The sequence below is a fragment of the Eubalaena glacialis genome, chromosome 16 (genome assembly GCF_028564815.1).
Source record: "Eubalaena glacialis isolate mEubGla1 chromosome 16, mEubGla1.1.hap2.+ XY, whole genome shotgun sequence".
Taxonomy (NCBI): Eukaryota; Metazoa; Chordata; class Mammalia; order Artiodactyla; family Balaenidae; genus Eubalaena; species Eubalaena glacialis.
Window position 1 is genome coordinate 89,511,081 of NC_083731.1, and position 287,744 is coordinate 89,798,824.

General features: G+C 46.3%; 4 protein-coding genes and 1 non-coding gene across 17 annotated transcripts; 2 read left to right on the forward strand and 3 right to left on the reverse strand.

Moving 5' to 3' along the window:
- The first annotated feature begins 6,679 nt into the window (after positions 1-6,679).
- Positions 6,680-41,891, forward strand: EEF1AKMT1 (EEF1A lysine methyltransferase 1). Of its 4 annotated transcripts, none has more exons than XM_061171087.1 (5): positions 6,680-6,766; positions 20,263-20,413; positions 22,266-22,345; positions 27,028-27,308; positions 41,345-41,891. In XM_061171087.1, exons 2-5 carry the CDS (start codon positions 20,270-20,272, stop codon positions 41,752-41,754), a joined length of 915 nt encoding a protein of 304 aa, XP_061027070.1. In that variant the 5' UTR covers positions 6,680-6,766; positions 20,263-20,269; the 3' UTR covers positions 41,755-41,891. The 4 variants fall into 4 exon arrangements, with proteins under 4 accessions (XP_061027070.1, XP_061027069.1, XP_061027072.1 ...); XM_061171086.1 differs by having other exon boundaries at positions 22,263-22,345; positions 41,345-41,889; XM_061171089.1 differs by lacking the exon at positions 41,345-41,891 and adding an exon at positions 31,348-31,809 and having other exon boundaries at positions 22,263-22,345.
- IL17D (interleukin 17D) lies at positions 29,362-54,622 on the reverse strand. 2 transcript variants are annotated; one of them, XM_061171084.1, is made up of 4 exons: positions 54,252-54,622; positions 53,514-53,809; positions 53,350-53,443; positions 29,362-30,828 (listed from the first exon to the last, which is right to left on the reverse strand). In XM_061171084.1, the coding sequence occupies exons 1-4, from the start codon at positions 54,600-54,602 to the stop codon at positions 30,457-30,459; spliced, it is 1,113 nt and encodes a 370-aa protein (XP_061027067.1). In that variant the 5' UTR covers positions 54,603-54,622; the 3' UTR covers positions 29,362-30,456. The 2 variants fall into 2 exon arrangements, with proteins under 2 accessions (XP_061027067.1, XP_061027068.1); XM_061171085.1 differs by lacking the exon at positions 53,350-53,443 and having other exon boundaries at positions 30,459-30,828.
- A 3,486-nt stretch (positions 54,623-58,108) lies between these two features.
- On the reverse strand, positions 58,109-129,980 carry IFT88 (intraflagellar transport 88). 7 transcript variants are annotated; one of them, XM_061171082.1, is made up of 26 exons: positions 129,845-129,980; positions 125,012-125,107; positions 121,556-121,618; positions 116,130-116,186; positions 114,947-115,000; positions 114,276-114,339; positions 113,537-113,606; positions 110,729-110,819; positions 109,443-109,547; positions 107,441-107,543; positions 106,254-106,368; positions 104,156-104,387; positions 103,119-103,189; positions 95,528-95,614; positions 90,202-90,301; positions 85,813-85,899; positions 83,742-83,928; positions 81,136-81,244; positions 79,279-79,429; positions 78,668-78,783; positions 76,893-76,945; positions 75,153-75,218; positions 71,640-71,746; positions 62,924-62,990; positions 58,446-58,552; positions 58,109-58,250 (listed from the first exon to the last, which is right to left on the reverse strand). In XM_061171082.1, exons 2-26 carry the CDS (start codon positions 125,099-125,101, stop codon positions 58,125-58,127), a joined length of 2,478 nt encoding a protein of 825 aa, XP_061027065.1. In that variant the 5' UTR covers positions 125,102-125,107; positions 129,845-129,980; the 3' UTR covers positions 58,109-58,124. The 7 variants fall into 7 exon arrangements, with proteins under 7 accessions (XP_061027065.1, XP_061027060.1, XP_061027061.1 ...); XM_061171077.1 differs by lacking the exon at positions 116,130-116,186 and having other exon boundaries at positions 129,845-129,926; XM_061171079.1 differs by lacking the exon at positions 62,924-62,990 and having other exon boundaries at positions 58,160-58,250; positions 129,845-129,926.
- A 385-nt stretch (positions 129,981-130,365) lies between these two features.
- CRYL1 (crystallin lambda 1) lies at positions 130,366-223,042 on the forward strand. 3 transcript variants are annotated; one of them, XM_061170709.1, is made up of 8 exons: positions 130,366-130,455; positions 150,148-150,255; positions 167,357-167,483; positions 198,362-198,523; positions 202,527-202,721; positions 216,878-216,983; positions 221,921-222,027; positions 222,382-223,042. In XM_061170709.1, exons 2-8 carry the CDS (start codon positions 150,173-150,175, stop codon positions 222,493-222,495), a joined length of 894 nt encoding a protein of 297 aa, XP_061026692.1. In that variant the 5' UTR covers positions 130,366-130,455; positions 150,148-150,172; the 3' UTR covers positions 222,496-223,042. The 3 variants fall into 3 exon arrangements, with proteins under 3 accessions (XP_061026692.1, XP_061026691.1, XP_061026690.1); XM_061170708.1 differs by lacking the exon at positions 130,366-130,455 and adding an exon at positions 142,007-142,087; XM_061170707.1 differs by lacking the exon at positions 130,366-130,455 and adding an exon at positions 142,304-142,473.
- On the reverse strand, positions 152,281-152,406 carry LOC133076714 (small nucleolar RNA SNORD22). The gene has a single exon (XR_009697601.1). It is a non-coding gene; the product is annotated as a small nucleolar RNA SNORD22 (small nucleolar RNA).
- Positions 223,043-287,744: the final 64,702 nt, after the last annotated feature.

Consider the following 287,744-nt stretch of genomic DNA (forward strand, 5'->3'; position numbering starts at 1 on the left):
TCAGATTGGACCAAATAATACATGAGATATCATCAGAATGTTGGTTAGTGGCAAACTGGAAGGGAGCGCCACCACCAGTTTCAGGTAGTGGGGAAGGCCGCTTGACTGCATCAGCCAGGCTCTTTTCAGTTGTTCGCATATATGTTTTCCTGATGGGATATTCGTTTAGTTTGGGGCTTTTGTTTTATTTTGTCGAGTTTTGTCTTCAGCTATGTTTGTTGGCTTTTCAGTTTTGGGGGGTTTTGTTTTAATGCTCTTGGCCCAGTGGGTGTCAAGAATACTGGCTTAATTCTAGTAAATTGATTTTTACTGCTAAAACTGTTGTCAAAGGAGTTTTAAAAGCAAAAACATTATTTGTGCCCCTTTTTATATATGTTAAAGGGACACTGTTGAGTATTTGATTTTTTATAATGCTGTGTTTTATAAACTCTCTCTTATTCATACACAGTATCCTATCACCTCCGTTTTCAGTTCAGTCTTTGCTTGATTTTATTTTCCTTGGCCCTTTTATTTCTGAAGGCACAGTCTCTGCAGACTTTGTACCTTCAGTTTGTATTTGTGTGGCAGCACCTGTAACTAATTCTTGTAGCTCTGTTTGAAGGATTGGTTTGCGTTTGTGGTCCTGGATGGGTGGCTGCCTGGGGGGTAGGCCACCTGAGACAGTATCTGACAGTGTCCTTGCTGTCTCTTCATCTGTTGGGAGACAGTGGCATGTTACCATCACTGCAGTGAGTTTTCAACAGTGTGACCTTTTATGTAAAAAAACTGCAATTTTTTTCGAACTAGTTTTAAGAATTTAGTCTTATTTCGTTGTAAACCGTGTTTCTAATTATATGACATTACTCTGTTCAGAGGAGATGGTTACTACTATTTTTTCACAGTTTGCGTTTCAAAACCAAACATCTCTGTGATGCTTACCCCAGTCAGCATTATTTAACTTCCCTGTCTTTGGTTGAACTTTCTCTTTTACCAAAAATGTCAAGTCTTCGTATTTCTCCTATCACCATATTTCCCATTTCTGTTAATACTTGTATGAACCCCTCAAGTATTGAAGGGAACAAGTTGTCAATTTCAAGGATTTCAAGTTTGAGCATCTTAATTTACAGTGTCAGGTGGACCCTTAAAATACTATTTTTGTCTGTTACAATTTTACTTTTTTCTGTTTGCCACCTCTGTCATTAGAGGTGTTGTCATTAGACCTTAGTAAGTTAGCTGTCTCTGACAGATGATTATCGTTATTAGGTCCTGAATAAAATATTAACTGTTTAGAAACCTCAGTACTTCTTAGGGGTTTTTCAAAACCAGAGAATAAGGCACTGATTTGGATATGAGTTCTTAACATTACAATTTTCTGTAAATTCCTCTATAAAACAACATAGCTGATTTGAGGATGTAATAATGTTTTAAATTATTTTAAAATGTAGGTGGATATTCTCTGACTTGGTAACTGTATTCTGAAAACACTGCATCTAAGAATTCTTGAAAAATTGATTTTCTAAAATTTTAAAATGTCCAACTTAGGTATATTGCTGAGCTCAAATTAATTTGCAGTGAGTGCCATGGTTCACGTTGAACTTTAAACATTTTAATTTAGATGTAAGAAATGTGAGGTATTATTCCTGATTGATTATAATGGGAACCCATGACATATTTAGCCAAAGACTGTATTTGGTTCAGGTAAAGGTAAAAGCTTAATAATGGGCATCCATTCTGTTCTAAAGAGGATGGATGAGGTGATGTGTTTCTGGCCCCTAGCTCTGTACACGTAAGTCTTTGTAAAGGCGGAAACGTGGTGACGGGGAGGCCCGTGTGTCAGCCCCCCGAGGCTCACACTGCAAACCATCTTTGTCCCCCTCGCCCTCTGTGGTTTGCTCTTCGCCTGGTCCCAGACTTCCCAGCAGTGGAGAGATTTTGTTTTTGGGTTTTCTTTTAAGTCTGTTTTCTTAGGCCTCTCAGCTCTTAGGAGCTGTCAGAATGTACTAATAGCTAATTTTCCTAGCCTGACATTCAACACTGCATCTGCACTATGTACCTAACGGGGGTGTGACCTCAAGTGTGTCCTGAGCCCAGGCTACCTGGTGTGGTGTCTTTTACCACATACAATTATTGACAGATTGCAAAGGTTGGTATTGTGATTTGGTTCTCTGTACAAAGGAAAAGGCTCCATGCAGTGAGTTTCTGGTTTAATGGTCACAGAATGTTAGCACTGCTACCATTCAGCACGTGTAAAATTTTTTAAATTTATAAATATTAAAATTTTAAACTTATACTGACTTTTCAGTTTTTTTAAGAGACCCAGGGATGAGTATACTGTTTAAATATTTACCTCTATTAACATTATTAATAAAGGTATAAAGTTGCATTTAATTTTTCAAAAGATGCTACAATACAATTTTAGGAAATAAGGCCATGTACTGAGCCAGTTACAAGCTGAATATAAAATTGATAAAATTTTATTTGTATTTTTTAATCCATAAATGGGAGTTAAAATATGTCTTTTCACTAAATATTTTTATGACATTTTTGTTTTGACCATGTGTGATTTGTTCATGGGTGTCTAGCTAGACTATTGTATGAAACTTATTGAATGGTGCTAGTTCATTTACCAGCCTAGGATGACTGACACTGGGGACATTACACAATCAGAATAATTTTAAATTAAAAATATGAGGACATATCTGCACAGGTAAAATAGGGATTTGCATTACCTTCTGGGAGAACACCCAACCCTAACAGAATCTCCAGAATTCAGAAAGAAAATCGAAGTTTCGTTTATATTCTGTAATATTGAGCATACTTATTTTTATCTCAGCTCACAATCTTAGAAACAATTTCAGAGTTATTAGTTAAATCATTGGATTCGGGGCATATTTGTAGTAAATGTAGTTTGGGTCATTCTTTTTGGCCTTTCAGGGAAAGTGGAAAAGTACCATTCTGTGTGTCAGACAGACTTTCCTTTTTACCTAATTCTAAATCTTGTAAACATATGCAGTGAAAAGTTAATTTTTTTAAGGAAGAAAATGCGTTTTGAAAATATATTTATTTTAAACTTTATATTGCTTGGAATGTTCATTGATTTGTAATGGTATTTCTTAGGTTATATTGAGATCTGATTCCACTCCAAGGGTGGATAAAGAACCATTAGGCTGTTTAGGAACTAAGTAGAGCTCATTCATTTTCAAGGGGGGGAGCCTTAGGCCCAGGCTGATCACCTTTCGTTGGAGGGAGGATGTGGATGATTTGAGAGGCCCCAGATATAAAAATCTGGTATTGTTTCTTAAAAGACATCTTTTAAATATTGGTGCTCTCTAAAAATACAGTCTGTTTGTATTGAGTGGTTTATGAATGATGACTTTGGTGCATTAATTAGATTGTGAAACATTTTTGTTTGTTTCTTAAACATAGGATCGTGCACTCTTTGTAATCTCGAATGGCAGTTCTTTTAAAGCTAAATGGAAGCAAAGGGCATATTTGGTGATATTAAGGAGAAAATCTTTTGCTTGGAGTCTCCATACAATACTAATGGTAGCATACTTTGTCAGTTCTAGCACATAAATCAACATCCTGCTGAACTCTTGCAGTGTAAATTATTTTATCTAGCAAGAGAATGAACTGTGGTTAAGTCATTGATGCTTCCCAGAACTGATAAATGAAAGAAAAAAAAAAACTGAAGCAAAGAGAGTTTATTTTTATTTATTTATTTTTTATTTAAAAAAAATTTTTGGCTGTGCTACGCAGCATGTGGGATCTTAGTTCCCCGACCAGGGATCGAACCTGCACCCCCTTCATTGGAAGCACAGAATCTTAACCACTGGACCTCCAGGGAAGTCCTGCAGAGAGAGTTTAAACAGGGATGTGCTAAGTATTTTTATTCCCATAGTAGTTAGCAGTTTTGTTTTTAAGTTTTGATAGTGTTCACTACTGATTACTTTGCCAGGTCAGTTTTCAAGTATTCCTTTTAGTAAGCTCCAAATCTTAGGCTGCAATTTTGCAGCTCATAACTGCACTGCCCTGGATGGTCCTTTCTGAGGACTGACTTGGTAAAGCTGTTTGAACTGGCAGAGTACAGGGTAGAGGCAGGGAGACCTAGATTCAATTCACAGCTAAGCTACTTAGGGTTTACATGGATTTCCACAGTCTGTCATCTGTATCATAGGACCAGAAGTGTTGTTAATTCCCAAAGAACAAATTTAAAGCACAGTGATGGATAAAATATAATAGTAGATGGTCAATAAATTCCATTCTGTTTAAAGATCATTGATAAGAACACATTTTGCTCCATTAGATAAATGTGTCCTAACACAAAGTCTGACACCTGATGGTCATTCACTCTGGTGGTATTATGATAGAGTTAACTGTATTATTTACTGCATCTTCTTTTCTAAATGAGAGAATTGATCTATTTAAGTCAGTGGTTTCAGTTTCTGGGGAATATGCTCGTATTATTCCCACAACAACAAAAAGTCCTAATAGCGATTCCCAAAATAAGTTTCATGCACCACTAATTCTTTATAACTTAGCTGTTACCAGGTAATTGGAGAAATAAAACTAGTTTCTTTACTGTGTGAAGTTAAATGCTTTACCACACGAGTGCACGTTGGGAGGCTCTAGAGGAAGATCTTAATCCGACTTTCCTCTACTTACGTAGTGGCCTCTTCACAAAGCACCTTATGGGACTAGATTTCTAGGGACTATCCTTTGCAACATACTTAGGTTAATTTGAGTAATTTGGTAATAAATCACTAAAAAAAGGAAGAAAAACCTGAATCTGTGTTCTTGTAAGTATAGGTTATACTAGTTATTTTTAAAAAGGAAAACCGAGTCTCGCTCCATCTCTATCTTAAGAGGTCTTTCCAGAGTAATCTCCATTTCTTTTATGCCCCGTTTCTGAAGAGTAGCAAGACGAGCAAAAATCACTTCTGAATTCACAAAAGGAGTAATTCCTGAATTAAGGTTGATTTGAAACGTGCCTGTCAAGTCCAGTTTACTTGACAAGTAATTTCCCATTTATTTACTTACTTAACTTACCGCGCGGCTTGTGGGATCTGTTCCCCAACCAGGGACTGAACCCCGGCCCTCAGCAGTGAAAGCGTGGAGTCCTAACCACTGGACCGCCAGGGAATTCCTGTAATTTCCCCTTTATTTCAATGATGATAAAATTGCCTCTTAATATTTTAAATTTTTTATGATTTGCAAAAACCGTTAAATTACATTGCAAAAGTTTCATCTGGAAAATTCTGATCTTCATGTATTACTGTGACACGCTGAGCAGTCAGCACTATTGTTGGAGGTGTAACTATTTGAACTTGCTGACAATTATGGTCACTTTAATTATAAAAACAACATAGTAATACACATTACATGCAGATAACTATTGTGTCACATGATATGAAAGCAACTGAAACTTTAAAAGCTTAAAATAGATATGTTTCAAACCAAAAGTAGTTTGCTTTAACATGAGCCTTTCTGTTAAGCCAAGGCAGTTTCCTATGTATGGAACACTACCTCTGTAAAAAACATACTGCCATAAAAGTTGGTTATTGTTTCTCGGTTCATGTTGCTTTCTTTTAGCTTGTTGTGTATGTTTTCTTTCCTGATCCTTTGCTAATAAGTTACAACTGGTTTTGAAATACCTGGCTTAGTGGAGTCGTCATCAAAGCAATCAAAGAAAAAAAAAAGCATGGATTGCTATAAGCCTGGAAACAGTATTTAAAATGGAAACTATAGTACTGCCAAAGTTGTAAACCTGTTTTTTCATTTATATCCTTACCTTATACCAGAAAGGATGTAAAGCTATTCAGCAGAATTTAACTTACCAAGATCATAGAATTGGTAAGGAAAATGAAGGAAAGGAAGGTAGGAACATAATACAGATAGATAGCCTTGGAGAACGGAAAGTGAATACATCCCTTATAATTGGTAACTGCCAGGGTGGAAGGGAGCCTTCCTTTCCGTGTGCAGGTGCTGTGTTGGGGGCCTTAGAGCACGCCTGCGAGCGCACTCCTCCCTGGAGGCTCTGAAGGACTGAGCCAGTGGGCTGACCAAACACCATCCTACGTTTGGGTCATTTCCATAGAAATTGTCGTGGCTTCATAAGGAGACTATTTGCCGGATTAGCCGCTGGTCTTATTTCAGCGCGGAGACAGCGCGTGCGTCTTCGGTTCAGGCGGATCTCGCCCTCTTCACAGCAAACCCCAGCGTGACAGGTGCAGGTGCTGGTCTCACGTTAACCACGTCAGGTTTGGCAAGGGAGAGCACACCGCGGAGGAAGTCGAGCGCAGGGTTTTAAAGGTTTTTTCTAATGCTATCTTTACTATAAAGCTTCAGGTTAATGTCCGAATTTCTCGATTAGACGGAGCAGACAGAGCCTTAATGTCTGTGAAACGTACAAGCTTATCGAGTGCAAAAGAGCAGGTCCCTTGGTATGCGTTTGACCTGAAGGGAATCTAGTTAAAACCTCAAGTACCTTTCATTGCCTCCATCTGAAGCACCTGCTGAATCCGGCGCCTCCCAGCACGAGGCGGCCCAGCGCCTGACGCGGGGCCCAACCACCTGCCGGGAGCGCCCGAGTGGGCGGTGTACGCGTGCGCGGAGCCAGCCACCCCGCCCACGCCCCGTTCTGCTGGTTACTGCGCATGCGCGGGCGCGGCCCCCCACCCACGCTTCCGGCCTGGCGGGACGGTGTGCGCACGCGCAGACGCAGTCGGCTGTCCGGGCCAGCGAGGTGAGGCGGCGGCGCACGCGCGGAGGCGAGTGGGGCGCGTTGGTGAGTAACCCGAGCAGCCTCCGGGCTCCTATGTTCGGGTTTCTGCTCCTTCGGGTTTCCCGGCGCAGCCTGGGGGCAGCGGCTGTAGTCAGCGGGGTCGGGGCGGGAGGGAGGTGAGGAGGGTCAGCCCCGGCTGGCGGGGGCGGGGCGGAGGGGCTGCCGCCTCCCGTCCTCTCAGGGCGGCCGCAGGGTCTGAGGCGTCTCGGCCGGGCAGAGGGGGTGGGGCGGGCCTGGGGGCTCGTGCGCGTCGAGCCGCGCTTCAGGCAGGTGGATTTCACCCCCGTGTCTTAGTTGTAAAATAACAGGGTAGAGTTTTCGAAGGCGGGAGGGCAGGCGCCGTCCGGGGCGGGTGACCACGCGGACCGCCCGGGCTGTTCCGCCGGGTCACTCGGGAGGCCCCCGCGCCCCGCCCCCCCTCCTGCGCGGCCCTGGGGTGGCCTTGGCCAGGCGACACTGTGCGTGGTGTGGACAGGGAGGAGCGGCCGGCCGTAAACCTGACACGTGGAAGTAGGCTTGTGTGCGTTTGAAACGTGCTTGGCCTAAGGTTGCCTCTTGCGGGAGGGTCGCGTTGGTTCCGTGGAGCTGTTCACGGCAACGCAGGGTAGCCCGCTCCTCTCTGCTGACGCAGCTCCTTGACGTGCAGCCTTCGCGCGTGCTGTCCACCTGCACGCCCCCTTCCGCATCCTTGCCTGTCCCTCAAGGCCCAGGTACGAGCCACCAGCTGCTCCTCTCCGCCCTGCACCCGCGCGCGCTGCTCGTTCTGCTCTCACGGCGCTAAGCGGTGCCCCTCGGATAGAGGGCTCGCCACGTTGCCACACTCAGCTGCCTCCTGTGCGTCTTTCTGCCGAGAGCAGGGTCTCAGCCCTAGCGCTGGTGACTCTGGGGCCGGGGAGTTCTTTGCTGTGGAGGGTGATTCTCTAAATCGTACGGTATTTACCAGCATCCCTGGCCCCCCTACCCATTAGATGCCAGCGCACCCTCCGCAGAGAACCACTGAGCTGCAGTGGCAGCCACGTGAGGCTTAGCATCAGTTTAATAGCAGTGTAGCACCGCACTTCCCAACTCTTTTCTCCTTTTTTTCTTTTCTGGCTGCGCCAGGCTGCTTTCAGCATCTTATTTCCCCAACCAGATCTTGAACCGGCCCCCGGGCAGTGAAAGCACGGAGTCCTCATAACCAGCGGACTGCGAGGGAATGCCCTTCCCAACTCTTTTGCACTTGAAAATCTCACAGCAGTTTCACAGGCCCACTTAGAAAAATTTTTAAAGATGCTAAAGATATGATAAAGTAGTGACTTAAGTTTAAAAAAATTTACTGTATTACAACTAAAGTTCAGTTAATTTAGAATTTAGTAATGTTTATTATATAAACATTTTAATTTTTCCCACTTGTGATGCTCTCATGAACTCACTCGAATAATGTATGAAACAGTGTATGATTGCTAGCATTTGCAATTCATGTCCCTCCATTGAGCGTCTCTTATCGTAATGCAAAATATATTTTATTCCTATTGTTTGTTTTCTCCCTGCCTCACTAGAATGTAAGCGCCAAGAGGACAGGGACTTGGATTCCCATCACCAAGAATAGTGCTAGTGCAAGGTAGTGCCTTGGTAAATGATTATCAGCTTTAAAAATAAACTTTTATTTTAGGGCCAAATTCATACTAAAATACAGATTGAAATTTAATTGCTTTTTACAGCCACAAAAGTAGGCAGTTTTCTTAAATTGCTCTTTGGAATTCTTTCATTTGAACGAAGTCAACTTTTTTTTTTTTATGGTTTTCATGTGTTATTTCTAAATAATTAGCTAACAGATTTCAAGTTGCAAATTGAAAACCTTTCTCCATCCACAAATGCAGCTATGGAAAGTGTTTAGTACTAATAAATAAAAATTCAGATATTCCTGTCTGTACGAAGGATACACACGTATATGTGTATATATGAATGTATATGGACACACACACACACATAAATTTTTCTTTGTCCTTCAACTCTTCTAGACAATATTGTGGGGCAGCTTGGATCAGGAATTGGTTGTACGCTTCAAATTTCTCAGGAGACATTGGATTTTAATATTTGCCTGATTCTGACTCTTGAAATACAGGACTAAAATGAAGCCTCTTAGTACTTTGCAGATAAGTTTGCTGTGTTCTCAGACTTTCTCAGCTCAGCATTGCACGCACTAATAATTCTCCCTTCTTCTTTTCTTCTTCTGGGACTCCCGCAATGCATATGTTGGGCCACTTGAAGGTGTACCCCATCTCTGCTGATATCTCCATTTTGTTCATACATTGTTTTCTTAATGTCCTCCACATCTTTTAGTTCTTTTAGCATCTTTAAGACAGTTGTTTTGCCATCTGATCTTTTTCAGGGATGGTTTCTGTTGGTTTACTTTTTTCCTTTGAATGGGCCATACATTCCTGTTTCTTTGTATGCCTTGTGATTTTTTTGTGGAAAACGCTGGAAATCAGATTCTCCCCCTTCCCCAGGATTTGCTTTTTTTGTCGTTCTGTTGTTGTTGCTATTACTGTAGGCTGTTTTTGTGCCAAGGATCAGCCTGAGGAAACTTAAGGTCTTTCTAAGCCTACACCTTTTCCTGGGCATGCACAGTGACCTTCTAAATTCCTCCATATATTCAGTTGCTATTTATAATGGTCTAGTCCTTAAATGTGTGGCGCCCAAAAGGGGGAAAAGAGAAAAATGGAAGCAGGGGAGGTGCTGGCACTTTAAATCCCCTCAAAGTTGCCTCTGCTGGAGGGGGGAAGTGCTAACAACAGTATGAGCCTTGCAGTGATGGCTGCCTGACTCTGTCTTTGCCTCCATGATTTGAAGTAGCTGTCAACGATCAGAATAAGATCCCCATTATTTGAAGGGCAGGGTCCTTATTGCCCACCTTGCTCCCACAGGCTGCATACAGGCTGCTCCTGGAGCTGTTGAAATTGTGTGTTCTCAGACTTTATTATGTTTGTCTACTTGGCATCCATTAATTACAGGGCCAAAGTAACGACCCTGTAATTCCTTACATCTTCTCTGCACGTTAGCTCTCATGGGCACGTGAAAGTCATATCACAGATCTCCCAGACCACACATTACAGAATGTGTATTTTCCCTTCCTGCCCACTGTCTTAACAATAAAGACACTGTCCCAGTTCTCTCTCTCTCTGCTTCCTTGTTCCTGCATATGACAGGTTTCATGTGGTCCTTCACGATGTGCTGTGCCTCTCATTTCCTGGGGAACTGTGAATAACAAACTCTTCTTTCAGTGGCATTGACCTCCATATCCTCACTTAGCTGTATAAATTAATCCCTGAGCACAAAACAGGTATTTGTGCACACCTTCCTGAGGCAGGAATGAAGAGTGAGGGATGGGTAGCCACTGCCGAGTTAAGTGCCCAAATTGAATGAAATTAACCAAATTTTAAGTCTTCCCCTGGGAGTTGCAAGCCTTTGAATAGACTCTAGGGATCCAAGATAGTTACATCCGATAGATTTTGCCAGTACAGTTATCTAGGTATGGAGACAGTCTTCCCAGAACCTTCTAATAACCTTTGTACACTCTCTCACCAGTCATTCCCATTGATACCACCTTGATGGTGTCAGCCTTCACAACAGTCTCACCTCTCTGACCACTTTATTTTGAGGCTGTAAAATGATCTGCTATATCTGCATTTTGTCTAAAAGTGATAATAGTGATAACTATTTTATCAAATCTCAAGAAAACATGCTGACAATTATTAAACTTACACTCATTTTAAAGTCATTTGTTAAAGTAATTTAAAAAAATGTGTATCTTAAGTCTGTGAATGTGATACATGTGACAAGTCAGTCAGTCAGTCCTGCTCCAGGCAGACAGCATTCACCATGCTCCATGCAGACAGCATTCATCGTGCTCCATGCAGAGTTTCCTGTCACACTTCATAGTATTCCCTTTAATTACTGATTTCCTGTGCTCCAGTTTCACTCATTCCCTCTTCTGCCAATTCACTTTTTGTAAAGTAGACAGTCATATGAAGGTACTAAACTAAAGGTCTTATTTAGTGGTTACAACAGATACCATATTATTAGTGGTATACTTACAACTTCAGAGAGTACTGAAGGTAATATTTGTGTTCCTGTTGTGTGCCAAGGACTATTAGGCACTTTATAGTAATTCATCTAACTCAGAATAACCCTATTAAGTAGATGTTAATATTTGTCCATTTTATAGATGGGAAAATTGAGGCATAGAGGGGTTAAATACTTGCTCCAAGCTATGCAGTTAGTAAGTGGCAAAGCCATGATTTAAGCCTAGGTAATTTGGCTCCAGAGGCCATGCTCTTAATCCTGTATCATGTTTTTCTGAATGTCTAAGTAATAGCAGAAATGCTTTTTCACAATCAGTATAAAAAATGTTATCAAGTATCTGCTTCAAGTAAGAGTTGTTTATATGATCTAGTCCAATAAAGTATTAGAACATCTACATGTTGAGATGGGTGTGTGCACAAATTACAGATAGTTTACAATGAAAAATTTCAAACATTTAAAACTACAGCCTGTAGTAAGAAGTTTTGTATCATGATACATGACCCTGTACACACATGTGTATTTTTTGCTAAAACATTTCACAAAGCAATACTTACTTCTACTATAAGCCATATACTTTGATACAATTTTTTCTATCTTAAAAAAAATGCTGATGTTGTCCTACTATATTGACTTCATAACTTAAGGGGGATCATTGTATGGTGTGAAAAATATGGATAGAAGAATAGATGAGTTGTTCCATAAGATTTATTCTAAGTTCTTTCACAAAGCTTAGCACCCTGGGGTGGCATCACACTGTTTGGAAGCCATTTCAGGCACTTTTTACTTACATTATCAAGTCCATGGGTCTCTACAGATATGTAATAAACATTTAAAAAATGATGTGTATCCTCACTCCGAGAGGTAACCACTATCTCTAATCTTCAGTTTTTCATTAACTTGCTTTTATCTTCATGTTTCTGAACTTCATTTAAATAGAATTATTTATAGTATATGTATTCTTCTGTAACTTAGTGACTTACGTATTCTTGAGATTCATTCTTGTTAGCATATATATGGCTGTAGTTAATTATTTTTTACTGTTGTGAACTTCCACTTGGAGTAACAAGGGCTAAATTTCCCCTCCCATCTGATATAACTAAAAAACAACAACAAAAAAAACCAGATAAAATATGTGGGAAAAAAATGTATTTGAAAATATTGGACACAGGACTACAAAGGGCAGTGGTCCCTGAAAGAAGGGAACAAACAAAATGAGCCTGATGATTGCCCCATCTACTGCCTGAGAGAGTGTTCAGACTGCTGTGCAGGGAAGGGAAACCCAGACTGAATCCAGAGACCTCTCTGAATTGAGGAAATAGTTCATAGATCCTGGGGAAGCCAAATGGGGCCAGAGTGCAAGGCAGAGTACCGTACCAGAGAAAGAACCCTAGAGAACTGCAGAGGGACCTCCTTGAGAAACTACCTGAGGCTAGAGAAAACAAATACCTGAAAGGATTTGAAGGAACAGAACTCACTCAAGACTGGGAATAGTGACTGTTTCCACCAGCTGTACTGAAAAACCTCATAATTCATGGGGCGTTGGATAAAGTACTTAGAAATACTGATATTTTGCTACAGTGGTGAGCAGTAATTAGTGCTAGACTAACTGCTGTTCTCTCTACTAAGTCTTAAAAGCAAGACCCAAAAAGATAAAATTGTTTCCAAGTAACTTTACTGTGTCCCAGTACAAATCTCAAGAATACTTATATTTATAAATACAAATTTGTTTATAAATATACTTACAGTAGTATAAAAATATCTACCATCCAACAAGTTACAGTTCATAATATCTAGCATTCAATAAAAAAAAATTAACCAACCATGCAAAGAAGCAAGAAAATATAACCCATAATGAGGAGAAAATCAATTGGTTGAAACTGACCCAGAACAGACACAGCTGTTATAACTAGTTGACAAGGACAATGAACAGTTGTAATTGTGTTCTGCACATTCAGAAAGCTAGAGGAAAGACTGAACATGTTAAGTAGAAATATGAAAGAAAGATTGGGTTGGCCAAGTGCCTTTGGGTTTTAAGTAAAAGATACATTTTTCATTTTCACCAAGAACTTTATTGAACAACGTATTCACTGTTTTGTTCCATGACCTTCTGCCATTTTTCAGGCAACTTCATAATTCCAACTTCCCAAAACATCTTATCTTTTTAAGCAAAGAACTGTTCCAGGTGGCTTTTACAGTCTTCCAGGAAACTGAAATTTTTTCCATTAAGAGAATTTTGTAAAGACCAAAACATGGAAATCCAAAGGTGCAATGTCTGGTGAATACGGAGGATGAATTAGAACTTCTCAGCCGGAATTTCCCTGGTAATCCAGTGGTTAAGACTCTGTGCTCCCAATGCAGGGGGCCCGGGTTCGATCCCAGGTCAGGGAACGAGATCCCACATGCATGCTGCAACTAAGGGTCCGCATGCTGCAACTAAGACCTGGTGCAGCCAAATAAATAAATATATATTTTTAAATTAATTTATTTTTGGCTGCATTGGGTCTTCATTGCTGTGCGCAGGCTTTTTCTAGTTGCAGCGAGCAGGGCTTGTCTTCATTGTGGTGCGTGGGCTTCTCATTACAGTGGCTCCTCTTGTTGTAGAGCACAGGCTCTAGGCACGCGGGCTTCAGTAGTTGTGGCACGCGGACTCTAGAGCGAAGGCTCAGTAGTTGTGGCGCACAGGCTTAGTTGCTCCCCGGCATGTGGGATCTTCCTGGACCGGGGCTTGAACCCATGTCCCCTGCATTGGCAGGCAGATTCTTAACCACTGCACCACCAGGGAAGTCCCATAAATAAATGTTAAAAAAAATAATAATAAATAAAGAACTTCCCAGCCAAGCTCTAACGGTTTTTGCCTGATCATCAAAGAAACATGCTGTCTTGCATTATCCTGATGGAAGATTATGCATTTTGTTGGCTAATTCCGGACACTTTTTGGTGAATGCTGCTTTCATTTGGTCTAATTGGGAGCAGAACTTGTTGGAATCAATCGTTTGGTTTTTTCGGAAGGATCTCATGATAGAGGGCTCCCTTCCAATCCCACCATATACACAACATCACCTTCTTTGGATGAAGACTGGCCTTTGGTGTGGTTGGTGGTGGTTCATTTTGCTTGCCCCACGGTCTCTTCCAATAGTACAGTATCCACTTTTCATTGCTCATCAGAAATTTGTTTTAAAAATGGAACGTTTTTATTACATTTAAGTAGAGAATCGCATGTGGAAATACGGTCAAGAAGTTTTTTCCACTTATGTGGAACCCAAACATCAAAGCAGTTAACATAACCAAGCTGTTGCAGATGATTTTCAGCACTTGATGTGGATATTTTGAGTATGTCGGCTATCTCCTGCATGGTATAACGTTGATTGTTCTCAATTAATGTCTCGATTTGATTGCTGTCAACTTCAGCTGGTCTACCCAACCTTGAGCATCGTCCAGTGAGAAATCTCCAGCACAAAACTTTGAAAACCACTTTTGACACGTTCGACCCATCACAGCACCTTCTCCATACACTGCACAAATCTCTTTTTGCTTTTCAGTTGTGTTTTTACCTATAATAAAGCATAATATGCCAAAAATGTTGTTTTTGTTCTTCTGTCTTCAATATTAAAATGGCTACACAAAAATTCACCAATTTTGATAAGTTTTTTTTTATTGGAGTATAATTGCTTTACAACGTTGTTAGTTTCTGCTCTACAACGAAGTGAATCAGCTATATGTATACATAGATCCCCTCCCTCTTGGACCTCCCTCCCACCCTCCCCCATCCTGCCCACCTAGGTCATCATGGAGCACCAAGCTGAGCTCCCTGTGCTATATCGCAGGTTCCCACTAGCTATTTTACACATGGTAGTGTATTTATGTCAAACCTAATCTCCCAATTCATCCCACCCTGCCCTTCCCCATCCCACCCCCACCCCCACCCATCCATTCTCTATGTCTGTGTCTCTGTTCCTGCCCTGGAAATAGGTTCACCTGTACCATTTTTCTAGATTCCACATATATCCGTTAATGTGCGATATTTGTTTTTCTCTTTCTGACTTACTTCACTCTGTATGACAGACTCTAAGTCCTTCCACCTCACTACAAACAGTTCAATTTCGTTTCTTTTTATGGCTGAGTAATATTCCATTGTATATATGTACCACATCTTCTTTATCCATTCATCTGTCGATGGACATTTAGGTTGTTTCCATGTCCTGGCTATTGTAAATAGTGCTGCAATGAACATTGGGGTGCATGTGTCTTTTTGAATTATGGTTTTCTCAGGGTATATGCCCAGTAGTGGGATTGCTGGGTCATATGGTAGTTCTGTTTTTAGTTTGTAAGAAACCTCCATACTGTTCTCCAGAGTGGCTGTATCAATTTACATTCCCAGCAACAGTGCAAGAGGGTTCCCTTTTCTCCACACCCTCTCCAGCATTTATTCTTTGTAGATCTTTTTTATGATGGCCATTCTGACCAGTGTGAGGTGATATCCCATTGTAGTTGTGATTTGCATTTCTCTAGTGATGTTGAGCATCTTTTCATGTGCCTCTTGGCCGTCTGTATGTCATCTTTGGAGAAATGTCTATTTAGGTCTTCTGCCCATGTTTTTGATTGGGTTGTTTGTTTTTTTGATATTGAGCTGCATGAGCTGTTTGTATATTTTGGAGATTAATCCTTTGTCAGTTGCTTCATTTGCAAATATTTTCTCCCATTTTGAGGGTTGTCTTTCTGTGTGCACTTGAGAAGAAAGTGTATTCTGCCGCTTTCTGGTGGAATGTCCTATAAAAATTAAATCTGTCTGGTCTATTGTGTCATTTAAAGCTTGTGTTTCCTTATTTATTTTTTGTCTGGATGATCTGTCCATTGGTGTAAGTGGGGTGTTGAAGTCCCCCACTATTACTGTGTTACTGTTGATTTCCCCTTTTATGGATGTTAGCATTTGCCTTATGTATTGAGGTGCTCCTATGCTGTGTGTATAAATACTTAAAATTGTTACATCTTCTTCTTGGATTGAACCCTTGATCATAATGTAGCGTCCTCCCTTATCTCTTGTCACAGTCTTTATTAGAAAGTCTATTTTATCTGATACGAGTATTGCTACTCCAGCTTTCTTTTGATTTCCATTTGCATGGAATTATCTTTTTTCTATCCCCTCACTTTCAGTCTGTATGTGTCCCTAGGTCTGAAGTGGGTCTGTTTTAGACAGCATATGTATGGGTCTTCTTTTTGCATCCATTCAGCCAATCTGTGTCTTTTGGATGGAGCATTTAATCCATTTACATTCAAGGTAATTATCGATATGTATATTCCTATTACCATTTTCTTGTTTCGGGTGTGTTTTTGTGGGTCTTTTTCTTCTCTTGTGTTTCCTGCCTAGAGAAGTTCCTTTAGCATTTGTTGTAAAGGTGGTTTGGTGGTGCTAAATTCTCTTATTAGCTTTTGCTTGTCTGTAAAACTTTTGAATGAGATCCTTGTTGGGAAGAGTAATCTTGGTTATAGGTTTTTCCCTTTCATCACTTCAAATATGTCCTGCCACTCCTTTCTGGCCTGCAGAGTTTCTGCTGGAAAAATCAGCTGATAACCTTATAGAGATTCCCTTGTATGTTATTTGTTGCTTTTCCCTTGCTGCTTTTAGTAGTTTTTCTTTGAATTTAATTTTTGTTAGTTTGATTAATATGTGTCTTGGTGTGTTTCTCCTAGGGTTTATCCTGTATGGGACTCTGTGCTTCCTGGACTTGGGTGGCTATTTCCTTTCCCATGTTAAGGAAGTTTTCGACTATAATCTCTTCAAATATTTTCTCAGATCCTTTCTCTTTTTCTTCTTCTTCTGGGACCCCTATCATTTGAATGTTAGTGTGTTTAATGTTGTCCCAGAGGTCTCTGAGACTGTCCTCAGTTCTTTTCATTCTTTTTTCTTTATTCTGTTCCTCAGCAGTTATTTCCACCATTCTATCTTCCAGCTCACTTATTCGTTCTTCTGCTTCAGTTATTCTGCTGTTGATTCCTTCTAGTGTATTTTTCATTTCAGTTGTGTTGTTCATCACTGTTTGTTCTTTAGTTCTTCTAGATCTTTGTTAAACATTTCTTGTATTTTCTTAATCTGTACCTCATTTTATTTCTGACGTTTTGGATCATCTTTATTATCACTCTGAATTCTTTTTTAGGTAGGTTGCCTATTTCATCTTCATTTATTTGGTCTTGTAGGTTTTTACCTTGCTCCTTCACCTGTAACATATTTTGTTGTCGTCTCATTTTTTTTTTTTTTTTTGATGGGTGGGGCTGTGTTCCTGTCTTACTGGCTCTTTGGCCTGAGGTGTCCAGCAGTGGAGTTTGCAGGCAGTTGGGTAGAGCCAGGTCTTGGTGCCAAGATGAGGACCTCTGGGAGACCTCACTCTGCTTAATATTCCCTGGAGCCTGAGTTCTCTGTTAGTCCAGCGGTTTGGACTCAGTGCTCCCACCACAGGAGCTCAGGCCCGAACCCCGGCCTGGGAACCAAGATCTCGCAAACAAAAAAAGCTGAACAATAACAAAGAATAAATAAAATTAGAAAAATAAAAAATATATTAGAAAAAATAAAAACATAAATGAAACAACAACAACAAGGTAAAACAGGGACTTCCCTGGTGGTCCAGTGGGTAAGACTCTGTGTTCCCGGGTTTGATCTCTGGTCGGGGAACTAGATCCCACGTGCATGCTGCAACTAGGAGTCCACATTGCTACAACTAAAGATCCTGTATGCTGCAACGAAGACCCCGTGTGCTGCAACTAAGACCCAGCACAGCCCAAACAAACAAACAAATAAATACAAGGTAAAACCACCACAACAGCAAAAATTAAAAAAAAGGCCTTGGCTGTGGGGGGTGGGGCTTAGGCTCAGGACCCTCGCAGCCAGAAAAGGCCCTGAGTGGGCGGGGCAGGCGCAGGGCTTAGGCTCAGCATGGCTGGAGGGGGCCTCGGAGTGCAGAGGATTAGGCCTGGGACTTCAGCAGGCTCCCCAGGGCCCGAGTGGGCGGGGTAAGTGTTGGCCGCATTCCCTTCCGATCCCCCAGGGTCTCTCCCTGTCCCCGCTGATCCCCTCACTGTGGGTGGGCCCCTCCCCTCCCCTCGCCGCCCCTCAGGGGCACCGGTCCCGTCTGGCCTCCACTTTTCCTCCCCCCCCCACCCTCCCTTCCATGCCCCCAGGACCCACGTGGCCGGAGGGGCCTTCAGAGGGCAGAGGGTCAGGCCCAGGACCTCAGCAGGCTCCCCGGGGGCCCGAGTGGGCGGGGGAGATGCTCGCTGTGTTCCCTTCTGATCCTCTGACCCCCCAAGGGTCTCTCCCTCTCTCCATCCCCTCACTGTGAGTGGGCCCCTCCCCCAGCCACCCCTCAGCGATGCTGGTCCTGTCCTGCCTCCACTTCTCCTCCCCTCTCCCTCCCCCCCACGTCCCACCCAGTCACTTGGGAGTTCCTCCCGTCCCCTTAGGTGTCCGAGGTCCCCCACCAGCGCCTGGTAGGTGCCCTAACTGTGAGGAGATGCAAACTCCGCATCAGTTAAGTTTTTTTAAAGTGCATGCTGATATGACAGCTGTCACAAGACAATCTAACAAAACTGTTTCAAATGAAGGTAAAGACATCTAAGTGCTACTAGAGCCATCTTACAGAAAAACCCAAATGAACTTTTTGGCCAACCCAACAAAAGAGACCCAAGTCAAACTTCTAGCCATAAAAACTACAATATCTGAAATAAAAAATACACTGGATGTGATTAACGTAAGATTAGAAACTGAAGAATAAAAAATTACCAAACTTGAAGACCAGAAATGGAAACTAACACAAATGAAATACAATGAAAAAAGTTTTGGTTTTGGTTTTTTTTAAGTGCAGAGAGCATCAGAGAGCTTTGGGACAATTTCAAGTTACCTAATATTCATGTATTTGGATCTCGGAAAAAAGAGAAGGACAGCAGAAAAATATTTGAGAAATGGTGGCCAAAAACTTTTCAAATTTCAGGAAAACTGTAAACCCACAGATCCAAGAAGCTCAGTAAACTCAAAGCATAAGAAACATGAAAACTACACTGAGACACATCATAACCAAATGCTCAAAACCAGTGATAGAAAAATCGTAAAAGCTACCAGGGAAGGAAGACACAAACAAAAAGTAAGAAAACTAAGGGTGACAGCAGATTTTATGTTGGAAATAATGCAGCTAATAGTGGACGAATCTCTTTAGGGTACTGAAGAAAAACTCAACCTAGAATTCCATCGCCCAAAAAAATAAAATCTTTCAAAAAGTAAGGCAATATAAAGACAGTTGTAGACATAAAAGCTGAAAGGATGCATCAGCAGTAGAACTGCACTACAAGAAATGTTAAAAGAAGCCATTCAAGCAGAAGGAAAATGACAACAGATGGAAATATTAATCTGTACAACAAAATGAAGTGCACTGTAAGTGGTTACAAAGTAGGTAAATATATAAGGTTTTTAAATTTAACAGTGTGGTGTGGCGTTTATAACAAATGTAAAAATAAGATGCTGGTCAAACAGTAACACAAAGGATTGGAGGAGAGAAATGGAAGTTACATACAATTATAAAATTTTTATGTAATACAAGAAGTGATACGTTATTTGAATGTATGCTGTGATAAATATATACTGTAGACCTTAAAGCAACCACTTAAATAAAGCTATAGGTAGCAAGCCAACAAAGGAGAAAAGAGTGATATAAAATGTTTGCATTGCTATATAGTATCCCACTGTAGGAATATATAGCAGTACATTGTATAATGTCCAGTGGGTGGACATTTCAGTAATTTTAGTTTTTGCTAGTACACATTTCTACTTTGAACATATTTTACATGTCTATTTATGTGAATTACAGGAGTTTCATATAGTTATATGATCTATATGTATATGTAGATACAGAATTACTGAGTTGAAGCAGGGGTAAGGTCAAAATGTTTTCATCAATTTACATTTCAACAGCAGAATAGGCAATTTCCATTACTCCACATCCCCCAAAACATTTGGTATTATCAGTCTTCTAAATTTTAGTCAATCTGGTAGGTATATAGTGGTGTCTCATTATTATCATAATTTGCATTCTCTCATCCCTTTTATTTTTCATCTCTCTTCCTATACCCCTCCTTTATGACCCTTCACTTATCCTGTCAGTGACACCCAGGAGCCTTAGGTCACCTACAAACAGTGACATTCACACACAAAAAGATCTTATTAAGAGAATCTACTGTGAATTAGCTGCATGTGGCCATTGGGGTACCAGAAGAAAGCAAAACATCTTTATAGTATTTATGGTAAAGATTTCACTCTGCAAGGAATCATACAGGTGTGTTTCCTTTATACAATGCACTTTCAGTTTGGATCCCTGCTGTGAGATAAAATTTTTTTTAATTGTTGTTTGATGGAAAAGAAAAAACAAACATCACTTACACTCATTTCCCTGCAGGTGTGAAATGAGCAACTCTGAAGATGAGGACCTCCCCCAGCTCTCTTCCCATGCCCTTGCAGCTCTGCAGGAATTTTATGCTGAGCAGAAACAGTACACCGGCCTCGGTGGTGATGACAAGTATAACATTGGAATAATAGAAGAGAACTGGGTAAGTTAATGCATTCCACATCCATCAGCAAGTGTTGGTGTGGAGCCTCTTCTGTACCTAGTCCAGTGTTTGTCTGTATCTGACCTGATACCCAAGTTCATCTCACTTGTCACTGCGAAGCTGATAACCTGTTCGGGAGCTAAGACAGAAAGCAGTCCACGAACATTTTAAGACAGTATAAATGCAGATTTTCCTAATTCTGACTCTCAGGCTGCCTGGTGATCAGAGGAGGGGACATTTCAGATAGAAGAACAGCATATCATTATATCCAACACAAACTGTGCTTCCTTCTTGTATACAGATGCATTCTGTTGGTTGTTATGGAGCCCAGCAATCCTTGAGAAAAGGGAAAAATTGATCATTGCAGTAATGGGGTAACTGGACTTAAACATGTAGTAAAAAATAGATGAAAATAGATGAGTTTTTAAGAAGATATTAATAGTTTCTGGGGCACAGTATGTATTTTAATTGTATTTTTATGGTCCAAATAAAAATAGGAATTAAAAAAAGTGAGTTCAGGAAAACTAACCTAACCTGGAATGTAGAAATTTACATTTTTGAAGGAGATAGTTGAGAAATAGATGAGGCTTGAAATTTCTGTCTGTGACTACCCCTTGATAATAGATCTGCCTCTCTTCATCACTTTGCAGCTGGAAGGAGGTGTGTGTGTGTGTGTGTTTAAGCAGTCTTTTACATTTTGTGTCAAGTTTAGATCTCTTAAGTTATATAAAATTTTCCTGTTTACCATCTGTTTGAAACTGGGACAAAAATGTTTCTTTATATTTATTCTAAATGTTCCACTTACTCAGATGCCTCTTTCTCACTGCTTCCCTTCTTTATGTGCTTTTGTCTTTAGCTTGATGCTTTGAATAGTCAATATTAGAAACTTGAAGTACATTATTATTCTTGAGGTGGTTTTTTTCTCTTTTCCTTCTGCTTATTTAACTACTATGTACTTTTTTCTGATTCTAAAAGTAATCTATGGTTGTTGTAGAAAATCTATAAAAACATGAACAAAAAAACACAAGTCATAACTCCACTACCTGAATTAACTATTTGTATATTTTTGACACTTTCTTTTGGTTTGTTTTGTTTATAAAATTAAGGAGATCTCCCAGGAAGTTGGGGGAGGGGGGAAAGACAATGATACAAATTATAGAAAGAAAACATAAAACTAGAGGATAAATCCAGGAAGCTCAATATTCAACTAACTGGAGTTCCAGAAAAATAGAACTGAAAACAAAGAGGGGAGGAAACCTTCAAAGAATGATACTAGAAAATTTCCCAGAACCAAAGACCCTCACTAAGACACATGATTATTATGACTGAAAATTCTGGATATAGGTGACAAAGAAGATTATAGAACCTTCCAGAGAAAAGCATGTCACCTATAGAGTCTCAGGTCTACAAATCACATTGCACTTCTCAGTAGCTTTATTAGAAACTAGAAAAAAGTGGAGCAATTCCTTCAAGATTTAGAGTGAAAATTTGTTCAGCCTAGAATTCTACACCCAGCTGAGTTATCAGTCAAATGTGGGGATAAAATTAAAATGTTTTAGACATGGTAAGTCTCACAACATTTACCTCCTACGCACCACTTCTCAGAAGCTGCAGGATGTTGGGAGAATTAGGGATAGGTTCAAAGAACCCAAGCAAATGAAACAATCATGTATTAACTCTAGGAAAAACAAGAGGTACCATACCAGAAAGAAATGCAATCAGAGTATATTACTTGGCCCAGCAGTGAACACTGATAATTGATATAGTATATATTGATATAGTAGATATAAATTAAAAGGATAAACTTTACGCCAGTTGTAAAATGATTTCACTCATTCCTCTGTCATAGCAGCTGAGCCAGTTTTGGTACACTCCAGAGACCGCCCTGCGCCTTGCAGAGGAAGCCGTGGCAGCTGCTGGGGAAGGTGGCAGGTGAGATCAGTTTCATTTCTCTTTTGCCTTTTAATCTAAAGTAATTTATTTATTTATTAATTATTTTTGGCTGTGTTGGGTCTTCGTTTCTGTGCGAGGGCTCTCTCCAGTTGCGGCGAGCGGGGGCCACTCTTCATCGCGGTGCGCGGGCCTCTCACTATCGCGGCCTCTCTTGTTGCGGAGCACAGGCTCCAGACGCGCAGGCTCAGCAGTTGTGGCTCATGGGCCTAGTTGCTCCGCGGCATGTGGGATCCTCCCAGACCAGGGCTCGAACCCGTGTCCCCTGCATTGGTAGGCAGACTCCCAACCACTGCGCCACCAGGGAAGCCCTAAAGTAATATTTTAAATGTCCTTCCTAGACGAGACGTGGTTGGTAAGAAGGCTGAACTGTAATCTGCAAAACCTGTAGTTCATGATTCACAGAACATGAGGAAGTAAGAACTGCTTCACTATTGAGTCTGGGGACACACACAGAAATCTATTCAGTGTTAGATATCCTATCTCTGTTCCTTATTTTAACATTTTCTACCGTTACTTTTATACCCCTAGAGTTTGCTTTAAAAGAAAAAAATCTTGACCTTTTTGAAGTTTTAAGAATAGATTTTCTTTTTTGTTAATTGGTTTTTACTTCTGTCAAAACTTTGCACACATATAAAGTCAAATGGTCCTAAAAGACTTGTTCAAAAAATAATCCATTGTTAATTTTCCCCTTGTCCACCCCCTCCCCTTTTCAGCTGTCTTTCATTGATTCTCTTGGTATTTACAACCATTTCTAAATAACATGTTTATATTGGCACTTCTTGACTTGTCACTCGTAGACACGACTTGACTTCTCACCTTAAGAGGAGGAGGATTTGGCTCCCTTCACAGTCCACAGCTGCCACGCACCTGTCTGCTTTCTGGCCACTCTCCCAGTAGTTATATCCTTTCTTCTTCTTTTTCTTTTCTTTTTTTTTTAGTGGCTGGACTCTTTGGTAATATTTTGTTGAGGATTTTTGCTTCTATGTTCATGAGTGATATTGGTTTGAAGTTTTCTTTTGTTTCATTCTCTTGGTTTGGGTTTCATATTGGTTAATGGTAGCTTCATAAAATGAGCTGGGAAGTGTTGCCTGTATTTCTATTTCCTGGAAGTGATTGTGTAGAATTGGTGTTAGTTATGTCCTAATTTTGGTTAGAACAGGGTTTATGTTGTTAGGACAACATAGATGTTCTTTACAGCTGAGTCCTTTCCTTTTCTGTACGATGTTTCATCTTCCCTGAAGAAAATAATTCTCTTTATTTTTTTTTAGTATTTCTATATCCATATTACTAATTAACTCTCAAATTCTCCCCAGTGGTGTAAATCTCTTATCAACAAATTCAAACATATTTTTCAGCTCCTTGAAAAAAATGACTTCCAGGGCTTTGCAACCTGTTCCATCTGGACTGGTTGATTTCTGGTTTTGCTGCAGCTCTGGTCTTGGTATTTCCTTCACCATCATGCTGAGGTGTCCTTTTACCTCTCTCTTGTTCCAGACTTCCTGTGTCCAGTACCCCAGTTCTTAGTTTACAGCTTTATCCTGGTTGGGTATATCATTCAGTAGTTTCCATGGGAGGGAAATTTTTGAAACCTTTCATGTCTGAAAATATTTTTATTCTACCCATTCTCTTCATGTGTTAGTTTTGTTGGGTGTTGAATTCCAGGTTTTGAGGGCACTGCTTCATTGACTCCACGTTTCGGTAGTGCTATTGGAAAATACAATGCCATTCTGATTTCTTGTGGGAAACCTGTTTTTTCCCATCCCTGCCCACTGCTAGCTTAGGATTTTCTCTTGATCCCCGGTATTTGATGTGTCTTGGTGTGGAGCTTCCATCTGTTGTACTGGGTGAAAGCCCTTCCATTCTCATAACTCAGGTCCTTCAGTTTGGGAAAATAGTCCTAAATTATTTGATTTCCTTCCCACTTTTTTTTCCGATTCCTCTTTCTGGAATGCCTACTATTTGAATGTTGGACCTATCTACTTTTTTTTCTTTTTTCCATCTTTTGACCTTCTGGGAAAATTCCTCAACTTTATCATCTTTGAAGCTTTCTACTGAGTTTACCATTTCTGCTGTCATGTACTTAGTCATCTACAACTGTAGTTCTTTTTTGGGTCTCTGAATATTTATTATTGTATCTTGTTCATCCTTCTGAGGATATTATAGGATTTTTTTAAAAAGAGTTTTCTCCCTACACAGTCTCTAACGAACTGCACACATGCGTCTTCTGTTTTATCTTGGCCTCTGGTATTAGATGCTTTCCTTGAATGTCTGCTGGCCCCCTGCTGTCTGTCCATATTTAAGGGTGAGGCGCTCTAGGGCTGGAGGTTCTGATACCTGGGCGGGACCTCTCTACTTGGGTGTCTGCCGATGGCTGTTTCCCCGTCAACGCCCAGGGTCAGCATATCCAGGCCTTTCCTTGTGGGCTGGTCAGAGCCCCAGGAAGTCTTCCTGCCTGGAAGTCACGCATCTCGTTGACCTCATCCCAGAAGGCTTATTTCTGAAAGAGGGTTGGGGGTCCCAACATCCAGTGGGTTTAACGTGATCCTTGCCATTTCCACATGGTACCTCACCACTAGCTGTGCCTGTCACCCGCCCTTCAAGCCCCCCCAATCCAGAGAACATCCCTCCAGTTTCCTACCACAGTTGTGGAGGCTTGGGATAGGGAAGAGAATCCTGGGGGTGCATTTCCTCTTGAATAGACCTTTCAAAAACAGTTCTCCTGTTTGTTGCCCCACCTTCACCCCCGCTTCTTGAGTTACCTGGTGGTGCACTTCCTGAGCCGCGGGTACTGTGCTGTCATCCAGGTTCCTTCTTAGCTTTCGTGGCTGCCAGTTTGGGACTTGGCTGTCTTGGGTCTGCTGAATCAGAAACCACCCACCACTTTGCCTGTCAGCTTCCTAAGTATTCTTTTGTCTCCCCCCACGTTGTCTTACTGTTGGAGGTTTATTTCATGTTTTATTCAGCAGGCTTTCATGAAGGAGCAAATCTAAATGAATGTGTTCCCTCTGCCATCTTTAACTGGAAGTCCTAAGGTTTTCTTTTTCTGTCCTTTTTCTTTTATATATGTAGTTTATTACGTTTTTCTTAATGACATGTTTTTACATGTATTTTCTTATTTTTACATATGAGGGCTTTGGAAGCAACTTATTTTTTCTGAAAGGCATCTTCAGTATTTTTAGGAGTTATGTCATAATTTTAAAGATGAGTAATAAGGGTAGCATTTATTGAGTACTTACTGTGTGTCCTGTCTCCTGGTAAGTGCTTTCTGAGGGTCATCTTGTTTAACCCTCATACCTCTGGAGGTAGTTCCTGTTACACTCTCCATCCTAAAGACAGACACTGAGGCCCACGCGGTCACATCACTCGCACAAGGGCCCCAGCTGTGAGCAGCAGGCCGTCCGCTTCCCCTGCCGCTGTCGCCACACCCGGCTCTCGTGCCTTCCTCCACCTAGGACCACTGTCCTTCCGCCGGAAGTACCTCCTCTGGGGTTTTTAGGGAAGGAGGTGCCGCTGTGGTTCAAGTCCTCTGCACCCCCGGCCCAGAGCTCTGGCAGCAGCCGGGCTGGGGTCTGGTCCCCACAGAAGGCGGTCGGGATGCCCCCAGACTTCCTTACGTGCTTCACATGCATTTGGGCCGAGAAGCCTTTGAGCCCAGCGTGGGCACCTAACCAGACGTGTAACACTTCTCCGAAGAAATGCATCTCACAGTTTTAAAGCTGAGTTTAATTTTCTAAATAAGTAGTTTTCTGAATGATTTTATGTGTGTGTGTGTGTGTGTATGTATATATATATATATCGACACATGTAATAAAAATCTAAAAGTGACAAAGGGGATGGAGACAAAAAGTCTCTTTCCCATTGTCTGCAGACAAGCTGTGTATCTCCAAGAGGTCACGGGCGCACCTGGAAGCATAAACCCCACTCCGTGAGAGCGCAGTTTACACTCTCCTCAACTTGACTGTCTTGGAGAGTAATGACAACACAGTATTCCACTGTGATAGACGTACCACAGTCAACTGAGTAATTCAACATTTAAGTTACTTATAGCATTTTTGGCAGTTGGCTTTAAAAGTTAACTACTGGAACACTACCCATTCATAAACTGGAGATGCTTGTAATGAGACAGATTCTTTAATTTACTTATACAAAAAAGCAGCAGAAATTCGAAGTAGTCTGTCTGCACTGAGACCCAGTTTTAATGTATCTTTTTAGAAAACTAAAGTTGTTTAGGCAGTTATTTGGAGTTTTTTCTTCAAGATTATGAATATTACAAAGTAACTTCAAAATATTTAGTTTGAGGCTAAAAAGTATTTGAAATAAATGTTAAGAGACCACCATGAAAATACTAAGGTAAATTCAGGCCATGGGCTTCATAACCCTTGTCCTAATAATGTTTTACTTTTTTTTTTTTTTTACCATGAAAAGCACATTTATCCTTTCATACTTTAAAATTATGAGTTGTAGATTTGTAAACAGTAGATTCCTTAAAAGTGAGGCAGTAGAAAGTTTTCTCTCAAAATGTACTGCTGTTATTACTTCAGTTTGCATTATTGTTTCCTTTAAGAAAATCTGAACACAAGGGCTGGTTTTTTAGTGAAGTAGTCATTTGATGCCATGCGCTGTCATAAAGCTCAGTCATGAGCTGGCTCCTTTTGTTCCAGAATAGCATGTGTGAGTGCCCCCAGCGTTTACCAGAAGCTGAGAGAGCTGCACAGAGAAGACTTTTCTATCTGTATCTTCGAATATGACCACAGGTTTGCCATATACGGAGAGGAGTTTATCTTCTATGATTACAATAACCCAGTGGATTTACCTGAGAAAATTGCTGCACACAGTTTTGACATTGTAATAGCAGATCCCCCCTATCTCTCTGAGGAATGTCTTAGAAAAACGTCGGAAACCATCAAGTACCTGACCCGGGGCAAGATTCTGCTGTGCACAGGTACGTGCCGGATTGGCAACACGCATCCCATGACTTTAAACAAGGCTCTTCCCCTCTCCGTGCTCCAGTCGCCTTATCTGTACAGTGGGGCTGAGATGCTGCCTGCCTCTCAGGGCTGGGAGAATTAAGTGGCATGATGCCTGGGACGCGGGGACCAGCCCTGGGTGAGTGCACCAGGAGTGTTACTTGTACTCATCAACGTCAGTAATAGTAACAGTATCTGACTCAGCCTGTACAGTTGATAAAAGAAATTTGGAATTTCGGGGGTTAAAGTGGATGCCAAAGGTCACAGAGCTAGACATTAGATTAGGTTTACCAAAGCTGAGAAGGAGACTTTCACACTGGTGATGTGGATATATTTTCTTAAGGTGGATATACTGGCATTTGACTGAGAATGAAAACGTTAACTGCTGGTCTCCCTACTTCCGGGCAGCCTGGCATCCAGGCCTGCTGTGTGGGCCCTGCTTCCCCCAGTGCAGTGGGTGCCGAGGACAGGGCTGGAGGGAGGAATGGGATTTGTCAGCCAAAGGCTGGTGTGAATGTATTGGTACAAGTTTGCACGATGCGCTACTATTGAAAAAGGGGTTGTTGACTCAAAGTTGGAAAATGGTGGTTTTTAGTAATTATTTTTGCTTTCCTTATGTTACTCTGTGGAATATAATTATTTTCTTAATTTCTAAGTGTCTCAGCCTTGCAGATGTAGGAAAATTATTTATTAAATGAAAAAGAAAAGGAAAAAAGTAGGTAATTTGCATAAATGTTGGAGGAAGTAAAAAGGAATAGAGAGCACTGACCTTCCCCCTTATCGCTGAGTGGTACCGTCAACTCACCGCTTCCCGCATCTGGTCGCGAATACCTCCCTGGCTGGCCTGGCGGGTGTGGAGCTGAGCGCGTGGCTGGTGCCTCAGTCTCCGGGCTCATCTGGTGGTTCTCTCCAGGTGCCGTCATGGAGGAAGAGGCAGCAAAACTTCTTGGCGTGAAGATGTGCAAGTTTATTCCAAAACACACTCGAACCTTGGGAAATGAATTTCGCTGTTACGTGAATTATGATTCTGGGCTGGACCGTGAACTGTGAACGCAGCTGGTAATACAGTGTAGTAAAGGACCCATGTGACATTTCCCTCTTTTTATTTTCTTAGTAGACTGAAAAGCTACGACCTCCCCTCCCCCCTCACAAACTGGGGCTCTCCCCGGCCTAACTTTCAAGATGAAGAAGACAACATCTTGTTGTGATTTCCTTAGTGAGGGCATCCCTAGAGCTTGGGATGCTTTTGCCAACTTGAATCAGTGGAATTACATTTGGAAGAAGTCATAGAAGCATCTAGTCTACTCTCCTCACTTAACGCAGGTAAAGAGCAGAAGTACAGGCAGCTTAGTGATTGGCCAGGACCTCGGCCTCTGCCTGGGGCGCATCCCGTGTGCGGGTGCCTGCGGACACCCAAGCGTGCTTTGACAGCCATGCGGTTTGGAGTTGTAGCTGAGGACGAGGGTTGTGTCCAGTTCACAATTGCCTCCCAGGAGCTCAGTACCCAGAAGAGGGCACATGCTCAGTAAATATTTGTTAAATGGATGAGTGTTCCATTCAGAGAAAAAATGCAAATACAAGTTGCCTTTCTAGATCTTGGAAGGGAAAGCTGATTCTTCCATTGGGAATGCGTTACCTGTTAACAGCTAACATTAAACTGATGATTAATACAGTTTATGGAATAGCAGTATTATCCCCATGCAAACCGTTTACTCTCCTTCAGTCCACTCCTCTGATGTTTGCACTATTTATGTTTGAGGAGTGGCTAGAAAATGTTACACAACAGTGGCAGTGCTTGAAATAATTACCCAAGGTTTGAAAGGCAATTTTTGTTTTTAATTCATGGATTTCTTTTTTGACGTTGATCTGAACCTTCTGTTTTCTGCACAAGAATGTATGCTAGATATACCACCACTAGGCTTACCTTTTTTTTTTCCCCCAGAGGTTGAGCACAGAAGTAAAATTCCCCAAATGGTATAGAACTACCCACAGCTATCAATTTCAATTTTGAATTCTTTATTTGGAAAGTATGAATTTTGCTCAGCAATGTTTTTCATGCACAACCTCTGTCAATATTTGGTACAAACTGAAAATTCTCTCGGTTGACCTTCCGTCCAGATCAAACCAAGGCTGATTGATTGATTGTAAGTAGGGGCAAGAGCATATAAACAATGATGCAGAGAGGCTGACTCTGCAGATGATCTTCCTAAACATCAACCATAAAATTAAGATAAAGTGAAGACCTTAATTAACAGTTTCCTCTGAAAATTAGTGGAGCCCATCAAAGCAGAGTCCAGAGAGAAATGCACAGCCAGCATGCCCTTCACCTACAATTGTTTTAAGGATTTTAAAGCAAGTTAAGAACTTCTTACTTTTACAAATAATTGTGTTCAGGGACAGACTTAAGCCTAAAGAAAAGAGTAAATAAAGGTTTAGCTCATGCAGTTGTAGAAGAGGACTCCACTCCTGATTTCTGGGAATTATAAGTCTGCAAGTGAAAAAAATTTCTAATTGTATAAACCTGTGGCGATTTATATCCTCATGAATAAAGCAAGTGTGAGATTCTGGGGTGAGCTGAGCCTCCCAGAGGGAGGGCAGGTCCCATGCAGCCATGTCCAGTGGCGACAGTCAGCAACAGGTGGGATTCAGGGACCCAGGCCACAAGGCGGGCTAGAGGGTGAGGGTTCCACCTGCGCTTCTAAAAACTCCTGCCGAGGAAGTGAAAACAATGTTTATAAGATGTTTACGTGTCAAGTAAAAGTTGTTTTTAATATACTTGCTGAAAATGGCTAACATAAAAATAGTTTCTGCCCCTACTGAAAACAGCTGAATAAACAAGAAGGTATATATTCTACTTTTTTAAAAAAGGGTGGTAAGTGTCTGTCGGCCCTCTATCTTGTGAGGCTCTGTCCCCTCCCAGCGGTCCTTGCAGTGCTGTCACCCGTGGTTGCAAGGGGTCGGTGGCTGGGAGCCTTAAGGAGCCTCAGCGAACTCTGGCGAAGCGGGTCACCTGTAGTGGCCTCAGCCTTGGGCCGCCCGCACAGGGTTGCCACGGGGTTCGTTCCCATCACCTCTCACGGCCCTGTGCTCCTGCCCAAGAGGAAGCCCGGGGGATGCAGGAGGTCAGGCTCGCAGGCAGTGCAGTGCAGTCCAGCGCTGGGTGCTCCGTCCGCGTTTCCTCGGGGCCTCGGGGTCCCCATGGGGACGGGTGCTCAGGGCCGGGCCGGCTTGGCCAGGCTGGAGTTGGCGCCGTCTGCATCCTTGTCCGGCCCGGGCATGCAGGTGCAGCCCACGGGGATGGTGATGTACTCCTCGGTGTAGACGGCGCGGCCGCCCGCGCAGGCCGGGGTCCGGCGCAGGACCACCGCAGGCACGAGCACCGGGGCGCTGCGCAGCCGCACGTCCTCCTCCCCGCGCGGCCCGGTCAGGCAGCCCCGGCACAGGCAGTAGGCCTCGGGCAGGTACCTGGGGAAGCGGCCGGGGTCGTAGGAGATCCTGCGGGGAGAGGACGGGCCTTGAGGGCTTGGCTCCTGGGCCGGTGGGCACTGGGTCACTGACTAAGCGAGGGGCTGAAGCCGAGCAGCCACTGGCCTTCGCTGTATTTAAAGTGAAGACAGTTTACGGCCGTCCCTCAGGCCACATTCCCTGAAAACGCTTTCAGACTCTGCACCAGTGCACGTAGGACAGGTGTACACCGCACAGCCTGCGTGCGCAATGAGATGCCCCCAGCCACCCTGCTCTGGGCCCTCACCACCCCACGGGCCCAGGCCGGGCAGACCCTGGCCTCCCCGCTGCTGACAGAGCCTCAAGCAGAGGCGGCTGCCAGACACCTGTCCAGGAGACCCTGGAGCGGGCCCTGCATCCCACTGTCTATCAGGGTCCACGTGCCCTCCCGCGTGTGGGAAAGGGGCTGGGTCACACCAGGGGGTGGGGGGCGGGCAGGAAGGACCGGCCGCCCAGGACAGGTGGGAAGTGAAGGATGCCTTAAACTGGACCACTTCCGTGTTCCTCCAGGTCTCCCTACTTTCTGGTCAGATGCCAAGATCCAAGTGTCAGCACCCAGGACGACCCTGTGGCTGCTGGCTGGACCCTGCCCCCGCCTCCCCGAAACCAGGAGGTCACTGATGGAACCCAGGACTCCGCCCTAACGTCCCCTTGCATGGGGACACTTGCCCCACCTTGCCAAGACCCCAAACTCATTTCCATTCATCTGCCCTCTTACTTCTGGAGCTTGGTCCTTGTGACCCTGAAGTCTCAGAGTCACAGCCGTGACCTGACCTCTCAAGGGACACACACATCCATACGCCCAGGAAGGCCCCCCGAGCGCTGGCCCAAGGGGAGCCTAGGATGGAAACGAACCAAGCAAGATGTGCCCAAGGGTGCCCACCCCTGGGACCTGGGGCTCCGCAGGGAGGGTGTGGCCAGGCTTCCAGAAGCTTCTTGCCCCTCACGCGCAACCTCTGTGGACTAGTGTCCCTCGGCCCTCACCGTGCAGGACTGCAGGGCACCAGCCAAGCTAAGAAGTTTCCAGATGAGAAGGACCTTCCGACAACCAGTTACAAAAGCGCAGAGGCGGGAAGGCACGCGATGGGTGAACTGGGCAAACTGGGCCGGGAGGCAGAGCCTGACCGGCTGTCAAGCGTGGGGGGCCTGGAGGCCGTGTCACCCAGGCCAACTGCCCGTGGCCTGTGGACAGCCTCAGAAATGGTATCTTCACGCCACAACAAATCCACTTGACACCAACTACGTGCCACTTACACAGCAGGAAAGAACTAAGACGGGGTGAGGCCTGCAACCCAAGGGAGGGAGGGAGCCAGTGGGGAGGGGAGGGGAGGGGCGGGCCTCAGGATGCCGTCAAGACGGAGGGTGGTGCTTAAACTCAGGGACCACGCTGCCCTGCCCCTGAGCATCCCAGAGCCCAGAGGGACATTGCTGAGTCCTTGGCCACCATGTGGATGTGGGGATGAGGTCAGAGGAGAAGTCGGGGTGACCAAGAGGATAGCAACAGGGGAGCAGGGAGGCCTGGCTCCGACTCCCTTCTCACTGCTGTGCAAGGAAGGGCCCTGGAAATCTGTGTGCCAGCAGGAGGAGGGCAGCGGGGCCGGCCTGCGAAGGCACCTGCCTGCCCCCGGGACACGGAGACCCACAGCAACCCCATCCGGCCCGCTGTCCCTCCAGCATTCCCACAAAGAGTTGAAGATATCTTTTATAAGCGTCTCATCACTGTTCCCTCAGTGCTGCCTTCGTAAGAACTTTACTTTTCCAGCTTTTCCACCCCCGTAATGCCTCATTCCCATCCCCTACCGGGGCACAGGCCCCCCGAGATCCCCTCTCGGGCAGGGGCGGTCACGTCAGGAAAAACCCCAGCTCCTCGGCTTCGCCTCCAAAGGCCTCCACGACCTGCTCCTCACCCACGTACCTTCGTCCACAGGCCCGACGCCCGCCCCCAGGGCGGGACGCCTGGCAGGGGCCGCGGCTAAGCTTTTGCTCAAGATGAACTCTCCCCCAAACCAATCTCAACTCAGCGAAGACTTGCCATATTTTAAGGTCCAATGCAAGTCATTATCTTAAAGAGTTTTCAGATTTCCCTAGTCAGATTTAACCTCCTCTTTCCCCATATTCTCATAACACCTTGGGCCTCTCAGACAGAACTGCACATTTTCCACGTCTTCCCCTGGGAGGGAAGGGTAAGGACTGTATCTGGACTCACTCTCATGCTCTGACAAGCCCAGCACAGTGCCTGCATACAGTAAGAGTTCAGTAGATGGTGAGAGGGTGGTGGTGAGTCTGCACTCTCCAGCTTCCTGTCCTCCAGACCCTGAGGTCAAGATGAGACCCTCACTTACGTTAGAAGGAAAAGGAATTTATAGTATCTGCAACCACATTCAACATTTATTCAACAAACACCTAAGTGCCAGTGGTGTTTCAGGCAGTAGGAATACAGATGAAATACTATAATAATCTATCATCCAAGGACTCACCCTCTCAGGAGATAAATATACAAAGAAAGAGTTAAACCCGGCCATCACAGCAGAGGAGGCTTCCTGGTAAAGTGGAACCTGGGTGGATTCATCCACATGAAGAGGGAGAAAGGGCATTTAGAGCAGAGGCCAAAGCCTAGATTTGAGGGACCACGTCAGTTAGGAGCTGCAGCACGGGAGAAGAACTAAGAGCTGGGGCTGGAGACATCTGTGGAGGCCTCCAGTTCATAACAGGAATTTTGGATCTGACCCTGAAGGCAACAGGAAGGATGTTAAAGAGAGAAGTGACCCAATCAGATGGAATTTTAGATCCCTCAGACTACAGAGTGGAAGCCGGTCTGGAGCCCAAGAGAGATCTTGGCTGGAGATGGAGATTTTTAAATTATTAGCATATGAATAGTAGTTAAGTAAGACCATTCACGTAAGTGTATAGAGAGATACCAAATAAAAGAAACTCAACAGAGGTTTCATTCCAAGAGGGGAAAAAAGAGGTAGGGGAACCTAAATATTAAAAGAGCCTTGAGAAGTCATCAACAAAATGAAAAGGCAACCCACTGAATGGCAGAAAATATTTGCAAAGCATATCTGATAAGGGGTTAATATCCAAAATACAAAGAACTCATATAACTCAATACCAAAAGAACAATCTGATTAAAAAATGGGCTCAAGACCTGAATAGACATTTTCCCAAAGACGGCACATAGATGTCCAATAGGCACATGAAAAGATGCTCAAACATCGCTAATTATTAGAGAAATGCAAATCAAAACCACCTCACATCTGTCAGAATGGCTATTATCAAAAAGACAAGAGGACTTCCCTGGTGGCACAGTGGTTAAGAATCCACCTGCCAATACAGGGGACATGGGTTCGAGCCCCGGCCTGGGAAGATCCCACATGCCGCGGAGCAACAATGCCCATGGGCCACAACTACTGAGCCTGCACTCTAGAGCCCACAAGCCACAACTACTGAAGCCCGTATGCCTGGAGCCCGTGCTCTGCAACGAGAGAGGCCTGTGCACCGCAATGAAGAGTAGCCCCTGCTCGCCGCAACTAGAGAAAGTCCGCGCGCAGCAACGAAGACACAACACGCCCCCCCCCCCCGCCCAAAAAAAAGACAAGAAATAAGTGTTGGCAAAGATGAGAAAAAGGAAACCCTTGTGTACTGTTGGTGGGAATGTAAGTTGGTGCAGACACTGGAAAATAATATGGAGCATCCTCAAAAAATTAAGAATAGAACTACTAAATAATATAGCAGTTCCACTGCCGGGTATTTATCCAAGGAAACAAAAACACTAACTTGAAAAGATGTATGATCACTGCATTATTATCACAGCATTATTAGAACAGCCAAGACATGGAAACAACCTAAGTGACCACCAATGGATGAATGGATAAAGAAGATGTGGTATGTATACAATGGAATATTACTCAACCATAATAAAGAATGAAATCTTGCCATTTGCAACAACATGGATAGAACTTGAAGGCATTATGCTAAGTGAAATAAGTCAGACAGAGAAAGACACATACTGTATGATCTTACATGTGAAGTCAAAACAAAAAACAACCCAATCATAGATACAGAGAATAGACTGGTGTTTTCCAGGGGCAGGGAGTAGAGGGTCGGTGAAATGGTGAAGGGGGTCCATAGGTACAAGCTTCCAGTTATAAAATAATTACATCATGAGGATATAAAGTACAGCATGATGACTATAGTTAACAATACTATATGACCCAGCAATCCCACTACTGAGCATATACCCTGAGAAAACCATAATTCAAAAAGAGACATGCACCCCAATGTTCATTGCAGCACTATTTACAATAGCCAGGACATGGAAGCAACCTAAGTGTCCATCGACAGATGAACAGATAAAGAAGATGTGGCACATATATACAATGGAATATTACTCAGCCATAAAAAGAAACGAAATTGAGTTATTTGTAGTGAGGTGGATGGACCTAGAGTCTCTCATACAGAGTGAAATAAGTCAGAAAGAGAAAAACAAATACCATATGCTAACGCATATATACGGAATCTTAAAAAAAAAAAAAAAAAGGTTCTGAAGAACCTAGGGGCTGGACAGGAATAAAGACGCAGAGGTAGAGAATGGACTTGAGGACACGGAGAGGGGGAGGGGTAAGCTGGGATGAAGTGAGACAGTGGCATGGACATATATACACTACCAGATGTAAAATAGATAGCTAGTGGGAAGCAGCCGCATAGCACAGGGAGATCAGCTTGGTGCTTTGTGTCCACCTAGAGGGGTGGGATAGGGAGGCTCAAGAGGGAGGGAATATGGGGACATGTGTATGCATATGGCTGATTCACTTTGTTGTACAACAGAAACTAACAGCATTGTGAAGCAATTATACTCCAATAAAGACGTATTAAAAAAAACAATAGGGCTTCCCTGGTGGCACAGTGGTTGAGAATCTGCCTGCCAATGCAGGGGACACGGGTTCGAGCCCTGGTCTGGGAAGATCCCACATGCCGCGGAGCAACTGGGCCCGTGAGCCGCAATTACTGAGCCTGCGCGTCTGGAGCCTGTGCTCTGCAACAAGAGAGGCCGCGATAGTGAGAGGCCCGCGCACCGCGATGAAGAGTGGCCCCCGCTTGCCACAACTAGAGAAAGCCCTCGCACAGAAACGAAGACCCAACACAGCCATAAATAAATAAATAAATAAACAAACAAAAACAATACTGTATAGCGTATATGAGAGTTGCTAAGAGAGTACATCTTAAAATTTCTCATCATGCACAAAAGATGTGTAACTGTGTGGTGACTGACGTTAACTAGATTTATTGTGATCATTTTGCCATATATGCAGATATTGAATCATTATATTGCACACCTGTAACTAATACCACATGTCAACTGTATCTCAATTTAAAAAATGGAGCGCCTTGAGCAGAGTGATGTAAGTACTGGGGCATCGCTGACCTGGTTTACACCAGCCGACCAGGTGCAGCTAGGAGTTGAGCCCCATTCCCAAGTGTTTTCATTTGGATGAGAAACTATACGTATATGGTTGCTTAAAAAACATATCAAACCCTTAGGGACATTCGACAAAACAATGGACCAGCACTGTTCAAAAGTGTCACAGCCACGAGAGACAAAGGACTGAGGGACTGTCACAGACTGAAGAGCCCTGAGCTGCAGAGGCTGGACCCTGGGGCAGGGAAGAGGCACGAGTAGGAACCCTCTGAAGGTTACAGTTCAGAATATGGCACCGTATCCACGCAGCGCCTCATCTTGGTAATTTTGCTGAGCTGTGATGCTGACATTTGGGCAGTCTGGGTAAAGGGTACAGGGACTTCCTTGTACTAATTTCACAAATTTTCCTGTTACTTTTAAATTATTTCAAAGCAAAGAATTAAGTAATAAAAGAGAAAAAACTTTAAGTTTTAAAAATACGAGACAGTCAAGAAAATCTAAACTGGACTATTTGAAGATATGAAGGAAGTATTCAATTTTAGGTGTGTTCAATGGTATTGTGGCTTTGTTTAACAAAGAATCTTTATCTTTTAGAGAAACTACCAAACTCATGAGTGTGTACACACACACACACACACACACAGAGTGACCGTGTGCCTCTCAACCTGTCTCGGCAGGTCAGCAGTGAGCCTCGATTTTCAAGCTCCTGCCGCACAGCCAGGGGTCGGACACACCCACGCATGGGACCCAGGGGAGGCCCAGGGGTGAGGTGAGGCCAGAGGGCTGGGCTCGCAGGCGGTGGGGGAGGGAGTCAGGGGGAGTGGCGCGTGTGTGTGTGTGTGTGTCTACACGCGTGTGTGCGGTGGGGCAGGGACTTGCGAAGAAATCTGCGACGTGACAGGACCCCTGAGCCCAGAGCAGAGAGTCTGGAGTTACAGGTCCCGGAAGCCACAAGGGGCTATGAGACGCAGACAGGCTCAGGCTGACAACGGGAAGCTCATGCCGACAGCAGTGTAGACGGCTGTGTAGACGCAGCCATGGGACAGAACCGGGTGTGGGAGGGAGGCCCCAACCTGAGGGCATAAAGATCCCTTTCAAACAACCGGGGTTTCTCCTTCTACACAGGTGACAGTCCCCGTGTCACGTGCTAGTTTTGCAGGTGGACCTGATGGCCGCCTGGATGTGGAGATGGGTCAGAAGCCTCATCCGACTAAAAATATCCCCCCGACTCCCGCCAGTTGGCCCGAGGGACTGAAGTTTCCACTGTCACAGGGACACCTCTGGCCAAGGCACTGTGACAACGGGACCCCTGCCCACCCCACCTGGGATGGGCACATGGATGGCTCAGCATCGGGGGTTCATGGCCGGCGTTTCTCTCAGGATGGAAATGTGCTACCATGGGACGGGGTGCAACGCATCCATCCCACCCGACACCCAGCACTGCAGGTGGGGGGCCGGCGGAGACCACGATGGGGGGTGGGCACGGGGCTCGGGAGGAAAGTCCAGAAGCCTCGGGACACGGGGCAGACGCAGGCCCGTCACCCCAACCCCCTGCCTTGAGATTCTGGGAAGATCCTCAGCTAGGAGTGCTTTCGGGGTAAAGAAAGCTGCCAGCAGGGATCCTTTGTCACCCCACAAGGACACGCGGTCGAACGGCCCCCAGTGCCCACCCCCTCGGCCTTCCCGCTTCTGCTGCCACCGTGTGCACCCAGCCAGAGGGAACATGCGGGAGCGAGGCCAGGTCCCCTCTGCAGGGACCCCACGTGTGAAGCTTGGCCGCAGGGAGCGACAGCTGGCCCAGCTTAATCCAGGAACAAAGGACGTGAGGAGACGGGATGGAAACCGACCCCAGAGGAATGTGAGTGACGGCAGGGCCAGAAAAAGAGCCGCTCGGGCCCTGGACAGGGTAGGAAACAATTCGAGGCAGTTCCCAGAGGAGTGCAGCAGGTCACGGGGCAGAGCCGCCGCTATGTTTATGCACAAACCCATCCTCCCTCTTTGCAAAACACAAATGAGTTTAATTTCCAACAGCAGAGGCTGTGTGATCACTCCTTTCACAGCAATCCCAAGACCCCAGGCCCCAAAGCCAGAAAGAAGTGGGGAAAGGCCCCTCTGCCCAGAAGCAACGGATGGAACCAAGTGGCCTCAACAGTCCCGGGTCCCCAGATCCCAAGGTCAAAACAGACTTTCTTAAAGGAGTGGCCTGGAGTCAGAGTCCTGAACCTACAATTTTGGTCCAACCTGGTTACCAACCAGTGACACTGGACGAGTCATTGCCCCTGCTGGTTCTCTGCAAAGTGCAGGGGATGGATTTGATGGGCAGGCTGCTTCCTCCACCTTCTCGATGGCAGGACTAATAAAGTGATATTTTTATCAACGTTTTCTGCTTAGAAAAGACGCCTGTAATCCCCTGAGTTTCTAAGATATCGGAGACTCTCCCCAAAGTAATCTATGAAATCAGTGCAATTCTCGTAGATTTCTCTTAGAGTTTGGCAGGCTAATCCTCAAACTCATACAGAGAGAAAAGGGCCCAGAACAGTCTAAACAGCTGCAAGGACGAATAGGAGGGGCTTGCTCTACCAGCCTTCAAGACACTGGTAACGGGAAGACATCGGGCGGCCCTCAAGGAAGCTGAGGGGGACAGTGTCTTTTCCCAAGCGCTGTTTCTCCTGGACGTGGGCAATTAAGGCAGAAACAAGGTTTCCAAACTGTGGTTTTCAGAACCGTGTGGCATGGGGCCTGTTCAACCCCGGATTCCCACGCTTCCCTCCACACTCAGGAGCTCAGCCTGCTGGCCGCCAAGTGACCGCCTGGCTCGTGTCTGGAAGCCCCAGACAGAAGCCCCCAGCGCCTCTGAGGGGGTGACTGCACACAACCGGGGGCACTTCCCCATCCCCCATCTCAGGACCCTCCCACTGGACGCCCACGCCAAGGAGTCTAATTAGCCCACAAGGTCACTGCTGAGCCAGCGTGGACGGTGGCGCTGAGACCTGGCTTGCTCTCTGCTGGGATGCTGTCCCCTCCCCAGGGCTGTGGAGCTCAGGGGGGCGCAGGGCCGGGCCGGGCCGGGCCTGAAAGCCCCCTGGACAGTCCTGACCAGCCCCGGGGGAGGCCGCTGGGCCCGGGTCTGAGAGACCACAGGGCACTGAGGCAGGTCTGTGGTTCCCTGTGCAACGGGTCCGACCGCCGGGGGCGCAGGGACAGGAGACGGCAGCCCCCTGCACGGCGCCGCCGGCCCTCCTGTTACTCAGGCTGAGCCGGACGGGCCTTCACCGCGGCTGCCAGGAAGCCCTGAACACGGCCCTGCCCGACGAGAACCTGAGTGTGTGTGTCCCTGGGGAAGAGGACATGGGACCAGCTGGGAGGCAGAAGGGCCTGACCGCATGGACCCGGAGGCCGTCCCCGCGGGCGCATCTGGCCCTATGCCGGCGAGGATGCCAGCGAGGACAGCCAGGGGTCAGTGACCCTGGGCCGAGGCCACTGCGCTGCGATCCTGAGCCTGGCCTCGGACAGCCCTGACCCCAAGCCAAGGAGGTCGATGCAGACCCACCGGCTCCTCTGCCCGCCAGGCTAGTCCCCGCGGAGCCTGGAAGGCCCGGCCCACCCCACAAGGCCCAGCCCCGCACGAGGGGCCCAAGGCCCCCAGGGGCTCAGCCCTACCACCACGGGGCCCTTGGAAAAGGGTGACCCGCTGACTCAGTGCAAGACCTGCCCACCTGGGAGCTCAGGGAAGAGCAGAGAGACTCGGAAAGAATCTGTAAGACGATTCAGGACAAAAGCCCTGCCGAGGGACAGAGAAAGGGAACCAGGGAACGAATGAGCCAGAGCTTCTTTAGGGCCCTTTTCTCCCTCAGGGCAGATGCCACACATTCCGGGCAGCTGGGAAGAATCTCTTCAAAGGAAAAACAGAGCTCCTGCCACGGCGGTCCGGACTCTCCATCCAGGGAAGCTGCAGAATCTGGCGTTGGAGCCACGTCCGCTGCGCCGTCCTTGGGGCGGGCGGGCCAAGCACCTCGTGCGCGGTGTAAGGAATAATCCACACGGAACACGAGCCCAGACGCTGCGCCTCGTCCTGGGAGCATTTTGGAAGGTCATTTTCCCCTTGACCGCAGGAGCCAGGCATCCACTGCCCTCCTTCAAGCCTCGGGTGTCGTTTCTGAAGACCGAGGCCAAGAGGACGTCGGCTCGCGGCAGGCGTGCTCACCGCCCAATCCTTCCACCCGTATGAAGGACACAGACATTTTATTCAGGGGACGACGGGATGGAATATTCACGCATCTTACGTAGAACAAGACCCAGCAGTCAGCGAAGACAACCTTCAAAGCAAAACGAACGGCCTATTTTCAGGAGAGACCGTCACCCCAGGACGGCGCTCCCGACAACGCTTCTATTTTTTACTCTGGAACGTTGGTGGCCGCAGCCCAACCCGCTGTGTGCTGAGCAGCTCAGAGAAAAAGATCCATGCAGGACTTGGACCAATTAAAGTCACTTATCCATAAAAATATTTGGGGGGAGAAATACCACCATTTCTTACCAAGCTGCTTTAAATGATGAGTTTCTCCTTTTCTACCACGGAGTCTGACGATGTCCCCTCCTGCCCAATGTCGTGTGCTGTCACTGGAGTCCCACCCCCGCTGGCAGTCGACTGCCTCTGTCCTTTCCTCCCTCCCTGCCCTTCTTAACAGAAAGGACACGACACCTGTGCTGATACACAGACAATACACAGATACCCGGGAAGGCAGAAAGGCTTTGTTTATAAATCATTAGAATAAGAAGCCGGGCGCCAGGCGGCAGCGAACTTGCCAACGAAAAACAGAAGCAAGGTCTCCCCAGGTTCAAAGATGACAGGGGCCGGCGGGCGGGTGGGTTGGCCGGTGCTGCCCCCTGCCGGCCACCTCCCTGGGAGCCGCGGCTCCTGTCCGTGGGGACCTGGGCTCTCGGTGCCTGGACACAGCCTGACCGTGCACCCGGGGGGAGGGGGCGCACGACAGAAACAAGCGGGAACATTCGAAACGGGGCGGACCTTCTCTAACACGATGCTCCTCACCTCTGTACTTTCTCTAATTAATATTCTTTTACAATTTTAAGGACAACATAATGAAGAAAAAGCGATGTCCACAGCACCGCCTCGCACAGTGGATTGGACAACTGGGCGACACTTGTTGGGGAAGGGGCGCGGAGGCGACGCTCGGGGGTGGCGTGGCGGACGCAGGGTCGGAGGAGGGGCGAGCAGAAGCGCCCTTCCTGTTTCAGCCCTCCTGAAACCAGCGTGGCTAAATATCCAGCCACCGGCTCGTGGGAACGTGCAGGTCATCCCCGCGGGCATCTCGCTGGCCCGGCCGGAGACAGTGGTGCCCTTCCCCCCGCCCCCCCACGAGCTGGGAGCTGTCGCTGCTGCCGCCCCTGCTCCCAAGGGTCCCCTGCTGAGAGTTCTGGCCACAGAGCAGAGCCAACCCGGGTTCTCCGTGAGAAAATTCCACTTTCCCGACGCTTCCTAACACCCGGCCAGCGCCCCTGCCGGTACCCCCAACGCAGGCTGATCTGCACAGGGCTGCTGTGCTCACAAGCGGGTGGTCCCCCTGCCCCTCCCGTTAGGTCCCTCGACCTCCCCGTCCCCCCTCCTTTCCCCGCCTCCTTGTCCTGTTTCTTTTTCTTTCCATTTATTCCCTTGCTGCTATTGTGACCCATGGAGTTGTTTACTGCAAAATAAACGTAGGTGTAGCTGCTTAAATTCCCAGGAGGAATTTATAAAGAAAAGTAGCAAAGCCTAAAAATAAATTGTTGTGCATTATTCACATCCTAGAGAAAAGTTATCTTTAGACTAATATCCAAAATTGAGAACTATAAACAAGTAAAAATTACTTGGAGTGTTGGTGGATGTGTATCTTTGGGGTGTCAACATAAATAAGCAGTGTGTATCTTTAAACTGTAATAAACTTCAGTATTCCTACAATATGGTTTCTTACTATGTCAATGTGACTTTAAAAAACTTACTGAGCAATCACATTGATTTTATTTTTGTCGTATTTGTTTCTAAAGCTTAAGAGAAACAAACACGATGACACAAAGTAAATGAGAAAATATTTTTATATTCTGGAGGCTGAATGTTGCTTTCCTAACAGCCCATATGTGGGGAGCACAGCCAGGGGAACCAGAGCAGTCTGGACCTGGGTCCTGGCTCTGTCCCCGCCCAGTTCCTTGTTTCCCCAGGCTGTGGCTCCCGGGGCCTCTGACCTCCGTGAAGGCAAGTAAGGCCTCTGCCGGGAGCCCACAACCAGTGAGAGCAAACAGTTCCCTGGGAGCCAAGGCTCTTGGGAAATCGAAGGCTGTCGTGACCCACTGAAGCTTCGTTTCGTTAGTATCTGCTCTTTCCTCGTGGTTGGCAAATTTCCCTTTCGGCTCTCCATTTTAAAGTTAAGATGTTTTGGCCCTTTTTTTGGAGCTTGGCCATGATGGTGGAGCAGGAAGACCCCCAAGCTCACAGGCACACCAAAATGACAAATATTTACAGAGCAACTACCAATAAAAAAAGACCAGAACCTACCAGAAAAGATGTTCTACAACTAAAGATATAAAGAAGGAAGCACAATGAGATGGAGATGGGTAGTAGGGGCAGAGCATATACACAGGAGCATGATACTATGCATAGAAAATCCTAAAGACGCTACCAGAAAACTACTAGACTCATCAATGAATTTGGTAAAGTTCCAGGATACAAAATTAATACACAGAAATCTGTTGCATTCCTATATACTAACAATAAAATATCAGAAACAGAAATTAAGGAAACAATCCCATCTACCATTGCATCAAAAACAATAAAATACCTAGGAATAAATCTACTTAAGGAGGCAAAAGACCTGTAGTCTGAAAAGTATAAGATGCTGATGAAAGAAACTGAAGATGACACAAACAGGTGGAGAGATATGTTCTTGGATTGGAAGAATCAATATTGTTAAAGTGACCATACTCCCCAAAGCAATATACAGATTCAATGGAATCCCTATCAAATTACCAATGGCATTTTTCACAGAACTAGAACAGAAAAATTTTAATTCATATGGAAACACAAAAGATCCCAAAGAGCCAAAGCAATCTTAAGAAAGAACAACAGAGCTGGAGGAATCAGGCTCCCTGGCTTCAGACTACACTACAAAGCCACAGTAACCAAAACAGTATGGTACTGGCAAAAAAACAGAAATATAGCTCAATGGAACAGGATAGAAAGCCCAGAAATAAACCCACGCATCTATGGCCAATCTATAACAAAGGAGGCAACAATGTACAATGGCGAAAAGACAGTCTCTTCAATAAGGGGTGCTGGGAAAACTGGACAGCTACATGTAAAAGAATGAAATTAGAACACTCTCTAACACCATACACAAAAATAAACTCAAAATGGATTAAAGACCTAAATGTAAGACTGGATACTATAAAACTCTTACAGGAAAACATAGGCAGAACACTCTTTGACATAAATCTCAGCAATATCTTTTTGAATACACCTCCTAGGGTAATGGAAATAAAAACAGAAATAAACAAATGGGACCTAATTAAATTTAAAAGCTTTGCACAGCAAAAGAAACCATATACAAAATGAAAAGACAACCCACAGAATGGGAGAAAATATTTGCAAATGATGCAGCCAACAAGGGATTAATCTCCAAAATATACAAACAGCTCATGTAGCTCAATATCAAAAAAAAAACAAGGAACCCCATCAAAAAATGAGAAGACCTAAATAGACACTTCTCCAAAGAAGACATACAGGTGGCCAAAAAGCACATAAAAAGATGCTCAACATCACTAATTATTAGAAAAATACAAATCAAAACTACAATGAGGTTTCACCTCACACCAGTCAGAATGGCCATCATCCAAAAGTCTACGAACAACAAATGCGGGACTTCCCTGGTGGTCCAGTGGTAAAGAATCTGTCCTGCAATGCAGGGAACATGGGTTCAATCCCTGGTCGGGGAACTAAGATCCCATATGCCGTGGGGCAACTAAGCCCGTGTGCCACAACTACTGAGCACACACGCCTCAACTAAAGAGCCCTCGTGCCACAAACTACAGAGCCCACACACTCTGGAACCTGCGCACCACAACTAGAGAGGAGAAAACTCACACACTACAACTAGAGAGAAGGCTGTGCACCACAACTAGAGAGAAGCTCACATACTGCGAGGAAAGATCACGCATGCCGCAACGAAGACCCGACACAGCCAAAAATAAAAATTAATTAATTAATTTTAAAAAAAGAATTAAAAAAAAAAAACTATAAATGCCAGAGAGTGTGTGGAGAAAAGGGAACCCTCCTACACCATTGGTGGGAATGTAAATCGGTGCAGCCACTATGGAATACAGCATGGAGGTTCCTTAAAAAACTAAAAACAGAGCTACCATATGATCCCACAATCCCACTCCTGGGCATATATCCAGAAGAAAACATAATTCAAAAAGATACATGCGGACTTACCTGGTGGCGCAGTGATTAAGAATCCACCTGCCAATGCAGGGGACACGGGTTTGAGCCCTGGTCCGAGAAGATCCCACATGCTGTGGAGCAACTAAGCCCATGCACCACAACTACTGAGCCTGCATGCCTAGAGCCCATGCTCTGCAACAAGAGAAGCCACCGCAATGAGAAGCCTGTGCACTGCAGCGAAGAGTAGCCCCCGCTCACTGCAACTAGAGAAAGCCTGCACACAGCAATGAAGAGCCAACGCAGCCAAAAAATAAAAATAAATAAATAAAATAAATTTTTAAAAAAAGGTCTACAAACAATAAATGCTGGAGAGTGTATGGAGAAAAGGGAACCCTCCTACACCACTGGTTAGAATGTAAATTGGTGCAGCCACTATGGAAAACAGTATGGAGGTTCCTCAGAAAACTAAAAATAGAGTTACCATATGATCCTGCAATCCCTCTCCTGGGCACATAACTGGAAAAGATGAAAACTCTAGGGACTTGCCTGGTGGCACAGTGGATAAGACTCCGCGCTCTCAATGCAGGGGGCCCAGGTTTGATCCCTGGTCAAGGGACTAGATCCCACATGCATGCCACAACTAAGAGTTCGCATGCCACAACTAAGGAGCCCGCCTGCCACAACTAAGGAGACCGCAAGCCACAACTAAGGAGCTGGCGTGCCACAACTAAGGAGCTGGTGAGCTGCAACTAAGAAGCCTGACTGCCACAACTAAGACCAGGTGCAACCAAATAAATAAACATTTTTAAAAAAGATGAAAACTCTAATTCTAAAAGATACATGCACCCCAGTGTTCACAGCAGCCCTATTCTCAATACCCAAGACATGGAAGCAACACAGATGTCCATCAACAGATAAATGGATCAAGAAGATGTGATATATATACACAATAGAATATTACTCAGCCATAAAAGAATGAAATAATGCCATTTGCAGCAACATGGATGGACCTAGAGATAATCATACTAAGTGAAGTCAGACAGAGAAAGACAAATATCATATGATATCACTTATATGTGGAATCTAAAATGTGGTACAAATGAACTTATTTACAAAACAGAAACAGACTCACAGACATCGAAAACAAACTTGTGGTTACCAAAGGGGAAGGGGAGGAGGATTAATTAGGAGTTTGGGATTAGCAGATACAAACTACAATATATAAAATGGATAAACAAGGCCATACTGTATAGCACAGGGAACTATATTCAGTATCCTGTAATAAACCATGATGGAAAAGAATATAAAAAAGAATATATATACATATATGTGTGTATATACATAACTGAATCACTTTGCTCTACACCAGAAACTAACACAAAATTGTAAATAAGCTATGGTTCAATTAAAAAAAAATTTTTTTAAAACCAGTTCTAAGAGGGAAGTTTACGGCGATACACACTCAGGAAAAAGAAAAATCTCAAATAAACAACCTAACCTTACACCTAAAGGAACTAGAAAAAGAACAAACAAAACCCAAAGTTAGTAGAAGGAAAGATATCATAAAGATCAGAGCAGAAATAAATGAAATACAGACAAAACAAAACCAATAAGATCAATGAAACTAGGTGCTGGTTCTATGAAAAGATAAACAAAGTTGATAAACCTTTATCCAGACTCAAGAAAAAAGAGAGAGGGTCCAAATCAATAAAACCAAAAATGAAAAAGGAAAAGTTACAACTGATACCACAGAAATACAAAGGATCATAAGAGATTACTATAAACAACTGTATGCCAATAAAATGGACAACCTAGAAGAAATGTACAAATTCCTAGACGTGTACAATCTCCCAAAACTGAACCAGGAAGAAACAGAAAATATGAACAAAGCAATTACCAGTAATCAAACTGAATCAGTAATTGGAAAAAAAAAAAAAAAAGAAAAAACTCCCAACAAACAAAAGTCCAGAACCAGATGGCTTCATGGGTGAATTCTACCAAACATTTAGAGAAGAGTTGAAGAGTTGATTCCTATCCTTCTGAAACTATTCCAAAAAATCAGAGAGGAAGGAATGCATCTGAACTCATGCTATGATACCAAAACCAGACAAAGATATCACACAAAATAGAAAACTACAGGCCAATATCACTGATGAACATAGATGCAAAAATCTCCAACAAGACATTAGCACATTGACTCCAATAATACATTAAAAGGACCAAACACCATGATCAAGTGGGATATATCCCAGGGATGCAAGGATTTTTCAATATCCATAAATCAATCATTGGGATACACCACACTAACAAACTGAAGAATAAAAACCATTATGATCATCTCAATAGATGCAGGAGAAGCTTTTGACAAAATTCAACATCCATTTCTGATAAAAACTCTCCAGTAGTGGGTATAGAGGAAACATACCTCAACATAACAAAGGCCATATATGATAAGCCCACAGCTAACACCATACTCAATGCTGAAAAGCTGAAAGCATTTACTCTAAGATCAGAAAGAAGACAAGGATGCCCACCCTCACCACTTTTATTCCACATAATATTGTAAGTCCTAGCCACAGCAATCAGACAAGAAATAAAAGGGATCCAAACTGGAAAAGAAGAAGTAAAACTTTCACTGTTTGTAGCTGACATGATACTATAGGTATAAAATCCTAAAGACACCACCAGAAAACTACTACACCTCATCAATGAATTCAGTAAAGTTGCAAAATACAAAATTAATACACAGAAATATATTGCATTTCTATACACTAACAATGAACTGGCAGAAACGGAAATTAAGGAAACAATCCCATTTACCACATCATCAAAAAAAATACTTAGGAATAAATCTAAGGAGGTAGAAGACCTGTACTCGGAAAACAATGACACTGATGAAAGAAATTGAAGATGACACAGATGGAAACATACACTGTGTTCATTGACTAGAAGGATTTATACTGTCAAAATGACCATACTACCCAAGGCAATCTACAGATTCAAAGCAATCCTTATCAAAACACCGATGACATTTTTCACAGAACTGGAACAAATAATTTTAAAATTTGAATGGAAACACAAAAGACCCTGAATAGTCAAACCAATCTTGAGAAAGAAGAACAGAGCTGGAAGAATCACACTCCCTGAGTTCAAACTATACTACAACGCTACAGTAATCAAAATAGTATGGTACTGCCACAAAAACAGACACACAGATCACTGGAACCGAATAGACAGCCCAGAAATAAACCCACACACTTATGGGCAATTAATCTATGACAAAGCAGGCAAGAATACATAGTGGAGAAATGACAGTCTCCTCAATAAGTGGTGTTTGGAAAACTGGACAGCTACATGTAAAAGAATGAAATTAGAACATTCTCTAACACCATATACAAAAGTAAACTCAAATGGATTAAAGGCCTAAATGTAAGATCGGACACCATAAAAGTCCTAGAGGAAAACATAAGCAGAACACTCTCTGACATAAATTGTAGCAATATTGTTTTCAATCTGTTTCCTAAGGCAAAGGAAATAAAAGCAAAAATAAACAAATTTAAAAGCTTTTGCACAGCAAAGGAAACTACTGACAAAAGACAATCTACTGAATGGAAGAAGATATTTGCAAGTGTCATGACCAATAAGGGGTTACCATCCAAGATACATAAACAACTCATACAACACAATATCAAAAAACAAAAAAACAAACCAATTAAAAAATGGGCAGAAGACTTGAATAGACATTTTTCCAAAGAAGATATACAGATGACCAACAGGCACATGAAAATATGCTCAACATTACTAATCAGAGAAATGCAAATCAGAACCACAATGAGATATCACCTCATACCTGTCGGAACAGCTATCATCAAAAAGAACACAAATAACAAATGTTGGCGAGGATGTGGAGAAAAGGGAACCTTTGTGCACTGTTGGTGGGAATGTAAATTGGTGCAGCCACTGTGGAGAACAGTGTGAGGATTCCTCAAAACAAAACAAAACAAAAGGGACTTCCCTGGTGGCGCAGTGGTTAAGAATCCGCCTGCCAGTGCAGGGGACACGGGTTCGAGCCCTGGTCCAGGAAGATCCCACATGCCACGGAGCAACTAAGCCTGTGCGCCACACATACTGAGCCTGCGCTCTAGAGCCCCCCAAGCCACAACTACTGAGCCTGCATGCCACAACCACTGAAACCCGTGTGCCTAGAGCCCGTGCTCTGCAACAAGAGAAGCCACCGCAATGAGAAGCCCGTGCACCGCAACGAAGAGTAGCCCCCTCTCACTGCAACTAGAGAAAGCCCACGCACAGGAACAAAGACCCAACACAGCCAAAAATAAATAAAATAAAATAAATTTAAAAACAAAACAAAACAAAACAAAACAAAAATAGAACTACCGGGGCTTCCCTGGTGGCGCAGTGGTTGAGAATCTGCCTGCCAATGCAGGGGACACGGGTTCGAGCCCTGGTCTGGGAAGATCCCACATGCCACGGAGCAACTGGGCCTGTGAGCCACAATTACTGAGCCTGCGTGTCTGGAGCCTGTGCTCCGCAACAAGAGAGGCCGCGATAGTGAGAGGCCCGTGCACCGCGATGAAGAGTGGCCCCCGCTTGCCACAACTGGAGAAAGCCCTCGCACAGAAACGAAGACCCAACACAGCCATAAATAAGTAAATTTTTTAAAAAATGATGAAAATGGTAAATTAAAAAAAAAAAAATAGAACTACCATATGATCCAGCAATTCCACTCCTGGGTATATGTCCAAAAAAAAATGAAAACACTAGTTCGAAAAGATACATGCCCCCCAATGTTCATGCAGCATTTTTTACACTAGTCAAGATATGGAAGCAATCTAAGTGTCCATCAACAGACAAATGGATAAAGAAGACATATATACATATAGAGTGGAATATTAGCCATAGAAAAAGAATGAAATTTTGCCACTTGCAGCATTGTGGATGGACCTGGAGGGTATTATGCTTAGTGAAATAATTCAGACAGAGAAAGACAAATACCATGTTGTCATTTGTATGTGGAATCTAAAAAAAGAATAAATATAACAAAACAGAAACAGACTGACACAGAGAACTAGTGGTTGGTTACCAATGGGGAGAGGGAAGGCGGAAGGGCAAAATAGGGATTTGAAATTGTCATAGTTAATACCTAACTTTCCTGCATAAAAGCTGTACCAGTCACACCCCCAGTGTATGGGAGCGCCTTCCCCTCACACCGTGCCAGCTCGGCCGGATGGGTGCCCCCACCAAAAAAGCTCTCTCAGTACAGTGATTTTTTTTTTTTTTTTAAATAAGAGTTGGATTTCCTTTTTTTTTTTAATTTATTTTTGGCTGTGTTGGGTCTTTGTTGCTGCACAGGCTTTCTCTAGTTGCGGCGAGCAGGGGCTACTCTTCGTTGAGGCATGCGGGCCTCTCATTGCGGCGGCTTCTCCTGTTGCGGAGCACGGGCTCTAGGTGCGTGGGCTTCCGTAGTTGTGACACACAGGCTTAGTTGCTCCGCGGCATGTGGGATCTTCCCGGACCAGGGCTCGAACCCCTGTGCCCTGCATTGGCAGGTAGATTCTTAACCACTGCACCACCAGGGAAGCCCCTTTAATATTTATTTAGTTGGCTGCACCGGGTCTTAGTTCCGGCACTCAGGATCTTCGTTGCGGCATGCAGGATCTAGTTCCCCAACCAGGGACAGAACCCGGGCCCCCTGCATTAAGAGCGTGGAGTCTTAACCACTGGACCACCAGGGAAGTCCCAGTACAGTTTAAATATACCTGAGGGCGAGGTCTGTCCACCTTTCAGAGTTGGGGTCATGTGACTTCCCTCCATGGGGACTGACCACGGCCTCTATCTTCCTTTCATCGCGTCTTTTTTTTTTTTTTAACTTTTATTGGAGTACAGTTGCTTTACAATGTTGCTAGTTTCCACTGTACAGCAAAGTGAATCAGCTATATGTATACATATATCCCCTTTTTTTGGATTTCCTTCCCATTTAGGTCACCACAGAGCACCGAGTAGAGTTCCCTGCACTATACAGTAGGTTCTCATTACTTATCTATTTTATACACAGTATCAATAGTGTGTATATGTCAATCCCAGTCTCCCAATTCATCCCACCCCCTCTTCCCCCCTTGGTATCCGTACCTTTGTTCTCTACGTCTGTGTCTCTATTTCTGTTTTGTAAATAAGATCATCTATACCAATTCATTGGGTCTTTTTCTTGGTTTGTAGGAGCTCTTCATGAAACAAGCCCTTTGTCACATGGGTTGCAAGTATTTTTTCCCAGTTTGCCCTTGTATTTTTTTTTCCAATTTTGCCAAGAAGAAATGGCAGATAATTATGTAATTAAATTTATCACTCTCCTCTTTAATGACTTTGGGGGCCTGTGAGCTACTAAATAGGCCTTCTCCACTCAAGAGTATAAATATAATTGACCGCGTTTTTATGTGTTTTTGTGGTTTTACTTTTCACGTTTAAGTCTGAGTCATCTGGAACTTATTTCCATACAAGAGTGAGATCCAATTATATCTTTTCAGCTGGTTACCCAGTCCCAACGCTATTTATCGAATGATCCATCTCTCCCCTAAAGAGAAGGAAAACCACCTTATACTCCAAATTTCTATTTTAAAGCCTAGCTTACCCAGCTGAAGTGGTCCTTTCTGTGCCTTTCAGGTTTGACGTGCAGTCCATTTCCCCATCCATCTTTAAGAGTTCTGTTTGTAGCCTTAAATACCACTTCTGAGTCTGAGCTGACACAGCACAGGTGAGGCCGCTCTTCCGCCCGCGATCCCGCCCAGCAGTAACGTCTAAGCACACCACTTAGAAGAGGCTCCTGGATGCCACGTGTATTGCTTTTTCTAATCTTCCCAGAAACTCGGGAGGTGGGGAGGTGATCCGAGGTCAGGGCGCAGAGCGGGGTCTCCCGGCAGCACCAGGCAGGGCCGGCTTCAGCGGCCAGCCACCTGCAGTCCCGGCCCGTGCCCATCCTGGAAACCATCCTTCCCGCAGAGCGTGGAGCCATCGGGCCTCCCCGTGCTCACCGAGGGACAAGCTCAGGAGGCTCGAAATGTCTGAAAAACGACGCAGGCATAGCTCCTGGCCCAGGCCCGCGAGGGGCAAAGGCTCCCCAGGCAGAACCACGCGATGCTGGGTTCCTGACAGCCACCTGCCCCAGCCCCGCCCTGCTCCCTCCGCTCTGGGGTCTTTCCTGGGGAGACACAGGCGTCAGTGGCAGCAACGTGCAAGGGCAGCTCAACTCCACCACGCGGAGCTCTCGAGCTGACAACTCCCGGTCTGCGCTCCAGCCCCGACCTCTCGCGAGACCACACCTCCGCCCGCGTGCTCTCAGGGACGGAACTCCGCAGCCCAGCACTGAACTCGTTTCCTCCACGGAGCCTGCTCCTCGTCCTGTTGCTAAAATACGTCAACCACCCAAGCCAGACGCGTGGCAGACGCGCCCAACAGGAGGTCCTGAGTAACAGTTACTCTGCTGCCTCGTGGTCCTCGTGGTCCACGGGCCTCGGCCTGGCCTGGGAGGAGAGCGTAGTCTGTTGTTCCGCGATGCCACCTCGCACGTCAAGGGTGTGACCTGAGGCTAGAAAGAGAGGGCGGGACAACAACCCACCCTCTGGGGCCCTGGGAATGGTGGGGAGAAAGAGGAAAAGGCGGAGACGAAGCACCAGCGTGAATGGCTGACAGGGGTGTCCCGAGGGCACCAGCCGCAGGCGGGAAGAGCGAGCACGCGGGGCGGAGGGGGCTGGGCGCCACGGCGGGCGGGGGAGGTCTTCGCACGTCCCCGCACAGCCCACCGTGGGGACTGGGACGCTGGGGGCCCCTCCGTCCCACACGGAACCATCCTCCACTAAATCCTGTCCCTTTTTCTTTAAGCAGTGCCATTCAAATTGGTCCTGGTCTCACCTCTCCCACCATCCTAGCTGCGTGTGTCCAGTTTTCCCCCCTCAGGGACAGCTTCCCGAAACACGAAACACGAGTGGCTGTATGGCTTCCTCGATCGAAAAAACACCCTCAAGGATAAATGTCAACCTTGCAACACTGCTAAGGGCAAACCCAGGCCTGCGCTCCCCGCCCCCCGCCCCCCTGGCCTGAGCTCCTCACTCCCTTCCTTTCCTCCAGGTCACCCCGTCCCTTTCCCGAGGCTGTGGCAGTGAGGGATCCCACCTTCTCCAGCCTGACTGGGAGCCCCTCGGGACGGTGACACTCCGCAGCGACAGCAGGGATGGAAGCGGACGGCCATACGTGCGCTGAGGACGCTCCAGCCACACTGTGCCCTGTTTGCACGCCGCTGCTTTCCTGCGAGATGATCTCTCCCCCGAGCGACCCCGGAATGACGCCCGTCCTCCAGCGTGCTCGATGCCCCCCGTCCTCCCCCCTCCCCCCGCTTAAACCACCGTACACTTAACTCCTCGTGTCCAATCACGTCCCGCCTCGTTTGCTCCCGATGACCGCCACCCCCCCTCCTGTCGACCACAGGCTTGACGGGCTCGGAGGGTCCAAGGCCAGCAGCACCTGGACCAGCACAGGCGCCCGAGAAACGTCCGCAAGACCCCACGTCAGACCCCGCACAGGCCTCCTGCGCAGAGTCCTCTAACAATCAACGAAGGCTCCCCGGGCTCGGCCTCCTGGACCCCACTTAACCACATACCTGGCAAGGCGCAGGTGCTAGAGAAACTGGGGCGTCTGAAAGACCGGAAAGGTGAACGGAGGACGCGGGTCCCTCGGAGGGAGCTGCCCGGCCTCTGCGGGAAGGAGCCGCTGACTGTCCGGCGCCCCCCGCGCCCCCCCGCGCCCCCCGGCGCGCCCGCTCACCTGTAGGCCCAGGGCGACACGCTGCGCAGGTTGGTGGGCGGCCGGAAGCGGCGGTCGGCGGGCCTGCCCCCGGCCGGGCAGCTGGCGTTGCGCGCCTGCTCGCGCGGGCCCAGCTGCAGCGTGTGGTGGAAGGCGCCGAGCACGCCGGCCGCCAGCCGCCCGTACAGCTGCTCCAGGAGCTCCTCGGGCCGGTCCGCGCAGCCCCGCGTCCGCGCCGGCCGCCGGCCCGCCCTCGGGGCGCCCCCCGCCCGTCCCGGCGACAGCGCCAGCAAGACGCCGGCCACCAGCGCCCAGACCTGCGGGACAGGCCGCGCTCAGCGCCGCGCGGAGGAGGGGCCCGCGCCCCGCCCCGCGCCCCCGCCCCCAGGGCCCCGCCCCGCGCCCCCTGCCCCGCGCCCCCGCCCGGAGGATGGGTGCTGACCACGCCGGCCCCCGCGCGCCCTCCCCGCCCGCGCGCCGCCCGCGGGCACCCCGGGGCCCTCCCCCGCGGCGGCCCGCTCGCCCCCCGCCGCCGCCGCCCCGAGCCGGGGTCCGCGTGGGCCGCGGGTGCGCGGTGCGCGTGTGCGTATGCCGGCCGGGCTGCTGCGCCGCGGGCTGCGAGTGCCTGTGACGGCGCCCGGGCCCCTCGGCGGCCCCCGCGTGTCCGGGGCGCGCGGGCCCCACGAGGCGGCCCGGGACGGACGGGGGCGGCTCCCGGCACCCGGGGGCCGAGACGCGGCCGCTGCGCCGCGCACTCACCGGCGGCCCCAGCATCGCCCCGAAGTGGCTCCGGTGGTCGCGGAGGCGCGGACACGTCCCGAGCGGAGCCGCGCGGCGCTGAGCGGAAGGAGGCGCCTCGGCTGGAAGGGAAGTCGGCCGCGTCCGGCCGCGGCGAAGAGCCTCCCGGACGAAGGCGCCGCGGGAGCGGGACGGGCACCCGGAGAGGCGCGCGCGGGGCCTGGAAGCAGCTTCTTCGCCACGACTTCCTCTGAGGGACTGGAGATGGAGAGCGTTCCGAACGGGGGGCGGGGGCGCTTCTCCTTCCCCCAGACACCAGGAAGCGGTCCCTCTCTGCCCCCCTAGCACCTCCGAAATCCAAGCACCAAACATTCTACCCAGCTTGCACTTTTATGGCTGGAACTGGGCATCCTTGGGCGCTACAGGGTCGGGAACTCCTGCTTCGTGATGCTGGGACTGTAAGCGCGCGCAGTCATGTAAAATAAGCCTAATACTTTGTAAATAAAGAAAATATACTTACACGAGGGAATTCCATTTCAAGAACCAAAGCAGACGTGCTCGTTCGTTCATTCTGTAAATGAATGCTTAATGCTTTTTAGGTGGCGGGCTAGTGAATACAGTCATTTTACGGCAGTCATACTTGGCCAATAAAAACAAGATTGATAACAGCTGAAAGGTTTTCGAAGGTATAGAAAATACATAATTTATGGTTCCCTAAATGCTTTCCAGCTTTGGTATTTGACTGCCTTGTAAATCATTGGTTAAACTACATTTCAGTTATGCTGTGTAGAAAAACAACACTTTTGTATGCCTTGAATATTCTATAACTGAAGAGTTTAGGAATTGTCCTATTTACTGCTCAAAATCCCACAGAAATCTCCAATTTAAGCCATTTAAGCTATTTACAGCTTGGCGAGTAAACGTTTTTTTTTGAGGTTACAAAACTTTTTTTCTGATTAGTAGATAAATTGTGTTCTTTCTGGTAAAATGGGAATAAACATATCAACACACAAACACATACTGTTTTTTTTAAATTTGGTAGAAGTGTGGGACTCCTTTAGGAGACAGCAGTTTCATCCTTTGAAAGGTAAGGCGATACAACGCCAGACGGCTCATTCTGTATATTATTCAACAAAATATCTTCTACTGTCTGATAACATGGCAATTTCCCTCTCCTCCCCTGTTACTTGGAAACGAAAGTATTTACTTCCCAACACTTTTCATTTTATGAAAGATCATAAACTACTGAAAATGCTTGCCCACTTGATAGAACATAAAATTCGTTTTTGTGATGCTAAGCAGAGTTGAGAAATTGTCTTCTCAACAGGTGCAAAATGTCTGTAGTTAATTCCCCTCAAACCTGAACATATTCATGAACGTGTGAAATAAACATGCTCATAGTTAAATCCAACATCAAGACGAGTGAGAAAAGGCAACAAAATACTCAAAAGCAGCCTCGTCATGTTCCCTTGGAAGCTAACTCTTCTACAGTGTTCTCCACTGAAGGTGCCACGGTCCCCGACCTCACGAGAGCCGTTCCTCGCTCAGTCCCTGGACTGCTCAGCCACCCAGCGCCAGGCCGGCTGTAGCTCCCTGGCATGGGAGCCGGGTAGGGGTGGCTGCGTCCACTTACCTTCCTGGGTTACTGACGGATCCAAGCCTCCTTCCCTCCTCCGAAGATCAGGTTTCCCCACCACGAGTTCTATCTGTCGTCTTCTCGGGCAGCACCTGGAGGTCCCACCACGCCGGCACCTCATTCCCGCACCTTTAACACCTGTGGAGGAGCCACCCAAGACCCGGCCTCGAACTGGCTACTCCAGCTCCACCTGCTTTCCCCCATCACGTCTCAACTCTGGAAGCCTGTGCTCACCCACCGCGACCCCTGCGATCATTACCGGTAACGGCTCCCCGTCCGTCCGAGTGTGAGTGGCCCCCGACACCAGCACCTTCTCTCCGCACCTGTCCTGTAGTTGTCTGACCTCGTCTGCTGGCCCTGCCTTTTCACCAGCCACCCCACTCGAGCCCTAGTTTCCCTTCTCGTCTGGGGCAGAGTTGGTGGTTCGACGCGATCGCCACGCCCCTGCAAATACCCTGGTCCCTTGTTCCTTTTTCGCTCTGTGACATTTGCCTGGAACAACCCCACTCTGTTCCGTTCATACAGCTGGGCGTGCGCCGCATCTCAGATGGCCATTCCACACGCGGGCCTGTCACACCTTCCGAGTTGTATTCTTCTCCCGAGATGATTAACTTCCGTCTCCCTCCTCGGATCTCTCCTCCCCACCTCTCGCCCGGGCTCTGAACGCGAATGCACGTCGCTTAGCCCTGCTGCTCGCAGCCCTCCTGACTCGCAGCGCACGATTTGTTCGCCGCTTTCCCGGGGCCCTAGCGTGGCAGCACGGGCGCCCACCGCAGAGAAAGGCAACACCGGCCGCCGTTCAGCGCCTCCGCCACAGACGCTGCCATCGCGCTTTCTTCTCTTCCTCACCACCCGCACGCAGGCCGCCCGCGTGCCCCAGCCAACCCCCTCCCGGCGCCGCCCCGCTGCTCCGGAGGTTAGACCACGCACGGCACGCGCCCTCCCCGAGCGAAACCTGCCAAGGGCGCCTCCGCTGTTACCGCGGCAGCGTGAAGCCTCAGGCGCCGCTGGGCTCCACGAGGCCCGCCCCTGCCCCGGCCCGGGCCCTTCACGCTCCCGCCCACCGGCGCCCAGCACCCCCCGACGCTCCACTCGCGGGCGCTCCTCCTGCCGCGGGCACTGCTGCCCTCGAGGCACCTTCCTGCTGCTGCCACAAATGCCCCTGGAAGGCTTTCCCAGCTCACTTCCTCCACCACCGTCACTCCCCGTGACACTCCTCCATTTCACTCTCTTCGCCGCCCTTAACAACACCCAAAGTCCATTAAAAAAATACATTGTCTGTCTCCCCCGCCAGAATTTACGCTCTTTGAGGGCAGGGTCTTGCTGTTTTGGTCACGACCGTAGCCTCAGAACCTCGCACACACTAGCCGTTTAGTGTATTTGGTGAACGCCTGCCCCCTTAGATCTTAACCTTTTCTGCGAGCAGGGAAAGTGCTCTGATTTTGGTGTTTGCTCTCCCGCACCTAACAGAAGTGTGCATGCCGTGGAAACAACGTAAAATGAGGTGGGGGGGTCTGTCCTCTCTCGTGAAGTGTTACAGACCAGCCACGTCTCCCGACTGCCCATCACTGCACTCCTCTGGACGGTGCCCGCCAGCCAGACATACCGTAAGAAGGATGAACGCAGTCCTGGCTTCGACCCCGCGTTTCAACGGGAAGCACGACTCGAGGCTGCCGGCGCTCGGGGCTGCAGGGACCACGGAGAAGAGCAGGAAGGTCACTGGCTGGTGTTTTCTCTCACTACACTTTCCTGCCCCCAAACACAACTGCTTTACTAGTGTTGGAATCCCCACAAAGCAAAACTTCCAAAGCAATTTACCTTGAATAAAGACTCATCAAGGGTATGTCCAAGCACAGTATTTTTCAAGCTGCAAACCATGAAATCAATATAGTGTTTCCATTACTCACACTTTGTTTCAATGAAATAAAATAGCAGCACACACTGTAGTAATAAGTGAGTAATAATACTTACGTGTGTGGAGGTACTAGGTAGCGCTACAAGATCTATTTCTTACTGTGGGTCAATGTTTTCAAGAGGGTAAGTCAGTCTCTGGCCTAAAGTATTATTTTCACACGTTTTTATTCCATTAAAAGCAAAACAAAATCTAAATCCATACTCATAGAACAGAATACACTTATTTAAAGTTCTGACAGTGTGCAAAATTAAAGTTTGGGTATTTAATCCAAACTTTAACATGAGTATTATCTTGTAAGGTGATTCCTTCCCTTTAATTAATAAATAATACATTAAAATATATATTATTCTGGAAGCAAATCATCTCCTAATTCTTCATCAGCAAAATCATCCTCGTCGACTCTCTTTTTGGCTGCAGTTCTGGGTCTTTCTATTTGCGGGCCAAGCGGATCCACATAGGAGGCGTCTAGGTTTCAGAACAGATGGTTGCATTAGAGGAACAGGGAAAAACAGCAAATGTGAAACCAATGAGGTTCATCTTCAAAACTGAACAACCCAGAATGAAGAGAAACGCTCTCCCAAGTCATGTAAAACTTTTGTCTGTGCTGGAAAACCCTTAATAACGCCCAGGTGGACGCGTCTGCCAGGCCCGGGCACTTGCCTAGCTCCTTGTTACTGCTGCTGTCGTAAGGCTCCTCCGTCCTGGGCAGGGCTCGGAGCTGGGCGCTGAGCCGCTCGCCTCTGCTACCGGCACTACAGTTCTGGCCACCGTCTGGAAACACAGAAACAACAACACACGTGTTCAACACGCTGGGTAACGTCACACTGCATTACAAATCTTAAAGTCTACTTATTTGTCAAGAAACAGGAAGGCTGTTTCATTCGACAGCCAATTTCCAAAGGATGTAATTCTTGTTTTCGGAAATTTAAAAGAAATCTCTTGTTGGGAACCTATAATATAGTCAAAGCATCACTCAAGAGTAGGCTTTATGCAGACCCTTTCCACCATGTGCTTGGAGACACTGGCGAACACCCCCTGGCGCGGAGCAGGGCAGCGGGTGGGGGGAAGGGGCTGGGCCATCGCCCACGTGGAGCCTGGGAGCCGTCAGAGGCCTGGGCAGATGAGGAGCGGGAGAGGCCGGGCGAGCCTGGCCCAGGCACCGCCCCCCCAACTCTCTTCACATGCCTGGAGAACGCGTACAGAAGGGGTCTGATGTGCCTGGCAGAGGAGGATAGATTCTGGCCCAATTTAAAGAAAAACCTTAAAAGGATTATAGAGTCCAAATATGGAATGGAAATAGTGCATAAGAGACGTTCACACCCAAGACAGAATAAAAATTAGACTGAAAAATGCAATAAACCATTAAGTATCACACACGGTAAACGACCAACAATTTTAACACGAAACCTTCATAACCCAGTACGCGGAGTCAGTCAGCAAACCCGCTGTCCCCCAAGGGCAGACGGGGCCACAGGAGAGGCCACCTGTCCGGCTCCCGGCCTCGGGAACACGCTGTCCCTCTCACCCCCCATCCCCGCAGACGCTACGGGGCGGCCATGTGGACCCTGAACTCGTGGAGCTCAGCTCTGCCTGTGCACGTGGATTTGATTTAATTGTTTTTCTCAACTGATGTTTTGGCACCGAGCTGTTCAAACCTGAAGCCAAAATTTTGCATTTAAGGGTAATGCATTTTTTATTTCAAGTACTTAAAACAAGTTCATTTCATTTTAAGCTTATTCTGTAAAAAACAAACTAAAGTACTGAAAATCCTGCAAAGCTCTAAAAGCAAACTCTTCTGCTTCTCAGTGCGATTTGTGTAAGTGATAATAATAACACACTGTTTGCCCAGCACCGGCGTGTGCAGGCGGGTCTCACACCACCTCCCGGGGGGAACCCCCTGTGGGTGACAGAGCCCGGAGGCTGGGTGACCAGAGACTGCCACATACGTGAACGTGGGTTTGGTGGTAGTAGTGGCGGTGACCTTTTACATACACGAGGCCGCATGTAATCTGCATTCTCTCCTTTGAGATACAGCAGTGGTTCTCCAGGTGTGGTCCCAGGACCAGCAGCGGCAGCTGGGACCTGGTCAGAAACACAGGGCCCCGGGCCCGTCACTGGGGATGGGGCTCGGGTCTGTTTTAACCAGCCTTCCCAGTGACTCTGCTACATACTCAAATCTGAGGACCCCTCGTGAGGAAGGGCGCTGAGGTTAATCAGCAAATTAACAGACAAGGCTGCAGTGAGACCAGTCTGATGCACAAAAAAAGAAGAACTTTCAAGGGCCCTCAGGCATTTCAGAAACAGTCATTTTATACAAACGAATAATTATGATGACATGTTTCCTATGGTCTTCTCTCCTAGGCAACACTTTTAAAAACCTAGTTGTAGGCACTGCACTTAATTTTAACACATCATACTTAACCAGCTCCAGGCTGGCCTCACCTGGATCCATATAGAAAACTGTCCCTTTCCCCTATTTGAGCTGCGGGTCTCGTCCAGACAGAGCGCCAGAGAGTGCCAGGCTGAGACGTGCGCCGCTGGGTCTCCAGGGGCAGAGGTGGAAGGTGGTGGGCCCCGGGCACCCTTCAACACGCAGGTCGTGCTGGGAGCTCCTCCAGGGGCCCGAGGGATGGCCCGCGACCTCGGCCCACGGGGGGCTGCGGGGGGCGGGGCAGGGACGTTGCCCAGGGCGCTCCGGGGGGCCGCGAGGCAAAGCAAGGAGGAAGCCCGGCGGGCTCAGACCCCAAAGCTGGGCGGGCCGGCCCCCGGCCTGGGCGAGCTGGAGGCGGGCCGAGAGCCAGGCTCCGGGGACAGGGAGGGGCCCCGGGAGGAAGTGGGGTGTTGGCGATGATGGGAAACCAGGAACAAAAGGGCAAGTGTAGAGAGAGAGAGGCAAGCCCCCCGGGAGCTGGGAGCTGCTTTAAACCTGCCCCAGAGCCAGGCCCACGACCCCTGGCCTGCAAGGCCCGCAGCCAGAGCTTCGGCTCCAAGAAGCGTGTTTGTGCCCCAGGACTGCCTGTTTGTGCTGGGCTGCAACGCGCTGGATGGGAGAAAGGAAAACTTACTAAGAGAGAAACGGCAGTGGCGGGGAGGCTGGCCCAGGAGGCGCCCTCCTCTGCGCGGGGTGGCACCTGGGAGGCAGGCCGGGGGCCACCCTCTGGGTGGACACTGTCCTCCGGGCTCCGGCTCAGCACCGGCAGCTCTCAGGACACCTTGCTCGGAGGGCTGGAGTCTCCCAAGTGGACCCTGAACGTGAGGACCCCCGGGGGCCTCAGCGACACTTCACAAGCCCACAGTGACCAGGGAAGGCCCTGCGGACCGAGGGCAGGCTTGGTGATGGGTGTGCGTTAGGGACAGCTTGGTTACTCTGAGCTCAAGATTTTCAGCGGGATGTGGAGGACCCTTAGAGGATGGTGCATCTGGTCCTAGAACTCAGTAAGTAACTGACACTTCCCTGGGGGTTACTCCTTCAAGGGACACGCAGTTCAAGAGCTCGCGCCTCGGCCGGCTGGTGGGCTTCCTAAGAGCAGGCGAGCGAGAGCGGCGGGCTGCCCGGACCCTCCCCGAGGTGCTTCGACGCTTTTGGTAGACGCAGGCCCATAGCCCCTCAACGACAATCCAAATTCCAAAGAGATCTAAAGCCAACTTTCCAGGCAGCAACACAACTTCACGTCCAGAATAAAACCTGACTTGACCTGCAGCTATTCTGGGCCATTACTTATCCTTAGTGTGAATATTCACGCTTCACTGAAGTAGTGAGACTCCTCTGACTCGGAGATGCTCCCCAGGGGAGGTATAGGGTACATGGCTAATGCACCACAATACATACTTCTCTAAACTCCGCAAAATGCTGAATTCCACCGCAGGTGGCCCCGCTGGACAAGGGACGGAGAGCTGCCGGGACAGGTCTCCAGACCAGGACCTGGATGGAGGGCCACCCACACACGTGGGGCGGGGAGGGGCAGAGGGGGGGAGGTGAGGGGTAGCCCCGGCACACGCAGGACCCAGGCTCAGGGCCGCCCTGCCAACTTCTCAAGCTCTAGGTGATGGTCCCTGGGACCAGGGACCCAGGCCAGGACTGGGGGTTCTGCTGGAGCAGCGGACTGACCCTCGGAGAATCCAGGCGTCCCGCTGGACCAGGCACCGCACTGGCTGTCAGCGCCTGGGCGCTCCTAGAGAGCAGAGCTCCGCCCTCGAGGATGGTCTCCGTCCCAGCCGCGTCCCCACCCCCGCCAGGCAGCGCCCTCAACAGATCAGGGCTCGTGTGTCTTTCCAAGTCGATCCTGACTTCCTTGAGGGCAGGGCCCCGTCTCATTCGTCCCCATGTCCTCGGCACCCAGCGTGCATCCAATAAATGAACGAACGAAAGAAAGGCCTCCCTAAACCGAGGGTCGCATTTCTCTTTGTCGTGACTCCTGACCACAGACAGACACAACAGGATGAAGTCAGGTCCTGTCTGCACGACGGTGCTATTTGTGGACATGCTACGGTTCCCAATTTAGCATTTGTTTTTCTAATTAGTTTCTTTAAAACCATCCAATTTCCCCTAAATATAACTTCTACTATCCCCTGAAGTAGAGACAGAAGGTAGATTTTGTTGATGGGGAAAAAGGGGAGGAAAACTTAACAAACCTTCTTATTAAGTAACTATGTCCCCAGCGGTCACAGAATCGCCCAAAGCGACAGCATTTGCATGGCTGGTCCAGAGACATGCAGTGGCCACGGCTGGGACCACAGCCATGCCGCCTAGGGCCCAGACCGGCACCATTTCTACGCTACAAGTGTAAAGGTCTGTCAGCATCCTGTAAGACGACCCCAGGTCCCATGGCGCCTCCTTACAACGTAAATCTAAAACATGTGACACAGTAAAACCCACTAGTATGGACACCTGTGATAATCTATCCAATGTGAACTGTCTATTCATCAATTAGCAGAAACAGGTCCGTTTATTCAGGAACCAACACCCACTAACACCTACAAACACTCAATTACACAGCAGGCTGATGCTCTCAAAAGTAGAGTAGGTGAAGTTTTACTGTGTATAAAACAAACAGGACATTTTCAGATGACTTCAAGGTGCTTCTAGAAGCCCATGTACTAAAAATCTGTCAACCGGCACCTCCGGAGGGCAGGGACACTCACCACTGCCAGCGCTCCCGTCTCTCCTGCCGCGGGGACCCCCGCTGCCGTCCCTGCCAGACTTGGTGCGCTAAAGCAAGAAGGCGACACGTTAGAAAGGACATACTGGAAGTCAGCTGTACTGTAATGAAAACAGGAATAAATGACAGTCCTTCAAGGTCAACGATAACCAAGCACCGATTTCTAAAACACACGTTAAACTGTGCATCCCTTAGGCCTTACCGTCCTGCCTCCCGAGGCTGGGCTCACTGGGAGCGGCCCCTGAGTCGGCCCCGCAGAAGGAAGGCCCGGGCTGCCTTGTAAGTAAGGGGGAAACCCTGAGAAGGGCAACCAGTCCTACAGACACGTGAACAGCACTCAGGCCTCAAAGTGCAGGGTCGTCCTTGCTTCTGCAAACAACTTAAAAACCAAGTATTTCCCAGATGTGAAAGCTCAGGTCTTAAACGCAGTAGCTGAAGGGGTGGAGGGAGAAGGGGACCTTGCGAATGGGCTATTTCTGCTTTAGCCCCACTTGACATGATTAAAGGACAACAGGGTTTTGAAAGTCAACTTCCACAATAAAGGCACTGTTAAATCTCACAAAGTACCTAAGATCTGCCCAACAGTCTACTTTCTTAGACACCAACTCACCCTTAAGACATAAGAATTATCCTCAAACCGTGACATTCTTAGGTCTATTTTTACACTGAACGGTCACGCTGTGCTGTGCCTAAGTTACAGCTTTTGATTAAACGCTGACTCCAGGCTCTTGTATGAATAACGGTTTGTTTAGAGAAGAGGGTAGTCAGTGCGCAGAAACAGACGGCTTTTGACAACTAGTTACAATTGCATCAAAACTTCTTAACGTAGATTGGTATCTTATTTAGATCTTCAATAACGTAAACATAATTTCATCATTAATTCAAAGGACACCATTTATTCCCCCAACCCTGACAACTCCCCAAATATTTATAAATTATCAGGTCACGGATGGGATTACTGACACTGTAGTCTCCTAGGAAGAAAAAACAATTTTTTTCAATGATTCAAGACTCATTTCTGTAGAGACACAGATGCAGAGAAACAAATGTATGGACACCAAGGGGGGGAAAGTGGCAGAGGGGTGGGGTGGTGGTGGTGGGATGAATTGGGAGATTGGGATTGACATGTATACACTAATATGTATAAAATAGATAACTAATAAGAACCTGCTGTATAAAAAATAAATAAAATAAAATTCAAAAAAAAAAAAAGACTCATTTCTGTAAAATGAAACACTCTCCTAAAACTTAGGACCTTCAAATATATGTAAACATGCTTGAGTTTTTTCTATTAAAAAGAAATCTCCCCAGAACTCCCTCTCTCCCTCTGCCTTCACAAACAAAAGAAAATCTAAAAATGATGCAACAAAATAAATATTTTAATATCTCTAATCAGATTTTATTTCAGAACTTGGTTTTCATCTATCCATAGATTAATAATTGCCAGCATATCTGTAAGACCTAGACAATGATAAAATAATTACACTCATAAAGACAAATGTCCACATAACTTGAAACTTTTTTCCAAATCAAATGTGGGAAAAGATCTAAGAAACTGTAAGCTTAGCACAGGACAACCTAGGAAAGTGAGCACGTGCGGCGATGACCGTGGCCCCGTCACACTGTCCTTGCGCCCGTCTAGAACCTTCCCATGCTTTGGCTCTCACCCGCCTTTGCCTAAGTCATCCCTTCAAGCCCTCGCTTTTTGCCATGGCAAGCACGTCTGCATCAAGACCCCCAGGTCCCCACGTGGCCTGCTTCGCTCCCGGGAGAACCCAGAGCCGGCTGACTCAGCCGAGCCCCATGGACCAGAGTGGACCGGCGCCCGCCATGGGCTCAGACTCCGTCTTCCTGGGCCCGGGACCGCATGCCCCCTCCCCGGTGCGGCCTCCTCCTCGTGGGCTCGTCCCCCAGCTCCTCCGGCCAGCCCCCCTCACTCCCCGAGGCCCCCGCGACTCCACTCACTCGTCTGTGGGTGGAGGTCAGGGTTCTCGTCCTCTCCCACCCATTTGCCACTGGAAATCAATAAACCCAGCCGTGATCAGTCTTGTGTCCCCATCGCCACAGCAGCCGGAGCAGCGAGTCCGTGTGGAGGTTACAGCGACGGCAATGTCACAAGTGAGACCAGAACGTTTACCAGCACATAGGCTCGATCAGGTTCTAAGTTTAAAGCAATGTGACCTGTGGAGACTCGGCCAAGTCTTCTCTCAGACCATCCACCCCCAGAGGCCGGGTCGCGGGGCCTTCAGGGGACGGAAGGAAGGGGAGCCCTCAGAGGGTCAGGCCCCACCACCCCCCCCGAGCCCCGGGAACTAAAGGGACAGGGAGGGGATGACAGAGCGGGGCTCCGTCACGCAGGGTGGAAAGGTCAAAGTGTCCACTACATTCACACCATGGCCGTGAGGGTCTCGGGGAGGGATGCTTTGGCCGCATGACTGGAGGGGGTCAAGGGGAGGTCCAGTTTGGGGGAACCTTCTGGAGAAAGAGAACATGAAACTCTGAAAATAAAGTAGGCACAACAATAACAACTTACTGAGAGGGGCCGGTGCAAACGGGCCCCAGCCCCACAGCAAATGCCGGGGGCGGACCACAGGCCCAGGGACACAGGCGCACTGCAGTGTCACATTTTGTTCTCAGCAGGAGACACTGCCCCCTTCTCAGAGTTTCAACACCTCATAAAGTTCCCACGAATCCGGACTCGCTTGCAGGGGCGTGAGGTACGGAAGTGGGACTGACAGAAGATTCTCATCACGGCAACACTGACACGTCAAACAGCCACAGGAAGGGGCAAAAAACGACAGAGGCCTGCCTTTGCTGACATGGGAAGCTGCCCAGGTTATCTTCCTAAGTAAGGGGAAAACTCAGGTTACAAGACAGTACTTTTATAAAAATCCACTTTTGTTTAAAAAAAAAAAGTCCCATTTAAAAAACATATTGATATATGTTTGTATATATTTGTAAAAATGCCTGGGATGATGAAATGTCAGAATGCTAACAGTGATCTCGAAGTCGTGGCTGAATGATTTTCACTTTTTCCTTGACACATTTTTATTTGAATTAAAATGTTACTTACAAAAGTAATCTACCTGAATTTTTAGAATAACATTTGTTTTTTCAATAATATGAAAAAAAAAAAAAAAGATGCCATTCCCACTTTGGGGAAAAAATGAGAGAAGAAGGTACAAAGAGAAGAGGAGCAAAGGAGATATAAACAAAATGATGGAAAAATTAAACAGGGAAGTGCTGGGAGAGTGTCTTCTCCCCGCCGCGAACACACGACACTGCTCTCCAGCAGGGGTCAGGCAGAGTCGCCAGGACCCGCGCAGCCCCACACTGTCACACTGTCACCCGCCCCCGGGGGACAGCGGTCACAGGACCCGAGGGTGAGGGCTGCAAACTCCCGCAGCGATTTGACGTCTCTGACATCCAAGTATGTGGTCATTTTCTAGCCATGTCGGGGACAGACTGGGACGGACCTAAGCGCGCCGCGGACGGCTTGGGAAGGCCAGCCGACAACGCTGTCCTCATCTTGCTGATGAGAACCAGGTCTGGAGCTGGCCGGGGCTGAGAGGAAAGCCCGGGGTTCCGTCCACCATCCGTAAGAAGTAGATTTTTGTCTTAGAACAAGGAGCAGTTGTTACCTAGTTAAGGATCCTTAAGAAGATTGGCTCTGACTTCAAATTCAAGAGAAAACAGAATTTAAGACGCTTCTTTGTAGCTTCAACTCCAAAGAACCCACGAACGTGGCCGCACCTTCCTGCCCTCGGACCTCTCTCACACCTTCCCGTCTCCACGCCAGGCCCCGAGGTCCAGCCACACCTCCGCCGGGGACCACTCGGACCCCTGGTCACGGGCCGAACCACATCCAGTGCACACGGGCAGCAGGCGACCTGTGTGTGTCTCACTCTCCTGCCAGGTGACAAGCAGCTGGAGCACCTCGTCCGTGTCAAGTGTCTCCTGAGCAGGTGACCCAAGGACCCGGCACAGGCTGATGCCGGCAGGCGGGACTCCACGGCCTTTAACCAAAGCATCGCGGGAGTCTCACCCTGGAAAACGTCAAGGCCCAAATCACCACACACTTGATACCAAGGATGAATGCTATATAAATTATCTTCTGTGTTTTTGCTGAACTTTATAAATGCAATAACGTATAAAATGGGCAAAACATTCTTGCAGCTTTCATTACATACATAAACTTTAAAAATTTTGCATTTTTCCTTCACAGTTAATTTAAAGCTATGCCTTTATGAGATCTTCATACAGAATCTTTTTCCTTTTAAGAACTATGACCAAAAGGGTTTCTACTCAACTAGCTTCTGGCAATAACTGGAAATTTGAGCATAAGTACCAACGATACTTTACATTAGTTTTGAATGTCACATATTATTTTAAGTTGGCCAAAAGAAAGAATTTCTTGAAATTATTTGATTTCTTTGGGGGGAAAATGGCAAATACTGGGAGAGGAATTCTCCTTTTGAATATTGTGAAAATTTAGAAATTCGATTTTTAAAAAGGAACAAATTATTAATGTACTTCATTTGTGAATGAGCAATTAAAACTTTGTGTTTTGTAAACTATCTGTTTCCCCATCTTCTTCTTCCCTCCTAATCGGTTCCTTTTGTCCCTTAATCCTCTTTGGTTTGGGCTGGTATTTTTCTCTTCCTTGTCATATTTAAAATACTCAGCCTTCAACTCCTGTCTTCCCATTTTGCTCTCTTCCATTCGTGCAATGAAGTTTGAAGAGTTCCTTGCAGCTAACGTTCTTCTGTTCAGCGAAGCGGAAACTCGAACTGTCTCTTAAAACCCAACACTGCTGGGGGGCGGCTCCAGCCCACGCCCGGGACTGTTTGCCATGGCTCTGCAAACAGGGCACAAAGCTCCCTCCCCGCCTAGGAACACAGGCCCCCAGCACAAAGGGGAGAACAGCCGCCTTCTCCATTAAGTGTTCCAGAGAGGATGCACTTCTCTGAAAAGTCAGTCCAGAGAAATGAATTTCTAGCTTTAATGCTTTAAGGTAGGAGCTAGGGGCCTGGGGAGGTCCATGATCCCGATCCACATAATCCTGAATCTCTTTATCTTTCCTTCTTAGGTCTACACAAATCCCTTTCCATTTTAAAACAGTGTTTAAAAATCCACGGCCTGATTTATTTTGTGTTTACTTTTCCCCTTAAAGCAGAGTCTGTATCCTGAGCTGGTGTTTGGTGGTTTGAAGGTAACCCTTCGGGAGCGTAACACGACACCAGTGTTTCTCGAAGGGCTGTGAATAAACAATGCGTTTGAGAACTTGTTTAAAAACCACATAGATTCTTGGACTCCATACCCAGAGATTTTAATTCTGGGGTTGGGGTAGTCTGGGGCGAGGCCCAAGACTTTGTAACCGTAAGAAGCCCAGGCGATTCAGAGGCTCTGAGGGTCCACAGGCCACACTTGGAGAGCACTGTTCTGAGGCCCGAGCTCTGATCGAATCAGAGTGAGCTCACACAGGTGCATTCTCGTTTAGCTCATGGAGTGAGCTACCAACTTCCTGGATGCAGAAAAGGAAGGACTATACACCCACTGAAAGTAATTGGTCGCATCATCCTTTTTCTCTACTATCCGTAAGGGAGCAGAGCATGGCAGTCAGGAGCCTGGACTCAGAAGCTGGCCTTCCCGGATGTGAATCCGAGGCCTACACCCCGACAGCTGTGTGACCTGGAGAAAGTTGCTTTGCAACCACGGGCCTCAGGTTTCTCATCTTAAAGAACAGTAATAATAAAACCACATCCAACATCATAGCATAGGACTCCTGTGACGACTGAATTAGCCAGTACATGCAAAGGGCTAGAGCGGGCCCGCGCTCACCACGCGCTGGGTGTTGCCGCTGCCGGTCGCTGATGCCCAGCTGAGCAGACGCCATCAGGTGGAAGGAGGGGAAGCTGCATCCAGAGCAGGGAGACCAGGAAAGGCCACCCAGCCTCGTCACTTCTTTTCCTTCTGCTGCCAAACTTCTGCCACCGTCAGCACTGGCAGGGGCAAGGACAGGGTAAAGACTGGGGCTCAGCTCTGCATTCCTTCCAGCAGCTCAGGTAAAGGTGTGGCGTGATTATCCAGGACATCCCTGGTCTCAATCCTGTGGCTGGTTCCCAAACGTCTCCAGCTAACAATATGGACGAGCTCGACTACAGACACTCACAGAGCTTTAGCAAGGAACACCTGAAAGCTAGACAGACTGTAGAAAGTCACCAACTGGAAAAAAGATACCTAACCATGTGGAAATATTCAAAGAAATCAAGATATATCTGTACAACAGGTATTACACAGGCCTCGGCAATGATTTTATGAAGAAATACTAATTACGAAGGAAAAACGTTAAGTTTTTGCATTGAGACAGATTCTAAACAGGAGACACACAGGAAGAGTAACAAGAAGTTTTAAGTTCAAATTTAGAAAAGGATAGAATCCTTACTTCAGGCGTTTATTTGCGACATTTTGTTTCATAACGAATAGCGTCTCATGCACCACGCAGCCAGGAAACAGGGTGCCCGCCCCACGGCTCACAATCTAGACAAATGCACGGGGACACACAGCGATTTCCCGAGAAGGCTGCTCTCGGACCCACAGGACTCCTTCTCTGTAAGCCTCTGCTCAGTGGAAAGGACTGACCTTTTCCACTAATTTCCCCCTCAATTTTGTGTTCATAAGCAAAATATAAGTGAGAAAACATCAAGAAAATGTTTCTCTTTATGTAAGATTTAAATAAGCAGTCCCAAAGAACAATGGAGAAACTGATCTCAAGGAAACAGAAAGAAAGTGCTCTGTGGATAAGGGCTGTGACTTAAAGGAAGACGAAGGAACGGCTGGGACGAGAGGACGTATCTGAGTGACGCAGGCACAGTGCAGTGTGGCAGTGATAAGGCGTTAGGAAGAGAGACACTGCTCGAGCACAGCGACACAGCACGCACTTGGGTAAGCCGGTAAGGTAAGCACTGCGTAATTTAAACGCATCAACTGTAACTCGTCTGAGCTTACTAAGTGTCCTTAATTACGCCATGGCGAGTACAACATAAGGATAAGAGGTCAGGTCTATGAGAGACACAGACAAAAGCTGACGATGTTCACTGAATACACAAATACTGTGATGAAGAGGAATCAAGAGGCTGAGTAGTCATTAGAAAAGAAAAGCCGTTTCAATGACATTCGATACTCGTTTACAACAGTAAAATCACAAGCCCCCATGAGCAAAAGAGAACAATCAGGACACGGGTTGCAGTGGGGGGGGGGGGGGAACCGGTGGGGGGGGCTGCCACGTCAGAAGGAGAGGAGCGCCTGTAGTGGCCCAGGCTGTCTAGATTCAAGGAGGGCAGGGGCTGGCGGGGGCTCTGAGGAGGGTGCGTGGCGGGCACAGGTCTCGACCTGACCCCTCAAGTTCACTTCCCAGGAGTCCTCGGAATCCATGTTTCCTAAAGCCTGAGTGCGGCCCCCGGAAGCAGGAGCTAGAAGGCTCCTGGCTCCTCACTGGGGTGGGGGGCGTCCGGCCGGGAGGCCCACTCCCACTCGGCTGCGGGGTCAGCACATGGGCCCCATGCGGGATCCAGAACTTGCCTGCGCTCATGTGCACCGTTCAGTCACCATTCGTAAGTGACAAACCACTGATGCTTAAACTTACGAAGTCTGAAGACTTCCAGATGCACCCACGGTTCTACACTAAGTAACTTCACAGAACTAGTTTTGAGCTCCAAAGAATTTCATGGTTTGAAATAGATACTTCTTTTTGATTCTTCTTAATAAAACAAATGTAATAGTAATTATGATGATAATTATGATAACTTGAACTTCCAATTTGTACTAGTTTAATTTTACAAAACTTTCACACAGGTTATCTAATTAAATTAGCAATTGGTACGTGGTATTCAGCTGGTCTTCACAGCAGGTTGTAACTATATACCCTAGCAGTGGCATTTTAATACCAACTTGATGTTTTATAGGATTTTTAAGGTAAAGATCTAGGTCATGCTCATAATGCTTTTACAACTGATAATTTAAAAAAGAGAATAAAACAATCAGGTCACATCTTCAAAGCAAAAACAAGAAAACCACATTTTGAAAGCAAATACGATATTTAGATTTAATTATCCAAGGTAATTAAATTCTTGAAAAAGCTTAAGCTTAAAGAATTTTCTTTCTATGAAAGGCGGATACTCAGAAATCACGTTAAAGTTTTAAATATTCTAGGCTCAAACACAGGAGGGATTATTCTCTCACAGAAGTAAAACACTGCAGGGAACACAGAAATACACCTGAAGCCTCTGTATCAGCAATCCTCAGAGCCATGCCCTACGATGCAACAGAGCAGCCCAACGAACTGCTGTTGTAGGCAAGAGACTGTCTCCTGGTTTCCACAGGCCACGAGACTCTCCAGCTGAAGTTACGTTTACAAATTAACCTGCAGCTATTTTGTACTGGGGAAATTACAATTGTTGGTCTATTAGTAGATTTCCACTAAAGACTACACTGAATCTATTGCACTTTCTCTGATTAGGAACTAGATTTTGACTGAATTTTATCCTAAAACTAGAGTTTTAGTTATTCCTCCTTTTATGCCACAGCAGAAAAATAACTGCAACTTAATTTTACTGACAGAAGCCCAGACATCACTCAGCTGAGCTACAGAAGGCTGACATTTTCAAAACTGACAGCAGTTTTCGGCTCACATGACATACCTGTTCCCTGATTTCTTTCATTTTTTCCAATCTCTTGAGTTTTGTTGCATATTCTTGAACTTCTTTTAATCCAATATCTGTGCAGAGACGAACCAAGAAACGTAGACCTAAATTATGAAAAATATTTTTAGAAAAGTATTTATCCATGGTGCTCAAAGAACAATAAGTCAGTAAACTCAGTCTTCTGGGACCCGGGCAGGAATGCTGCTCACAAACAGTGTTTGCTTCTCTTGAAAAACCACTACACTTCATATTCCTGGCCCTCTGAGAACTGACCTCCTTGGAAGAGGGTTTAGCGGGACTCTGCCCACCTGCCCTTCAGGAGAGACCACAGCATCTGTAACCCGAGCCTTTATCTCCTCACCTGCTTCTCCTTTATACCACTTACGACTGCTGACATACTATATACTTGTTTATTGTCTCTTTCTTCCCACTAGAATCCAAGCTCCACGAGGCCAGGATTTTGGTCTGTCTTGTCTTCTGCCACACCCACAGGGCGGGAACAGTGCCGTGTACCAGCACTGCAGTCACCCCATAAGAATTTGTTAGTGACTAATTCATGACCATTAAAGTATTACAAAAGTAATGGTACTAAAATAATCTAAAATGTCACACATGACTACTGTGTAAATTGCCTATGTATACATTTACCCTGATAATGCACAGTAAGAAGGTAATTTATATTTTCTACAAATAATACTCAATTATCTCTCTTATCTACCCATCCTTGGAAAGAGTGGCTTAGGAATATTTAATGCAAAATAAAACCCACTGTTTTTGGTAGATATCCTCTGAAATTTAGCATGTCACCTGTAACTCTATAGAGCAGGTCAATTTTTGATAACGGAAGAATGTATTTTAAGACTAAATCACCCTTCGGGTTCATCAGAAAAGTACTCTGCTCAAAGTGAGACCTTACATGAGTGCAAGTGTTTTTCCTATGCTACCATAAGGTAGACTACTGATTACACCTGTTTTGAAAATTAAACAGGCCAGAGTACCTTGGACATTCCCCACGGCACAGATAATCACTCAACTTTTTTTTTTTAAACGCTTTTTAAAAAAAATAAATTTATTTATTTATTTTTGGCTGCGTTTGGTCTTCGTTGCTGCATGCGGGCTTTCTCTAGTTGCAGCAAGCAGGGGCTACTCTTCATTGCGGTGCACGGACTTCTCATTGCGGTGGCTTCTCTTGTTGTGGAGCACGGGCTCTAGGTGCGCGGGCTCAGTAGTTGTGACTCGTGGGCTCTAGAGCGCAGGCTCAGTAGTTGTGGCGCACGGGCTTAGTTGCTCTGCGGCATGTGGGATCTTCCCGGACCAGGGCTCGAACCCAGGGCTCGAACCCGTGTCCCCTGCATTGGCAGGCGGATTCTTAACCACTGCGCCACCAGGGAAGTCCCAATCATTCAACTTTTACAGTGAATCTTAAACTCTCTTTAAAGAAAGAAAAGTGGCCTTGCTTGGAGATGCTCCCTTTGCTGTCCAGTGCAGAGGTGCTGCAGCTACTGCAGTGGTCCTCAACCGGCAGCAGCTGCATCCCCAGGGGACACCTGACAATGTCATAACAGGAGATGTGCTCCTGGCACCCAGTGGGTGGAGGGCAGGGATGCTGCTAGAACATTCCAGAATCCACAGGATGGCCCCACAGCACGGGATTATCTGATCCCAAATGTCAGTGCTGCCGAAGCTGAGAAACTCTGCCCAGCAGACTGTTGGGTTTCCACTCCCCAAAAGCTATTACTGCTCTCATTTAATCTCTAAAGTATCAGTTCCCCAATGTGACTGAAGTTAAGAATCACATTAAAAGCTGTTACAAAAGAAATAGGAAAATAAATAGATGAGGAAAAAAAAAAAAAAGAAATAGGAAAAATCAGATATCTGGGTCCACTGCAAACGTGAATGAGAATCTCTGTAGGTTGGGCTACAGATTTGTAGTTTTTACAAGTTTTACAAGTAATTCCCATGTATCCTGTTTTCTGACTGGCATTCGGAAACTGCTGTGAGCTAACGGACCCACATCTGACCAGCATTACAAAACTCCTCGCCCTTAGGCCCTTAGCAAAGGCCATAATTCTGAGCTCTCTGCTTTCACAAAAGTCAAATTGAGAAAATTATTACTGAAGGAACATGCAGCACATCTAACCCCCAGATCAGGCTGTGCCACTGAAAACGTGGCCCAGAAAAGACCTGTTTTTACTGAAACGTGCTGTTTTGTGTGCACGGTCATTGAAGGACAACATTCAAAATGGTCTTTTCAAACACATTATTTTATTTGTTGGAGGGATGTTAGTAAAGCTAGGAGCTATGACGTCTTCCAGTGACCTTTTATCTACTCTCCTCTGTGTCTCAACATGACTGAAGTAAGAGTTGAAAGGATTTTCTTCTTCCCAAGGAATTACTTTTTATTTCCTTATAAATAGTACAGATTATAAAACCCACTGTATCTGCTCTCCTTCCTTTAGTCACAAAGCTACTCGGGGCCATGTATAGTTTAGTGAGAATGTGAGACCTAGGAATGTGGTTATTTTGTACTCTTCCGGATCCTGATCTTGTTGCTGTTACTGTAACACTGTTACTTCAAGTTGCATCAAGTCTACTGTGCAATAAGATTGGAAGAAATGAATATTTTATACAAAGCCAACTTTATAAAAGGGAAATAAGTTACATATAATGTTTTAAAATTAATTTGCTACCAGTATCAGCAAGATTATTAATGTTCTATTATCGTAAACTCTAAAGGTATTTTTTTCAGTCTCAAAAAAGTTATAATTAAATGGATGGTTTAAAATGCCTTTTCTAGGGCTTTTCTGGTGGCACAGTGGTTAAGAATCTGCCTGCCAATGCAGGGGATATGGGTTCGATCCCTGGTCCGGGAAGATCCCACATGCCGCGGAGCAACTAAGCCCGTGCGCCACAACTACTGAGCCTTCGCTCTAGAGCCTGCAAGCCACAACTACTGAACCCACGTGCCACAACTACTGAAGCCTGCGCGCCTAGAGGCCGTGCTCCGCAACGAGAAGCCACTGCAATGAGAAGCCCGTGCACCACAACGAAGAGTAGCCCCTGCTCGCCGCAACTAGAGAAAGCCTGCGTGCAGCAACGAAGACTCAATGCAGCCAAAGATAAAATAAATAAAATAAATAAATTTATAAAAAAGAATTTTTTTAAAGAAATAAAATGCCTTTTCTATAAAATACCACAGTTTATGAACTTTAAAAAATAATAAACCAAAATTTATTCTTAAAATTTCATAAAGCTTTGAAATATAGATCTGTTTACTACTGAAGAGAATTCAGTGGTATATTTAAATCCGTCAACAATTAAATTCTATAAAAATGTGTACTTGCATAGTCAAATTTTCTGATCCTATAACCACATATTTAAACATATGTACCACAAATTATAGGTTGGTATCTATGTATGCAATTACTGTAGCAAAGGTAATTATTACATATTAGGACATAAAATGTGAGAACCTATACTTTCAAAGTTACAAAATATAGTCTTACTTACATTCAACATTTTCTGGAAATTTTCTGTGAATATCTTTGTAAGTATCTAATGCTTTTTGGTAGTTACCTATAAGTGAAGGAGAAAAAACAAACATACTAGCAGATTATAGAAATTAACAGGATTCAGCAAAATACTAATTTAAATTCAATATGCTGGCACCATTTCATTGGTTTAGAAGGATGACTTTCATGTTTGCCATAGGCATAAATAACCATTCCCAATATAACTTCTGTTTTTTGTTTGTTTGTTTTGGCTGTGCAGCATGTGGGATCTTAGTTCCCCGACCAGGGATCAAACCTGTGCCCCATGCGGTGGAAGCGTGGAGTCCTAACACCTGGACCGCCAGGGAGGTCCCTCAATATAACTTCTAGAAGAAAATGTACAGATAAAATAAATCTGAAAAAGGGGTAGAGCGGAAGTTAATGGTTGAAACTTAGTTCTACTTCTTAAAATAAACGAAGTAATAACATTAATTTCAATGTTATTCACTTGGAAAAGATGAAAAATAACTTGTTTTGCAGTTTTTATTTTCAAACATTAAAAAGTTTACAGAAAGCATTTTGTTTTGTAATAAAATAATTTAGCTTCACATGGCAGCAAAGAATAGGAAAAACGAATTTTGGATCAAAGACCTTTGCTAAAATCTCAGGAAAGAGTTATGCCCTTACGTCTGGGCCTCCTGTACAAGTGGGTGGCCCGCCGGCCTCAGCGTCGGGGTGGAGGCTGAACAAGACGGAGACCGGAGCACCCAGCGCACGGCCAGGCCGGCTAAGGTGGCTGCTCTTCCCCTCGCCTGCGCTTCAGCGCTCAAACCCGAGGACCTCACGCACGCACGCACGCACGCACGCACGGGACAGGCGCTAAACGCCCGCAGGCAACTCAAAGACTCGCCCTGACGTAAATAAAATGTGTATACAGCGAGGTCTTTCCGCCAACAGGAAACACGGTAACATTAGAGACCAACCCACAAAATGACTTGAGGCCACACTGCACCTGTGTGTCCCGCTGCCACCTGAGGGGCTCCTGAGGAGCTCTCGGAGGCGGACAGAGGGCCCTAAGAAACGGCGGGGACCGCTGCCGGTGGTCACAGCTCGCGCTTCCCTGGGTGAGGGAGTTCTCCTCCTGGACATCTGTTTGCTCTATAAGAGGGACTGCATTTTTCACACTTAACTACATTAGCATGTTATTTTAACTACACTAAACATTTTAACCACAGTGTTAACATTTATCTCCTGCTTAATCTTGATATTTTAACAGTATCATTCATTTCACGGCTAGTCCCAAACCATTAACACACTGACACTGCAGAACAGGCCAGCAGCACAGGACGGGATAAAGACAGTCACTGAAAACACAACCAGGATGACTAGTGACATCTGCTGTACAAAATCAAGTCCTGCGGCCCCAGTTCTGGGCTCTCCTCAGCTCTTCAGGTGTGAGAGAGGCTCACACATTGGGCAGAGCACACAGGATGTTTAGAATGAGGTGACTAGATGGGACTTCCCTGGCGGCCCAGTGGTTAAGACTCCCCGCTTCCAATGCAGGGGATGCGGGTTAGTAAACGTAACTTTTATCTGTACGTAGTAACCACTGTGTCTTTCATATAATGCTTGATATGTGCACTTATCAAAAGTTAATCTTAATAAATAAATCTACAATAGGAACACATTTATATGCATAATTACCTAAAAGATAGAAACAAGCAACATATATTAAAGTGAATAAAATTAAAGCATTTACCACTTCTTCTGAAACAACTAGCTACCATCAGCTGCCATTTCACTTGTGTGGGCCTGTAAAAGAAATAAATTATGTGAAATTAGAGATGAAACAAAAATAATCTGTGATGGCCAAACAGTTTTATAAAGCTAAGCTACATATCTGTACTATCTTTCAATTACTTTTTGACATTTGATTAGATCATCTTTATTATTAAAATTAGCATATATACAATTTCCTTCATTATTATCTGTCATATTTATATTAGGAAATTTAAATTTAGAGTCCTTCAATTAACTAACACCTTTATTTAGACATTCTTATAAGAACCTCCTCACCAGTTTGGGTAAAGACCACAGCTTTCTATTTTAAACATTTTTATTACCTTTGCCATATCTTATACCTAGTACCTAAGGCTTAGAAACCTAGGTTTAGGCTTGCAAGTTAGTATCCAAGAGGCAATTTTTGACCTTGTGTTTGAACAATTAGACTTCAACTAAAAAGAAAGTAAAAAAGAAATCTATTCATTCTTTTTTTTCCCTTAAAAAGAAATGAATTTCTTTTCTAAAATAAACATGACCAGAATTTCTAAAGACTACTACTAAAAATTTCTGAGAAAAACAAACTTTGAAGGAATAAAAGACTAGGGAATAATTTAATGCTCTCCTCACTTCTATTTTTTTTCAAATTGAGGTATAGTTGATTTACAGTATTAGTTTCAACTGTACAACACAGTGATTCAAAATTTTTATAGATTATACTCCATTTATAGTTATTATAAAATATTGGCTATACTCCCTGTGCTGCACAATACATCCTTGTATCTTATTTATTTTATACATAGTAGTTTGTACCTCGTAATCCCTTACCCCTACCTTGTCCCTCCCCGCTCCCCTCTCCCCACATCTAATGTTAAAATTCAATTTGGCCAAATACAAAACACAACATGATATATCCCAATTATTTTTGAATAATGTATAAAACATTCTGATATGAATTTAAAGACATTTTTAAGAGTTTGATTTTTTTTTTATAAGTTTCCTCACTTTGATTTCTGTTGTCTGAAGTTAATATTGCTACTCCTGCTTTCTTTTTTTTTTATAAAATAAATTTATTTATTTATTTAATTTTGGCTGCGTTGGGTCTTTGTTGCTGCACACAGACTTTCTCTAGTTGCAGCGAGCGGGGGCTACTCTTCGTTGCGGTGCGCGGGCTTCTCATTGAGGTGGCTTCTCTAGTTGCAGAGCATGGGCTCTAGGCGTGCGGGCTTCAGTAGTTGTGGCTCGCGGGCTCTAGAGTGCAGGCTCAGTAGTTGTGGCACACGGGCTTAGCTGCTCCGTGGCATGTGGGATCTTCCCGGACCAGGGCTCGAACCCGTGTCCCCTGCATTGGTAGGCGGATTCTTAACCACTGCGCCACCAGGGAAGTCCTGATTTTTAATATATAATGTATATCAATTACAAATTGAGACCAATGAAACATTTCAATTAGGACTCTTTCAGAAATGAAACTTTGTCTTTGGACTGAGATAGTCATTTTCTGATTGATAAAGAAATAATACTTGTTTACTGAGATGTGAAAAAGAAAAATACACACAGAAAAGTACCTTGAAGGTATTTTTTAAAACATCTGCATAAAAAGGAAATATATTTATCATAATAAAGACCAAGTCAAATGAAACACAATACAAGAAAATAAAATGATGCCTGAATGTTCACTAATAACTGCTCATGAACTCAGTATGTCTATCAGATTGTAGACATTTAACTAAACATAAAATCGTAACAGTTACCTACTGTATAAGAGAAGCTCTTTCAAAGTACTGAATGGCTTTTTCACAAAACTGGGTGTCGATGTAATAGGCCCCGAGCCACTCGATGACTTCAATATTGGACGGGAAATACCTATACGACTGGAAAGGGAGGTGTGACAAAAGAACTTCAGTCACAACGCACAGTTCACTCCCCAACATCTTCCCCACCGGCTGGATTAATTTATACAGTGTGACATTTCTTACTTAAAAAGTATGAGCTGTCACAAGCACTGTTCAAGTTTTGAAACTATGTAAGATTTGGAAAACTTAAGATTTGTTTGACACATTTTTCAATTATCTATAAATATATTTTTGATGTACCGATATATGATCCGAGTTAAATTAAATATGCAATAGACTCAAAAGGGATTAAATCATCCTTCAAGAGAGAAATGCATTGGTACCTTTTATTTTACTTTTTATTAAAATAATCAAAAACTAACTTTATATTCCACAAATGTTTTATTTTAAATCATTATTTATTTAAAAGCTAATAAGCATTTATAATTTTTAAAAATTAAAAGGCCTACTGTCTTTTTTATAACAATTCATAAAAGGCTAAAAAGCAGAAGGAAGGCAAGACTGCACACCCACCTCATAGTAATATTGGAATGCTTGGGATTTATCCCCCTCACTGTCATATAATCCTCCCAGTTTAGACAAAGCTCTGGAGTCAGTTGGAACAACACTGATCAGCTGCATTAACCATTCCATAGCTTGATTGGGATCTTCCATTAATTCGTATCTTAGACAATTTCAATGAAGGATAACACAATTTTTCTAAATTCATTGATCAATAAGCAAACCTAAAACCAACATTTCATAAAAATATTTCCTAGTCTATACTAATGTGCTACTTAATACTGTTTACTCTGGATTTCGTCAGGGATGAGGATGAAAAATGGTCATACTGGCAATAACACTTTTGTCCCATATATATATACACACACACACACACACCTTGCTTTTCCTTTTACTTCATTACTACCCACTAAGATCAACTGCCAAATTTCTAGTAGAATTAATAGTATGCTGTTTTATTCAAAGTTTTGTCCAAAATTTGTCCTTAATAAAAATGCCTGAATGCTGTGTTTCAATTATTCTACCTCTCTTAAATGTTCAACATTTTAAAGGAATGGTTTCCATGTATTTTCCATTGAGTTTTCCCTAATTACATTACAAGCCCAAGACAGTGTTTGTAGCTTTAATGCCTAGTAAGTCCTCTGCATGCACTCAAATAATTTATTCACACCAGTACTTATTGATTACTTACTATTTATTTTATATTAGCTGCCTTAATGAAATGAAAATATTCCAATCCAAAGTTTCATTGAAAAAGAAGAGCCTTGGGGCTTCCCTGGTGGCGCAGTGGTTAAGAATCCGCCTGCCAATGCAGGGGACACGGGTTCAAGCCCTGGTCTAGGAAGATCCCACATGCCACGGAGCAACTAAGCCTGTGCACCACAACTACTGAGCCTGTGCTCTAGAGCCCACAAGCCACAACTACTGAGCCCTCGTGCCACAACTACTGAAGCCTGCTCGCCTAGAGCCCGCGCTCCACAACAAGAGAAGCCACCACAATGAGAAGCCCGTGCACCACAATGACGAGTAGCCCCCACTTGCCGCAACTAGAGGAAGCCTGTGTGCAGCAACCAAGACCCAATGCAGCCAAAAATAAATAAATAAAATAAATAAATTTATTAAAAAAAAAAAAAGAAGAGCCTTCTATTTTTAATGATGACAAATGTGATACCATAAGAAAAACATAAAAATAAGGAAATGTATTCAAACAGCCTCAAACACAACAATTGCTTGACTGGATCCAAACTGATCAGGAACTGGGCACCAGCAGGTCATGACACTGGCACCTTCAGAGGAATGAACTGGACAAAACAAAAAGGCTAAAAGAAATAACTATGCCACTATCTGCTCTAAAATTAACATTTTTTATCAAAAAAATTTTATCTACCCTACCAGAAGCACAGGAGACAATACTTAAAATTTTTTAATCATTATCATTATTATTATTATTTTTTTTTTGGCTGTGCCACACGGCTTGCGGGATCTTAAGTTCCCTGTCCCGGGATCAAATCTGGGCCCTGGCAGTGAGAGCGAGGAGTCCTAACCACTGGACGGCCAGGGAATTCCCTGAAGGGTCTAATTTATGCTCAATGAACATCTTGTGTGGGCTCGACATGATACCCAATTACTTCAATTATTATGTCTAAAAATTAGTAATAGTTGCAACTTCTAAATAATTCCTCCTATAATGCAAATGACCCTTTAAAACAGGATCACTCAAATAATATTTTCATCACATATTAATTTGACAGTTAGGTTTTAAAATATACCCCCATCAATTAATTCACTGGTTAAGCTTATTTAATAAGTGGTACTCAATCACCAACTGAGTGAATTAATAACTGTCCTTAAGTTTTTCACATAAGATACATATTTGCTATCTGGTAAAGGACTTGGGCGCTGTTTCTTAGGATTGCGTGAAGTTTCAGGAAACAGTCCAAAGCTTCATCAAGCCGGTTTAGCTTCTTATAGGTAAGGCCTTTAAAAAGAAGAAAGAGAAAAAAAGGTAAGCTATAAATACTAGTACTGGTAGTAATTTTCTCAAAGTAACAGAATGAATATTTAAATATAGGTAAATAGTCATCCAAAAGAGAAAATAAAGATGAACACAATTAAAAAAAAAAAAAAGGAACAAGGCAGGGGCAGGAAATTCCACTAATGTTTGGCAGACACTAAATCATGAAAGCTTTAGTGCATGTTTTGAAGTGTTGAGGGGAGCAGGAATGACAAACATTAAAAGAACAGCACAAACAGTTCAGAAATGGGCTGGGTTACAGAATTTAGTTAAAGTCAGGGAGGACTGGGACTTCCCTGGTGGTCCAGTGGGTAAGAGTCAGTGCTCCCAATGATGGGGGGCTGGGTTCGATCCCTGGTTGGGGAACTAGATCCCGCATGCATGCTGCAACTAAGACCAGGCGCAGCAAGAATGAATGAATTTATGAATGAATGAATGAATAAATAAATATTTTTTAAAAAATAAATAAACTGAAGGAGGACTAAGGGACAAGTAATAAACAGTGCCAGGACAAGTGATTACGCATGACGAAAAAAACCACACATTCCTCTCTTGAATTTATTCCTTTTTCAAATAAATTCAATTTTTATTTTAAAACTAAATAGAAAAAACAAAGCTATAAAAGCATGAAAGGAGGGCTTTCCTGGTGGCGCAGTGGTTGAGAATCTGCCTGCCAATGCAGGGGATACGGGTTCGAGCCCTGGTCTGGGAAGATCCCACATGCCGCGGAGCAACTAGGCCCGTGAGCCACAACTACTGAGCCTGCGCATCTGGAGCCTGTGCTCCGCAACAAGAGAGGCCGCGATAGTGAGAGGCCCGCGCACCGCGATGAAGAGTGGCCCCCACTTGCCGCAACTAGAGAAAGCCCTTGCACAGAAACGAAGACCCAACACAGCCATAAATAAATTAATTAATTAATTAAAAAAAAAAAAGCATGAAAGGAAAATGATCTTGTAATCTTGGGGTAGGGAAGGGCTTCATAAAGCAACAAACAAATGAAGCCACAAATCTTCAAAAACCAAATTTGACTACATAAAAAATAGAAAAATTCTGTTTCACAGAAGAAATTATAAAGCTCCCTTAAGCGACAGACTAAGAGAGGCATTTAAACATATGAAGAGGTCAAATGGACGGGGGCCTGGTGAGTGACCTCGTGCCCCCAGGCCCCCACACTCACCCCTCTTCTCCCAATCCCTCAGTGCCAGGTAGAGTAGCTAATGCCCCCTGGCCCTCCCGTCCCACCCAGCCCAGCCCGGGGAGGAGAGATCCAGCTGCCTGGACACTCCCAGGACACAGACGAGACAGACGGCACCATGGTGAGGAGTGGGCAGGCCTCGAAGGTCCCACTCAGCCTCAGCTGCAAACTCCTAGATACGAGAAGGCCAGGCTCATCAGACATGGAGGAAAGACTGTCACAGGAAAGAGAGGATAACATGAACAAGCCAACCAAAGAAGCAGGAGAAGAAACCTTCAGAGGAAACTTCACTGAAAAGCCAAGACATGAGCCTGCACTGCATCAACATGTGTCTGCAACAGCACGAGCTCACGATGGGGTGGGGGTGGGGGGGATGAGGGGTACACAACAGGGGGGGCACAAATGGGGGGACACGACGGGGGGACACGATGGGGGTCAGGTGACCTCTGACAGGCAGGGGAGGGATGGGGTGGTGTGAGCCTTCAGGTCTTTAACAGTTTATTAAAGACAAAATCTGAAGTAAAAATAACAAAATGTAAAAATGTGTTAAATATAGGTGGTAGGTACAGAGGTATGCTTTTTCTCTCTTTTTTTTTTTAGTGTTTGAAATTGTTTGTAATTAAAAAGGAAGGGACTTCCCTGGTGGTGCAGTGGTTAAGAGCCCACCTGCCAATGCAGGGGACACAGGTTCAAGCCCTGGTCCAGGAAGATCCCACATGTCATGGAGCAACTAAGCCTCTGCGCCACAACTACTGAGCCTGCATGCCACAACTACTGAGCCCGTGTGCCACAACTACTGAAGTCCACGCACCTAGAGCCCGTGCACCGCAACGAAGAGTAGCCCCCGCTCACCGCAACTAGAGAAAGCCGGTGCGCAGCAACAAAGACCCAACGCAGCCAAACATAAATAAATTTATAAAAAAAAAAAAAAAAAAAGAAAAAAAAAGGAAGAAAATGAGATTTTTTCCCCCACCTATCAGTTTGGCAAAAGTTGAATTATAATATCCAGTATTAGCAGGAATTCGGGAAACATTCTCATACCACAGTGGGAGGAACCTGGAAGTGTTTTTAGAGGGAATTTCGGCAACATCTACCCAAATCTCACAAGTGTCCAGATTCTGAGTCATTAATTCCATTAAAAATAGTCTATAATCCAAGAGTCTTCTTTTCAACTTTTTGTTGCAAGGAACTCTTCCTCTCAATGAATTGGAGCTTTTTAAGCAAAAGAAAAAAAAAAAAGAAGGCAATTTTGCCTGTTTTACTTACCAATATTATAAAGTGCTTCAGTACAAGAAGAATCATTTCTTAGAGCCTCTTTATAGAATTCAGCTGCCTTCTCATAGTCACCATTTGCAAAAACTGTATTCCCTTTATTAGTAAGAGCTGACGGGTTATATCTGTCAGAGTTCACAGCTAAATCTGCATAGCTACTGGCTTGTGCGAACTCATTCTCCTAAAGTACAAAAATATACAAATTATTTGAAGTTCATTGTACCCCTTCTGCCTCTTCTGAGATTACAGACATGATAAAGGGACTTTCCGAGATTACAGACAGGATAAACAAGCACATATTTTACGTATCTTGGTCTCGCTGGACTCACTCCACAAAAGGTTTTACTTGTCAAGAAGTTTCTTACAACCGACTGCTCCACAGTCACGGTCTGGACACCACCACCACTTCCACAGCACCGGTTCCATCTCCAGCACCCACTTTCCTGCCATCACTGACTGCAGGTGGGAGCTCCCCACACCCACGGCACCCACCCAGCTAGAGGCCCCACTGCCCTCCTGCCCCGTCACCCTGGCTGCATGGCCGGTGGGTCCCGCATCGCCACAGCCCACGCCTCCGCTCCGTCCCCACCGCCAGTGCCTGATTAGGACGCGGCTGGGCTGGCATTCACCTGTGCCGCGAGGGCCTCCCACCTCTCACAACGTAGCTGCTGGTGCCTCGTCGGCGTGGCTGAGGGAGGGGCGCTGCTTCCCACCTCCCATCCCCCGTGATCCTTGTCCAGTGGCCGTGGATGTGAACGTGTGGTGGCACCTTACCCTCTGAAGGTCCTTCCCAGTCTCCAGAGGCAGGGCGGGTGCAGACTCGCACCCCTGGCCCAGCTCGCCCTCGCTCCCCACCCATGTCCAGCTCTTCCTCCTGCAGAGGACCCAGATCCGCGCCGGGCTGGGCTGTGCACCACAGAGGGCATCCGAGTCCCACAGACCTCTCCACCAAGTTCACGGGCACCTGGGTTGTTTCCACCCACTCCTGGTTATTATGAATAACGCTGCTCTGAACATTCACATACAAGTATCTGTGTGGACTCCTAAGAGCGGGGTGCTGCCGTCATAAACTCGAAACCGTGTAACGCTGTCTTGGATTAAGCTTCAGGCACAACTTAGAAGAGCAGTGACGGGTTGCTGACGGGGACCTCAGGGTCCCGGGAGGGAAGGGCAACTGCACACGGAGGGGAGGGGAGGGGAGGGGGAGAACACGAGGCGGCTGCAGGTGCAAAGGCCCAGCCGTGCTCCAGCAGACCGTCCTGCAGGGTGGGCTGAGCCTCGCTCGGCTGCATCGGCTGAGCCTTCCCCCGCCGCCCCCCGCAGGGGCCTTCGTTCTCCCGTGCCCCCTCTCTGCTCTCACCATGTCTGCCACCCCAAAGCCGTCATGCTTTGCTAGTTCCTTTCCTGTCTCCTCCACGGATTTGCACTCTGGCCTCCTCAGCCCCCAGCCCTGTGCTCTGCTCACACCCTGGAGACACCGCCTGCCGTCTGCGTACCAGAGACGGGGCTTCAACAATTCACAGCTACTTCTCACAGTTCCGGAGGCTGAAGGTCAAAGACCAGGGGGTCAGCAGGCCTGGTATCTGGTGAGGGCCCACGTCCACATCTGCAGACGGCCTCCTTGCTGTGTCCTCACAGGGCACAGGGCTCTGGTCCCCTTCTCCTCTAATAAAGGCACTAATCCCATCATGGGGGCTCCCCTCATGACCTCAGCTAACCCTAAGTCCCCACCTCCAAATACAGTCACGTTGGGTGTTAGGGCTTCAAAGATGAATTTTGGGGAGACAATCACTCCGTCCATGGCATCTATCATCAAAGCTTAAACCTCTACAGAGACAACCACGCATTTTATCCCTAACCCTGATTTCCCATCCGAGATCAGCTCCACAGGTCCTCCCTCCGTCCTCCTTCTGAGATGGCCTCGCACTCACGTCCACCACCCAAGCGGCCCCCAGACCCACCCCAGCCATGCTGTCCTTCTCCACCCCGCTTCTCCAGAGCCCCTCCTTGGGCAGCAACGTAAAAATACCACAGTACCAACGTAGTTATGAAAAGCAGAACTCACCAAATAATACAGGAATGAGAGGTTGGTTGCAGCTGCACTCTTCACACTACTGTCCTTTTTTTCAAACATTTTTAAGGTCTCTACAGCCTAAAAATGAAATATCTGCAAGTTATTACCTTTGTAATATGATAGCATTTAGGCTTAAGTTTGGGGACAAGACCTGGGAAGGCACAGAGGGGTGATTAGTGTGTTCAGGAAAACAGATGACAGATGAGAATTTCACTTGATTATCAGTACTTGTGAAAAAGAATTCTCAAAACTGGGATAGAAAGCAATTCCGGGAGTGTCACAAAGTGACCTGATACAGATCCAAATGTAACTACACTCTGAAGCCATGAGGAATTTAAAGCACATTTTTACCCCCTGGCAAGTCTGAGATGCCCCGACCTGGCAGGACACTTGGGATGCCAGGCTCCTTGCATGAGAGGTGGATGAGTTCTCCACCTAGAAGTTACTGAAAGGTACCAGAAACAGGAAAAAGACATGGTTTTCCTTCCTTCCTTTACAATACATTTACTGAATAGAAAATGCTTGGCCGCTGGCTCCTGGGGAGCAGTTGTGTCCAAGCAAAGCCCTGCTCAGCTTCTGCAGGGGCCGCAGCTGCTGCTGCTGCTGGACGCCCGTGTGGTCAGAGCCCTGAGCCGGTGGACGCCGTGTGGTCCGAGCCCTGCGCCGGTGGACGCCGTGCGGTCCGAGCCCTGCGCCGGTGGACGCCGTGCGGTCCGAGCCCTGCGCCGGTGGATGCCCGTGCGGTCCGAGCCCTGCACCGGGCCACCGAGCACGTGACTCCCCTGCGGCCAAGGGCAGGAGACCTGCACACCCGGTCATAGCGCAGTAAAGAACTGCTCCCTTAAAGGGTCTTAATTACTCGAGAGAAAACCGTTGGAAGTTTCCAGACCATTAGTTTATAATCCCACAAAGTAAATTCTGTAAGAGAAAAACCCAAACGCCATACGCTCCATCTTGAGACCCCCTTTCTCACTTTCTTTCTTGGAAGGTTCTTCCATAACAAGAAGTTCCTAAAACTTACCTGGAAGTGACTCCCTGCAGAAGCCACCTCACCAACTCTACCCAACCCCCAGCTCCTCTTCTGAGCCTCTAAGCTTTATAAGCTGCATTTCACATTGAATAAGAATTGAAATGTTTTCATCTTTACTTTCAGATTGTGTCACTATAAATGTATGTGCTAATTTAAAATATAAGGCAAGTGGGGACTTCCCTGGCGGTCCAGTGGTGAGGACTCCACGCTTTTGCTGCTGAGGGCGTGGGTTCAATCTCTGGTCAGGGAACTAAGATCTCACAAGCCGTGTGGCACGGCCAAAAATAATTAATTAATTAATTAATTAATTAATTAATTATAAGGCACGTGAATAGGCATAACTCACATATCCATTGAATCCTCTGACTCAAGTAGACTGTAGAGGGGAAGAAGGCTGTTCTCTGATATTTCTGACATCCATAAAGCAGAACCCGAAAGCAAACTAACAACAATGGTAATTTTTTAAAAACGGAACGCTATCAGTTTATATCGTTCCTTTCAAAGCAGCTATTCATATTATAGTCAAGGAATGTGTTGGATCTTAAAATTCTGATATTTGTTAATCTGTGGCTCATCGATAACAATACTTTAAGACTATCTTTAACACCAAATCTATTCTCCCCACAAAAGATTGCTACGAATCCAAACAATACATAAAGAACAATGCAACCCAAAGCTATTACTCAGAAGAAGTAACAAAAATATTTAGAACTTAAAACATTCATTTAAAAACATGGACAGAGTAAAAACATATTTCAAATTTTAAGCTTCTAAACTACAACTATCCTGAAAAGGTTAATATTCTAAAAAAAGGAACATTCTCAGGTATTTTTGGCTTTGAAATAGGCTGTTTTCATACTGTTCTTTACACATTCAATGAATGCATCTCTAATATCTCTGTTTTTAAAAGTAAAATAATGTAAATCAATTTATAAACGAAACAGATAAAAGTTCACAATAAAATTTATTTGTAAATGGCAGAACAAATAATGAAAATAAACATTGTTAGTTTGGGGGTTTTTTCCCCCAAGAAGAATTAGGAAAATAGACAAATCTTCGTTCTGGTTTTCTTTCCTGGCTGATGCCGTCCACTACGGGCTTCAGCTTTCCTCTGGGTATGTCTGTCCACCACCACTGGCCTTCACCCCATCCACCTGTGGCTTTAGTGGAGTTCTTTCTCTGCTACAAAACACTATCACCACAAAAAAACCATACTCTGAGATTTCAATTTCAGCATTTTTTTTGAAAAACATTTACAACATTATGCCAAGTTGTAAACGAAGCATCTTCGGGCTTCCCTGGTGGCACAGTGGTTAAGAATCCGCCTGCCAATGCAGGGTACACGAGTTCGAGCCCTGGTCCGGGAAGATCCCACATGCCGTGGAGCAACTAAGCCCGTGTGCCACAACTACTGAGCCTGCGTTCTGGAGCCCACGAGCCACAACTACTGAGCCCATGTGCCACAACTACGGAAGCCTGCGCACCTAGAGCCTGTGCTCCGCAATAAGAGAAGCCACCACAATGAGAAGCCAGTGCACCACAACGAAGAGTAGCCCCCGCTCGCCGCAACTAGAGAAAGCCCGCGTGCAGCAATGAAGACCCAATGCAGCCAAAAATAAATAAATAAATAAAGCATCTTAATCAATGATCATTATGAGATACGTCAATCCAATCCTTTTTAACCTAAAAGTGTTCCTTCCAAACTAAGATTGTGTTATACCTACCTCGTCATACTTACAATACACAACAAAAGAAACACAAAGTAAAAGCAGCGATGTAAAAGAAAGCAGAAATTACATTTTTAAAACATCAGTAAAATAATTGATATTAAAATTGTATATAGGCAAATGGAACAAAAAATATTTTGAATGAGAACAGCTAGGAAAGCAGCAAACAATATGATTTGGGTTAAATGAATTTAAATATGCAAAAATTAGCGGGTTTATTCCTTAGTGAACACACTTTTAAAACATAGACGATAATACAGTGTTAAACCTTTCTAAAAAGACCATTTAAAAGTATCAACAGAAAACTCGGAAAATGGCTTTCTCTATTTTGTCATCTGTAACAGTACTTCTCACACAGACACGAAATTATTTTTTTGGTCCACAGATGACTCCAGCAAGATAGCAAAGACCAATCTGTCTCACTTCACTTCCACTTTTCAGCATCCCAACAGGATCAGAGTTTCATCTGTGGCAGTTTTAATGCCCAAGGGTGTGATGCTCAAATGGCAGAACAGACACAAAGATACCTAGAAAGTCTTTTCATGCTTTACAAACGCTAAACAATCATTAAGCACGCTGAATCCATGCACACCGTGGGCCAGCTGGTGTGCTGCCCTAGCCTTCACCACACGACAACGCCATGAGCACCGGGCTGCTTCCCCTTCGCTCACGTCCTCGGGGCAGATGCCCTTCTCCCTCCTCCCCGAAAAAGGGGTCAGTTACTTCTACTGTCTCCAGGAAAACGGAAGGTCCTTAAATAGGAAGAAAGCCTGAAAACTGGCTCAGGAGAGCATGGCGGAAAGACACTGGGGCTCCCTCTGGCCCTCACTCTCTGGGTCTAAACGCGGAAGAGCTGAGTTTTCTACATTGCAGGCATATATGCTACTAACCACTCGTTTTATAAACTAGGGTATCAAGTTTCATTCTCTTTATTCTCCTTTGTGATCCCCGGCCCCTTTTAAAAAGCTGTTCTTCTGTTCTCCTGTGAGGCAGACTGTGGAAGGGGAGCACCGTTCCACCCCACCCCAGGCGGCAGGCCAGTGGTGGGACCAGTGACAGATCCCTTTCGTGCCCAACGCAACGTCAACGAGTAAACCAAACACGTAAAACAGATGCCAGGAGAGCTGCTCAGGCACCAGGCTGCTGCTCCGGCTCCTGGCCTCCCCCACCGCCCGGGTACGAACCTGACTCTGAACAGCCTCCGAGCTTCAGGGAACACTCTGAAAACCTCTGTGGAAAGTTGACCTCTGGACTAGAATACGGTTTAGTAATTTAGCAGCCATGTTGTACATGGCAAGCGTTTATATTTTAAGAAACAGGACAGGGGAATTCCCTGGTGGTCCAGTGGTTAGGACTCCATGCTTCCACTGCAGGGGACATGGTTTCAATCCCTGGTCAGGGAACTAAGATCCCACATGCCGTGCGGCCAAAAAAAAGGAAACAGGACAAACAGGTCACAATTAAAAACACGCTATATTAAAGGAAATTATGTTAAGGTAGAAATAGAAATATTATTCAACTTCAGAATAATCACAGGTAACAGTAATCTGGAAAGGAGTTTCACGGTATTATCGCTTTGACCAGTTAACATTAACTTCCATCTAAACATTTTTTTAAACTTACTTGATTAAAGTCCTTTTGTCTCAGGTACGTAATTGCTTTGTTTATTTCCAGATCATTTGCCAGCTCTACATACTGAGAAGCTTTCACAACTTCAACACACCTATAAAGTAAAGGGTAAAAACGGTTATTTTATTTTGTTTTAATATATCTAGGTTTTCTTAACTGTGACTTTTCAAAAGTGTTTAAAAGTGCCCCTAGTGTTCTGTAGGACTGAGCACCTGACTCCTTCCAACACAGGCATTAAGTTACAGAGCTCTTCAGTTCCAAACCCGTTTTCTCAGCCAATTTTTCATTAGCCTCTTGCTGCATCTAATTATTTATGGTATTTCAAATAAAATTCTCATTTTAAAATTAATAAAACAACTTCAGTTTGTAACAGGTAAAACTGTTTCTATATATTTTTTCATCTTAAATGCTCTGATGGTGAGAAAAATTCTACAGAACTTGAGAATATATTTAATTTTTTGTGTCCAAACTTGAACAGACTTTCATGGATCCATTGCCCAGGGCACACAGAACATCTACTGTTAACTAAACATCAGGCAATGTGCCAATTCCTGTAAGCATGAACACATTTAGTCCTCACCACAGCCCTGAAAGACTGGCATTATCTCATGTCATAGATACAAAAATAGATCGCACAAGTAGAGAACTGCCAAGAACTTGAGTCCAACTTCTATTGCTATCAAAACCCACTGCACCAAGACTAATGTTTTTCAAATTGAGGATCATGACCTTTCAAATAACAGAAAAGAAAAGATATCAAAGGGCTTTGTGCATAACAATGGCAAGGGGGGTGCTTCATCGTTTTCTCACTGAGGGTCTGGTTCAAAAATGTTTCAAAGCCACTGGCTTAGACCAATAATTTAAAAATACTGGGACTTCCTGGCGGTCCAGTGGTTAAGACTCCACACTCCCAATTCAGGGGGCCCGAGTTCAATCCCTGGTCAGGGAACTAGATCCCGCATGCTGCAACTAACACCCGGTGCAGCCAAATAAATAAATACATAATTTTAAAAAATAAAATTATTGAAGCAGAAGATCCCTTTCTTCAAGCAGAACATTTTTTAAACCCTGATTTATAAAACAGCCCTTCTGCTTGGAGTGGTGAGAGAAGATGTGAAACCCAGCCTGTCAGGCCCCCCTGGAGGACCCTCTCAGCAAAGCAGCGTGCAGGGCTCCCCAAAATAACGGGGAAATCCTCTATTCCACAACGCACGCAGCAAATGGTCACCAAATGTCTACAACGTGTGAGACATTACGTCTGGTACAGGGCTACCAGGACACACAAAATACAGTTCTTGCCCTCGAGGGGAAGCAGACCTGTAAACTGAGTTAGGTATAAGAACCGCGGTGAAGAAATACAGGAATGGAGGGGTGGAGACACTAAACCAGACAGGAAAGGTATTCCAGACATGTCGGAGCTCGGTTTAAGGGACAAGGATGAATCAATTTGACAAAAGGGGAAGGGTGTTCCAGGAAGAGGGGCTCACAAACCCAAAGATGTGGAAGATCAGAAAAGTCAGAAATATTTAAGACGCTGACTCATTCCCTGAGCTGCCATCAACAAATCAAGTGGCTCAAAGACAAAAGCATGATGCTCTTCCCCTCCTGTTACCAAACAGGATTCTGCAAAGGGATTAAGCCCCACAGAAAATTACTGGAGTCACTTTTTTTCTCAATTTCCTAAGGATGGAACAAAGCTGCCACCATGCTAGACAGACAGGATGCCTTAGAACCTTTGGGCTAATTATCCAAAAGAATCTATACAAGAAGGGCTGCCAACATCTTGGCCCTTGAGACACTCTTCTCTCTACTTACAATATCCTCCCTCCCTTCCCCCACTTTTATTCCTACTAATTCTTCAAGCCTCAGCCCAAATGTCACTTAATCTGGGGAGCCTTCCATGACACCATGACAACAAACTACATTAGCATTAGCAATTGAGACTAAGAAATCACACAGCACACAATAAAACATAACTTGTTACGTTAGTATAACATAGCAGTTACAATGTTTTGTGATTTCTAATATAATTATCTGTCTACTTAGCTAATCAAGATCTTAGGTGACAACCAACATTAGCTAAACTGTAAATTTCTTGAAGGCAGATACTTTTTATCCTGAACTTCCAACTGGCCTGCAGTAAACAATAAATATTTATTTTTGTTGTATACAACACTGTAAATCAACTATAATTTAATAAAATTCTTTAAAAAAGAAATAATGGCTGAGAACTTCCCAAATCTGGGGAGAGATTTGGACATCCAAGTTCATCAAACTAAGAGACAACCCCAAAAGTTCAACTCAAAACAATTTTCTCTATGATACATTGTAATAAAACTATCTAAATTCAAAGACAAAGAGAAAATTTTTAAATCAGGAAAAGAATCCGCCTGACAATGCAGGCCCTGGTCCTGGAATATCCTACATGCCATGGAGCAACTAAGCCCGTGAGCCACAACTACTGAGTCTGTGCTCTAGAACCTGAGAGCCACAACTACTGAGCCCGCGAGCCACAACCACTGAAGCCTGTGAGCCTAGAGCCCGTGCTCCACAACAAAGAGAAGCCACCGCAATGAGAAGCCCACACAGCATAACGAAGAGTAGCTCCGCTTGCCGCAACTAGAGAAAGCCCGCGCGCGGCAACAAAGACCCAACGCAGCCAAAAATAAAATAAATAAAATTTTTAAAAGTCTAATATGACAAAAGTAATTAGTTTTGATAAGTTAAAATGTTAAGTTAGTGGAAAATTTCACTCAGACTGGTTGGCATTTTATAAATACTTCAAATTTCACTTACATACCAACTACTAGATTGCAAAGACACAACTATAATCATCTTCTTAAAAAGCTAAAAATATTAGAAAATTAAATGTATATGATTTAGTAAACATTAAGAGAATTCAGGTTAGATTTAGTAACAGTAAAACAACATTTACTATTCAGTATAATTAAAGATGAACAGAGTTCATTTACTGTGAGATGCTTGTCTCCCAAATCAAGGAGATCTTAGGTTACAACCAACATTTGGTGTTCACAGAAAGGGATACAGTGATTTGTTGTACTATACATTGATCAGAACATATGTGGAGTACATGTACAGATACAGGGACACATTTTAAGGAACTTGTTTATAAACTAGGCGAGCAACCAGTCAGGTAGAAAACCAGCCGTTTTGGAAAAACACACCACATCTGAAATGGATGAAGAAACTGGAACTGATTATCTGAAAAGAGAAAAAACTTTGAAGAAAGCCCTTATCTCACTATCAGCAATAATTGGCAAAACCTCTGATTCAAAACAGTAGCAGGCATGCACTATTTCCCATTCCACCCCCACGAGAAATACAATTTCTGGAAGGATGAAGAGAGTGCTGGCGTATGAAGCAGAGAAAAGGAGGCTACGGTAAGACAGTGCCACGGAGGAGCGTGCTTCCTGCTCCAGGTGAGGCTGGGGATCCAGGGACAGGGAGCGAAGCGCTGAGCTGGGCAGCGGGAACCACTGACCGCCATCTCCAGACAGTGGGCGGGGAGCCTGCCGACCTCCCCTCAGACTCAACAATGACAAAGAACAGCCAGAGGAAAAGAATGTGCCCTTGGAAATGTAAAACAAAACAAATAAATGGAATAGTTGAATGAGAAATTCAAAGAGGTCTCCCAGAAAGCAAAGCAGAACCTGAGTTGGAAAATATAAGAAAGATAAGTAACAAGGAAGTCCAAATCCAATTGATAGAAATTTATAACTGGAAAAGGAAGTAAATTAGCAGAGAAATAATATTTACTCAAATTGAAAGGAAACATAGACTGCAAATTGAGGGGTCTATTGAGTGCGTAAGAGGAAAATAGAGAGGAAAACAAAAGACAAACTTAAACACATTATGAAATTTCAGAACAAAGCTACAGAGAAAATTATAAAAATTACCAGAAAGAAACTGCAGGTCACCTACAAATAGCAAGGATGAGACTAGCATTAGAATTGTAATCAGCAACAGTGCTAGTTAACAGTGAAGAAATGCTTTTTGAGTTCTAACAGGAAACAAGTTATAACTTAGGGTATCATACCTGATCAAATAAATGATCAACCAAGAATGAGGACAGAACTAGACACTTACAGACATGCACAGACAGATCTTAGGGGGTTAATTCAGGAAGAAATCAAGGAAATCAAGGAAAAAATAAAGATGATGTTCAAAAAGAAAGAGGATCCAACCTGGGAAAGAAATGAAGGTAAACCCCAAGACGACATTCAACACCAGGCTAAGGGAACCAGCAGCTTACAGAGACTGGGGCAGAGAGAGTTCCGAGAGGGAGGACTCCAAATAACCTAAGAGAAGCAAAGAGTGCAAGAGAAGACAGAGAGGTAACTGGAGACACCAGAAAAACAAACGTCATGGGCCAAATATGAAGCCTCCAGAACAAACTAAACCAGGGAGACAATGGATTCCATGGCGAGAATCTGAATCGTAAATGAGGATATGGTAAAGAAAGCACACGTTACTTCCACCCAGAAGAAACATGAAAAGTAATTAGAAAACGGGAGCTGTAACTCTTCTGTACTTACTTGGTTTTCTAACCATGTACATGTATCTTGGACTTTAAAAATTCTGGTAGGGTACCACGCAGAAGAGGTCACAGACTCACTCTATATTGGTTCGAAAGATCATAGAAAAGAGTTTCATGAAGGGCAACTATGGATTCAATACAATGAAGAATTTTCTAACCTTTAGAGATGTTCAGAAATAAAGCAAATGATTTGAACACCGTAAGAATCCAAGCAGAGGATAAATGGCACCTACATGGGATGCTATAAAGAGGATTGTCGTCCTGGGTGGAAGAAACAAATTCAACTACTCATCCAAAAAATGACCTAAGATTTTTCCAGCTCTAAAAACCCTTCACTCCTATCTGGGAAATATATCCACAGACAACAGCCTTTTTAGGTGTGAGAGGTATTACTCAGGATAAAAAGTTTAGCAGTACTAACAAATTTAAGGCAGAAAAAGGACATAATGAGAAAAGATAAAGTAAAAAGGAAGAGGGCACAGGCTGGAATTTATACAACGAAAGCAATTATGTATCCACATATCAAATGTAGCACACTTGCCTTAGTACTTAATTTACAAAATGACATGAACAATAAGAAAAATACGTTAGAACTTTTAGAGTGGCCTATACTAATCTTACCATGTAATAGTATTTGCTTGATAAGTAGAAATCAAAATTTGCAATTATTTATTTACTTTTCTAATAACAAAATTTTAAATCAATAAACGTATAAACTAGAAAACATCATGTCCATCCAGTTATACTGAATTTCTCTCTTACCAATCATAACCTACAGCAAAAGATGTTTCAATTACAGGAGCAATGAGTTTTGCAGCTGTCATGATGTATTTTTCTGCCATGGCTTTCCTATATCAAACAAACAAAAAAGATTTAGAAATATGGTATAAAAAGAGTTTCGATTTATTTCTTAAAATGTTAAGTGTAAACACTGTCCGGGCAGCTATGCTAGCAATCTGTTTACAGATCAGGCTGAAAACCACGACTGGGAAATGCGATCAGCAAGCCATGACTGCCCTTGGGGTCAGCAGTTCTTGGTCTGTGATGCATTCTGAGGAAAGAAGGAAGGAAAGAAGGGGGGGGAAGGGAGGGAGAAAGAAGGAAGGAGAGAGAGATACACAGGACTCTGCAGCTGAAGCTGCATTATCTGCACTGTCTGTGGAAATGAAAGGGTGAAAACTGCCACTACAGAAACTGTGGTAAATACTAAAACTGAACTACTACACGTCTCTATAGATTTGCCTAATCTTCGCCTTTCATTTTATAAATGGAATCATAGAATATGTGGTCTTTTGTGACTGGCTTCTTTCACTTTATCATAATGTCCTCAAGGTTCATGTGTACTGTAGCATATGTCAGTATTTCATTCATTTTATGGCTAAATAATATTCCATTGCATGGATGGATCATATATTTTTTACCCATTCATCAGTTGTGGACATTTGGGTTGTTTCCACTTTCTGGATACGAATAATGCTGCTATGAATATTCCTGTATAACTTATTATGTGGCTGTATGTTCTAATTTCTTTTGGGTATGTATCTAGGAGACAAATTGCTGGGTCATACGTTAAGTCTATGAAGAACTTCCAGACTTTTCCAGAGTGGCTGTACCAGTTTACATTTCCACCATCAGCGTACAAGGTTTCAACTTCTCCACATCTGCATCAACACTTGTTATTATCTTTTTGATTCAGTCACACTAGTGGGTGTGAAGTGCTATCTCATTGCAGTTTTGAGTTGCATGTCCCTAGTGAGTACTGAAGTTAAGCATCTTTTCATGTGCTTATTGCCATTTGAATATCTGTTTTGCAAAAATGTCTATTCATATCCTTTGTATATTTTTAATTAGGTTTTGGCCTTTTTATTATTGAGTTGGAAGAGTTCTTCTACGTACTGCAGAAGTAGGTCCCTTCTTGGATACATGGCTTGCAAATATTTTCTCCCATTCATTAGGTTGTTTTCACATTCTTGATGGTGTACTTTGAAGAACGAAAATCTTTAATTTTGGTGAAGTCCAATTTACTTATTTTTTCTATTTACTTTTTCATACCTAAGAAACCATTGCCTAACACAGGTCAATAATATTTACTTCTATGTTTTTTTTCTAAGAATTTTGTAATTCTAGTTCTTACTTTTAGGTCTATGATCCATTTTGAAGTAATTTTTCTGTATGGTGTGAAAGAGAAGTCCAACTTCATTCTTTTGCATGAGCATATTCAATTGTTCCAGCACCATTTGCTGAAAAGACTATCCTTTCCCCATGGAATTGTCCTGACAGTTTTATTGACTATAAATGTAAGAGTTTATTTCTGGACTCTCAATTCCATCCCATTGACTTTTATGTATGTCTTTATGCTTCTAACATAAAGTATTATCACACTGTCTTAATTAGTGTGGCTTTGTAGCTTGAGTCCTCGAACTTTTCTATTCTTTTTCAACATTGTTTTGGCTATTCTGGATTCCTTACATTTCCATATGAATTTTAGGATCAACTTGTCACTTTCTGCAAATACACTACTGGGATTTTGATAGGGATTACACTGAATCTGTAATCTGGGGAGCACTACCATCTTAGCAATACTAAGTGCCTATCCATAAACATGTGATCTCTTTCCATTTATTTAGCATTTCTTCCAATGATGTTTTACAGTTCTCAGAGTACAAGTTTTGCATTTCATTTGTTAAATTTACTAATAAATTATTTTTTACGCTACTGTAAATGTAATTGTTGATTTCATTTTCAGATGGCTCACTAGCAGCGTGTACCACACTTCTATAGTATTCTGTTGATTCTTGCATGTTTATCTTTTACTCTGGAACCTTGCTGAACTCGTTTATCAGTGGTAAATTTTTTTAGTGCGTTCCTTAGGATCTTCTATATACAAGATCATGTGATCTTTAAACAGAGATAAGTTTTACTTCTCTCCAATCTGGATAAGTAAGTCTTTTAGTTACTTTTCTTTCTGTCTTTCACCATTAAGTACTATAATGTGAAACTGTGGGTTTTTCATAGATGTCCTTTATCAGATGGAGCAACCTCCTTTCTACTCCTAGCTTGTTGAAGTTTTGTTTGTTTGTTAAACAAAATCCAATATGGATTTTGGATTTTGTTCCCCCCCAATTTTTCCTTTTTTTTTTGGTTTACTGAGATGATCATGTGGCTTTTGTCCTTTGTTCTACTGATATCCTGTATCATATTAATTGAATTTTAGATGGTAAACCAATCTTGTAGTCTTGGGATAAATCCCAATTAGTCATGGTGCATAATTCTTTTCCTATTTTGTTAGTATTTTTGGTTTCCTAATATTTTCTTGAGAATTTTTAATCTATAGTCATAAGATATTTTCCTGTAGTTTTCTGTCTCTTCTGTTTTATTTTGATATCAGGGTAATACTAGTTCATAAAATGAACTATTTTCTGGAAGAGACTGTATAGAAATGATGTTTATTCTTCTTTAAACATTTTCTAGAATTCTCTAGTAAAACCATATGGGTCTGGAGATTTGCCTTATAAATTCAATTTCCTTAACATTCAAAGGGCTATTCAAACGATCTATTTCATATTAAGTGAGTTGTGGTAGTTTGTATTTTTTAAGAAAGTGGTCCATTTTGTCTAAGTTTCAAATTTATGTGTACAGGGTTGTCTGTAGTATTTCCTTAATATCTTTCTGATGTCTGCAGGGTCTGTAGTGATAGCTACTATTTTGTTCCTAATACTAGTAATTTGGGTCTTCTCTCTTTTACCTTCATCAGTCTTGTTAGAAGTTTGTTAACTTTATTGATCTATTCAAAGAATCAACTGTTTCACTGATGTTCTGTATTGTTTCTCTCTTCAGTGCCAATGATTTCTGTTCTTTTATTATTTCTTTCCTTCTGCTTCTTTTGGGTTGATTTTGCTCTTCTTTTTCTAGGTTCTTTATTTTTTAATTGAGGTATAGTTGATGTACATTATATATATATAAAATATATAATACCTGAAAAATATTAATATATATATATATAAAATCCCTGAAACTTACATATATAAGCTTCAGGCGTACAACATAGTGATTCACAATTTTTAAAGGTTATATTCCATTTATAGTCACAAAATATTGGCTATATTCCCTGTGCTGTACAATATATCCTTACAGCTTAATTATTTTATACTTTTTCTAGGTTCTTAAGCTGGGAGCTTAGGTTATTGATTTAAGACTTTCCCATTGTCATTCTAATTGCTTTTCCCTTATGGGTTGTTTTCTCTGCCTCCTTACAAGACTTTGTGATTTTAGGGACTTCCCTTTTGGCCCAGGGTTTGAGACTCCACACTCCCAAGGCAGGGGGCCTGGGTTCAATCCCTGGTCAGGGAACTAGATCCCACATGCCACAACTGAGAGTTCGCATGCCACAACTAAGGAGCCGGCGAGCCTCAAAGAAGATCGAAGATCCCGCATGCCACAGCTAAGACCTGGCACAGCCAAATAAATAAAATAAATATTTTAAGAAAAAAAGACTTTGTGTTTTTAATTTTCAGAAGTTTAATCATGATATATCATAACAAGGATTTTCTTGGGTTTATCCTCCTTGGGATTTCTTCAGCTCCTTGTACTGTAAGTTTATTTTCCTTGCCAAATTTAGGGAGTTATCAGCTATTATTTCTTTAGCCTAATCCCTTTCACCTCTCCTTCCCAGACTTGATGACACAAATGTTGGTTCTTTTGTAATAGTCCCAGAGACCCCTGAGGCACTGGTTATTTTGGTTTTTAGTCTGTTTTATCTATTTGTTCAGATTTGATAATTTCCATTTTCTCTTCCAGTCACCAAATCTCTCCTGGCTCCCCTTCATTCTCCTGTTGAGTCCCTCCACTGAGCTTTTCATTTCAGCTGTTATATTCTTCAGTTCTAAAATTTCCATTTGGTTTTTCTTTATATCATTTCTTTGCTGAGACTTTATTTCTTTTCTGAGGCTATTTTGTCATTTGTTTTAAGTGTGTTCATAATTGCTTGTTGAAGCATTTTTATCATGATTGCTTTAAAATTTGTCAGATAATTCTAACATCTCTGTCATCTCAGTGTTGGCATCTATGGACTATCTTTTTTCACTGTTTGAGATCTTCCTGGTTCTTGGTATGACGAGTGATTCTTGATCAAAACTTGGACATTCCCTGGTGGTCCAGTGGTTAGGATTCCAGGCTGTCACTGCCATGGCCCAGGTTCAATCCCTGGTCAGGGAATTGAGACTCCCCGCAAGCCACCGCACAGCCAAAAAAAGAAAAAGAAAAAGAAAACGAAACTTGGACATTTTTACATTATAAGACTGAATTTTAGAAGATGTGGTATATATACACAATGGAATATTACTCAGCCATAAAAAAAAGAATGAAATAATGCCATTTGCAGCAACATGGGTGGACCTAGAGATTATCATACTAAGTGAAGTAAGTCAGACAAAGACAAATATCATACGATATTGCTTCTACACGGAATCTAAAAAAATGATACAAATGAACTTACAAAACAGAAACAGACTCACAGGCATAGAAAATAAACTTATGGTTACCAAAGGGGAAGGGGGGGTGATAAACTAGGAGTCTGGGATTAAAATATACACACTACTATATATAAAATAGATAACTGGGACTTCCCTGGTGGTGCAGCGGTTTAGAATCCGCCTGCCAATGCAGGGGACACCGGTTCAATCCCTGGTCCGGGAAGATCCCACATGCCGTGGAGCAACTAAGCCCATGCGCCACAACTACTGAGCCTGGGCTCTAGAGCCCGCGAGCCACAACTACTAAGCCCGCGTGCCACAACTACTGAAGCCCACGTGCCTAGAGCCCGTGCTCTGCAACAAGAGAAGCAATCGCAATAAGAAGCCCGCGCACCGCAATGAAGAGTAGCCCCCACTCGCCACAACTAGAGAAAGCCTGCGCGCAACAACGAAGACCCAATGCAACCAAAAATAAATAAATTTTAAAAAATAAAAAAAATAAAATAGATAACCAACAAGAACCTACTGCATAGCACAGAGAACTATACTCAGTATCTTGTAATAACCTATGGAAAAGAATCTAAAATAAATATATATATAGTAAATCAACTACATTTCAATAAAAAAGTAAAAATAAAATAATGTTCATTCAGGCTCTTCAATACTACATTCACCCTGATTCTGAGGATTTGGGCAAGTGATGTATTTTATTTTGTTATTTATTTTTTTAAATTATTTATTTTATTTTTGGCTGCATTAGGTCTTCGTTGCCGTGCGTGGGCTTTCTCTAGTTGTGGCGAGCGGGGGCTACTCTTCCTTGTGGTGTGCAGACTTCTCATTGCGGTGGCTTCTCTTGCTGCGGAGCACGGGCTCCAGGTGCACGGGCTTCAGTAGCTGTGGCACACGTGGGCTCAGTAATTGTGGCTCGCGGGCTCTAGAGTGCAGGCTCAGTAGTTGTGGAGCACGGGCTGAGTTGCTCCACGGCATGTGGGATCTTCCCGGACCAGGGCTCAAACCCGTGTCCCCTGCATCGGCAGGCGGATTCTTAACCACTGCGCCACCAGGGAAGCCCCAAGTGATATACTTTAAGGAGCTGAATGCTTTTGTATTTTATTGTGAAAAAACGAAAAGTGACGTAGAGAAAAAAAAGACTGAATTTTATTTAAATCTTCTGTTTTAGCTGTCTTTCCTGACACCACTGTAGCAGGGAAAGAAGAGACACCACTGCATCACATGCCAGATAACGGGAGAAGCCCATATTCGCCACACAGCCTGCTTTGACACCCACGTGGGAGGAGGCCCTTGCTTCTGCTCGGTGGGATGGGAGCCCCTGCGTCCCCCGGTCCCTACTGACACCATGGTGGGGTGGCCTTGTTACGGCTGAGTGATGACCAAGGCCTTGGTTCCCCACTGCCCCTCCGACACCACGCAGGAGGGAGGGTCCAGAGCGCCCTGTACTGCTGGGTGGGGTGGAGTTCCAGGCTCCCCAGGTGCTGTCCACTACACCACAGAGTCAGAGTGGCGGGGCACCATAAGGGCCTTGGGAATTAAAGTCCTGCTCCCTACTTGGTCTGCTGGGGTACTGAGTGTCTCCTTACAGCCTTGGGAGGGTGGAAGTCTAGGCACCCACTTGGCTGTTGCTGGCATGTGTGGGGATGGGACCACAGCTTTTTTCTGTGGCATTTGTCTGAAAGTTTTCTGTCTTGCTAGCCTACCCCTCACCTTGTCCTCTGGCTTTTCTTAGAGCCTTTTTAAAAAATGCAGCCCCTGGCTTTCTGACTGCCAGCTTCTTCAGCTCCGAGTCTGGGAAATGTGAGGGGAATCACTGCCATGCTGTTCCCCAAGCCCCCGGGTCCCTTGATGATCTGCCCTCTTGTCTCTACCTTTCTTCTCATTTTGTTGTATATACAATTTCCAGGGTTTTTATTTGTACTTAGCGGGAAGAACATGGAAAAGTACATCTACTCCATCTTCCCAGAAGTATAAGTTTAATTTTTACTGTTAAACTAAATACTAAAGATTAAGGGCCCTCCATCCACACAATGGAATATTATTCAGCCTTAAAAGGAAGGAAATCCTGTCACCGGCTACACCGTGGATGAAAAGCGAGTCACAGACAGTACCGTGACTCCACTTCCATGAGGTCCCTAGAGCAGATCACATTCATAGACAAAAAGCAGAGTGGTGGCTGCCAGGAGCTGGGGGAGGGGGATGGGAGTTGTTCAGTGGGTACAGAGCTGCAGTTTGGAAGATAAAGAGTTCTGGAGACTGGCTACAAATCAACGTGAATGCACCTAATGCTACCTTTGAAATGAAGAATTACATATCTTGGTTAAGATAAATTTTATGTGTATTTTATCACAATTAAAAAAAACCCCAAACTAAGAGCCCTCTGTGATGTAATATAACTTCTAAGATACCTGTTGCATATTCAATAAATATTAGCAGGTGCAAGCCATACTTGACAGAGACTAGGTACCATATCGGAGAAAGGAAGAAATGAAATAAATAAAAAGAATTTTGTCTTTGGGAGTTGAAATTTAATTGGGGGGCATGATAAAGATACACAGAGACAAATTTTTGAACAAAGGTAATATGAACAAAGTTCTAATATTGCACCAGAGGCAGAGGGAAAGCAAATTACAGAGAAATAGTAAGAGTAACTGAGTAATAATAATTGGGATTAGCGTGAGGACTGAGATTATATTGAACGAGAAAAAAGAATCCCGTTGAGTATAGAAATGGTGAAACGACAGAACTATTCAAGAAATATACTGAATACAACAAGTTTTGAAAGAAATAATCAGAATGCATATTCAACTCTCTTACAGAAGTTAAGACTACATTATTAAGTTTTAATCATGAAGTGCCCAAAATATTACCTTTCACGTTCCATTTGCCTTAGATGATCATTTTTTATAGCTTCAATCACTAAATTAGTATGTGGGTCATCCTGGGGGAAAAAAATGAGTGATTCAGAAGTAAGAATCAAGAACTAGATTTCTAATCAACCTCACCACTAGGCTAGCTGTATAAAATGGAGAATACATTAATCTTTCTAAACTTTTTTCCCTTATGTAAACTTTTTCTTCTTACTTCTGATTACCTATCACATTCTCCACTGAACTAACATAGATTCTAGCAGCTGATACAAGGTCAGGCTGGAAAGAATAGGGCCAAGTACACAGAAGCTGTGGTTGTTAGTACAAATGTGTGATATTATAAATTCTTAACTCAAATATAAATGCTTTAATGATCATCAATTACTTAGTATGATCCATATTGCTACTTCCTATTGAAAACATAGATGACTTCTTTCACAACATATATGACTTTATCTCAATATGAAAGTCATATATAATAGTTAACATCTACCCAGCACTTACTATGTTCCAGGTACTATTTTAAGCATTTCACATGCATTACCTCATTTAATCCTTACAACCCTATACAGTAGGTTGTTATAATTAGTGCTATTTTAAATACAGAGGAACAAGGAGAGTTAAGTACTGAGTAGTGGGGCCAGCCACTGTGCTGCGACACCCTTACACCCTATCAGGAAGACCTATCAGGTTCAATTTATGAAACTGACATTATTATACGTTGTGATGTGTCAACACAGGCAAGTGCACAGGGTATGACTCCATATAAAATAACATTAAAGAATGACAATTTTTCCTAAGATTCTCCTTTTTGTTTTTTGACTAAAATTGTGCAGTCTGTTTTAACCATAATCTCTAGCCCTATTTCAATAGCCCTGGTGTCAACCTAATTTAAATAACAAATGAAAATGATAAAACACATTAATACAGGGCTGGGAGAAACCTGAAATGTCATCCACTCCAACTTTCTCATTTCTGGAGACAGAGAAGCACAGGTAATTAGGAGCTGGCTACATAATAGTCTTCTTCATACTCACATTTGGTGAAATGTATTTACCATCTTCATCAGTTTCTAATGGAACAGCAATCAGTTTTTGGAAGGCCTTCTTCATTTTTTCTCGATCTCCAACAGCAAAGTAACTAAGAATTAGGTTGAAGCCTGCCTTCAGGTTTGGTGCCATACTCATTATGTGCTCAAATGAATTAATGGCATCTGAATACTGCCCAGTTTTAATAAATGTAACTCCAATGTTCTGCATAATTTTAATCCTAGAGAAAAATAAACATGGATTCGCTTTAAAGGTCTGAACTCCCTAGAATGGCAATCAAGACATTCCACAAATAATTTCCTTCTTTTCTTTCCCACTTTACTTCTTTTTTGTTTTGTTTTGTTAAAGCTATATTGAGGTTTACTTTACACATCATAAAATTCACTTATTTTAAGTATATGATTCAATAATTATTGCTATATTAACACAGTTGTGGAACCATAACCACATTCTTACTCTGTCATTTCCATCACCCCAAAAAGAGAACCTGTGCCCATCTGCAGTCATTCCTCGATCTCACCTCTAGCCCCAGGCAAACACTAATTTACATTCTGTCTCTCTGGATTTGCCTTTCTAGACATTGTATATAAATGGAGTTACAATATGTGATACTTTGTGTCTGGTTTCATTCAATTAGCATAATCTTTTTGAGGTTCCTCCATATTACAGCATGTAAGAGTACTTCATTCCTTTTTTATTGCTGAATAGTATTCTATCGTATGGCTATACCACATTTTATTTATCCATTGACTACTTGATGGACATTTGGATTGCTTCTACTTTTTGGCTATTATGAATAATGCTGCTATAAACATTCATGTACAATCCTTTGTGATAACACATGTTTTCATTTCTCTTGGGTATATACCCAGGAATGGAATTGGTCATATGGTAAGTTTGTGTTTAATTTTTAAAAAAGCAACCTAATTATTTTCCAAAGTGTCTGGGCCATTTTACATCCCCAACGTATGAGGATTCCAGTTTCTCTACATCTTCCTCAACACTAATTATTGTCTATATTTGATTAGAGCCATTCTAATGAATGTGATCCTACCTTATTTCTAACCACTCCTCAATATAACCCCGTTTCAACTAAATCCTTTTACTCCTAATTCTCTGATCAGATCACAGTATTTCCCAGACTCTTCTCACAGTGCTCCCTTTGTCGGGAATGTTACCCCTTCGCTTGTCTTCACTTTAGTAACCAACTCAAGTATACCTCCTTCATTAAGCCTTTCTTGACCTTTCTTGTTCTCAATAATTATTCCTTCAACTAAATTACTATACTACCTCTTGATTATGGATTGTTAAGCACTTAACATATACTATATAATATTATTATCTTTTTCTAAAATGCTCAAATTCTTGGCCTCACCTGGGTTAAAAGTACCTCAACGGCACTGTGTTCTGTAAGTTAGATATTTGCTGATGATAATGAGATATCATGCATAATTCGAAAACAAATTATTGCGAAAAGTGGCATTTACAAAGAAATTAACTTTCACAGAGGCATTGTACTGTGCCTAGGAGAAATTATGACCAGTAAGTATCCTGGTACCCTCCTATGTTCCCATAGTTATAACCAGACCATAAGGTAATCTACTGTTTCTGCTCCTGAAATACTGTAAGAACAGGAAACATCCCAGCATCCCCCTCTTCCCCCCTCTTCTAAGATTCAACAGTAACCCTTCCTCTCACTCTTCCCTGCTCAAGCTGTAGTAAGAATGTAAGGAGGTCTTGGTTTCCAGTCTTGCATTCTGGAGTCTGGTGTGTTCTAAAGAACCGCTGTTTGATTTGGTGTTGGCAGTAAGCTGTATTATGGTGCTAATGTCCCGCAGCGTTATTCCCTATATAGGCCCATTAGCTTAGTTTTATTCCAACTGATCACATATTATGCCTTCAACCTTTAACTTCCTTCACACAAATGCATGCAAGTAGTCACAAGGGGACAGACCAAAGTACTACAGCTACAACAAGAATCTAACACCTCTCATGTACAGATACCACAAAGCACTCAGCCCACTGGCAACGCATCAAAAGAGTGACCTTGTTTCTGAAGAACGACACTTAAATTTTACAAACTTACCTCATTTCTTTATGGACACTTGGAATTTGATCTAAGGCCATTCGGTAGAATTTAATGGCTTTGGAATAATTTCTTTGCTTTAAATAAATATTTCCCATATTCACTTTCAACCGTCCTAATTAAAAAAAATTTAATGAATATATAATATCCTACTTTTTTCACTTTTTCTATGATATTTTAGATGACCTTAATTTATATTTTTTGAAGGTCTTCTCAACTTATGAAGCTTCAGACATTAACTAAAATTCTCACTTTAAAACAGTTATACTATTTTCATGTATGTGCACACTAAACTTCTGCAAGGAATTGGAACTTAAGACAGATGGATTCCTGGAAACATGGCTAGAAAACAATAGAGTGACACTATAAAACTGGAGTTGTGTTCTTCTAAGAAAACATGGGACTTAAAAAATATTAGATAATTCAAAATTAGACCTTCTTTTGGACGTTATTCCAGCAACTCCCAGAGCTCCAATATGTACAGTTTATCCTTTTTTCCCCACGTTTTCTACAGTAAGCATTTATGAATTGATGAGAAAAAGTGTTTCTACAAAACTTGAGACTCGGCTCAAATGCAACATCCACTCAGAAAGCTTGTCCAGACTTTCCAACTCGTACTCGAATAATCCCACACATCTTCTCACCAGGACTTGGGGGATCTTAGGTAATAATTAGCTCTCCATAATCCGGATCCTCCCTCCACTCTACAGGGCCCACCCCAGGACCCAGGATGAAGACGCCTATAGCTCAGGAACAAAAAGAGTACACTTACCTGGTTTAAACTATATGACGTAATAGTTTAATAAAATATTAAAGAAAATGATATTCTGATATACTTTAATACTGAGACCAAAAAATTACACAATATAAATGCTAAATATGAACAACAGTCTCTTGTGGATAATTATACAACAGAAAGCATGTTCTGTAGGTTGCCATGGCTCATTCTACCTGTGATACAGAATACTGTTTTCATTTACTGTTAGGCAATATATCTTATACCAACTGTATTTCTTCATTTGTATTTGTGTGAATTTTCATATCTTTAAGCAGGGCACCTCTATCACAAATATGAATTTGCTCAGAGCACAGATCATTTCATTATAAGAAAGCATAAAGTTAGGAAACTGTAAATTAACAGTACAAAAGAACTATACTTATTGGAAAAACTGACTATACACACTTACCTGCATTGCTAAACATCTTATTTTTCACTATAACTTGATAGGTGTTTAGTGCTTCAGGATACATTTCATTAGCTGAATATTGACTGGCCAAGTTGAAAAGAACCTAAGGAAAAAATATTGCAAAGAGACACATAATGATCATTTTAGGCCCCTTTTGCCTATAATCTTTCTAGAGATTAAAATACTATAGCAAAGTTAGATGCTTCTATCAAGATTCCCAACCCATTAGGCAATGAAGTACACAGAGAACACCTTGCATTCCAATATGAACCAGAACATTAAGACAGGTGGGAGCTTCCCTGGTGGCGCAGTGGTTGAGAATCCGTCTGCCAATGCAGGGGACACGGGTTCGAGCCCTGGTCTGGGAGGATCCCACATGCCGCGGAGCAACTAAGCCCGTGCGCCACAACCACTGAGCCTGCGCTCTAGAGCCCGCGAGCCACAACTACTGAGCCCGTGTGCCGCAACTACTGAAGCCCACGCGCCTAGAGCCCGCGCACCGCAACAAAGAGTAGCCCCCGCTCACCGAAACTAGAGAAAGCCCGCGTGCAGCAACGAAGACCCAATGCAGCCAAAAATAAATAAATAAATTTACAAAAAAAAAGACAGGTGGAGCTTTCCTCTAAATTTCACCTAATTTTCCATGTATTCTTTCTAATTAATGGATTTGCTACCTTTTAATCTCAGGAAGACCCACAAAGAATAAATGTGTATTATTACTATTGCTGGTAATAAAAGGAATAAGGAATATAGTAGACCAAACTCTCTTTGTAAATATAAATTAAACATCATGTGGAATACCTTAAACCTTAATTTGTATGGTATTGCTGCTCTATATGCAAATTTATAATTTAAATCATTAAGTTATAGTAAATTATGTTCCTAAAGGAAAAATAATAATCATCACAAATTATTCCCTAATCTAAAGACTCCATGGAATTTAAAAATATTAGCTATAAATAGTAAACATCTAAAAATTCTTCTTATTCTAAGTTCTAATGTCCTTTTTTCCACTTGTTTAGCATATGAAGACTTTTCCTACTGAAAACACACCCTTTTAAACAGCAGTATAAATATCAAAGAAGTGTCTTTTCAGAATTCGATAAATTTTGCTAGAAATTAGCTGGTTTTTTCCCCCTACTCTCCTCACAGAACATTATCTTATTCACCTAGTTTGAAGTTCTCTAAAATCACAGACCAAAAAGTCCACATTAGAACCTCATTATTGGGACCTCCCTGGTGGCACAGTGGTTAAGAATCCACCTGCCAGTGCATGGGTTCGAGCCCTGGTCCGGGAGGATCCCACATGCCACAGAGCAACTAAGCCCGCGAGCCACAACTACTGAGCTTGAGCTCTAGAGCCCGCGAGCCAAAACTACTGAAGCCTACGCGCCACAACTACTGAAGCCTGTGTGCCTAGAGCCCGTGCACCGCAACCAAGAGTAGCCCCCATTCGCGGCAACTAGAGAAAGCCCACGCGCAGCAACAAAGACCCAACGCAGCCAAAAATAAATTAATTAATTAATTAATTAGAACCCCATTATCTCTCTAACTATGTTTGGTGACGGATGTTAACTGGACTTATTGTGGTGATCATTTCATAATACATACAAATATCAAGTCATTGTGTTGTATACCTGAAACTAACAGAACACTGTATCCCAATTATACCTCAAAACAAAACAAAACGAATCTTGTTAAAGTATCCACACTGAATAGAACCCAAATATTAGCAATCTTCACGAGTCCTTGGCTGGTAGGTTTACAAGTATTTACTACATTATTAAAAATGACTAATTAACTAACTAAAGAAGATCACTGTACAGACCAAAGATAGGAGTGGTCCCATGAACTAAAGAGTATTATTAATCTAATTCTGGGCGCCTTAAGTCCAATAAGGCTTAAAGAACAAGAGAAAACAAGAAACAAAAAAGAAAAATGAGTTCTGGAATCTATAAATTCTTGCCAAGATAACTGTACTCAACAGGTACTTCATACTTACTGAGTAAGTTAAATCCAAATTGATGTTTTCTGGACTTGTAACTTGTTCTCGTTGTCTCACCAGGACTCTCTCTTTTCTTCCTGCATCTTTTGCCTTTTCTAAGGCCTGAAATCAAGCGTATACTGTGTAAACTCCTTTGAGCACTCACACGGAATTTGGTGCATTCGGGAAGTGTCTGCGGGAAGCAGGGGTTGGCTGCATTACCCCTGGGTTCCCTGATGCCCCGTGTGCTCCTACCATAAACTCCCCTTCTATAGTTTAAACGGGAGCTCTTCCTCCCGCATGGAAAGGCCGAGTGTCTTCTCTGGGAAAGAAGAGGAAGCATGGGGGCTAAGACCTGGAGCACACCTGCTCCCCGCCGAGGTTCTCCATCACCTCACCTCCCACCCCCTTTAGGTCTGACCATGTCTATCTACTTCCTTTTTCCTCCCAACTCCTGAATCTTTGGTGTTTTAATCCAATCTCATGAGGCAGGAATTTAGGTGGATTTGTTTGGTTTCTCGGATGCTCAAAATACAGACAAGTATTGGATCATGGATCATGGACAACTGCTACCCAATACGACAACAGATCCTTAGTTTCGCTCAGATCTTACTCAGGATGCCAAGAACCTTTTATCGATTTCCACTGAGAGACTGACCACAGTCACATTAATTAAACATGGGTTCTTTTTTTTTTTTTAGAACTAGATAAAAAAGCACAGGTTCTGTGAGCAATAAAAGTAGCTTATACTGAATCTTTCTAATGGCATTCATTGATCTGATAACTAAGTCACAGAAATTATATTTATGTGGTATGATGACCAAAGTAATGTGAACAAAGCAAACTAAGAGAAAAGATTCAATTAAAAAAAAAGCAGCAGAGCTGGACTGCCAAGAAGCAAACCACGATTTTGCAGTTTACTTAGGACAAAATACTTTAGGGCAGTCAGGCTTAAATGAGAAAACAGCCCTTAGTGCTGTGTGTGGGCCATGGGCTCCACGTGCAGCAGGCTATGCGATCCATCCAGCAGCCCACCAGGCTGCAAAATCTAGCCAACCGAGGCACTGGAATTTTTTCCCCTCCTTAAATGACCGATGTGAAAAATTACAACATCAGCCAATTGTTTTGACTTCAGAGTTTATGAAGCAGAGTTACAACTGCAGGTTCTCAAAATAATTATTTCAGTGAAAACTCTAAGGCCAGTCCACAACGAAATGAAAATATTTATCTATACATGTGCTTACATAGGTACATACATATGCACACACTTCATAATCTTGAATCTTACCAGTTTATGAACTCACCAATTTTAAGTCTCCACAACTGTTAGCGATACAGCTTTCTTCTACCAACTCATTTACTTTCTTCTCTAATTGTCTTATCTTTTCTTCTGGACTGTTAAAGAAAAAAGCAAGTATATTTTGAATCATTCAACCACTAATAATACATACAAAATTTAACCTACTTTTAACATTGTCCATCATGTGCTTATAAACTTTAAGAGTAAGTCACAGGTAAGACAAATATATAAGTGGCCTTGAAGAAGAAATGTACCACTGTTTTTAATAACTACATTATATGATTATTCATAATAGTAAAAATAGCTAACATTTATTTAGCATAAGTGTAATTTAATTTTGAGCTAAATGCTTTACCCTAATTATGTCACTTAATCTTCGTAAGAATATTTGATACAAGTACTATCATTATCTCATTTCACTGACAGGGAAACTGAGGTTTAGAAAGTATTGGAGGTCCAGTGGTTAGGATTCTGTGCTTCCACTGCAAGGGGCACGGGTTTGATCCCTGGTCAGGGAACTGAGATCCCACAAGACACACAGGGTGGCCAAAAAAAAAAAAAAAAGAAAAAGAAAGAAAGTTAAGTACTAAGCCTGAGATCATACAGCTTGTAAGTACCAGAGCCAGGATTTAAACACATGATAAGGTAACTCTAGGGCCATGCTGCTGCATTACCATCCCCAAAGGAAAGCAGATTCTATGGCAAATGAAAACTTTATCTATGGTTAGAAAGACTGAAGACCCCATAAAAGAGAGAAAAATTATTTACTACCAAATAGATACCACAGAGACTTTTTTTTTTTTTTTTTTGGCCGTGCTGTGTGGCTTGTGGCATCTCAGTTCCCCATCCAGGGATCGAACCCGGGGCCATGGCAGTGAGAGCACCGAGTCCTAACCACTGGGCCACCAGGGAAGCCCCACTCACCACAGAGACGTCTAACAAGGTGAGGAAGTTTAAAACCCTGACTTCATTAGTAGCAAATGAAGTGTCCCCAGATCAGCCATGTTTCAAACACAACATCAGTGTTGTTTTACTACCACTTTCTTTCAATAAAACACAACACTCTGAATGTACATCACTGCCTAAATAAACTTTTACTACAAATATATCACAGTAAACATCAATTCTCTTAATTCTCTACAAATGGACTTTTAAAAAGAACACAGGAATAAATTTCACAGTATAGGTTTGTCTATAAAATCATATTCTTCAGTAAAACCTGGGATTAAGACAACATATTTTATTAGTTTATAGAGATTGCAAAATTCTAATAATAGATGGTGGCTTTCTAAAGGTTAGAAAGTTCAGAATTCAAAGTACGGAATTCTATTTTCAAGCTGTCTGAAACACTCGAATAAATGTCTTTAAATGTTGCTTACAGGTTGTTATCATTAAGCCTAAAATATCAATATAAAAATGTAACGCTAAAACTCTGTAAGAGAATTTGATGAAGACAGTGGAAGTCACCACCCCGTCCCTACCAGCCGCCAGGAGAATGAACTCTGTGCAGACACTGCTGGGCGCCTCCACAGGAGCCTGCCGCCGCCCTGCGTCCCTGCACGCAGAAGCTAGGCTACAGGAGAGTCTCACCCTCCTGCCTAATGTCTGGTTCCATCAGGCACGTGTGACGAATTTCTGGCCAATGAGAAATGAAGACGCGTCTGCCTGGGGCAGATGTCTCCCGGAAAGATCCCTGCTCTTCAAAGGGGACCTAAGACTGAGCACCTTCTGACTCTAGGTTTTATCCACTGCAGGAAGGTTCTGAACTCCCGTGGCCCTCCTGGAATCATGAGGATGGGCAGGCTCTTGAGAGCCAAGAGAATCAGAAAGAAGCTGAACCAGCGTGAGGTTATTGAGCAGTTAAATTAACCATCCTCCAGACCTCCTGTTATGGGAGATATAAAACATTCTTGTTGTGCGTGTTTTTCCTGACGTGTTCAGCTGTTAGCAGCTGAAAGGATCCTAAATGACATATTTAAGTAAGATAACATGTATTTATTAGCAAACTTGCTGTCATTAACTAGGATACAAAGTAAACTGACTTTCTATAGAAGTTCCTTACTAGTCAAAAAGGGGAATTATGTAATTTATACAACAGCCCAAATACCGTTTTAAGAATTACAATTTAAAAACATGAGCCCTGGAAGTAAACCGCCTGGGTTCAAGTCTCAGTCCTGCCGTGTACTAGCCTGACCCAGCGAGCTCTCCGTGCTTCCCTCCCCCTGAACGGATGACACAAGAGCTCGGTCTTCTGGGGGACGCTCGTGCACAGCGCAGGGCACGCAGTGATCGCGCAGTGAGCGCTCGGTAAATGCTGGCTGCTTTCACCATTTGTAAAATCTAATGGTGCTCAGATATCAGTCAATGTACACAGCTGAATTTACACCGTAGCTTTTTAGCTACTCTCTAGTCAATGGCACAAAACTAAGTTAATTCTATAAAAAATTATATTTCTCAATATCAATATGACAAACTAACATACATTTTCTTAATTTTTTTCTTTGAAATATCCTTTTAAAATAAGAATATCTTATTACATGTACAACCCCATTTGGCCTTCAAGAGAATCAATATTGGCACGTATAAAAATCAGACACATCTTCAAGTCAATAATATTACAGTAAAACTGCATGGAACACACAGGGCTGCTTTTCTGAGACTTGGTTCTTTTGCTAGCTCCGAGAACCAGGGATGACGCTTTGGTTACTATTCTGCTGACATGAACTTTTCAAATACGTAAGGATTACGTACTTGAGAAGTAAAAGTTAAGAACATGCAACAACCACAGCAGAGCAGCACAGGACTTGCATACCTGTCTTCGTTCCTGGCCTCCAGGGGCGGTGCAGGGCCCCGCGACTGACCGAGGGGGTCGAACACAGAGCCTGAGACACAGTCAAGAGTTCACGTTTAGTGCTCAATCCAGCACAACTGAAGGGATATGAAACCGCGCACATGCTATTGAATTTACCTATTTATTAAATGGAATGGACATTTTTTATGCTTACATAAATATTTTGCATATTGAGAAACTGGTAAGATTTTTAACATACATAAAACCATGTAAATAAAACTGTGTGTTACCATGTAAAAACAAAAATAAATATCTCTCAGTATTTATTTCTCCCCCATGGTAATCTATCCCTATTATGAACTCTAAATGGTCAATCATGTGAGTAATAATCTGGTATTAGCCTTTTAATTTTCCATTACTGGTATAATAATCATTAATTTTTGTCACAACAATTTTATTTAAAAATTATTATTTAACTTATCATATATTTAAATACTATTTTCACCTTTAATTCTTTAGCTCTAACTCACATACAAATTTTAGATGTAGAACTCGGTACATTTTGACAGATTACATGCCAGTGTAACTACCACCTCAACTGGGAGGCAGAACATTTTCATCACCCCTTTCCTTTCTTAATGGTACCTAAAATAATCAATGGCATGTTAGACTTTATTTAATATGGTAATATATTTACACATACAAAAACATTTAAAAAATTTAAAGATGTGAAAAAATTAATAGCTGAAATAGAACAAACCTCTCAAAGCTGCTTTGGTAAAACCAGCTGCTCTCACTGCTGTCATGGGTCTAGTAACTCCATCCTTAGGAGAACAAGCATCATTTAAAGAGCATTCTTAAATAAGACCTGCCTCTTACTTGCAGTGCTGCACGACACACGTCATAATACAGCCCAGCGTGTAACACTGGTTTTGTCCCCTGCCGGCTTGCTCCGTGCTCCCACCTCCTCATGTGTCGGCCTGTCTGCAGTTCACCTTTCCTCTGTCAAATTTTGATTCCTTGTCTAACTGGACTTACTCCCAGTTTGAAAAGAAAAGCACTCTTAAGGATTTTTAGATAGTACCTTATGCAGCTTAGTAGCTGGCTACTCCCCTACTTTTGGTTGGTCTCCTATATGCCTAAGAGAGAAACCACAGAAACTGCTGTAAATGACAGCAAAGGAAAAGTGGGTCCCAGAGTACATCCTACAAGCAAACTATCAGGCCTATGTCCATTCCCAGTGGGATTTCATTTGAGACCTGAGTAAAAATCCAAAGAGACTTTGCCACCAAAGATTTCAAACGGTCCAAACTTTAGCCCACAGTTTAAAGAACCAGGGTCACTATATAAGTAACAACTTAAAAAAACTTCGGTAATAATATTCTAAGTCACAGGAAAGGCCCAAAATGAACACCCACACAATGGAGATACCTGAATAGCCCCTGTCATTGGTCTTCCCATTGACGATGCCAGGGATGTCTTGGACTAGTAAACAAAAAACTAAGTTAAAACGATTCCAAAAAAGGCCTACATTTAATTTTATAAACCAAAGTATAAAAGTTTTCTTTATAACTTTTTTTCCTTCATTCTATTGGCAAGTAAACCTAAACATAATTTTTTTCCATTTATCTCCCGAGGATATAGGATCAAACAATAAAACTCTAAAACAGGCATTGGCAAACAATAACCCTCAGCCTTTGTACTGGGACACAGCCTCAGTCCATTTGCCTGCACATCGTCTGTGGCTGCCTCTCTGAGAATGCTGAGCTGGGTTCCGAAGAGCCTAAACCACAGGGCCCTTCACAGAAAAGCTTGCTGTCTCCTGTTCTGAAACATCACCAAAAACCAAATTTATGAGTGATACCTGCTTTGGTTGATTAATAAACGTATGCGTCACATGACACACTGTTACATAACGTATAAGGCCACTTTCTTCATTCACAGGAAGGGACACTTGGAAGGCAAGTGCCCGGGACCTCTAGGTTCTAAAACCATTTTTATGACCCCTAAGAAATATTATCATAAAGACTAAGAAAAACTATTTCACCTCATTCCTCCATTTTTCTCCCATTCCTCTATTATTTCACATAAGCTAAAATATCCAAATTGTAGGTATTTTGGGCAAGATTTAAAAGATTTTCTTTTATGGATTTTAATATAGCATCTTTCCTCCAACGATCTCAAATAAAAGCAAGACCCAATTATATGCCTCTGAAGTTTTTCTTAAATTTTATTTTTTCATGTATTAATTAGTAAGTTTTTAAAAATTATAAACATTATGTTTAAATAACATCTAACCTCACATAAGATATACGAATGGAATACACATGACACTTGGTTATATTATATAGAAAATGAAAAGAAGTCAATCAACAAACACGAGGTTTACAGGTAGGAAAAGACAATAAAATCTTTTCTGTTATATTTAAAACCAAAATGACTAGAATATTCAAACCTATTAATCAACAATTTATAATGTTCATCACTAACCAAAATGGAAAATATATCCAGGTCATGGGCTGAAAGGTAGCCAAACTTATTTAGAACTAACTGCCTAAACTGAACTTATGTATGAGAAAATGCATCTTCATATCTTCAGCTTAAGAAAACCTACCCCACATCCAGTAGCTACAGGTCTAGCAACTGCTGTGCTTGGTATTTTAGCAGTTATCTTGGGGAGGAAAAAAAACATAGTTAATAGAATTCAGATTAAGTTATATAATAGAAAACTGGAAAAGAAATAGAAAATATAGGCTCATCAATAGAGAAATATTTATATAATATTTAGAATAATTTCTTTTAAATTATTCTAAATATTAAAGAGCTCAAGTATTTTAAGTATCAGGAAGGAGACCTATTCTGGAACTCATTTTAAAGGAGAAAAGGGACTTTAGAATGACCTGAGGGGCCAATAAGACAGATGAGTCTTCACGGTCACGCCTACCATTCATTTTGCATGGTTATCACTGCCAGACGCTGGGTCTAACAACAGACAGAGGATCTCAGGGAATCTGGGGTTGAATCTCAGCTCTCCCTCTACTTGCTTGTTTATTTTTACCTCTTTGAACCTAAATGTTCTCATCTCTGAAATAAAGATACAAAGTATGTTGAGCACAAAGTTGTAACTGGAATCAAACAGGACCACAGAGGTGAAAAAGTACGCTAAACAGGTTAGCTGTTGGGCATCTTTGTTTAAGTATTTGATTAAAACATCATTTTTAGAGGAGTTCTACTTCTGGCTTGACGGACCGCTGTTTTAAACATCTCTCCCTCTAAGAACAACTAAGGCGGCTGGGGACAAAAATATTTTTGCAAAAAATCAGTTTAGATACATTAGAGAACCATCAAGGCCATGAGGAATTACAAGGCCTTAAGCTGAGGAACAGAAGGGAAGACTGAGGGCTGAGCTGCGTCTGGGCTGCTCTTCTCCCAGGGGTGTCTGTTAATGCGGAAGGCCAGGCCGCAAGGCTGAACAGAGCTTTTCACAGAAGACAGGGCTGAAAACATAAACCCTGGAGCTGGGCCTGCTGAGGTGGCAGCCCTGGGAATCCTCCAGTATTCAGACTTGACTGACCTCCAAAGGCTACACTCAGACTGGAAGGGAAATCAGAAGGACACCAGCCCTTTTAAGACCTGAGCCCAATTTAGAATCATCTCAAACTCAACTGGCTTGAGGTGATTCAGGATTCCTTGCATCTCTGAGGCCATAAGCAAAAGTAAATTCTCTCTAGTAAAAGATATCTGTCCTGATAAGGCAGCCACTACCCACATGTGGCTGTTGAGCATTTGAAATGTGGCTCAGGCAATAGGATCTGGATTTTAAAACTTTACTTACTTTTAAATGATTTAAATATAAATAGTCACATGTGGCTAGTGGTTATCACACTAGACAGCACAGACATACAGCCTTAAATTATCTCTAAAAATTTTCATTTACAATGCCTGGCATTCAATTAAAAACAACCAGACACATAGGAGCAAGACTACCTAACCAAAACCAAGAGAAATAAATGGAAAGACAGGCAGAAGGGAAAACATGCGATGGAAACATCAGACACAGGCTTTAACACAACTATGGTCAATATGTTCAGCGAATTAAAAGACAAGATGACAATTTCAGTAAAGAACTAAAAACTATAAAAAATGGATAAATGGAAATTCTAGAACTGAAAACTGAAAATAACGTAAAATTCTGGCATTGTCCAGAAAGTAGTAAAATACTAAATTATACTAGACTTTGATAAGTTAAAGATGAGTATTGTAATCTTTACAAAAACACTAAAAAATGGCTAAAGAATGTAAGCTCCCAAGATAACAGAGGGAGAAATGGAATAATAAAAAATAATCAAACAAAAGAAGATAAGAAAGGAGAGAAAATGAAACATAAAAAAGGCAGGAAAAAAACAAAAAGCAAATACTAAGGCAACAAATTTAAACCAAATCAGTAATTTCATTAAATGTAAATAGACTAAAAGAAGAAGATTATCTGACAATATTAAAACAAAAACAAAAAACCCAGAGCTCTATTCATGCTGCTAATAAGAAATACATCTTAAATATATAGATATGAGAATGCTGGAAGTAAAAAGATGGGAAAGACATACAATGTAAACACTAGACAAAAGAGATCTTGAGTAGCTCTAGCAATATACTAATATTTGACAAAACAGACAAACAGCATTACTAGAGATAGGACATTTTATAACAATAAAAGGGTCAATTTAACACAAAAATATAACAATTCTAAATGTCTTTCCTCCAAATATATAAATCAAAAACCTAAAAAAAAGAAAGAAAACCACAATCACAGTGTAAGATTTGACCATTTTTCTCATTAATAGAACTGTAGTTCCCCCTCCCCCAAAAAAATCAGTAAAAATATAGAAAATTTGAACAAAACCATTAACAAACTTGACCTAATTGACAGATAACAGGTCTTGGAAAAACATGAAAAGGAAGGATGTGGGTCTCAGCAATATTTTTCTGTGAGAACAAATTGAAGGAAAGAGACCATTTTTCTTTTTAACTACTCACTAATGACTAGATCTGTTCTTCTGGGTTTTATTTTTGGCACTGGACTCATCTCTTAGGTGGACTGGATCCTACGTTACCTCCTTCTTTCTTCACCTTGCACCCTCACCACAGCGCCTTTCCTCACAGATCTCAAGGGCAATCTGAACTGTGCACATCCTTAAATACTCAACTGTAAATCTATCTTCTAAGCAGCCTCTTCTGATTGTCCCAACTAGTGATAAGAAACTGATCTTTGTGGTCCCATAGCAATTTATACTCTTTTTCCAACACATAATACATTATGCCTTGTAATTTCTATTTCTGTCCCTTTTATTCTCCTCCTTAAGCTCCTCTGGAGCTAGCTGCAATTTTGTCCCTCTTGAGTGAGCCCAGTCCCTTTCATATAACAGTTGCACAATTTTTTCCCCTTTAATATAGTAAGTAGGGTGTGATAAAAATATCATTCAAGGCGGCTGGAGACCTGAGCTCTGTCCTGGTTACAGGTAAGTGCGAGACCTCGCCTCCCCAGGCTTGTTTTCCTCAGCGTAATGTGAGGATCTCTGAAGTCATTTCTAAATATCGATGAAGGGCCAGCCTGGAGACATTACCACCTGTCTGACACCCAGAATCACTAAACTGAAGACAATGTTTGCTTATCTACTAAGTCATGTGATAAAGATCTGTGGAGGACCCACAGCAGGCAAAGAAAGAATAAGACAGTCTGCCTCCTCAAAAAGCTTATGGCCTTGTCATCAGCCAAGTGCAAGAACTTAACCTACAATTTTCTTTCCATAATGAAGGTAAACTTAAAATTAAAATATAGCTTGTGGAATGTGTAGTCAAGAATTGACTTCACCCAAAGAGAGGTCTGGCTTTGCCCTTTGCTACTGGGAGGAGACCTGCAGGCCCCTGGAATGTCCTGCCTGACACACCCCTGTTTGCCTGTGGGCTTTAGCCACCAGACAGTCTAAACTCCAGAATTATAAGCCTGAACCTCCAGGAGGGGCTGGAGACTAACGGGCAGCCATGTGGACAGTATGTGATGGAGCTCCATGAAAACTCTGGACACCAGAGTGGTGGGAGGGCTTCCTTGCTGGCAATCCTCCCAAGTACCGTCACCACTCAGAGTGGCTGGGAGGTTAATGCCACCCAGAGCTCCACAGGGAAAGGATGACCAGAAGCCCCACGTTTGGACCCCCCGAGACTGTGCCCCGTGTCTCTCTTCTCTGGGCAGATTTAACCTGTATCCTTCCCCTGTAATAAACTGTAAGCATACCAGCTTTCAGCGAGTTCTGCGAGTCCTTTCAGAAAAGGACCGACGCTGAAGGTGGTTTTGCAACTGGTGTCAGAAGTGAGGACAGGGGCTTCCCCGGTGGCGCAGTGGTTAAGAATCCGCCTGCCAATGCAGGGGACACGGGTTCGAGCCCTGGTCCGGGAAGATCCCACATGCCGCGGAGCCACTAAGCCCGTGCACCACAACTACTGAGCCTGCACTCTAGAGCCCGTGAGCCACAACTACTGAGTCCACATGCCACGACTACTGAAGCCCACGCGCCTAGAGCCCATGCTCCGCAACAAGAGAAGCCACCGCAATGAGAAGCCCGCGCACTACAACGAAGAGTAGCTCCCGCTCGCCCCAACTAGAGAAAGCCCGCGTGCAGCAACGAAGACCCAACGCAGCCAAAAAAATAAATAAATAAAAATAAAATAATTTTTTAAATAAATAAATAAATTTTTTTTAAAAAAAGGTCAAATGATTTTCAACAAGGGTGCCAAGACCATACAATGTGGAAAGGTCAGTCTCTCCCAAATGGTGCTGGGAAAACTGGATATCCACACAAAAGAATGAAATCAGACCCTTAATCTTGTATCACATACAAAAATGAACTCAAAATGGATTAAAGGCCCAAACGTAAAAAGACCTAAAACTATAAAACTCCTAGAAAAAAAACATAGGGGAAAATTTCATGGCATTGGACTTAGTAATGATTTCTTAGCTATGACACCAAAAAGCACAGGCAACAAAAGCAAAAACAGACCAATGGGACTACATCAAATATAAAAACTTTTGTGCATCAAAGAACCCGATCAACAGAATTTAAGAAAAGCAACCTACAGAACGGGAGAAAATATCTGCAAAGCATATACCCAATAAAGAATTCCTACAATTCAACAACAAAAAAATCAAATAACCCAGTTAAGAAATGGGCAAAGTACTTGAACAGACATTTCTTCAAAGATGATATACAAATGGCCAAAGAGCATATGAAAAGATAGTCAACATCACTAATCATCAGAGAAATGCAAATCAAAACCACAATGAGAATCACCTCATACCCATTAAAATTGCTACTATCAAAAAAATAGAAAATAACAAGTGTTAGTGAAGGTGTAGAGAAACTGGAACCCTTGTGCACTGTTGGTAGGATTGTAAAATGGTGTAACCACTATGGAAAACAGTATGGAGGTTCCCCCAACAATTAAACATAGAACTACTATATGATCCAGCAATCCCACTTCTGGGTATATATCCAAAGAACTGAAAACAGGGTCTCAAGATATTTGCACACCCATGTTCATAGCAGCACTATTCAAAACAGCCAAGAGGTGGAAGCAACCCAAGTGTCCATGGAACAAAATGTGGTCCATCCATACAATGGAATGTTATTCAGCCTTAAAAAGGGAGGAGATCCTGACACAGGTTATACCGTGGATGAACCTTGAGGACATTATGCTACATGAAATAAGCCAGTCACAAAAGGACAAAAACTGTATGATTCTACTTATATGTGGTACCTAGAACAGTCAAACTCATAAAGACAGTAGAATGGTGGGGGCCAGGGGCTGGCGGAGGGAGATGGGGGTTGTTGTTTAATGGGGACAGAGTTTCAGTTTGGGAAGACAGAGAGTTCCAGGGATCTGTTTCACAACAATGGGAATTAATTTAACACTACCAACGTGTACATTTAAGAACAGTTAAGATGGTAAATTATGTGTTTTTTACCACAATAAAAAAAATTCACTTACTGGAGGTCTTCTGCCGTGACTAGTTTTCACAGCTTGCTGAAAAGCTGTGTCATTCTCCAATTCCTAAAATGAAAAGGCAAACTTAACATTCAACATGAAGTGACAATTTATTTTAAATGTTTAACCTCGGCTGTTTGGTGTTCACGATCCTCTATAATCCATCTTCCTCCCTCTGCTGACATCCAGGTAGGGCTCAAGGACTCCTGTCCTCAAATCCCCCTTCACACTACAAAATGCCAAAGCCCCTTCCCCCCTTAGGGAGAGGAGCACTGACAATGTCAGTCAAGTTTAAGGCCATTTCACTGGCTACTGTTTAAATGGGTGCTATCAACACACGTGGTTGAAAGATCAAGTCTGCAAGGATAAGGCCTTTCTTCTGTTTCTCTTTTCCAAGTAGCTGGAGCGGTAGGAACAGAGAATCCCCCCCATCCTTTTTCCCTCTCTCCCTCCCCTCTCTTCTTCCATATTCTGGACCATGGCTAGGAGCCTTACCTGAGAAAACCTTAGGACAGAAAAGGCTGTATCCTCTCCCAGAAATGGAGCAAACACTTGCTCTGGTTTCATCTCCGCTTGCCCAACTGAAAATGGCTTTTCATCTCACGGGAGAGGTAAAGTCTGAGATTCAGACTAGAGCCAGCCTGGGCTCCACCGGGTCCAACCTGTGATGCCACTTGGAACCAAAGCCTCCGCTGAAATAAAACGTTACTATGCTTTGCTGATTCCTGACCTATGCTCACATTCTCCCTGAGGAATCTGAGGAAAGTAACATTAGTCAAGTGCAAGATACCAGTGTTTCCGAGTTTCCTGGACAAAATGCCATTGTAGCCTCTCGCAAGAGCACCAAGCCTCTCCAACTGCCAGTCTGAGCAGCCTTTGTCCCCTGTCCCTTCAGCAGCACAAGTTCGGCTCCAGCCCTCCATACATCTGTGCTCAGTTCTCACACTCACCTCTGATTTACTGCAATCTACTTCCCACAGAAACATACTTGCTGATTATTAAAAAACAAACACAAACAATACACAAAAAATGGAGTCGATATCAATTAGCTTTTTAAAACCTTGGAGACAATTAAAGTAAAATGTTTGTATAACCAGGATGCTAATACAATGTACTTTAAATGTGATTATGTACAAGGATTCTTCTTTAATTTTACTTCAAATAATCTTCATAACCTTCCATATCAACTACATAAAATGAAGTAAGTACACAAGTCTCAGCCATAGAAACCAGGCAACTTTCACACGAAGTACAAAGCCACGGGCTGCCTTTGAAATAATTATACTACCTTGGCACATCTTTTAGGAAAAGCCTTCCAATATTCCTAAACTATTAGTAAAATTTGATTAATCAGCTCAGTGAAGTCTCAATGACAAACTAAAAATTGACAACAAATTCTCCAATTACAAATACCAAATCAACACAACTTTTGTCATTTTTTTCCTTTGTTCATGATTTGATTAACAATTTGCATAATCTATGAACACCTTAGCAACTGTTTCAAGTAATTCAGTTATATATTAATTTACTCCAATTAATTAAAATAAAAGAAAACCATGGGTAAACCAAATTTTTTATTTTACTGTGTGATTTATTTTTGTGTATGATATTCTGAATATTTGCTTCAAGTTAAATAATGAAGCCACACTGTGATGACCTGAAGAGTTAGGAAGTTTCTCTGATGTTTTTAAGAATGATCATGATGATATATTAATTCCACTTGTGGGACTCCACCCAAGGAAATGTTTGATCACAATAGAGAAAATTATTTATGTATAAAATTGCTCATTGTGCTACTGCTATTAATAGGGGCAGAAAACTATAAATAATTATCCTATAGTCAGAAAATAATCAACTGTATATAGTCAGTATTATGCAGCCACTAAAATTATATTTAAATTTTTAGTACCATGAAACTTTGTTTATGATGTAGCCGAATGTAAATAAGCAAACAGAAAAGTAAACATTAGTTCAATTCCAAACACGCTAAAAGAAAATTGCATGTGTATGCATGAAGGAAAGACAAAAGCAACAAAATGTTAACCGTACTCATTTCTGACTGCTGGTATTATGGGTAATTTTGGTTTTCAACAATGAGCACAAATGTTTTTTTTATACATATAACTTTTACGACTGGGAGAAAGGGGGAGATTCAATGGTTTTCATACTTTATACTAGCTTAGGAAAATGCCCATGCTTTAATACAAATTTTTAAAAACTAGTCTATGTAATCATATCCGTGTATGTATAAGTGTTTGTATACAGGGAGGGAAAAACCTGAATATACTAAAAGACAAGGGAATACAGCAAAACATCGGGTGATATATCAAATACAGGTGATCTTCAGGTAACAGTATTCATGTCATTTTATTTTTTTCTCCAATCTTATGTATTTTTCAAATTTTCTATGATGAGCAGTATCTCCTAGATTTTTATTTCATATAGAGTAAGTGAATGATTTCTATTTTCTTTTCTTGCTTTCTCTCTAGGTCTCAAATTCACAGGCAAACATTTTTCTCCAGAGGAAAAAACAATTCAAAAATGACTGAAAGCCATATGAAAAACTCCAGAATGAGATTTCCTAAATTAGTTTAAAGTCCTCTAAATGCTAATATTTGATTCTTAAATACTAGCAAGTAAATTAACGCCCACATCCTTCACCCTTACTTTTTTTCACACGCTAATTCAAGATAACTTTATAAAGAGTTTTCTTTGGTTTTTGTCTTTTACAATTTGGAAACTATAACTCTCACAATAATGTAAACAGATTTAAAATATTCAAGAATTTGTCTTAGTAACAATTTCATCCTGTAATTACTACTAAATATTAAGCAGATATAGGTTTGTTGACATAAGCAAATAGTCATAAAAGGGAAAAAGCAGGTTACAAAACAGTACACACAGTATGATACCATTTTATCCAAAAATATATACAGCATACATATACACATACATATGTGCATAGGGAAACATTTAGCGTTAAGCACTGTGAGTTAGTTAATGTTTATCTCTGGGTGGTGACAGTTTCTATGATTTTAATTTTTCTTTATATTTATTTCTATTCTCTAATTTTTCTATAAAATACTTGTATAATTTAATTCAAAGAAGAAAAATAACTACATGACATTTCAAATTTAGAGCATTAAAAAAACTGATTTTAGGTACTTCAAGTGATCTAAGTCTTGTAACTTACATATTCAGATAATTAGTACAGAAGAATACAAGTATATAATTGATCCTAATTCTTTTGCATAAACTTTTTCACATCTTTATGCTGCTATTATTACTATTGGTAGAAGTTAGTACAGTCTTCAGTAATAGCACTTTTCTAGGCTTTTAATCAACTTACTTAATCTAAAGCATGATAAAGCAGAACCCTCAAATCCAAAATTTTCATGAACCAGCTGGTTAGCAAAGACCAATGTAAAAAAAAAAAAAAAACACAAATTTTTTTTTTACCTCGGTATCATAGGTTGGATTGTAGTCATTATAACCAGAATAAAGATCATCTTCATCTGTCTCTGGGGCGAGGTGTACATTTTGCATCATTTGTACCTATGAAAAATCACTGCTGTAAATGTATTCTTGGAATAAGAAATAAATTGTTAATTGAAATAAAGTATAACTATTTAACAACCTTTCTGGTCAAATTTATCTCTACATGTGTTTATGACTTAAACTTTTTTTCATGTCAAATTCTTAAAACTAGGTACCAAAACAGACACAAAGGTCAATGGAACAGAACAGAGAGACCCCAAAAAACCCATGCATATATGGTCAACTGATTTATGACGAAGGAGCCAAGAATATACAACGGGGAAAGGACAGTCTCTTCAATAAATGGTGTTGGGAAAACTGGATGGCCACATACAAAAAATAAATCTGGGCCCCTACCTTACACCGTAAACAAAAATCAACTCCAAATGAATTAAGGACCTGAAACCATAAAACTCCTAGAAGTAAACATAGATAGTAAGTGCCTTGACATCGGTCTTGGTGATTTTTTTTTTGGACTTGACACCAAAAGCAATGGCAACAAAACTAAAAATAGATAAGTGGGACTATATCAAACTTAAAAGTTTCTGCACAGCAAATGAAACCATCAACAAAATGAAAAGGCAACCTACTGAATATCTGCAAATCATATATCTGATGAAGGGTTAATATCCAAAATATATAAAGAACTCATGCAACTCAACAACAACAAAAACTCGATTAAAAAATGGGCAGAGGGGACCTCCCTGGTGGCGTAGTGGTTAAGAATCCGCCTGCCAATGCAGGGGACACGGGTTCGATCCCTGGTCCAGGAAGATCCCACATGCCTCAGAGCAACTAAGCTCGTGCGCCACAACTACTAAGCCTGCTCTCTAGAGGCCACGAGCCACAACTACTGAGCCCGCGTGCCACAACTACTGAAGTCCGCATGCCTAGAGCCCGTGCTCCACAACAAGAGAAGCCACCGCAATGAGAAGCCCACGCACCACGATGAAGAGTAGCCCCCGCTCGTCGCAACTAGAGAAACCCCGCGTGCAGCAACGAAGACCCAACGCAGCCAAAACAAAACTAATTAATTTAAAAAAAAACGGAAACAAAAAAAACTAGGTGTCAAAACATTCATTCATTGCACTTGTTTCACATTTATTCCACACCCACTACATAAAAAGGACAGTGATAGACACAGCTGATTGTACTGATTTTCAAGGAGCTTAGTAGCAAGTGAAGAAAGGTATATAACAGTCAATTATAATGCAAGGCAGAAATCACTGAACACCTACCATAGGGCTAAATTAAAGAGACCAACAACACAAAATGTCAGCAAGCATATGGAGCAATCGGAATACTCATATGTTGTTTAGTGGTAGTGTAAAATGGTACAATTTTAGGAAAAACTCTGGCAGTCTCATAAAATTAACCTATATCTCTTATGACCCAGCAATTCCACTCCAAAGTATTTACCCAAGAGAAATGAAAACATATGTCTATAAAAAGATTTGTTTAAGTGTATTTACAGGAGCTTTATTCACAATATCCAAAAATTGGAAACACACCATACCCATCAATAGAATGGATAAGCAAAAGGTGGCATATTTAATGCAATGAAGTACTACTCACCAATAAAAAACAGTGCACTGATGACATTTATAACAATACATAAAAATCTCAGTTATGCTGAGCGAAAGAAGCCTCACACAAAACAGTACCTAATGTATGTTTCAAGTCCTAGAACAGGCAAAACCATGGCAGAAAACAATCAGAACACTAGTTGCTTCTTAGAGGTGGGGAGGTAGGGACTGAATGGAAAAGGGCATGACAGAATTTTCTGAAGTGATAAATGTTCTATATCTTGACAGGTGATTTGGTTACACAGGTGTATGCATTTGCGAAAACTCAGTAAATGCATACTTGAGATTTCTGCTTTTTACTGTTCGTAAATTTTTTCTTGAAAGAAAAAACTATAAACAAATATTGAACTATAATTAATATACATACTCAAATATTTAAGGGCAAACTTAGTATCTGTAATTTAGTTTGAAATGCATAAAAATAAGATGGATAAAAGGATCGATAAGTGATAAAGCAAGTACAGAAAAATGTTAATGGTAGAATCTATGTAGCAGGTATGATGTTCACCGAAAAATTCTTTAAAATTTGCTGTAGATTTGCAGAGTAAATTTTCATAATAAAATGTGAAAAAAGTACAAAACAAGATGAAATAGATGTCAAAGCAAAGTAAAATAGAAGCATGGGAGAAATGTAATTATTGTGTACATATACTATAAATGTAGTAATTACTAGAGAACTGGGGAAGAATTTCCAGAAGACGACTCATTCAAATTGAGTCAATATTTTTGGCAATTTGGGAAGGGGGTTGTCTAGTTACCCAAGAAATGTAGTACTGAATTACTTTGTGTATCTCAAAATACATATTATCTTTAAAGCTTGTACAATATTGTGTCAGTAAATTCCTACAAAAATTTCAGCTTAATCTTATTGCTCAGTAGAATGCCAAATATATGTGGCTACTCATAAACTTTTAACATTACTTTAGTAATAAAATTATTAATCTTTTGATATAATTCACATACCATAAAATTTACCCTTTAAGTACCATTCAATGGTTTTTAGTATATTCACAAGGTTGTGCAGCCATCACCGCTATCCAATTCCAGAACATTTCATCACCCCATGAAGAACCCTGGGGCCCTTTAGCAGTCACTCTCCATTTCTCCCTCTCCCTGTCTCAGAGGATTTGCCGATTCTGGACATTCCATATAAAAGGAATCATCCAATATGTGGCCTTTTGTGTCTGGCTTCTTTCACTTAGCATTTTTTCAAGGGTCATCCATGGTATAGCATGTATCAGTACTTTATTCCTTTTTATGGCTGAATAATATTCCATCGTAAGGATATACAACATTTTGTCTATTAGTTAATGGACATTTGGATTGTTTCCACTTTTGACTACTATGAGTAGCTACCGCAGGACTTCCCGGGTGGTCCAGTGGTTAAGAATCCACCTTCCAATGCAGGGGACCTGGGTTCGATCCCTGGTGAGGGAACTAAGATCCCTTTTGCCACAGGGCAACTAAGCCCGTGTGCTGCAACTACAAAGCACGCAAGCCACAACTAGAGATCCCACGCGCCACAACGAAGATCCTGCACGTCGCAACTAAAGATCCTGCATGCCACAACTAAGACCCGATGCAGCCAAAAAATAAAAATAAATAAATATATTTTTTTAAAACTATTGCACTATGGAGAATTCTCTGGCGGTCCAGTGGTTAGGACTCAGTGCTTGGCAGAGCCAAAAAAGAAAAAAGAATCCCTTATATGTTCTTGATACTAGACCTTGTCAGATAAATGACTAGCAACTATTTTCTCCCATTCTGTGCACTCTTTCCACCTCTCGACAGTGTTCTTGGAAGCACAAAAGTTTTTAATTTTGATGATGCACACATATATTTTTCTTTGGTTGTTTGTGCTTTGGGTGTTACAGCTAAAAAACCACTGCCTAATTCAAGGTCAAGAAGGTTTACACCTGTTTTCTTCTAAGAGTTTTATGGCTTTAGCTCTTAGATTTAGGTCTTTTGAGTTAATTTCTCATTACTTTTTGGAGATGAAAATTCACTATGAGAGCAAATGTCAATCATATAGAAATGTTCATTCCAAAACAACCCCCCAAAATATTGTCAGTGGTAGAAGACATACAAAATATTTTAACTTAAAAGCTTTAGGTCAGGTAATGGGACACCAGTGGTTCTCAAAGGTCAGCGTGTGTCAGAAACCCAAGCGCTGGGACTTCCCTGGCGGTCTAGTGGTTGGGGCTCCGTGCTTCCACTGCAGGGGACCTGGGTTCGATCCCTGGTCCAGGAAATAGGATCCCACGTGCCATGCCGCGCGGCCAAAACAACAACAAACAAATCTATGCTAAACTGATAGGCAAAGTAATTTTGAAAAAACGAAAGAAACCCAAGGGCTTGTTAAAATCAGACTGCCACTCCCCCATACCGGTTTCTGATTCACCAAGTCTCAGGTGGGAGTCGCCATCACCCCCCTCCACCCCTTGGAATGTGGATTTCTAACAAGTTCCCAAGCGTTGCTCCTGCTGCTGCCCCGGGGACCACACTGTGAGGACCATTGTGCTCAACAGGAACCACCTGATTACAAGCCCCATTTAAGTCAATTTAGCTTACACGTCTCTCAGAACAACAAGCAGCTTTTACAACTGGAGATCCTTTCTGCTGGGCTGTCCCCAGACCAAAAAAGTTCAGACCTGAGAGAGACTCGGGCTGCCCGACGCGGAGCGTAGGGTGCGGTGGGGAAAGGTGAAGCACCCAGGGAACAGCTAAGGCGGCGGAGGTCCGCCACGGCCCGGGTTTCCCGGGTTCTGTTGCCAAGGCAGCTCCCGGGCTCGCGCCGTCTGGACTGAGCGCGGGAAGCGACCCCCACCCCGCCTCCCCGGGGCCCCGCCCCCGTCCCCACCTGCGGCCTCCCGCCCCCCGGGGACCGCACCGGACAGCCCGGCCGCCCAGCGGAGCGGACTGACTCCGGCCCGGGAATGCCCACCTCCGCGAGACGGGGCCCGAGCTCGTGCCTCCCTCACCCGCCGAGCCTTCCCAGGGATTTCCGAGCTTCCCGTCACGAACGCTGGGTCCGGGGCTCGAGGGCCGCGCGCGGGCTGCGGGCGGGGGCGCACGGGCCGGCGGCGGGGGAGGGGCAGAGCCCCCGCGCCCCCCACACGGCCCCCCCGGAGGGCGGCGGGCACCCGCACCGCCCCGGGCCCTCTCCTACCTCGCGGCGAGGGGAGCAGGGAGACCGCGAAGGCTGCGGGGTCGGCGCGGCCTTTCCGGGACTCGGCGGAGAGCTGCGCGGCCGGGACGTTGCCACGCGCGGTTCCAAGGAAGCCGCTCCCACAGTGCTCCGCGAGGGGGCGGGGCCGAGCCTGGAGGGCGGGGAGGGGCCTGAGCGGAGAAGGGCGGGGCGGCCCCAGGGAGGGAGCTGGAGCCGAGGGGCCCCGCGGAGGCGGTGCTGGCGGGCGGTGCGTGGGACAGGAACTGGGGGGGGGGAGAGCCCACGTCTCCTAGATCCTGATGAAATCATCCGGAAGGCAGATCACCGGCGGGTGGTGCTGGTTGCTGTGAATACCTCCGGTGGTCGCCGCACTAGCCTGTGAGCCCTGGAAGCGCGTCCGGGCAGCGCTGGCTGTCTGGACCCCCCCCCCCGCGGTTCCCCCCCGGTCCCGGCTAGAGCCCAGGCCGCCCGCGCGGGCCCGCGCACCTCGTGGTCCTGTCCTGTCCTGTGCTCCTGCCCTGGACACCTCGAGGGCGGCCCGAGACGCGCCAAGGCCGGCACCCAGCCTGAGTGACGCTCAGCAAGAGAACGAGGAATGAAGTTCATAACCGGTTCACATCATTAAAGTTTGTCTTAAATTTTCAAAATAAATTGGCGGGGAGGCGTCTAAAGACACCAGTGTAATTAGTGAGTTTTAAACTTTAAGTACATGTTGAGAGACAATTCTCCGTGAGTCTCTTGCTTCTGTTTGGACCATTGTGATGGTTAATGTAATTGTCAGCTGGACCATGGTACCCAGTTTTTTGTTCAAACACCAGTCATGTTGGTGTGAAGGTGTTTTTCAGATGTGACAGCAGTTAAATCAGCAGACTTTGAGCAAAGCAGATTACTCTCCATAATGTGGGTGGGCCTCACCCAATCAGTTGAAGGGCTTAAGAATGAACAGACTGGGGTCCCCAAGGAAGAGGGAATTCTGCCTCAGACGCGTTCAGACTCAGCTGCAACATCAGCTCTGCCCTGGGTCTTCAGCTGCTCCCACAGCTGCCTGAGCTGATTCCTTAAAGTCATTTCCCTCCCACTGTGTCGACTAATACGTATTCTCTAATACTAATACGACTAATACGAGTATTTTTTGACGATGTTTGTATAGGGAACAGCTTTGGAAGACTGAGATGTTGTGTCCCTCCAGTGCAAAAGGCGGGTTGTGCCCTCTGGCATATTAGGGATGATGTCTGAGCACCGTGCTGGCCTGCAGTTCATCATAAAAAACTGAGGTTTCCAAAGTTTAGGGTCCCTCAGCTGTGACACAAACTCACTGTGCGTGCAGCAGCCGCCTGGGCTACCCCTGTGGGACTGGGGAGGTGAGTGGGCAGAGGGAGTGTGAAGCTCAGGCTGCTTGCTGGGCTGTGACAATAAGGTCCTCTGTCTCTGACCAGGTGTTTCTGCCAGCTGTCAGGACACCCTGTTAGCTTCTCAGCTTGGAGATCTGGTAAAGTCTTACACAGCTCTTGAGAGTATCTAGCTACCCAGCCTGGCTCAAAGTAGCTGTTCACTACATGTTTGGTGAATTAATTCCTGAACACTGTAGAGCCCTTCAAATCACTGCACTTCGATATATGGAAACCATTTTCATTATCTGTTTAGATCTCCAGGCTGTAAATTTCCAGCTCCCTCGATTTTTTAAAAAAATATTTATTTATTTATTTATTTTGGCTGTTAGTTGGAGCATGCAGGATCTTTTTTTAAAATTTTATTTGTTTATTTATTTTTGGCCGCGTTGGGTCGTTGCTGCGCGCAGTCTTTCTTTAGTTGCAGCGAGCGGGGGCTACTCTTCGTTGGGGTGCACAGGCTTCTCATTGCGGTGGCTTCTCTTGTTGCGGAGCATGGGCTCTAGGCGCGTGGGCTTCAGTAGTTGTGGCACGCGGGCTTAATAGTCATGGCACGCAGGCTCTAGAGCTCAGGCTCAGTAGTTGGGGCTCACGGGCTTAGTTGCTCCACGGCATGTGGAATCTTCCCGGACCAGGGCTCGAACCCGTGTCCCCTGCATTGGCAGGTGGATTCTTAACCACTGTGCCACCAGGGAAACCCAGCATGCAGGATCTTTAGTTGCAGCATGCAGACTCCTTAGTGACAACGTGCGGGATCTAGTTCCCCGACCAGGGATCGAACCTTGGCCCCCTGCATTGGGAGCGTGGAGCCTTACCCGCTGGACCACCAAGGAAGTCCTGATTTTTTTTTTGTTTTGTTTAATTGGAAACAAATTCAAGTTCCTTTAAACTTGGTTGCCCTTTAAGTATGATACAGTTATTTGCCCTGGGAGTGCTCATGATCATCTCCTTCATTTTATTTTACTTATTCTTTTATTAATTAATTTATTTATTTATTTATTTATTTATTTATTTATGGCTGGGTTGGGTCTTCTTTGCTGTGCCTGGGCTTTCTTCAGTTGCCGTGAGCGGGGTCTACTCTTCGTTGTGGTGCGCGGGCTTCTCATTGCGGTGGCCTCGCTTGTTGCGGAGCATAGGCTCCAGGCTCACGGGCTTTCAGTAGCTGTGGCTTGAAGGCTCTAGAGTGCAGGCTCAGTAGTTGTGGCACACGGGCTTAGTTGCTACGCGGCATGTGGGATCTTCCCGGACCAGGGCTCAAACCCGTGTCTCCTGCATTGGTGGGCGGATTCTTAACCACTGCGCCACCAGGGAAGTCCCCTTCATTTTAAATGTTGTAATGAAGCTACTATTTTTAAAATATATTTATTTATTTACTTGGCTGCATCGGGTCATAGTTGTGGCGCGCGGGATCTTCCTTGCGGCATGCGGGCTCTTTAGTTGCGGCAAGGCACACTTCTAATGCAGGGGGGCCCGGGTTCGAGCCCTGGTCGGGGAACTAAATCCCGCATGCCACAACTAAGAGCTCATATGCCGCAACTAAAGATCCTACATGCCGTAACTGAAGCTACTATTTATTAAGCACATGCCTACATCGGCAGACAAAATGTTAAGGTCACATAGCTCATATTACTAAAATATAAGCTCCAGAGAGAACAGAGATTCTTGTTTCCATCACTTCCAACCTGGGGGGCTAGGCAGCAGACAATCACTGCATTTTGTGGTGTTTTTCTGGGCAGAAGAGGTGAAAGGTTTTCACAGTGCCTAATAAATTACTTATTAGATAAACCAAGTGTTGCCAAGCTGTGGTGGGAATCCAGTGCTGGTAACACCTATGGTGTACTTGAGTAAACTTTTACGAATAAACAGTAACTATAAAACTGTGTTATGAGCTCTGATAGTGGTAGATCCACAGGACCTCACGTACACCAGGTGTTAGGGACCGAATCGTGGCCCCCAAATTCAAATGTGGAAGCCCTGACCCCCAGGACCTCAGACTGTGACAGTATTTGGAGACGGGGCCTTTAAAGAGGGATTAAGTTAAAAGGAGGCCTCGAGGGTGCTCTTGCCGCCTGGTTTCCTTCACTTCCGGACTCTTCTCACCGCCTCCTCAGCACTCTTCCATCTTCTCTCTTGCTGTCACTCAGTCTATTTTCCACACTGCAGCCAAAGTGATCACACTTCAGTGAAAATCTGATCACCTTGTTCTCTGCTCAGAACCTTTTGGTGCCCTCTCTCCCCACTGGCCTTGACCTCTGGACAAAGTCTAAACTCCATGTTGTGCCTTACAAGGCTCTTCAGGGGTCAGTACACAGGATTCTTTGCTGCAGCCAAGAAAAATCAATTCTTGCTAACTGAAGCAGAAAAGGAATTTTTTCTTTTCGATATTGGGTAACTCAGAATTGTCAGAGAGGTTGAGGAACAAGGTTTGGAAAAGCAACAGCAGCTCAGGCAGGCAAGACCCAGCCAAAGTCGTCTCACGGGAGCGAGCTGCCAGAGTCATGACCAGCCCTCCCCGTTTGCTCAGGCAAACCAGGACCAGTTGGTCGCCCTGCTTAGTCGGCTGCTGTGGCCCTGCCATCTCACTACCTTGAGGCCTTCTTGCCGGTGGACGCGCTGTCACACAGCTGTGCTCTGGCACGTACCACTTTACCACTGGACCCTGGTTCCATCATAGCCACTGTGAACCGTTTCTAACCACCCTGCCCTTTGTCTGCCTTCTTCCTGGGTCTGAGCCCCAGATGGGAATGCCAGCTTGCTGTGTGTCGGTCAGAGGCCGTGTTCTGGCTTCCAGGGAGCTCAGACGGAGGGTATCTGCTCCCCGAAGCTTCCTCCCACCCATTTTGGGATCCTCCTAAAATACAAAGGGTGTCAGATGCTGGGCAGCCAACAATGTCCATGGACAAATGTCCACGACACCACCCCTCCCCTTGCCCTCCTTGCCAGCACGTCGTGCCCCGGCCATACTTGCTTTCAAGTCTCTCTCACCTCCAGGCCTTCACAGCACACTATTCTCTTTTCCTAAAATGATCTTTCCTACTGTCCTCTTAGCCTGGCCACCCCTCTCCAGAAGGCCTTCCCTAGTTGCTGAGTACTAGTTTGCTAGGGCAGCCGTAACAAAGTACCACAGAAATTTACTTCTCAGTGTGCTGGAGGCTGAACTTCAAGATCAAGGTGTGGGCAGGCGTGGTTTCTTCTGAGGCCTCTCCTTAGTCTGGCTGCTCTCTGCTACCCCTTCTCATGGTCTCCCTCTGGGCATGGCACCCTGTGTGTCCTAATCTTCTCTTATGAGGACATGAGTCACATTGGATGAAGACCCACCCGCAAGGCCTCTTTTTAATTTAATCCCCTGTCTCCAAATACTGTCACATTCTGAGGTCCTGGGGGTCAGGGCTTCCACATTTGAATTTGGGGGACACAATTCGTTCCCTAACACCTGGTGTACGGTGGATCTCCCACTATCAGAGCTCATAACACAGTTTTATAGTTACTGTTTATTCGTAAAAGTTTACTCAAGTACACCATAGGTGTTACCACCACTGGATTCCCACCCCAGCTTAGCAACACTTGGTTTATCTAATAAGTAATTTATTAGGCACTGTGAAAACCTTTCACCTCTTCTGCCCAGAAAAATACCATGAAATGCAGCGACTGCCTGTTAAATATTTTAAATTATCACGGCATTTTTTTTTTTTTGCCCTAAAAGCTGAAAGCAAATTAGCCTGAAAATGTAGAGTGAAATTTTTTTTCTCATCTTTTTTTTTTTTTAATAAATTTATTTATTTATTTATTCATTTTTCGCTGCATTGGGTCTTCATTACTGCGTGCGGGCTTTCTCTAGTTGCAGCGAGCGGGGCTACTCTTCCTTGTGGTGTGCGGGCTTCTCGTCTTGGTGGCTTCTCTTTTGTGGAGCCTGGGCTCTAGGCGCAGGGGCTTCATGAAACAGTGAAATTCAGTGCTTTCTACTGTCAGCATTAAGTATTTTTATTGCTCTGTGTCAGCTATATTCAGGGTCTAACAGTAACATTTGTTCATTCGTTCATTCATTCATTCAACTGTAAGAGTTTCACCAATGGATAAGCCAGAAATAAGGCATTCCTGGCAGATGGAAAAACATCTGTAAGCTGCACTGTCTAATATGGTAACCATTAGCCGCTGGTAACTATTTAAAATGAAGTTTAAATCAATTCAATTTAATTTTTATTTGTTTTATTTTTGGCTGCGTTGGGTCTTCGTTGTAGTGCATGGGCTTCTCATTGTGGTGGCTTCTCTTGTTGCAGAGCATGGGCTCTAGGCGTGCGGGCTTCAGTAGTTGTGGCTCGTGGGCTCTAGAGCTCAGGCTCAGTAGTTGTGGCACATGGGCTTAGTTGCTCCGCGGCATGTGGGATCTTCCTGGACCAGGGCTCGCACCTGTGTCCCCTGCATTAGCAGGCGGATTCCTAACCACTGCGTCACCAGGGAAGCCCTCAATTTAAATCAACTATAAAGTTTAGTTCCTTAGTCTCATTAGCTGCGTTCCACAGGTGTGTGTTGGAGACCCATGTGCAGAACTTTTCCATCATCACACAAGGGTCTACAGGCAGTGCTGGGAGGATGCAGAGAACATTAAACTCACTTGACTGCACCTGAAAACAGTTGGAATAAACTATAGTTGTTTGTAAGCCCCAAAGCATGATCTAAAGAATCATTAGTGACCTGATAGTATTTTTTAAATATGTGTGAGATAAGGTTCCCCAACCAGGGATTGAACCTGTGCCCCCTGCAGTGCAAGTGCTGAGTTCTAACCACTGGACCACCAGGGAATTTCTGAGAAATGAATTATTGTTGTATTTACATGTGCTCATCAAAATTCTCCATATGAAGAACTAGATATCACTTCACTGAAACACTGTTAGTCACCACATTCATTCGGTTCGTGTTTGAGTGGGTTTGTTTAATTACGGGGGCACATGGGGGTGGTTTGGGAAGATGTTAGATTTTGTCTTTTTGAGGTGGCTTGTATATAACATTGTTGAACTGAGTCAAAAGGCAAGAAAAATCTTTTTTATTGCAAATGTGTCTCTATCCAGCAATGACTTTGAAAGGGAGATCTAAGTACTTTCTCTACAACCCCAGAAAAGAAAGTCAAGGTCCCTCAGGGTGAGGGTCCTACCTGTCTTGCTTGCTTAACTGAGACCCCCTGCTGGTTGACTGAGCCCCTTACCTTCTGTCTGGGTTTCTCACCCTGAGCCGCCTGCCACCCCCAGAATCCTGAGCCCAGGCAGAGATGAAATCCTTGAGTGACATCTTCTCGGAGTGAATTCAGAAATCATCTGGAGGGAATTCCCTGATGGTCTAGTGGTTAGGGCTTTATGCTCTCACTGCTGAGGGCCTGGGTTCAATCCCTGGTTGCAGAACTAAGATCCCACAAGGGGCTGCGCATGTGGCCAAAAAAAAAAAAAAAGAGAAATCATCTGGACAGAAGCCATAGTGATTATAATGGTTATGAAATGCTGAGTTTCTGACAAGGAGCTACGATCTATCTGGACAGTTACATTCAAGCACACGGATTCCCTAGATGATATTATACTCATCACAGCCTCTGTCACATATGGTTGTAAAGGTTGTGCACTGCAGAAGGGGGCTACATCTAAGGAGGGGTTATTCACATAATAGGTATCATAGATTTGCTGCTTATAATAATAATAAAAACAATTTTCCAGAAGATGGCAGTAAAGTATCTTGTTCTAAAACATCAGTATAGTATGACAATTATCTGGGGCTGGGAATATAGTGCCTTGAGGAAAAAGTGCCTTTTTCTTACTTACACAAAGGTGTGAAATGGCTTATCACTTGCTCTAGGTCCTGTAGAAAATCAGCCCTCTATTACTGGCAAAAATGAACAAATGAAGTTTAATAGGTAGAGAAAAGGAAAAAGAATTATCAGGGATATATTTCGAAATTCCAGCTTCCAAAATGCCGACTCTTTGTTAATATAATAATATCAATATATTATATGTGTTATATAGTATGAATAATATAGTGTAATTTAAGCTTTCCTAGGCCTCATGGGACCGTGGATATAAATGTGCTTTATGAAAATAGAGAGGAACCCTTTAGTTTTGAGGTACATGTTTCTGTCTCCTCAAAAGTCTCCCCCCCTAAAATACAAACTATCTTCAGTCTTTGGTTTCCCCCCAAAAATACACATTTTTATAGCAGTTACAAGGCTGTCCCTGAGACCCAAATTCTCGAACACTAAGCATTACCATGTATGCACAGATCCTTTCTTAACTCAAAAACATAAATACTATGGCCTTTATTCTCTTAAACCTTTATATACTTACTTCTTAAGAAATATTTTAGGGGGAGGGATAAATCAGGACCTTGGGATGAACACACACACACTACTATATATAAGATAGATAACCAACAAGGACCTACTGCATAGCACAGGGAACTGTACTCAGTATTCTGTAGATAACCTATATGAGATAAGAATCTAAAAGAATGAATATATGTATAGGTATAACTGAATCACTTTGCTAAATACCTGAAACTAACACAACATTGTAAATCAACTATACTCCAATGAAACTAAAATATTAAAGAAGAAATATTTCAATAATCCAAGTCTTAAAAGTAAATTGGGGTCACTTAAGAGCAGAGCATTTGACCAGATATCCCAAGTGGATCTTCTCGTTGCTAACGACCCTCTAGGCTGAGTGTTAGGTCCACCGATGTTGTCCCATTGGTATCTGAATGCTTTCTTGCCTCTGGGCACACAAGCCAACCTGGTACCCTTCCTGCACCAAACACGCATCAACAATTTCTCCATGGAGTCCTGGTTCCTTTTAGTGAAAATGGCATTACAGACCAAGATTTGGGCATCGGGGGTTCAGATCAGATTTGAGATACTGGGTATTGTTAAGCCTGGGCTGTTTCAGCGAGCAGAGCTGGAAAATACCTTTTTTTTTTTTTAAAGGTGTGAGTTCTTACTGATATTTTTGATTCAATTCTGACACCACAGCATTCCTCTTTAAACTCTTTGTTTCTATAATTATACCTTATTTTCTTTTATGGTGAAATCTTCCTGCTAAATGAAATCAACATATTTATTTGATTTGTCTAGAATACAAAAAAAATGTTAAGAATAGCAATATGATATTGGTGTGAAAAATAAAATGACAAAATGAAGTTCAAGATTTTCTTGATGGCCAGTAGGCACATGAAAAGATGCTCAACATCACTAATGATTAGAGAAATGCAAATCAAAACTACAGTGAGGTACCACCTCACACCAGTCAGAATGGCCATCATTAAAAAGTCTACAAATAGGACTTCCCTGGTGGTGCAGTGGTTAAGAATCCGCCTGCCAATGCAGGGTACAGGGGTTGGATCCCTGGTCGGGGAAGATCCCACGTGCCATGGAGCGACTAAGCCCCTGCGCCACAACTACTGAGCCACTGCACCTAGAGCCCGCGCGCAGCAATGAAGACCCAATGCAGCCAAAAAGAAGTAATAAATAAATAAATAATAATAAAAAAAGAGAAACTGCCATTGAGGTGGTTTCATCTTAGAAATGAGTGGACATACACAAGGAATTCAGCCTCTGAAATGTGTCCCAAATTTACCTTAGCCATCATCTGGCCCATTTTCAGTGGCTGAATACTTGGTTATAAGTGCAAGATTTGTAATAAGGAAACTTTGGCTGTGCAAACCCATTCCAATTAATAATACTCGATTTCTAATTATGTTAGAATCTACGTGTTTTCATGGGCTGGATGCAGTTTTAACTTCATCAAGTTAACAGCTTCCGCTTCTGAACCACGGACCTTCCTCTCATACTTGAGTCTCAGGCTACCCAAGTTGAATTTCCAAAGATAAATTAGAATCTCAGGGGACTTCCCTGGCAGTCCGGTGGTTAAGATTCCCCGCCTCCATTGCAGGGGGCACGGGTTCGACCCCTAGGCGGGGAACTAAGATCCCGCATGCTGCGTGGCATGGCCAAAAAAAGAGAAAAAAAAAAGAATCTCAGAAATCTATAACCAAGGTGTATCAAGATCAATTTCAATTAAGCTAATTAAAAGAAAAGAGGGGAAAACATGTCAGAGATTACACATTGAAACTATCACCAGGAATTTCATATGAAAACCTCTCTACAGATTCATATGGATTTCAGACTACCTGGGTTCCAATAGAATTGATTGATAAACACCAGCTGTCAACATTTATGCAAGTCAAAATTCCAGTCTGAAACACAGAAACCACCCTAGAAATTTCAGCAGAGTATCTATCTATCTGTCTCACTCAACAGAGAATTTAATATGGAGAATTTGTTCTGTCATTCTTGGACTGAAAAGCACACAGAACGTCAGGAGGGCCGCTACTCCTGGGACTCAGGGATGCAGGAAGATTTGGGGACCAGCAGAGGAGGGGCCTGGGGGGGAGTGGAGCCTCTGAGGGGTGTGAGAGGCTGTGCCTGGGAGGTCACAAAGCTGGAGGAGGAGCCAGTGGAGGTCACCCGGGCGATTGTTAGGGCCACACTAGGAGGATCAGCAAACCGACTTCCCCCGTGTGTTCTCTCCAGCCCCCTGCTGGTGGACTGTCGCAGGAAGCCAGCTTCAGCGTCGCACAGCAGAATGTGTACAGAAGGGTGGATGTGGAGCAGAGAGGCAGCAGTTTAATAATAACTGGCACAGTCTAAACACCCTTCTAAGCATGGTTGACCTCTTCTGTCACAACAGTGAAGGCCATGCTTTCTCCTAGGAAGATGCAGTTCTCGCTCCCACAGAGAGGCCCTAACCCTCTCGCCCCAAAGGGAAGAAAAGCAAGAGCTAAGAGTCATGGCACCCATCTCTGGGCAACACTCTTGGTGTCCATGTCTAATTTGTTTAAGTCTCACCTGAGGATTTTGTGACCTAATGACTAAATTATAACGTTACACACTACCAACAGCCCTTACATAAAATAATAAGGGAAAAGGAGGAGGGAGGCAAAAGAAATTAGGTAACACACACACACACACACACACACACACACACACAGATAAAAATAAGAAAAAATGAATGGCTGCAACATGCACCACCTCTGTTACTGGTCAGAAGAACATAATATTTATGACTTCTTGTTCCAACTACGTGTTGCAAGTGTACCCTCATCCAGCATCTCAGCTGATCAAGGTTTTGTGTGTTTTTTTCCCTATGTGGGAGAGGGGTGCGGTGAACCAAACATTTATTCTCGAAGGATATAAATCATCCAAAATCCTACTCCCCCCCCAGATCAACTTTATTGAGGTATATATGTATAACTTACATATAATATCATACACTCATTTAAGTGTATATTTCAATGAGTTTTGAAAATTTATACACCTGTGTAACAACCACCATAATCAAGATACAGAATACTTCTATCGATGCAAAATTTCCCTTGTGCCCCTCCTGAGGCATCCCCTGCACTCCCAGGCCCAGACAGCCACTCATCTATCCTTACAGAGTCGATTAGTCTTTTCTTGAGTCACATGTAACTTGAATCACAGGTCTTGAGTTTCCTGCTATCTGGAAGTAGAGCGTTCCTATGAGTTTTTTTCATAAGTCGAAATGGGTAAATCAAAGGAGCAGTTACCTTAGGACGCGTCTTGCTAAGGGGAGCACAAAATAAATGGAGACGCAGCACAGATGCTCACAGACACAGTTCAGAGCTCTGGCATCTGATGCTGAGATGCTGAGTGCAGTTCCCGGGGCCGCCCTTGCTGCCTGGGCTGTGCGCGGCTCCTGTAACGGCTCGCTGAAAAACAAAGGCTGAGCACTGTTTTCTATTTTTGCCTTTTTTCACGACTCCGGTAACTGCCACGGGTCTAGGGACCAGCACCTTCCTAGCAAAGAGCTAGCTAGCACCGCAGAGCAGCGAACAGCCCAGCTGCTGCCACCGCGGGAGCGCGCCCTACAGGGTGCGCCCTCTGCACGCGCCTTGACCGGCTTGCTGCCTGTGTGGCTACGGAAACCGCTCAGACCTGGGCTGAGGAAGCCTTGCAGTCTGGTACCCTCAGCACCAGGTGCACCTGACGCTCTCCCAACTACGTACCACTGTAGCATTTGTGCAGGAAAGAGGTGTGCCTCTGAAAGACTTCATTGCCGACTTGGGAACATTATCAGTCTTCATAATTTCAGCCAGTCTGATGGGCGAAAGACGACATCTTTGTTGTGTCACTTTTCATTCTCTTCTCTAAAGTGAGTTGAGTGCCTTTTCAAATGTGTATTGATAACTTGTGAAATTGCTCTGGCTCTGACATTCCTCTTTTCGCTCCTGACCGGGGAAGACAGAGGAAGGGCTCCGTGCGTCACCCGAGTCTCAGTGTCACGCGTTTCCGCTCGACAGCTGCCTAATCGTCTTGACCTGGATAACTGGTGTGTCCCCGTTTGTGCTGTGCAGACAGTGTTGTCACGGGACATGTGATGCCCTTTCCTCCGGTCCGTTTCCAAAAAGAGCCAGGGGTGGCGCGGTGACGTTTCCTTCTCCTGGAGCAGAAACCAGCTAGGCCTTTGGTAGGAGGACACACAGCCTTCCAGTCTGCTGGACGCCCCGCCCCCCAGCTCTTCTGCCTGCTGTCCCAAGGCTTCTGGGCCTCGGCCTCATCTGCGGAGAAAGGCGGGGTCTTCCCAGAAACGAACTACCAGTGTGAACTCAGCACTAACCGTCCTCAGCTTAAGGCCTTGAGCTGGTGTGGACGGAAGTGGTGCTAATGTCTTCACACAGGAAGGGGATTCTAGGGATAAGTTTGCGGGGTCCTTTAGCGGTCACGCCTTGTCCTGGTCTGGAGGTGTCCCCTCCCCGTGCACCGACTTTAGGGGCGCCGTTGGGAAATGGCCAAAACAAAGTGAGTTCCTGGAGCCCGAAGCGGCTGCTCTGCCCCAGGGCGTCCAGTCCACGTGGGCCTCCCGGCAGCTCCGCCCGTGCACGCCCCGGGGCGAGGGGAGGTGGATGCTCCGCGCGCCCGCGACGGGCCAGGCGGCCCCCCTCCCCCGACGCCGTGCTAAGCGCCCCGCCTGCCGGGCCCGGAGCGCTGCGCGCCTGCGGGGCGTGGAGAGGTGGAGGCTCCGCCCGCGCCCCACCCACGGGCCAGGCCCCCGGGCCCTGTCGCAGCTCTGGGGCGGGCGGAGCCAGTGCCCGGGTGGCGCGCGCTGCAGCTGTGGGCTTGGGCACCGCGTGGGCCATGGCGTCACCAGCGTCCTCAGCGCCCGGCGGGGTGGCAGTGGTCGGCAGGTAGGGCTCGAGCCCGCGCGGCCGGGAGGGTGGCGGCGGGGCGCGGGCGCTGTCGCCCGGGGGGGCTGGCGGCGCGGCTGCCGTGGCCCCGGCGCCTTCCCGGGACCCGGCCGGCCCGGGCGCGGGCGGGGGCGCACTGCGGGGCGCGGCCCGGCTGCGGCGCGATGCGGATGCGGACTGAGTTCGGTGATGCGGCCCCAGCGGGGACAGTGGCGCTTGGCGCTGCGAGTGGACGCAGAGCTGTTGGGCCGCGGGCCCGCACAAGGGTGTTCTCTCGCGTTCCAGCCCCAGGGATGGGCGCTCGGAGGCGCGGAGGGGCCCGGGTCTGGGTCAGCCGGAGGGGCCGGCGCGGCGGGGGGGGTCTCGCGCGCTCCGGCCCGAGGCTGTCACTCGGCGAACCCGCTTGGGGGTGGCGGGCGCGGTCCGCGCGGTCCGAATCCGCGCCTCCTGCGTGCCGAGGGCGCCCTATCCCGAGGGCGCCCTATCCCGAGGGCATCCGGTTCGCTGGGAGTTGTGTGTCAGGCTAGCAGCTTAAGTTCCATCCACGGTTTTCTGGTTTGTGCTCCGTCCCTCTTGTAAAACAACTGCTGTTTTCATTTTTTAAGAAAGGCGTCTATGTGCACCTTTCCGTTGGTAAGCTAGCATAGCAGTCTACCCACTTGTCGGTAGTTGCAGTTGGTCGTTAGGCGCACCTACTGGGTGGCTCAGTGTCCGGTTACGCCGCCGAGGTGCTGGCCTGCCTGACCCCCGTCACAGCCCCGTCCTGAGAACAAATCCCCGTCCGGGTGTCTCCTTAGAGCCCTCTGAGGATGGAGACAGGATGCTTTGTGTCAGCTTCCTTTACATGGAGAAGTGGAGTTACCTGTGCCTCTGTCCTTTCCAGGCACGTGGGCGTGTGGCTGCCTCCTGAAGGGGTATAAAATATAGAAAAAAGTGTACTTTGTACCGGGCGTGGTGACTATGCTTGCCTTGCACCTTTTGTCCAGGGTCAAGTGTGTATCAACCACGGTCTGGGACTGGTGTCCTGCCAGCACCCAACAATGTTGAGTGGAGTCTGGAGTTGACTGTACAGGTGACCCTTGGACCACTCGTGGGTCAGCGGTGCCCACCGTCCATTCCCACCAGAAAAGTCAGTTTAATTGACAGTCGGCTCCTCCTCCTCAGCTGTACCCAGCCCCAGAGCCTGCTTCCCGCAGGATTTACCATGTAAGAAAGCCTGCGTGTAAGTGGCCGGTGGTGTCCAGACCCTGTCATTCCGGGGTCAGCTGCACCCTTCTCTGGCTCTGGTTCTTGTGGGAAGGAGCTACGATGGGGAGTCAGTTTACTTCTGATTCCTTGAGGGAGGCTGACAAAAGAATTAGACAAGGGCTGGCGAACTTCATTCACCACACGAATTAGGAGATGGTCCTGTCTCCCCCGCACTTTGTTTTTTTTCTCGGCTGCGTTGGGTCTTCGTTGCTGCGCACGGGTTTTCTCTAGTTGCGGCGAGGGGGGCTGCTCTTCACTGCGGTGCGCGGGCTTCTCATTGCGGTGGCTTCTCTTGCTGCGGAGCATGGGCTCTAGGTACACGGGCTCAGTAGTTGTGGCTCGCGGGCTCTAGAGCGCAGGCCCAGTAGTTGTGGCGCACAAGCTTCATTGCTCCGCCGCATGTGGGATTTTCCCAGACCAGGGCTCGAACCCGTGTCCCATGCACTGGCAGGCGGATTCCTAACCACTGCACCACCAAGGAAGTCCCTCCCCCACACCTTTAGCACCTCCGAAAGCAGCCATCACTGCTTCTGCGGTAGCCCTGCTTTCCTTCCCTTCTTCCTCCCTCCTCCCTGTCTCCTCTCCCCTCTGGTCCCTTTCTCTCTCCCATCTCCCCTCCTGTACCCCTTGTCTCTCTCTCTCTCTCTCTCTCTCTCTCTCTCTCTCTCTCTCTCTCAACCCCGTGGGTCATTCCAAGGGGCATCCATTCAAAAGATGGGCCTGGGGAGTGTGAATTAATTGGCTAAAACCTGGTTGAGTTTCATTCTTGGATTTCAACAGACCAAAATATACATATTTCAAAGTTTTGGGAACATACTGGGCCATTGTTTTTCCATTTTTTCTTAATAATTACCAGACTCCCTCTTAAAAGTGCGTGCTAGGAATACAACCCCTATTTAGTTCTTTTCCATTGATCTTTTCGTAAAGGCCACTCTTCCTCAGGCGACTTGGCTTTCCTGAGAGCATGCAGGGCGAGCCCCTTCAGAGCAGTGGGCCTGAGAGAGTAAGAGTGTGTTTTTGAAGAATTAAGAAAGGAGAGAAAACCCCCTTGGGTCCAGGGCTGTGCAAACATTAAAGGGGGAAAGTCTGGAAACGGTAGCTTTACAAAATGGCAGTAGAGATGGGTCTCCCGAAGCCATCCTAACGGTGTTGCCAGGCTTTCGTATCTGGTAACCCTCAGCTCGCCTTAGAGACCACGGTGTTTCTGAGCCGAAATGTGACTTCAGTGCTCCGACGTACACTGCATTGTGTTCACTGAGGTTTTAGGCCTTGAGCTTTGAAGGTAGGATCTGTCTAGGAAGGCCAGCGTGGTCGTGTGTTCCTGGTGTGACCAGCCAAGGTCCTTGGACTCTTTAATCAGCAGAAATTGATAAGGTGCCAGAGGAGAAACTCAAGCAAGGCTTTACTGGGACTCGTGCTGAGGGGGTGTGGGTGGGGACGTGAGCCGGGGGTGTGGGCAGATCCACGTGTCCGCCAGAGGGGCGACTCAAGTGGTCTGCCCACCCCCCTGGTGGTGCTGTGTGCAGCGATCATGCACGGGGCCTTGCTTTTGCCCCCAGCACCTCAGATGAGGCCGTTGGGTCTTTGGTCTTTTTGTATCTTGTTCATAATTTGTCCCCACTGCTCATGCGCGCAGTTATTTTTAGGTCCCTATAGTGTCTTTGTATCTGTAGCTCGAGGAGAGGTGTGTACGCAGGTGTAAGCACTGCGGCAAAGGGTCCCGGGTCCCGGGTCCCAGCCTGTCTCACTGGGGCCCCATGTGCCCTCTTGCTGTCCCCTTTTTCTGGGCACACTCCTTTAGGACTGAGCTCAGGGACCAAGTCCTCCAGGAAAAGTTCTGCTTCTGGGAGCCTCCCCTTAGGGTAGAAACTGTGTCATCACCAGTTGTATGTCCCTCATGCCTGGTCCTAGTAGACAGATGTTTGAGCTATTGTAACAGAGATGTGTAGCGGGAAGGCTTGCTAAGATGTTGTCTTATATCAGGCTATGCATCCCCTGAACTTGTTTTCATTTATTTTATTCCAGAATTTTACTTTGAGGTGACTACGTACATTCTTTATAAGAAATTTTGTGAGGCATACATTTTTTCCTGCTACTTCTGCATTAAAGCACAAGACACACGGACATATACACAGACGCACAGAGCAAACCCTAGGACGCTCCAGCTGCCTGTCGTCAGTTCAACACTAAACATGGTTTTCCTAGAAATATTTAATAGCTCTTATCGGCAAATATTCCATAGCCAACTGAGATCAAGACTGTTTTACTTCAACTTTTGCCCAGTAAATAAGTAACTGTAGAATGGAAAAGTACTTTAAAAAGTGTCTAGAGTGGACTTATTCAAAGCTAAGTGCCATTAACGATAAAATTAGAATTGAACCAGTTTTATTACTTCACTTTTCTCCCTGGCTGCTTTGCTGCCGTGTAACAGAATAAGTTCATCTGCAGCAGCCTTTGAAATACCAATTTAGATCTATGAATTTAGAAGCTTTAAGGCGTGGTCCCCAACCTTTTTGGCACCAGGGACCGGTTTCGTGGAAGACAGTTTTTCCACGGGCCAGGGGCGCGGGGGGCAATGGTTCAGGCGGTAACGGGAGCGATGGGGGACGGCAGATGAAGCTTCCCTGGCTCACCCGCCACTCACGTCCTGCTGTGTGGCCCGGTTCCTAAGAGGCCGAGGACTAGTACTGGTCAGCGGCCCGGGGGTTGGGGACCCCTGCTTTAAGGCATTAGTCACAATGGTAAGGACCCATTCTATTCCCCAGGTTTGTAGGGGTTCAGGAAAAGTTAGCAAGATGTCACTGGCTCTAAGACCAGGAAGCTAATTGTATCTGGGCCCAAAGTAAGGTAGCGCTGGGGACCAGAAAGCCGTGGGAAAGCGGTGAGCCGGCTCCCTTTCGTCCTGGGCTGTGACCTGGTCCTGCACCTGTCTCTGGGGTTTGGCTGTGACTCCCTGCTGCACGGGCTCACTTGTGTCCGCCCTCCTGCCCCCGCCTGCCCACCGCTGTGTCCCCAGCGTTAACATCTTTCAGCCGCAGTACCTGATGCTGACGTACAGTTTCCATAGTTTAGGCCCAGCTTTGAGGAGATGGGGGCTCAGTCCTCTTCAAGCACAGGGTGCTGGTGTCCACTTCGTGACGTCATCGGTGACTGACAGTTGGGGGAGGGGTCCCCCAGGAGTGGGCTTTCTGCCCCTGGTCCCTCCTCTAGAGGAATGTAGGCCATACAGACCTTGAAACCCACGACAATAAAAATAAACTGACTTTGCCTTTAATGCCTGTTGTATGGAATACAACTCATCTCTCCCCAACTTTTTATTATGAAAATTCTCAAACACAGAAGAGTTGAAATACAGAAAAAAGAATACCCACCTCTGTATTCAACAATGGTTAAAAAATTTGCTCTGTTTGCCTTTTCTGTATATGATTTATTTAACCAATTCTGAATATTAGAAGGTTTGTTTTTACTTTTTTGCTAGTACAAATTCTACCATGAGTACCTATTTTTGTGCATTGCTTATATTAACCTAAGATAAATTCTGGAAGTAAAAGGCCTGGGAGCTGGTGAGGGGGCGTCCGCATCACCTCCCAGCACTGCGCGTGATCAGCCTCTGCCATCTCAGCGGGATTTTATCTGCTATCGTTGAACTAAGGTGGTAAAGTATGTTTCCCAGTTAATTTGTTCACGTACTTTATTCAGGTTCCCCCCTTTTGTTTGGCATGTTCACCTTTTACTTCTTTTTTTTTTTAATTTTATTTTTAAAATTTATTTATTTATAGCTGTGTTGGGTCTTCGTTTCTGTGCGAGGGCTTTCTCTAGTTGTGGCAAGCGGGGGCCACTCTTCATCGCGGTGCGCGGGCCTTTCACTATCGCGGCCTCTCTTGTTGCGGAGCACAGGCTCCAGACGCGCAGGCTCAGTAGTTGTGGCTCACGGGCCTAGTTGCTCCGCGGCATGTGGGATCTTCCCAGACCAGGGCTCGAACCCGTGTCCCCTGCATTGGCAGGCAGATTCTCAACCACTGCGCCACCAGGGAAGCCCCTCACCTTTTACTTTTGAGTTTGTAGAACTTTTTGTGTATTTATCTATTATAAATATTATTTCCTTTTGGACATTTGTCTTTTGTTGATTTTTTTAGCCATAAACAGAGTTATTAAGATCAGTTAGTTTACCTGGCAGCCAGTATTCAAACAGGAGCACCATGGCGGCCTAGAGTGTTGTGAAACATCTTTGATGGGAAGGTTGGAAGCAGTAGCATGAGGTCTGTCTCCCAGTGCATTTGTGGATGAGGAACCACAGCCTCTGGGAGATTGACATGTGACTGACTTCTGTGTGAGCCCAGCCTGGGGATGAACTAGGTGTCCCAATGCCAAACTAAATACAAGGATAAATGATTGAATTATAGTTCTAGACATCGTTTAAGTTGCTGCTGCCCCTTAGACCAATAATGCAAGCCACATGCATAATTAAATTTTCTAGTAGTTACATTAAGAAAGTAAAAAGAAACAGGTGAAATTAATTGTAATATATTTTATTTAATGTAATATTTCCAAAGTGTAAGTGTTATTGTTTCAATGAATAATTGATATAAAGATTATTGATGAAATAGTTTACATCCTTTTTTTGGGCAGTCTTCAAAATCCAGTATGTTTTTACACTTGCAGTGCATCCTGCTTCAGACCAGCCAGTTGTTGGCGGGTCAACTGGGGTGACCAGCATGAATGGTACTGGCCTTTACCTGGACCTTGCAGCTTGGAGAGAGAGAGAGAGACAGAGAGAGAGACAGAGAGAGAGAGAGAATGTGTGTGTGTGTGCGTGTGTGTGTGAAGAGGACGAGGATGTCTTCATGCAGGACTATCTCATTCAGACTCTGGCTTGTGCTCTGCAGGGTTTCCTTTTCCCTCCTATGCTCTAGAACAGCTCTGCAGAGATGGAAATGTTCTGTTCACCCCTGCTGTCCAAGGTGGTGGCCACGATCACGTGTGCCATCGAGGACTTTGAAACGGGTCTGTACTGTTGATGGACTGAATTTTCAAATTTAATTCTTGTTAATTTAAATAGTTGCATGTGGCTGGGGTCCACCTTATTGGACAGTGCGGGTCTAGGGCACTGAGGGTTTAACAGAAAATTTGTACGTACATACTATGTAAACTTACATTATTTCATAGTGCGGAAGAATCTGGAGTACAGCCTGCTGTGTAATGCTGCTCCCTGCTCCAAAGTTGAGTAGAGATGGTTTTCGTTGTTTGCACTGGGCATTTGGGACCAGTGGCTTCACGGAGATACCTTGTAACCAGACAGGCTCCAGGCTGCCTGGTTGGATTAGGGGCTGAGCGCCTGGGACCGTGGAAGGATTTTGGTCAAGAGGAGGCCTGCTAGGCTGTAGATTAGCTGAGTTGGGGGGAGACGGGCTGGGGGGCCGGAGTGGGGAGAGTCCTTGTTGGAGCCTGTCCCCAGGCTGCTGCTCTGACCCCCCTTCCCCGGAGCTGCTCACACAGTCGCCATGGTGAAGCCTGTGGGCTGTCTGTTCCGTCTACTGGGAAACTAATGATGCGCTTTGCTACCGTTCCCCAAATGCTGGGGAGACAGAGGCTCGGGGTCAGAGACAGAGGGCTTCACTGATCACAGCAGGCCAACAGCTGAGCACCCCCTTTGCACTGGCCCCCCTTTCCCCCCAAGTCCCATGGGGCGACGTCGGGGGTCCAGGTGGATCCCTGCAGATTCAGTGAGGATGCTTCAGGGGAGGGACACTGAGCCCGCTTCCTTCGTTGGAGATGATATTAGAAACCAAGGTTTGGGCGCTATGCATTCATTTCTTTTCTTTAAATTAAAAAATATATTTATTTATTTGGCTGCACCGGCTCTTAGTGGCGGCATGTGGGATCTTAAGTTTCAGCGTGCGGACTTCTTGCGGCCTGCATGTGGGATCTAGTTCCCTGACCAGGAATCGAACCCGGGCCCCCTATGTAGGGAGCACGGAGCCTTACCCACTGGACCACCAGGGAAGTCCCGAGATGTGAACAGTTTTTATGTTGCCTCAAGTGCTGGTGGTGGTAGCAGAAATTATTTATTGGAGGAGGAGAAGGGAAATGCTGTCTCTGTTCTTCAGATTCAGTTACTTGGCTGACAGTGGTCAGTTGGGGGTCCCCAGGGGGGCCTCTCCCCTGGACTCCCTGCCCCCTCCCTGCTGGGGTTTTGGTCTCAGCCATGCTCCCCGCGGGGTCTGGACGGGCACTGGAGTGAGGTCTCAGGAGCTCTTGCATGGAAGCAACAGTTTAAGCAGATACCGCTGTCAGAATGTGTAGTTTTAAGATATCAAAGATTTTAGGAATGGGGTGCCGTGTGATTTGAAACTTTCCTCCTGGGCCGGGAATGGAAACGCTCCATTTTCAAGCTAACGGGTGGCCTCTCAATTTCTCTCCCTGCAGTGGCCTCATCGGGCGAAGCTGGGCAATGCTGTTCGCCAGCGCAGGCTTCAAGGTGAAACTGTACGACATTGAGCCACGGCAGGTAACACACGCCCTGGACAGCATCAGGTGAGTCCACTGCACCTGCGGAGGAATCCAGCAGCCCGTGGCCTCAGGTGGTCTTGTTTTCCGTGTCCTCAAGGCTGTTAAGTCCTGTGATTTCACGCTCCTTTGCCGTCGCAGCCTTGGAGCGGGTGAAGGCCAGGCTGATGGAGAATGGGATTCACACCAAAGCAGGGGCTCAGATGATGAGGACAGGACTTAGGGCGGTGAAGACGTGTGAGGGGCGTGGAGGAACTGAGTGTAGACCCTCAGCTTCCAGCCCGAGTGAGTCAGTGAGCTGCTCTCCTGTGTCACACGCCCTGGAGCTGTGTGGACCCTACGCTTCAGTAACAGAGGTCCTGAGGTTTGTTCTGACCTGTTGCTCTGACATGGCAGGACCAGAATTAACTGTGACAAGTATCGTTTAAGGCATGAGAGTAGGTGGACTTAGCAAATGCTGGGCGCTAAGCCGCAGGGGGTGGAGTTCTAGGGGCGATCCCAGGAAGAGGACAAATAGGAACCAAAAGGAAAAAGGCCAAAACAGGGAGTCCAAAGACAGAAGAACCAAACTAGTTCATGCCCCGCCCTCCCCCAAGATACCGTCACTAATCATGGTTCCCTCTGGGGCCTGGTTTGTTAGGGAGTTACTCTCCTCCTTTGGGGCATAGCCATGATCGTTAACTTGAATGTGCATTTGTGTAACAAAAGATGCTTTATCGTCGACTCTTTGAAAAGACTAATATATAGGGTATGATGTCAGGCTATAGGCATCAAGAAATTATATACTTTAGCCCAACTTTGTTGTGTAACAGGTAAGAACCCAAAACCCAGAGAAGTCAAGTTGCTTCTTACACAGAGTATCATGTAGCCAGTGACAAGATGAAACATCAATCTGAAAAACATAAGCAAATAAAAGAAACAAAAACCAAAAAAGGAAACAACCACCGTAAAACTAAACACCCCCTAGTGCGTTGTTCTGTACTGTGTGCAAGGAAGGGGAATTGGCATATGGACCTCTGTGTTCCAGGCACGTGCTACTAACCAGGGACACATAGATGAACAAGACAGAGCTAGTCCTTCCCACCAGGGTGCTTATAGCCTAGTAATCTTACTGCATTAATTCTCATAGTGAACCCCATGGGGTGGAGGTTACTGCGTATTTTTATTTTTTAATAAATTTATTAATTTTATTTATTTATTTTTGGTTGCTTTGGTTCTTCGTTGCTGTGCGCGGCTTTCTCTAGGTGCAGTGAGCAGGGGCTACTCTTCGTTGCAGTGCGCGGGCTTCTCATTGTCGTGGCTTCTCTTGTTGCAGAGTACGGGCTCTAGGCACGTGGGCTTCAGTAGTTGTGGCTCTAGGCCTCTAGAGCACAGGCTCAGTTGTTGTGGCGCATGGGCTTAGCTGCTCCACAGTACATGGGATCTTCCCGGGCCAGGGCTTGAACCCATGTCCCCTGTATTGGCAGGTGGATTCTTAACCGCTGTGCCACCAGGGAAGCCCTTTTTTTTTTTTTAATTTTTATTTATTTATTTATTTACTTATGGCTGTGTTGGGTCTTCGTTTCTGTGCGAGGGCTTTCTCTAGTTGCGGCAAGTGGGGGCCACTCTTCATCGCGGTGCGCGGGCCTCATACTATCGTGGCCTCTCTTGTTGCGGAGCACAGGCTCCAGACGCGCAGGCTCAGTAATTGTGGCTCACGGGCCCAGTTGCTCCGCGGCATGTGGGATCTTCCCAGACCAGGGCTCGAACCCATGTCCCCTGCATTGGCAGGCAGACTCTCAACCACTGCGCCACCAGGGAAGCCCCAGGGAAGCCCTTTTTCAAAAAACAAAACAAAACAAAACAAAACTTTTAATTAGAGAGGCTGAAATGATTGTATGCTAATTTGAACAGGTAGGTTGTATAAGAAAATTCCATTTTTGATATCCTCCAAGAGTTGGATTCCATTATGTGTGCTTTGTTCTTTCTCAGACCTAAAAAAAAAAAAAACCAACAACTGATTTTTCAACCAGTAATTTATTCCCTCCTTTGCCTTGTTTAGAAATTCTTATGATCCCTCAGACAGTTCCATGTGGAACAAGCTTTCCTCTTCTCCTGCAGCCAGCCCTAGTGGGTTCACCTTTACAGGCTCTGGGACTAGGGCAGGAGGTAAGACGTGTGAATGTTTCTTCACTGGGAAGTTACTGCCGTATTTTATGAGAAAACTTAGGTCTGTGAATGGTCAGGAACCCACTCAAAGACATGGTAGGACACAGAGTCCAGCCATGGTTTATCTGACATGCCAAGGACAGACATCTTCAGCATTCGTCTATACTGTTTGTTTTATAGAGATTCTGCAAGTATTACTTTCCATGTTAAATATATACAAAACAACAGGTCACTTATACTAGTTTATGAAGACTGGAATAAAACAAACATTCATGAACTTGAGGTCTAGAGTATTATCAATACCCTGTGTCCACCTTTTGAATCTGACCCCCATCTTCCTTGATTTTGTATCTACCATTACCTTGCCTAAAAAAAAGTTGTATCATATATTTGTTTCCCTAAACAATATATGGTTTAGTTTTGCTTGTTTTTGTGCTTTATAAAAATATTTTTGTGAGATTCACCCATGTCATTGCTTATAGCTGTAGTACACCTATGTCCATTGCTATATAATATTCTACTGTATGACTTTGCTGTTATTTATTTATATTTTATCCTGATGAACGTCATAGCTGTTTCTAGTTGGGGGCTAATGTAAACAATGCTGCATTATTATCCTTTCATATGTCTCCCGGTGCTTAAGTGCAAGAGTGTCCACAGGGTACATACCTAAGTGTGAGATTGCTGGGTCTGTTTTCCTTCTGGGATTCTGATTATATGTATATCGAACCAACTCATTCTAGCCTTCAGATCTTTTAAAGTCTCTTTCAACTTTCCATCTCCCTCTCTCTTTGCAGGACATTCTGGGTACATTCTTTAGATCTTTCTTCCAGTTTACTAATTCTAGTTTTAACTGTGTCTAATCTGTTATTTAAACCATCCACTGAGTTTATTTCAGTAATTAAATTTCCATTTTAAAAGTTCTATTTGCTTCTTTTCCAAATATACCTGCTCATTTTTAAGTTTCTCACTGTTTGCTGATTGTTTGTGGTTCCATTTTTCGAACCTTTGAGAATTTAATACGTGATTGCTTTATATTATATATCTGATAATTCCAGTACCTGGGGTTGTCTTAGATCAGGTTCCTCAGAATCAGAACCTGAGACAAAGATTCCTGGGCCAGTGATTTATTAAGAAAGTGCTTCTGGGAGAAACGAGTGAGGGATTGGGGTCGGGATAAGGAAGATGAAGGTAAGATTTTGGGAGGAGATCCAGCCTCAGCGAGTTTGCATTGGAGTCCTGGAGCATTAAGTGCTCTGCAGAGTTTTTATCCCTGGAGGCTCGGGAGCTGCTTTCACACTCCTGCCTGGGTGTGACTCCCAGGCTTCTGGGTCCAGGGTGGTGCCCTGAGGGAGGGGGCAGCGAAGAATTCACACGCTGGGGGGATGAGCTGGTAAAGGGAACTCGGGGAGATCTGGGGGGAGCCCCTGTGCCTCCACTGCAGAAATCACTGGGGAGTTTGAGGTAAAAACATTTCTTTGCTCACTTATTCCTACTTTCATTCATTCAAAAACCCTGACTGAGCACCTCCTGTGTGCTGGGCACGGAGGCTGGAGATTAAGTGGTAAACAAAACAGACTAAGACCCCGAACCTCGAGGGGAGGGGAGTGGAGGGCGGCAGACGGTCCCAAAGGAGTCACTGGCATGCTTGGTGTCTCAGCATCAGCTCTGGCAAACCAGGCAACTGGCCAGATCCGGGCTGCAGTGTGTCTGGTGTATCCTGTGAGCTAGGATTGGTTTTTACACTTTTAAGGGTTATAAAATAAAAAAGAAGAAAAGTATGTAACAGAGACCTCATGTGGCCACAAAGCCTGAAATATCCCTATGTGGCCCTTTACACAAGAATTGCTCCACCCACATGTTTAATAGTTGAGATTCCGGTTTCCACTCCTGACGTGTGGGTTTTCCCAGACCAAGCAGTTCTCCGACCCCAGTTGCGCGTCCTACGACTCAGCTCAGTTCTGGGATGCCATCAGGCTCCGCAGGTGAGGGACTCGGTCCCGCGAGCCCCTCAATTCAGACGCCAATTAAGCCCAGTTGTCACCTGTGCTCCCGCCCGGTGGATCAGAGTTTCCCACAGCCCCCTCCTTGGGTTTGCTTAACTGGCTAGAGCGGCTCACAGGCCCGGGAGACTAGCTACTCACTAGATTTCTGGTTTATTACCAACGGTGTTAGGGCTACGAATCAACATGCAGATGAAGAGAGGCACAGGGGACACGTGGAGGGGCGTGGAGTTTTCCTGCCCTCTGGGTGCCCCCCCTAATCTCCACCTGTTCAACCTGGAGGCTCTCTGAAACCCGTCTTTGGGTTTTATGGAGGCTTCATTTAGGCACTGTTTGATTAAATCCATTAAATCATTGCCCGCTGGTGACTGAACTCACTCTCCGCCCCCAGGTCAGGGGCACAACAGTAATTCCTGGGATGGTGCCACAGGCAACCAGCCCCTATCCTGAGGTGCTTTCAAAAGTCACCTCATTAACATAACAAAAGACACCTTCGTTGCTCTCTTCACAGGAAATTCCAAGAGTTTTTAGGAGTTCTGTGCCAGCTCTATGAAGACCAACTACATCTTTCTTATTGTAAGTCACAATATCACAGAAGTAGTAGGTGCTAAGAAGAAAAATAAAGTTTGTGGTGGTTTATCACGGTAGGGGTGGGAAAATGTCCCCTTCTTCCCTTCTAGGTTCTTTGGCTGGTCTGATAATTAAATTGATATAAGGCAGATTAACAGGAGAAAAACAGGGGTAATTACGTACATAGGGGAGCCCCCTAAAGCCTTTAGGACTCACTAGGCTTAGCTGGGCAGCTGAGGCTTCTATAAATCTTGCCTGGGTGGGACGTCAGGATACAGAGGAGGGAAGGCCTTTCCCAGGAAGGAGAGGAGACCTTGGGATAACAAAGGCTGCCCTGTTGTGCAGGTGTTTCTCAGGTAAAACTGTCTCTTCTGACCCAGGCCCCCTTTCCAATGTAAATTTAGGCAGTTGAGGGGGAAGGAAAGAGCCTTTCCTGAATCTGCTGGGTTTTGATTGCCTTTATCTCAAAACAATCCTTGTGCCAAGGTGGCATATTTTGGGGTGAAAAAACCTGTTCCCCTTCGTTGTCTTGTGTGTTTGGTGATCTCTGAGCTCGAATGAGTTTGGCCCTAGTCTGTGGAAAGCCTGGGCCTGCACTGGACCTAGTGTAGTGTACTGGAAACTCTCTGCTGGGGGTTTTCTCAGTCATGCTCCTGGGTCTGGAAACTGAGTAGGGTCTGACTTTGTCTCTTTCACTCCTGACCCTGGGTCTCAGACACAGGCCCCTCGTGCATGTACCCTTAGGGCAACCCTACCTTTTGCTGGTTTCAGTTCTTTTATTTTTTTAGTTGATAAATATTTTTTTAATGAAACAGCTCCTTTTTAATTCCTACGTTTTCTCTTTTTATTTTATTTATTTATTTTTAAAATATTTATTTATTTATTTGGTTGCACCGGGTCTTAGTTGTGGCAGGCGGGCTCCTTAGTTGCAGCTCACTGGCTCCTTAGTTGCAGAACATGGGCTCCTTAGTTGCAGCTCCAGGGGTCCTTAGTTGCAGCTCACCAGCTCCTTAGTTGTGGCATGCAAACTCTTAGTTGCGGCATGCATGTGGGATCTAATTCCCTGACCAGGGATCGAACCCAGGCCCCCTGCATTGCGGAGTGCGGAGTCTTATCCACTGCGCCACCAGGGAAGTCCCTCTCTTTTTAAAATAGATCTTATTATTTAGAGCAGTTTTAGGTTCACAGCAAAACTGAGGAGAGGTATAGAGCTTTCCTGTGTACCCCCCAGCCCCAAACACATGCACAGCGCCCCCATTATCAACATCCCTCACCGGATGGTACATTTGTTACAACTACAGTGACACATCATCATCATCCAAAGACCATAGTTAATATCACAGTTCACTCTTAGTGTTGTACAGTAAGTCCCCTACATACAAGCCTTCAAGTTGCAAACGTGTGTTCTCATGTCCAATCACGTAAGTTAGTTCCCGTCTGGCGTGCATTGTCACGTGTGTGCGTCCTCTACAAGTGGACAGCCACTGGGCTTTTGTGTACCTTACTGCACAGCACTGTCTAGAGTACAGCAGTACAGTATCTTTATTTCAAGCCCAGGATGTCCAGAAGCAAGCGTAAAAGCAGCGGTATATATAGCTGATTGTGTTAGTTGGGTACCTAGGCTAACTTTGTTGGACTTACGAACAAATTGGACTTACGAACGTGCTCTTGGAATGGAACTCGTTTGTATGTAAGGGACTTACTGTACATTCTGTGGGTTCAGACATGTGGACATGTATCCACCATTATAGTATCATAAGGAAAAGTTACTGCCCTAAAAATTTCCTGTGTTATCAAATGAAACTTCATGTGCCTGACGCACAGTGAGGCCCAACAAACCAAAATGTCAGCGTATGGAGCAGAGAAAGGTTTGCTGCAGGGCCAAGCAAGGAGAACAGGTGGCTTGTGCTCAAAAGACCCGAACTCCCCAGTGGTTTTTAGGGAAAAGTCTTTAATAGGCAAAATTTGGGGTGAGCGCTTCAGGGTGTGTGACTTCCTTCTGATTGGTTGGTGGTGAGGTAAGAGGGCGGAGCTCCAGGCATCTTGTGCTCAGCCTGAAGTTACCATCCTCCACCTGGGTTCTGCAGAAGAGCTCAGAGAGGTATTGCGATGTGTATTCCTTGAGGAGGAGGAGGGACCCCGCCCTAAGGCTGCGCTGTTTCTTGACTGCTCTTCCCTGGTCTCTGCATCCCCTCCCTTCCCTGATCAGCAACTGTTTGAATCTGCCCTTTGGAACTCAGGGAAGGTCTATGAGGCTGAAGCCTTTTTCCTGCCAACAAGAAAAGGGGACACGAAAAGGCTTTTGTACCCAGGAGGGCCCCGCTGGGTCCTGCTCCATTTCACCTGTGCTCCCTCCTCCCAAGCCTTTGTCAACCACTGAGCTTTATACTGTATCAGTTTGGAATCACACAGTCTGTAGCCTGTTCACATGGGCTTCTTTCATTTAATAATACACACTTAGGTTTTCCCCATGTCTTTTCATAACTCGTTCCTTTTAGCACCGAATAATACTCCACTGTTGGGTTACACCGCAGTTTATTTATCCATTTACTTACCAGAGGACACCTTGGGCGCTCCCACATTTTGACAGTTATGAACAAAGCTCCTATAAACAAACATCCACGCAGGTTTTTGTATGGACATGTTTTCAACTCAAGGTAAATACCAAGGAGTACGATTGCTGGGTCATATGGTAAGAGTATGTTTGGTTTGTCTTTTTTTTTTTAATAGATTTCCCTTTTTTAAAAAAAATAAATTTATTTACTTATTTATTTATTTTTGGCTGCATTGGGTCTTTGTTGCTGTGCACGGGCTTTCTCTAGTTGCGGTGAGCGGGGGCCACTCTTCGTTGCGGTGTGCAGGCTTCTCATTGCTGTGGCTTCTCTTGCTGTGGAGCACAGGCTCTAAGCACGCAGGCTCAGTAGTTGTGGCGCTCGGGCTTAGTTGCTCCGTGGCATGTGGGATCTTCCCAGACCAGGGCTCGAACCCATGTCCCCTGCATAGGCAGGTGGATTCTTAACCACTGAGCCACCAGGGAAGCCCTAGAGTGTTTTTAAAAGACATCAAAGGAACAAGGCAGCACAAAGAACTTAGTATTTAATTTAGTGGAGGATGAAAAAAAATTGATAGTTAATCTAAGAAAGAAGTGGAAAATTTTATTTGAGCCAACCTGAGGATTATAACCCAGGAAACAGTCTTTCAGAAAGTCTGAGGGTTCCTCCTGTTAGAGGTCAAAGCACAGTTGTGTAAGTTTTGGGGATGAAGGGGTTATATGTCAAATATGTGTATTTGTTACTGAACTCACTGCTCAAAAGCCAGTACTGGAGAGACCACTGTTGGTTGGAAAGGAAAGGTTGCTTTATTCAGGAGGCCGGCAACCTGGGGAGAAGGTGGGGTCATGTTCAAAAAAGAAAAAAAATCCGAAGATTCTCCTCAACCATGAAATTATTAAAGGGAGAATCATTGGCGGAGGGGGGTCAGAGTCTTCCTCATCTCCCTCTATGTGCAGACTTTCTTCTGATTGGTTAGTGGTGAGTAAAGGGCGGGGCTCCAGGAATCTTGAGCTCAGCCTGAAGTTGCCATCCTCCACTGGGTTGGGGCCTTAGTTCCCATAGAAGAACTCAAGGTATTGTGATGTATATTCCTTGAGGGGGAATCAGGACCCTGCCCCAAGGCTGCATTATTGTTTCTTGACTGCTCCTCCCTTTTCTCCGCATACCCTCCCTTCCCTGATCAGCAACTGTTTGAATCTGCCCCTTGGAACTCAGGGAAAGCCAAGGAGGCTAAATGAAACGTGTTTCCTACAAAGGAGAAACGGGGAGGGTCATGGAAAGGACTTGTACCCCACAGGGTCCTGCTCCGTTTCCTATTGACAGTTTACACAATCCAGGTCTGAACATCCAAAGACCATACAAACATGGTGGGTTGTCATGACCCCAGACGAGATTCAGAAGGAAGGTTCTCTCCTAAGGCGCTCTGGTTAATTCAGATGCACAGCAGGCACTAAAGGGGAGGGAGGAGGCCCAGATGGGCAGAGAAAAGTTTTATGTTTAAATTTTCCTGGAAATTTACAAATAAAATTTATAAATTTATAAATTAAATTTGGAAATAAATTCATAAATAAAATTCCTTGAAATACGAATTTTATTTCATCAAGGTGATGTAGGGAGCAATAAGAATGTATTGACAGTGTAACAACCATTAAGGGGAATACAGTGTAAAGAACTTTGAGGAATTTATGGCATTCGTAAGTAGGTAAAATTACACTGACTTTGATAAATTTATCTTTTGTTCCCACATGAGTGGTTTGTCTGGGTCGGGGCACAGGGAGTCCCTCTGGGGATGGTAGTGACAGTCGTGCTAGGCCTCACATGCTGGGCTTTTACTTGGTTTTCTGGCACGCGTGTTGGTGGAGGCAGTTTGGAGCTGAGAGTCTAGCTCAACAGCAGGCCCAGGGTTGGAGGGAAGCCCAGCCTGGAGAGGCGACCCTGAGCCAGCCCGGTGCGGGCTGCAGACCAGCTCTGAAATGCCAGATGGTAGAGCTTTAGGCCTTTCAGTTCCTCCTCACGGAGCTGAAGCAAACAAGGGGCAGGCCTGCGTCCCAGTAAACTTAGTGTGTTAGCACTAGCTTTGGAGTCCATAAAATTTTCACACGTCACAAAGTACTGTTTGTTTTTTTTTTCCAACCATTTAAAAATGTAAAAATCATCATTCTCTCTCAGGCCTTATGGAAACTGGACTGTAGTTTACTGACCTCTACACTTTTCAGTTCTGTTGTCGTTTCATCTTTTATTTTGTAGACCTAGTTCCAACGCAGCTGTAACCAAGAGAAAACTCTTATGATTCCTAATTGAAAAGTTCTTTGTCCTACTTCTTGGGGTATTTGTATTAATAGGCCTTATTTTTTAGGTGTATCATTAAAGATCTTGTCCACTTTTAAAGTCCTTTGAGGCATCAGGGAGAATGTGGGGAAATTATAAGTAGGGTTTTCTTGTTCCTTTTTTTTTTTTTAGGCCAGATTAAAGGCGTTCCTATTTTCCTACTACTTTGCTTAATTAAGATCTAATACTTTAAAATATTATTGGTGGCCAATTAGATTGGCCTGTAAGATTTTTCAACCAAACCAAACCAAACAAAAAACACCAAACCAAAACAATTACTATTAGCATCCTTGTTATAGAACAAGCAAATGTACTGAATTCTTATGTGTCTTAGGACTTGAGTACACACAGATCTTTCCTCATACTGTGGCTTTGTTTTTATAACCCACATATGTGTAAGTCGAGTTCACTTTAATATGCAGAACTGGTTGTACTTCTGACAGGAAGTGGGATTTCAGGATCTCTTGTGACTGCCTCTGCTCAGATTGTTTGCTGGCAAAAGCCTCCAGGAGAATTGGGTTTCAGTGCTGTCTGGTCACCCTCCTAGGTGGGGCACCACTCCGTTTTAGGTTTTGTGACTAATGTAAGGCCACCTGCTCTCCTCTCTTAAATCATGGGATTTTCAAATGTGCCATTCCTGCACCGGAGACCAAGTTAAGAGGCTCGAATCCAAACCGTACTTTTGTGAATATTTTGTTCAGGAAGATGAGTTCTGAGTGTCACAATCTTTTCAGCCAGGAAAGAATCATCACTGCTGCTTTCAGTAAGAGAACCATCAGCCTGTAGGCTGAAATGACTGTCGGCTCATGTCGACAGCAACGCTGAGTGTTGGCTGTGGTCCTGAGAGGTTCAGGACCCCAAGATGAAGTGTCACTGACCATGTCTTAGGCATGAGGCTTAAGGAGAGCCAACTTTATCATTTTGTCAAGAAGCATCAACAGTGTATCTTCCCGATTGGGTTGAATTGACTGGTGGGTCATTGTTGTGCTCAAAGAGCATCCTTTTTTAAAAAAAATATTTATTTAGGCTGCGTCGGGTCTTAGTTGCGGCATGTGGGATCTAGTTCCCTGACCAGGGATCGAACCCGGGCCCCCTGCATTGGGAGCACAGAGTTTTACCCACTGGACCGCCAGGGAAGTCCCAAGGAACATCCTTTTGTGGCCCCTGTTCTGTGGTCCTTGTTGTCACACAGGTGAGGACAGAGCTGTGCCTTCCTCTCGGCGCCCCTCGGTGTTTGATCTCCAAACACCAGCCAGGATGGGCACAGAAATAAAGCGATTCTTGTCCCCAGAGCCTAGAACATATTGAGCACTAGCTCAGTAGTTGTTTTAACTGAGTCATAGGAACATTTTCTAGAGTCTGTGGCTGTGTTTTTCATAGACTTTTCTGCCATCTGTCCCGCCCTTGCAGTTCGGCTCACTTACCATATTCAGTTCTTCTGAACATCCTATAGTAGAAAATAAAATGTTGAAACTCTTTACTCCTGCATGAAAATTCTATGAGTTTTAGACCTATTAAACACAAATCTTTAGTGGGTTGAAATGGTACATCTCGATTCTAAACTTGCAAAAATAAACTTGAACTGGGTCAAGTTGATTTTTGAAATTTAAAACATTAGAAGAGGGCTTCCCTGGTGGTGCAGTGGTTGAGAATCTGCCTGCTAATGCAGGGGACACGGGTTCGAGCCCTGGTCTGGGAAGATCCCACATGCCGCGGAGCAACTGGGCCCGTGAGCCACAACTACTGAGCCTGCGCGTCTGGAGCCTGTGCCCTGCAACGGGAGGGGCCGCGATAGTGAAAGGCCCGCGCACCGTGATGAAGAGCGGTCCCCGCACCGCGATGAAGAGTGGCCCCTGCTTGCCGCAACTAGAGAAAGCCCTCGCACGAACCGAAGACCCAACACAGCCAAAAATAAATAAATAAATAAATAAAGTAGCTATTAAAAAAAAAAAACAAAAACATTAGAAGATAACAGAAATTATCACAACTCATATCATGCCAAGAGTACTTAGTAAATTAAAAAAAAAAAAAGAATGCTGTCATCCAAGACTAATCTTTTTCTAACAAGGTGGCAAAATGAGTCACTTAAAACTTCAGATATTTAAATCCCATAATAGAAAGGGAGCTTGACCTTGGAAAACCTATTAGTAGATGCTTCGCTGCTTAGCTTTTGTTCTCCATTGTATGCTCAATGCTTGGCATGTATTAGGGCTCAGGAATTTGAGAGGATGGATGTATTTTAAGAAGAAAAACAAAAATCAAGTAAACAAAGTTGTAATGTGGACCCAGACATTGGGGCTCCTCATGACTTGGGTCCAGTCTCCTTTCCACATGGTGACAGGGCCGTTCTAGCCTCACGGGACCAGGAGCCCTGGCCTGGGCCATCATGACTCCGAATGACCACCCCAGGCAGGGCGGAGTCCCAGCTGCCTGTCTGGCTGGAGCCCCGTCTGAAATCGCTGTCTTTGGGTGAACTCTTCTCAGGTTTTTTACTGTCACCTCTACCATGTGGCGACGGTCACTCTGAATTTGAGTCCACTAGAAATGAATCTGCTTTCTACGTGGATATGGGTTTAATAGGCCCGCAGAGGTGAGCCCGTCTCCTGACTAACTGAGCCCCCTGGCCCAGTGACTGGGTCCCTGACTCGTTTTTAACTTGCTACCCAGGCCTCTGCACTTGCTTCAATATCTTGAACCCAGTTTTGATCTGGATCCTCTGCACCGGTCTGTCCTGGATTGAAACTGACTTTTCATTGTCCACATAGCTTTGGCCGGAATAACTGAGGGTAATAGATCACAGAATGGCCACAGATGGCTCCCATCTGCGTCGGCTACAGTTACCGAAAAAAGTATGCCGTCTAGTAGCTGGAGCTATAAGAAACATGCACAAGACACTCATGCGGACATTTTCTCAAGTGTATTGAAGACCAATAAAGAAGACGTAAGTCAGTGGGCAGGAGCCTGTCTGCGGGGGTTTAACAAGGACGGTGCGGAGCAGCAGTTGACCAGACCTACCTGGGCTGCGAAGTTCAGAAGTGACCTGAGTGCCATCGCCAGAAGTTGACACCAGTGGGCCGTCAGTTCAGCGGGTTGTTGATCCTGACGTTGTCTGTGTGTTCACGGGACTTGCTGGCCCTTGGCTGTCTCTAGGACAGTTCAAATAATTGCTTCATGTTAGTTATATACCCCTCTTCCCAAACAGAAATGGCTTTTGCTTTCTCTGATCTGTAAAAGTTACATATGCTAACTGTACATTTAAAATTGGGGCGAAATCAGAGTACTTTGGCTATCTCTGAATGGCAGGGTTAGGAGTGACTGTTGTTGGGTTTGGGGGATTCACGCCGACCTCCCCATCCTACGGGGCCCGGCTGGGAGGACACACGTGTTCCCAGGGAGGGGAAGGCTGTGAAGGCTCACATGGACTTAAGTCAGCGTGCGGACTCAGAATGTGAATCCTGGTCATTTCTCCCTGTGAGGTTTCCTGCAACGACAAATAGGAAAGCAGGGGACACTTTTGTTAACCGGGCTTCGGCCTGATACTCCAGTGAAAATGTTGGTGGAATTGACCGACTGAGGCTGAAGCAGGCCCTCTGCTCCCCGGGGCGTCTCCCACCCAAGGGAAGAGACCTTTGAGTGCCTGAGAGGGGTGACAGCGGGGCCCTGGGTCCCAGCAGGCAGATCCTCTGGCCTTCTGTGGGACAGATGGAGGGACTTTTCTTCCTAACGCATATTGAACTTCAACTGCTTCCTGAGAGGTTTTCAGATTGAGGCGTCCAGGGGGCTGGGCCTGTAACCCGTGTGAATAAAGGGTGGGGAGAGAATGGAGTGCGGGAGTTGCAGCCCTTGGCGGATGGGGGACCAGCTTTGGTGGAAGGGATTCCAGATTTTAAAGGCCCTGTGCGGTCAAACAAAAGAAGTCTGGGGCTCCTATTTTTAATAAAAAGTTTGGTATTTTCCCACTTCAAAGACACTGAAAATGATAAAAAAGAGATGAATGAATGAAAAGAAAGCGTCCACACAGCATTCCACCGCAGGAGGAGAGGGCACTGCGGGACGTGGTCCCGACGTAACTGGGGCCTTTGTGGAGCGTCAGCTTGATGCAATTGAGCATCCCCGGGCCCTGGGACACGTCTGGCCTGGCCTCTCGTTTCCCAGCTGGCCTCTGCCCTGTGCCTCTGTGGTTTAGGATTTTTGTTGGCGGAGGCCAAGTGGACTCGTGTTCGTGAGCTTGGCCCTGCCTGGCGCTGCCCTCCCCCCCCCCCCCCCCCGCCCGCTTCCTCTCCATCTCCAGCTGCCTCAGTGCCTCAGACCTCAGGGAAGAGGGGGGAAGTAGAAAAACCTGCCCCACATCCCCTTGGGACTTCATAACAGGCTGACAGTGAGGTTCCTTGTGGAGTTGGCCGCAGACAGGAAGCAGGCAGCGAGGACGGGGCTGCAGGCGGGGTGCAGAGCATAGGGAGGTCAGGACACCAGGAATCCTCTGAAACAGCTCAATGCCTAGGTTGTTATATTTTAAACAATTTTATTAAGGAAATGCATGCATAAAGACAACTATTACTAGAGTTTATAACCCAAACCCACAGTCTCCTGTCCCCTGTCCCTACACCTGGGCTTGGGATCTGACCTGGGAACACATTCTGCTGTTTGGGAAATATTTGTGTTTTATTTCTTTGATAAGTTCTTATCTTTTTAAATTAATAAATGTCTGTTTTGAATAAAATTGCAAAAACAAATATACAAAAAGATCACCCATTTTGTACGCTATACTGATAATTGTTAACATCTCCTTTTCTCCTAACTTTGCTGAAGTTAGGAGTCTTGAGTCCTGGTGCTGGGCTGACCTCTAGAGGTGAGGCTGGGGCACTGCAGCCTCTTAGCGGGCGCTCTAGTGGAACCGCGTTCTTGGTAGAGTAGTGAGTGTATGAGGCTGAGAAGCAAGCTGAGAGTCGTACCTTTTCCAGGTATTTATGTTCGTCCCCTGCAAAGCTCGAGGAAGAAGTTCTTCCAAAACACTCAATGAAGAATATTGGAACTAGTGTAACTAGCTTTTTTGGTTGGTTTGTTTTAGCTGATATACCACAGCTCTTCCAAATCATTTATATGACAAAACTCTCACAGATTCCGTCTCCTTTTAAAAAATTGAAGCCTGAGTCCCCTGCATGGTGATGGCCTGCGAGGGCTTCTTCGCGAAGCCGTCCCAGAAGCAGGAGAGGCTGCGTCCACCTGATGCGTCGTGGACTTGTTCTCTTTGCCTGAAGCTTCTTTTTGGTAAAATAATAAAGAAACCCGTATTTCAGCACATCTTTCCGTTTTTTCACAATAACAGTAGCAAGAAAGTTTCTCTTCTTCAATTTGTAGCTAAAGCAAAATACAAAATGCACAGATTTAAGAAAAAAACAGAACAAGGGAGCTGGCCGACCCACGTGGGCCCTGGTGCCTCAGGAGCACCGGCCTCCCCGGGACAGGGCAGGACAGGGCAGGACAGGACAGGACAGGACGGGACGAGCAGGGCTGCCCGTGGGTTACCTGGGCTCAGGGACGCCCTGCAGACACCAGTCCAGGGCCGTCCCTTCTGTCCAGGCCTCACTCACATGATGCCCTTCCTGTTCCCGCAGTGCCTGGTCCAGTGACCTGAGACCCAGACCCTCCAGGCAACTGGCCACACTCAAGCCATCGCCCCATCCCAGGGCCTCCCCGACCCCTGGCTGACACCCTGCGCCCAGGAGCGCCAACCCAACTTGTTCCCTCCGAAGGACTCCGAGGGCTTAAAGATAAAACCTGCGGCCTGAAACCATGTGAAAGTGGCTGAGTCACTGGCAGAGAAATCCAGAGAATGTTCTGGAAAGCCTGTGCATGTTTGTGCGTGTGCTTACCTTGTGTATTTAACGTGTCGTGAGTTACAGCCACGCGGCCCTGGTCCACATTGCAAGGCGCCTCCTTGTGTCCTTCTCCCCAGGGGCCCACTGAGGCTGAACAACCACTGGTTTCTGGTTTTACCCACCATGGGCCTTGTTTCACCCTTTAAAAATTAAAAAAAAAAAAAAAGTTTAATTGTAAAATACATATAACATAAGATTTATTATCTTAATAATAATATATATCTTAATAATTTTTGTGTCCAGTTCAGTGACATTAAGTACATTCACGCTGTTGTACAACCATCTGTCTCATAACTCTTGTCATCGTCATCTTGCAAGACTGAAACTCTGTCCCCATGAAACAGAAACCTACCCCCCCAGCCCCTGGCAACCCCCATTCTCTCTCTGTCTCTGTGAAGTTGGTTATTCTAGGGACCTCATACAAGTGGAATCATACAGTACTTGTCCTTCTGTGGCTGGCTTGTTTCACTGAGCATAATGTCCTCAAGGTTCATCCATGGTGTTGTAACCAGAAGTGGGGTCCGGCCTCTCGCCACTCAAAAGCCAATAAAGAGGCCAGGCTGGTGGAAAGGAAGGTTTGCTTTATTTTGCAGGCCGGCAGCCGGGGTGGGGGGCAGGGGAGACGAATGTCTGTCCAAAGGCCGACTCCCCCCGCTGACAACCAGGGGACAAGAGCTTTTACAGACAGCTTTTATTCTACCGGCAGAAACAGCACAGGCAGCTCTGACAGTCACCATGAAATTGGTCATCGGTGGTCCGACCAACGTCATCTTGATTGTTTTAGGTACAGTTAACCTTCAGTTCCACGTTCGGTTTGTTTCCATCTCTTTGAGGCCAGTTCTCAGAATTGTGGCAGCTTCTGTCATGGCTACAGTCTGGTCATCATGGAGTTAGCTTCTTCCACCTGGTGAAGGTTTCAGTATCTACAAGACAGCTCACAGGATACGGCTCAGAGTATTATCTATATCCCTTAAGGGGGAACTAAAGGTCCTTGACTATGCTTAATGACTAAACTATTATTATTTGGTCTCCTTTGACTGTTTTCCTTTGTTTCTGCATTTTCTCACTTCTCTGATTAGACTTATTCTTTGGCTAAAGTTTTTCCACAGACAAAAGGCAGGCTGAGGACATGGCGGGGTGGGCAGGGACCATAGCGTCCTGCTGCATTTCAGTGTAGCCTGTGTCAGGATTTCCTTCCCTCTTAAGGCTGAATAACATTCCATTGTGTGGTTGTGTATCCATTCATCCGTCTGTGGACATGGGGTTGTTTCCCTCTCTTGGCCACTGGGCAATGCTGGTATGGACACGGGGGTACAAATATGTGTTTGAGTCCCAGCTTTTAGCTTTCGGGGGCATACACCCAAAAGCGGAGTCGCTGGTTCATGATGGTCCTATTTTTAACTTTTTGAGAAACCACCCAACATTTGCCCCCCTGGCTGCAGCTTTTACATTCCAGCCAGCAGTGCACAGGGCTGTTTCTCCACATCCCCGCCAGCGCTTGGTTTCTTCTCTCTTCTGTTCACCGTCAGCATCCTAATGGGCGTCCCGTGGTTTTGATTTGCATTTCCCTGCTGATGAGTAACGTAGACCTCTGTTAGATTTTGAATTGTTTCCGAATACTCACGGCTCACTCTGCGCTGCTTTCCAGAAAAGAGATGAAGTCGCTGGAACAGTCGGGCTCCCTGAAAGGCTCGCTGGGCGCCGAGGGGCAGCTGTCGCTCATCAGCGGTTGCTCCGACATCCGGGAGGCGGTGGAGGGCGCCCTGCACGTCCAGGTGAGTGGGGACACCTGCCCGCCGGGGCTGGAACAGCCCGCCTCCCAGCTCCTTGGGCCAAAGGCAGTCGAAGGTGTGGGCATCGTGGACCTGCAGGTCAGGATGCCGTTCACGTGACAGGAGACACTGTCTTTAACCATCTGGTACGTGGGCTCTCGTCAAACCCCTGGGATAGTGTTATCTTTCAGGGGTGTTAGAATGTTGAGCAAAAATACATTTTCTGGACAGCTAACACTGTTATTTTGTTTTTCTTCTAATTGAATGAGAGATTATGTTCTTGTTCTCATCTGCAATTGTGTAAAAGCTTAAAGAAATCACCCAAAAGAAACCCTTTCATTTCTTGTGGCCTTTGCATTTAGTTTTTCCAACAACGTCACTCAGCAAAAGCGGGCTCTCTGGGGGCCCTGTCCCCACTGCCGAGGATGCTCCAGGCCGAGCGGGAGGTGGCCTCGGGGCCAGGGGAGCAGCTCGGTGCCCTCGCAGGGGCCAGCCCACCCGGGCCCACAGGCAGCTCCCGCCCCACTAAGACCCCGGCGTCACCCCGGCTTCTGAAATGTGACGCTCGCTGCCCAGGGTTGACGCGGCTTCGCTCCGGAGCCCCCTCGCTGTCTGTCCAATCAGTGCTGATGTTTCGTCTGCTCTGTGACGCTGGTTGAGCTGAGAATTTGGGAGCAAACCCGGGGCCTGAGCGTGTTTCCTGGCCCGGAGGCCTAGGGCCTGACGCTCCTCCAGCTCACACAGCAAAGCTCCCCATCGCCTCCTGGTCTTTCCACCCGGATCTCGTGACACCGAGGGCTCTGAGGGGCCCCGGCGTTACTGCTTAGCCTTCCTGACGTGGCCCTGAGCGCCCAGGGGTCCAGCACGGTCCCCACAGAGGAGAGTCTTCACGTGGTTAGCCTGTTTTTAAGGGCAGTGTCTTCTCTTCTGCGACCCTGCCGGAGGAGGGGGAGGTAGGTTGTGTTGCTTGTGGCGCCAGCAGGGACCCCCTGCTGGGGCGAGGGGACAGGGGACCGAGGGGTCCAGAACAGACCTCGAGCCGCCCACCCTGCACTGAGCAGCTGAGGGCCTTTCTCCGGCTTCCTGACCCGACCCCTCGTCCTGGTCCGGCGAGGGTGGGACACCCGTGCCTGGGTCGTTGTGGTCACATCAGGTGACCCTAATGCAAGGCCAAGCTCCGTTGCCTCCAATGAGAACATTAATAAATTCCTTTTTGAGGTCAATTTGATATATAATATTTACACGATGGAAATGAAAGTTTATAATGACACGTATGACGTGACCTGACATGTGAACATGTGACCACACGTTTCACAGAACACTCATTCAGACTTTTAACGGTGCCTGACTTGGCATCTGTCTTCACTAAGTGACTTGAGCCTCTTTTCTTTTTTTTTTTTTTTAATTAATTAATTTTATTTTTGGCTGCCTGGGGTCTTGGTTGCTGCTCGCGGGCTTTTCTCTACTTGCGGTGAGAGGGGGCTACTCTTCGTTGTGGTGCACTGGCTTCTCATTGTGGTGGCTTCTCTTATTGTGGAGCACGGGCTCTAGGTCGCGGGCTTCCGTAATTGTGGCTTGTGGGCTCAGTCGTTGTGGCTCGTGGGCTCCAGAGCGCAGGCTCAGTAGTTGTGGCACACGGGCTTAGTTGCTCCGCGGCATGTGGGATCTTCCCGGACCAGGGATCGAACCCGTGTCCCCTGCATTGGCAGGCGGATTCTTAACCACTGCGCCAGCAGGGAAACCTGCAACTAATGCATCTTAATTTCACCTTATGTTTTCCCAACAAATGAGAAAATAAATCCCCCCAATGAAAACCTGCCTGATGTGATACCGTGTGTTTGTTAAATTATATTAGGTTTCTAACAATCTGGGGATGTTAAAAATTTATTTTAAAGAATAAAGAAAGTTTGGGAAAATCCTACTCGGGTCCATTATTCCAAAAATGTTTTAGTACTTTCTTGTATTTGTATTTCTTTCCGTTTCTTCTGTTTATTTTCTCTCTTTCTCTAACATACTTGACATTATACTGTAAATAGAATTTTGCATCACGGTTTTTAGTTAGGACTTTACAACCTTTCTTGCCTTCCTGTCTCTATCAGATAGAAGTATAATTTTTGGACTTTAAAAAAAAACTGTTATGTTTATCATGTGGTAACTAACCTGAGAGAAACTTCCACCTAAAAAAGACCTTGAAGCTGAAGGGACAAGGCCACGGCCACGGCTGCATCTGCTCCCTGCCAGCCTCATGGCACCTCCCCATCTTAGTGCCCGGAGACTTCCTGCTAGCCACCCCTTCTTAGCAATTCTTTATGGCTCCCTTTTTCCCAAGTATAAAAGGAAAAATTCTCATTGTAGAGAAATTAATCCAGGCTACTTGGAGACTTTTTTTTAATAAAAAGAAAATGATCATTACTTTAGTAAATTGTCCAAAGTCAGGAGGCAGAGCATGTGAATTAATACAAACAATGCTTCCACCACAAACCATCCAGTTGTGGGATTTACTGAGTCCCGAGGGTCACAGCCCCAGAAATGTGAGTGTAGTTCTTTGTGGTCAGTTTGTCTTCTACCCAAACCCCAGCGGGCGGGAGCCTGGGTCAGAAGGTTTCTTTCCTAACACTCTGCTGAAATGTGGGAGCGTGCAAGAATGGAACCTGCATTTCTAGAACTTAGTGCAATTTTGAAATCAAATCTTGCCTGGCAAGAGAATCTACCGTGCTGGAAAAATAAGTTTATTCTGAAAAGCCCGTCTAATGCATTGACTGTTACAGAGCATTAAGGCTCCTTAGCCGCGGTACAGAGGCTTCATCTCACCTCTGGAATTTCAGACCTGAGATCAAGGTATCTGGTAGGAGCCCTGGGAATGGTCATGGAATTATGTATGAGCTTTAAGTGGACTTACCTTACACAAGCAGGACAGCAGCTGAGATCTAGAAGTAAAAATGATATTTATCCATGTAGATGTGAGAATTTGCATCTGAACCTTACCTGTAAAATTTAGAAAATGCGAGTCTTTTTTTTTTTTTTTTTTGGCTGTGTTTGGTCTTCGTTGCTGCGTGCGTGTCCCCTGCATTGGCAGGCAGATTCTTGACCACTGTGCCACCAGGGAAGTCCATGCTAGTCATTTTGGTAAGGACTTGGAGACTGTCAGTAATTACAGGAAGCAGTGTTCACGATAAATACGACAGTTTAAATTTGTACATTTTCTTAAAGAATGCAAGCTTGTTGGACTTTTGGTCTTGGTCCACTGAGGCTCAGGACGATCCTTCTTTTGGTGGGTTGGGGTGGGCGGAGTGGGAGGGTTGTGTTCAAGTACGGCGGGAACACATGGGGCGACCAGCACTGAGAGTGCACAGGAGTGTATGCACATTGAAACTTGAATTTCATTTTTCCTGTTCGTGTGTGTGTGTGTGTTTTAATTTGTAAAATCAAGCTATAGTTTACATACAGTAAACTCTGGCAGTTTTAGTGTCCAGTCCTGTGTGTTCTGAGAAATGCGTGAAGTCAGGTCACCCCCCCCCCAGCTTTAGAGCATGCCCGTCACCCCACAAAGTCCCCTCCTTCCCATTTGCCATCAACCTCCCTTCCCCATCCCCAGGCCCGCAGCCACTGGTCTGGTTCTGTCCCTAGAGTTTTGCCTATTCCATAATGTGGTATAAGGTGGAATCACCAGAGCTTGCCCGTGCTTTGTTAGATTCATACATAAATAGGTCATGAATTAGGTGCTATTGTAAAAGGTACCTTCAAAAATTTTCAACTTCTAATTGCTCGCTGCTAGCACATAGTAATATAGTTATAAAAAGTGTGTTGTTTAATTTATTTAAATTTGGGAGGATTTTCCATATATCTTTGTTATTGATTTCTACTTTAAGTCCATTATAGTCCCAAAACATACTTTATGTGATTTCAATTCTTTTAATTTATTGAGACGTATTTTATAACCCAGGATATAGTCTATTTTGGTGAATATTCCATGTGCAGTTGAGAAAAATGTGTATTCTGCTGTTGTTGAGAGGAGTGAACTGTAGATATCAACTAGGTCGTGTTGCTTGTTAGTGTTATTCGGGTCTTTGTTTTTTTTTTTTTTTTTGGCTGGGTTGGGTCTTTGTTGCTGCGAGCGGGCTTTCTCTAGTTGGGGCGAGCGGGGGCTACTCTTCATTGCGGTGCGCGGGCTTCTCATTGCGGTGACTTCTCTTGTTGTGGAGCACGGGCTGTAGGTGTGCGGGCTTCAGTAGTTGTGGCACGTGGGCTCAGTAGTTGTGGCACGTGGGCTCAGTAGTTGTGGCTCGCGGGCTCTAGAGCACAGGCTCAGTAGTTGTGGCGCACGGGCTTAGTTGCTCCGCGGCATGTGGGATCTTCCTGGACCAGGTCTCGAACCCGTGTCCCCTGCATAGACAGGCGGATTCTTAAGCACTGCACCACCAGGGAAGTCCAGGGTCTTTTCTATCCTAACGGATTTTCTGTCTACTTATTCTATCCAACATTGAGAGAAAAGTGTTGACGTCTGTAATTATGGATTCATTTCTCAATTAGTTCAAACTAGGCATAGAGTTGGGTCTTGAGCTTTTATCCTACAGACTCTGTCTTTTATTTATTTATTTATTTTTTATGTTATTTTAAAAAATTTTTTGGCTGCACAGCATGTGGGATCTTAGTTCCCTGGCCAGGGATTGAATCTGTGCCGCTTATAGTGGGAGTGCAGAGTCTTAACCACTGGACTGCCAGGGAAGTCCCAAGAATCTTTTAATTAGCATGTTTTGGTCCATTAAATTTAATGTAATTATTGATATGGTGGATTAAAATCTACTGTGTTGCTTGTTGTTTTCCATTTGTTCCATTTGTTTTTTGTTCTTCTTCTCACCCTTATTTTTGGCTGGCTTTTAGATTGAATATTTTTTATCATTTCATTTTATTTCCATGATTGTTCATTATTTATACCTCTTAAAATATTTTTTTGGTGATTACCATAGGATTTATGAAATTCCTTTTTAACTAGTCATGGTCTACCTTCATGTGTCGTGTAAGAACCTTACAGCACACTCCCAGCTCCTCCCTCTTTTGTGTTGTTGTCATAGATTTTCCTTTTACACATCCTGTAGCAGCGAATACAGCTGCTGCTTTTTCTTCATACAGTCAACTAACATTTAGAGCAATTAAAATTAAATTTTATATTTACCTGCATTTTCACTGTTCCAGCACTCTTCATTTTTTTTGTGTAAGCCCCAGTTTCTCCTGGATCTGTGGTTTTATGTTCATTTTGGAAATACCTTGGCTAGTATCTCTTCAGGTTTTTTATTGGTACCCATTCTCTCTTCTTCTGCAATTTCAATTACATGTATATTAGAGTATTTCATGATGTTCCAGAGCTTTTGGATTCTCTGTTCTGTTTTGTTTTGGTTTTTTTTTCTCCCAGCTTTTTTTCTCTTTGTGTTTTTGTTTGGGTAATTTCTACTGACCTATCTTTCATTTCATTGAGTATTTCTTCATCTCTGTAGAGTCTACTAATGAGACTGTATTAATTACCTATTGCTGTATAACAGATTACCCCAAACAGAGTAATTTAAAACAACAATAAACATATATAATCTTGGGAGTGCCTTGGCTGAGTGGTTCTGGCTTTGGGTCTCTTGATGTTTCAGTTAAGGTATTGGCCAGGGTAGATATTGGCTATTGTCTGAGACCTGGTGTGACTGGGGGGTTCATTTTCAAGATGGATCATTGACATGGCTGCCAAATTGATTGATAGGAAGCTGTGGTTCCTCCCCATGTAGACCTCTCCGTGGGTCTACCTGAATGTCCTCGTGACATGGTAGTTGGCTTCCCCCAGACGAGTGATGTCAGAGAGCACATGCTGAAAGCTGGCTTCCAGAGTCACATGCTGCCATTTTACACAGGTCAACCTATGCAGTGTGGGTGGGACCCACACAAGGGTACGCACACCAGGAGGCAGGGGCTCATAATAGTTTCCATCTCTCTGCTGAAACTGCCTATCTGTTCACTTTGCCACTAGAGTATTTAACATGTTGAGTCATAGTTATTTTCAGTTCTCTGATAGTTCTAACATGTGGATTATCTCTGAGTCTAATTCTGTTGACTGCTTTGTCTCTTGACAAGAGGTGGTTTCCCTTGCTTTTTTGTGTCCCTCGTAAGTTTTCACTGAATGCTGACATTCAGTGTATAGAGTAGCAGAGCCTGGGCTAAGCAGTGTTTATGCCTGCACATGGGCATGCCTTTTCCTGCTAAACTGTGGGTGTGGGGATTGAGTCCACCTGGTCAGGACTCAGCTGCAGTTGTACTGTTCGTGGTCACCTTCAGTGCATCACCCGCTTCACACTCCTCGAGCATTGTCTCGTGTGTTTGGGGAGGCTGGGTAGCTGGAGAGGTTTTCTCAGTGCTCCTGTCCTGCTCTCAGCTTTTAGTTTTCTTTTGCCCCAGCCCCGGGGAGGGGGGGGTCTCTCTCTCTCTCTTCATGCCCTTGCTCCTCCCCCAGAGGTGGACTGCTGTCGTTTGTTAGGTCAGCTTTGGTCTTAGGCCAGCTCTGTGCACCTTGACTGTGGGTGGAGCTTTCTCAGTGGTCCCACCTCTCCTCCCTGTGGCAGCCAAATCCTACCTTGTGTTTTTGGTGAGTCTTACACAGAGAGAGTTTTCTGCCCCTTCCTCAGCAGAGTTTCTTGGCCATGGCACTGTTGGCATTTGGGCTGGATTGTTCTTTGTTGTAGGGGCTGCCCTGTGCATTGCAGGATGTTGAGCAGCGTCCCTGACCTCTGCCCACCAGGTGACAGAAGCACCCCCTCCAGTCCTTTTTTTTTTTATTTTTTATTTTGGCTGTGCTGGGTCTTCATCGCAGTGCGCAGGCTTCTCTAGTTGCAGCACATGTGCTTAGTTGCAGCATGTGGGATCTAGTTCCCTGACCAGGGATCGAACCCAGGCTCCCTGCATTGGGAGCGCGGAGTCTTAGCCACTGGACCGCCAGGGAAGTCCCCTCCTGCAGTTCTGACAGCCAGAAGTGTCTCGTGACGTTGTCACATAACCTGGATGAGGACCGCTGTTCTGATGGCACGGGATTCTTTGTGACCTGGTGAGGGTTTTCCTTCTGCCGCCCCCCACCCCCCATGGCAGGGGGCCTTTAGAGTTTGCTCCCCCTCACACCGTGGCTTGACTGGTGTCTGGGAATCGGGCTGCTGGGCTTGGTGCCTGCCCGCAGCTGTGGCCGCCTCCCCTGCAGGCCTGCCCCGCGAGAGGAGTGGGTGTGAGCTGTGCTCTGTCTGTCCCTCCTGGTGGCCTAGGCCCTCCCGCCAGCTCACACTCAGCAGTTTGTTGGGCCTTGGGTTGACTTCTCACCTGCTCTAGTGGTGCCTGCAGAGTCTTCCTCTGAGCTCTGCCCCAGGGGACCAAGCCTCCAGTCTCTCCTTGGAGAGGCCGGTCTTTCCTTGGATTTCAGGCTATTGGGTTGTTCTGTGATCTCAGCTAGGTCCAAGAAAAGTTATGATTTTGTAATTTATCTGGCTTTTCCTTGTTTTTAGGGTGGGAGTGAAGTTCTCCACTGCTTTCACGTCCCCATAGGGTCTTTATTATCCTTATTTTTATAAACTGGAACATGATGTTTGTATTTAAAATAGGAATAACATTTCTTCAAACATTTTTTTGTTGTCCTAAAAATTTCAGAGGTGGTTCACACTTGTCGGGGAAAAAAAAAGAAGCATAAAGTTGTATATGAGGGGGACTTCCCTGGTGGTGCAGTGGTTAAGAATCCACCTGCCAATGCAGGGGACACGGGTTCGAGCCCTGGTCCAGGAAGATCCCACATGCCGCGGAGCAACTAAGCCCGTGCACCACAGCTACTGAGCCTGCGCTCTAGAGCCCGCGAGCCACAACTACTGAAGCCCGCGCGCCTAGAGCCCGTGCTCTGCGATAAGAGAAGCCACCGCAATGAGAAGCCTGTGCACCACAACGCAGACGAAAATAAATAAATAAATTTATTTTTAAAAAAGATGTATATGAAGTAGAAAGTGAAATCCCTTTTTCCTTCACCTCCCAACCCCTGGGGGTGAGTATTGTGAAGAGCTTGGAGTTTATTTATCCAGAGTTCTACAACTCTTGTAATCATATATTACAGACTTAACATTTTCATAATAGGAATCCTATTATGATATAATGTTTTATGACTTGATTTTTGTACTTAATAATACATTATGATTGTTTTTTTCTATGTCCTTATATACTGATCTACCTAGTCGTGTATTTTCTATAGGTTAGGAAATCATTCATTTGTACACTGTTCAATTATTAGCTAAATAACGTGTTTTCACAGTTGAACATTAATGTTTAGAAATAAAACAATTTAATGCATTGAAATAATCTTTATAGTTTGAAGATTAAGAATACAAAGTAAGGCACTGTACATAGTATTTTGTTGGCCCCTGAAAGTTTGTGTGCTAATAAAGTTTAATATACGGGTCAGCAAATTTTTTAAAAATAAAAGGCCAGCTAGTAAATGTTTTAGGCCTTGAGGCTGAGTACAGCCTCTTGCATATTTTACAGTCCTTCAAAAATGTAAAAGCCATTCTTGGCTGTGGGCCATGGACTGAGTTGGCCTGGGTCATAGTCTGCTGACCCTGCTCCAATATGTTGGAGACGTTTTCTTTCCCCAATATTGAGGACTGGCTTCGGATAGGGAAAGACTTTCACCAGTCAGCCTGGCTAGAGGCTCTGGGGGCCTTTCTGCCCTTTTCTGGGGATGTATCTCTCTGTAATTCTCCTGTTAGCAGTTTGCCTCGTCCTCTCTTGCTCCCCCTGGTGTCCATTTGCGGCACTGCAGGGTCTCTGGTGCCTCAACGAGCTGTTCCTGGGTCCCCTTTGTTCTCAGTGGTCCCCAGGCATCCAAGGTGTGCCATCCCCGGCAGCGCTGAGAGTCAGGTAGACTGAAACCAGCCCCTCGCAGCCCACGAAAGCAGGCATGTGGGTGTGCAGCATCCTCCCGAGGAGAAGCTGTGGGTTGGGCTTTTCCTTCTGGTCCTGAGCGTGACGGCTTAGAGGAGGGGTCTCGTAGATGACACCCACTTCCACGCACTTGTTCTTGGCTTTGCGCCCGCCTGGTCCTGCGACTTCCTAACTGGCTTCTGGAGTTCTCACAGAGGCTTTCTGGGCCGAGGTTGTTGCTACGATTTTGTCTCTGGGGCTTCCTATCCCGCCGTCTTGACGATGTCACTGTAAGAGTTGCACAACAGAAGAGCCGGATCTGGACATCGGGGCATCCCATGCCATGGCCCGAAGTGAGCTCGTCTGTACACGCCCGTCTTGTGCGCTTTCTCTGCGAGGCCCCTGCGTAGGTGGGATTCGGTCAATCGAAATCAAATGCCATTTAGAAAACGGCGATCTTACTGCTGCTTCCAGTATTTTGCTTTTACAAATGAAACTTGATTATCGCGGTGTATCATTCTTCTGTATTTTGAGTTACATTTCTAAGGGCAGGTTCATTAAAAAATGGAACCACGAGGTGTTGGCCCCTTTCTGGCCCTTGGTGGCTTGTTGCTGGCCTTGTGAATTCCCGGCCATTAAGAGCAGCTTATAAGAGCAGCTCATTAAGACAGTGGATTTCAGGCTCACCAGTATTGGGTACATTGATCTTTAAGATGCTTATTAAATTGATTAATGAAAACAGGCATTTCATTATCCAAATTTGTAACAACAAATGTGTCATTGTCCCAACATTGACATTTTTAATTTGGCTCCAAAATTACTGTGAAACTAAATGAGTGACCCTACTTCCCCCTAAACTTAAAAAAATAGAAGCTCAGGTCTCTGTTTAAAAGAGCACTGCAGGACTCTTTTGGAAAGATGGGGTGACGACATTATAACAAAAACTGGAGAGTTGACATAACGTTGACTGTATATAATAGAAATCTAGATAGAAATCTACATATCCATATGTATCTAAACCTCTCTTTATATAGACAGAAACTTAATTATCCCTTATGCCTTAGAAGTTGTAGGTTGCTGAATTAATACTCAAAGTCAAAAGAAGCAAGTGTCTAATATAAACATTTTTATTTTATGAAATCTGTTAGGTGGAGTATATAGATACCAACTAAGGAAATAATTTTCAATCTTATTGCTCAGTTAAAAACATGGCAAGTCCATTTGAAAGTAGCCATGGCATGCATATTTAATGCTTGGGAAATAGTAAATACTTTTGCGATTGTAACATTAGCCTCTAGTTATTTTCCCCAAAGTGTTTTCCCTTTTTGCTATTGGTGGTGGGTGGTCATTGTTGACCAAGAACCTTAGGTACCATACAGCACATCATGGGGGCCTGCCTTTCTCAGAGGTATATTGTAAGGCATATGAGGGAATCTGGGAATTTAATATTACAAAACACCCAGGAACACCTGGGGCATAACTCCGTGCTGGTGAAAGTCCGGGGGCCCAGCATCCCGCTGCGGGAGCCTCGGGGGCCCCGGGCTGGCGTTTGTTTTCCCCCCAGCTCTCGGGCCCCTGCTGCTGGTGCCACAGGCATCCAGGGCTCGGATCTGCTTACTCTGAGCCACCGTGGTGTTTATTTTAATCTGAAAGTCAATATTCAAAGGCTTGTTGCCCAGCATATCTGTTTGAACAACTGGGGAAACAATCAGAAGGTTTCTTTCAAGTTGGTGATGGTCACCTCTTAGGAGCTGGGTTGTGCTGTGTCAGACCCGCCCGCCCAGGGCAGAGCGGCCTGCCTGTCACTCAGAAGCCTGGTCACCAGCACGCACTAGCCGCACATTTGTGCGAGGGACCGAGCTCCTGTCGTCCTGGCCGAGCTTCCCCTGGCCCACGGTGTGTGTTGCGATCGGGTGGGGAGCCTGCGAGGGGCGGTGACTCAGCCAGGCCGAGGTGGAGGCCTTCCTGGAGGAGGTGCTTTCACGCTTGGAACCCTTTACGGCGTCCCTTCCTGCTGTTAATCCGTGTGTTACGGGGAGTGTCGGGGCCTTCGACACTTTCTTGCTTTCTTCAGTTGAGCCACTGCCTCTCATCACGTGAGCTGCTGGTGGTGTGAGGGCTTGTCCCCTCCTGGGGAGGCTCCCGCACTGAGCGGCCCCCATGTGCCAGTGCGGCTCTGGGGCTGGACCCGTGGCTGAGGAGCTGGGGAGACGGGGCAGAGCAGGGGTTCTGAGTCGACTTGACCCTGAGCCTTGGTGGCCTCTCCCAAGCCTTTGGGGTTGGAACAGGAAAATCCCAAAGGCGAGACGTTGCCGAGCTGTCCATCTCCCTGAGGCTGGGGAAGCTTGGGCAGCAGGCTGGGGGGTGAGGTGAGAGGCAGGAGAGGGTTCCTCCAGAAGGTCCTTCTGGGCTGGGGTTTTGGCTGGGGGGGGGTTGGGGGGCGGGGGAGTTTCCCGTGTCCCCTGTGGGCACAGGTGGCCTCAGCAGCCGGGGCCCCCCCGCACCTGAGGGGCTGGAGGCTGTGTTTTTTCCAAGTCGTCCTGTCCTCTTGTTCTTTCCTAAACTGACCCTCGGAATACTCGGTTTGGCTGTGGGAAAGTGTTACTAGTGACAGTCATTTATATGGGTGGAATTCCATGCAATAATTATGCATAAAGCCAGTTGTTATGGAAAAAGTGCAGGGAAGTATGAAACACACATTGTCACTGCCTTACAACCCTGACTCTTTTCTGCCCTTAAATGGAGCGATTCTCAACAGCTGTGGCTGAGGTCCAGCGGCTGCTCTTTGTAGAATTCAGGGCCACATACCCACCACGCTTTTCCGTTTGTACCCTGATATATATATATTTTTAAAATAAATTTATTTATTTAATGTATTTATTTTTGGCTGCATTGGGTCTTCGTTGCTACTCGTGGGCTTTCTCTAGTTGCGGCGAGTGGGGGCTACTCTTCGTTGCGGTGCACGGGCTTCTCATTGCAGTGGCTTCTCTTGTTGCGGAGCATGGGCTCTAGGCACGCGGGCTTCAGTAGTTGCAGCACGTGGGCTCAGTAGTTATGGCTCGTGGGCTCTAGAGCTCAGGCTCAGTAGCTGTGGTGCACGGGCTTAGTTGCTCTGTGGCATGTGGGATATTCCCGGACCAGGGCTCGAACCCGTGTCCCCTGCAGTGGCAGGCGGATTCTTAACCACTGCTCCACCAGGGAAGCCCCTGTACCCCGATATCATTAACTGTCTGCTGTCTCCCTCGCCTCTAAATAGGGAATCCCCTTCTTCAGAGATTAAGAGATGGAAACTGATGTCTTTTATGAAGAGCGTTGAGAGTACAACTGAATTACCCTGTGACTTAGGTCCAATTAACCAGATACGTTTTGGGTACTTTCCTGAGACGTTATTCCTGAAATGTTAGAATAGGTGAGAGTCACTGTTTTAAAAATGAGTTATCTTGAGTCCTGCCACCCTCACAAATTACCTGTTTCTGTTTTTCACTTTCTTTTGACCCTTACAGAATTTTGTGAAACTTTATATTGTGTTTCCCCACCCCCACCTGAACCGAGGGTCTCGTTCTACATTCCGTTCCTGCTTCTGGGATAGAGACCGTGTTACTGTCAGGTCGGCGGTGCGGGTGATGGGCATTGGGCTTGGTCCCCTGGCCGTGTGGCCCCCATCCCATGAAGTCACAAGAGCCGTCAGCACAGAGGCCCCGGGCGGGTACCAACGGCTGAATCTGGCCACATACAGTTTAAAAACAAAATTTTTTGAATGGCTCGCTGATGTTTAAAAGTCAGGACATTTTCACGTGCAGTGTAGTTTTCTAGTGGCTCTTTAGAATCTGATCATCCGTCAACTGTGAGACTGTTCCCATTGCACCCTGTGCTTCCTTTTTATTTATTTTTTATTTAAAAAATTTTTTTTAAATTTACTTTTCATTAAAAAAATTTTTTTTTTATTTTGGCTGCGCCGGGTCTTAGTCGCGGCTTGCGAGATCTTCGTTGCAGCACATGGGATCTTTAGTGTGGCATGGGAGCTCTTAGTTGCGGCATGCACGTGAGATCTAGTTCCCCTGCCAGGGATCAAACCCGGGCCCCCTGCACTGGGAGTGCGGAGTCTCACCCGCTGGACCACCAGGGAGATCCCCCGGTGCTTCCTTAATCCTAGGCCCCAGGGCTGATTTCATGGTTTTGCACTGTTTTCCTTAGAATGGAGAGGAAAGTGAAGTATTTCTTATATCCGCGTCTCGGGAAAACAGGAACTAGATTGGAGACTAAGGATTTCCCACCGCATGGCTTAGCTCACGTGCTCCCTGTCTGAGCTGGGGGGGCCCCTGTGTTCGCTCCCTCCTGCCCCCCATCCCTGCAGGCCCAGGTCTCACCCCCAGATCCTGACATCCTGACCATCCTGATGGCATGAAGAGGCACAGAGTGAGTCCAGAGACAGGTTCCAGCTGCCAGACGCTCCTGCCCGTCCCCCTCCCTCCCCTCCCCTGCCCGACCCCCCTCTCCTGGACCCTCCTTTCCCAGCGACCAAGACCCACGCTGCCTGCACCTGGGCACTGGGGACTGGGGAGCGTTCCAGTACAGTCAGCCCCTCCTCTGCGCCAGGGGCCACCCAGCCATCCAGCCCGATCGTAAAGGAGGCATGTTTTTCTTACATTCATGTGAGTGGCTAGGGTGTGCGATTAAGCATTGACCTTCTGTCCTGTATGGCAGGTGTACCATCAGACACACACACACGCACACACACACGCACGGTCTTTTAAGCACACCACCTTATTTTCTCATCAGAAATACTTGCCAGTCTCTACGTGTGCAGGGTCCTGAGCTCCATTTCCCTGATCACTTGAGAGGTTGGATATTTGAGCTGCTCCCCTTCCCCTCTTCCTCGGTTTTCTGGTGAAGCACCTGTTGTACTCTTTACCCATTTAAACAAAATACTTTAACTTTTCTTTACTGATTTGTAGCAATTATTTAAAAACTTTAGGTACAAAATCCTTTATTTTAATATTTAATCACAGTTTCCAGGCTCTCTTGCTTGGTTTATGCTGTCTTTTTATGAACATACTTTTTAAAAAATGTCAATGCAGTCAAGTTTACCAGTCTCTTATCCTTCATATCTGTGCCTTTTAAGTCTTGTGTAAGAATTCTTGTCCCCTGTTTGCAGGTCGGGGCATCTAGAGGGCTGCCTGTAGGAAGTCACGTCCGCGTCCCTGTGGTCAGTGTTCCGTAGACGCTCCACAGATCCCTGCCAGGCCTTCACTGAGCAGAGGGTCTTCAAATAAACTGCAGAGTAGGGACCAGTGTGGCCCCAGCCTTGGAATGACAAAGCCGCAGTGTGGTCACTGCCTCTGTTTTCTCCCCCTCTTGCTCCAGGGAGGAATCGGGGTCTTTGCTAAAATCCAGCAGTGATGCTTTCAGCTGTTGGCTTGTGACTTCTTTTCACGAGGGAGCAATGAAGCCAAACCTCCAGGTTACTCCCTGGGCATCCTGGGAGCTTTTAATCTAAGTCCAGACCTGGGAAGGCTTCGACATCCCTGTGTTTTGGTTTGTTGCTTAAATAACTCTGTGTTCACTTCTCCAACATTCAGAGGTCCATGGAGGTCAGGTGACCCACCCAGGACCACACAGCAGGTCCATGGAGTGGGTCCAGGTTTCTGTGATGCCCAGGTTAGTTTTTTGTTTAGTTCCAAACTATTTCCTGCTGTGAAACTGTGCGTATCTGGCCTTTAGGTCCCTTCTGGATACGTTTAGTGAAGAGGTGGGATTGAAAAATCTGATACCCCTTAAGCTGTGGATATTGTCCCGCCTTAAAATGTTCATAAACGACTGCTGGATAAATCAGTCTGCTCCTCTACATAAGCTATCTAAAACTAAGAGCAAATTAAATGTGGAATAAACATTCTAAATCTTTTTATTTTTTATTTTATTTTTTTAAAATTTTATTTATTTATTTATTTTTGGCTACGTTGGGTCTTTGTTGCTGTGCGTGGGCTTCTCTAGTTGCAGCGAGCGGGGGCTACTCTTTGTTGTGGTGCGCGGGCTTCAGTAGTTGTGGTGCATGGGCTTCAGTAGTTGTGGCATGTGGGCTCAGTAGTTGTGGCTTGTGGGCTCTAGAGCGCAGGCTCAGTAGTTGTGGCACACGGGCTTAGTTGCTCTGCGGCATGAGGGATCTTCCCAGACCAGGGTTCGAACCCGTGTCCCCTGCATTGGCAGGTGGATTCTTTTTTTTTTAAATTAATTAATTAATTAATTAATTTATTTATTTATTTATTTTTGGCTGTGTTGGGTCTTCGTTTCTGTGCGAGGGCTTTCTCCAGTTGCGGCGAGCGGGGGCCACTCTTCATCACGGTGCGCGGACCTCTCACTGTCGCAGCCTCTCTTGTTGCGGAGCACAAGCTCCAGACGCGCAGGCTCAGTAGTTGTGGCTCACGGGCCTAGTTGCTCCGCGGCATGTGGGATCTTCCCAGACCAGGGCTCGAACCCGTGTCCCCTGCATTAGCAGACAGATTCTCAACCACTGCGCCACCAAGTCCCTGAACACATTTTTTAAGGTGGCTTTAGAGAGATTTGCACTGTGATTTTTGGTTGTAACTGTTGGCAGAATGGATGCTGGTCGCTACTTTGTTAGCAGGTGTCCCTGGGCCCAGAGCCGCCCGGCCCGTGTGGCCACTGCAGGCCCCGCGTGGCTGGAGCACTTGAAACAATGCTCGTCAAACTGACACAGGTGTAAAATTCCCACTGGATTTCAAAGACTTACTAAGGAAAAAAGAAAAGAATGTAAAATATCTCAATAATTTTTAGTGCCAATTATATGTTGAAATGACAATATTTGGGTATATTCAGTTAAGTAAAATATGTTGGTAAAACTAAGTTCACCGGTTTCTTTTTGCTTTCTTAATGTGGCTACTAGAAAACTGAGAATTGCGTACATAACTCATGTTGTTTTTCCGTTGGGCGGCTGGTCTGGAGCATAAGCCTCCCCGGCCCTGAACTGGATCAGTTAGTCATGGTCCCTGCTGTTCCCCTGGGCAGGGCCTGCCCTTTTGGTTACTGTTTAAAGGGAAATAACCACTTGTTTTACTTACCTTTGCACATTTGACCAAGCCTCTGCCTTGCACTGTGCTTCTGCTGGCACATTTGTTTCCAAACCTTGGGGAATATATTTGAGTGAATTATCTGTGAATGTGCTGTATGACACTATGTTGACGATGCTGTTGATTGTAAGACATCGTCCAACGTGAGAACCATTAAGGAAAAAAAATGCAAATTAGAAGATGACACAGCATTATCTAACCCTTGACCTCTTTGGTGCTTTGAGTTTCTTCCTCTAGTTAATTTGCAAATGAATGAATCAAAATATTCTGTAACTTTTTGAAAAGACCTTTAGAATTGTTGACTCGGTGTGTCCAGGCAGTTGAAGAGTCTGGCTTCGGAGGGGGATTGCCTTACCCAGCTTCTCTGTGCCTCGGCCTCGTCCTCTGCAAAGTGAGGTGACGGCGGAACCTACATACAGCTGCTCCGCTGTCATGAGACCTGCGTGAGCATCTGTGAATTAAAGCAGCGCCTCTTGTGTCAGCACCTGAGCAGCGCCCAGCACAGAGCAAGCCCGGCAAAGAGGGCTCATCCTGCAGTCCTTGTGTGTGTGTGGGGGGTGAATCCCCATTTACAGACCAGGGAACCAAACTGACCAAGGCTACACGTGTAGTGAGCGCTGGGTCACGATTTATCTTCTCGTATCAGATTGGATTTCTGAGCTAGAAGCGAATGTAAGGTCTCTGGCTCAGTTAGTGCCACAGGCCCTAGTGATGTATTTTCCATCATGATCCAAGAATTGGATGCATGTCGCATTTCATGTGAACTCGCTTCCACATCAGCTGTCCTCACAGAGTTAGAGAGACCAGCTTAGGTGGGCAGGGGAACTGACGTCCTTCCAACAGGAACAGGTGGCACTCAGCCCCAGGAAGGACACCTAGAGTGGCCCAGACCTTCTGATTTTTCACATTAACCAAGCAAGTGAGAAGTTGGAATTTTTATTTCTGATTTTTAAATCTTGGCTCAGATTTTCTTAATCATATTGTGATTATGTGTGACCTCTGGTTACAATCTGGTCTAAATATTAATTCTGATTGACGTTAACAGTTCCCTTGGAGAACCTTCATGAGTATTTTCTTCTTGACCACTTTTGTTTTACTTCCTTCAGAGACGTTTCTCTGGGGCTGGTGGATACGTATGTAACACAGTTGTTTCGACAGTGACTTAAGGAGTGTTAGACTTTTTTTTTTTTAATATTTATTTATTTATTTGGCTGTGCCGTGTCTTAGTTATGGCATGTGGAATTCTTAGTTGCGGTATATGGAGTCTTAGCTGTGGCATGCATGTGGGATCTAGTTCCCTGACCAGAGATCGAATCCGGACCCCCTGCATTGGGAGCGGGGAGTCTTAACCACTGGACCGCCAGGGAAGTCTCTGTGTTAGAGTTTTATATCCAGTCTTTATTACAAAAACACATTTTAGGTAGGAGGAGGAGGTCTAGGAAAGACTTATCTCTCCTTAACGTAGACGTAAAAATCCTTAACAGAACTAATAAGAACCTGCTGTATATAAAAAAATAAATAAAATAAAATTCAAAAATTAAAAAAAAAAAATCCTTAACAGAATGTTAGCAAATCAAATCTAAAAAAATGCAAAGAGAATTATATATCACGACCAAGTGGGATTTATCCCAGGTATGCAAGGCTGGTTCAGTACTTGAAAATAAATTAATGTAATCCATTACAATGCACTGCTACTATTTTTGCTTTGGATGTTCACTTATATTTTAGAGCAATTGAAAACAAAACGTTTATTTTATCTTTGTTTATCCATTTCCAGTGTTCTTCATTTCTTTGTAAAAATCCAGTTTTCTGTCTGGTTACTTTTTTCCTTCTGCCTGCAGACTTTCCTTTAAAATTTTTTCCTATTCATAGATTCACAGGTTGGCTGGGAATGAATTCCCTAAGTTGTTCTTCTCAGAAAAGTTTTTGTTTCTTCATTTCTGAAAATATTTCTGAAATATTTTTACTGGCTATAGCATTCTGAGTTAACGGGTTTTTTTCTTTCAGCACTTAAAAATGTCACCCCATGACTTTGCATCTTCTATGATCTCTCACAAAAAGTCTTGCAACTCTTAATTTTGTTTTTGTGTATATTATGTGACTTTTTCTCTGACTGCCTTCAGTATTTCTCTTTGTCTTCCATATTCAGCAATTTGAATATAATATACCTAGATGTGTGTGGATTTGGGGGTAAAGAGGGGTATTTATCCAGCATTGTGTTCTCTGAGCTTCTTGCCTATGTGATTTGGGACTTTCATTAGTTCTGGAATGTTCTTATTATTTCTTTGAATGTTTTGTTCTGCCCCATTCCCTGTCTGTAGAAATTTTGGGATTTCAGTTACACATATGTTAGATCATTTGATGTTTTTTCTACAGGTCTTGGATGTTTTATATGTTCTTCTCTGTCTTTTTGCTCTTTGTTTTTCACTTTGGATGATTTCCTTGGACTGATCTTTAAGTTCACTGATTCTTTCCCAACTGTGTTGAGTCTACTGATAAGTCAGTCAAAGGCAATCTTCATCTTTGTTCCTTTGTTTTTCATTTTTAGCATTCTCTTTGATATTCTTTTCTAGTTTCTATTTCTCTGCTAAAATTACCCATATGATATTGTCCACAATTTTCATTTAGAGCCTTTACTGTATTAATCATTTAAAATTCAACGTCAGATTATACCACCATCTGAATCATATCTGAGTCTGGTTCTAATGATCACTTTGTCTCCTGGGTGTGCACTTTTTTGTCTGCCTCACAATTTTTTGTTTTTGAAAGCCAGACATCCTGAGTAGGACAGCAGATTTATGCCTGGGATTTGGCATGCCTTTCCTCCTGTGAGGCTTTTATTGTGAGGATTTGAGTTAATCTAGTTAGGAGTTGGGCAAGCTTTAAGGTTTGTAATTTGCTATAGTCACCCTTGGCGCATACAGGTTTCAAATTCCTTTAGCAATACCTTGTGTTTAAGATGAGGACTGGCCAGCCAGAGGGCTTTTCCCCTCAGTATTGTTCAGTCTTCCCTTTGCACCGCCCTCAGAGAGGATCTCTTTCCATGTTCTAGCCCTGTCCCTTCCCAGAAGTATTCTTCTGTTACTCGTTACTTAATACTTGCTAGCCTGGGGAAGGGTCTTTCCTTGGGGCTCTGATTAAGCCTTAGTCTCAGGCAGGCACTGTGTCCCTGGGGCTTGGGGATGGGAGGTGGGGTGGAGGGGAGAGATAAGGGGGGACCTAGCATGCATTCCTTTTCTTCCCCCAGGGATAAGGGTTTTTATTTCAGTTCCCTTCCCCCACCTACAGTAATGGTAGGTTTTTTGTGCTTTTGTCTCCAGTCATTTCAGTGAATTAAGATGTATTTGTATCACATATTGAATGAGTCAGATGTTGAACCACAATTGTTCCCGATTATTCCCTTCGATTTTTCTTGTTGACATTTGGCCTTTGAGACCTTTATGTCTGAGACTGGTCCTAAGTATTGGAAAATTAGTGGGCCTCATTGTGTCCTTGCCAGGGTGTCTGTCTGCGTTGGGAGTAATATCGTCAATCTGCTCTCAGCACCAGAAGCTGTTGTAACATGAACAGAAAAATTCAGCCACAGGTTAATCTTTTTGACATATATATAGACTTAAAAGAAATGATTGCTAAAAATTTAAACACTAAATTATAAAATGGTTTTGCCACAAGAGAAGAACTTTTTTTTTAGTACTTAGCAAGCAATATTTTAATATTTTAAAATATTTAATATTTTAATATCACAGGAGTACCAAGGAATTTTCCTGACACTGTTGTTGGATTAAACAATGGGCAGATGTGTGGGCATTATTAAGCAGACCAGCTGAGCCTGTCTTTGAGCTGGCTTTAGAGGTCTTTAGCCAAGACATTGCTTAAGTTAATGTAGTGGTGAGACACACAAAGCTGTGCTACACTGCCGAAGCCACACACGATGTGCAAGGTTAGATGTTTGTGTGGCACGGGTGGCTGAGTAAGGTGAGGGCAAGGCCTCCCTCTCGGCGCTCTGACTGTCCTCACATCCTTGCAGCTGCATGAAGAGGGGGGTCTTGTCTGATGAGGAGGTGGTCTCCTCAGTGAGCAGAAAGGGAAAACTAGCCAGGCCAGCGAATCAACTGATGACCAGTGGGTCACAGAGCTGCGGACAGCTTCTCCTCGGTTCTTGGTTCTTTTTTTCTTTTTAATATTATCAGTATTCAATTTAATATTAATTTTCTTAATCTTCAATATTAATGTTCTTATTATTCAATTAAGAATAATAAAAATAAAAGTGTTATGTTACCTTCCATTATTTCTTCCATCATTTCTTCTGTAATGCTCTTCCTTTGTTTATGCAAATTAGTCCTCGGTTCTTAAAATAGAACTCATCCCCTTTTAATTTAAGGCTGTGACTCAGGGCTTCAGAAGTTTTTGTTTTGTTTTTTAAATCAGGAAGGATTGCAATTTTGTTAATCCAGAGGCTCTGACTAAACACATACCTGTTGGTGGGGTATGTGTTCTCATCAATTGTTTTACCAGGTGAGTAAACCATTGGGGATGGTTAGTGCTTGTGAAACCCTTTAAGATCTTCAGTGGGGAGGGAACTTTTCCTTTCTTAGACAAGAGGTATAGGACTGATATAGAATTTTAATTTATTCTTAAAGTCATCCTTGAGCCAACACTCTTTATTGTGAGACTCGTTACCTTTTTTTCTTTTCAGTGCACATGGGAAAAGAGACCAGAAAACACTTTTTCTCAGTTACATGGGGACCTGGCTGCTGGGAGATGATTCCACATGGGTCTTGTGTTTCCGCACATCCTGTGAGCAGAGGCACTGACTGCCCTTTCGTTCTGGACTCGCTTTTCACGGATGCTCGAATAACTCACAGCCTTGGAAGACAGAGAGAGTGTCTCCCTCTAGAGCAAAGGGCCACTTGGCCGTCTCCCCCTGGGGCATAGGTTGGTCAACTTGCTTGTAGTCAGTCGTAAAGGATTTATGTCCCTAAGCTGTGACACAAACCCAGAATCCACTTGGGTCCCTTTGCATTAACCCTGTGGGACTTGAGGGTGATGTGAACATGAAGCTCATGCTGCCGGATATCCTGTGAGTAACAGTCTTTTGTCTCTGACCCAAGAGTCTTGTGTCTTCTATGAGCATCTGTGAAACTGTGGCAGGTTAACTTGTTAGCCTGCAAATAGAGCAAAAATCTCAGACTCTTTATACTTCCTGACACCGTCCTTAAACATTGCCCTGCCTTAAAACTAATATAAAAAACTTGAAAAATAGAGGAAAAAAATCACTTTTAATGCCATCACTCTAAGATTATAATCTTAATAATATTTTATGTACATCTTTCCAAATACATATTTCAACATAATTTTAGTCTTACTATAATACAAAATCATATCCTGCTTTCAATAATCAACATTCTTCTGAGTATACAAGTAGTTCATAGTAATTGTAGAAAATTAGAAAACTTGAAAAAGAATAAAGAAAATTATTAGTGTGCCTATTGCCCAGAGATGGAGTCCCTATTACTGTTTTCTGTATTTCCTTCCAATATTTTATGTATATTTATTATAAAGTTATAAGGAAGAATATTATACTCTTTATTCACCTAGCATTATGTCTGGTGTACTTTTCTATTTCATTAAATACTGAAAAATAGGCTTGCTTGCTTTAATGATTATAGTATCTCATTCTTTGGATGTCCTTTTTATCTTAATCATTTTACAATAATTTTTTAATCGATTTTGGAAATTCATTATCTATTTATATATTGCTTCTGCCTCTCTGCGTCTCTGTATTTCTTTTTCCCCCACCTCCCTTCTTCTGGGACTATACTCACCTGTATGTTAGAACTTTTCAACATTTCTACCTGCTTTTCTTGTGTTCTTTTTGTATTTTCCATTCCTTTGTCTCTCATTACTTCAGTCTGGATATTTTATCCTGATGTACCTTCCAAGTTATTATTTCTTTAGCTAAGTCTCACCTGCTTTTAAATCTGTCTTTTAAAGTTTTTAATTGTATTTTTCAGTTGAATTTCCATTTGATTCTTTTTATAGCTTCTAGTTATATGGTAAAATTATTTAATATCTTTTAGTTCCTTGAACATTACTTATAGCTATTATCATGTCTGATAACAGGACTCTCTGGCTGTCCTGTGGGTCTGTTTCTAAAGTCTGTGTTCTCTCTTGGTTTCTAGCCCAGGCTCCTCTATCTATTTTGTTTCGTTTGTGTGTGAGACATTGTTATGGAAAGCTAAGGCTCTGCTTGAGGCTCTTTTCCTCCAGAGGAGCTTCCCTGGAAGAAAGCCAGGCTGGGGGCACGTGTCCCTAATTTAATCGTGGATTGTGATGAATTGAGGCTTGTGAAGGCTGGTCCCTGTTACCCCTAGGGTACAGCCCTTGAGGGTCCGAGCTGCAAGTCCTGGCAGTTACTGCCTTGAGGGCTGATTTTCCCTCATTGCTGCAAAAAGCTGCAAAAAGCTCTGCTTATCTTTGCATCCATTTTGTCTGTGCTTCTGCAAAAAGCAGGTACCTCGAGGATAAAGGTGGAGTCAAATATTAGGCTTGTAGCTCTGGTTTCCCTTTGACCTGAATCTTGGCCCTGCAGTTCCTCACTGCTTTGGTTGCTTCCCAATAACTTCAAACTGATTTTTAAAATAATACATTTTCAGCTTTTTAAAAGTTGTTCTCAGCAGGAGGGCTTGTCCAAACAATCCAGTCTACCATGGCCAAAGTGGGACAGTCTTCACAGATCAGTCATTGTACATCCCCTGCTGTGCAGAGTGCTGGCCCTGGGGTGTGGTGGCAAATGAGACCTTTTGGAGGCCAAATGGGAACATTTTAATGTTCCTTCTGTTATTATGTGCATGTTTTTTCTCCCAGTAATGCCACTTAAGAGCAGTTTGTGATACTACATTAGTATTCTGACTTCAACCAGACGGCACTGTGAGTGTCTGTTTGTCCTCAAGGTAAGTGGACAGGCGTGGCCCACTGGTGTGGCGCCTTTGTGTCGTTCTGCTTGCTTTTTTGTTACAGCACATTGCCTGCTCTCTTATGGCTACATGCATCTATGTTCCCCACCAGCACTTGTGCTTCTTGCAAAGCAAGGACTGCATCTTCTTGTTCTATTTCTTGGCAAAGTTCCTTGCATAGACTAGTTCCTCGATAGAGATGTGTTTGAATTCACATGTTAAAGCTAATGTTTCGTGCTTTGTCAGTCAATTTCAGACTTCCGCCTTTCCAAGGTCACCTCAGTGGATCTATTTCTGCAAGACTCCAAAATATTTCTAGACCAGTACACAATCACATACACCACGAGAGGCTTCGGTGGGATGTGGCACAGTGTCCTGCTTTATACTGGACATGAGGTGGAAGTCATTGCATTAGATGCAGGCGAGAGAGTTTTCTTCTATTAAAAAATGCCAGAGGTCATGCTTACAATGGAGCGCTATCTGTGGGATTAGCAGCGTGGCCAGTAGCTGAATAAATGGGGGGAACGTCAGCAGGTAGTAGGGGTCGTGCTTATGGGGCCCATCCACTGCATGTGTCCCAAAAGCAGAGGTCAGGCCACCCTCAAGCCTCAGGGTACCGCAGACAAATGCCTGGACTTTAGCAGAGCACCAATTTAGGTCAGGAAGATGCTTAGTAAGAGAATAGACTTTTAGTCCGTGGAAGGTGGGGGTCTGTTTTGAACACACAGCTCCAGGAACAGCTAGTTCTGCCCCATGGGCTGCGTGAAGGCAGGAAATGTCCTGTGTTTGCTCTTCAGCCCACTTTAGACATTTCCTCTAAAGTAATGTGCGGCTAGAGGGCAGTAAACACGCATCCACTGAGGCTGTATTAAATTGATTACCACATTACAGAACTTGTCATTCATTACTCCATTAATTGATTCAACAGACGTTTACCGACTGCCTTCTTTGTGTCAGATACTGCTGTTGGAGCTGGGGATATAGCAATAAACAAAAAATAAAAATTCCTGCTCTCATGGAGCTTTCATCTTTGAATCCTATTTTCCAGTACTGATGTTTTAAAAAATATAACCATTTTTAAAGTGACAGTTCAAAAGATGGGCAGTGTTCTCCTAATATTTTTATTTTCTCCTACACGTGAGGCAGCTTTTCTGAACGTAGGAATATAAAACTTCTCCTAGCCAGTCTTGGAGTTTGCACCATGTTTATTTGTACCCCAGTACACCCAGATGTGGTCAGATGGTTACTGGAGGAAATGGCTTTATGACATCTTTAAGTATATAGCAGGTATTTAGTAAAAATTTGTTGCTTAGTGTTAGACTACATTGCTGATTATAAATATTTTTTATCACATAAATCTGATGTTTTAGAAACACTTTACAAAATAATGAGGCTTACTAGGGTAAACCTAGTGATTTTGTAGGCAGGGGACTGGAATTATGATGTTGCTTTTCTGTAGATCATTAGATTAATAGATTTTTAAGGTTCTTCTTTCTATACTGGCAAGTTAATATATCAGCTGGCACTAGAAAAGGGGACCAGATTAGATGGATTTGAAGTGCCTGTGAAACATCCATGTGAAGATGGTCTGAGAAGGAGAAATAAATGTGAGTCGGCTTTATAGATGGGTGATTGAAGCTGTGGGCCTGCTTAAGGTTTCCTAGGTGCGTGGAGGCCTGGGGCTGAGCATGGAGGAGACCTGGTTCCCAGTGACTGGGCAGAGATGCTTCTCCAGAGGTTTGCCATGTTACCAGTCTTTATGGGACTAATTTGGGTATTGATTTCTGTTCTTATCTTTATTATAGTCTTTCTATTTTCTTTAGATTTATTCTGTTCTAATCTTTATTATAGTCTTTCTATTTTCTTTAGATTTATTCTGTTCTAATCTTTATTATAGTCTTTCTATTTTCTTTAGATTTATTCTGTTCTAATCTTTATTATAGTCTTCCTATTTTCTTTAGATTTATTCTGTTCTATTTCTGATTTCCTAAACTGGATATTTGACTCATTTCTCAGAGCTGTTTTAGTTGAACTCACACACTTTGATGTGCAGCATTTTATTGCTGCTCCAATGCTAAGTATATTTTAATTTCCATTAGGATTTCATTTTGACCCATGAACTATCTGGAAGTTAATTTTCAATTTTCCAAGTCTGTTGGGTAATTTTTTGTTTGTGATTTCTGTCTTAAAGGCGCTGTAATTAGAGAAAATGGCTCATGTAATATGAGTCCTTTGGATTACTGAAGCCTGCATTGTAATTTAGTACATTGGCACTGTTGATAAATGTTCTGTGTGTGTTTGGAAAGGATGTGTATTTTCTGCAGTTGGATGCAAGGCTGTCCATGTCCAGTAGATCAAGCTTGTTACTTGTGTTTATTTCTCCCATGTGCTTCCTGAATTTTTGAATGCTTTTTCATAATAATTGAGAGAGGGGTGTTAAAATGTCACAGGATATGGTAGGTTTGTCTGATTCTCCTTGATGACCTGTCAACTTTTGCCTTTCTATATGGCATTCTGGGTCCTTTCCTTGCCTCTGTCTTGTTCATTAATTTTCTCTTCAGCTGTGTTTATCCTGTTGCTTAACTTAGTAACTTTATTTTTAATTCCAATTTCTAGATATTATAGTTAGTGCTTTTCCAAATCATCCTGGTCTTTCAGGGTTTCATTCCTTTCTTATACTTTTAATTAACTTAAACATACTTATTTTACTAGGCTCTCCTATTTTTCAGTTATGCGAGGTTCTGGTCTTTGTTCTGTCCAGGTGGTCTCACGTGTTTATAGTTTTCGGTGGTTTGTTTTCTTCAGTGTACTATTTATTTGTGAATCCGAGGAAAGGTGAGGCCTCTTCAGCAGGTATGCCTCCAGGGTTTTCTTGAGTGTGTGTCTCCTGGTAGCATTATCACTAGCTGGGGAGCGATTTTTATGTAACTTTCTCAGCTTGTGAGTGTCCAGACCACATCATGTGTAGTATAATTTTGAACCCCAAACCTGGGTGAAATTCAGGCTCATGAATATGAATTCACATATTTGTTTTCCTCTCCCTCCACCCTGTGACCTTCCCAGCTGGCGCCCGGATCAAGACAAGCTCCCTGTCTTCTCCCTCAGCAGATGGGCTGGTTTTGGTTTAAACTAGTTGACCAGTTCACTGAAAATATAGCCTTTTGAGGGTCTCGGCTATATCACGGGGGCCTTGACTGCAGCTCCCTGAATCCTATGGCCTCTGGTTCGGCTCTTCCTGAGGTCATTTGAACGTTCTCCCTCCCCTGAGAGTCACAGATCACTCTAGTGCTGGCTGCTCTGGTTTTCCTTACATTCCTGAGAGGTCAGCTATTCATTTAAAAGGATGACTTCTTTTATATGGAGTAATCCGGTTTGGTTTGTGGAGGCAGGACGTTTAGGTCTCCTAGTGCATCACATGACCGGAAGCAGGCGTCTCCATCAGTTTAGGGGAGAAACTTTTATTAGCATACATACTCTCTTTTTTAAGTTTTAAAAAATTTAGCGTGAATTTGCCTCTGCACCTTTTTGTTTTCAGGGTTATATACATTTTCCTTTTTTAACAGTTGTTGTGCTGCCATTGGAGAAATCTGAAGAGGGCCTATTTTTAGCTAAATTCTATTGCAGGCCACAGGTCAGTTTTCAGTAAACAAACACACAAACCAATAAACATATGCATATATACATTTATATTAACTATCTTTGTAAACTCACCTATTGTCTTTTCTGACTGGGAGGTAAAATATCAGGACTGCGGGATGGAGGCAAGCCCAGTGCCTCAGTTTTGGGTGGCCTGGTACTGCAGGTGATGGAAGCAGTAACCCCACCTTACTTTCCCGGACACTTCATGGTTTGAGATGGGGAAGACTCACCTTTCAGGACCAGAGGTGAGAGGTCATGGCTCTATTACAGCATCTGGCAAGAAGCACATGGCTTGGAGGCTTTCTGACGGGCAATCGTAACGCCCCAGGGATTCGTGTATGACCCCACGAGCGTATACTCACTTTATTTAGGAATGCTGTAAAACTATATGCTAATTGCAGGCTTCTGGGGAATATTTTAAATCATAATATTTTCATGTCAAGCATTTTAACTTAATTGTAAATAAATGATTTCATAAAAGGTACCAGAAAAATCATTGGAATGAGGATGGAAATAGACATCCCATTAGGACAGCAGTTGATGCCTGTGCCCCTCTGCCTGGTCCCCGTCCCCTGTGGTTACCTGAGAAAGGGCTCCTGTTGAAAGCAGACCACAGCCATCCTGGTCATCCTCACGCCTAATCCCCAGCAAGGCAGTTTCCTCAGCACAGTCCACACTGGTTTTTGCTTTGGAAAGGTCTCTCTTGATTGGGTATAATTTGTTCTCGATTATTGTAGAACTCTGTTTAGGATTTATAATAGGCTTTAAAAAAAACTTTATTTTGATTTTTAAGGAAAAATATGAGCCTCTGGTTAGGGCACAGTGCTGTTGTTTATTGCCTGTGATATTGACAACTTGTACTTTTCCTTTCTTTTTCTTTAACACATGCTATTTCTGCTAGAGCAAGAAGGTTTGTCTTTTTTTTTTTTTTTTTTGGTAATCGTGACATGCACCTCTTGAGAAGACTAGTCACAGCAGTCTATTGATGTGATGGATTTTAGAGATTGTGCTCTTGCAGGAAATACTGAAAAGAAATTGGTGATGATTAAACAGGTTGAAGCAAGAGATTTAATTAGTGCTAAGAGACAGAACTTATATGTAGATCATGTCCATCTTCAAGTTGAGAATGAATTCCCTCTGCCATGATTACAATAGGATTTTAGCTCAAATTTCCTTTCTTCCCATGTCTTTCCTGCTAAAATTGGCTAATAGAACTTCTTTGCATGTAAAATACCTTAAGTACCAAAGTCTTCTAATTTAGTTTTTCTTTCTTTCTGGAAAGAACATTGAAGACTGCTTCCAGATATTTTGCATTAGCAAATGTAGATTTTCTAGCAACAGGATGCTTATCTAAAATGCCTGAATTGACTTTAAAAAATCAACTAAATTTCATTTTCTCCATGAAAGTATTTGTTTTGGAAAATGCACACGGTTGCACAGCAAGTGGGTAAAAACTTCAGCAGTGAGCTCTCGTCCAGCACCTCCTTTGCCTGGGGATCATCCAATCCACTGACTCGTGGCCGTGCCCCTTTTCCAAAACAGCCCTACTGGGTCGAGTGCTGTCATTGGTGACTTTTACTGATAATAAAACACTAAAGTATATAAATTATTTACTTTAAAATTTCAAGTAAATGGGAGGGAACGAAAAGTTAGACCTATAATACCATCATTCAGTTTCTTCCTTTCAAGAATGGAAGGGAAAAGGGGTGTTTAAACGTAACCCCACCTTTTAAGTATCTGAACCCCCCTTTTAAGTATCCTTTAAGTCACGAGTAAGCTCCCTTTGAGGCACCATTAATAGTTGTGACGCTTGGAAAGTTCCTTAGTGCTTTCCTTGTCCCCAGAGTTTTGTTTGTCAGAACCTGAGCTTGTGGTTGTACATGAGAATATCACTTATTATGGGCTGCATCTCTCTCCCACCTCAAAACAAACGAAACACAAACAAATAATAGCCGTTGCTTTGAAAATGGTGTCAGAGTTTAATTAAGCCAAGTCCAGCTAATTACCTTCAGCAGTGAGAGAAGTTTCACTCTGACACTTCCCATCTGGTGGCTTTCCCTAGGCAGGCCCCGGAAAGACACCATGAGCCCGCCCGGGGATTCTCACCTGGCCGCCCTGCTGAGGGCAGGAGAGAGCGAGGTTGTGTGTCTCTCGCTGTTTGCTGTCCTTCCCTGCTTCCCTCCCAGCCGTCTGTGGGAACCGAGCGACTGCGGCCGCTCTCAGCTTTGTGATCCACCCAAGTGATGACGGTCCTGAGTAGCAGTTTGCAGGCCCCCTTCCTCAGGCAAGCCATGAGTAACAGCAAGGAGATGAGCTCAAGGCTTGACAGGGACAGAGGCGTAACCCTGGCCCAGTACATGGGACACAACTGGGTCACTATTAACAACAACAGCAATCAAACTTCAAGCAGATGCGCCCTTAAAGCCCTTACATAATTGTAGCAGGTTTGGGTTTCCTCTGGTTCAAGTGTTCTTGCCTCTTTGATAATCAAATGATCTGAAGAAAGGCATAGAATTTCAAGGGAGAATCTGCAGGACAGGCTCACAATAAGGCCATTCACAGGACTCTTTTATTAGTTTACACTGTATCTGCATCACATTTAGTCTCTGGCTTTACTACAAGGCTCCATTTAAACTTAACCCAACTTGCAGACTTAACTGATCCAGGAATTACTCAATACAACCAGCCAGCTACTGTAGCTTTTCCCCTCTGATAAGGGGATTTAACACAATGGGCTTCACAGTTCTTAAATGACTCCCTTTTTTTCCCCCCTGTCTTTGAGATGTGGTGCTTATGTGACCTTTTGTTCTGAATAAAATTCCACATGGTTTGATTATATTTTTAAAAAGTACCAGCAAACACAGTATTGACTTCTTACCCTTAGAGGAAAACGTTTAAAATCTTGTCGATGGTTTAGAAATGGAATTCATGTCATAATATTTACACAGCTAATTTCACTATATTAGATATTAACTATTAGATATTATTAAACTTGAAAATATTTTATTTTTGAGGGGTGATTCTGATAAAATTACTGGTAGTACTTCTGCATTGCACTTTGACTTTTGCACACTTCTGGTTATCTGCTGGTGTCTGTGCCGTTTCTACCACCACAGTGCTGATAGACTAACCTGGGCACGCTCGGCCAGTATGTGGAGGGGAAGCGGCTGGGAAGCCTGACCTCAGAGTGAGAGACCCTTGAGGATGGATTTGGTAGCAAACCACTGGGAGCGCTGTCGGTCCCCGCTTTGGATCACACCTCAGAATAGTGGGTCTCAAACTTTAGTGAACAAAAGTCATCAGAAGGTTGGATAAAAATGCAGATGCCTCGATTCCACGCGCAGGGGGTCTGACTCAGTAGGTCTGGGATGGGGGCCTGAGAATTTGCATCTTTAGCAAGCACCAGTTGATTCTGTTATCCGACCCCACTGAGAACCATTCCCCCCCCCCCCCCGGATTCACCAGGGATTGGGAGGTCAGGGACCCTCCTGGGTAGGCGTGACCCTGGTGGGATTTCCCCAGGGGGTGGCAGGCGGGAAGCTTGCTCTGGAATGTCCAGCGAATATCCTCTTCTGTTCCGCCTCCCTCCACAGCAGGGCGGCACCGCCGTGAGCATCGCGTTCCCAGGGACCTGCGTCACCCGTGGGCCTGCGCTTGGGTGTCTGAGAACGTCTTCTCACCCCCACCCCCTTCTGTACGTCGTCAGAATTTCCGAGCAGTTGTTATCTGCGGTATTTAATCCAAATTTGCTCCTCTAGCCTCCTCCGTTACCGCTCTATTAAAGTAATTTTAGATTTTTAGAAACAAAGGTCTTTGTCAAAAGATTTCCAATTAGAAGCGGACTCTCAAGAAGCCTTTTGGGAGTTATGGATGTAACATGTTTGTTCATTTCATGAAGGTAAGATTTTTCCTTGAAGATAAAGTTGATCTGGTGCTCAGGACAAACAAGTGGTGATGACTGCTGTTGATATCCCAGCGCTTTGCCTGCAGTGCTGTCGTGTATTCTGTGTGTAGAACCCACCCCCAACGCAGTTGAAGGACTTTTTTATTATGAGAATTTGCTGTCCGACACACAACTAGAAAATACAGTTCCCATATCTGCATCACCTGGTGTCCAGAGTTACCAAGATTTGTCATACTTTTCGGCAGCATTTTTTTCCCCTGTTCTTATATTTTGCTGGTCGTTTTTTAATTGGTTCTTTTTGGAATGACTCAAACATGAAACGCTTTGCTTGGGGTCTGAGTGCGGTGATCCTGAGTAGTAACTGGAAGATGTCCTTTTCAGGAATGTGTTCCAGAAAACCTAGAGCTGAAGAAGCAGCTTTTTGCCCAGCTGGATGGAATCGTTGGTGACCAAGTTGTCCTGAGCAGCTCCAGCTCCTGCCTCCTGCCCTCCAGGCTGTTCTCTGGCTTGGTACACGTGAAGCAGTGCCTTGTGGCACATCCTGTGAGTATGTCGAGCCTGGAGATGCAGCGAGTCTCACCTGGCTTTCCGGGAGCAACGTGTTTGGACGAATCTGCTAGTACTTTGTAACTGCTTTACTGAGATATAATTCACATATCACACAATTCAACTTGTACGTTTCAGTGGTTTTTAGTCTATTTAGAGAGTTGTACAATATCAGTGTCTTGCAAAGAATTTTATCCAAAAATCCCTTGAACTGTATCTTGTACCTCATGCACTGTGGGAGAGAATGAACAATACTTACAGACTTTCGCCCTTAAGTAACTCACCGTCTAGCTGAGGGGAGAGACTGCTAATCAAATCATCCCAGTGCCAAGGAAAGGTGCTACGTTAACGAAAAGTCTGGACCACATGGGATTCTGCAGGTGGGTCACCTGTACCGTGTGGTTTCCTGAACTTAGCTCAGAGTGGGGTCACCTGTGCTGATGTGCAGGGTCCGGGTCCCCCCCGAGATTCCGGTGCAGCAGCTCTGACTTAAACCCTCTTTTTTGTGGTCCCTTCCACCAGACGTTGTCACTGACTGTGCCAACGTACTCACCAGCCGTGCGCTGCAAGGCGTGTTGGACCATGAGCTCCAAGTTGGCACGTGGGCACTCAATCTTTTTGCGATTAATGTGTTAATGTCAGGAAAGGGGAATCAGAGTGGGGATTCAGGGGTCATTCGGTGGATGTTTGAGTACCGAGTGGAGGTCAGTGTGACCTTGGAGAACTGGGACAGCCTGCTAGGACAGAGACGCTAACTTAGCTCAAGCCCACCCCCGGCCAAGAACAAGCATGGGCCTCGTAGAATCGCCAGGAGACCAGCTTGACTGCAAGAGCAGGAGAAAGGTGGAAGGCTTGGTAATACTTGGGTCATGGAGAATCGTGAGAGTTACTCTGAAGAATGAGAACTGGCTTAGGAACGGGGCAGCTCCTGCACGGAACTTGGGGCAGAATTCCCAGCACGAGTGGCCAGGGCCTGGGGAGGTGAGGGGTCCTCGAGTGGGGAGCAGGGAAATTCCTCTTTCTGAGCAAGAGGAGGTTAGAGGGGGAGATGAAGACAAAGGGGAGTCATAGATGCCTGCTGGGTCTTCCGTGCTGCGCAGAGGGACAGCCTGGACCACCGTTTACGCGACTGAATGGTTCTGGATGTCCTCACACTGAAGTTTAATGGAAAGTGTAAAAGAATGGTTATAAAATAAGGAGACTAAGACCCAGAGCACAGAGAAGAAAACCAAGCATTTAGTTACCACTCCATACAGGTGAAAACAGCACCAGAGAGACCTTAATTGAAGCATCCAAATACCAAGTCCCATGAAGCATGCCATGTCTTTGCTTCCGTGACATATGTGTGTCCATAAAAAGCCTCTTAGACACCGTGATTGTTACTTGGTTGCTTCAATAAAAGGTACAAGCCTCTTAGTCAAGAGCTTCCATTTCTAACCAGTGTTTTTACTTCTAAGTCAGTTTAAAAAACAGCTGAATCAGATTGTTCAGAAAACACCCCCTAAGTCCTCTGACAGGAGTTTTACCCCATCTCTCTTTTTTTTTTTTAATTTATTTTATTTATTTATTTTTGGCTGCGTTGGGTCTTTGTTGCTGCACGTGGGCTTTCTCTAGTTGCGGTGAGCGGGGGCTACTCTTCGTTGTGGTGTGCGGGCTTCTTATTGCGGTGGCTTCTCTTGTTGCGGAACATGGGCTTTAGGAGCACGGGCTTCAGTAGTTGTGGCACGTGGGCTCAGTCGTTGTGGCTCGTGGGCTCTAGGCGTGCGAGCTCAGTAGTTGTGGCGCACGGGCTTAGTTGCTCCGTGGCATGTGGGATCTTCCCAGACCAGGGCTCGAACCTGTGTCCCCTGCCTTGGCAGGCGGATTCTTAACCACTGCACCACCAGGGAAGCCCCTTACCCCATCTCTTCATTTCCAACCACCAATGGGCGAGACCACACCCCATTCACTTTCCTCTCTGTTGCACGTAGCAGGGCATCTCCCACTAGGAGCCCAGTCAGTGACTGTGGAATAGCGAAATCCTTCTCCCGCACACCTTTCTAGTATCACTCACTTTTACTTAATCAAGCACAAATAGCAGAATCAAAGTAAGGCCTTATTTTACAAGTTAATCTCTCATTATTTTTATAAATAATTTAAAACCAAAACCAACATTAACTAAGGCAAAACAAATCACTCAAGTTGACAGTCCTTGGAATTTTATTTATTTATTTATTTATTTATTTATGACCGTGTTGGGTTGCAGTTGTGGCGTGCAGGCTCAGTAGTTGTGGCTCGCGGGCTTAGTTGCTCCGCGGCATGTGGGATCTTCCCGGACCAGGGCTCGAACCCGTGTCCCCTGCACTGGCAGACGGATTCTTAACCACTGCGCCACCAGGGAGGTCCCGACGTCCCTGCTTTATAGTAAAGAAAAGTTCATCTAGGAGAGACATGCTTCCAGTTCTTATAATTCTGATCTTAAAAAGGCCGGAGGTTAAACATTTTTATAAGAATTCAGTGATGATAGGCAGGAGACAAGTGATTCAGCAAGGCATTGATTTGTAATTTATCTGAAATAGGTGCTGTCCTCGCTTGCTTTCTAAGAAGGCTGCGACGGGGCGACCAAGACAGGCTGGGAGCAGAATAAACCCCTGAAGCGTGTGGACCAGCTGCCTCTCCAGCCGGTCCGAGGAGAAATAATCTCTTCTCTCTTCTGTAGAACACGTCATTTTAAAGTGAATGCTTCTTGTAGTCATTTGGTAGATGTGAGATTCTACCAATTTTCACCCAAACATGGAGGAAAAACAATTTAAAGTAAAGCATCACTTGGGGAACAGTTTAGTGTGCATTTGCTTAGTGGTGAGGCTAATCAGCAGCCTTTTATCAAACAGCCTTTTCTTTTTTTTGTTTTTGTGTTTTGGCCGTGCCCTGCGGCATGTTGGATCTTAGTTCCCCGACCAGGGATCGAACCCGTGCCCCGTTCAGTGAGAGCGCGGAGTCTTAACCACTGGACCACCAGGGAAGTCCCTCAAACAGCCTTTTCTTTAGATGTAGGAGAATTTTCTTTGAGAATCTTCAAGAGTGGTTTCTCAAAGGAAACCAAGAAAACCAGAGCTGGGCAGGCAAGCATTTCCACTGTGGACAGACTCTCTTCCTGTCTTAGCATCCATCACGATGTTGAGGCTGAAGAGAGCTTCTGATATTGTGTGACTTCTAGGTAAGATATGATTGTGGAAGCAGATGTTTGAGGCTCGACATGGAGAAGTTAAGGAAATACCAACTTTAGGGAAGATGCTGCCAATCCAATAATTTTTTTTTAATTTATTTATTTATTTATTTATTTTTGGCTGTGTTGGGTCTTTGTTTCTGTGCGAGGGCTTTCTCTAGTTGCGGCGAGCGGGGGCCACTCTTCATCGCGGTGCGCGGGCCTCTCACTATCGCGGCCTCTCTTGTTGCGGAGCACAGGCTCCAGACGCGCAGGCTCAGCAGTTGTGGCTCATGGGCCTAGTTGCTCCGCGGCATGTGGGATCTTCCCAGACCAGGGCTCGAACCCGTGTCCCCTGCATTGGCAGGCAGATTCTCAACCACTGCGCCACCAGGGAAGCCCTCCAATAATTTTTAACACTGACACCGTAGACTGGCAATGACTATTGTGGAAGGAGGATGGCTGGGGGCAGGGTAGGTAGAAGCTTACGAGGTCAAGAGAGCTGGGAGCAGAGAAATCCCGAGGGAGGTCAGGGGTTTGGAGGTAACGGTAAATGTACAGGATGGCAGTTTGCACCCTCCGATGGGAACCTCAGTGCTGGTTATGATTCATGCAGTTCTGTGCTCAAGTTCTTTCGTTTTCTCCCCCCTCTGTGCATTACTTTATTTCTCGAGTTTCTTGTCACGGGATGCTGAATCTCGAGGGCCCCATCTGCCCTGCTGCTGACCCTTCGGGACGGTGAGCCAGCTCTGCCGGAATGACGCCCAAACGCCAGCGCCATCTTCCTGACTCTCTCTGCTCTGTCTCTCTCCTAAGGTAAATCCGCCCTATTACGTCCCGTTGGTGGAGCTGGTCCCACACCCGGAGACGGCCCCTGCGACGGTGGACAGAACCTACGCCCTGATGCGGAAGATCGGACAGTCCCCGGTCAAACTCACGAAGGAGGTTGACGGCTTTGCTCTGAATCGTCTCCAGTATGCCGTCATCAGCGAGGCCTGGAGGCTCGTGGAGGTGTGTGCGCCGCCCGGTGTCCGGGCAGCCGAGCAGGGGGGCGGGAGCCTCTGGGCACGCCGTGCGGGTGGGGGACTCAGACACTTGCTCTGTTCCGGAGACCGAGGGCAAGCTGTTCCTCTCTGTGTTTCAGAGATTCCGCTGTACGGTAGGTCACTTGGTATTCGGATGTGGTGATGGGCTCCTCTTCTTGTCCTTTCCTGTTGTTACCATGTAATTACCTCTGTGACGTGCTGCATGTTCCCACAGTCTCAGATTCTGCTCCCCGCACTCCCAGTATTATAATTTTTCAGGAGGAAAAATAAATTATATTTTGAGTAAACGTGTATCCTCTAAAGGAACCCAGTTTATTTCAAGAGCTTGAGGAAGAAACAGTGGATGATTTTTAAACTTGTTAGTAGTATGCTCGTCTCACATATAGACAGATTATTTATATATATATAAATTTATATACATATATATTTACATACATGTAAATTTATATACATATATATTTAACATCATCCTTGAATTAAAAGATTTTAGACGTGACTTTAAAAATTGCCTGGCCACACGCACTCCCACCTGCATTTGTGTGTGAGGGGCCTGGTCCCTGGCAGGGAGACGTCAGGGCAGCTCCACACCTGGGAGTGGTTCAGGCTCTGCCGGTCTGGGCTCCATCCCTCACTTTCTGATGCTTCCCCAGCTTCTGCATGGGTCAGTAGCGTGCTCTGCCCACACCTGTCCTGCTGAAACTCGGCAGAGTGAGCGAGGGTCTGTCCAGGTATGTGCGGCGAGAAGGGGGCTCGGGCTCAGCCATCTTCGCCTGGAATGGATTCACAGCCACTAGTCTTGACTCCTGCGGATGCCTGGCGGTCCCAGCCTGAGACAGAACAGAGAAGCTGGCCTGGGGGCACTGGATTTCAGCTTCCCAGTGCAGGATGCACGTGACCGTCCCACAGAACCCTGGCTCTGGCATTTGGTCACATCCCTGTTGGGTTCGTCATCTGACCTGACTGCTCACACTAGCTGCAATTCTGTGTCCTCACTGTTTGAAGCCAGTTAACGCTCCTACATCTTCAAGATACAGTGTTGGGATTCCCACTGTGAAGTTTGCAGCTTTAATTTCTTGGTGACTGTAAAATGCTTTGGAATGTCAATCAGTGGTAGAAGCACTGAAGTAAAAACAGCCCCTTGGAGATCTGTTTAAAATATTTCCACCGGGACTTCCCTGGCAGTGCAGTGGTAAAGAATCCGCCTTCCAATGCAGGGGACGTGGGTTCGATCCCTGGTCAGGGAGCTAAGATCCCACAGGCCGCGGGGCAACGAAGCCCGGGCGCCACAGCTACTGAGCTCGCGCGCCTCAACGAGAGAGCCCACGTGCCACAAACTACAGAGCCCACTGCGCTCTGGAGCCCGCACGCCACAACTAGAGAGAAGCCCACACGCCACAACAGCAACAGAAGATCCCACATGATGCAGCTGAGACCCGACGCGGCCAAAAAAATAAAGAAAATAAATAAAAATAAAAATATTTCCACTTGTCTAGAGTACGGGAACTTAATATACCTCAAGAAAAATTCACTATTACAGTGAAACGTTGCGGAGATTTTAGGGCAACTTTTACTTTTATTTGTAAGATATCTTAGTGCCTGGAAGAGATGAAGAAAAGCCCTGCAGTTGAATTTTGCTTTCTGTCATCTAAACGAGGAACACCAACTCGAGGAAAACTTAAGAGTTGGGAAGTTTTCCTTCCTCTTCTGTTTTCTGGAAGAGATTGTAAAAGTTCTGTTAATTCTTCCTTAAATGTTTGGTCGAATTCTCCAATGAAACCACCTGGGCCTGGAGAATTCTTTTTTGGTCTTTAATTACAAATTCAACAGCCTTAGTGGTTGTAGAACCATTCAGGCTGTCTGTTTCGTCTTGGATGAGTTTTGGCGGTTTATGGTTTTTGAGAAATCGGCCCGTTTCTTCTGTCGCTGAATTTATGAGCGTGAAGTTGTCGGTGGTGCCCTCTCTTCCTTTTAGAGGCTGCAGGGCCTGTAGTGACATCCCTGGGTTCATTCCTGTTGTGGGTGATTCATGTCTGCTGTCTTTATCTTTGTCATGCTAGAGATTTATCAGTTTTGGTGCTTTCTTGAAGAGAAGGCTTTTTGTTTCATTGATTCCCTCCCCCTCCCCCCTCCACTGTGGTTTTCCTGTTTTCAGTCTCACTGACTCTGGAGGGAGGGTATCCCTTCATCCTTGCAGGCAAGCAGGAGAGAGAAATTCTAGGAAAGACAAGGTGGGAGCTGTGTGTGTGTGTGTGTGTGTGTGTGTGTGTGTGTGTGTGTGTGTGTGTGGCTCCTGCACAGGCCTGTCCTTCGTGGGGAACCAGGGGAGCCGAGCCAAGGTCGGGAAGAGGCTGCGTAGGGCACACTGTGCCGTCCCAGCCCGTGAGCTCCGCAGGGCATCCATTGTGGGAGCAGGATGGTTGCCCAGGCACCAAGGGCACATGGGCGTTCACAGCCACGCGGTCCTTTTTTCCCCGGACCGTTTGGCTGCAGAATTGGGACGGAGCAGCCCTTGTTGGCTGGGAAATGCCGATGGCTATAGTCTTGTCATCCGAGATTAGGTCACTGGGTGACAGGATCCTGCTGGCCAGAAAAGTGATTTTCAGATCTTAAGCTGATGAGCACGATAAGGGAAGTAGTGTTGTGATGACAGACTCTCGCCCAGACAACAGCTGAGCTTGTAGTGCCCGTAAATTCTTGCCCCGTTGAGGGAGGGTCCGTGGAGGCGAGTGGGAGTGAATCACGGAGCCGCCTTTGGGTTCTCAGCCCATCGGAATGTGTGGGTGGTAATGAGCTTTAAATTGCTTACCTCGGGTTTTGTTCATCCTTCTGCGAAATGTGACATCCAGGTGATTTCTGCTCCTTGGGCCTCTGGTGTCTTGCTCAGGGGCTGTGGTCTGTGCAGGACCCTTTGAGAGAGTCCAGGCTTCCGTGGTCCAGCTTTATCCGGGGCACGAACACAACTGTTATGAGGACTGGTTTCGGCTAATAAGGTGCATCTCAAGGATCGTGTGGTAAAGTTAACAGATGAGACATTTTGTGGTAAAGCCACTCAAGGGTTTCTGTTGGATGTAATTTACGAGAGCACAGTGGTCTCTCCAGCATATTTGAAGTCATGTCTAGATTACTTCCAATACCTAATACAACCTCAGTCATGTGTAAACAGTTGTTCATACAATGTCAGTGCTATTTAAATAGTCGTAAATAGGAGGTAAAAACTGTGTGAACAGTTGCCTTTCCTAGCAAATTCAAATTTTGCCTTTTGGAGCTTTCTGGATTTTTTTTCCTGAATATTTTTGATCCACGATCGGTTGAATTCGAGGATGTCGAACCCGTGGATACAGAGGGCTGACTGTAAAACACAGGAATTAGGAGTCTTAGCACAGCAAACCACTGAGAATCATGTACTCATCAGTGACTTCAGTTTGTATATAGTATTTCAGAGTTTACAAAGTACTTTCCTTTACATTTCTCATGATTTTCAGATTTTTTCAGATCATCCAGTCCTAAAACCATGAGAGACATATTGTTATTTTTGCCTTTACAAATTAAGTGGTTCGATCCATGTTCCCCGGTCTGGTAGGGATTCAGACCTGTGCCACCTGTGTGCCGCAGTGTCTGCATTTGTAAGTGAAGATGACAATGGACTGTTTCTTATCAAGATCTGATGAGGGTTGGATGGGTTATGTATGTAGAGGGCTTAGAACGTGGCTGGCGTATACTAATGGTTGAGTAGGTGTTATGGATTACAGTGATGATGGTGACATCCATGTTTTCTGAATCCCAGAGTCCAGGGATGTAACAGCTGTCACCAGTGAGTTAGCTCTGAGCTGAAATGCTCACATGCCAGCTGCACAAGTGAGGTCCTAGGGCTGAGGATGGCAGCGTGGGCTTCACCTGGGCGCTTGTTGGAAATTCAGCATCTCAGGCCCCACCCCAGCCCTGCACAATTGGACTCTGCATTTTATCAACCCCCTCCCCTCCCAGGGGATTCACGTGCATCGTAAAGGGGGAGGAGTCCTGGCTCACGCCCTGAGACCTCGGCCTCAGCCTTGACGTATGGAATTCCATCTGTTCTAAGATAAAATTTATTTATTTTTTTTACATTTTAACATCTTAGTTTTATTGGCAGCATTTTTCTTCCATAATGGAGCATTAAATGCTAATTTAACTTTCAATCAATGGAGTCTTAACTTCAATGAGATACAGTATATTCTGCCATCTTTTTCAGTTGCCTTTTCTCTCCTTCCGTGTTTTCTGTCTTTGCGTGTCTCTTGTTTCTGACCCTCTTTATCCCTGACTCAGGGCTCATAATAGATAAACATGCAGCTCTAACCACCTTTGCTTAGTGGAAAGACTTTTACGTGGTCCCGATTCCTAGTCCTAGATTTATGACACTGAATACCTCTGGTTATTCCAAAAAAGATGTGAAAATTGATTTTTTTTTTTAAACATCTTTATTGAAGTATAATTGCTTTACAATGGTGTGTTAGTTTCTGCTTTATAACAAAGTGAATCAGTTATACATATACATATGTTCCCATATCTCTTCCCTCTTGCATCTCCCTCCCTCCCACCCTCCCTATCCCACCCCTCTAGGTGGTCACAAAGCACCGAGCTGATCTCCCTGTGCTATGCGGCTGCTTCCCACTAGCTATCTATTTTACATTTGGTAGTGTATATATGTCCATGACACTCTCTCACCCTGTCACATCTCACCCCTCCCCCTCCCCATATCCTCAAGTCCATTCTCTAGTAGGTCTGTGTCTTTATTCCCGTCTTGCCACTAGGTTCTTCGTGACCTTTTTTTTTTCCTTAGATTCCATATATATGTGTTAGCATACTGTATTTCCTTTTCTCTTTCTGACTTACTTCACTCTGTATGACAGACTCTAACTCCATCCACCTCATTACAAATACCTCCATTTCATTTCTTTTTATGGCTGAGTAATATTCCATTGTATATATGTGCCACATCTTCTTTATCCATTCATCTGATGATGGACACCTAGGTTGCTTCCATGTCCTGGCTATTGTAAACAGAGCTGCAATGAATATTTTGGTACATGACTCTTTCTGAATTATGGTTTTCTCAGGGTATATGCCCAGTAGTGGGATTGCTGGGTCGTATGGTAGTTCTATTTTTAGAAAAAAAGACTTAATTCACTTCTGATTAAAACACAAACACAGCAGAACAAACGAGTGCTAGGTTTTCACTGCTCCTCCAAATCAAAGCTCCCATCCCCCGCAGTCCCCCAGATGGTATCTCCCCGTCATGCCGGCCACTTCCCCGTCACGCCGGCCACAGGCTTGGCATCAGCGATCCTCATGTGGCCTTTGGTTTCCGGAGCAGGGGTGCAAACTGTAGTCTGGTTTTCCTCATTTAGTCACAGGCCTGTGTGAACAGAGTGTCCCTCCGAGGGTGATGGCCGAATCAAGCAGGCTCCTTGGGCCTGAGAGGCAGCCCTGCCGGCCACCGCGCGTCCGGTGCTCCCGGGCTGGTGCTGTAGGCTGGGCTGCGAGTTCCCAGCCTTGCCGTGAAGCTACACCTGAACTGGAGCGAACTGCCAGCTCCTTTACGGAGGGCCCGACACCAGGGGGACTGATGGTGCTGAGCGGAGTTTGGGGGGGAAGATGACCTGACGCTGTAGACTCACTGCCCGAGTGACCTCTTAGGTTTCTCTCACTTGGGCTGCGATCGCGCGGGGGTAGGCGGTTGTTGGATTTTGCTCTTCTTTTAGAAGCCAGTGTGGGCATGGGCCCAGTTCTCCAAGTTCAAGTTCAACCCCAGACGTTTGCTGCTCACACATGGAGCCTTCTGAGAAGGAAGCCAGGTCAGACAGCGAGCCGCCTCGTAGCCGTCCTTCCCTGAGTCTGGGGGGGCTTTTTTCCATGAAGGTCACCCTGAGTAAGTACAGGACCTGCCAATTCCTCTGGAAGAAAAACAGCGCAAACAGGTGGCGAGGATGAAAAGAAGAAAGAGCAGGAAGGCTCAGGCTGACTCACTTGCTTTGCAGGCTTTGGGGTCAAGGAAGGCTGCAGAGACTCGTGGCCTGAGTGGCCCGACAGGAGAAAGCATGTTCAAAGCCGTGCTTCCGGGCAGGTGGAAGGTGGGGCTCTTTTAGAAGTTTTTATTTAGAGAGAAGGTGTTGGAAACAGCAGGACCGCTTAAGGCTTGGCTCCCCTGGAGCGGGGCCAGTAGGAAAAAGCTGAGGCTTGAGCAACATGTTACGGAAGAGACCTTGGCGACACCCATCGGTGTACTTGGCAAGAAGAGTCATGTAGAAGGCGTGAAGGGCGCCAAGAAAGAGCCCGGCTCCCGCCCTCTGCACCACACCCTCAGCTGTAGGATTTTCTACATTTTACATCTTTTAAAATTTAAACTTAAAAGTTTAGGGGTTGCGAATTCCCTGGCAGTCCGGTGGTTCATACTCTGAGCTTTCACTGCCGAGGGCCTGGGTTCACTCCCTGGTCGGGGGGCTGAGATCCTGCAAACCACACGGCTCGGCCAAAGAAAGAAAGAATAAAGAAATAAAAAATAAATTTATTTCTAAAAAAAACCATAAACATTTTTTTTTTTTGGGGGGGGAGGCCTTGCTGCACGCCTTGCTGGATCTTAGTTCCCTGACCAGGGATTGAACGCAGGCCCTCGGCAGTGAAAGCGCCGAGTCCTAACCATTGGACCGCCAGGGAAGTCCCTACGTTTTTTTCTCAAAGAAGTAAAGTGTCTGACTGCATTTTCTCATGGTTGCCTTTTCCTCCCCCAGCTCTGAGCCTCGGTCTTTCCAGGAAGGATGCTTCCTCTGTTTGCCGCTTTCAGCCGGGGCCCGGGCAGCTCTCCCTGCTCCACGCAGGGCTCGGCTTCCTGCACCGCTGGGTGCCCTGCTTTGTGTTCATCCGCTCCAGGGTCCACGAGTCTTACGACTGCCCGTCGCCAGGCGCCCTAGGTCAAAATTCACCCATCGAAACATTTTCTAAGATGTTTTCCTGCCATCTCTGCATTATTTATTGTACCTCCTGAAAACATAACCTCGACAAGGCTGAGGGAACTGTCTTCCCCCGGCCCCTGGAGCTCACCTTTCAGCCCTGGCCCACGTCCCTGTGCCCACCTGGCCTCTGTCTTGCCTTCCGAAGCCTGGGTCAGCCTGTCTGTGGCAGGAAGTCCATCCCCAGAGGGCACTGAAGAGTTCCCGAGGTCCCAGCTGCTCGAGCTCTTTCTCCCCTGAAGTTCACCGAGCCTGCTGTGGGCCCAGCTGCACTGTCGCCCTCCTTAGCTTAGCCTGCTTCTCGGGGGACGCATCAGCTGGGACTACAGCCCTTTGGAGCAGGTGTGTCACCCCCTTCACGAGGACCATCCTCCAAATGAATCGAGACCTGCTTTCTCGGCTGTAAGTTGGAAGAGCCTCCTATCAGCGGCCTTCCGTTCGGAGGCAGATGGAGAGGGAGGCGTTTCTCATTACAGGGCAGCTCTGGAAGGACACCAGGGTCTCAGCATTTTAAGAAGCCCCAGAACTATATCAGAACCCACACCTGTGGCTCAGCAAGTGTTTCATGTCGTTCACTGACCACTGGGAGGCGATCAGATTAACGAGAGGCCACTCCTGGCCGACGTGTGCTAGGCCGCGCGTGACACCCGTGGGAGTGCAGGCGCGGCCGGAAGGCGGGGGGCGCCTCGCTGCAGAGGCGTGTTTGAAGCTCCTGCTGGTGCCTTGTGTGCGTGGAGCTGGTCCGTCCAGCTCTCCCGAGGTTCCCTCCTGCGTGGGGAGGGCCCGGCCCGGCTGCAGCCCACAGGCTCGGACGGTCTCTCTCAGGGCAGTACAGCCAAGAGACTTGATCTGCTGGCTGGGAATCATCAGTTAATTAGAACTCTCCCAGCAGCGATGGCCTGTAAGAAGTAGACCATTTTTGTAGTAGTATTTACCCTTTTATGGAAGGTTATTTTCTGAGTAGCCACACTGGCGAGCAGCAAAACCCTACTGAAAGGAGAGATCCTGCTGACTTATTGTTTTAGAGGCAACTCCAGCCCCATCAACAGATAAACATAATGAAAACACCAACCACATGCTCAATTAAAAACACCTGCTTGGCATGCCTGGGGTTACTTCAGCAGTGTTTAAGGTAATAGCACCTGTGCTAGTATTCTAACCACTCTAAAAGAAAATCAGGGACTTCCGTGGCGGTGCAGTGGTTGAGACTGCGCCTTCCAGTGGGGAGCTGGGGTCCTGCATGCCTTGGGGCCGGGAAATCAGGGCATGGGGCACAGGCAGTATTGTAGCAAGTTCGCTGAAGACTTTAAGGATGTTCTGCATCCAAAAAAAAAAAAAAAATCTTTAAAAAGGAAAAGAAAATGAAATGCTGTCACTCTAACACCTGACTGCTAATCCTCACCCACAGGTAATCGGGCAGTGATGGGTTTCAGCTCCTCTGGTGTGAGCTGGAAAGTTAACAGGCAGGGCCGGGGAGGGGGGGCCCTGGTGGAGGACAGAGACGGAGGGAAGGCGTCCCCAGGAGAACAGGCAGAGAAGCGAGGCTGCAGGTGACCGCTGGGGCAGGGAGCCTGAGGCCCGGCCATCCTGCTTCCCCGAGGTGCAGGCCCTGGAGGTGCGAAGCTCCGTGGGTGGTCGTGAGGGGCAGGCGGCGACGGGCCGTGTGTGCCTCGGCGTGGAGGCTGAGGGCTTCCGCTGCTTGGTGCTGACCTCTCTGTCAAGAGCTCCGTTCCCGGACGACCCCAGTTAACGTCTCCGCCACCTCACCGAACCCTGGTGCGCTTACGTTTGCACAAACGGATGCCTTGTGCTGTGGCTGTATTTAAGGTCCAGACCTTTTCTTTGTTTTGGACTCATAATACTGGTGTTTTTCTCCCTGAAAGCTTTGTTACAAGCGCAGCAAAGTAAGAAAAATCACATGAGGGTGTCACTGCCGCGGCCCAGACAGCTCTGGACTATCCCTCGGATTACGACCAACTCTTTCCCCTCTTTCCTTTTCATTTTTTGGTCTCTTTCCGCTAAAAGCTTTATTCTTAAAAATACTCAAAGGGAAAATACCGCTTATGTTCCCTACCCTGAGTCAAATTGCTTTTATTTTTCTGCGTTCTTGTCTAGTCTCTGTTAAGAATACTTTCCTCGAGTTTTTATTCATTTCTAATGGCTTCATGAGATTTCATTTCACTGACCCTTTTGAAAAAATCTAATCTTTCGCCTGCTGTGGGTTGTTTTAAGGTCATTTCAGGTTTTCTGCCGTACGATGCCTCTTTGCACATACGGTCACCTCCTCTGGCGCCTTCTTCTCCCAGAACAATTCGGGCATTGGGATCGCCCCGTCAGGCCGGACGCCTGCCGAGGATGCGGCCCCGTCTGCCCCTCACTTCCCAGCGGCCTGGCCGGGACCGTCCACCCCGAGCTCTGGTCTCCTTGCCCCGCGTCCCCTCTGAGTCGCTGGATGCGGGGGTTTGATGCGTATGAGTCAGTGTCCTGTTGCATCAGCTAAACGTGTTCAGTCAGCTCTTCTCCAGGGTCGCACGGTTTGCCTGTGTCATCCCGCAGGAATGGCCCCGCCCCGCTTCCAGGAAAACACATGGTGCTGAGCGGCTCACAGACCCGACAGCCTCTGGGTGACAGCGGGGCAGCGCTTAGCAGTCATCCTTTTTTCACCTATGAAAGCCCTGTCCTTGCCTCGCCTTTTCCCTGGAAGGAAGTGTGGGTGGGGACGGGCGGATCAGGGCTTTGTCACTCTTGCACCGGAGCCAGTTTTCATATTGCGTGTGGGAGACGCAGTGCTTAGTGAAGAGTGTAGAAAACAAAGACGTGCAAGCGTACGTGAGTGGAAGGAACTAACTCATGGTTCTAGCTGGTTTCTTGTGAGAAAAACCCGACTCCTCGTCATCGGATGGTCCTTAGTTTAAACTCCACGATCAGTGACTACGTTATTACTCTGTACCGTTTGTTCATAAGGGCTGCAGGGTTGGACTTTCTAAAGAAGAGTCCAGTGCCCCGACTCGGGCTTGACTATCTCTGCACCGGGGTCACTGGCGTCTGGCTTGACACTGAACGTCTCTGGGGATCGGGGGCAAAGCCTGAGGTGGCCTCTTTCTCTGTAACCCCTTCTCCTGGGCCTCTGATGGGGGATGACGCTGGACCAGCGCAGGCTTCCTTCACACCCTTGGATGTTGCATTTCGTCATCTGACACACTAAAGTTTTTTTTGTCTCAGTTAAGACGTTGGATTGAAGCCTGGACAGCTCTGGTTGGGGGAACCTGTATAAAACCTCGTCCAGATTCCTGGGAGGCAGGTCTGTTCCACGTGCTGATGGTGCTGGCCAAGGTGGAGAAGTGTTTGCACAAGAGAAACTTGAAAATTCAGGACCAAGTGTGGTGAAAAGTAGAGCAAAACAAAGTAGAAGATCAAAAGCTGGGAAATAGTAAAAAAGAACCAGACAAGGAAAGATGGCATGCGAAACGTGAGAAAAGCAAGTGAATATGAGGCCATGCCAAAAATATGTGCATTGAACAAGAAAATTTAATATGAGAAGGGGGTGATTAGAAGGAAGAATGTTTCTGTGCAGCCGGTCATCAGTAGAGGAAACAGTCCCAGGGCTCCTCCTTCAGCAGATTTTGCATTCCTGAGCTACGCAAGGCCCCCGCCGCCTCCCCCTTCTTCCGCGTCCCCCCGAAGGACAGGCCGAGCACCACAGTCGTTATTTTAGTGGTGTCTTCCCATCCTCCTCTCCCTGCTCACAGAGTGCCAGGCCCAGGATGCCCGAGGGTGAGGACCGTGCTTTGAACTTCCACTCTGTCCCCAGCGAGGTTCGGCTGGGCTGGGCTGGGCTGGGCTGGGCCAGAGGGCCAGTCATTCAGTCACACACAGGTTGCCCGTGTTTCTCTGCAGGTGTTTTATAGATGTGACTAGCAGCTACAGTCAGTTGACTTGAGTAAGGAGATTATTCTCAGTAATCTGGGCAAACTTCATCCAATCAGTTGAACAGCCTTAAGGGCAGAGCTGAGGTTTCTACCAGCGGCTCCCGCCCCGGATCTCAGATGTGCCGGTGTCCACACGCCGATTCTTTGGCATAGATCTCTTGGCGTATCTATAACTGAGTGGTTCTGTCTCTCTGGTGGGACCCTGACTGATATATCCCAGACCTTTCATTGCACTTGAAGTTTGCACCTTGCTTGTGGGCGGCAGTCTGGGAAACCTCCTGTGAGCACGCCAGGTGCAAAGTGTATGCCCAGGCCGTGGGTGTGTGTTGGATTGTGGAGAGTCTTAGACTTTAGCTAAAGGAGGTGAGTTGAGGCAGGAGGTGTTCAGTGAAGGGGCTCCTGCCCACTCTGGCTGGGCTCTCCTCACCCAGGGGTTTTTCAGGACATGATGCAAACCACCTTTGGAACTAGCAGTGATCATAGTATTCATTGCTCTGTCTGAGATTTAGGAAACTTTTAACCGCTTGGGGCTGTTCCTTGTACGTGTGACTTGAGAATTTTACCACGAGATAGAGGAAGTACTGATAGCTATACTGACCCCCCAGGCACACTGGAATGAGGGGGTTTCAGTGCTCAAACTGCTGCGGGGCTCCTGTCTCTATCCAGGGAGTCATCACCAGATCCATTCAACTCAAGCGCTTGGCCTGCCTTTTATGCCATCGCAAGGATTTATTTAGTTATTATTGATAATGTTAACATCTAGGCCACAGGTGGCACTAAGGCTCTGGGTGGAGTGGAGCTCATAGCACAACTTGACCTTCAGAACATCCCGAACATGAAGCTTTAGTTCTGTGCTGAGTGCAGCAGGGATGAACCTGGGCATTTGCCTCAGCGACATGGAACCCTAATCAGTGAGCATCTTGGCTGAATTTCTCATGGCCGTTTCTTTTCTTTGGATTTAGCTTCTGGGTAAAAACTCAAGCTTAGAGAAATCTGCCTCAGAAAATTCAAATGGGGCAGAAAGAAGCAGTTAGGAAGAGGAAATATTAAAACTTTTTCTCTTTTCTAATTTGTTCAGCTAATGAATAGCAACTGGTAAAAAACTGACCACCCTCCGTGGATGAAGCAGGAGTGAAGGAAGTGCGGGTCCTCTCCAGTGTGAGGGCGTCAGGTGATGGAGAAGCCCTCTAACGCTTTGATCAGTCGGGTCACTGTTAGCGCTCACGATGCTTACAAATCAAAACTTACTCTGGGTGGCTCACTGTGGGTATTTTGAAATCTTTGGAAGTCAGCTCTGAAAGTACTCAGCACAGTTGTGGGAGAAGAGAGTCAAGGCAAACACCGTCACAGGCCCAGGCTGGCTTCCAGGTCCACATCCTTCCCAGTTTGGTGCTGGAATGGAAACTCTAGGCTGTTGGAATGTTGACCTGGGGGCCAGGGCTGAGGGAGGGTCCGCAACCCCCGCGTGGCTGCCTTTCACGGCACTCCCGAGCCTTGGGTGCGGGAATGCCTTGGCAGCTGGCTTTGGGTGGCCTGGGGAGAGGACCGGGAGCCACCCTTCCTGCCCAAGACATGGCGCGGAGGGAGTGAGGGAGAGAGGCGGCGGGACCCTGCGGACCAGCAGTCGTTTCTTGGTGGTTCTGGGTGGCACCACGGGCCTTGTGTTCAGTGTTTCCTCCTGGTGCCGATGCCCCGCCCGCCCCCTCCCCCCAGCTCTGCCACCAGGAGGGGAGGGCGGGCGACTGGTGAGTATCTGAGTGAACTGAGTTGCTTTGCTCTCATTAGCGGTCAGATGAACCCAAGGATGGTCTAGAACTAATAGGAAGCCCCGGGTCGGCGCCAGCTGGGTACAGCGACACGGGTGCAGGCACATCGGCTCCCAGTGGAGGACGCGCCAGGCCGCGGCTCTGCAGTCGTTTACGGTGGAAATTAGGACAGCCCAGATGTTCACCAACAGTAGGATGGATGAGGAAGCCTGGACGCCTACAGCAACACAAGACTCTGGTGAATCTTAAAAGCGTGAGGTGGAGTGAAAGACGCAAGTCAGAAAAGAACGCACTGTGAATCCATCTCCAAGAAGATGAAAAACAGGCAAAATGCAGACTCCATGTTTCAGGAATGTGGAGGAAGGAATGGTTATTACAGAAGTCAGGATGTTTGCCTCTGGGCGAGTCAGGAAGCCGGCCGGGCGTGCTGGAGGGGCCGCGCTCTCAGCTCCGCGCGCGGCTCCGCGCGTCCCCATGTGTCACACGCGCGTGCGCACGCGCGTGCAGCCACGCGGAAAGGGCTTCTCACCCAGGGTCCTCAGCCGCCCCGAATCACCCCTGCCCTGCGTGGGTCCCCGGCCCCCCCAGCCGCGCAGACGCCCACGGGGGCCTGAGGGACTGTTTTCTCCTCCGGCAGCTGGGCCGCAGGGGTGTGGGGCGCGTGGGCCTCGTGGCGGCCTGGACTCTGGCGGTGGAGCCCCTGGGCCGGGGGAGGGAGGGCGCCGCGCGGGGGGCGTGCGCGCGCCAGGGCTGAGGGTCCAGGCGGACCGCGTCCTCCACCCCCGACTCCCTGTTCCGGAAGCGGGGCCTCTCCACGTGGAGGAAGCCGCTCCGGAAACCAGAGCTGGACACTTCGCAGCCCCCCTGCCAGCCTGGCCGCGGGGCGTGCCACCTCCCCGCCCGGCTCGCTTCCCTCTCCCGGCGGCCGTGCGGGTCATCACCTCGCGTCCCTGCTCCTCCCGCAGGCGAACGCGTGGAAGGTAGGGCCGTGTGAGCAGCGCGCGCGCACACACACACACACACACACACACACACACACACACTGCTCTAAGCTGCCTTGCATCAAAGAATAGCACTTTTTTACGAACGCATCAAAAGCTGAGCACGGCCGGGCTTGCAGGCGGACGAAGCCTGGAGACGGCTCTGCAGCTCTTCCGACAGCCTCAGGTCTTAGGCAGACGTGCAGAGAAGCCTTCCGACGGGACGAGGGTGGTAGGTTAGAGAAGGGGGGACAGTGGGCGGCCCGACCATTTCACAGCGCACTCTCCTTTCAGGACCCGTTTGTGTACTGCAGTTCTGTGACGCCGCGTTTGATGAAGCCTGCGACAGTGCTTTGCAGAGAATTTTGGGGTCCCGCTCTAGAGAAGTCAGGATGAGAATGACGGTAATGAAACGGTCTTTCCCGAGGACTCACCACCTTGCCGGCCCGTTCTCTCCACTTAGGAAGGAGTGGTGTCCCCGGGCGACCTTGACCTCGTCATGTCGGACGGCCTGGGCATGCGGTACGCGTTCATCGGGCCCCTGGAAACCATGCACCTCAACGCCGAAGGTAGGCTTCCGTTCCGTCGGGTCCGAGGTGGGATTCTGTGCTGTTCAGTGCTTTCATGGTTTTGTAACGGTCAATCTTGCCTTTTCTTACAACTGAATAGAAACAGTGTCGCGCAGGAGATAGCGGCCAGTCCGTCATTCACAGGGAGGGGCTGAGGTGAAAGTCCACGCGGGCTCCACGCACCTCCCCGTGGCAAGAGCTGGGGGGCGGGGGCGAGATGCTGCCGACACCGCCAAGGACCCTCCAGCCTGAGGAAGACAGAGCTGTGTTTCCTGAGAACGATGGTGAAGTGCTTTACAGAGGCAAGAGGAAGAAATAGGATTGGGGACATGACCACCGGAACCTCGACTGCACACACTTTTGCCCAAATAGGGAGCAGCTTCTGGGCGTGTTTGCTGAGCGTGGGTCTCCTTCCAGAAGGTGGGGGAGGCCTGAGGGAGGGGCTTCTGCGGGAGAAGGGCTGGTGACAGATGGGGGGCACGCCTGGCTGGCAGCTGCCCCAGAAGCTGACCTCCAGGGGCTGGGGGAGTAGGTGAGAGCCAGTGAGCTGGTGACACTGAAAGAAAAATAACTTGAGCAGGGGAGACTCTCCCAAGAATGAAACTTTCAGCCAGAGTTTAATCAACTGAAAAAAAGGACGTCATTTGAAAAACAAGCAATAAAACCTACAACAAATTAAGACAAAATAAATTTAAAAAGCTATGCATAAAAATCTGGGAAAATGTCACCTAAATGTTATTATTGCTGCTGTCTCTTGGTGCTGAAATAAGTAACTTATTATCCTTGTGCTTTTTTATGTTGTCATAAATTTCTACAATTTTTGTGTATTGTTTTAAGCATTAGGTTATTAACTTGTGAAACTTGAGTAAAAAGAGAAAACAAATGTTGTGTTCAGCTCCATGGTCTACATTTAACGAAAGGGTTGAGAAACTGGAGCATATCCAGAAGAAGGTGACCGGAGTAGTATGTGTCTGTCTGTCTGTCTGTGTCTTTTGTGGGGCTGGAGCTAGAACAGAAGACCGGAAACGGCCGGAGGAACTTTCTAGAACCTGGAGCTGATGTGCGGAGAGGCCCTGCTGTGAGAGGGGAGCTGAGTGGCCGGAGGCTGGTGCCCACCTGCCAGACGCTTGGGTTGAGGGGAGACTCCTGCAGTGAGGTCGGGGGGCGGGGGCTGGAGTAGGTGACCCCTGGGAGTCTGTTGGACGTAGATTTTAGAGTTCCACGGTGTTTCCCTGTTAGTTCAGTCACTTCTCACCACAGTAATTGGTGGAATATAGTTTCCAGTGAGTGAGTCAGGCAGTTGCCTAGATGCGTTGGTGCGCGGCTGCACACGTGTGCGCCCAGAAGCGGTTCAGTACGGGACGGTTCTCCCCGGGGCGGAGCGGGGAGAGGGGCAGCGCAGAGAGCAGCGAGCAGGGGTTCCCACGCTCGCTCATTAAAATGAAGTCTTGGAAAATTTCAAATGCTTTTTTCAACCAGAACCTTAAAAGTGAGGAACGTATTTAAGCATTTGAAATGGATGTAGACACTGCCTGGTAACCATCATGTTTTTCTTTTTCTTTCTTCCTTTTTTTTTTTTTCTTGAGAAAAATAAGATAATTCAGGTATCACGAGAAATCTATAGGGCGAGACTGAGAACAGCTTTAACTCTCAAACAAATAGAAACAGAAGCCGATGAAACCAGAAACTCAAGAATCAAATAGTGTGCAGACAGGAAGGAGGCCCACAGCAATTTTTCAAACAAAGCAGAAATGATAAGAAAACCTAATTGGCTTAATATGATAGTGGTGGACGGATGTAGTTTTCAACTTCAGAGCATTCCAAAGACCAGAGTTAGACAGTTTTGAGATCTGGCTTGGCATCAATGGAAATGTTCGTTATTCCTCACAGTGTCACCGGAATATATCAAGAATTCTTCCTTTTGGATATAGTTTTATATAAAGCCAACATCTCAGGTTAAGGCTAGTTATTAGTCTTTAAAAGCTACAGTTTATCTGGAAGTGGGAGAGGTATTTTAGAATTTGTTTTTAATCTAATAAAATAGCACCTGAGAAGCAGGAGGCCAGCATGCCTACTCCATTTGGCTACTTTTTAAGGCAGCGCCGGCTCTCAGAGTGGTGGGTCTGGCTGGTGGAGCCAGCCAGCGCCCCGCTGACCTGCAAGCTAGATGACCTTGGCACGTCAGTTCACTGCACCTCAGTTTCCCTACCTGTAAAATGGGTATAGCAGCAGTGACCCCCCCCCCCCACAGGGGTGACATGAGAATACACGGCGTGCAGACACTGGGCTCAAGTTAGAAACCAGTGAAATGAGCTAAACCTAATTTCATGAGCTTCTGTTTTCTCCCCCCCCATCTTTTCTTATTCCGTATAAGCATCTCTTAAGAAGGTAGGTTCAGAGTCTTCTAAAAAGCTAAGCTCTATGAGTTTTTGGAAGAGGGTATTGTTGACAGAGCAGAGGGCATGGATGTAAAGAAGATATGGGGGAAGGGCAGACTAGTGGGATAAAAGGTGAAGTGTTTTTTTTTCTTTCCATTTTCTTTCTTTCTTTTTTTTACATATTTATTTATTTATTTATTAGGCTGTGTTGGGTCTTAGGTGCAGTGCGCAGGCTTAGTTGCCCCGCGGCACGTGGGACCTTAGCTCCCCGACCAGGGATCGAACCCGCGTCCCCTGCATTGGAAGGTGGATTCTTAACCCCTGGATCACCAGGGAAGTCCCTAATTTCCATTTTCAGTGAAATTGTTATTCTAGAATTATTCCCACTCAGTTCACCTTTCATGGTGTAGAGAAGCCAAAATTATCATTGGAAATATTTAAAAGCCTCCTTTTTTACTCTCTAATGGAAGGGGATGTGTTGCAAATAATAGTAAGAGTGATACCTTCACTGGAAAGTTGTCAATAAGGCACACTGCAGATCCTGACTGTAAGTCACTGTGCACTTCCTGTGTCTGGAGCGAGTGGAGGCTCCCAGCCTCGCCACAAACAACGGGCTGTTTATCCTGAGAGCTGAGTGCATGTTATAGAAAGTGTTTTTATGCTAATGAGACTGAAGTTTTCATTGGTTTTGGGGAGAAGTTATGGACTGTAAAGAGTTTCACCATATTTTATTCTGTTCTGAAGAAATAAAAGCCCTTTTAAAACTACAAATTGTATAAAAGGCAGTAGGGAAAAAAGGTTCTAGAAAGCCCCTGGGAGACTCAGATGACTTCACAGGGGCAGTGAAAGAGGGACACTCGTTCAGAAAACGTAAAGTAACCCAGAGGTGAAACACAGCACCTGAATTGAGTCCCGTGGCTCATTGCTGGGGGGTGGGGGCCGGGGCAGCTTGTTTCTCCGAAAGTGGGTGAGTTCGCAGCTGCAGCACATCTGCCTGATCTTTTCTCAGTCTCTCCAGCTCATTCAGTTCAGCGTCTCTGCTTCCCAAACACGAGTAAGCTGTATTTGTGTCTGGATTTTATCACCTTGAGTTTGAATAAACCAACAAATAGGCACAGTGAAGTAAATATTTAATTTCCAAAAGTGAATAAGTGTCTGGGGCGTTTTCCATGTTCCAGAGATGCTGAGCCATCCAAGAGAACTGGGGGGCGAGGGGGGCCTTCCTGAGCTCTGGACCGTCCCCTGGTGCTTCTGGTAAACACAGTGAAACCCCTCTTCTTAAAAGGGAGCGTCCACCACTTAATTGCAGGTGCTAACGTCAGAAAGGTAGCATTTTCGAATTCTTACCCTTCGAACCACTTTCTCTTCTAAGACAAAGTGGGTATCATTTTATCACCCTCAGAGAGAAGGCAAACGATTTGGGACAAATGCAGTTGAAATCAGCGAATTTAGGCTTTCACATCAGTGTAGATGCACCAGAACTAACCCCACAGAAGTTGTTTTTCTTTTTTAAGGCGTATCTAGTGGAGATCATTTTTATTTTAAATGAATCACGCAGTTTTCGTGGGGTCGGTGAGGGCCCAGCTCTGGATCTCTGCAAATCCTGCAGTTTTGTTTGTTCCCTTGTTATCTTTTTAGCCTGACTGACCAACTGCTGAGTCTCTCTGGGTTTGAGAGAGGTTGGCAAAGGGCCAGCGCAGCTCAGCGGCTCTGGGGCCAGGCTCCCCATGCGACCTGCCTGGCGGGCAGGAGGGGGGGATGGGGGAGGGAGGGCCACGCTGTGTGCCGATTGGCCAGTCCAGGCAAGCCCGCCCCGCGTGTGGGCAGCTGACGGGCTTCCTCTTGGAGTCGGCCTCTGCCACGCTGCCCGCGCGCTGCTCCTAAGTGCGGCGCTTCCCCCCCCGCCCTCAGGATGAGCCTCTTCTCCATGTGCTTCTCCACCAGAATCCTAGGGCTCCATCTTCGATTGAGGGCCTGGAAGCCGCGGGCCTAGTGGGAAGTCGTGTGGCCGGGGCTCAGATGCAGGTCAGGGCGGGTGGCTGGCGGCGCCCTAACCCAGCGGCCACAGCCGAGCCAGCCCCTGCGGTAAAGAGCCCGTGTTAAGGCCGCCGCCGCCCGGTGGGTCAAGTGCCAGCTAGAATCCAGGGATAAGAGCAGAGTGGGCAACGGATTTAGTTGAACTTGACATCTTTGGTTCTTAGAAAATGCATTCGAGCCATGTACACAAGTAACCTCATAGGTACATTGTTGAAGGAGACGCTTGTGGTGAAAACAGGATTAATGTGATAGTCGAGGAATCAAAGCAGGAACGTGGGCCGACCCAGCGTCCCTGAGAGGCGCTGACCCAGGCCTGGAGGTCGGGTCGCTTCTCGGGCCTTTATTGCCGAGAAAAGCTTGAGTAGTGAGCCCAGGGCCACTGACCGGGGTGCATTTCCCACCCGCAGCCCTGCTTCACCCACGGGAGGGTGAGCCCAGGGCAAGCCTCTCCGGACACATTCTTGGTTTGAGCGCAGACAGGAGTTCTCTGACTTGAGGATTCTTGTTTTCTTCTGCTTCCAGGTATGTTAAGCTACTGTGACAGGTACAGCGAGGGCATGAAACATGTCCTAAAGACTTTTGGACCCATTCCAGAGTTTTCCGGGGCCGCAGCTGAAAAAGTGCACCAGGTGTGTAGACTCCCTGCCGGTGGAAGGCAAGGATTCGTTTGTAGCCAGGCTCTTTGCCTTGACTCTGAGGTTCCACGTTCCTGACGGTCCATAGCCCCGTCAGGGTCTCAGGGGACCCTCCGAACCGTGTGACCAAGGAACTGGCAGCTCATTTTGACTCGTCTGAGGGAACCGTCGGCCCCTCTGGATTTGGAAAGTTATGTTCGTTGAGGGTTTGCCAGGCTTCTTTTGTCTCTGAAAGCAGATTCAGAGTTTGCATAAATAGGAGTAATTTCCCTCCTGCTAAGTTAGTTGCTCTTCATGCTTCTTTGCCCTTTGTCCTGCTTGTCTGTTCTTTTTCTTTCCTGTTCCCAGGCCATGTGCGTGAAGGTTCCAGATGACCCGGAGCACTTAGCTGCCAGGAGGGAGTGGAGGGACAGATGCCTCATGAGACTTGCCAGACTGAAGAGCCAGCCGCAGCCCCAGTGAAGCCTCGTGTGACCACTACCGCCCGTGCTGGAGCCCGTTCGCTGGAAGCACGAGCCCCTGTCAAGGGGCTCAGATGAAGAGCCAGCCGCAGCCCCAGTGAAGCCTCGTGTGACCACTGCCGCCTGTGCTGGAGCCCGTTCGCTGGAAGCACGAGCCCCTGTCAAGGGGCTCAGAGACGCTGGGAGGCCTTGGGAGCCCAGCAGGCAGAGCCCGACTTGCTCTCCACTAGGCAGGCGCCCCGGTGGACGGGGTGGTGCCCCAGACTGGGGGTCAGAGCAGCACTGAGGTCTGCGGGCTGGATCCCCTGCCACCAGGGCAGGCGAGAGAGCAACTCCTCTGAAGATTTTACCATTTATTTCCCGTGTGATTACATGTGGATACATTTCATAGCCAGTGATCATAGTTTCAAGTTATTTTAATCTGCTGCAAAATAGTTTTATAATTATTTTCTGACCTCTTGCTGAGTACTCTGTGGCCCTGCATTTATGAGGCAACTCCCTTCATTTTCTTGATGCTTGTTCCAAATAAAAGCGTTTGATTCCATAAAGACGTCTTTTCCTTCTGTTCTTTCTGCGCAAGTCGGTGATCCTGATGACAGACGTTATCTCGAGTGACCACGGTCGAGTCGTAAGCCGATCTTTTGTTCAGAGCCCTCTGTCATTCAGGGACAACCCCCAGTTTGGGCCAGTGTTTCCCACGGCGCCGCGGTCGGGTGTGCTTGGGAAGCCCCTTCTGGGGGTGACGTGCACCCCACCGACGCCGCCCCAGCGAGCGCGTGACCAATGACACGGCCTGCCGTCTCCGGCCGTGAGCAGGACGAGGGTGACCCTGGGCTGTGGAGGCCGCACCCAGGACGGGGGCTGAGCAGAGGCTGGGGACCCCGGGCCGGTGGGTGTCCGCAGGGCAGCCCCCAGCAGGGAGGGGGTGCTGGAGTGCGCGGACCTTCCCTCGGGCCTGTCCCCCCGCAGTCCTCCGTCTCCGGAGCCCCTCCCAGCCCCCGGGGGGGGAGGGGAGGGGGGAGAGGAGGGGGGGCGGGGAGAGGGGGGCGGGCCTGCGTGAGACCCCCTTCGGCTGTAGCACGGGGCACTCCTGGGCGAGACCCTCGGCTCCCCTGAGCCGGCCTCGGGCTGCCCGGCCGGGGATTCTCGCCAGGTTCTGACTGGCCCTGGGGACCCTCCCAAGCTGGACCCCCTTTGCCACCCTGCCTTTGCCACGGCCGAGGTCTTGCTCCTGTTGGACAGCCCGCAGGGCCACCTTGGCCTCTGGGAGAGCTGCCACATTGTCCCTTCCTGGGCTGTGTCCCTGACAGCCACCTGCTTGTTTGAGTCCGGACCCGGGGCCGGGCGTCCCTGGCGGTTTTCTAGGTTGGATCGAACCATACTTGGCTCTACAGCAAGCGGAGAGCTCACACATCCCCCACCCCCAAATTGTCACCTGCCCAGGTGGCGCTGGACAGGCAGGGCACCTGGCACTCTGCCTGGAAGCCCCTCCCGTCCTGTAAAGGGCGTCGCGTCGCCAGCCCAGTGCTGGGGCTGCCTGCCTCCCCGAGGCAGCCCTCAGGTTCGAGGTGATGACATTTTGTTTCCCTCCTCGGCAGGGAGCTCGTTTGTATTCTGCTGAGGTAAGAGCTCTGTTCCCTTCCCTTTGGCACGGCGTTTCTCCTTTTTTCAGATCTCCAGGCCCACGAAGTTTGGGTCACTGCCCTTCCCCCAACACACCGCTCAGAACTCCTCCCGCTGGCGTCCTGGCTGCCCCGGGCCCTGGGCACCTGCAGGCCTGCGGCTCCCTGGGGCTCGGGGGCATCGCCGGCCCAGGCCTCAGGCTCTGGGTCCCAGCCAGCCAGGCCTGCAGGCGCTGGGTTTCAGCCCAGTCCCGGGCTCGGGGCTGGTACACTCCTTTCTTTTCCATAAGGATCTGAAATGATCCCTTCACATTTTTTGGAAAAACTGCCTTTTAATTTTGTGTCCTTAGATATGCCGTGCTTTCTCTTCTCTTTTTTCTTTTTTTTGCGGAGAGTGGAGGTGGCTTTAACCTGAATAATTCCCGAGTAAGTTCACTTCCACCACCTCCTTTCTTCCAGAAGCTGGCTGTAGAGAAATACACAGCAGATCAAAATTTGCCTCCTAACCCTCAGGCCTCTCGTGAGGATGACTCTAAGAGGCTCCCCAAGAGGAGATCGTGGACACCAAACGTTTCCTCTGTTGCACTTCATGTTTCTGTGTAGAGGCTGGGATAGCGTGCGAAGTGTGGATTAGTAGACACGGGCCCGTGGGCTGGGCCCAGACCCCTCCTGGGCAGGGACACCGGGTGGGTTCAGCTGGTGTCAGGGGCTGCTGGTCCCTGCGGTCTCTGCTGGGTTGATGTACCAGCTGCGGCTGAAGGCGAGGACGGTGACGCCTCCCATCTCACATGTGCGGGCCTGGCCTGCGCGAGCACCCAGATGCCACCTCCCCCCGGAAGCCCTCCTGTCCCTCTGTCAGTTCCCTGAGACTCTGCCTGGACCCGCGTGTGTCACCTCTTCGTTCTGCGCAGCAGCTGCGGTGTCACACGTCGGACCCCCGGCCGGCTGCAAGGGCTGAGGAGTCATTCGTTGTCTTGTTCCCGGTGGCACCCAACACAAAGCACGTTCCCAACAAACCGGCCCAACCAAACAACAAAGGAACTCGACATGTCCACTTCAGGTCACCTCTGGCAACGACTGGGTAACCAGCCCTCTGCTGAGGACGAATAAGAAACGCATGCACAAAAATCTTCTTAAAACATAGAAGAGCTAAAACAAGATGTGAGGCATCTGGGCCACAGTCTGAAAACTCAGGGAGGGCACACAAGCAAGGACACTTCCCGAACCACTGGGGCCGCGTTAACACAGCCCGGAGCCCACAGCGGGGCTCTCTCTGCGTCAGTAAGAAAAGCAACCGCCATGTGCTAAAGCACAACTAACGTGTCAAAGTCGGAGTTTCTTTTTCTTTCTTTTTTTTTTTTTTATAAATTTATTTATGTTTGGCTGTGTTGAGTCTTCGTTGCTGCGCGCGGGCTTTCTCTAGTTGCGGCGAGCGGGGGCTACTCTTCCTTGTGGTGCGCAGGCTTCTCATTGCGGTGGCTTCTCTTGTGGAGCACGGGTGCTAGGCGCGCGGGCTTCAGTAGTTGTGGCACGTGGGCTCAGTAGTTGTGGCTCACGGGCTTAGTTGCTCCGCGGCATGTGGGATCTTCCCGGACCAGGGCACGAACCCATGTGCCTTGCATTGGCAGGTGGCTTCTTAACCACTGCGCCACCAGGGAAGTCCCTGAGTTTCTAATGAAACTAAGAAATTAAAAAACCTTGGGACTTCCCTGGCGGTCCAGTGGTTAAGAATCTGCCTTCTAACACAGGGGACGCGGGTTTGAGCCCCGGTCAGGGCCCTAAGGTCCCACATGCCACAGGGCAACTAAGCCTGTGCCCTGCAACTAGAGAGAAACCCGCACGCCGCAACGAAAGATCCTGCATGCTGCAACTAAGACCCGACGCAACCAAAAAAAATAATAATAAATACTAAAAAATAAAAAGAAATTTAAAAACCTCATCAGTCGCCTTTGGAGCTCTTACAGACTAACGCATTGTTGTAGAAAATGGCAAATAAAGGAAGGGACACACATCTGTCGTCTGCCCACTCTCATCATGCCCCCGGAATGCGTGCACACACGTGGCACCCACCGGGCACTAGGTGCTCCTGGACACTGGGCTCACACCTGTCTCCCCAGTTCCCTTTCCTGGGTGACCCACTGGCCCTGGACCCTCCCACTGGCTGCCGGGCAGCTCTGCAGGCTTGGCCGTGGGGGCCCCTCGTGGGCATCTATTCCCAGCTCTGTGTCCCATGATGTCAGATCGATAGCCTGAAATCGGCCACCATGTCCACCACGGTGTGTGTACACGTGTGGGCATCCGGAACTCAGCAAGGCTCAGAATCAAGGCCTGTTTTTGGTGTGTGTGTGTGTGAAGGTTAAACCCTCACCAGCACAGCACAAGCTGGCATCAACCTGGTGAGTCCTGCTTGGAATATACAAACCAAGTGTTCCGAAACCACCACACAAAGGGAATTGGACCCACCCGACACTTGTTAAAAAGACAGATTCTGGGTCTCCCAGAAAGTCCTGCTGACTCAGAGTCTCCACAGGCGGGGCCCAGGGACTTGTGTTTTCCCAGGAATTCCAGGTAATGCTGGTGAGCAGCCAGCAACACTCATCCCTCCCCACCCACCTGACATCCTCCCGAAACCTCTGCAAAGACAAGTTCTTACCCCCTCCCAGGGGGCCTGGATGACCCTTGGTTCCCGGTCAGTCGATGAACCAGCCTCCTGTCCTGCGGATCTTCTCTGCTCCCGCCCTTTCCAGGACCCTTTGTACAACAGACCCGAGGGGTCTCCTCTCTCATGATTATGGGATTCTCCTTATGCAATTGGAAGGGCAGTTATGTTTCAAGAAAATGGTACTTTCCATCAGGAAGAAGAAGGGAATTCTCCAAATACGTGAGATGCAAGTAAATTGAGCTCTTTTGAAACTTTGAGTCATGTCGTGTTAAATGTGCCATGAAAGCCTTATCCAACTGGACCCGGTTCAAGTTTTGACATTTACATGGCTCAGAGACCTGCTGCTCTGGCAGCGTGACCTGAGAAAGAAATAGTGTAAAGAAGCATCTCTTTATTAGTCTGAGATCTGGAAGCCAGTGTCCATGACGGGCCGTGCTAAGAAAACGGTCTTGACAGAGTGAGAAAGTCCATGTTTCACAAGAAAAGCTTACTTTTGATATGAGTGAAACTTTGAAAACTGAACCAATTCTTCTCTAAGACTAAGAATTGGGAAAACTGTTTCTGACATAATGTAGGAAAACACAAGCCACCTGAACTAGGCACCCCTCCAACTATTAGGGCCACTGCTGTGCTTAATACAATAAATCCTTTAGAAAAATACCCTGCACAGCTGAGTAAACTATGCCTTGCTCAGCTCGGTGGGAAGACACTTACCTCTTTCAGGCAGGCGTTGACATTCGGTCCTACCTATAACTGAAGATCTTCTCATAATATACATGTAACACATTCACCGTCTGTCTATCTATATCCCTCCCTACATAATATATACTGCATATATAACTACATATATCATATTTTCTATCCATATCATATATTATATATGGTATTCTATATATAACTATATATATATATAAAACAGTTTCTCTCCTCCCCTCTCTCTCTGTGTACATATCACATCCTTTTTCTCTTGAATAGCTTCAGAAGTTGTTAGATCAGTAGAAGCACTTTACCTTATCTTTAACCCATAATGGAAAACATTGCATGCTTATGATGAGAGGCTGAAAAAGCACAGTATTTTGATGGTGCTTGACATTTTCTACAAGAGAATTTGGGGATTTCAAAATATACAAGTAGAGTGTCTTCACGTCGTGTTACCAAAGCCAAGGTAAGTCCCAGTTTTCCTAGCTTTACAGAGTATTAGTTCCACTCTAGTGCTCTGATCCTAAAATACAGCTTTGTCTCTTGTCTTTATCTACAGTGGAAAACCCACTGGGATGTTACAGAATGTACCTCAACATTAACTTTCTTACTTTGAAAATAATGTCTGAGTTGCTATGTCAACTGAGTTCTATTAGTTGGTAAACCTTCTCACCTCACTCTAAACCACAGTACAACCCTTCTATCAGGTGGTAAATTATAGACTGCTGGAGTCTGAAGAAACTTCAAAGGTCAGATAACACCATATGATGTACAGTGCTTTACAGTTTATCATCGATGACCTTATTTGTCTTTACCATTATTATTCCCATTTTGCAGATGGAACTAAGATATTGGATCCCAGAGCTGGTAGGTGGTAGAGTTGGGTCTAATCTATGGTTTCCTTGCCCCAAATAATAATATTTACCATTTTATTGGGCACCGACTGTGTTTCTGACACTGTGATGGGCTCTTTATATACATTATCTTTGATACATAAAACAACCCTGGAAGGAAGTATTTTCTTTATTAATTTTGCAAAGGAGACCAGAAACCAGGTCCGTCTGGCCTTAAAGCCTGTTCTTTCCCCTCTTTCATTTGCCTTACTTTTAGGAAAAGCATAAATGTGTTTCCCAGGCAACCTAGGGAAGGGTTAACAGCAAAGACTTGGAGGACCCTGAAATGATGCCCATGATTCCCAAGTTGTCTTCCATCTGCAAACGAGCTGATCACAAGTTGGTCTCTCCTTTCAGTCAGTCTCGGCCTGTCCTTTTGTGAATGAATCCTTCTCTAGGGGCAGATAACATCACAGGTGAATTCCCAGGAATTGCTCGCAGGAATTCAGCATCGCTTTTGCTGTAGATGGAACTTTCTTGCCCAGATTCCCAAAATCAAGTCTTGTTAAGTAAAAGAGAGTGAGTGAGCAAGGGAAAGCCCGAACAAGGTGGTACAAGAATTTGTTCCAAAGTAGCTGCTTCAAAGATTAATTCATGTTGATTTGAGTCTCCGAAGTAGAATTTTTGAAGAATCACCTTAGGGATGAGCATGTGGTGGAATCTGTGTCCCTACCCTGGAGGGTGCCTGTCCCCTTGTTTGTAGGTGAGTTCCCATCTATGACAGATTCACTCAAAAGGCAGCACCCTCGGCATCGTGGGGATAATAATTGGGAAGGAGAATTAGGTCCTAGATTACAGCCTGGAAGGCACTGTTCATTGTGAGACCACAGGATCTGAGCTTTCTTGGGGCTGGGGCATCCTCGTGACGATAGGATGTGTGATTTTCTCTGGGCAAAGCCTCAGAGAAAATGATCCCCATGGGTGGTACCGTTTGATACCAGTGTGTTGCTGATCCATTCTGTGGTTTACGAGGTCCTGGGTGTAATTACATGTAATTGGTGCTCAGCCAAATGGAAGTTTGGTAGGAAGGGAGCTTGGTGGGACAGGGCACTTTCCAAATTTGGGTCCTCCACGGAGAAATGCGTAATGCTGGCTGTTCCACGGCCACGAAGGATGAGAAAATGAGTGTTGTGGTTCCTAATGACTCGTTTCAGGAAACAGGGCATCGAATGAACTCCTGAGGGGTTAGGTGAGGGGTCCGGAGGAGAGAGTGGTGGGTTTAAACCCAGAACTTGCCACCTGGTCAGTTCCCCAGGGCGGCCGCTGTGAGCCAGTGACACTAGACTCAGCACAAAGGGAAACAAAAGGTTAGACTTGATTGTATTAACCAGATTCTATTTTTATTTCCCAGAAATTGTTAACGGGCTCTGCCGGCGACAGGACTAGCGCGGACCGGAGATTCCCGAGGGGCTGGTTTGAGACTCCGTTTCCGGGAGACCCGAAACCGGAATGAAGCTCAGTCTGGCTTTGCTGATGGAGGGTTTAGCATAAGCGACTCCATTTTGGGCCCTTTGTCTTGTTTTTTAACAACAGTAATACAGAGATTGGGGGGAAAAAAGTAGAGCTGCAGAGCTGCCCTGATTTCTACCGTTTGGAGCCCAATTCCATAGCCTTCTTTTCGATTCTTCAAGTTACCCGATAGCCTCTCCATTCAATCCTTTCTTTCTTTTTTTAATTTAGCTTTTATTTTATATTGGAGTATAGTTGATTTACAACGTTGGGTTAGTTTCAGGTGTACAGCACAGTGGTTCAGTGATGCGTATACATATACATCTAGTCTTTTTCAGATTCTTTTCCCATATAGGTTATCACAGAATATTGAGTAGAGTTCCTTGTGCTATACAGTATATTCTTGTTGATTATCTATCACAGTCAAACTTTAATTTTATGCCGCTTCACATACAATGTGAGCACCTTATAACATTATAATTCAATTTATGCCCCAGCCCTTTATGCTGTATTGTCATACGTTTTACTTCTACTTACATATAAATAATACAATAAACACATTTTTATTACTTTTGCATTTTACAGACCATGCTTTTAAAGAACTAAAGAAAAATAGTTTTTTCTGTGTACCTGTAGGTTTACCATTCATGGTGATTTTCATTCTTTCTTGTAGATTCAGGTTTAGATCAGGGATTTTTCCCTTCAGCATGGAGAACTTCCTTTAGCAATGAATTCTCTCATTTTTTGTCTTTCTGAAAATGTCTTTATTTTGCCTACATTTTCAAAGGAGATTTTTGCTTGACCTAGATTTCAAGTTGGCATTTTTTTCTTTTTGAAGATGTTTTTCAATTCTCCTTTAGCTTCTATCCCTTCTGTTCATATCAGTCATCATCATTTTTGTCATTTCTCTGAGGGTAACGTGTCTCCTTTTTTCTCATTAGCTTTTTTTTCAAAGATTTTTCTCTTTATTTTCATTTTTCAAAAGTTTGACTAAGATATGTCCTCTGTATTTACCATGCATGGGGGTTGCTGAGCTTCTTGGCTCTGTGGGTTGTCTTATATCAATTTTGGGAGAAAATGGCCGTTATCTCATTAAATATTCTTCTGCCCATTCTCTCTGTCTGTTCCTTCTGGGCTCCAATTCATATGTTAGACCAATCATTTGCTGTTCTTCCACAGAACTTTTCCTCTTTGTGGTTCAGAAAATGGATCACTTCTACTGACTTGTTTTCAAATTCATGATCCTTTTCTCAGCTGTGTAGTCTTTAGTGAGGCCTAGCCACTGAATTTTTAATTTCGGTCCTGTTTTTTTCAATTCTAGAATTCCATTTGTTTTCTTTTTGACATTTCTAGTTCTCTGCCAAGATCCTCTATCTCGCTGCCCTCTTCTTCCCCTCTTTCTTGTGAATCCTTTACATATTTGTCATAGCTGTTTTACATGGTTCATCTGCTAAATTCAAAATGTAAGTTATCTATAAGTCTATTTCTATTATCTTGATTATGGGTCACATTTTCTGTTGTTTTGTTTTGTTTTGTTTTTTTGCTTGTCTAGTGCCTCTTTAAAAATGACTATTGTTTTGGGAATTGTGGATGATGTGTTGTGGAGACTTTGAGTTGGATCATCTGCCTCTCCTGTGGGCTGCCTTTTGCTCCGGGGGGCGGTCAGTTCCTGGCTGGGCCTCAGGCCTGTGGGCTCCAGCTGTCACTGCCCCAGGGCACAGCCTTCAGCCACTGCTGAGCTGTGGTCCATCCGGTTTTTCAGGAACAGCCTGCGGGTTCACTGAGCCCCGAGCTCAGGCTCTGGGGGCCTAGGCCTCCACCTTGGCTTCCTGCGTCTCCCCGCGCTTGGGCTGCCACTGCCGAGGTCACAGGGGAGCCGCACGCTGATTCGGTGCTTCCCCTCCATCCGCCAGGCTTCCTGGGACGTTTCACCTCTGTCTTCAGCCCAGTTTGATGGCCACTTCCTGCTCGAGTACCTGTTTTGCTATTTGGCGACAGGACAGCTGGTCGGTGTGGAGCCGGCCGGGGTGCCGTCCTCCCTTCGGGGAAGGGGCTGTGCCTGCTCCTGCCCTTCTAGCCACTGGTCTTCGTACTCTGACCAGTTTGTCGTGGTTATGAGGATGGTCAGTCCAGCACGAGCTCCCCTCCCGCGGCTGGGATCAGAACCGACCTGAGCAGCTTCGAAAAGTCTGGATGTTGTGTCTACACCCCAGACCACCTACATCGGAGTTTCTGGGTGTGGAACCCACCGTCGGTATCTTTCAAAGCACCCAGTGATTTCTGTGTAACCAAAGTTACTGGAAATGTTTATTGAGCCCTCGTATGTCTCAGCACTTTTCATGAATTATTTTTCTTAATTCTATGGTAGCCTCATTGTTTTCATACAAGGGAACTAAGAGTTAGATGTGCAAACATTCCAAGGTCACACCGAACGTTCCAGAGCCAGGGCTTGACGTAGCCAGCCCGACCTCAGACCCGCAAGTTAACTCCACGCTTCACCGCGGTGCGTGAGGAGGGCAGGCTCACAGGAGACCGAAAGTTTAGTTTTGAATGAATAGGACTCCATCACGTTGCCATCATTGACTTTGGAATTTCCCCTATTGTAGGAGAGTCATGATGTTGTTAACATTTTTCCCCTTGTAAAGTATTCTGCATAGAATATTTTGTACCTAAAGCTAAGTGCGTCTCTAATTGTTTACTTAGGATAAATTATCAGAAGAGGAATCAGGTTGTCTATAGATAGAAATGTTTAAAAATCTTGGTACATTCTGCTAGAGGCCGCCAACAGTGTACCTGAATGCTGGGTATACTAGAGCTGTGGGTACGTTTTTCACTGGGAAATAAATAATAGGATTGTTTTTATTTTAACCCGGCCATCTGGACTGGGAAATTTGACTTCTAGTACATCTTTCTGGTAATGACCTTAAATGTACTGAGCTTCACATCTGCCCGTTGGAATGTGCATGGGCTTCCTGGTGGGACAGTGGCGGCGAGAAGAGCGTGGAGGGTGTCCGTGTCCGCGGCGTGAGCACTCCTGTCCTGCATCAAGCAGGCGCATCTGCAGCTGAGGCTGAGTCAGCCACGGCAGGCGTCCCTTAAGCCACCTGAGTTTCCTTGCCATTGCCACCTTTTCATAATCCTTTGCCATATTTATCCTTGGACTGATCTGTGAGGGTTGATAAAGTAATAAGATGAGGTTTTAAAAAAACAAGTTCCACCCTTTCTGGACTGACTACCTCCTTGTTTAGTGGTGAAAAGAGGAAAAGAAGGGGAAGAGACGGCAGGTGTGCGCAGGGCTGATGTGCCCAGGGCGTGATAGGGAGAACTGGCTGGTGCTCTGAGTTCTTTCTTTTTTAAAACATATTTATGGCAGACGGATAACATGGCATTTGTAGATATTTTCGAAACACTGTTCCTAGTAGAAAATACAATGTAAATTGAGGCAAGTTTTCAACACACACAACTCTGCGATGCAATGTCCTGAATGTTCCTTCCTTTTTCCCTTTTTAAAGTGGCCTTTTCTGGAGAACTCTAACACAGAATCGGCAGTTCCTCCAAGGCAGAGCAGTGCTGCACGGAACATTTAAAGTCAGGCTGAAAAGTGCTTCTGAGGTTAAATCTGGGATCTGCTGAAAAATCAAAACAACTCCCTGACTCCCTGTATGAATATATACTACAACCAGGTAAAAAAGGGTCCTGTTCAATATTTTTATGAAGGTTACTAAACTCAGAACCAATTTCTGTCACGTCCACAGATGTGCAGGAGGGAGCGCCTTCCCCAGACGACCAGTCGTGAAGACGCCGCTATTGTTTCCATGAGGCTCACGGACGTGTAGTTTACGTACAGTAAAATGCACACATTGAAGTCTGCAGTGTGAGTCCTGACAAATGTGTGCACCTGGGAACCGCCACCGTCGAGACATGGGACGTCCTCCTGAAACGTGGGTATCCCTGTGCCCTCCCCTACCCCCTGCCCCGGGCGACTCCCGCTGTGGTTCCTGCCACTGGGTTGGTTCCTGGGCTCTGGACTCCAGGGACGCGCAGGCGGACGGCGGGGCTCTGTGTCTGGCTTCTCTTCTCCCCGCTCTTGTCATCACGCTGTCGTGTGTGTCCGGAGTTCATTCTCTTTATGGTGAGCTGCAGCCTAGGTTTCCGTCCTCTGGCCGTTTGTCCACTCACCTGTTTTTGTTTTTTTAAACTTTGGGTTTATTTATTTATTTACTTATGGCTGTGTTGGGTCTTCGTTTCTGTGCGAGGGCCCTCCCCAGCTGCGGCGAGCGGGGGCCACTCTTCATCGCGGTGCGTGGGCCTCTCACTATCGTGGCCTCTCTTGCTGTGGAGCACAGGCTCCAGACGCGCAGGCTCAGTAATTGTGGCTCACGGGCCCAGTTGCTCCGCGGCACGTGGGATCCTCCCAGACCAGGGCTCGAACCCGCGTCCCCCGCACCGGCAGGCAGACTCTCAACCACTGTGCCACCAGGGAAGCCCCCACTTACCTGTTGATGGACACCTGGTTGTCCGTCACCAGCAACAAACAAGCCTTCCTGTTCCCGCATGGTTTGGTTTTTATGAATAAAGCTCCCATGAATGTTTGTGTATAAGTCTTTTTGTGAGAATATGGGTTGTTTTTTTTTTTCTGTTTCTAGAAGTAGAATAGATGAGCCATATTGTGAGCCTGTTTACCATAATAGGAAGCAGCCGGTGTGGTCGCACAGCTTACGTTCCCGCCAGCGACGGGTGAGAGTCAGCAGGGCCTCATCCTCGCCAACGCTTGATACACGTGGTCTTTACGTTGTAGCCGTTCCCGTGGGTGTGAAGGTACCTTCACGGGGGTTTCACTTGAACTTCTCCCATGATGATGTGGAGGCTCTGTCCTGGGCTCTGTGGTGCATCTTCTGTGAAACTCTGTTCAAGTCCTTCACTCTGTTTTTAATGGGTTGTCTGTTACCATGGGTTTGTAGGAGTCCCTTCTGTATTCTGAATGGAAGTTCTTTTGGGAAACACCGTGTCCGGCAAATATTTTCTCCCAGCCTGTGGTTAATCTCATTGTTTTCTTACTGGTTCCTGGGAGAGTTTTTCCCCCTCTCTTTCTTACAAGTTTGTACATGGATTTCCTTTCTCCATGCTTGTCAACTGTGGCAACTTCAGCACTTTTAGGAAGTATTGTTTTTTTTACAAAAGACATACTATTCAGGCAATCTTGGCCTTTTCTCCATCACGTCTTGTCATTAGGAACAACAGTTTGAACACACTGAAAAAATAAAGAAAAGAAAAGAAAAGAAGTCATTAGGGCAACACAGGTTCTGGGTCATCTGTCTCATTCCGTGCAGGCCAGGGAAGCAGCCCCTTTCTCGCTTGAAGGCAACTGAAGATTTATATCAAATTCCTGCTGGAAGCTTGTGTCTCATCTGCAACTGCTTTCAATTACCTGCACTACAGTGTGAAAACCATCTGTGGGGCTGAGGCTTCATTCCTGGGGTGGGGCAGGGGGGGGAATGACCAGGTGGAACATGAAAATGCCCCCGACAGAAAGCTGCCCCCTTTTCCTCCAGCCCAGACTCCTGAGCCTGCGGGGAACGGCCGTCTGTGCTGGGCCCCATGTCCTGAAGCTCCGTCACAGCCACAGGCCTACATTTTGGTTACAGAACATTTTTAAAACCACCAGACCCTGTGTATCCTCGGGGATCCTGCTTACACCCCAGACACCAGAGCTGAGTGGACGTGAGCCTCCCGACCATTTCTCTAAAAAAACCATCTCCTGAGCCAAGGCGTTTCTTGGAATGGCCGTCGGGGTCACTGCCTGCCCTTTAAGTTTTACTGCGGAGCTGCTAACATGGCCTTTCCTTACCTTTCGCCGCATTAACCACGCGTGGGACCTGGAAAACAGTGGTGATATTTACTACAAATAAGAATTTGCACAGAAAAGGCAGGAATGAGCAAGTAAGAGAACAGACTTAAGGAAAGCTGGCTGTTCGAGCTCAGATTCGTGAGCTAATAGGTATGAGTGGGGGGTGGGAAGAGGCTCGGGGTCTGTGCTCAGAACCCAGACGAGAGGCAGGTGTCTTGTTGGACACACTCTCAATGAACCTGTGACTTTTACTCTGCATATTTCAGTTGTACTTTTTAAAAGCAACCCCATGTCACCTTTTCTGGGAAAAATACTTCATGTTGAGAATGCAGAGCAGATTTAAAGGACTTTGAATGAATTGGGGCTTATGTTTGAGACAGATGTGCCAATCTATCAAAAGTCAGCTTGCCTTCTTTTCCTCTGCCCGGGGGTGCGGAGAGCAATCTGGGGAGAGGGCGAATTCTCCTGATGTTTTCCCTTCTCTCCCGTCTGAACCCACCCTCGGCCCTCCTCCTGCGTCTGCTGAGCCGGGATGGGCCCCTGTGGCGGCCATGGGACCTCCCTGGGGCGGAGAAGGGAGACCCAGGCTCCGAAGTCTGGAGGGAGGCCTCTCCCCCGCCTGTGTGTTTCGGAGAAGGCGGGAAGGAGGGGCTGGGTTCCCGCCAGCTGTAACTAATTCCTGCAGTGGGGCCCGCACCTCGTGCCGCGTCTCCTGTCTCCTGCTCTGCTCGCTTCCCGTGTCCGCAGGGCAGGGAGCCCGAGAGGAAGACCCAAGGCCAAGCCTCGTGGGCCAAGGTCTCGGGCTCGCCTGCAGTGGGATTTGGGAAGAGGCAGGTTCCCCTCGGCAGCGGGTGGCGGAGACCTCGGTGCCTCCTCCTGCAGCTCATGTCTCGGTCCTGACCCACCACACACACGGAGAGCGGCTGCCGTGACCACCTGTCTGCGGTGTAGGAAACAGGCTCTCCTGAGCATGGGGGTCGAGGGGCTTTTCTGTTTCAGCCCTGAGCTGTGAAGTGTCAGGGAGACAAGACGACCACAGGCCGGGTCCCCATTCCTCCTCCAGGACTTTGTGACCCAGTCAGAGACTCGAGATTATCACACAGGAAACAACAAGAGGGTGACCGGTGTCCTCACAGGCTCGGGTGATGCACATGCCCAGTGGTTTGGAGGAGCCTGTGGGGCACAGCACGCGGGAGGGGCCTCAGGAGGACAGAGGGGCCGAAGACGTGGCCTCTTGTGAAGGCTGGGAGGGTCCAGGCTGGGTGCGGGACGGGCACCGAGCCGCGTGAGACGCAGGGAGGACCACCTGCCCAGACCAAAGCCAAGGCAGTGTGTGGTGAGTCAGGGTCCCTTCCTTCCAAGTGCGGGATGGGTCCTCTCCTGACCACAGGGCCTCTGTGTGGGGATGGGGCCTGGTTCCTGGCATTCATTCCCCATCTTCACAAAATGAATGCAAGAGTCTCCTTCTTGGGACTTCCCTGATGGTGCAGTGGTTAAGAATCCACCTGCCAATGCAGGGCACACGGGTTCGAGCCCTGGTCCAGGAAGATCCCACATGCCGCGGAGCAACTAAGCCTGTGCGCCACAACTACTGAGCCTGCGCTCTAGAGCCCGTGTGCCACAACTACTGAGCCCACGTGCCACAAGTACTGAAGGCCACACGCCTAGAGCCCGTGCTCTACAACAAGAGAAGCCACCGCAGTGAGAAGCCCATGCACCTCAACAAAGAGTAGCCCCCGCTCGCCGCAACTAGAGAAAGCCCGTGCACAGCAACAAAGACCCAATGCAGCCAAAAATAAATAAATAATAAATTTATTAAAAAAAAAAAAAAGAGTCTCCTTCTCCAGCCCCGTTGCCGTTAGGGATCTGGGTCTGATTTGCAGGCACTGGGGCCTTGGTGAGCTGGACACTCCTCTGTGCTAGGCAGCCATGGTCTCAGGGGTGCCCACTCCACAGGGAGCCCAGGACAAGCCAGCGGCTGGGAGGAGGTGGGGAGGCGGGCGCCCGCATGCAGCTGCCAATCCCAACAATGCGACTTGGGTTGGAGCCGGGAGAGCAGGTGTGGCTTCCGGGCCCGATGGAGGCTTTCAGGGCTGGAGGCTTCCAGATCCAAGGAGAGGCAGCAGCTTCCTTGGCAGCCAGATTCTGAGGTGTGGCTTTGGGAATCACTCCTGAACCTGCGTCTGTTTCTTCAGCCCTTACACAAGTAATACTGTAACCTGTTGAGTATCCAACAATAAATCTCCTGCTAAAACTCAGCTGCAGTGGCTTGTTCTGGACCTGAGCCCTCCTGACACAGCCTAACCCTGGTCTCACACACACAAACAGCAGTGAGGATCTTCAGCAACTGAGGATGAATGAAGTCGTACACGAAGCACGTTGCTCCCCTTGGGACAGAGAAAGAGGTTCTATTAAGACGGCTCCTAACAGAATTCATCTTGGGAGCTGAGAGCTAGCAAAGCTGGGCCAGAACCACGGCCACCCCGCCAGCCCCTGGGTGTGTAACCGGGAGCGTCTGTAGAATCAGCACAATGATCCTCCCACTTGTGGTTTCTTACGGTTTGCTTGGTGCCAAGACAATTAAATGCTTCCCAGAAAGCAAGCTCCTAGGAGAGAGGCAAGATGAATCTCCATCTGATAATTCATCATGTCTTTTGCATCTAATTTAACCACCAAAGGAAGATGGTTCTCTCGCTCTCCCATCATCAGAGCCTGGGTCCCTCTGTTTGGGACTCTGGGCAGGGGGCACAGTCGATTTCCAAAGACAAGCTGGTTGTCTGGCATCCTTCCTCTGTGTCGCCCAGTGAACAAGCCTCCAGCCCGAGAGGGTGAAGAGAACGTAAGGGCAGGTGAGCGCTGTCCCGCGCAATCCCAGCACATGGTTACTGGGTGTGTGAGCAACGGGTCTGAGGGGGAAGCACGCCCCTCAGAGCCGGTCTGCAGCCCGGGAGCGGGGGCGCCGTTCTCCGTGAGGTCACCCACGTTGCGCGCTGGGTTCTGGGTGTTTGCTGATCTGCCACCAGCACTGCCCTCGCTGGGCCCCCCTTGGCTCTCCAGGCCTGACCGTGGCCACGTCCCTCACCATCTACCCTCCTGGCCGGCCATCTCCCAAACACGGGGTTAATCAGGTTGCTCCTCTGCTGGCAGCCGCGTAAAGTGTTAACGTCCTGTCTTATCTGGGCCCATGGCCTCTAAGCCTTTCCCCACTTGAATATTGAAACGTAAGATTACCAAGATTACCCTGAACACCAAGAAACCTCACCCACCTCCCAGCCCATCCAGATTAGCAATGAGAATATAAATCTTGAAGCCTGAGGGGGGTCTTAGGGACCAAGGCCAGGGGTCACCAGCGTTTAAAGGTCAGGCTGGAAAAGGAAGAAAGTAAAAGTGGCCGCGGAGGAGTGGTAAAGACACTGTGATGGGACAGAAACAGAGAAGAGTGTGGTGAGAAACAGGAGTGGCCAAAAGTGGCAGGTTCTAAAAAGAGGTCAAGTACGTGAGGACAGGGAAGTGATGCCGCAGGGACGGGGGGCGGCGTGGAGGCAGTGATGACAGAGGTCCAGTGGGGACCATCTGTGAAGGGGACAGAGAAATGAGGAAGGGGAGGTGGAGGACGGGGGTCGGGGGAGGTTAGACGTAAAGGAGGTGCTCCGCACCAGAGCTCACTCCGTACTGCTAGGCGTACCCCTCAGGTGATAACCCTCAGGTGCGGGGTCCAGAGGGTGTGGGACCGAGGGGTCCTCAGACCAGACGCATCACCCACCGCAACAGGGGGATTGACAGGCTGAAGTGGACCGACAGGGAGTTCCGGTCGACAGAGGTGAGTCAAGGTCATTGCTGAGAAGACGCAGGTCCAGAAGGCTTGGGAGAGTGAGGAAAGGCCAACTCTGAAATGGCCACTTGTAGAGTGGGTGATGGCGGTGACTTCAGTGACTCTCCCCATGAAACTGAGACACTCTTGCTCCTGCCATATTCCCGGGTCTGGGAGAAGTGGGGCTGGGTTGGCTTCTCTGCAGGCACTCAGGGGCCTGTGCTAGCCCCGGAACACCAGCCACTACCTGGGGCGGCCCGGGGAGCCAAGGGGGGCCCCACGCTGCTGGGAAGGCCACTGGCCACCCTCTCTCTTGGCCCTTGGTCCCTTGAGGAGAGGTGGAATTCTGGGACACCAACACCTCCACTTCTGACCAAGTGGGTGCGTCCGAGACAGGATGGTGAGATTTTACCTTTCCACAAACCAAGAGTAAAAGAGTTCACTTAAAAAGGTACCCTCAATTACATTAAATGGGTTGTTTTAAGTGGGTCTGCATAGACAACAAAAACTACAGGTTTTTTAAAAAACAGCTTTATTGAGATATAGTTCACATACCAAACAGTTCACCCGTTTAAAGTGTGAAATTCAGCATTCTTAGTTTATTCACAGGGTTGGCAACCATTGCCACAGTAAACTTGAGAACATTTCTATCCGTCCATAAAGAAGCCCCACAGCCATGAGAAGCCCCTCCCCATTCTCCCGCTCCCCTCCCCAAGCTCCCATTGCCCCCAGCAAGCCCCAACCTACTTCCTGTCTCTGTGGATTTGCCTAGTCTGGATACTTCGTATAAACGGACTTGTACAACATTCGGCCTTTTTCCTGACTTCTTTCACTTAGTGTAACGTTTCCGAGGCTCACCCATGTGTGTCAGCACCTCATTCCTCCTCATAGCCTCATTGATAGTCCATTGTACAGATGGGTCACATTTTATTTTTCCATCAGTTGATGGTCATTTGGGTTGTTTCCACTTTCAGATTATAGAGCTTTTTTTTTTCTTATAATTTTTATTTATTTATTTATTTTGGCCACGTGGCACACAGGATCTTAGTTCCCAGACCAGGGATCGAACCCGTGCCCCCTGCGGTGGAAGCACGGATTCTTCACCACCGGACCGCCAGGGAAGTCCCAGATTACAGAGCTTTTTTAAAACCACTCAAAATACAGTTTCTGCGCTCAGTGTCCCGCGGGGGGAAGCTCAGCAGACTCACGTGGTTCAAGCCTGGGCTCGTGGCGAGCGCTCCTCCCTGCGACTGCAGGCCCCAGCAGTGCCGGCCGTTGGGAATCACGCCCAAGGAACGCCGTGCACAGCTGAAAGTCAGCCTCATTGTTCTTGACACACTTGTCGATTTGCTTTAATATCTGCCCTGAGAAACTCCATCCCGACAGGCCACAGACTAGCTTCAACCGGGGTCTAGTATTTTTTTTAAAAGCCATGACTCAACGTTGCCCCATTGTGCAACATTTTTCTAATTTGATAAATTGAGCTTCGTTGTATGATCAGATAGTGAGATGAAAAATATTCGTTTTGGTTACAGGCTGCAGCTGCATCTTGGAACCTTCTTCAGGCCAGGTGTGCAGGAGGTAAAAACATTAATATCGGTTTAGGGCAAGTTTCCCCTCAAAGACGTGATGAAGTTCGTCAGCCTTCCAGGGACCCCTGTGGACCCTCCGGGTGTTCTCCTGTTTCTCAGGTTTCACTCCTGCTGTTGGGCCCAGGCAGGGAAAAGTCCCTACCTCCAAACCTTGGGCAGAGTGAAGAGAAGGTCACTGCCGGTGTCAGCTTCAGACCACTGGAAAAGGGAAAACAGAGGTGACTGTGTTCTCTGGAAGCCGAGGCTCCCAGCACAGCGTCTCCTGTTTTCAAAGTAGGAACGTGTCCACAGCTAATATTTGGATGGGCCCGCAGGCGTCTTTCTGCTGCGGAGGCCTGGGCCGGTCCCATCAGAGACAAAGGGCTCTCGCTGGGCACCTGGGGAGAGGGGCGTTTGGCTGAGGGAGGGCAGGGCCAGCCTGATAGTGCTCTTCTTGTTTTAGGCAGAGTTTTGCAAAGGGAGCGGTTAAAGCAGAGCGTGGGGTGTCTGCCCTAGAGACCCTCTGTTTCTCCACCCAGGATGGCCGATTCCTTCAGGCTCGGCCAAGGACAACACTGGCCCACGAGCCTGGACCACATGGAGCTCTCGCTGCAGAGAGAGTGAGGAAGCAAACAGAACTCACTCGGTCCAGCCCCTCTTAGTCGGCTCTTTTGAAGCCTCACCCAGGGTGGCAACGCTCGGGCAGGCAGTGGGCCTTGGCTGAGCCTGGGCACCTCCCGCCCACAGACAGCAGAGGGTCCGAGCGGGGAAAGCACGGCCGGGCCCCGATGCACACGTGGTGCAGGTGCAGCCAGCCCAGGAATGACCTGAGAGGCCATGAACCGCATGCAGAGAGGTGGCGGGGAGTGCCACAGGGGTGACTTGGTCGGTTTTTAAAGGGCGAGAAGTCACTCCGGGACAGCACAGGGGCAGGGAAGAGGACTGGGGAGGGAGGGGCGGCACCCCAAGTCGAAGGCACAGGACAGGCAAGGGCCCAGGTGCAGCCGTGAGATGCGCTGGAGTGAGTGAGCTCAGTGATGCGTGTGGGTAGCCACACAAGTGACTGGTCATCGATCTGCAAAGTCCTGTGGACAGTCCTCTATGGACACTCATCACAGTTTATTAAGTTATTTTTTAAATTGTCAGTCTTCTCACTAGATTGTAAAAGTCATATCTATTTCATCAACCTTAAGAAGACTTTGGGGACTTCCCTGGTGGTCCAGTGGGTAAGGCTCCACGCTCCTAATGCAGGGGGCCCAGGTTCGGTCCCTGGCTGGGGTACTAGATCCCTCATGCCACAACTAAAAGATCCCGCGTGCCCCAACTAAGGCCCGGCACAGCTAAAATAAATATAAATAAATAAATATTAAAAAAACAAAAACAAAAACCTTAAGAAGACTTGAATAACTGGAGAGCCGTATTTCATGGTCCTAGATGGAAAAACTTAATTTTGCAAAAATAGAAACGTTCCACATTAAACTATAAATGTTTAATGCAGTCCCAATGGGATGCTTTTGTAATGTGAATCTAGATTTAAATTCCATCAAATTTTTAAATGAAGAATCGTATTTGCAATCATATATTGAAACTGCAATAATAAAATAGATGGTGCTCATGTAGGAACAGCTAGATCAACAGACCAGAGGAGGAAATTTAGAAACAAAATTAGGCGTATATGGTAATTCAGTTATTATAATGGTCACACTGTAAGTGGTGTTGGAATAACTGATTGGTCGTTTGGAAAACAAGTCACCCGAATGGGGGGCACGTGTGCGGTCTAGGTGTTCTCGGCAAACAGCGCAACGCGTCTGCCTGTGCATCCGCCAGCTCCGTGGTCTTGCACAGCCAGGGGACTTCAGTGTGTAAGAAGGAGTAACGTGTCTTCTGGGCATCGGCCCCCATCTGTCCACCTGCTAAATACGCCCGGGGCCCTGCATCTTGTCCAGGAAGGCTTGTGTCACCTGCGGGGGAGTCGTGTCCTCTGAAAGACTCCTCTTTGAGCCCGTGGGGTACAGTGGATAAACGTCCACCCTCCAACAGCTGGATTTACATTTAGGGAGAGGCTGGCCCTTCTCCCAGGGGGGGAAAGAGCCAACCAGGCAACTTACAATGAATTCACTGGTGGGCTTTTTGGGAAAGGTTTCAAAGTGAAGGATTGCCAAGAATTTTATTAGGTACATTCAACAATATGATTGCAAACCAATTCCATTAAGATTACTTGAGTGCCTAGAAAGGGGCAAGAAAAAGACAGGAAGAGCTTTTAACAGAAGCTGGTGAAAGGGCTTTGGAGAGGGAAGGCGGTGATGGTTGCACAGCCATGTGAATGCACTTAACGCCCTGAGCTGTGCACTTGAGGCGGTTAAAACGGCAGGTTTTATGTACATTCTACCACCTTAAAGAAAAGGAGGAGGAGGGGGAGAGAGAGCTGAAGGTGAGCTGCCCGCCCTGTGCCCTGAGCACCCTCTTCCCTGCCCTTCAGCGCCCGCGGGCCCCGCCCAGTGGGTGCTGGTCTCCTTTCTCCGTCTGTCGGGGGGTCCCTTGCGCCCAGGCTGCAGCCTCTCAGGACACCCCTCCACCAGGGCCTCCGACAGTCCCCCTCCCCCCACCCCGCATGTCCTCGTGTCCCCGCAGCCGCACGGCCCGCACTCTGTCCCCATCTGACGCTCTCAGTGCGGAGACCACCTGCGTCCTCCCCCCGCCGCCCGCACGGGATGCGCTCACTTCCCGCTGGAAGCAGCAGCCAGCGAGTCCGAACCTCGCGCTTGTTCCGCGGCCGCCTCGGAGCTGCCCACGGCGGGGCTGCGCACAGAACACTCAGGACCGATGATGCAAATATTTACATCCTGAACACTCGAGTGCGGGCGTTTTCCTGGAGTTGGGGCTATAGAAACATACGTATAATACTGATATATTCTTAGTAAAGATTGTAAATGGAAGATACAGAAAAAATAACTAATAATTTGCATCGTAATTCACATAATTAATTTATTTTTCTTACAATACATTATTATTCCTGTTACCATCAAGCAAGCCAAGGCTTATTGATAAAACACTGTCAGGTGAGGTGACTCAGATCTCATGGTTTTGGGTGAAAACTCTGTGATTCAAGCTCAAGTGTCTGACTCCCAAGCACAGGTTTCTTTTTCAGAGGAAACACAGCTAGAATAAATCGCTGGAATAAATCAGTCATTAATGATCCATGTCAACAAAGGGATACAGTGTGTTTGAAATAACGCAATTATTACCCCTACACGCACTAACCCCAGAACTCACTAAAATGCTTAGAGGTTTAGGGTCGGGGCAGAAACCATGGGCATTTGGCCTTGTCTTGCATAAGCTTTCTTTGTGGAAATAGTTGAGAAAGATAAGATACAGTCTCTGTCTCTCAAACACAAATTACGTATCGGTTTAGGAAATCAACATACATAGAGTTGAGAAAGACTTAGGCAAATTTTAATTTTTTATAGTCATATAAGCAATTTAAGTGCAGGACAGAAAATTTTTAAAAATAAAGATACATAAAGAAAATGATACAATCTCACACAGTCCTGCACCAGTGATAACCACAGACAATGCTCTGGCACATCTGGTGGAACATGAATCCACGCTGACTGAGAAGACCACACAGCTTCATGCAGGAGCACCTCACAGCCCACCCGGTCCAAGCCTTCCCTTCAGAGGACAGAGCCACACAGGGACCAGGTGGCCGTGAGCGGGGGGCGGCCTGGCCTAGGCCAGTGTTGTTTCCACCTTTCCCTCCATCCTCAGGCAGGGCCCCTGTACTCTCGGGGACACACCTCCAACGTCACCCAGACCGGCTCCTGGGACAGCTGGACCTGTCCCTGTACCAGGACAGATGGGCCTGCATCAGAAAGGCAGCCTGACCCTCAGAATGTCCCTCTGCTGGGCTCAGGCGGCCACCCAGGCTGAGGGCGCCCCAAAAACTGTCCTCCTGGTTCCCCGTTCCACCGGTGACACCTCAGCAGAGTGTTAAAGCGACACGACTTTCCAGCATCCCTCCTGCCTGTTTGAGGGGCTGATTTCCACTTACGGGGCTTTAAATGGTTTCCTCTGACGGCATCCCTGGCGTCCACCTGGCTTCCGGGCCAGCTCTAAAGGGCTCTGGGGCCAGCTTACTGCCACGGCAGCTGGAACCGCCAGACACAAGGACCCCAAGCATTTAAAAAATTAATTAATTAATTATTTTTGGACACTTTCTATATTCATACTCCTTGGATATTTTACAGTAAGAAAGTATTCACATAATCCTTGAGTTTTTTTTTTTTTTTTGGCTGTGTTGGGTCTTAGTTGCAGCACACAGGCTCTTTCGTTGTGGCGCACGGGCTCAGTAGGTGTGGCGCACAGGCTTAGCTGCCCCATGGCATGTGGGATCTTAGCTCCCCAACCAGGGATCGAATCCGTGTCCCCTGCATTGGAAGGCGGATTCTTAACTACTGGACTACCAGGGAAGTCCCCCCAAGTATTTTTAACTTTGGGACTTTTTGGTGTGTGACATTTTGAAGTTATTTTGTAATGAGAAGGAAACTAGCACCTATTGGATCCCTGTGATGCACAGGTGTTGTAACAGGTACTTTATGTAATTCGGTCCTTTTTTTCTCACAACCATCCTTATTATCCCCGTTTTACTCATGAGGAAACCCAATCATATAGGTAATAAACAGTCAAACCAAGGTTGAAATTCAGATCTAACTCTAATATGTTTTCTTCTGTGAACGCTGCTGCTTCCAGGAGTGTTATCTTAAAGTCTTCGCACATTCTAAAGTGTAGTTTGTCCAAGTGACAGTCACTCCGCGGGGGCTGAGCATCCCTTTGACATACCAAGTGGCCAGTTACCATTTACGACATACTTAGTAGATGTTCCCTCACGAGTTGTGGCATAAAAGGAAAAAGGTCGAGCAAGGTAGGAGGTTGTTGGGTTTGATCTCCAAAGCTCCTGAGCAGAATCGAGTTTCGATGGGGTGGAGTCCTGGGTGGTGACGGGACAAACCCAGGCCTTTCTCAGGAGCAGCCGCAGGTCATTACCTCGGCCGTGATGAAGGGTCCAGGAGAGAGTAACGCGAACCCACCCAGCGGTGCTGAGGCGGGGTGCACGCTGAATTAGCTAGAACCCGTTTTTCTGGGAGGGAAAGCATGAGTGAGTTAAGTGGCCCAAATATACGCCTACACCTACAAATGACCCAGGGCAATAATTCTACCGCTTATGACTCAAATCCTCTCCCTAGAAAATGGGACAAACAATACTGCACTCCCTTTACATCCTGGAGACGCTGGGAGAACTTGCAGAAGCTATCTTAACCCATAATCCTGGTTATGCCCCCAATACAGTCCTCTGAGTCTTTATTTCTTGCATCCCAGAACCACAGGAAAAAAAGCTTTCCGACACAAAACACAGCAATTACACAGCGCTACCCGAGTTAATTCTAAAATTCAGTTTCTACCAAATCCAAGCACCCTGTTGGTTACAGATTCATAAAACTGAAAGGTCTTAAGAGACGACTCAGTCCGGTGATGGCAGGTGTCTGCCCTGTGTCCAGTCCCCAGAGAGACCACCATTCCACGGCGCCTCAGCGGCCTTCTCAGCTGGCACCTCCACCAGCACCCCAACTGACTGCAGCTGGCATCGGAATGGAAACCTATTAGCCATCCCTGATCGAATCCCACCCTTTCCTTTTAGAGAAGAAGTGGACGCCTGGAGAGGTGAAATAGTGAAACCAGAATGGAGCCGGGACCTCACAGCCGGTCGGTGGCAGAGCCAGCCCTGAGGTCTAGGCCTCTGACTTTCAGCCCCACGTCCACGTCCTTCTCACTCCTTTAGGGCTAACGAGACCCAGTCTACTAATCACTTATTCATATGCAGGTACTGAGAGCCTACTGTGTGCCAGGCACTGTGGCCTCAGCCAGCCAGGCAGGAGTTCATAAACCACTGGCCCTTTGTCCACTCAGCATGGGCTGGATCAAAATTCAACTAGCGAGAGAGAGGATAGATATTACGGTGTCACTTTTCCCAGGGCTTTTAAACTTCTCAAAAAGAAGTTTGCAAAGTTAATAGTAATAAGATAGTTCGTGATCACTCCCGACTACTAGCAGTCTTGTTTGTGAGTTTTTTGTTTCTTCTTCTGGTCTCTTCCTGGCCATTGAGCTATAAAAATCTATATCTAGAACATGACTATATGTAGTTTTGATGGAAAAACTATTATGGCAGTAAAATGAATACATTGCTCCAAGTCTCGTATCACGGTTTAGGAGAGAAAAAAGATCTAACTGTCTTGGTTACATTTAAATTATCAACCTAAATAAAATGTCAGTTAAAAGTCAACTGTGTTATAGGGAAGACAGCACTGGACTAAGTTTCAGAAGAAGCCCAGGTTCGGGTTCTGGTTCTGTTTTCCCCGGGCAGCTTGCGACACCACGGGCCTCACCCCAATACTGCTGACCCTCTCTCCCCATTTGCAAAGTGACTTAGTGCGCTGCCTGCCTGGCAAGGCTGCTATTAAGATTAATGATAATAATAACAGCCGCACCGCTATGGTGCCTTACCATTTGCAGCACTCTCTCACAGCACCTCTGAGAGGTGAGTGGGGCAGTTATAATTACCCCAATAAAGATGAGAAATCCAAGGCTCAGAGAAGTGAAGTAACTCGCTCCAGGTCACCCAGCGAGAAAGTGGCTTCGGGGGAGCCTCTGTTCTCCGTGGGGCGCTGCTGTGGTCAGGACCCGCACACACCGTGTCCCGGGCTCTCGGAGGTGGAGGCTGCCTCCCGGCAGGTCTTCTGGCTGCAGGAATGAGGACGAAGTGCTTGCCGTGCGCAGTGTCTCTGCTTGGATGCCGTCTGCGCGCTCGAGGCCGGCCCACTTCCCCGCCACGCACGCTAGGGACTGTTTCCACCTGCGCCCGCCTTGTTTAGGGCCAGTCCACACGCACACGCACGCACGCACGCGCACGCACGCGCACACGCACGCATGCGCACGCAGGTGCCACTTCCGGCAAGCATGCCTTCCAGTGGGACGGCCGTGTACCAGCCCCTCAGAACGGCCCGCAGCAGCCTCTTAAAGGGCTGGGAAGGTCACGGCCCAGGCACAGGTCTTGCCCAGGAAAAGGCCGGAGGAAGAAATGGAAACGCACACCAAGTTGGTCAGTAGCCTCCCTCTGCACCTGGCTGGCCCCAGGGCACCCGGAGACCACCAGGGACCCCTGGCGCCATCGCCCTGACCCTTTGGGGGTCTGCGCCTCACGCCTGCGCTTACAGTGGCCGCCATGCCTCCCGCCCCGGGTCCGGGTGCGGGGCTGCCGCAGAGCCGGCCTGGGCGCGGTCTCCCCTCCGGGCTTTGCGGGTGGACAGCAGCGCTACAGCAGCGGCTCGAAAACTTCTTAAAGGGGTGTGTGTGAGAAACAAAAGACAGTGCCCTACGGGCCGTGAACTTGGAGGCTTCCTCGCCCGCCCTCCTTCATGGGAGCGAGATGCTGGCTGCAGCCTGAGTGTCCATCTTACGGCCTCCGGTGGGTCGGGACCTATGGCCCGCACTGCGAAGGGCACCTCTCGAGGGTGCCCTCGTGGCCCCTGCTTACCAGAGGGCAGACCCCGCTCATGGAGGCCACGCCGGGACGTGGTCGCCATCAGGCGGGGTCACAGGAGGATGAGGAGCCCCCCCATAAGCTAGTGGGAGCCTTCAGGACCAGGAACTGCGACAGACGTGGGAGACCCGCCATCACCACTGAGTTTTCTGTTTATAAAAATAATATGAATTGTCCTTCCAGAAAAAGTTCAAATTCTCTCTATTACCTCCCTTCCCCTTGTCTTTCTCCCTGGGGTGGGACCTGGGTGTGGATTTAGGCTACAGAGTTGATTTCTCCCTCATGTCAAGTCCTAAACGTGCCTTCCAGGTCAGCACAAGAGGATTCGGCCACGAAGCTCCGCATCCCGTGGCTCTGCCGTTCTCCGTGTCCAGGACCTCGTTGTCAGCCACTTCCACGGTGTGTGGAGAGGCTCACCTGCCCTAAACAGCCCCGACATGCAAGTAAAACACCACCTGCGTGCACGGCCCGGTCACTCAACTCAACGAGCAGGAGTAAATTCCTCACGGTCGTTCCTCCAACTCCAAGAAAATCATGCAATAAGATTATGAAGTAAATACAACATTTCAGGAAATTCTGGTATACAACACTCATGAATGTCAAGGTAAAGAATGGATCCTTCAGACATCAGGCAGAAACATCAAAACACGTACAAGCCCCCCACCAAAATCAGTGTGATCTCTGCCATCCCGACAGCAACACCAGTGCCACAGACACTGGGACAGCACCGGGCACCCGAGGGCACCCGAGGGCACTGGGCTGGCCCGGAGGCCGAGGAACAGGTTTGTTTGACAGGCTTGTGAGAAAAATCAGAGGAATGTGTAAATCCGCCCCGTCAGGACTCCAGCGTGCTGCCCTTGACAACAGCATAGACTGGGTGAGTAAGAGCTTTAAAGTTCTGTGTCCACAGGGCAGGGAGTGGCGGGGTGGAGCGGTCGGGAGGGGCTGCCCCCCTCGCCCCCGGGGGGTGCAGCTGGTGCGGGGGGCGGGGGGGGGGATGGCAGTGGGCCCAGGACGCCCGTGGCCTCGGCCCCTCCTCATGGCAGAGCTGTACACCAGGCGTTGTGTTCCTGTTTCCCATCTTTGAGAAAAGGGCAGCTAACTGCAGGTGGGAAGGAGAGGCAGATGAGGTGAGGCGTCCACACGGGAAGCGGGACTCCGACCCGACGCAGGTCCCGCAGGGGGCCTCCCTCTGGGGTGGGCGGGGAGGGTCCCGGCTGTCCCAGAGCCGTTCCACTGGGGGGCCACACCCGCCGGTTAGACCCACCCGAGACTGAAGCGCGTACGCCAGACACCAGCTCCGCGGTGTCCACTGGGGCCCGGGATGCCCCTGACCCTGGTCTGTGTTGGGACAGCTGTCCGACGAGTGTGCCCGCGAGGCAGCAGTGAAGGTGTCCACCCTGAGGAGAGCCGCTTCCTTCAGGCGGGTGAGGCCCCTGCCAGAACGTGCAGTGTCCCTGCACCCTGCCAAACGGTCCGCTCTACTCCCTGCAGACCGCTCCCGAGGGGTCAGCGTTCTGCATCCTAAATTCCGGTCCCTTCTAGCGCTGCTTCCCCGAGATGGGAGATTCGGGCCAACCCTGTGGGGTGTGGATTTACTCATCTGCTCTTAAAGAGCGGCGTTATTTAAACAACGCACCAGAGGTTACCGGGAGGCCCTGCGAGGTTGCACAGCTAGTAAGCGGCAGAGCTGGAATTTGAACCCAGGTTAGGAGGACCTTGAGCTGTGTTCTTTCCACTGGGCAACGCTGCATACACCAGAAGCTAAAAACATGGAAAATATATAGAGTAACAGAATTGGATTTTTAAAATACTAAGGTAAATCAGAACATTGAGCTGAATCTATCAGGATTCAATTTATTAAGGGCAATGTGAGTTCCTACACTTAACGTTCATAAAAGCAGCTGCATAATTAGAGCACAGCCCGGCCAAGAAAAACACACTTTTGGATTGTTTTTAGTGAACGCCATTGGAGTTCTGCCCGTGACTTTGGACCTCAGTGCCTCTGCCCCTGCCCCAGCTTCATCACAGTATGTAGATTCCTGCCCTGCATTCCGGGTGTGGCCATGCTGGGTACCCAGCTCAAGCAGTACAGGTGTGTGTCCTGGGCAATGACAGAGGGACTTGATCTTTCTGGTGTTGGAGGAACCTTGGGTGGCCTGCAGTTAACCAGAGAAGAAAATTCACAGGAACAGGACACCCGAACAGCCGTCCAGCAAGAGGACGGATTGGCACCAGAACCAACACAGGAGTCAGAGACCCATTTCCACTGCACTGAACAGCTAACTTCCTGGGGAAACAGCAGCCCAGGGGGCAGTCAAGAGCGCTGCAGCTGGGGCACACCTGGCCTGAAACCCACTTCCCTGCAGATTCTGAGTGATGGCTAGAGTCTCTTTACCCCTGAGAGGTGATGCCAACTGCATGTCCTGGAGGAGCGTCCAGGGTGGAGGAGAGGTGGGTTCATGGGCCTCGCTCAGCACCAAGCCAGGCTCAGAGCCAATGCCCAGGGCCAGACTGCCAGGTCGTTATTTGTCACCCTAGAGCCGCCCAGGAAGCGCTGGAGGACCCGTGTCTGCCTCTCAAAAGACTTCCAAGGGCTTCCCTGGTGGCACAGTGGTTGAGAATCTGCCTGCCAATGCAGGGGACACGGGTTCGAGCCCTGGTCTGGGAAGATCCCACGTGCCGCGGAGCAACTAGGCCCGTGAGCCACAATTACTGAACCTGCGCGTCTGGAGCCTGAGCTCCGCAACAAGAGAGGCCGCGATAGTGAGAGGCCCGCACACCGCGATGAAGAGTGGCCCCCGCTTGCTGCAACTAGAGAAAGCCCTCGCACAGAAACGAAGACGCAACACAACCAAAAATAAATAATAAATAAATAATAAATAAATTAAAAAAAAAAAAAGACTTCCAAGGTTGAGGCCCTGCACTTCACCCAAGAGCTAATTTAGGGGACTTCCCTTGCGGTGCAGTAGCTAAGACTCTGTACTCCCAATGCAGGGGGCCCAGGTTTGATCCCTGGTTGGGGAACTAGATCCCGCATGCACGCCGCAACTAAGGAGCCCGCCTGCCACAACTAAGACCTGGCGCAGCCAAAATAAATAAATAAAATTTTTTTTTAAGAAAGAGCTAATTTAGGAAGATTGACACCACTGAAAACATGACGTAAAATACCTTGTCTCACTGACAAGGACGTGCTGACTGAAGTTCTTGATTGCCAAATGGATTTTCGCCTCATCAGTATTTTCGAATGGATTATTGATGAAACACTGGATTCAGTGAGAAGACAAGCACCCGGGCTTTCCTTGCATTTCGTGTGGTGGCGTGATGTGACCGGGGGTGTCTGGACCCACGTGACCGCCTAGTTCTGCGAGTTCCCGTGTGTCACTGGGGGCGTTGATTCATCATTTTCCTGGTTTTCAGTATTTTGTGGTCATTTATGTAGATGGGGCCTAAGTGTTTGGTTTTTCCGCTTGGAAAGTGCATCGGTAGATGTGACTTTTTCTCAGCGTGACACGGAATCATCAGTGTTAATACAGGGGCATGAGCTGAATTTGCCTTTTGAAGTCTGAGAGGTGATAGGAGGGGGTGATGAGTCGATGTTGAATAGAAGGAGGGCAGGTGATGCTCTGAGGGGGCGGTTTTTCTTCCGTTTCATTGTTTTTAGCACTTTTATGGGGCTCTAGGAGTAAAATACCCAACTTGGAGCAGCTGTTTCAAAGGCTCTGAGAGTCTTGGACTTTTTAATTTTGTAGTTTTTTAATAATCATGGACTCAACTCTGAAACTGCTGCTTATATGCCCTTCACAAACAGTGAGCAGCTGTGAAAGCAGGTTCGTGTGTGACTCAACACACCTTCCTTGCTGGGATTTCTTGTCCTGAGGGGTAAAATGTTCCCCGGAGAGAATGTCACTGGCAGGGAAATAGTCCAATGTCCTACGAGGGCTAATTCTTTTTTTTTTTTTTTTTTTTAAAGAGCAAAACAAAACATTACGAACTTATTACTATAAAGACAACTGTGTTCAGCTTCTTTAAAGATGAGAAAAATGACGGCACCATGAAGGGAAATAGCTCCACTTTGCGGGAAACCAGTGGCATCCCAGGAGTTCGGAATCTTTGAAATATTTTCCATTACTCCAAGTGATATTTGAGTATATAAGGTTCCTTTTGGTGGCTTGTGCCTTTAGTTAATGATTCATTTAGAAAAGGCAAAGAAAGGCCTGAAGAACGCTGTTTAGTGAGCTCCTGTTTGGGGAATGCATTGCATCTAAGGTCGTCCGGATTAAAACCTGAATCAGATCAGAGTCTGGATACCACCTCCTCCAGCGGTTCTTCCCTGAGCCCTCATGCCGCAGTTACCCCTCCCGGCCCGGCCCGAGGACGCTGCGGGCACCCACCCCTCCGCGCTCGGTTCGGCTCCGTCACCCGCCGGGGACTCGCTTCCTCGTCTGCACCCGCCAGCCCTTGTCTGTCTCGTTCAGGATACTGAGTACTTAGCTAAGTACCTGTGTGTGGAGGGAATGGAAACATCTGTTGATAAATGAGGTTTTGAATGACCTTCATAGAAATGAAATTGTCACCAGTCAGGAGGCGCCTGGATGCTTCCTAAGTTCACGGCACAGAAAACTTCTCCTGGGGCTGGGAGCTCCTGGAGGGGAACCTGAAGATGGAAATCGTCACGGGCGAGAATCCAGGCAGATGAAGCTCCTGGTGGTGACACTTCCATTCTTTAAATCAGGCATGTCTGTCAAAGTGCCATTATGTTTAACAGTAGGGGATTCACACCAGCAGTAACTGGAGCGCTCAGCTCGGGCAGCAGCAACTCCCCCAGGGCTGCTCTCCCCACGCGTTTGGAATAAGCCCTCCGGTTGCGAAATGGCCGGGAAATGCCATTTCAGGAAGACTGTGCGATAGGCCGCAGAGGAGGGCTGGTGGTAGGAGAAGAGGAAGCCGGGGGCAGGAGGAGGGTGAGTGAGACCCGCGCGACTCTGGTGGAAGCTGTAAGGAACCCCGAGCAGGGAGCCTGTGGGGCCCGAGGAGCCGCTCGAGGACTCAGGGACCAAAGCTATCCTAGTGTCACAGACAGTGTACGTGAGAGCATCCCAGGCCTGGGCTGAAGGAGGCGAAAGCCCTTTTGCTTCAAATCCTGCTCAACCCCAGCTTACAGTTTGGCAGTGACTTTCCCACGCAGCCTCCTGGGAGCAGGCGGGACTCGGGGTGGGGTGGGGTGGGGTGGGGGGGACACACGGGTGCCCTGAGCTGAGGCGGGAGATGCTTTAGGCCCCAGGGCAGGTACCCATGGCAGTGGGGCTTGGGCCGTGTCCAGGTGTTCTAGCCGGGCCCAACCAGGAACCAGGGGTCCCAAGCATGTGGGAGGCACGCGGGAGATGTCGCCGCAGGTTTCCCGCCTCGCACGTCACTCCACCAAGTCACCGCAGCCGCCTGGTCCGGAGGGAGAGCAAACGCCCTCACGCCAGGCTCTCAGCGGTGCCTGAAATCCCTGGTTAGAGAGGCAGACCCCTGCTGTCGCCCCCAGAATCACGAGCACCCTGGGAGGTCCTGCTGCCGGACCAGGGCCCCACGTGTGTCTGCACACCCTGCTGGGCCGCATTGACTGAAGTCAGCACCTCACAGGTGAGGCCCTCGCCCTCGGAGAAAATGCTTTTCTTTTGGGCATTTTCAGCACTTCTTTTATGAAAAGGAGGTAATACTGGACCTGCGTTGCTTTCTATCAAAAAAAAAAATTGGAAACTCATCTTGTTTTGCTTTGGGGTGAAATGAAGGCTAGTAATTGGACCTTTTGTTTTTCTGTCTTGATTGTCCATTTTTGTAAGAAAGTGAAAACCAAGCAAAATACGAATGGCTGTAGAAAATGCTGCCTGATTCAGCAGTATCTTTAAAAGTAAACGCAGCGCTAGAAACGGGGGATCCCCAGGGACGCACACCACGCCTGCTCCGCCACTGCCCAACCTCGGGACCCCTCCGGCCACACGTTACAAAGCTCAGCAAGAGCGAGCCTGTTTTACCCAAGCTCTGCTTTCACATCTTTTAAAAAAACAGCTTTGTTGAGATTAACTTACATACCAAACAATTTAAAGTGTACAATTCCGTGGTTTGGAAAATATTGTATTACTAACTTTTAAAATTGTGGTAAATATATATATATATAACATAAAATTTGCTCTTTTAGCCATTTTTGGGTGTACGATTCAGTGAGTGGCATTAAATACTTTCACAGTATTTACAACCAGCACCACTGTCTATTTCCAAGTCACTTTCATCACCCTAGACTCTACGACCATGAAAACACCAGCTCCCCTCCGCCAGCCCCTGGCAGCCGTCTTTTGCTTTCCGTCTCTGAATTTGCCTCTTCCAGGGCCCCTGTATAAGTGGACTCATACAGGATTGTCTTCTTGTGTCTGGGTGGTCTCACTTGGCCTGTTTTCAAGCCTCATCCCTCTGTAGGGTGTATCTGCCCTTTACTCCATGCTGTGGCCCTTGTGTGCATGTGCCCCGTGTACCTGTCATCTGTAAATGGACATTTGGGTTGTTCCCACCGCTTGTTATAGTGAAGGATGCTGCTGTGAACGTTCGTGTACAAACATCGTTTGGGTTCCCGTTTTCCATTCTTTTAGGGATATCCCTGGATCATGTAGTAAGCTTGTTTAACTTTTTGAGGTACCACCAAGCAGTTTTCCACAGTGGCCACACCATTTCACACCAGCCATGTACAAGGGTTCCGGTTTTTTCACATCCTCAAAAAAAAAAAAATTATAACCATCCTAATGGGTGTGAGCTGGTATCACATTGTGGTTTTGATTTGCATTTCCCTAACGACCAGTGATGTTGAGCATCTTTTCATGTACTTATTTGCACTTGATACCTTCTTTGGAGATACATCTGTTTGAGTTCTTTGCCCATTTTTTTTTTTTGCCATCTTTATTGGAGTATAATTGCTTTACAATGGTGTGTTATTTTCTGCTGTATAACAAAGTGAATCAGCTATACATATACATATATCCCCATATCTCCTCCCTCTTGCATCTCCCTCCCACCCTCCCTACCCCACCCCTCTAGGTGGACACAAAGCACCGAGCTGATCTCTTTGCCCATTTTTAAATTGGTTTTTCTTTTGTTGTTGAGTCATAGGACTTCTTTATATATTCTGTATATTAAGCCCTTACTAGATGTACGATTTCCAAGTATTTTCTCCCATTCAGTAGTGTGTCTTTTCGTCTTTTGGAGTAACATCCTTTGATGCATTTGACTGCATCCTTTGATGTCAGTCAGTAGCTCAGTATATCCCTCCTCAGTACCGGCCATCGCAGAGTGACTATGAAAGGAAATACAGGATCATTGAGATTTGTCCGTCTCTGAACTTACTGATGAATTTCACAAACTCCTCGATGAACAAGAGGTCTTGGAAGAACGGTTTACACTTCTTATCAGTCTGACGTCAGAATGGAAGGGCCTTTCTTGTGTCCCAGATCAACTTCTCAGCCTTCACTCCACTGGAAGAACGGTTTACACTTCTTATCAGTCTGACGTCAGAATGGAAGGGCCTTTCTTGTGTCCCAGATCAACTTCTCAGCCTTCACTCCACTGGATTCCCAAGCTAGGCTTTGGGGGGGTTCCGTGACAAAGAGAAAATTCTCAATGTTTAAAATGATCATTGAAAAGAAGAAAGCGTTTTTTATTCTGTCTTTTTCTTGCATTGTTTTCTCCTGTTTTTGTACCTGGACTCTCCCACCTGCCTTTTTGGTGGTTTTTGTTTTCAGGTTTAACCCTTAACATTAAAACTAGTATTTTTCTTTTTCCCTTATTCTCTCTCACTCTCTTTTTTTCCCTCCCACTGGCGTTTCCACTAAAACTTATAAAGGTGATACTGCTTAAAAAGATATATTCCTAGTAGGAGAACTCAGAAGAGAAATCATTTTCAGATGACTTCTGACATTTGATAACAAAAGGAGTTTGTAAACCACATTACTCGTTTTAATTCACACTGGGATAAACTTCAGTAAACCTCCCTCAGATTGATAATATGGTAATAATGTGATGTATCCACTCTGTTGAATGACTTTCCTCTTATATCTGCAAATAAATCTCAGGTATTTTCACATGGAGGAGACAAAGGCCAAAATCCTTGTGTTGTAACTGCAGAAGATAAATCACTGGGGTAATTTCCTCGCAGGGGTCAAATGGTCAACTGGCCCAGAGATAAACCTGGGACTTGGGACTGAGGACACCTGACCTATAATCATGCCCCACCCAGCTTATTACAGTAATTAGGCCACAGGTAGGCCTTCGGCAGATGAGGACAGAATCCTATCTGAGCCAGCATCAAAACTGACTTCATCCCGAAGTCTGCAGCCAGGCGACAGGGTGGGGGGGAGAGGAGCTCCCGGGAGGTACGAGGCTGGTGCTCTGACAGCAAGATGCTCTCAGCCCGGGAGCTGGTCCGCAGGCACTGCCCACCGCCTGCCTTTCAGCTCCCCTCCTTCCCTCCTCTCTTCTAAGGGGCTTCATGACCCGCTCCTTCCTGACTTCTGGGGCAGTTCTGGGCAGAGACCCTGAAAGACAAAAGCAGGGCGGGAAGGAAGATTCAACTTCATAAAACTGACATCAGGACAAGAGGCAAAACCTGACGCTCTGAGCCTGGCCATCTTCCCGTCGCCTCGTGTCAGCAGTAACTTCTGAAACTCCACTGTTTCTCAACCTTTTTGACTACGACCCACAGTAAGAAATAGGTTTTATATTGTGACCCACCACACACACACACACACACACACACGCAAGCACGCACGCAAGTATCTAAAACAAAATTTATACAAAGCAATACCTTGCAAAATGCCATGCATTCTGATATTTTTAACTCTCTTTTATTCTAATTATTTAGAAAATTCTGGGTGTGACCCACGAAACTGATTTCAAAGCCTGCCGCTGGGCTGCAGTGGTTTGGAAATCAGGAGGCTTCCCTCACCGGGGCAGTGAATACGAGAGACCCCTACCCTCCCTGCTTCACTCTTCAGTTTCCATGTGGGGCTTTTTTTGGAAACGTATGACTCCTAGATTTCTTCATCGTCTCTGATCGGCTGTGGATCTGAATGTAGCATCAGCTCACACACGTCCGAGGAACTTTCCCCAGTCTCTCTAGCTCAGGATACGAAGCCTTTTCAGAGCCTGGGTGACCAACGGGGCAGGAGCAGGTGCACAGGCTCACGAAGAGACGGACCCTTGAGACAGCAGCACCGCACAGGGCAGGCCCTGCTGGACCCGGAAGCTTGGCCCTCTTACGCTGGGGCTTACAAATGGTTGAAAGAGACAGTTAGGCAGAGGGTACATAGATTTCCCCCGCAACCAAACGGTACGTTCGTTACAACTGATGAACCTACGATGACACGTCATCATCACCCAAGGGCCATCGTTTGTAACACAGTTCACTCTTGGTGGTGTACATTTTATGGGTTCAGACATGTGTCCATTACCATAGTGTCATACGGAAAAGTCACAGCCTTACAAACCTCCTGTGCCCCACGTATTAATCCCTCCCTCCTTGCAAACTCCTGGCAACCACTGGTCTTTATACTGTTTCCATAGTTTTGCCTTTTCCTGAATGTCATATGATTGGAATTGTACAGTCTGTAGCCTTCTCAGATGGGCTTCTTTCACTTCATAATATGCATTTAAGCTTCCTCCATGACTTTTCATGGCTTGATAACTCATTCCTTTTAGCACTGAATAATATTCCTTTGTCTAGATGCACCACAGTTTATTTATCCATTTACCTACTGAAGGACATCTGGGTTGCTTCCCAGTTTTGGCAGTTATGAATGAAGCTGCTATAAACACCTGTGTACAGTTTTTCTGTGTAGACCTAAGTTTCAGCTCCTTTGGATAAATATCAATACCAAGAAGTGTGACTGCAGGATCTTATGGTAAGTGTAGGTTTAGTTTTTGAGAAGCTGCCACACTGTCTTCCAAAGGGGCTGCACCATCCTGCATTCTTGCCATCAGTGAGTGAGGGTTCCTGTCGCTCCACATCCTCGCCAGCATTTGGTGGTGTCAGTGTTCCAGATTTTGGCCATTCTAATAGTAATAGTGGCATCTCATTGATGTTTCAATTTGCATTTTTCTCATGACATGTGATGTGGAACATCTTTTCATATGCATACTTGCCATCTGCATATCTTTTTTGATGAAGTGTCTTTTAAGTTCTTTGACCCAATTTTACATCAGGTTGATTATTTTCTTATTGTTGAGTTTTAAGAGTTCTTTGTATAATTTGTATAGCAGTCTTTTATTGGATATACATTTTGCAAATATTTTCTCCAAGTCTGTGGCTTCTCTTTTTATTCTCTTGACAATGTCTTTCAAGGAGCTGAATTATAGAATTTTAATGAAGTCCAGGTTATCTATGATTCTTTGATGGGTTTTGCCTTTCGTGATGTACCTAAAATGTCATCATCAAACCCGAGCTCATCAGATTTTCTCCTGTGTTGTCTTCTAGGAGTTTTATAGTTTTGTGTTTTACATTTAGGCCTGTGATCCATTTTGAGTTAATTTGTGTAGAGGGTGTAAGGTCTGTGTGTTGATTCATTTTTTTGCACGTGGGTGCCCAGTTGTTCCAGCACCATTTATTGAAAAGACTAGCTTTTCTCTGTTGTATTACCTTTGGTCCTTTGTCAGAGATGTTGACTAAGTTTACATGGGTCTATTTCTGGGCTCTCTATTCCGTTCCGTTGATCTGTGTGTCTTTTGTTTTGCCAATAGTACTGTGTCTTGATTATTGTAGCTTTACAGGAAGTCTCGGTGTTGTCCTTCTCCTTCAACAACGTGTGGGCTATTTTAGGTCTTTTTTTAAAAAATAAATTTATTTATTTTTATTTTATTTATTTTTGGCTGTGTTGGGTCTTCGTTGCTGTGCGCAAGCTTTCTCTAGTTGTGGCGAGCGGGGGCTACTCTTCGTTGCGGTGCACGGGCTTCTCATTGCGGTGGCTTCTCTTTGTTGCAGAGCACGGGCTCTAGGCACGCGGGCTTCAGTAGTTGCAGCACGTGGGCTCAGTAGTTGTAGCACACGGGCTCAGTAGTTGTGGCTTGTGGCCTCAGTAGTTGTGGCTCACGGGCTCTAGAGCGCAGGCTCAGTAGTTGTGGCACACGGGCTTAGTTGCTCCGCGGCATGTGGGATCTTCCTGGACCAGGGCTCGAACAGTGTCGCCTTCATTGGCAGGCGGATTCTTAACCACTGCGCCACCAGGGAAGCCCCCTCCTACACTTTTGAAGGATAATTTCACATGCACAGAATCCTAGGCTGGTGGTTTTTCTCTCGACCCTCTACATATTTCCCTCTGCACTCCTCCTGGTCACGTGGTTTCTGAGGAGAGAGTGAACGTAATTCTTTTTTTTTAACTTAATTATTTATTTATTTTTGGCTGTGTTGGGTCTTCGTTTCTGTGCAAGGGCTTTCTCTAGTTGCGGCAAGTGGGGGTCACTCTTCATCGCGGTGCGCGGGCCTCTCACTGTCGCGGCCTCTGTTGTTGCGGAGCACAGGCTCCAGACGTGCAGGCTCAGTAGTTGTGGCTCATGGGCCTAGTTGCTCCGCGGCATGTGGGATCCTCCCAGACCAGGGCTCGAACCCGTGTCCCCTGCATTGGCAGGCGGATTCTCAACCACTGCGCCGCCAGGGAAGCCCTGAACGTAATTCTTACCTTTGCTCCTCTGTAGGTGAGTTGTTCTTCAGTTGGGGAGGTTTCTATTGAAATATCCTGAAACTCAGGTTCTTTCCTCAGTCATTTCCTTTCTACTCCATAAGCCCATCAAAGCATTCTGCATTTCCGTCGCAGTTTTTTATCTGTAGCATTTCTTTTGGTGCCTTCTGAGATCTCCATCTCTCTGCTTACGCTGCCCACCTGCACCTGTCTGCTGTCTGTTGATCCACTGGAGCACTTCCTTAGGGTATTTTCCACATTTGTCTTAAATTCCCAGTCTGATAATTCCAACATCCCTGCCATAGCTGAGTCTGGTTTTGATGATCGCGCTGTCTCTTCAGACTGTGTGTTCTGCCTTTCGTATGGCTTGTGATTTTCTCCTGATAGCTGGGCACGATGTCCTGGGTAAGAGGACCTGCTTTCAAGGAGCCTTCAGTGCTGTGGTGGTGAGTGGGGAGGGGTGCCCCCGCAGGCCCAGGGTGGGTCTGTGTCTCTGGGGAGCCCGAGCCTCTGCATCGCCACCTTCATGTGTGCGTCAGGTCCCTGCCCCCTCAGCTGGGACAGGAGGGCTGGAGCTCCCTCCCCCCAGGCCAGTGAGGCTCTGGTTACATAGTTTCCCCTGAGATCAGGCCTTGTTAAGAGGAACCAAACGCTCCGGCTTATTTCACAGTGGTTCCGGAGCACGAGGGGGGTTTTCACCATGAGGACCTGGCAGGGTTCCTGGTGGCAAAGCCCACGAAAGCCCCGTGATTCCCGCTCTGAGTGGCTCCCCTGGAGTTTGATGCATCCACCGCAGCTCGGGCACACTTACCTCTGCGTGAGTTCCCACCACGCTCCTCTCGGTGGCTGAGCTGCGGTCCTCTGGTCGGTCTCTCCCATTTGGGGACAGCGGTTTCCCCTCTGACCTCACTTCGCTCACGGATCTAAGAAGAGTTGTTGAGTTTTCCATTTTCTCAGCTTTTTACCTGTTGCTGAGTGTGTAGCAGCGGCTTCAAAGCTTCTTATCTGCAGAAGCAGGACCCGGAAGGGGCCGTACTGACTTTTTAGGAAGAATTTATCTGAACTATTTTGGTGTTTAATGCTCCCAGTTAAGGAACTGTTTCCCAGCCCTGGGCATTTCAGGCTCTGGGCCGGCTCAGCGTAGATGTCTCCCACTGGTGGGGCTCATCTGGGGGTTTCTTGTCTATAAAGCACCCTTAACTAGGAAATATGGCTGCAGAGGTAGGGAGTTGGGTTAAAAACTTAGCTATAAATATGCCCTTGTGTGTATGCAATGGGGTACCACTTTCTAAATGATAGGCATGAAAGTGCTTTGGGATGTGCATGGTGCCATCGAGAGGGACGTGTGTGTGATGGTTGCCCAGCCTCCACACGGGAGCAAGTCTCCCCATGCACAGGTCACAAGGCCCAGCCCCGATACTACGGATGGGTCGCCCCCAAGCTCCACTGCACAGATCTGCACCTTCACAGTCATCGTGACCACAGACCACCAGCTTCATTTTTCTAGTGCAGGAAAACAGTTTGGCTTTTGATATTTGGGGATTAAAGGAAATGGGTGTGTACGTGATTCTGTAGTTAATTGCGGCTGCAGACAGGTGGTGGGCTTGTTTGCTACGAGGGGCCCACCTGGCTGCACCTCATCCTCTACCTTTGGGATTCTTTGGATTCTGTGAAGTTGGGGGTTCCTCTGGGGTGCCGGTCAGAGGACACACTGGTTCAACTTACTCTTCTGTAAACTGGGCCCGGGTGTTAGGAGGTGGGTTGGTCTCTGTCCCAGCATCGAACAAAGGTCGAGTTGTGTTTGCTCCCAAGCTGAGTGCAGGTAGCTTTTTGCATTTTATCGTGTAATGGCCCCAGTCTTGTTTTAACGTTACAGAACTAAACCAATTCCTCATAATCATGTACACACATACACACACACACACAGTCGGGTACATCTGAAGCATTTGAGAATCTAGAACTAAATAAGAATAATTTAAATGCAATAAGGTAGCAATCTCCAGGTGGGAGTTTAGGGGAATGTATCAGTCAGGGTTCTCCAGTGAAACAGAACGGATATGATGTGTACATAGAGACAGAGACTTATTCTAAGGAACTGATTCATGTAATTAGGGCGGCTGGTGAGTCCCACATCTTCAGGGCGGACCGGCAGCTAGAGACTCGGAGAAGAGCCAGTGTCGCCATTCCAGTCTGGAGGCGTCTGCTCCAGAATCCCCTCTGACTCAGAGAAGATCGGACGTTCTGTTCTCTTCAGGCCTTCAACTGATTGGATGAGGCCCACCCACATTACGGAAGGCAGCCTGCTTTGCTCAAAGTCCATCAATTTAAACGTTAATCTCATCCGAAAACATCCTCCCAGAAACATCCAGAGTTTTGGACCCAATATCTGGCACCACGGCCCAGACAAGTTGACACATGAACTTAACCATCACAGGTACACCCGTTGTCCACTGGACACCCACACACATCCCCTTGGAGCACACTTAATCTCCGAATAAAGGTAACTGCAAGGCCATGCCGCCACCTTACGTGGTACAGCTATCCTTTGTACACCAAAAACACTAAGTCTTTTCCAGAAAAGGATACAGCGTCCTTGCATGATGTTCACTCTTCTCCTTGATATCATAACTTAAATACTAGGATGTAAAGTCAACACATCTTGTGTTACATGATAAGGGAATAGGAGAGAGAAGAAAACAAAGATATTTGCTTAATGTTTACACGCAAACATATTCATAACAAAACAGGAAAGATATACTGAAGACAACCACAGTCCTCAGTTCTGTGACTGGTCACGTGGCCATAGCTGGTATTTAGAAGTACCCTCTTTGCCCACCCGTTCCGTAGTCCCTTGGCCTTCAGCAAGCACCTCAGCTGGTCGTGGGTCTTCACCTGGCGGGTGATGCAAACCTTCGCTCCTGAAGGGTCTGGGCCATCAGTAGTCCTGCCTCGTCGGGGTGTTGTAGTTTTCCACTGACCTTAAGCCCAGGGCCTGGTGGTGCTGAGATGCCCCAGGGATCGCCGGTACCGCAGAATCTCATTCTCATCTCCAGTGTGGAGCAGTCATCCAAGTTCCCCTTGGCAGTAGGATCAGCCACCCCAGCCAGCAAGGAACCCCCTTCTCTGAGGGTTGATTCCGGAGCACGAGGAGCCCAAGGTGGCCAGGTGGCCGTCTCCCAGTTCAGTGGAACCGTTTTTGTGTCTGTTGGTGGAAGACTTTCTCCTGTGGAACTAGGACCCACAGGCCCAGAGAGCATTAGGTTGTGGGGATAGGGAGCAAAAATTCTGCTAGTGGGTCACCAGGGTGCTAGTGAGTGGTGCCACCCCCATTTCCACCCCTGACCCCTGGACTCACCAGTCCCAGCTCTGGGAGCCCCAGCACCGTATACCTGATGCTCGTTCAGAGCCTCCTGGAGACCCTTGGCCCAGCCCTGAAAGCTATTGCCTCCTGGCTGGCACTGTCACTGTCTTCCAAAGGCCGTCCTGTCGTTCTAGCAAGCCAGCTGCTTCAGGAAGGTGGGAGCATGATAGGCCCAGTGAATTCCACGAGCATGGGCCACTGCTGCATTTCATTTGCTGTGAAGTGATTTCCCTGATCCAAAGCAATGCTGCCTGGAACACCGTGATGGTGGATAAGGCTTTCTGGAAGTCTATGGACCGTAGTTTGGGCAGAAGTATTGCATGAAGTGAAGGCAAATCCGTATCCAGAGTAAGTGTCTATTCCAGTAAGAACAAAACGTTGCCCCTTCCATGATGGAAGTGGCCCAATGTAGTCAACCTGCCACCAGGAAGCTGGTTGGTCACCCTGAGGAGTCAGTGGTGCCATACTGGGGGCAGGCTGGGCTCTTGGCGGTGGCCACAGCCAGGCCAGCCCTGGTGAGTGGAAGTCCACACTGCTGAGCTCACACGTGACCTCCATCTCTGCCACTGCAGCCACCTTGTTCACGAGCCCCAGGGTGGCTGAGGAGAGAGGCCGACTGGTGTCCTCAGATCAGATCAGCCCATCACTTGGTTACTGATCTCCTCTCCGGAGATCATCACCCTCTGGTGAGCACCCACACGGGACACACGTATCTCCATGTTTCTGCCCTTCAGAGAGGTCTATACACGTACTTCTTCCCCAGACTTCCTTGTCGCCAATTTTCCAACCGTGTTCCTTCGGAGCCCCTTACCGTCCAGCCAAACCATCGAGCACAGTATATAATCACACATCTGGCCGTTTCTCCTTCCAAGCAGAATGACCAGCCAGTGCTCTGCTCAGTGCTGCCTTCACAGGTAACTGAATACATTGGTGCGTCTACCACAGGGCCGAGCTCTGCAGCAGAGCATCTCATAACTCTTGGCTAGGTTGGGGTCTTCGGCATTTTAACAATTCAGCAAGGAATTATCAAGGCCTATTCCACTGTGGACCCAGAACACTGAATACCTCCTGCAGAAGAAATAGAATTCCTCATGCATATAGTGGCTGGATTCCAGATCAACAGCAGTCATCAGCCTGATCTAAAACTGCAAATAAAGAAAAGCGAGAAAACCCTAAAATCATGGAACTACAGGGGGCGAGTACTTTTGTTGGCTAAACAGACATTATGAACATGGTAGTCACCCTGGGATGAAAAATACACATAGAGAAGAAGTTTTACCGAATCCTGTGATTTGAAAAGCTCTAGAATGGAATATGGGAAGAGTGGAAAACAAAGGCAGTCATTATGTAATGTTGCTTGCATTTGCTTTTTAAAGAAGTGATGTTTGTTTGATAACCTATTATGCATAAACTAAATGAAGGGGAGTTTAAACTTTTACAGATGAAAAAGCAGCATAACCAGAAGTCCACACAAGGCCCTTCTAGTCATAATATTTAGGAATGAAGGCCTAAGATCCACCAGAATCAAGAAAATGATCTTTAGTTATAATTTATACTTCACCTATTTGCAAAAAGCATTTGGTGTAACTTAACATTAAAAAGCATAAGGAGGGACTTCCCTGGTGGCACAGTGGTTGAGAATCTGCCTGCCAATGCGGGGGACACGGGTTCGAGCCCTGGTCCGGGAAGATCCCACATGCCGCAGAGCAACTAAACCCGTGCGCCACAACTACTGAGCCTGCGCTCTAGAGCCCGCAAGCCACAACTACTGAAGCCCGCGTGCCTAGATCCCATGCTCCGCAACAAGAGAAGCCACCGCAATGAGAAGCCCGCGCACCGCAACAAAGAGTAGCCTCTGCTCGCTGCAACTAGAGAAAGCCCGCGCACAGCAACGAAGACCCAACGCAGCCAAAAATAAATAAATAAATAAATAAATTTTAAAAATAAAAAATAAAAGCATAAGGAAAGGTAGTTAACACTTAAATGTGAGGTGATCGGTTACGAGCGAGGGAAGAGATCATTGCTCCAGGGACCTCAGGCCCGTAGGGAGTTTTACTCCGGTTTCCAAGCCAAGGACAGGGCTCTCAGATCCCTTCCCACCTTCCTTCATAAGCTCCTCCCCTTTCCCCTCGCCCCGCCCCGCTTCCTCTCCCACTCGCCCTGCCTTGGAACTTCCAGGCCACGCCCAGGAAGCCACCCACCAGCTGCATACTGTCTCCTCCCAAACCTGTCCCCGTCCAGGCCGACATGCCGGTGCCCAGACTCAGCGCCGCCAAGACCAGCCCCATCGTCTCCCTCTCCACCCACCGGCTTGTCCAGGCGCCTGGACCACACCGCCTTGATCCCCCCATCTAATGAGTCACCAGGCTTTGTCCTAGCAGCACCCACATGAGCGGGCATCCTCCTCCACGTTCGCACTCCGCCCCAGCTCCAGAGCTCGTTCGCTCTCCTGGGACCTCACAGAAGCCTCCTCGTGGCCTCGCCTCCCGCCCTCCGCCCTCTGCCCTCTGCCCCCTGCACGGTCCCATGGAGGTTTCCTGGAAACTCAGCTCTGGGCGTCTCAGTCCCGGCCCGGGATCTCCCCCAGCCCCGCGCGGTGAGCAGGGTGCTGTACCCGCCCCGGAGCGGCCTGTCTCAGCGAGCAGCTGCTCCGCCCAAGCACATTTTGGAGAGAATTCTGGTTTGTCTCTAAGTATAACTAAAGTAATTACATTCATATTGTTAAAAATATTTGTCACATATTATGTGAATCAGGTCTTCCAAACAGAGCAGCCGACATAGTTCACCTGCGATGGCCCAGGGTCACCACCGTGGGCTCCCACGACGGGCTGTGTTGTAACAGAGTGGGGTCCGCGGGGTTCCTCAGGCCCCCAGGCTGTTCACCTCTCCACCGAGTCCCAGGCCCATCAGAGCTGCTGCTTCCCCGTCCTCTGTTCTCACCGTCGGCCCGTTGAAACCCAGTGCCATCTCCCACATTTCTGACCTTCCAACCTTTGTGTCTGTGGATGTAAACACGGCTGTGAGACCGGTGATCCTCTTTTTGCACGTAATTCTAAATCGGTGGGCTCCAGTCCTCTGAATCAAAGTGCACGCGCTTCCTAACAGCCGTGTTGCTCTCCGATTACTCTTCCTCTCGTGCGGTGAATGTGATGGTGTTCTTGGGGCAGCGACAGTGGCTTACGAGCTTGGATGATGTGGTCTACTCGAGGTTTGGTGAACTGACTTAGGCATTCATCTGTGTGTCCATCAGACAACAAGAAATAAACGCAGAAACCCCAATCCGTGGCCTTGTTGTTTCCCTCTTAACCCGTGTACTCTCTCTGGAGGTTCTCCTCAAACAAACCCGAAGGCCAGTCCTCCGGGGATGCAGGGGTCCTAACCCAGGCTCGGCGGTCCCCATGCCCACCAGCACCGACAAAGTGTGCTGATACCAATTCCTTGAGGGGTTGCCCCAATCGCGAAGGATACAGAATGGGTCAGACGTTAGGGACTGCGTAAAGAAATCAAACACCTCTCAGAGAGCCTGGGTGAGGACGGAGAAAACCAGCTCAATGCTGGCAGAAATTCCTGAGAACATGACACTCAGCGTTGAGGCCACCAGGCTTGTCACTATGGACCTTGATTGTTTTTCAGGGAGACTTTGAGGAAGGAGGAGGATCTTTCCGACACTGTAACGATTGTAGAAAGAAGCCAAAGGACCACCGTGATTGAGAGCATTTTGTCTCGAAGCCCACGTGCTCTGATGCGTGTGTGTGTGTCTGTATATCTGTATCTTCCGTCTCCTAAGGTAAGCCCTTTAAAGGTTTGTATCATCTTATAGCTCCTAACATGGTGTTCTGAATCTAAGACACTAACTAGATTTTTATTAACTGTTTCCCAGAGTATCCAAGTGATTTAAGTTATATCTGATAAAAGGAACCATTTGATAAGAAACATCCTCTCGATGGTGTTATGTATGATATTTGGAAGCATGTGGTACTTGCTCAGGAAAGAAAGTGCACGTCTAAGGTGCTGAGGAAGGGCTGGGTCCCCTAGTGAGCCCTGCAGTTTTGCATGTCCGGTGAAATCTGGGTTCAGCCTGGACTTAAGAGGCATCACACCACTTACTGAGTCACACACACACCCTCCTTGCGATTCCTGTGTTTTCCCAGTCACCGTCTTCCCAAACCAGATCCTGTGAGTACTGACAGCTGAAACTCACACAGCAATGTTTTCTGCCATAAAGCCCATCAATGGGGCTAGAAAAGTTACTTAATGTCAGAAGTCCCAGTGTAGGGCGGACCCTGGCAGGATCTCCCGGGCTGCCCTCAGCACTAAAACAACGTGAAGCCCCTCCTCCGAAAGCAGCTGGGGTCGAGGCTCTCTCGTACAGCCGTCAGTCTTTTTTTTTTTTAAGCTAACTTATTTATTTATTTATTTTTGGCTGTGTTGGGTCTTCGTGTCTGTGCGAGGGCTTTCTCCAGTTGCGGCAAGCGGGGGCCACTCTTCATCGCGGTGCGCGGGCCTCTCACTATCGTGGCCTCTCTTGTTGCGGAGCACAGGCTCCAGACGCGCAGGCTCAGTAATTGTGGCTCACGGGCCTAGTTGCTCTGCGGCATGTGGGATCTTCCCAGGCCAGGGCTCGAACCCGTGTCCCCTGCATTGGCAGGCAGATTCTCAACCACTGTGCCACCAGGGAAGCCCCCCGTCAGTGTCTTTTAATTTTCTTCTCACCGGCCTCCCGTCGACCCAGATAATGGTGAGATTCTTCCTGAAGGGACGTTTCCGCTTGATAGATCAAATATAAAGAGAATATAAATAAGCAAATGTGGGTAAGAACACAAAAGAGCACGAGAACCCGACAAGCAGGAGACATGCACGTTCTGTCTTTGAAACCCTGCAGCCTGGCGAAGGCCTTGGGAGAGCCTGTCTCCGAACCCTAACCCCCCTCTTCTGTGTTTCTGGAGCATTGATAGCGCAGGAGAAGGGCCCTCGCACGGGACCCGGGACGTGCTATGAGGGGCCAGCCCGGTCCAGCAGAGCGAACGTGGGCTTCGGCGCCAGACAGATCTGTGCCGAGACCGGCCTCGCCGCGCCCCGGGGACCCATGCAGGTGACGTGACACCTCTGAGCCTCGGTCTCCCTGTCTATACGATGGGAATCCACCACCTAACCCTGCATGGTTAGCTTGAGGACTTGAAGGAAGGCATGGGAAGCCCCTAGGACAGCCTCTGGTACAGGCTTGGCACCCAACAAGTGACCCTCTGTGATTTCACCCTGTCTCTGGGACTGCGGCCCTTTCAGCGTAGTTTGGTCTTGCTGCGTTGGATTAGCCCGAGGGGTGACCCAAGGGAGAGGGTGACCCCTCCCAGCGCCTTTGATCTGGTCCGAGGTGGGCGGCCCGCACCGCGCGCCCCAAGGCAGTTTGCATGACCGTGTCCAGCGGCACAGGCCAGGGTTGGCTCCTCTGGGGTCCAGGAAGCGCGCTGGGGGGCTCTGTGTTCCCGCCGCTTCTGCGCCTGCGGAGGCTTCCTGCAGCCGCTCCGAGCCTCGTTTCTCTCTCCCGTGAAGAAGGCGTGACCTGCGCGCAGAGACCCCCGAGGCCCGACGGTGAGACCGTGCGGGGGACGCGCTCCGTGCCCGCAGGCCACGCACACAGGCCAGCAAGGGTCAGCCTCAGTCGGCCACTGTCCCCTCCCGGCGGCCCGTGCTTCCGCCTGCTCCCGGCCAGTCCCTGACAGGGCGTTAGCTGGTCATGAACCTGTTAGTGGAGTGGCCTGGCACGGCCCGCCCTGGGGGTGCGTGCGAGCCACACGCGAGCGGAGGCCGCCCTGCCCCACCCGCTACAGCGTGGCTGCGTCCTGGGGGCGACTGCAGCGCGCCCGCAGAGCTCGGCTCGCGTCCCCCGTGAGCCCCGGGACATCGGGGTGACCTCTAGCCCCCCCCACCCCTCCCCCTGGCCCGCTGCCAGGGATGCTGCAGCGAACAAAAGTCCTTGCCCTTGTGCGTTCACGTCCCGCGGGGCGGTGGGGCGTCAGAGGACCAGCAGGTGCGCCGAACCACGCCGAGCACACGGGCGAGGGCTGTGCGGACCCCGCAGGGCAGGGTGGGCGAGCGGCCGGGCGACCCGGGGCTTGTGAGCTCCTGTTAAACACAGCGACCCGGGAGGCCCCCGTGTGGGGCGTCTGAGCAGAGATCTGACAGAGGCGAGGACTGTCTGGGGAGCGGTTTCCGCAGGTGACGAGGCCCGGGGGCAGGAGGCATCTGGCGTCCTGGAGGGGCAGCAGCGGAGCAGGTGGGCTGAGCCTTTGGGGGAGGCGAGGAGGCCAAGGAGGCCGGACCACAGCAACCTGGAGGCCACGGGCGGGGATGGGGGCGTTGACCCCCAGCGAGGTGGCAGCCCGCCCCCCAAATGAAGAGTCTGAGCAGGTAAGCGACGTGATCTGACTGCAAACAGGACACTTGGCTGCTGTGTGGAGAAAAGTCTCTAAGGGCCGCGCAGGGAGGCGTCTGGAGGCCCCACAGGCGGACACACGGGCGATGAGATCGCGGTGCCTGGACCACGTGGAGGCTGCACAGAGGCTGCTTCTCCGTGTTTCCTGCAGGCCGAGCTGATAGGATTTGCTGACGGGTCGGTTCGGTGTGAAAGAGAAAGAAACAGTCCAGGCGGGCAGGGAAAATCAGCCCCTGGCCCTCACCCGCTCCTGGTCTCCTGCGTGGGACAGAGCCGGCCCCTCCCCGAGACAAGCCCCGGGGGCGCGTGGGGCTGAGAAGGACACGAGTCCAGGGGAGAAGCAGTCTCAGGTGGAGAGACTTGCAAGGCAGCAGGGTGAACCGGCGTTCGTGTTCTGGGAAATGTCGGGCAGCTGGCTCTCTGTGGGGAGATCCCTGATTTGCAGCATTTGCTTATTTCTGACGGGCAGACACTCCCACCACAGGGGAAGCCAAACCACCAACAATACTGAGCGTGGCGCTGGGGACAGATGTGCAGGACTGGCCCTGCGAGCACCAGGGCGGACGTGTGTGCCCGTGTGCTGCCACCAGGGAGCATGTCACCCACACGGCCGTCACGTCTCCACCTCCCCCGTTGGCCCCAAGGGCTTGAGGGACCCATCTGTTCATCTTCGTTTCATCAGTGCAGAACCTGCAAGAGTTCAATCAGCATTCCTTGAACAGAACCGAGCATTTTATGCCATGTTCAACCATGTGAAGAATAATGCTCATCTCACTATCACACTGAACACTCAGGGCAGGCTCATGCTTTATATAGTTGACGTGTGATAGGCGCTGAAACAACAGTTATTTATTTCTATAACACTTAGTGAAATAAATCCTCCTGAGGCTGCCTATATAAGAATCCCTCTTTATAGGTAGTCAAAATTGACCTTAAACTGAGCTGAGCATCATAGGATTTTAGTTCTAATATCCTAATTATTTAGTAATTAATAACTTTTATATTAATCAGAAGAAGAGTATGGAAAATAAACTATTAAATAATAATAAAAAGGAAGAGAGACTTTTCCCACTTTCCTTTTCTTTTTTTTTTTTTTTGTAAGTAGTGAGTTTCCATCAAGACAAGGAATGAATCAAGGTCATTTCCCATCTAGCGGGTCCTTGTTGACTAATTTCAGGTAGCTCCTCTGTAAAATTTGTTCTGTCTGTCTCAACTCTTCATACTCTGTTTTCTTTTTCTTTTTCTTTCTTTCTGCCACGCCACACATCTTGCGGGATCTTAGTTCCCTGACCGGGGAGCGAACCCGTGCCCCTTGCAGTAGAAGGGCGGACTCCCAACCACTGGACCACCAGGGAAGTCCCCATACTCTGTTTTCCAAACAAGACATCAATAACCTCTAACAAGGAGGAGCTAACCAACCACGGCCTGCCACAAGGCTCTGTTGCCATGTTACTGGGCCTTTCCTATTTTGTCTCACTATTCAGTGTCGTCAGCTTTCCTTCATCCTAATGATATCAAAGAAATAGTGGAAAGATGGCAGATCGAATGCATGTTTTATCTGTTCTCTTCCCCAAGCCCCATTCAAATGACCACAAAATTATATATATATTTTTTTTTTAATTATTTATTTATTTATTTATTTATTTTATTTTTGGCTCCGTTGGGTCTTTGTTGCTGCGCGCGGGCTTTTCTCTAGTTGTGGCAAGCAGGGGCTACTCTTTGTTGTGGTGCGCGGGCCTCTCATTGCGGTGGCTTCTCTTGTTGCAGAGCACGGGCTCTAAGTGCGTGGGCTTCAGTAGTTGTGTCATGCGGGCTCAGCAGCTGTGGCTTGCGGGCTCCAGAGCTCAGGCTCAGTAGTTGTGGCGCATGGGCTTAGTTGCTCCGCGGCATGTGGGATCCTCCCGGACCAGGGCTCGAACCCGTGTCCCCTGCATTGGCAGGCGGACTCCCAACCACTTGCGCCACCAGGGAAGCCCACAAAATTATATTTTTAAATGTCTAACACCCCAAGGATAAAATCAGAGGAAAGACGGTAGCAGATGAGACCGAATCAACAAAATGTGGGAATGGAAAGTGGACGAGGGAGTGGCCAGCGCCGTCTCAGCAGCAGGGGAACGGCTGTGACCTCACTGCTGCAAGGGGGTTTGCCGTCACTTGCAAGTTCATGTCCTTGGGCCTCCAGCAGGCTCATGCTCGGAAGACAAGGGACAAGGCCGAAGAGCAGAAGGGCCCTCGCTGACGCAGGAGGACAGCCAGCTGCTGGCACCCCGTCCCCCTTCCTCAGATCCCTCTCTGCTGAGAACCGAGAGCTGCTGGGGGAGGGGCAGCAGTCCCTCTTGCCTGTTGCTTCTGGGGCAGGAGTAAGAGAGAGACCCATCTGCTTCAAGGAGCGACAAGGGAGAGCCTCTCCCAGGACATGGGGGGAGGTGGAAGCAAAAATCCTGGACCACCACGGGAAGGGGAGGAAAATGTTTGGGGTCCAGGATCCTACGTGTCTGCCAAGAAGTGGTCTGCAACTGATGAGGGAGGGGCAGGAAAAGCCTATTCACGTTGGATACAGGCAGTTTGGTTACCAAGGGGACAGGGTGGGGGTGGGAGTGGGGCTCCATCCCTGAGGCCAAGGTGCACAGGGCCTGCCCAAGACTGAGACTGAAACAGGAGAGCAGAACCCCCCCTACCCCCGTCCCAAGCCACACACTGAGTAACAGGGGACGGTGGTCTACTGCGAGGGTCGGGGGGCGCCCTGGAGAGAGGCCCCTCCTCTATGGTGCAGTAACGCAGGGACAGCTAAAGCTAAAGCCAGAGAAAACCCTCTGGCTGCTGGGTCCCCTCTCTGAGCTCAGGCACAACGGTGTCCTGTTGCCAGAGGCATTGGAGGCCAGCGGTCCAATGACGGTAATGACGGTAACGACGAAACCCAGCCCCTGCTCAGCTACTCTAGATCTGCTAAGCCCTCCACACCAAGTCCTGACAGCAGACACATGCCCATCTCTGTGTATAAGTTCTGTTTACCTAGGTCTCTGCTATTCTTCTGCCTGCAATGTCCTACATTCAATCAAAAATTAAAAGACATATGTAAGAGCAAGAAAAAAACACCCATTGTTAAGGGATAAAGAGTCAACAGAAGGAGGCTCAGAGGTGACCCAGATGTTGTAACTACTTCTTTAAAATAGTGATTAATCTGTTAAAAGATCTACTAGACAAGGCGGACAACATGCATGACGACTTGCAGCAGAGACATGGGAACTGTAATGAAGAATCAAGTGGAAAAACTGGAAGTGAAAAAACATGACATCAAATTGAAGAATTCCTTTAATGGATGAATCAGCAGACTGAACACACACCAAGGAAAGACTCAGTGAACTTGATGGGAAGTAAACAGGACAACCTTAGACTTCTCAGCAGCCACCTTAGAATCTGGAAGACGACGGTTACTATCTTCAACCACCAATCGAGAGTGAGGTTAGAGACAGTTATACGTGAAGGGTCTCAAAAAATTTGCTTTCTGTGCACCTTTTCTCAGGAACTTCCTGAAGTGTGTTCTCCACCAAAACGAGGGAGTCAACAAAGAGAAAGGAGGAAGACATGGGTTCTTTAGTCGGGAACCCAACAGGCGTAAGAGGCAAAGCGAGTCTCCAGCACGACGGTGCAGGGAAGGTGGCTGAGCATCAAGCCTGGAGGTCAGAGGAGGACAGAGGCTCCAGCAAGACGATCGCCAAGAAGAAAGTGGGGCTGGTGGATACGATTATAAGCGCCGAGCTTCCACCCAGGGTGGGAGAAAGCTAACCGGCCAGAACAGCCCCATCGGCCATCCATCTGACCAGCTGCCCGACAGGCTGACCTTCTCCTCGTTACGTCACCCTCCCACCAGCAGGGCCACATCTTGGATCTTGTCATCGCTCAGACCTGCTCCACCTCCAGAGACTTCCTGCTGGAGCTGCCTCTCCTGACATCTCCACACCTTCACAGCCACGGAACCTGCTCTTCCTCCCGATCAGGAGCTCCTGCTCCTGAACCCACCCCGTCCTCCTGCCCCATCACCCTCCTTTGAAGGCAATCACCTGCCGCCCCTCCTGCTCAGGACGGGAACTCCTTTAACTATGGTTAAAGACACGATGAGTTCATCATGATTGCGCGTAGTATCAAATTAGAATGCTATTTCTAAACTTGACTTTGGAATTCGGGTGGTATTATTTCTGCTATTTACAAGTCTCATAATTCTGTGCTATGTAATGAGCACTATAAATAAGTAAAAATGACCAGTCTTAGCGAAAGGATTATTGATTACTAACACAATTATCCACTGAGGATTTTCGCTGCAAGGGGCTCTGAAGGGAGGAGATGAAGTGCCTGCTGCCCAGTGAAGGAGCTTCAGGACTTGGCTGAAGACCACATTCCCAGGCCAGACCTCCAGAGAAGCATGCAAATGAATGGCAGTTTCTAGAACATGGCAGAAATTCAAGAAAGCGGGACGAGAGCGGATTCTAACTGCTAATAGGGTCAAATGCCACAGAAAATGGTCTAAGTAAAGAGCAGCCCCGCGGAAACGCGTCTTGGGGGAGCTGGCACATCACGCGTGGACATGGGCTGCATTGCTATTTGCTCTAAGGCCGTGGTGCTCCAACTTTTTACTTTTTTAAGCAGTAGAGCTCTTTCTTCAAATTGAAACAAAAGCAGAGCTCTGATTAAAACTGAGGTCCGCGGTCTGGAGCCCCACTACCCAGTCCCACTGACTTTGGAGGTGATTCCAAAGCCCCTCTTTAGAACTAGAAAGATGGGCGATAGCTTGGAAATCTCCCCTGATCCAACCCCCACTGGTTCCTAGCATCACTGCCAGCAAGTACAGTAATATTTATGCAGACACTTGTCCTAGACTACCTGAACGCATGTGTGGAGTTACAACATCTAATAAATAATGGAATCTGATTTTTTTTTCTAAGAAACTTTCTCAAATTCTTGCAGTTCAAAGTTACTACGTCCTGTTCCTTTTATTTTTTCTCAGCTCCAGCACCCAGACACCCAACGTTAGGAGCATCACTGTCACCTTCTTCAGCATCTCTCTCAATTATTCATCTATTACTCAAATACCTAATAAGTAATTAATTATATACATATGTGTGTATACATACACATATGTATTATGATAGGCAATTGGGAAACAAATTGGAATAAGGCATAATCTGTGCCCCCCAAAGAAACTTGGAATCTAACAGAGATGAAAACCGATAGAAGATGCACAGATATTATGGACGCCCAGAGAAAGGACATATAAATTAGCCTGATGACAGTGAGCAGAGGTCAAGGGACACTTTCCAGAGAAATGACATTTGACCAAGTATTGAACAAGAAACAGGATTAAGATAAAAACAAATGATTTGCTAGAGAGATGGGCAAAGTCCAGATTGTGAAAAACTTTGTGCTTTTCCTCTTGTATTTATGTGACATTCTCAACCAGAGAAAACTGTAGTCATAGGGGACAGATGAGTGACTGCTAAGGTGAGGGCTGGGGTGACTGCAGTGGGTAGCAGAGGGCTTAGCGCTCTGTACCCTGCCTGTGGTGGAAGTCACACAGACCTACTCCTGCGCTAACGTTCATAGAACTGCAGAGCTTCCACAGACCAAACTTACTGTGCGATCAAAAATACACAACTGCCTCTCAATAATCGTAACTCGCTCTCTCAAGGCCACTGATTCAATGCATTGGGGGAAAAATAAGTCTTCAGTGGTGGTTTTATTTGTTTGTTTCCTTTACTCATTTGTCAGTTTTCTAAACTATTCATTATTTATATTCCTTTTTAATTGATCCCATAATAATGACATATTAGAAAGTTTGAATCCCATTTAAAAATAAGAGTGATACATTTTAATCTTTCTAAACCCTGTATGATTTTGCAAAATAATATTATAAAATATAAAATATAAAAATTTTAAAGGAATAATGGCAAATAGTTTAAATTTTCTAAAGTTGTTACAGAGTTATTTATCAGCAATTTTCAAATGTAATCTCTTAGCTGAATATTTTTAATAGACCATACTGCAGTTATGAAAAAAATTAATTGGATTTCTTAATACCAGTAACAAATATTTTAAACACTGAAAATTTCAAAAGATAACGTTTACAGTAGTATGAAAAATGTCTAATAGTTCTCATTATATGCAGTAGTTGCGTTCCATAAGGTCACCGCAAACACTGAACTAGCAAATCCTGAATCATCTTTTCTGGGGAAATAAAGGCTGAGGTTCCTGTGAGGCTCTGGCCACGTTTTCATCAACGGATCAGTACATAACCTTGTTTTATGTGTGTTCTGTTTAAAGACACCTAATTAATATATATTGTTGATTCACTAAGACTGAACTCATAGCCAACAGCACTGTAACTCCAGCCTCAATAAACCATACCTGACACACGTATTCTCTCCATAAGGTAAATACATCACAGCCTTCTTGTATTTAGGACACCAGACAGCACTTCAGCCCTACACTTTGTGGCTATTTTAAATGCAGAATTACTCCTTCTCCCCTTAAAAAAAAAATTAACCAGAAATGTGGGAAAGGTGACATTAAACAGATTTCGAAAAGGATACTTGTCTACAGTATGAGACCGGAAATGAGAAAGCAGCACCCAACCCTGTTGCACTTCAGCTGGGAATGTGCATTGGGTGACTCAATTTTTTTTGCCACAAGTATTGATTTTGGAGTCAGAAAGAAATTTTAGCGACTAGGCAAACTTGCAAATTGCAGAATCCACAAACAGTGACAATTGACTGTTCCTGGGAATAGATCCAACAAGAGGTGTTCAAGACATGGTAAAAACATTCCTGAGAGGAAGTGAAGAAGAGATCTAAGGAAACGGAAGAATATCCCATGTTCTTGATCAGAAGACTCAATATGGTAAAAATGTCAATTCTCCCCAAAGGAACACAATGCAATCCCAACACAGTTTTTAATGGAAATTGAAAAGCTGATTCTAAAATGTGTATGGAAACGCAAAGCGCCAAGAATAACCATGATCCTCTTGAGGAAGAGTAATGAGGAAGACGTGCCCTACAAGGTGTGGTGCTGAGACAGGGCAGGGAAACCCCCCGGAGAAGGAACATAGCCAGGAAGGGAAGAGTCGGATGCGATGCTTGATTTATGACCAAGGCAGCCCTGCAAACACAGCAGTGAGGGAAGGATTTTCTTTTTTTGATAGATGGTCTCGATCAATTAGCTATCCATATGGAAAAAAATGAACCTTGACCGTTACTTCACACCATCAGCAAAATCATTGCAGTTTAATTGTAGTTCTAAATATGAAAGGCAAAAGAGCACAAACAGTATTAGCTATAAAGGAAAAAATTAATAAATTGGACTGTTTTGACAATTATCTACTTCATACTTAAATTACTTTAAGAAATTTACTTAATTTAAGATCTAAACTAAGACTTCAGTTCAACAAAAGACTCCATCAAGAGAGTGAAAAAGCAAGCCACAGAGTGGGAGAAAATAAAAAATATATATATGTATATTCTTTGAAAATAAAATAATTTATATTTATTTTATATAAAATAATTTTAATAATTATGTATTTTATTTTAAAATTAAAACTCCTATAGCTAAATAAGAAAAATGACAACCCAATTAACATGGACAAGGCCCTTCCTGTTTTCCCACACCCATAGCATCTCTCTTGGTCCAAACTTTCTCTTCTTAGAAGGACACAGTCGGGTTGGATTAGGGCCCACCCCAAGGCCTCATTGTAACTCAGTCACCTCTTTAAAGACCCTGTCCCCAAGCACAGTCACATTCTGGGGCAGAGGTGTTAGAGCTTCAAGTGTGAACTCGGGGGCAGACTCAGTCCGCAGCCGTCCACCCACGGTTCTCCCCAGAGTCACACCCCTCTCACGGCAGAGCCCATTCCTGCCATCCCAGCAGCCCCAAGAGCCTTAACTGATTCCAGCATCAGCTCACAGCAAAGATGTTTAAAGGGGACAGGATGCTCCTCAGGAGCATCTCCCAGGAATCCCCAGGGTCTAAGTTGTCCATGTTTTCAACTGTAAAGACGAAGACAGGCTCTGACCAGCCCCTGGGAGGAAAGGCGAGCCTGCTGTGAAGAGGCCAGGGCAACAGACCTCGCCTTCGGGGAGCAGCCCTGTGAGCCGTCAGGCCAGGTTCCTTTTTGCAGTCAACAGAACAGTTTTAAGGCAGAGACCCTACAATGGGTCCCCAAAATCCTGCAGCTGCAAATAGCAACAAAGATCCGGGAGTCGGTGATACCCTTATGAGGCAGATAGCTTAGGGGAGTTTAACGAAGAAAATGAGACAGTTAACTCACTGGTGAGTGAGGCACAGGGCAGCACACAGCCCCCTGGATGCCTTAACGACCACTGTCCAAAAGGAAGAGCAGCTGTGTTTGGGACCCAACGGCTAAGCCTCAGGACCTCCTTAGATGAAAATAGTCGGTTAACCTGTTTCACTCTGTGTGACAGTCTCTAGGTCCATCCACGTGTCTACAAATGACCCAGTTTTGTTCCTTTTTATGGCTGAGTAATATTCCATTGTATATATGTACCACATCTTCTTTATCCATTCATCTGTTGATGGACATTTAGGTTGCTTCCATGACAGAAAGAGAAAAACAAATATATTAACACATATATGTGGAATCTAGAAAAATGGTACAGATGAACCTATTTGCGGGGCTGGAATAGAGACGCAGACGTAGAGAACGGACTTGTGGACACAGAGGGGGAAGGGGAGGGTGGGAGGAATTGGGAGATTGGGATTGACATATATACACTACCACGTGTAAAACAGATAGCTAGGGGGAACCTGCGGTATAGCACAGAGAGCTCAGCTCGGTGCTCTGTGATGACCTAGAGGGGTGGGACTTGGGGGGGGGAAGGGAGGTCCAAGAGGGAGGGGATATATATATATACATATAGCTGATTCACTTCACTGTACAGCAGAAACTAACACAATGTTGTAAAGCAACTATACCCCAATTTAAAAAAAAGAAAGAAAATAGTCGGTTAAAATACAATATTGATGTCAATGTTCCCAGCGTGGGCCGTGGGTGAGAATCTAAAACATACATCGCGGGACTTCCCTGGTGGCGTGGTGGTTAAGAATCCACCTGCCAATGCAGGCAATGAGTTCGAGCCTTGGTCCGGGAAGATCCCACATGCCGCGGAGCAACTAAGCCCGTGCGCCACAACTACTGAGCCTGCGCTGTAGAGCCTGCGAGCCACAACTACTGAAGCCCGTGCACCTAGAGCCCGTGCTCTGCAACAAGAGAAGCCCGTGCACTGCAACGAAGACCCAACGCAGCCAAAAATAAATAAATAAAATAAATAAATTTATAAAAAAATAATAAAATAAAATAAAACATACGTCACTGCCCTGCTGCACCGGGCCAGTTAATTCCGAACCTAAAACAAGGTTTCAAGTGCAGGACAGAAAATACCTAAAAGATAAAAAAGAATAGCTATTATAAAGATGAATATAACAAATGACTGTATTAGACCTAACATTAAGCAAAATGGGTGAGAAAACCACAGAACAAAATAAAAATAAATGACAGCTAGAATGTTTATAATATGTATTACAAGATGCTGATATTATTAATTTATAGAATCTTACACCCAGATTTCCAGATTTAAAAATAGGCACAGAATATCAACAGCAATTTGCAAAAGGACAAGGTAAGTGGCAAATACAAATGGGAAAAAAAAAAAGTGTAACTCATGGAAATAAAAGAAATGCAAGTTAAAAGGAGTTACCATTTTTAACCTTTAAAATTGGCAAAGATTTTCAAAAATTATAATTCTCAGGGTTGGCAAGGGATTAATGAAATAGAAATTCCTCAACGGGTAACAAAAAGTCTTATAATAGTCATCTCTAGTGACCTGGGAAATCTGCTTTTAGACTTCTACGCTAGAGAAATAATCAGAGATGTATTGAAAATCACTGCAGTTATTTTAATAGCAAGATATTGAAATTATTCAAATTATTCAATATGCCTAAAATTGGGGGAATGGCTAAAAAATTGTGTTACAGTCATAAAATTGAATACCATTCAGCCACTAAAAATTATACAGGTTCAGTTCCAGACCACTGCAATAAAGCAAATATCACGATAAAGTGAGTCACATGAATTTTTTGGTTTCCCAGTGTATGTAAAAGTTATGGTTACACTATACTGTAGTCTATTAAGTGTGTAATAGCATTGTGTCTAAAAAAATGTACACACCTTAACTAAAAAATACTTTATTGCTAAAAAATGCTAACCATCATCTGAGCCTTCAGCAAGTCATATTAGTAATATCAAAGCTCACTGATTACAGATCATGATAATACACATAATAATAATGGAAGAGTATGAAAATGTACCAAAATGAAATGAAATGAAAAGTACCAAAATGTAACACAAAGACTCAAAGTGGGCAAATGCTGTTGGAAAAATGGTACTGATAGAATTGTCACAAGCCTTCTATTTGTAAAGAATACAATATATGCAAAGTGCAGTAAAGCGGAATACAATAAAATGAGGCATGCCTGTGTTTCTAAATAATATTTTTAAATATGCTCACATTATAATGTTAAATTAAAAAGGCAATTGGGACTTCCCTGGGTTCGATCCCTGGCCAGGGAACTAAGATCCCACAGGCCACGGGGCAACTAAGCCCCCGTGCCACAGCTACTGAGCTCGCATTCCTCAATGAGAGAGCCCACGTGCTGCAAACTACAGAGCCCACGCGCTCTGGAACCTGCGAGCCACAACTAGAGAGAAGCCCACGCGCCGCAACTAAGACCTGATGCAGCCAAAAATAAATAAAATAAATCAAGAAATAATAAATCTAAAAAAAAAGACTACACGAGTGACGATTCTTATAAAAAGAAGATGATGGCAAAGGGACGCAACAAGGAAACAATCCAAGGAGAACTCAGCACTGTGTCACAGGTGCCACCCGCTCGCAAGCCATGTGCCCTGGGTGAGTCATTAACCTGTCCAAACCTCAATTTCCTCATATGTAAAAAAGGGAATAACTCTTTTGTTGTAAGGATTAATTGAGAGAACATATGTAAAGCAATTTATAATGTCTTAACACAATAATGGCTCTAAATGATGTATTTAAATAATAATAGTGATACTAATTGACATTTATTAAATGCTTATTCCGGTTCAGACACTGTGTTTTGAGTATTATTTATTTAATCTTCAAAACCACCATGGAGTTAGGAACTATTCTCTCCATTTTACAGAAACTGAAGGGCAGAGAAGTTAAAGTAACTCGACCAAGCCCAACAAAATACATTAAAAAAACCCAAACAATCAGAGATAAAGATGATGCAGAGATGAAGCTGTGATGTAGACTTCACATCACACCGAGATCTCCACGGCCTGTGGAGACCCACTGAGCAAGAACAGCGGGATTGGAGGCTCGAATCTGCAACAAGGTTGGTCCAGCCCTGCTCCTCGTGTAGCTTCTGGTCTAAAATAAAGGGGCTCAAGTACCAAAGGCTGTGAGCTGGCTCCCTCCCTCCCTCGTGTGTGTGTGTGTGTGTGTGTGTGTGTGTGTGTGTGTGTGCACGCCCCCGCCATCTAGCCCACACATTCTGTGGCTCTGAGGTTAAATTAACTAACACCTGGAGAAAAGGTGCAAGAAAGAAAAGATAACAGATTTGATTCCCGAGGATGAGAGCAAAAGGTACTTAATCCCAGTGGCCTTCAGAGAATCTTTCTGTTTTGTGTGTGTGTGCGTGTGTGTGGCAAAAAAAAAACAAAAAACCCCACATCACAAAATTGACCATCTTCACCATTTTTAAGTGTATAGTTCAGTAGTGTTAGTATACAGTCGGCGCTCTCTATTTCGGGGCTCCCCACCAGTGAATTCAGCCAACTGTGAATCAAAAATGGTCCCCAAAAATTCCAGAAAATTCCAAAAAGCAAAACTTGAATTCGCAGTGCTCCAGCAATTGTTTACACAGTATTTACATTGTATTAGGTATTGGAAGTAATCTAGAGATGATTTAAAGTATACAGGAGTGTGTGCGTAGGTTATATGCAAATACTACACCGTTTTATAAGACTTGAGCATCCTCGGATATTGGTATCTGAGGGGGTCCTGGAGCCAGTGCCCTGCAGATGCCGAGAACAACTACATTCACTCTGTTGTGTAACCCTACCCCCCAGAAGTTTTTCACCTTCCCAAACTGAAACTCTATGCCCGTGGCACAGCTGGCCTCGCCCTCCTCCACTGCCACCCTTGTTACTATGAGTTTCATTTCTTTAGAGACCTCACATAGGTGGAATCAAAGAGACAGTATTTGCTAGCCCTCTCCCCCCGACAAGGGTTTGGAGGCTACTGGTGTCCAGAAACGTGGAGGAGTTCTCCACCGCCAAAGAGAAGTGGGTGAGACCAGCCTGCACCTGGGAGAAGAGGAAAACTAGTCATTAAAAAAAGAAAAGCACTGAGACCTCAACTGTTTACATATTTGAAGAAAAGTTCTCTTAAGTAAGAATTAACTGAGTGAATGGAGTATCCTGCCTGCCAACAATTATTGACAATTGACAATTGTCAATTGCATGTAACAAAACATAAACATTTTATATGTGCTGATTGATTCTAATTCTTTCTATTACCCATATTTACCTTTGAGGGCTTAAACAGAGATAATTTTCTGGAAAACGACAGTTATTGCATGAGACCTATAGAATCTGAAGATACATCCAAAGCACCCCTATCTCCTACTGTCGCTCCTATTTCTGCTTTCCAAAGGGACCCCCGTCTGGACTCTTGCACCACCAGGCTTCTCCCCACTTCAGAGGACGCTTGTACTCGTCTGGTCCCCACCGAGTGTTCCCCCTTAACCTCAGCTCTGCCACACGCCGCTTGTGGGCGTCCTCTCCGTGCCAGGCTCTGAGCTTAGGGGTTATGGGTGGAAATGTAGCCACGATACCACGAGAATTTCAAAGGGCTCCCCGCCCGGTGGAGAACACACACGTGTAACAGTTATCCTGGCTATGACAGTGTGCGTTCAAACCAACCATCGGGGAGGACCCAGAGAGAGAGACAAAGCGTGCTTATCGAGAGACCGTCTCACAGAGAAGTGATGCTCAGGCAAGACCCTAGAGGATGAATATAATTTTGCAGACAGAGAAGGAAAGGATACTCGAGACAAAGGTCAAAGCATCTCCAAGGGCGGAGCATCAAGAAGGAAGACAGAGCGACAGCAGCAAAGTGGCGGACAGGCAGCTCCAAGCTCTTGTCTTTGTGTAGAAACAGCAAATAACAAGCAGGAGTGGGTAAAGCCAACTTTGTCAGAACTCTAGAAAACAGTCAAAAGCAAATAAAATAAATAAAAAGCAAATAAAGCCATAAAATAGCAACCGAGCAAATGCTGAACCAAGACAAAGGCAATTTTAAAATGGTAGGAAAGCGCTGTGGCATTTTTACTTGCCTTGTCCACCCCTGCCAGCGCTTCGGTGGTCTTAAAAAAAACAAAAGACCGAACTTGTGTTTTGTGACTGGCCTATTTCACCGAGCATAACGTCCTCCGGGTTCATCCATGTGTCAGGCCTGTGACAGGATTTCCTTCCTTTTTAAGACCACATAATATTCCATGTCTGTGTAGACCACACTTTGTTTTTCCCTTTATCCATCGATGGACACTGGGGTTGCTTCCACCTCTTGACTATTGTGAATAATGCTGCTGTGAACATGGGTGTGCAAATATCTTAGAAATCCTGATTTCAATCCTTTTGGGTAGGTGCTCAGAAGTGGGATTGCTGGATCATATAATAATTTTATTTTTAACGTTTTTAGGAACCACCATTCTGTTCTCCATAGTGTTTGTACCATTTTACAATCCCAGCCAATAGTGCACAAGGGTTTTCTGAGTTTTTAAAAGAATAGAAATTCCCTCTATTATAAAAAACTGTTTCAAAGTATATAAAAAGAAGGTATAGTCTTAATTTTCTTTCAAGGCAGATATAAATTAAATTTCAGATTTAGTTTGATCTTCAGATTTCTAAGTACCCCAAGAAGGCTAATTTCCTTAAAGGACAAAGTTTAAAATCAAATATTAATATACAGAATATAAGAACACATTAAAATACTGGTTTGTTCTAGAAATGAAAAGCTAATGTAACACTGGGAAAATGAAACATAACTTATTTTATTAATAAAGAAAAGAAAATACTGTTGATACTTTAAATAACTATTATTACTTCAAAATCTTATTCTTGGCTTCCCTGGTGGTGCAGTGGTTAAGAATCTGCCTGCCAATGCAAGGGACACGGGTTCAAGCCCTGGTCCGGGAAGATCCCACATGACGCAGAGCAACTAAGCCTGTGCGCTACAACTACTGAGCCTGCACTCTAGAGCCCACGAGCCACAACTACTGAGCTCGCATACCACAACTACTGAAGCCTGCACACCTAGAGCCTGTGCTCCACAGCAAGAGGAGCCACCACAACGAGAAGCCCGCGCACCTCAACGAAGAGTGCCCCCGCTCGCTGCAACTAAAGAAAGCCCGCGCACAGCAATGAAGACCCAACGCAGCCAAAAATAAAAATTAATTAATTAATTTAAAAAAATCTTATTCTTGACTGGCATATTTTAAAACAAAGTTAAAATATTATATGTAATGTTAGCTCCTTTCCCTTAAAAATAGAAAGATGACAAGTATAATCACTTAAACTTTTCTATTTTTAATAGAAATAAAAAAATAATCACCTCTCCTATTAATCACCTTTTCTATTTGTCGGAGTTTATAAAAATGGCCGTGAGATTTTTTTTTAATTTACAAATCTGTGGTCCTATTTTTTTCTTATTCCTCATGCATTACATGACTGTACAGCATTAACCAAAAATATCCTGGAAGTAATCAATGTAGTAAAATTTCATTCAGTAAAATGCAGCACAAGGTAAAGAGCCCTGTGTTCTAGAAAAACGTAACTGGAAAATACAGTAAAGTTCTCCTCATGGGATGATTGAAAACAACCCTAACCCGCCAGGTACTGGGCATTCATTACCTAGGAGACAAGGATGCAAACCTTCAGGCTCCAGTAATTTGGTCCATGATGGGGAAACCAGGGTGGGGCGGGGTGGTGCTGGGTAGGTGAGGGAGGGGCTCTTGGGACCAGTCACCAGGCACGCTCATCCTCAGTTGAGTTTCATCACGATAAATCCACGTGCTGTCTATGCAGCTGTTTAAACCGAAAAGGGAAGAGAAGTGCGTCCAGGCTGGTGGGTCCATGGTAGGAAGTCAGTGGACCCACAAGGACGTGGAAGGACGGCCTTGGAAGTCCAGGCCGGCCGCCCGGAGGAGGACATGGGCTTGATGGGTTCTGATCACAGGAGGGAAGGTGGAAGGGAAAGTCCCGGGAGGAGAGAGGGCTCCCTGTCCACTAAAGGGCACGAGGGCACCTCTGACACCAGCCCCCGTGGTCATCAGCCTGGGGAGCAGGGGGTCACTGGCCTGAGGAGGGTCATGAAGGTTTAGGGAGAGGATGGAGAGGGAGCTGACAGGTCCCTAAGAAAGGGCTGCTGGGGACCATTGGCTTGGTTGCCTTAAACAGCAGGACTGTAGGAATCTCTCCTCCTGTATCCCTCGGTGCCCTGTGGTGGGATGAGAAGTGGAAGAGGGCGAATCAGGCCAAGACTGCTGAGCTTAGCCAGGAGGGGCAGGAAGCAGGATGGGGTGGAGGGAGTGGCTGGTGCTGGTCAGAGAGAGCTGCTGAAATGGGACCTCACGGGACCTGGGATGTGGGTGGAAGACGGAGAGCAGTGGGGGCCCTGAACGGAGAAAGAGAGGGCAGAGGGACACACTCAGTGGCACTCAGGGGTCAAGGAGGAGGAGGGATGAGGTCAGAGATGGAATACAAACAGTTAGTGGAGGCCGGTAAGGAAAATTGGTCTCAGAGCCTGAAGTGATTAAAATTAGTTTCAGCTGCCTATAATGGGCACCCTCAAAATAAAATGGTTATTTTTTTCTCACTTAAAAGAAGTCCAGAGGAAGGTAATCCACCATTCTCATGGCTCCAAGGTCATCAGTGGTCCTACCATCCTAGTACATTGCTTCTAACCTCATGGTCACTTCATGATCTAAAATGGCTGCTCTGCACCAGCCATCACACCCACATTTCAAGCAGCAGCACAAAGAAGAAAAGAGCAAAAAGGGTATACCTGCCAGCCCTCTTTAAAGAGCCTTCCAGGAAGCCCCACCCAACACACTCACTTTCATCTTTTTGCCCCAGAATTTAGTCACCACACCTAGCAGCAAGGAAGGCTGGGGAAAGTCATTTCAAATTCAAGGCGGCAGTGGCCTGGGCTGCAATCAGAGTTCTGTCACTAAGGAGGAAGGGCCTGCTGGACGGCTGGTGGGTGGCCTGCATTCTCCCCACAGAGAGCCAAGCTGGTTCTGATACAGAGGCAGCCCGTTGCTGCCCGCCGCCCAGGGATGTCTCCAGCCACCTCCTGGGGGCGGCTGAGGGTTCAGCGGGGACCTGCCAGGCCCAGAGTGTTTCCACCGGGGCGTTTGGGCAGGAAGCCTCGCGGTGATTTTCAGTGTATGTACTCATCCAGACTAGTCTGTATCTTAGCTGCCTAAGAAAAGGCACCACCACCCTATGTTCAGCCTGGTTTCAGGCTGCAGTGGACGTTGAATCCTGTGTGGGTTTGAGAGTTCTGCATTGAGGTGGCGGGGTCACAGTGGGGACCCAGTGCCTCGCCTGAATGCCCCAACGTCCCCCGCTTCCGCCAGCACACACATCGCCCGGGTCGGGCACTGGGCTGGACTCTTCCTCGGGTCTCTGTCCTTCCTCCCACACTGCTCCCCCTGAAGTCCATTTATCACTAATCCAAGGGGGAAAAACGCGCCCGAGAGCCGATCCCCAGAACCCAGTGAGTGAAAAGTGCCGTCACCCCTTCCCATCCCACTCATGTGAGACTCGGGGGTCCGAGCAGGGGCCTCCCCAGCAGGTTCTGGGGCTCCCGCCTCAGGGCGCTTCAGAGCAGATGTGGGGGGCTGGGCATAGACTTCACAAAGGAGGGGGGACCAGGCTTGCCGGCCACAGACCCCTCCGGGGTTTAATGAACCAAGTCTCTCAGTATCCAGACCCCATCATTCTTCTGTGTTCCCACTGAAAGGACGCTTCTCCTTTAGTGTAAACACTCGACTCGGAAAAGCAGCAATCTACCCTTGAACCTTAAAGTGTAATCAGTGATTTATAGAGCTCACAAAATGAAGCAGTTATAAAACGGATCCAAAAAAGAGGGGATATATGTATATGTGTAACGGATTCACTTTGTTGTACAGCAGAAACTAACACAATATTGTAAAGCAACTATACTCCAATAAAAATTTTTTTAAAAGGATCCTCTGTAATAAGTTAACATTTATTAAATAAAAATCTAAAATAACTTTTATTAAATAAAATAATTCTAAGAAATGAATAAATTGAAAAACTGGACCCGCATCCTCCAGTTATGACACTTAATAAAATCCACTTGGTGCTGTAGCGATTTTATATCTATCTTACCTTTCTACTTGATTTTCCACCCTGAAAGGAGAAAGAGTGTGTCTCATTCCTAGTTACATGAAGTTATATAAATTAGCT

Excerpts from the sequence above, each read along its gene's own strand:
- EEF1AKMT1 (XM_061171086.1), top strand. The coding sequence starts at position 20,270 with ATGAGCAACTCTGAAGATGAGGACCTCCCCCAGCTCTCTTCCCATGCC. Across the intron at positions 20,414-22,262 it reads GAATAATAGAAGAGAACTGG|CAGCTGAGCCAGTTTTGGTA; the intron begins GTAAGTTAATGC and ends CCTCTGTCATAG. Across the intron at positions 22,346-27,027 it reads GCTGCTGGGGAAGGTGGCAG|AATAGCATGTGTGAGTGCCC; the intron begins GTGAGATCAGTT and ends CTTTTGTTCCAG.
- CRYL1 (XM_061170707.1), top strand. The coding sequence starts at position 142,424 with ATGGCGTCACCAGCGTCCTCAGCGCCCGGCGGGGTGGCAGTGGTCGGC. Across the intron at positions 150,256-167,356 it reads CACGCCCTGGACAGCATCAG|AAAAGAGATGAAGTCGCTGG; the intron begins GTGAGTCCACTG and ends GCTGCTTTCCAG. Across the intron at positions 198,524-202,526 it reads AGTGCCTTGTGGCACATCCT|GTAAATCCGCCCTATTACGT; the intron begins GTGAGTATGTCG and ends CTCTCTCCTAAG.
- IL17D (XM_061171084.1), bottom strand. The coding sequence starts at position 54,602 with ATGTTTGGTGCTTGGATTTCGGAGGTGCTAGGGGGGCAGAGAGGGACC. Across the intron at positions 53,810-54,251 it reads GGGCGATGCTGGGGCCGCCG|GTCTGGGCGCTGGTGGCCGG; the intron begins GTGAGTGCGCGG and ends CCTGTCCCGCAG. Across the intron at positions 53,444-53,513 it reads GTGTCGCCCTGGGCCTACAG|AGGCCGGGCAGCTCCCTCCG; the intron begins GTGAGCGGGCGC and ends TCCTTCCCGCAG.
- IFT88 (XM_061171082.1), bottom strand. The coding sequence starts at position 125,101 with ATGATGCAAAATGTACACCTCGCCCCAGAGACAGATGAAGATGATCTT. Across the intron at positions 121,619-125,011 it reads ATCCAACCTATGATACCGAG|GAATTGGAGAATGACACAGC; the intron begins GTAAAAAAAAAA and ends TTTTCATTTTAG. Across the intron at positions 62,991-71,639 it reads TGAAAGAAATCAGGGAACAG|CGCACCAAGTCTGGCAGGGA; the intron begins GTATGTCATGTG and ends TTCTTGCTTTAG.